The 248,970-nt window shown below is 37.7% G+C and overlaps 5 protein-coding genes and 1 long non-coding RNA gene across 8 annotated transcripts; 3 read left to right on the plus strand and 3 right to left on the minus strand.

The window, feature by feature from the left end:
• Nucleotides 1-8,830: 8,830 nt before the first annotated feature.
• LOC140142905 (uncharacterized) lies at nt 8,831-20,314 on the plus strand. The gene is made up of 4 exons (XM_072164927.1): nt 8,831-9,143; nt 13,743-14,312; nt 15,139-15,355; nt 20,141-20,314. The coding sequence occupies exons 2-4, from the start codon at nt 13,765-13,767 to the stop codon at nt 20,216-20,218; spliced, it is 843 nt and encodes a 280-aa protein (XP_072021028.1). The 5' UTR covers nt 8,831-9,143; nt 13,743-13,764; the 3' UTR covers nt 20,219-20,314.
• Nucleotides 20,315-26,391: 6,077 nt separating this feature from the next.
• Nucleotides 26,392-36,062, plus strand: LOC140142904 (uncharacterized). The gene is made up of 6 exons (XM_072164926.1): nt 26,392-26,489; nt 26,863-27,065; nt 27,862-27,962; nt 29,685-29,868; nt 31,138-31,650; nt 33,218-36,062. Exons 2-6 carry the CDS (start codon nt 26,919-26,921, stop codon nt 34,628-34,630), a joined length of 2,358 nt encoding a protein of 785 aa, XP_072021027.1. The 5' UTR covers nt 26,392-26,489; nt 26,863-26,918; the 3' UTR covers nt 34,631-36,062.
• An 8,966-nt stretch (nt 36,063-45,028) lies between these two features.
• On the minus strand, nt 45,029-46,390 carry LOC140141971 (uncharacterized). Its single transcript, XR_011857500.1, has 2 exons — nt 45,604-46,390; nt 45,029-45,537 (listed from the first exon to the last, which is right to left on the minus strand). It is a non-coding gene; the product is annotated as an uncharacterized lncRNA (long non-coding RNA).
• A 41-nt stretch (nt 46,391-46,431) lies between these two features.
• On the minus strand, nt 46,432-186,355 carry LOC140142583 (macrophage mannose receptor 1-like). 3 transcript variants are annotated; one of them, XM_072164579.1, is made up of 13 exons: nt 185,983-186,355; nt 106,162-106,343; nt 83,352-83,419; nt 82,189-82,286; nt 81,283-81,561; nt 79,457-79,608; nt 70,037-70,136; nt 63,562-63,803; nt 62,800-62,968; nt 61,931-62,185; nt 61,062-61,238; nt 49,270-49,383; nt 46,432-48,522 (listed from the first exon to the last, which is right to left on the minus strand). In XM_072164579.1, exons 1-13 carry the CDS (start codon nt 186,035-186,037, stop codon nt 48,239-48,241), a joined length of 2,175 nt encoding a protein of 724 aa, XP_072020680.1. In that variant the 5' UTR covers nt 186,038-186,355; the 3' UTR covers nt 46,432-48,238. The 3 variants fall into 3 exon arrangements, with proteins under 3 accessions (XP_072020680.1, XP_072020681.1, XP_072020679.1); XM_072164580.1 differs by lacking the exon at nt 185,983-186,355 and adding an exon at nt 156,959-157,020; XM_072164578.1 differs by lacking the exon at nt 185,983-186,355 and adding an exon at nt 152,592-153,880.
• Nucleotides 186,356-189,773: 3,418 nt separating this feature from the next.
• Nucleotides 189,774-212,791, minus strand: LOC140142552 (CMP-N-acetylneuraminate-poly-alpha-2,8-sialyltransferase-like). Its single transcript, XM_072164547.1, has 4 exons — nt 212,563-212,791; nt 193,313-193,405; nt 191,955-192,506; nt 189,774-191,417 (listed from the first exon to the last, which is right to left on the minus strand). The coding sequence occupies exons 1-4, from the start codon at nt 212,718-212,720 to the stop codon at nt 191,159-191,161; spliced, it is 1,062 nt and encodes a 353-aa protein (XP_072020648.1). The 5' UTR covers nt 212,721-212,791; the 3' UTR covers nt 189,774-191,158.
• A 7,138-nt stretch (nt 212,792-219,929) lies between these two features.
• Nucleotides 219,930-234,144, plus strand: LOC140142773 (charged multivesicular body protein 5-like). Its single transcript, XM_072164765.1, has 7 exons — nt 219,930-220,143; nt 225,425-225,529; nt 226,887-226,933; nt 228,389-228,554; nt 229,589-229,697; nt 230,169-230,281; nt 232,721-234,144. The coding sequence occupies exons 1-7, from the start codon at nt 220,075-220,077 to the stop codon at nt 232,769-232,771; spliced, it is 660 nt and encodes a 219-aa protein (XP_072020866.1). The 5' UTR covers nt 219,930-220,074; the 3' UTR covers nt 232,772-234,144.
• The last annotated feature ends 14,826 nt before the right edge of the window (nt 234,145-248,970 follow it).

Genomic DNA, 248,970 nt, shown 5'->3' on the forward strand with positions numbered 1-248,970 from the left:
CTCAGTGAAAACTATTTTTCTGGATTATACATGTAACAAGACAAATAATTTAAGGGGGTACTATACACCCCTGCCCAATTTTGTGCCTATTTTTGCATTTTTCTCAAAAATTATAGAGCATTGGTGACAAGTAAGATATGTATATTATAGGGGCAAGGACTACAACTGCTACACTGGAAATTTTATTTCAGCACAGACAACAGTTGTGGAGTTAGTCAAAAATGAGGGAAAACCAATATTTGGTAAATAAATCCGTAACTACTTGCCTTGAGTTGCTGAATTTTCAGTGCAGTAGTTGTATTCCTTGCCCCTATATTATACATATTTTACTTGTCACCAATGCGCTATAATTTTTGAGAAAAACGCAAAAATAAGCAAAAAATTGGCTAGGGGTGTAGTACCCCCTTAACGACCATGTTTTTATTATCAAAATTGTAAACATTTTCTGTGCCATGCCCATGTTGAGCCCCAATTTTGACCCTGCTAACAGACTGATTGGGTGTGGTATACTTTCTGAATCCTTGTGACCGGAGGAATATTTTTAGGTGTGAACAGCACCTCGTGCATTAACCCTGTCTTTCAGTTTGTTTATTCGTAACAAACGTTTCTTATGAGGGATTCGTGAAATTTGTCTTCATTACACAAAGATCATGACAATAACAAAAAATGTCGAACTTGAAATACAATAAATTATTAAAGGTCCTTCAGCACCTTCCGAGATTCTGTCAAGCTTGTTGGTATAGCTTTTAGCCAACCCAGAGCAATTTTGAGTTTTGACCCTTAAAGCCATATTATAACATTTGCTGAGGAAGACGCCCTCACTGAATTTTTAAAATTCCTTTTTTTACACGATTAAATTGTACTTAATTAAACCAATATACCCTGCAAAAATCAAGACTAGGTGCTGTAGTTTTGTCAAAATCCGAGATTTTGAATAAAACGCCGGAACCGGCGCTTTATTATTACGATGGAATTATTAGTCGAACGCATACCTACACAATGTTCATAACACATAGTACGTACACAGCGTGCGGGACGGTGATATACACAACAAAGGGTCGTACCCAGGCCCGTACGCAGGATTTTGTTTGGGGGGTGCTGATTTTGAAAAAGTGGACTTTTTTCCCAAGGGGGAGGGGCAATTTTGTGAAAAGTGGACTTTTTTCCCAAATTTTTGACCATTTTTGACCAAAAAAGCATAAAAAACCTCATTTTTTTGATCGCTACGCTCGCAATTTGTGATATTTTTGGACTTTTTGTATACTTTTGGAAATTTGGGGGGGGTGCGACGCACCCCCGCATCCCCTGCGTACGGGCCTGGTCGTACCACAACATGACCGAAGGAGTGGTACGTACTGGCGACATGTGCGCTGGTAATTCCAATTTTCTTTGCTTTGCCGTAGTTGTTCGGCTCAAAAATAAATGGGGATATATCTGACAGTAAAAGCTAACATTTTGTGGCAAAGAAATTTTCTATTTTCTAATCTATTTTGTTTGAAAATGTTATAATATGGCTTTAAGGGTAACCACTGGGCACCTGTCATTTGTGGCCCCCATCAGCCCACACATATGTGGGGGTTATGCCCGGGATTATGTTGTCATCCAGATTGCCTATGGTTGGTTGTTTGGCTGTCTGCATGTCTGTCCGGGTGGAAACAGATTCTTAAAATCCACTGTGCCACTTTAAGCGCAGTGGAAAAGGAAAAAAGCAAGTCAAGTGGAAGGAAACAAGGTGAATAGGTGAGTTCTTGAAGGTTTGGCCATAATTGGAAGAGTCATGAATGTGGGATGGCAAGCCATTCTTTAAAACGGGAGCAATGATGGAAAATGTTCTTGTCACCAGCCAGCTTGTGGGATCTAGGAATGGAAAGGTAAGTGGCAGCAGTAGAGCGCAATGAGTACCCAGGGCGTGTGAGGATAGAGGACAGGTATTCAGGTGTAGATCCGGCCCCCGCACTCCGTGCATCCGCAGGTATTCATGCTTGTCGGTGAACTTTAAAAACACCCCGCCCTTTTGCATCTCATTTCGCGAAGTTTTTAGACAAGCGGCTAGGGGACGCAGGGGTAACCTTGTCAATCAAATACTTCATCTATTGTGTCCAATACTTGATCCGATAAGTGATCGATGTATATCGATAAAAATAAGATCAAGATCATGGAATTAAGCTATGGCGGCGCGCTTTAATACTTTACGAGGTGATTCAGCCAGGTACCTGGATTCAGCACTCAATAACAAGATGTCATGACTTAATTTATTCCTTATGATTACGATTTAAAAAAAAACAATAATAAAAATATAAACAAAATAATGATAATATTATAAGAATATAAGGTATATAAGATTTCTTTTATTCAAGAAATTAAATTTTTTTTTTTATCATAATAGGCCTAAATATGAATTCGTAACGTTATACCAGAGAAATGTTATATTAAAATGCACTTTGTGATTTTTTATTTGGTTAAAACTAAGCAATTTAATAATTCTCATATATAATACAAATAAGAATGCGTCTTTTGATTAGGCCTAATACGTATTTATTAGTATTATAGTTTTGCAATATTATTTTTGTTATTATTTATTATATTGTGTTATTCAATTTTGAATTATGTTCAATTATCTCAGCAAACACAAAACAGTCAGTCGTGAGCACGCTCAAAACGCTGCTCTGTGTGAAAGTAAATATGCATAATAACCAGTGCGCGTAATGCTCCGTGACCAATTATGCATACTTATTAGCTCATGACATTCCCCTGTTTGAAGAGCTCTCATTTCTTTGTTTTAACACGAAAAATTACGAAACTTTCAAATTATGATGCCAACCCAATGAACTTGCACGTTGCGAAAAAAGAAGTAGATCCAAGTTTATTCGGATGAATAAATAGCGTGTGTTTTGAACTAGCACATTTCAGTACAAATGTCGGAAAAAACACAGTATTAAATTCCATTTTTCTGCGGTAATTGAAATAACACATTCGTATAATTCCAAAATTTGACCGATACAAAGGTTTTGAATACAAATACCTCGAAAAATCCGTACGAATTGGCGTAAATCGACCAGGAGGTAGACACTTTTATGGGAAGGTAAAATGAGGTTCGAGAACGATCAGCCCATGACATTTCCCTGTTTGAAGAGCTCTAATTTCTTTATTTTAACACGAAAAATTATCACTCTCTCAAATTAGCATTCCAAACTAGTGAACTTGCATGTCACAAAAAAGAAGGAAATCAAAGATTATTTAGATGAAAAATAAACGTGTGTTTTGAACTAAACAATTTCAGTAAAAAGTTGGGAAAAAAGCATCATACTTAAACTTAATTTTGTATTTGTAATTTAAATAACACAATCGTAAAAATCACAAATATGAAAGATAAAACGGTTTTGTACACAAATGCCACGAAAATGTTGTACAAATTGACGTAAATCACCCGGGAGGTAGACAGTTATCGGCGAAGATGAAATGAGCTTTGAAAATATTCAGGTTTTTTAAAACTTTTGTTTACTTATTTATGCTTTGGCGAACTTAAACGCGTATCACACTGTACACCACTTGCATAGCGCGAGCGTCACGCAAAGTTAAGCGCGCGCCGGCGCGGTATTTGTGTTAGGGCGCGTACAACCCGAATGTTGATTGATAGGTGACGCAAAAAACACCACGAGAAAGGCCTGTAATTCGGTAAAATTCGCATTTTTCCATCATTTTTGAAGAACAATTTAGACACTTAATCTAAATAACACATACCTATAAATATACCAAACGAAGCGGAATTATGTGAACTACGTGAAAATGAAGTCAAAAAGTTCATGATTAGGTAAATCGGAGGGAGGTAGACGAATGTCGCCTAAGGTTTTCAATTTGGAAAAATTGAACAAAAAGTTAGTGTCATTTAAATGATCAAAAACAACAAAAAAAAAGCAAACTTGGTCTCGTTTTTTGTCACATAATTAAATGTACATGCCTCCTTAGCAATTTTGAAGCAATTTTGAAATGTTTTTCAGAAAACAGATGACAGTATATACCTTATCTTTCAGGTCAGCCAGTGCTGAGCGTGTTTTTGTCTAAATTATTGTACACGGATTGCGAGCGAGAAACCATGAGATTCTTCGAGATCCTCATTTCACAACTAGCCGATTCAGCTCATTAGCGACCGTGCTCACGACTGACTGAAAATGTTTTCGAGTTTTCGACATCATTCGCAAAAGGTTAGAAAAGGCTAGGCCTAATAGAAAATGTTTAAATGTCGGGTTATATATTAGGTTATATAAAGGGAATGAAACTTATTAATAACATTCAAAACCATTTTTGATAACTTACTGCAAATATTCTCAAACATATCATTATTTAAGTGGTGACAAAATATTTGGCAAAAAATGTTGGCAGAAAATATTTTTCAATAACATTTTGAAAACATTTAAAAATATTTGTGTGTAATGTGTTTCCATACAAAACGCTTTAAAATGTTTTCATGACCTTTATTTAACCCGACATTCATACATACTCGCTATATAACAGCATGCGTGATTGGTCGATAGGCGGGCATAAACAACGTTTATGCCCGGCGTTCCGGTCATAAACAAGCCGCGCGAGAACTGATGGACGCTCGCGCGTAGGATATTACGCGTCTATGTTCGCGAGCTATTTACGCAAAGCGCGAGTGATGTACGCGATGTTCGCGCGCGTCCAAGCACGATGGACTGAGCAAGAAAACGTGTTCTTACAATTAGCGATGGAGAAACTGTTAAAAAATGATAAGGAACTGGTAGTTTTTAGTTTAAAATGATGGTATATATAGTTTTGGAGGGAAATGACAGCAAGCAGAATGTTGCGTATGTATGAACGGGGTTCATTCATATCTTTTCATGACTAAACGTTGTTTATGCCCTCGGGCTAAAGCCCTCGGGCATAAACAATCGTTTAGTCATGAAAATATATGAATGAACCCCTAATTTAATGTTATTAAAACGTTTTACCAAAACCAAAAGCCAAAAATATAGGCCTAAGCCGCCTAACCTGTTTAAAACGTTTTAAAAACGTTTTGTGTTTGCCGGGATGGCATTACAGACCTTCACATTAAAATGTAGATTATTTGGTAGTTTATAAATGGTCAATTATTTAACATAAAGGTTATTATTATTATCATTATTTATAACATTGTGATGATTTTTCACGCGTTAAACTTCGTCAATTTCGCACAGTGGTCCTCTTGGGATAATTGCCTATCGATTGGATTGATCATGGATATAAACGTATTGGTGATGTCAAGCTTAACTTTGGTGGACAATATAATAACCATTGATTGACAAGGTTACCCCTGCGTCCCCTAGCCGCTTGTGTTTTACGGGGGAAAACACCCCTTTTTTTAGCGATTTCGCAAATTATTTGCCCTTCGACAATACCCCTATTTTCCCTGAAACGCGAACGATATTTCTAATATAAGCTTTTCTGGCAGAAAGGCTGCTCGATGAAAATAGCCTTTTTGTCAATTTCTCGAACACATGGTTTGAAAAAAAAAACCTTTTTGTGTGTTTTGCGAATCGCGTTTCTTCATCTGAAAACGCCCCTTATTTCGCGAAATTTTCGACGAGCATGAATACCTGGGGATGAACGGACTGCGGGGGCCGGGGTGTAGATAAAGCAAGAACCTTAAAAACATGGACAAGAGTGCGGAACAAAAAACTCAGCCTTGGTCATATAAGCTTGTAAACTGGTGAGCCAAGCTTGTAGCTCACAGATGCAGTTGAACAAGGCACATGCTGCATCACCCCGGATGGCAGGATTGAAGGTGATAATCAGCAGGACATCATTGGCATAGAGGTGATATTGGAGGCCATGACCACGAATAATGTCACCGATCGGGCCATGACCGATCACTGGGGGACACCATAAGCCAGATAAACCTGATCAGAATAGCATCCCTTTGCAAAGACCTGACTAGTGCTATTATCAAGTTATTCGGCACAAAAGAGTGGTTTCTGAGCAATTTTACTAACCAGATGTTGGTCAATTTGGCGCCCCCCTAAGGTGGCGCCCAGGGCATGTGCCCCCACCTGCCTCCCTTCCCCCCTCCCCCGTCGCTAATCTGCAAGAAATGTTTTGTAATAAACATTATGTAGCCAGAAGTTTCCAGTAGTAGTAGTTGAAAGTAAATTCCTCCTCTTAAAGGAGCACCGAAGCAAGCTTCGTAGAGTTGAAACAAAAAAATAACTACGCAGATTCCACACAATGATACAATCACACATACAACCACCACCATCCAATTAGGGATTCAATCATGTTTCACCGTTGTTCATCACCGTTTAACAACTCGCGTCCGGCGCGTCTGCGTGGTTTACTTCGCGCGGGCAGCTTTAGCTGCCCGCGCGAAGTAAACCACGCAGACGCGCTGGACGCGAGTTGTTAAACGGTGATGAACAACGGTGAAACATGATTGAATCCTTTCAACAACGAAAAGAAGCTAAAGATCGTATAATTCACGATTATTTCACGAGGAAATGTCAGTTAATCATTGTCACTAAGCCTCCCGCTAAGCCTTACAAAAACTTCGATGATTTCTCTGTTAATATCATCAATAAAACTACAGAATAAAACGGCAAAGTTTAGCCGCTACCTGAAAAATACTGAATTCAACTTGTAAGCTTGTATACGCACAAAGGTTCCAGGCATGACGAATTTTACGCGCTCTCGCGTAACGCGTAGTCTCGCTCGCGTTCGCGTATACGCTACAGTAAAAGTGTGGATTCATCACGGATTAACAACGGTTGGCTCCTGTACAAAGGTATAGGAGGAGTTGTTGAAAATGCACTAAACTATAGTAGGAATTCCAATTGAATGAACGCAGCTTTCAATAGCGTGACGTTTTTTTGAGTACACTGCGATATATGCCAGCATGTGCGACTGCATGAGTAACGCGGAAGTGAATCCAACCATGCCAACAGACTCGTGATTGGTTATCATTGTATCCAAGGTTGTGCGTTCGAGTTGTATTTTGAAATACGCGATATACGATTGCGCTTGGATCGAGTACAGCTGTTGAAAGCTGCGTTCATTCAATTGGAATTCCTACTATACACAATGCGATGAGGGGCTGTGCATAAATTATGAGTCCGGGGGGTGAAATTTCCAAACGGCTCGCCAAAAATCGCTTCCCCCCTCTCAGCCTGCCAAAAATCGATTGCCCCCCCCTCTCGGCCCGCCAAAAATTCTTTGCTCCTCCTTGCACATGCCAAATTTTTGGGATCCCAATTTGCCTTAAATAGTCTATATACATGTTGCGAGCGCAACGAGCAGGAAAATTTGCATATTAAAGCGTTTCTGTACGGTTTTCCCTTTTTTTAGAGCGTTTTATTTAAAAGGTGGCCCAAGAATGTGTGCCAAAATCACTTGCCCCTCTCTCGGCTTGCCAAGAATTGCTTGCCCCCCTTTGGCTCGCCAAAAGTTCTTCCACCCCCCAATTTTACCCTCCCCAGGGCTCATAATTATTGCACAGCCCCTGAGTGGTATAAAAATCTCAACTATTGTTGAGGCGATCCTGACTTTTAGACCACCCTCGCTATATAGGGCTCAAATATTACTATTTCATCAAGGTTTAATATTCTAACAAGCTTAAACTAAAAGTTTCATCTAAGAGTCAAGCTTTAAACTATTAAGCAACAATATCCAACAAGCTAAAAACTATTTTTTTACCCGTTTTTTAACAAGCTAAAACCAATTTTTGAAAAGAAGCTTTAACATCCATGTTTTCATTGTAAAAACCATCTAAACAATCTTTAAAAATGCAGTGACCTACCTAATATTACTAATCTATGTTTCCGATGATATCCAAGAAGCTAAAATATTGTGAAAGAGGGCAGGGCTTGAGTAATGAGGGAAATTACGGGGTAAAATACATCACGTTTTTCGAGAAATTCGCCATCTTGAATAAATGCAGAATTGCGTCATGCAGTAAAACGATGTCAAACGCGCTTGAAAATGCATGATACGCGAGCGTAAATTACCGTCAAAATGAGCGTACATCAAGCGCTTGTGCTACGCGAAAACTTCGGAGCTGGCATCACCGGTTTTGTAACCAGCTCTTTTACGTCAAAAATAGCTATAAAAACGTGAATTTTTGAACAAAATAAAGCCTGTTTGATGGAATAAAAGGTATGTTTGTACAGTTAAAACATGTTTAACCTTGTTGCGAAAGTTTAATATGATAAATTTGCAATTTGTACCTATTACAGCGCGGGTGGTCTAAAAGTCAGGATCGCCATTGTTGAGAAAAATGGGGGCGGGGGGATGATGTTGTGGATCACCTAGACTGCGCTGCATTCCTTTTTTTTTTTTTTTTTTTGATAAACAATTCATACGTTTCCATGCATGAAACCATTTATCTATGACGAAACACATCACATCTTTAGTGACTGCCCTGCCCAGAGAAAAAAGTTTTTCTCATGGATATCTGAGCTGTTGAATCAGAACAGGAATGATGACTTTTCCATGGTCAGGTCAGAGAGATTAATTTAGGGAATGATAAATTAAACTGGTCTACTACAGTAGACTATGGATCACCATGACCAAAGGGGCTGTGCAATAAGTATGAGCCCCCGAAATGGGGTAAAATTTCAAACTGCTCGCCAAAAATTTCTTGCCACCCCCCACCCCACCCCCAATTTTACCCTCCCCATGGCTCATAATTATTGCACAGCCCCAAATGCCCGAAAAGGCCCACGCTGTCTTTTTTTAAAGACATTTCTTGTAAAAAGTTGGTGCTGAAAATTAAAAGTTTTTGGCAACACTGAGCCAGTGACTGAGCTCGTCGATCCACACTCTATGTTTACATGTTTACATGTATGACCAATACCATATCAAACTTCTAGCGAAAACTGAAAAAACTTTCTCTTTTTTCCCAAAGTAGCATCCTTGTGCAGGAGCGGAGCAGTGTGCAGTACATTACAAATCAAATGTAGCTGAGTTCTGTCATTTCTGTTCTGCTGTCACTATCATCAACAATGCAATGAATAGCTAATCAATGTGAATGAATGATGAAAGCTTACAATGTACGACTCGACGGTACAACGTCAGCATATATCAGCAGGCTCAAGTCCAGTACGTTTCATTCAAGCTGATTGGCCATAGTCCGCAGCAGTGCAAACTGTTCCACGGTAAGTAGAATTCTAAACTATAGTTTTCAGGAGAGAACTTCAGAGGTCTGCCAATTTGGCGCAGCAGTGATTATCTTTATAATAATGTATAGGCCTACCATTTCAGCAAATTACTTCCACGACAACAGTGTCCGTCTGCCGCCCACGTCTGCCCTGTCTGATTATTGCGTAAAAAGAACAAGGTCAAGGTCGCGCGTAGAGGATATTGATCACCTCTTTTATGTATTTTGTTTTACAGACCGTGATCATTGTTGGTCGCCATTAAAGTTCAACAAATAGCGCGTTCTTATTTATGATCACGGTGATTATAACCAAAGACTAGCCAACCACAGCAACAATGCCTGTCGTAACATGTCCAATCCCTGGCTGTGACTACACCACTGCCGATCTCGATGCTGCCATCGTTGCTGCACTCATCACTATACCCACAGTGCTATCCACACCTCTGGACAAACAGCCAAGGTGGAAAAGGTTAAACGACCCACGATTGCCGCTGCTGGCTCAAGTGAGGAATGGGCTTACTTTACATCTCGCTGGACAGACTATGTTGAAGCTACCAAAGTCACGGGCAAAGATCGGGTGGTACAATTGCTTGAATGTTGCTCAGAACCGTTACGCAAAGACCTCACAAGAGCAGCAGGAGGAACCCTTACAAACAAAAGCGGAAGCTGAGGTTCTAGCAGCGATAAAGATACTCGCCGTGCGTGAGGAGAACACAATGGTCGCAAGGGCACATCTCCATAACATGCGACAGGATCGTGGACGAAGCAGTCCGCAGCTTCGAGCTCGACTCCAGGGACAAGCAGGCATAAATTTGTTATTAAGTGCCCAGGCTGCAACACTGGCGTCAACTACACAGATGCAATTCTCAGAGATGTTCTGACACGAGGCATTGCTGATCCTGACATTCAACTCGACCTCCTAGGTCTATCAAGACATGACATTGGAAGAGGTGTTTCAATTTGTTGACGCCAAGGAGTCCGGAAAACGATCAGCTTCCACGTTACTCGACGCACATGCAGTTGACGCAGCAGCCACCAGCACGTATAGGAAGGCCACAAAAGCAAACTTTAAGGATAAATATGACCCCTGCTCATACTGCGGCAAAAAGGGTCATGGCAAAAGTTCCCCTGCCCGCATAAGCAAGAATGATCGAATGCCCAGCATTTGGACACACATGTGAACTTTGTCATCGTGAAAACCACATGGAGGGTGTCTGCGAAGCAAAGACAATCCAAAACTTTCAAGACGAACACCCCAGGTCCTTCGCAGGACAAAGAAAGTGCTGTATTTGATGCTTTATGCACTGTCACTGACTCAGGACGCCCTGTGACCAGACACAAAACGGTCCCCCTTGACCACCACGTTTACGACAACCTGTCCGACACTTGGCACAAGAAGAGGTCCTTATTTAGCGCGTTGCTACGCAGCTTGACCAGCGAATGAAGTGCCGATGTGATGATGATGTGATTCATAGCCAATCAGAATCCCACTTCCGGATATATGCATAAACTGCGCCAAATTTACGACTGCTGAAGTTCTCTGCTGGAGAACTCCGGGGGAAAACTATAGTGAGAAACATCCCACCCTCGCGTCCTTCATCATATGGGTGTCTATCGCGCTACGGTGGGAACATAATGTAATTTTTTTCCATAAATATATCTGGCTAGCCACAATTTCAATGGACTGGACAAAACCAATGGGTTTGCCCCACTCAAGTTGGCTCTAATAATAGCATGCTGTGCGAACAATACTAGTTTTAATATGTTTTTACTTTTTAGCATGTGTATATTTAATTTGTAGCTTAACAGTGTATGCAATGTTTTTAGTACCGTACCGTATGTGTAGGCCTAATGTAAGTTGTAATTTAAAGGCCCTTTACAATTAATTCTTAGTTTCCTGTTTCCCTCGCACGTCCAAAGTAGAGAATTGCAAAATATTTAATTATTTTATTTTTTAAAATTCAATGTACATGTACTGTGTTCATACATAAGTTTCTCATTCCGTCCCGCCACATCAATGAATTTGTGTTACCGTGGCAACATGTTGATTCTTTGGACTATTTTTCTTTTGTGTGAATGTAGTCTGTAACTTACTTGTTTTTAAAAAGAACATGAAGAATCCATAAAATAAGCTACAATTTAAAAGGCCTATCAAAACTCCGTCCTGCCACAAATGGGAATTTTGGCTCTGGCCCTAACATCAAATTTAACAATTCCGTCCCGCCACACAGAGAGGGCGCTACGTGTGTATTTTATTGCTTGCATTCCGAAATTGACGGGCAAATAAAATACTCTTTTTTTGCCGATTCATAATCTTTGGTAAGTAGTCTATTAAACCAGAGGAGAAATTTACTCCTGTGACAATTTCTAAATTTTAGGTTGAGTGATGACCATTTTTGGCTCTGGCCCCAAAACGTACGGCAACATTTTACTTTTTCTTTTGGATTATTAAAATAGGGTGTTTTGAGATAATTATATACACAGTATGCACAAACTTATAATCAATATTAATTTTTGGCCAAATGTTACATAATTTCCGATCACACTCTTTAGTCATATTTAGTGCCAAACCCATTTTCAACCAATCAATAATCCTATTGTTGAAGAGGATAATAAGCTTGCTTGTCTATACATGTAGAACTGTTTGTTATTTGTAGCTCCAGTATTTGCTTGCTTATGCTGGTTTCATACTACCCTGCCGCTTGCCGCTGAGCGGCATGGCGCACTCGCATTGCAGACAAACGGACACAATAAAGGCTTGTCATTGGTTGAAACGCCCTGCCGCTTGCCGCTGCGGCAAGCGGCAGGAAAGTATGACCGGCGCTTTAGGTTTTATAGTGGTGTTCAAGTGGTGGGTTACAAAAGCAATTTATTGTGTCTAGGTATATAAGTACCCGGTATGTATTATTAGCCACCCATTAACAATGAGAGGGCATTCCTGAACCTCTTTGACTTGGGGATGATTTGAACTGCCTGCCAAAGTTTAGATTGTTTGATGTTTACTGTCAACAACGTTGAAAAAGATGTATGTAGCAGCCAGGGTTGCCAAACCTGCGATTTGGTAGCCCAATTGGGCGACTTTTGAAGATTTTTCCGACTTTTGACAATTTCCTGTCCCATAGAAACCAATGGTTAAGAAAAAATTTGGGCGACTTTTCAACATTGGCTCCCCGCGACTTCCGATAGTTTCCTGCCCCATTGAAACCAATGGTAAAGAGAAAAAATTGGGCGACTTTTCAATTATTTAACCCGTGATTTGGCCTGAAATCTTTTGGCAACCCTGGTAGCAGCCAACATCAGGGTTGCCAAACCTGCAATTTGGCAGCCTAATTGTGTAACTTTTGAAGATTTACCCAGAGACTTTTGGGCCGATCCATTTCAATTCAACAGAGGCCTCCAGATATTTACCCTCTTGGAATTAGCTGATATGCTCATGGTGTGTTCCCAATATGCCAAAATGAAGAAATCCGCCAAAAAAAAACACACCACACAACCTATATTTTGGTTGCTAAGGAACAGCCCCACGTAGCAACCATCAACATTGCCATTGTGAATTGTTGGACTTGGTTGACGTGTGCAGTAAAAAAACCCTGAATAATTCTCGCCTAAATTTACGAACTGATCATCTATATAGTAAGTATTTAAAGATATGAACATGCAGTTGAAGTGTTTCCAAAACATAGGCAACAAAAGAAATTCTTTCTTTTGTTCGTCTATATCTGAATATCATATTTCCGACTGATTTTGCTTGATCACATCACTTATGGCCCATAGAACAACTTGGCCCATTTTAGAACAGTTAAAACAGTACACTGTTCGGTTGGTACATCACCGCCCTTTTTGTAAAAAACACACAAAAACTACAAAAGATACAAAACAGAGCTGCCAGACTTGTTTTCAAGGCAAACTGTATGGAACACACCACTCCTCTGCGGAAAGAGCTTCACTGGCTACCAGTATTGTCCAGTAAAATGAGCGAATTACGTACAAACTACTTGAATTCGCTTATAAAATCAGTGCAGACATGAAACAACACCACTATACAATACAAAATCTCCTAAAAACTCACATGTTATCTGATGGTATGTTCCTACGATCACATATTAATATAATGCTGATGGCAGTCTGCTTAAGTGTAATGAACTCCCACATCATATGGGGATAATGCCTTCTGCAATTATGTGCCAGCTCTCTGGAATCAATTACAGCTGTAAAACTTTGTACTTCACCTAGTCTGGCCACTTTAAAATCTAATCTGAAGACCCATTTGTTTCCAAACTAATTGATCGTAAGTTTTTTATTTTTAGTTAAGTTGTATTTTTTATTGTAGCCTAAGATGTAGTGTAAGTTGTAAGCGCTTTGTTCATACTTATGCTAAGGCGCTATAAATCCCGTTTATTGTATATTTGTATTGTTGGTAACCATGGAAAACATATATCTCAGGCCTAAAATTTACCAGACTATGAGAAAAGTTTTTTTCAGATGCCAAAATCAAATAAATTTCGATGGGCTTGAGATTGAAGAGTATGGTCACCCAACCTTAAATGTAATCATATCTTTCATAAAATGATGCCCTATACTTTCTGTCTGATTTCAGATTCCAACATCCCAGCCAAGGAATGTTTTCCTCACCTCAACCACAGCTGATGTCCCCAATGGACTTTGGTGCACCCCCACTTGGGCACCAACATATGCCACCACATTTTGATGAATGGAACAGGCCACCCCCATTTCATCACCCACGCCTGCAACCACATTGTGATGAATGGAACGGGCCACCCCCACTTACTCACCCACATCTGCAACCACATTTTGATGAATGGAACAGGCCACCACCACCACATCACTATGGACCACCACCACTGGTATCACAGTATAGACCACCACCACCAACTGCCCACCACTATGGACCACCCAGACCCTTGCTAACACCACAGTTTGGACCAGGACCTCATCACCCACCTCCATCTCAGTACCACTATGGAGCACCTCAACCCCCACCACCTCCAGTATTTCAGAACAGTGGGAGAAATTCAGCAAACCACCAGCGCCAAGCTGATACCAGACCAAGCTTGATTAAACCACAGCCTATTAGACCAAAGCCCTTTGCACCTCCAAAGAAAAGAGAGCATCTAGAGCTAGCTAAAGAAAGCGTGGAAGTGTACAGGTACGTATAGATACTCTTGAAAAATATTTCTGAGATTTGATCATTTTCATCGCCAATCATAAGCCGAACAAACTTTTGGGTACAAAAACCTCACAATTAGAGGTCAACTTTTGAGTTAAATGTTTGTTTATAAATGTTATTGAAATGTGCCATTGGAAGTGAGACCATTGAGCTATTCTGGTTGAAATCCATACACCCCCTATGGAAGACATGACCTTAATCTTCAACACAGGGAGTGTGAATATCAATTCAGGTTTCCTGAATCGGTGAGTCCATTTGAAATCTACATTCCTGTGTGGGAGATTAAAGTCATGTTTTTCAAAGACAAAAGAGGGTTTGTGGATTTCAAATTAGGCATGGGAATGTTAAACGCATGTACCGTTAAACGCACGCATGATCCGTTAAACGTTCAGCAATTGTGGTAAACGTGTAACACACAAGTCATTTTCAACCTTCAATTTTCCATTTTTCAATGCTAATCAACAGTTGAAAGTAACAAAATCTGAAGACGACCTTAATAATTTACATGAAACTTATTTAACAATAATACATCGAAATAATTCATAGTTTCTGACATGTTTAGGCTGTTGACTTGGCGAATTTTACCTTATGTACGGTGCCATTAGTACTATAAATTCCGGTTTTGTGAGGTGCACCGCACCTATCGTATATTCAGGAAATCTTCCGGCCAGACGGGGCTGGATCAATGCTTGTTAATATAAAAGCACGCATCACTGATGCATTAAACGTTTAGGAAAATAAATGGAATAACCCATCCCTATTTCAAATACAATTTTGGCTCATAGTGTGTTGCATTCAATTTCAGGCAAATCAAAGAGATACTCCTAGAAGTGCAGGGCCCACTAAAAGTCACCGATCCAGAGCTAATGGATCTCTTTATGGATCTTCCAGAGAGTCTGAAGCATTCCATCAATCACAAAGGAGGATACAGAGTGTTCCTACAGCAGAGTAATGACATTGAAGTCAAGGATGGATGGGTTCAAATAAAGCAGACTGAGGTGTCGGTAGAATGCAAGGATGAGGTGAGTTTAGGGCTGCACGACATAGGCTTTATTAGTAGCCGACTAATCACCACCCAAATAGTCGCGACTACGACTATTGGTGACTATCAATGGTCAAAATTTGCTTGAAGTTCAAACCAATTCAATTAGTTCTAACCGGCTTTAAAAGTATAGGTAAAGGGTTAAAGCTATTTTTAAAACTAACTTTCACAAAGACTTTCAAGGTGGTAGCAGAAGTTCTTTGACAATTTTCAGCACAACTTTTAGAGCCTGTCCTTACTTCAATTTTGTAGCTTGTTGAACTTTCACAAATAGTCGGTAATCATTAGTCGTAGTCGTGACTATCGCCAAATAGTCGCGACTTCGACTATTGGCGACTTACTAGTCGTGCAGGCCTAGAGTTTAGGCTAATGAATGTTGATGTTGAGGTTCCTGATGAGGAGACATTTTCGTTATTCATAGTATTTGACTGTATTTCATTATTACTTATATTGATATAAGATCATGTCAAACCAGGGGTTATTGCTTAGCTCATCTTTACAGACATTCTGCAACAGATTGAGAAAACATTAAACATTTGTTTTTATTAAAATGAAAATAAAATAATAAATAAATAAAAAATTTTGGTAATCACCACAAACAAAGGATGAGGTGAGTTTAAATTGTCAAGTCAGCTCAATCAATAAGGCATTTGGCTATGGTGGGAGAGGTTGCGGGTTCAAATCCTGGTGGTGCCTATAGTACGATCTCTTGGAAAAATTGAGTTAGCTTGAAATTACCCTGGACAAAGAACTTTCTGCTAATTGTCTTGTTGTAACCTGTACAAAACTCAGGGAGCTGCTCCTGGTTGCGAAGGTTATTTGTGGAATGTCTAGGGTGTTCGCTCTTGAAGCAACAAATCAGGGACTTTGCTGCATCAAGAGCGCACACCCTAGACATTCCGCAAATAGCCATCGCAACCAGGATCAGCTCCCCGAGTTTTGTACGGTTACAACAAGACAATTAGCACTTAGTTCCATGGGAATTTCAAGCTAACTCATTTTTTTTTTTACTTGAGCATACTAGGCACCGCCAGGGTTCGAACCCGCAACCTCTTGCACCATAGTCGAACGCCTTATCGATTGAGCTAACTTGACTGTATAAATCACTGCACTTTTTTTTTTAAACATGATTTGATCGGGTCAAGAACCTAGCTTTAAGGTTACACAAAGAGACGTATAAAAAACGTATAAAAGACGTATAAAGTTGTTCTCTAAAACAGAGTTTTCTCAGTAATCAAATATCGCAGCGAGTGAAATGTTGGTGCATTGGATGTAGCTTAACATTTTTGTGTGTGTTATATACAAATTATTAGAATAAATTTGAAAATCCTTCGTTTAAAGCATTTTTACCCACCATGTACACAAGATCAAAAACACGTTCCATGAGGGTTTTTTCAAATGTGCGCTCGTATAAATCCACACCCGGCGATTGTTTTCTTCTTTTTTAGTATTGTATTACAAATCGATCAAAGAAATAATGTTGCCATGGGGAAGAACCAAATACAGTACCGATTAAATTTTAAAAGCCCGTTTTGGGGAAAATTTTGGAGAATTTGCTTGAGAAAAAAGCTGGTTTGTGAAATTATCGATATCTTGATTACGAGACGTTAATTTAGACATCTGAATACCTACATTATTTCTCAACATTCTGCCAATTGCTATTCCATTTGATTTTCACTCCAAATTGAAAAAAGAAATAAAAAAAACGAGGTTTTCCTCCATCAGTTCGTTCAAAATTTCAGCGCCGACATGCGTGTTTATTCTAAGAGCCATAATGCGGACGCGATTGTAATCATATGTAATTGCATCCAATTACAGTAATATCATCCGCTTTGAGAACAGACAATTGCGTAAGCTGAGCTATGGCCCTAACCCCTCCCAATCCGACTACTTAACCCATCCGAACAATTCCTAACCAATTCCGAACATTTGTTGAATTGGCTAAGATTTGTTCGAATTGATTAGATTTGTTGAATTGGTTAGGATTTGTTCGAATTGGTTAGGATTTGTTGAATTGGTTCGAATTGTTCAGAATTTCCAACCAAATCGAACGTTTCCGAAGGGGCAAAAACTACGCATGCGCAATATCAACCTCTTCCACAGGCATACACAGCACACATACGGTCTAATACCGCAGTTTGAGTTACGCCGACAAACATTGACGGTTTGCGGTAGAGGCGGATGGTAAGCTGCTTTCGTGATAAACAAAATGGCGGAGATCGCATGCGGTTAGCGAGAGAATTTGGGTCAAAATCTCCTTTTTACAGTGTTCCAAGGTGCTTTCAACGTGGAAGTTTTTGAAGATTGTACGATCTTGCATCACTGTGTAGGATTCGGTGAAGGTGGAGCCCGTGTCACTGGAGCATAACCCGCTTAGCCGGGCCGATCGGATCAAAAATGAAAAAAAAAATCCCTATAAAAAGGAAAGGTCCATTTTCAATTTATATATGCCAATAGAGATGTCTTTTTCAATTTCTCAGAAAAAGATGGTAGGGGGGTAGGCGTGGAGGTTAATTATGGTATATATATATCTTTGTATTCACCTTTTGGAAAGGTTAAAAGATAAAATTAACCTTTTGAATAAATGAAAAAATCCCTGTGAAAGGGAAGGTCCCTTTTCGATTTCTCGAATTTGAAAGTACCGGTATGGGTAGGCCTATCAAATTGTCTTTTTCAATTTCTCAGAAAAAGAGGGGATAGGCGTGAGGTTAATTGTGGTATATGAATACCTTTATGTCTACCTTTTGAGAGGTAAAAATAAAAATAAACCTTTTGGAAAAATAAGAAATTCCTATAAAGGAAATCTCAAATTTGGACAAGATATAGGATATGTAAAAGCGGTTCCCTCAATTTCTTAAAATAAAAGCGTTAACAAAGTCTTGATGTCCAGCAAGGCCGCAGTGCCCGGCAGGCCCGATGCGGAGACTCCCATCGTCGACTAAACACTCCAAGTGAGTTGGAGCCTCGCAGGGCAAGAACTTGGCAATTACAACTCCCAAGAGAGAGGAGAGGTAGACAGGTTGATTGTGGTATTTTCACACCTTAAATCCAGCCTTATGAATAATGAATAAAATCCCTATCAAAGGGAGAGGTCTATTTTCGATTTCCCGAATATGGACTGAATACAGAGCATGCTTAAGTGGAGCTGTCTTTTCAGTTTCAGTGTCTCATAAAAGAGGGGTTTGCATGGAGGATTATTTTGGTTTTCACTCACCTATAATTCAATCTTTGAAAAAACCTACGTAACCCATAACCCATTGTATTACGGTATAATATCACGTGCGCCCTTTGAGAAAATTTGCCCAATTTATCACTTTTTTGGCTTAAAACTTAATATATATAATAGTAAAAAAGACACAAATTGCTTGAAAATCATGTGCATTGTGATTTTTGTACGAAAAACATGAAAAAGGGGGCAAAATTTGATTTTTCCCTTCTTTTTTTTCTCTCTCTCTTCTCTCTCTCTCTTCTCTCTCCCCCCTTCCCCTTCCCTCTTTTCCTTTTCTTTCTTTCCCCCAAGAGGTAGTCCTTTATGCCCCTTTTTTGGCCCAGTGGATAGAGCGTTGGACTGGGAATCTAAGATGAACTATTTTTGTGGGTTCGAGTCTCCGTGTGGCTGAATTTTCCTTTTTTTTTCTCTTTTCTCATTTTTACTTCCTTTCTTTCCTCTTTTCTTTCTCCCTTTCTTTTTCATTTCTTTTTTTTTTTTCATTTCTTTCTTTCTTTCTTTTTTTAGTTCATTTTCTTTCTCTCTCTTTCTTTTTCTTTTTCACTATTTCTTTATTCTTTCTTGCTCCTTTCTTTTTAGTTTTTTTTGATTTATTCGCTGAGTGCAGTGAATCGTGATTGATTGTTTTTCACTTTATATAATTCAGAAATTTGTAGGCCTGCTAAGTCTGTCTTGTTGATTTTCATCCCATATTCGATTTACAAATAATTGCTTTTTGATATTGTTGTTGTTGCCTACCCTTTTTGTAATCAGGGAATAGCAGCATTGATTTCATCAAAGATATCAAGGCTATAAATTCAAAATGCCCCCAATCAATTTTAAAATTTATAAAATCCTTGTGAAAATTGCAAAACGGCTTGTGAAACCCCCCGCCATCCGAGCTCCGGACACGAGCTAAGCCAAGTTTCATAAGCGTTTTCATGTCTTGACCGTGGATCGATATTCTATTGTAAGTAGGCCCTACGTCCCGATGCACGCTTGTTCATTTTATGCATGGCTGTTTCTGTTATGAACTTACGCCCCTCTGAAATCAAGCGCATGAAAAACTCTCGCTAACCTTAATGTCGAACAAGAGCACTCATACCAAGTAGTCAATTTATACACAAAATAAATGCAGAAGCAGCAGGTTTTATTGTTTGAAGGAACTTTCAGTATATTTTTATTATGGATGTGTTCATATTGGGCAATGGATACATTGAATTTTTTGATTTACAAAATTCTAATTACAAAAGATCAGTTTTTGCTGGTGAAATTTTGAGGCACAGGAAATAACCTTTTTTAGCTGCTGCTTGTCACATCAAATTTTTCAACAGAATAATTTATGATTTTCAATGAAAATATGAAAAAGGGGAATTTTTTCTAAAAAATGGTTTTTGTCGGAACGTTTGGGACAGTTGGTCTGATGAGGACAAGCAAACAATCTTTTGTTTATTTTTGCCTTTGTGACCTGATTATAAAGTTTGTTTCACATGCTCTTTGTGATCGAGTCAGGTAACTTTTTTCAACCATAATTTTTTCTTCTTTTGATCATTTTAGGTTGGCAACAAGAACCGCAAGACAGTAAGAAAATGCTATGCACAGATACAGCCAATGAAAGTAAGCAGCTTCAGCTGAAGTCTACAATTGGAGGAGAAGAACAAATTGTTAAGGTTCATGGGAGTCCAGAACAATGTAGCTCAGAATCCAGCTCTGGATTATCCAACTCCAACTCCAGCTGGACCTCCAGCTACAGCTCCAGCTCTAGCCCCAGCTACAGCTCCAGTACTAACTCCAGCTCCAGCTCCGGTCCATTTAATAGCACCAAATCATGCAGTACAGATAGTCCTGTAATAGTTAATAGCCCAGACACAGAGCCAATGTGCAATCATGAACCAGTTTTAAGCCCAGGACCAGTACAGAGCTCAGAACCAGTTTGTAGCCCACTACCAGTGTGCAATGAAGCATCAGTTAGTAGTCCTGGTCAAGTGTGTATCCAAGGTCCAGTTCATAGCATGGGCTTTTCTTCTAGTCCAGAACCAGTTTGTAGCCCAGTACTAGCATGTAGCCCGATACCAGTTGGTAGCCCTCCACTAGTTTTCAATCAAGGACCAATAAGTAACCCAGAAGTGGTGTCTAGCCCAGAACTAGTGTATAGTCCAGAACCAGTTTGTAGCCCAGTACTAGCATGTAGCCCAATACCAGTTGGTAGCCCTCCACTTGTTTACAATCAAGGACCAATAAGTAACCCAGAAGTGGTGTCTAGCCCAGAACTACTGTATAGTCCAGAACCAGTTAGTAGCCCTCAACTATTGGGCAGCCAAGGACCAGTTAGTAGTCCTAGACTAGTAGTTGGACCTAGCCTAGTTTCAAATCTAGTTGGGCGTCCATCTTCAAACGGAAGCACCTCATCAGGGTCTAGTTCAATTTCGATTGGAATTATGTTTTCATCTCCTTTTCCTGCATATTTGGGAGGTCCTGGAATGGTTGGACCAGTTCAAAGTCAAATGTCGTTTTTTAATCCATCAGCACCAGTATTAATTCCACCACCACCACCACCAGCAGCTTATGAAATATCAGTATCCTATCAAAACCCACAGCAGGTTGGAACTTTAGAGCCAGTCAGAAGTCCTTCACCCATCAGAAGTCCATCACCCATCAGAAGTCCTTCCCCAATTAGAATTGTAGAACTGAGTCAACCAGCAAGAAGCCCTGTAATAGTTGAAATCCCCAGCTCATCATATGGACCTGTTGAACAAAAACAAGATGCTGTACAAGTTCGGGATTCCATACAGAGCAGTTGCACACCAGTTTCAAAATTTGAACCCCGGAATGTATCTACACCTGTTCAACACAGAGGTGCAGTAAACCATCTTGTGCCAGTTTCAGGCACAAAATCAGTAGGATACACCACAACAAGTACCTGTAACACTGTTTCAAATGGATATGTACAGTCATCTCAGTCAAAGAACTCAAGTCATGCTGTTCCATCAGTACATTCAACTACAGCTCATCGGCCTGCTAAGACAGTGCCGCATCAGTTTGCATACGCTGCGAATCAGGGCTCGGTTGGACGCTTAAACCCTCATCTGAACCCGAACAGTTCTGTCTTTGTTCCAGGAAGGATAGGTTCAAGTGACGGCGATTATTTTGATGACTCGTTCTTGTTATCAAAATACCTACCACAACGGAGCAGCATTTCTCCTGATAATTACATTGATATACATGTAGATGCATATAGGTAAGCTACCTATCTCTTATAGGTTCTCTATCAACCAGCCGTATCATAAAGCTCCTGTGGGCGAGTGGTTAAGGCACAGGTCTCATAAACCTGAGGTCCTGGGTTTGATTCCCAGATGGGATCACTTTTTCTACTTGTCTCCTTTATTATTTGCGACGACGAACCTGGTAACAAACTTATATTCATTTTATTTACTTCCCGTTGACCATGCCACTGTTTGTAAATGCTAGCTACCTAATTATAAGTTCACACTATGTCAAAAAAGTTGGCAGGGTAGTCCACATTGGGTTTATCCTTACGGTAAAACTCCACAGAATTAGCCTGGCACAGAAATATTCTATTGCAGGAGTATGCAGCTTTATTCTGGAAACTGCTTAATTCATCAATAGAGTCTTTACACTAACTCATGAATATCTTCCACCAAGGATACACCCAACTATGATGAGCAATTAGCAAAGCGTGAAATTTGATTAATTCAGGAATTCTTTCAAAAAGTTTAAGCCACTCCCTCCTCAAAAATAGTTTCATTCTTAGGGTTTAATTGATATTTTGGTTTGTTCCCTAACATACATGTAGGGCTATTCCAATTGAAATCCATACACCTTCTTTGGAATGCATGACCTTACTCCCGATTCCAGAAAAATACAGCTGTATAATGCTGTATTGCTAAATGAAACAGCTCAATCCTAATTGGCTGTCAAAGTCAAATGCTGGTATTTTTGCAAGTTTTTTTTTTACAATTGCCATCACAACATTCAAAGACTAAGAACAAGTCTAAGCATTAAAAATCTGGAGTATGACTAAAACTCTGCTCATAATTAAAGCAGCATTGTACGCTCAGACATGCAGGTAGTAAAAGTGCCATAACTTCTTGAAGTTGAAGATGTCACATTTTGCACTTTGCTCAAAGCTCACAGGAGAATGTGACAACTCTCGTTTTTCTACCTCGCATTACGTACGATGCATGTGAACATGCATGCATGTAAATCCATGGCCCCTTGAGAAGTTTGACCGAAATCCATTTATAACTTGATATTTAAATTGGACCAAAGAACTTTGAAAAACACCCACATTATATTAGCTAACATGGAGCCATTGACCACTAGGTTTTTGTGCAATCAGTTCTTCCATAGGTTGCGCTACGCATGCAGATAATAAGCATCTTGCAGCGTATCAGTGCCTTAACAATTATTGCGAAAATACGCAACGCAATGCGTTGTTGCACTTGTGTACCCCACTGGTTCAACAAAGATTTCCTTTCCTTTTAAATTGCAAACACCGAGTGAAATAAAATCCATAAAAAAAGCAGTTCGGATTTACAAATCTGGATTTTCTTTGTAACATCTATTGTAGTTTGTAGTGCACAGCTGCATGAAGTTGGGTGTAACTTGGGATGTGTGTAAATATTACAAATATGCCAAAAAGTTGGGTTTGAAAAAATTAACCAATTTTATTTAAAAGAAACTTACGGCCTTAAAGATTTCAGAATTGAAATATATTTTACTGATAAAATTACTGTATATCTCTTTAATTTGGACACAGCTACTGTGGGGCATAACTAGTTCTGGTTCTATAACCTCTCGATATATTACTTACAGGTTAGTGAAAGAGGTCATCATGAGTAAAAAAGTCATCAACATCACACACCAGTCTGTCTTAAATTTAAGTCAGTCTCAAAGAGACCACATTAAAATCATGGGTGGTGTTCTACCATTCATGAAAAAATATGCCGAGATGTGTTATGACGAAGAATTACTGGATGTATTTGCCGAAAAGGAGAAACAGGAACAGCGGATGACCGAGTTGGCAGCACGTTGCAAAAGGACAGAGACGGATGAAGTAAGGAAGGAACACATAGGAATTGTTACTGATGAGGTAGTATTAAAATCAAGCTTTGTGAATGCCGTTGTGGAGTGTAGGGATTCTGGTGTGGATACAGATGAATTGGAGATAGCTGTTGTGAATGAGCATATGCTATTGGTAAGTACATAAACTACTCACATGGGTTACATAAGTCTGCACTTATGTAACCCATCCTACACCAAAACCTGATCTTGTTACGACAATAAGGTCGTGTGCAGAATCTTGTTAGCTCCAATTTGATACCAAACACTCTAAATTCACAGAGATTGATATGGTATATGAAATTTGGTGCATTTGTAAACGTTGCAAATTAACAATTGAATAAAGCGCGCACTTGGAATAGTCGACAGTGGCCCATCGTGGGCAAGCAAGCTTGACCACATTGCCACGTTAAGCAATTTCGACCAATGGTATCATTTTGATTTGCAACTGTTGAAAATGCACTGTGGTCAAATTTCATATACTGGTATCTATCAATTTTTGTCAATTTAGAGTGTTTGGTAGCAAGTTTGGTATCAAATTGGAGCTAACAAGATTCTACACACGACCTTATCAATCAAATTGTCATAACTCGATTAGGTTTTGGTGTAGAACGGGTTACATAAGTGCAGACTTTCTTTATCTGAGTTGTTTACTTTTAGGTGTTAAGACTATAGTGCATTGTTATGTAGTGATGTAACTTTGAGCATCGGCACAGTGCTTGTTTGTTCTGGAGAAATACATGTAATTGAGCTAACTTGAAATTCACCTTGACAAGGAAGGATATGGATATACACTTCCACAGCATATTCGTGAGGCCTCCACACTCAACAGGTTCAAAGAACTACTCAAGTCACACTTATTTCCTGTCACATAATATTGTTTTTGTTTACGGGAAATTTGCTTTATATTCATTTGCATGTTTTTGTAGTGTAAGTCTCTTTTTGTAGCGTAAATCCACCACACAAAAATATCACGTAAAGCTCAATTCTTCACCTTGACTATATTGAAACCTTGACAGATGAAAAGGTGGTCTTATCAAAAAGCTCATCCCACAGATAAATAAATTAAAGTAAAAAAACCCCTAACAAACCACATTCCGCATTAGGTTTTCAAACTTGAGGACCTTTAAGACTAACTAAAATTAAGATGGCCTAAAGTATTATTCAGATTTCCTTTTACAAATTAAGTGTACTGCTAGCCATCCAGCACATTATTATTTTGCACATGGTCCAATGCACACGCTTGACGTCAAAAGCACGTATACACGATGGTTAATTTGTAAAAGGAAATCTGAATAATACTTTAATCAGAGATTTTTAACCATGTGCACTAAACAAGAATTGCCAGTGATCAGGGCAAAAGACTGCCTCTTCCACATGCAACATCAATTGGATCCACTGGTAATAATCTGAATTGTAGTTAGCCCTTACTTTTTGTCTAAGAAAGAAGAAGATGAAGAGAAAAGTTATCTTCCCGGTTTTGACCCACAGATCCCTCGGGTGCTACACTCCACTGTGGTTTTGGCCAGCCAAGCTTTCCATTCCCATCTGTGTGTTCGCATGATGATGCAGACGGATCACATTGCAGTTGCTTTGTGCTGTAGCTTTTTGCAGCTTTTGGTTGGGTTATAGTTAATAATATTAATTTATCAAGAATGTCTTACAGTCAATCCAAGTCACTTCAAGTGCATTTCTTGTTTCATTAGGAGCAGAGTCAGTCTATTGAATAATTAATTAAAACTGATGGTGGTTACCAGTCATGATGGTAAATTTCACAGTACTTTCCATTTTTCTTGCTGATTTTGTTTTGCCAAACTTACAGACAAAGAAGTTAGCATTGCTCAAGGATAGATTAGCTCATGAAAGGATGCGAGCTGAAGTACTGAAGGACAAGAGTGATAAACAGCTCAAGGAACTGAAGGATAAACACAATAAAGAAAGTGTGAAAATACAGGTAATAACATGCAATTTGAAATGTGCTCCTACCATGAAAGTAGTTGTATGAAGACGTACGATCGATATGATGATTGGTTTAATTCTGTTTATGTGTTGTAAATGATCAATCATAATGAAGACTCTGAAAGTTCTTTTGAGTTTTGCAATCAATTCAAAAGTCTGGTTACTGCTTCATGGTAGATATCGCCAAAAATAGTCTGTTGCGAAAACTTCATTGAGGGGCTGTATGCTATAATCCTTATAATCCCTCAATTAAGTCTTTACCCTAGTCTAACTCTGTTACATGAAGGAAGGAAACACTGAAAGTCTTGCCAGTTTGTTTTTGAATGAGCAGTCGATATGTTAGGTGTTGGTTTGTGAACTTGCAGCCACATCACGCAGTAATGAAATTCATTGTGTATCAGATTTTGTCTTCACCTATTATTGCTTTCATCCATTTGTTTGATTTTAAAATAATCAGTATCACATCTATACTTGTTTCAAAAGTGTCCCAAAGATCTGTATGTTGATGGATATTTGGGTGCTACTTATTAGTTCAATCGGTGAAGATTCATAACATCATGGATTGATATATCAGTATGACATGCATGCAGATGGGCCCAGCACCTATGCTAGTTGTGCTTTGCATAATATGTGACTGGCATGTGCGCTAATGTGAATTTACGCGATCATAAGTTGGGACTTCTTTGATATATGCTGTAACAAAAAGCTTTTTTTAAACTATTGAGCATTTTCTTGTTGCAGGAATTGTCAAAGGAATTGAAGACGATTCAGAAAATGGAGGTCTTTTGTTGCAGCTACAGATCAGTCGTGCTCAGAGCAAAAACTGTGATCAGAAGTTGAATGGAGTAGAGCTAGAAAAGAAAAGGTAAACATATGAAATAGGTCTGAATATTTCAGTTTTTAGAGGGCATGGTCATGATGGTAGAGCAGGGGTACCTGCTTTGCTGTATGATCAGAAGATTGTGGGTTCAAACCCCAGTGGTGCCAATGTGATGTGCACTCAGTTACTTAGACAAGGCTTTGGTCTCTTCTGTGTCTCTCCACCTATGTGTATGAATAGGAACCAGCATATTTGTTCAACAATGGGGCAAATACTACTCATCAGTGGATGACCACAATTTCTGACCAAAGAACTGGAAGACCCCAATCGAGCAACCCTAATATAGATATAAATGTGAATTTGCAGAGGATTATGTGGCGTGCCAAACAATTCATTATCAGTGGTGTTTTTTCCCCAGACTCATCATGGAGCTAGGGCAGAAAACCAGTGAACTACTATTTTTTCGAGCAAGAAATGAAGGCTGAAGCTATTAGGAAAACATGCATAGTGACGGTTAACAAGGCTACATGCACAGAACAAGACAATGGGATACATGCCAAACCAGAGCTAGACAGTCATGAGAGGATGCTGCATGAGAGAGTGCAAAGAGCAGAGATACAGGTGGGTCTATGGCAATGGCAATACGGAGATGATGGGTCTTTTTAAAAAATTGGCAGCAGACGGCGTAAAAGGGTGGGATCTTACGGATCTGTAAACAGTCAAAATCGATGTTTTTCTTGGTTTTCTTGTTGAAAATCTTCTGGAACAAACCAGAAATGTTACTTTCTTGGCTTTCTTGTTGAAAATCTTTTGGAAGAAACCAGAAATGCGAGGAATGAGTAATTTGGGTCTTTTATCTGGAATTTTCAATCTCAGGGTCTTTTCGCACTCTGTTTTGGTATGATTATTCAAGGGTCTTAAAAGCTGCATTGTCCAAAACGGGTCTTTCTGGGGAGCATACATTTGTACCTGTATGGCCATTTATGTTAAGTGACCTCTCCTCCCACATCCCTTCTTGCCAAATTAGAATCACTTGGCTAGTTGATGACAGTTCCAGCAATTGGTATGATTGAACTTTATTTGTTTCATTTCAAGCAGTCAGTGTTCTCTGTGGGTATGTATTTAAGTATATCTAATTTCTTTTGTGCGTTAGTCTGGAATAGAGGATAATTTAGAACTGCCCATAATGCATTGCAAAATTGTTACCAGCAGGATTTCAACTGCCACTTGAGCTAACATTGAGTTGGTTGCATGTTTACCCAGCGGGGTATCGGGAAATACATCATATCATGTATCATCCTCCAAGTGTGGACATTTAATGAATTGTCAAGTAGATGGGGAAAGGGTAACTTTATGTTGTTTACCCTTGTAAGAACTGATTTTGAACTGTCTTTTTCCCCATATTCTTGTTTTATAGATCTTGAATATGGAGCATGAGAAAAAGAAGCAAGAAGTGCAAGATCTGCTTGATAAAGGGACATATACATATGAAATATTTGATATGGACCTCAATATAAGGTGAGATACGTGTAGCCTAATCAAGGAGGGAGAGGTTAACTCATGAGCACTACTGTCTTTCTTACAGGGTTTCTGATTGACCTTTTCGGTAAATCCCATAAGCCTTTGCGAGTACACCTGAGATGTCTTCATTTCACGTCACATCAATCTGCACCAATCTGCACCAATGCGCACATCGTTTAGGCCAACAAAAAAAGTTGTTTGCTTGCCCTCGTCCGAACGACCGTCTCGGCAGTCCCGACTGTAGAACTTTTTTTTTTTTGAAAAAAGTTGTTTTTTTGCGATTTTCCCAAAATGGCATGTATTTTTCGCCTGAAAAACCGATGATTTAAAAGAAACGTTGTAAAATACAATATCCTGCATGTTTACGTGTCCGGCTGTACCTGACTGTCGAGTTCCGCAATTTCAGTATACCACCTCAGCGTCCTAAGCTCTAATACAATTTGCTATCCACCTGCACATTTCGGACGGCGATCTAGGGATGAGTTTATTTACAGGCAAAATATAACCGTGCATATCGTGCAAGAATGGATACAATATAGCAGATGTTAAAATATGGTAAAAGTAGATAAAATTTGAAAACAGTTGTACCAGATATTCATTTCTTGTTTATAAATATTTAGATTCATGATATTTGTTTGTATCGACTAGGAAGTAACATTGCACTATTTTTTTCAACATGTTTGTTGAGGCTACTTTTATTAAGAGCACAAATCGCTCGGTATAAATATGATTTCACTTTAAACATGGCGGACACAACACAAGTAGCGCTACAGGTGAAGCAAGGGATCGAACACGCTGATTAATATGATAGTTTTGAAAAGCAGAAAGCACTACGTGTAGGAGAATTGTACACTTCATTAAACGTAGGCCTACATGTAGAAGAGCTACAATTGTTTATGGTGCAAGTGGCGAGCACAGATGCTGGACCATGGTGTGATGTTGCTGCTACGGAAATGCTTGAACCATTAATTGCATTCGCCGATTCGGTATTCGCCATGTCTGTTTCTGGGAAACGGAAAAAAAAAAAAAAAAACTTTTCCCGACCGACCGACCCAATTTTTAAAATCCATTCGAGGGCAAGCAACGTAACTATGCATTATATTTCAAGACGGTGTGATGTCAAATGACGACATCTCGGGTATACCTGCAAAAGCCTGTGGGATTTACCGATAAGGTCAAATGGTTAATTATGCAATATTCATCTGAGTGACCAATTAAACTATAGCTTCTTTAATGAAGTGCCTGGAATGATTTTTCCGGAATTCAATTATGACATTTCATCATAAAAAGAGCAAAAATGTTTTTTTGAGAGAGGGGGTGATAACCCTTAGCCTATTCCCCAGACAAGCTACCATAAATGTTGTCAAGACTAAATAAAAAACTTTGTTCTACTTGCATTCTGCTGACCAAAATAATTATGGGTATCCCAAAGCATAGTTTATTGGTCTATCTGCTTTGAAGCCGGAGACTTGACTGGTTGTTTTGACCGGGGTATTGGAACTCTTATCTCCCAGTGGTGGTCTTGAACAGAGAAAGATTGTCCTGTTTTTTCTCTTCATGATTCTCTCTCCTCATTTTAGAATCAAATTCCCCTCTCTAAAAGCAGATCAATAAACCTTTGAGAAAGCCAGAAGTCTTTTATCAAAATTATGCTGAGGCACTGAATGTGCGGTTTTATAACTAAAAAATCAATGTGTGACACATTTTTGCTCATTTCAGCCCACCTGAGAAAGAATGGTTGAAAGGTCAAAGGGACAATTACCAAGACAGAGCACAGCAGCATCTGCAGACACTGAATGATATTGTTGAACATCAGAAGCATGCGATAGAGTCTAGTCAAACACTAGATGACATTCCGGATGTCAAGATGCCTAGTTTCGAGCCATTCACTGTATTGTGCCAGGTAAGTCGAACTGTCTTCTCGTGTTTTTGTTTTAGGGTGTTCACAGTGTGTATTTATAACCATCTTTGTGACCAGTCATGTGTGAGGGTTACACTGGATGAAGCAACAATCACATGCAATTTTTAATTTGGAACAAGAGTGATCCTCCCTCTGTAATGTATTGCAGTCTTGAATATGTGGCAGATTCACTTCGTCTTCCAACATGAAGGCTGCCAAGATATTCCAGAACTGAGAACGAGATAGTCTTTTCTTTTTCTCTTTCTAGCCTTACGCTGAATTGCGACTCAGCCTATGAATGAGCTGAACTTGCATAAATGGTTGATTGAAGCACAACAGTATGTGTGTTTGGTGTATTGGCATTTAACCTATTCACAACTGTCTGCCTAGTATAGACAAATCCAATTCCACACATTCCTACACCTCAATAACAGCCATTGATGGGGGTATCCAACCTGAAATGTTAAATGATGCAGGCTCTGCAGGAATTTTAAACTGTGTTCATCACCTGTGTGACAAAAGGATGCTGAAAGTTTATAATGCAATACAATGATAAGATTGATTTGAAGCAGGGCTTTTCCACCCAATTGGGCAGTTACAACACCAATTTGATGTGGACGCCCCCCAGTAATGGCGGAATGAATTCTAACCATCACTTGGCTCATCGGATTAGTGCATAATCCAAGAAACCTGTTCATTTGTGAGAGATATTTGCGTTGTTTTCATAATGGATCCTCCACAACAAGAAACAAAGTACCTTCCAGATGGATAATAGAATTATGTGACAGTCTTTCACAACAGCTTACAGATGCATGCTTAAAAATCTTTAACTCCCCAGTGTTATGAGCCAACCAGCATACCACAAATATGCCCAACAATGATTGTGCATGGTATTACCTTGGGGCCAAAGCCACTGACAGTACTGGCTTGTCTTAATTTTTTGGATGCTGCATATTAGAGGTGTCATAATTTGAATATATGAAAGTGCAACCAAAGAAAAAAATTGGCATGCCAAATGTGACATAGCTTGGTCCAATCATCTTGCCCAGTAATCAATGGTATTGCTGGAATCCTGAAATTCCTGACATGAAACTGTACACTTTTAGAAGCCTGTCTTTTATGTTCAATTACTTAGTTTCATCATTGAACTATGACCTCATGCCTTCATGAAACAAGCTTGGCATGCATGAATTGTTCTACGATCTATATGTATAATAAATTTGTTTTTAACTAAAATGCTTATCTACTTGTACTATGCTATATTTACTACAGGTCAGTGCAGGTTCCCCGTCAGATCTACACTTTGTAGTAGCACCACCATGTCAAAGTAGTCACTCAATTTCAATCCCAAACTCTGGCTCCCAAACAACTCAAGGATCATCACTGAAAGTACACTCACCTCAGTTACCACCTGATGCACCTGCCACGGTGTATGGAAATAACAGTGAATCAACAAGGAACAAGAGGACTCCAATTGTGACCAATTCTGACTCCCAAAATGACCAAGGATCTTCATTGAAGAGGCATACGAATCAGCCCAGTAATATGGTTAATGAAGGATCTTCATTGAAGAGACATGAGAATCAGCCCAGTAACTCTGCAACTACTGTTAGTGGTATGGTTACTGGTATGCGGAACCGGAGGAGGAATAGCAGGAGGTTGCCGGGGAAGACGCCTGAGGCAATGCAAGGTGACCCTTCTGTACAAGCTGCTGCTTGCAGTCAAGTCCAAGGAATGAAAAGTGTGCCCAAGGGAAATAACATGGAGTATTTACAAGATAATAAGGTAAGCATAATAGAAGCATCATAGGTCTAATAAACTACAGATGATCAATCCACCATCCAGTGGCATAGCCACGACTTTTTCAGGCAAATTTCCAGGAGGCAAACTTGAACAAAAATGGGCTAAACATAAAGCGGGCAGCATCCCACAGGGGCAAGACTTCTCACAGGAGGGCAGCTGCGTTTACGAGAAAGATGTCAAGACTGTGTTTTGAAAAATACGACACAAGGCCCCCCAAAAATAGGTTTATCTCTGGTCACCAGTCAACATTCATAAAATCGGGCAGCAAACATTTTTTCCTTGTTTTTAACCGTATTGCATTTCCAGACCTCCCGTATTGCATTTCCACCTCCTGTGAGACCATGCAGAGACAAACCTTTTTTTCTGCCTAACAAGTGCAGAGTGAGCGTTGTATTTTTGTGCACATGCTTCATGGAATGATTGGCCCTCATTAACAGATGATGATGGACTTTGCTACTTTTCCATGCCTGTGCCCTCTAAGCGTACTTGAATTCAGCTAAAGCCGCGCCGGTACAGCGTTCAGACTTGGCGACATTGCTCATCATACGCGCGAAGTTTCTTTTAAGTGCGATCACATACACACACAAAATGGATTCATTTGAGAGGCTATACCAAACTAGTCAGGACATTCAATGACCTATTGTGCTGTTGTTTCAACTTTTGTTGTTCAGTTTTGCTCACTTCTAATGGAGAAATCACAAAAAGTGATCATCTGATATCATTTCATTAGTATTGGTCTTTAGAGCCTGACTGAGGAAGTATGGATAAGAAATTATGTATAAATGGTGAAGTGATTACTGTAAACTAAAATTTTGTATAAAATGAACATTGTGGTTCCTTGTTTCTTCTCAGCAATGGCTTGTCGCGGGCACCTGTGTGGTGGACCAGTTAAGTTATGGTACATTGTAGTTGATTAAATGTTTTTACCCTTTTCTGGTGCATACAGCTCCACTTGTTTTTGGTTTATGTTCGTCCCCGGGTGGGTTTTTGCATGCGTTAGGACAGCGTGAACGTTTTCTGGCATCCTTTTCCAGTTGTGTTTATTAATTGTTATTACAATATATGCTTGCTTATGACTGTATATGTTTTTGAATGCAATTGTAGTTTAAGAAATTTCGTGTACCTGATACTTTTTATATTGTTCTATGGAGTTACTTTTTAAAGCAATGTTTTTATTTATCATAGTTTATTACTTTTATATGTATAGCCTACTGTTATACAATTTATTTGTAAATTGAATTTTGCTATTGTTTTAAAACCTGTTTTCATAGTGCCTAGAGGCAGCTTATGCTATGCATATATATTAGTGTGCTTTTAATAAATGTCTTTTATTATTATTATTATTATTATTACATGAATGCTTGTATCACTACAGTTCAAGAAATTATGATTTTGAATTTGCATAGTGGGATAATATATATAGATCATGTTAAGTTGTAATCTCTGGGTATCACATACGGTGAATGGGGGAACAGTTTCTAATAAACATGTATCACGATCAACTTCATTATTTCATTAACCCTGCATTTATTATTCTTTGTTTTTGCAGAAATATGTTGAGCTTCAAAGCAGCAATGAGCTGCAATCCCGGCTTCAATCAGCAATGAGGATTTCAAGCAGAAGCAACGGTGTTCACCCAAAGATCAATACCAGTAGTAACCTACCAGATAGTGACCTACATGTACAGGGTGACAAACTTGCAGAGACGATTGCCCAGAGATCATCTGAACTCCAAGATCCCGAATCCGCTGATCTGGATTTCTTGTTAGAATCATGTTGGCAGCTAGCCTCATCATTGCCAAGCAACCTAGCCTCATCATTGCCAAGCAACCTAGCCTCATTGTTGCCAAGCAACAACTCCAATGTATCTCAGTCTGGGTTGGGTAATCAAGCAAAGGTAGATGATCGCAGAACAGTTTTGGCTCCAGTGGGATTAACACTACCAACTGAAATATCTTATGATGTTCTGCACAAAGACATGTTGTCTAGCAAAGGGAAGAAATATTCCAATGGTCACAAAGAAAGACTTGCAGTAAGTGAGATTACAATGACAACAATCAATCAAAATGCATCATATAGCACACCAGTGACTTCTACAAAACAAAATGATGTAGGAGCTAGCATCACTCAAGATTTGAGCCAAAAACAGGTGTCAGATAACATATGTGATAGTAGCAATGAAACAAACATGTCTACAAAAGTAGATATCAGTTATCTGGATAGTGAGACAAACATATCCAAACAAGTATCCGACAACTCTCATAGTAGTGAAACAAGTGTACCCAAAAAAGTAGTCACAAGTTATCTTGGTAGGAGTGACATCATCATATCCAAAAAAGTAGACATCGGCTTTCCTAGTAGCAGTGAAATGAACTTACCTAAAGAAGAAGGCAGCAGCTCACATAGCAACAGTGAAACAGACATACCTAAAGTCATCAACTTGGACATATCAACCGCAACATCGTCAGATACAGGTATTGTTGATTGCAGTGCAATTAGCAGCGAACCTGGCGATCCAAAGACTTTAGAACCGGACTGTGAGGAAGAAGTTCCTGATGAGAAATTATACATGATGTCAGACGATGAAGTGATCACTGTCGAAACAAGTCTGTATAAAATGAACGAACGTAAATACTTGTATCAGCATGATTCAAGAGAGTTTGATAACTTGGACTCATCCTGGTGGGATGAATGGAGCCAAGATATATCGCAGCAGTCTGGAGAAGGAACTCACCTTGAGGAAGATGTAAATTATGAGAAAGGATGCATGGAATCAAACAAGATGGAGGAAGTAAAAGAGAACAATGAAAGGCTGTGTGCTTTGTTTCTTCCAGCATATTTAACTGGTGAATCAACATCGCCTCCTGATGTTGCATTGGAGGATGATGATGACAATGAAGCTCATGAGTCAAATTTTTTCCTACCAGAATGGATGAAAAAATCAAAAACTGCTTTTTTGTAAAAAGATGTTTATTTTTATTGGTGGCACAGAGACACAAGGCCTTATGTTCATTTTGAGAAAAAGGCAAGTGAAATTTGGTCATGTTCATTTTGAGAAAAAGGCAATTGACATTTGGTCATGCTATATACAATATAAGAACTTGTTGCACTGACTTTAGGTAGGTTATTGAGATTTAATTGGCTTTGTATTGATGGAAAGGGAATTTCTTTTTAAAAATTTGGATATCAAAATCTCATTAAAAAAAAATTATACAAAAATCTCATTTCTTGATAAAATAAATGGACATGAGGCTTTGTGTTTCCAATTCCGCAATATGGTTGTATTTTTGAAACTGTGTACATGTAAGTGTGAACATATTTTGTATACTAGCAACAAGTCGCACCATGGTAGAAAATACAGAGATAATTGGAGACTAAAGTAAAAAGACTAGTTTGTGCCTGATGATCAATTCCCCACAGCATGTGATTGGTTAGTAGCATGTAAAAGGAAGGTTGATTCGTTTGGTGCCTTCATCGGAGAAAAGGAATCGCAGAAAATGGCAAAAAATTATGATATTTTTACAAAGCAAAAAGCAGCTTTTCTAGGCATTGTTGATATATGGTGCCTTCTTGAAAAAAAGTTCCCAATTATAAAACCTAACTTTTGAGATGGTTTGTATGTTTTGAATGGGCAAAACTAACTATAGGATTTTTCACCCTGATGTGGCAGTGACGTCAATGTGTTAAGGAAGCTGTTTCTCGCACGCATCTATAGGGCGTCTTTAAGTGCACGGATGCGTGCATACACCAGCGCTTTGAGCATTAATTTGAAGCTGCGCCTAATGAAATATGCACTGACGTCACTGCCACATCAGGCTGAAAAATGTTTTGGTATTGTTAATTAAGTCTCCGTTATAGCTGAGGTCAAAGAATACTGACTGTGCTATATGTTTGTGTGTCGCTCATAGAGGGCAAATAGTGTATACCTCTAGATAATTTTGCTATGCACCCGGCACACGTGGTTGTTTGCATTCTGTGTGTAACACATTGGGCTAAAAATGTAGATTAAGCACGGAGTGTGCAAACCTTTGTAGTGCTTTTAACCCTAACACTGGACCCTGCTTTTTGATATCGGAAGTCAAAAAAGATACGAAAAAGTCAAGAAGAAGAAGAATTTTTGACTTGGCACTCTCGGGATTCGAACCTTTGACCCCCGCATGCCAACAACACGACCACGGACCGGTAGCTGCACGGGTTATTGCTGCCCGGCCAGCAATTCCGTGAGCATATAACGGTCTATTGCCATTTGGTCTAATACCATTTCGTCTAATTCCCGAGTAGTCTATATTCAATTGGTCTATTACCAGAAAGGCTAATTGCCACTTAGTCTAATAATCGTATAGTCTAATGTCTATTTAGTTTAATATTGTTTGGTCTAATAACCAATATGTCTACTAACCATATAGTCTAATAACCATTTGGTCTAATAGTTCTTCAATAACCATTTGGTCTAATAACCGTTTGGTCTAATAACCGTTTGGTCTAATAACCGTTTGGTCTAATACTCGTATGGTCTAATAACCATTTAGTCTAATACCCATTTGGTCTAATAACCAGTTAGTCTAATACAATTTCGTCTATTTATTAATAAACTAAATGCTTGTAAGACTAAAATGGTTTGTAGACCAAATGAGTATTAGACCAGATGGCTATTAGACCTATTGGTTATAGACCAAATGGGTATTAGACTAAATGGTTATTAGACTAAATGGTATTAGACTTAATGGTTATTAGACTAAATGGTTATCGGACCAAATGGTTATCGGACCAAATGGTTATATGACAAAATGATTATTGGACGTAGTGGATATAGACCTAATGGGTTTATATGAAATGGATGTAGACAAAATGGATATTAGACCAAATGGTATTAGACCAAATGGCAAATCCCCCATATAACACTTTGGGTGATTGCGTCATCGCAGACCCTGGGATTCATGCATGCGTAGAAATTTTCATCGTAAGATTTTTGGGTGTTGGGGTTAAGAAGCATATCATTGTTGTGATTTCGAGCTCTTCCTAAAAACGCTGGAGGTGCCCTCTTTGCCCATGGATTCACCAGTAGTGTTACATATGAGGCCATTTTGAGTTGGTACAAAATTTTAATATGACAGCAGAACCTACATTTGAGTTCAATTTATGAAATTACGTTTTTTTAGTGTTTTTGGATTGTATTCTAGTATTGTGCTCTTCCTTTTGAAATCCATACACCCCTATGGAAGACATGGCCTTAATCTTCCATGCTGGGGATGTAGGGGTGTATGAATTTCAACTGGAATAGCATATTTACTTTTCAAAACACAAACTTATTACAAAAATGAAGATAATTCATCAATAATTGCCTAAAAGTTACAGGGTTCCCAGCCACACAGGGAAAATATAAATCTTTTTTTTCCCAGATAGGGAGGAAATTTGAGAAAAACAGCCAAACTCAGATTTAAGACCTCATTTGTTAAAATCAGTCAAGAAATAAAGCCACAATGATCCCAAACCGAAGGAAGACGCAAATTCAAAAGTTGTAGTTTTGCTCCATTACATGCCCGATTGGTTTGTACACAAAGCATTCTCGATCAAGAGAATTAGCGCAGTGCTTTCCATTGATTAGAACATGAAAGTGCAACTTTTGGTTTAGTTACTTCCTTGGGTTTTAGATCACCATGTCTTTAATTCTCAACCAATTTCACAGCTAACAGGTACAGGTATTGGCTGCTGGTTTTAATATTGACATATTTATCTTTGTTTAGGATATACAGGGGTGAACATAACTGATACCTTAATTCTTTGGCTTACTGTATTACCAATTAGTCAGAATCCGCCATGTTTGTGTGTCCCTCATGGAGGACAAACTAAACCTCCAGAATAAGTTGGCCATGTAGTGCGACAAAGTTTGATTCAAAATGTGTGCTTATTTTTGTGTGCTGTATGTTGTAGCGATAGTGTGTGCTAATTGAGTGCTACATACATGATGTGCAATTCTTACTAACAATCAAGCTTTAAAGACACCAGTTATCATTTGAAGGCTGGCCTTTGCTGATCTAGGTTGTAGGTACACTAATTTGGTCCTTATGTGTGACAATCCAGTATGGGATCATCCATAGCATATATCAGGGATGTAAATCTTCAGAAAATCTCCTGATTTCAGAAAATTTTGCTTGGATCTTCCCTGTACAAAGTATAGGGAAATACACATTTTCAGGAAATGTTAAAGCAGTTTCAGGAAATTATGTCAGTGCTTGTTTTCATCCCTATACTTTGGTTTGAAATCTGGACTCTATAATGTTGAAGAGGAATTTTTTTGTGTGATTATTTTTTCTCGCTTTGCCAATTAAGAACTAGCTTTAAATTTCCTTACATTGACCTACACACAATGAATATGTGACACAATCTGGTCCATGGGGGCAAATTTGAAACTGAGATAAATATAAAAATATGGAGTTAAAAAACAATAAAATACAAAAGAAAATATACAACAAAAAACTTCACAACTTTAGAACCAACTATGCTAGACCTTTGGGGTTTTCAGTAAACGATAGCCTATTGTATGTATAATATAATAATCACAGTAACTCAATTGTCAAAAATGTTTCCTTTGGCTCTAATGGACCAGATCGTGTCACATATATTCACATGTTGTTATTTTCGTGGTAGCAGCTTGAAATGCGAAAATGAATGTAGCACAGAAATTTGCAATTTTGCAATGTCCTCTTTGGTACTAATGTTACATCATAAGGGATCATGGAGTACATGTCTTTCTTTTCAGTCATTTTAGATCTATGCGATGTAATTAGCTATAGACATTGTACCTTGTCTTTGTAATTCTATATTTATTGTTTACAAATTTGGTGTCTTCCTTTCAGATTGGACATTATGCTGTATTCAATGTAATCAGTGCTTTGGGTAGTTAAATTAATTAGTCGCAAGGGCACCTATTATTTACTGTGTTCTAAAAGACAAGCTTAAGGCCAGAGTAATGGAAGACACATTCATCCACGCTCGAATTTGAGATTTCTTGATATTTATCAACACTAAGATGTATTCTTTCACTTGAAACTGATAAAATACAACACTGACCTCGGTTAATATTTACACGTATTTTTGCTTGATTTATTTCACTCTTTTCAACTCGAAAAAGTCACATGGCTCAAGACAGCTTAGTAAATTGGCGGGAAATAATGAGTCAGGAATGCGCGATTGCAAAATATTGTGATTACGCGCGCGATTCGCGTCGTGTGACACGGCGAAACTCTGCGCGTATGTCCAACGCAGTCAAGGCGCATTCGGTATGTTTTTAATGCCTGCAAATGCGGTGTAAACAAAACACAAATTTGCAGTCAAAATGCCACTTAGATTTTTTAATTATTTTGAATTTTGGCACACTAAAAGCAGACATTATAAATTCATTGTTGCAAAAAGATGCATATTAAGACCATGCACCAGGTACAGCTTTTACAAGCGCGAAAGTCTTGCTGTTTTAAAATACAAGAACGTTTTGTGTATAATTATGACATTTTTTACTAAAACATCGATTTCTCAGAGTCACTTTTGATAACTCGAAAAATATGCAAGCAAAGGTAAACTTTTTTTCACTATCGTTTATAGAGTACATCAAAGTCTAAGGAAGGTTTTCTCATTTTTTCAAAATATTTGTTTTAAACAAAAATATACACCATTATGTGCAATTTTTAGCTGAATAGAATGACATAATTGCTTTTTTCACATGTAATTTTCAATATTTCGAAAAAAGAGACAAATTAAAAAAAAATAAAAAAACCTTCCCTAAATAAGTTCATGTCTCTTCTTCATTAAAAGCTAACTGATTTTTTTTTACTCCGAACTGATTTTTTTAAAGTTGTCACAAAAACATTGGGGTAATAAAAAAGTGATTTTTTGTGATTTTATCAAAAACTCGAGATTTTTGAAAAAATCTGACGTCACCATGGGATTCCTCGACTCATTTCCTTTCCAAAAATGTATAGTTTTTAATAAAGCCGTATATATGGCAAAGCACAAAGCAGGGGATGTCTGAGGGTGGATGTGCTCCATGCGAAGTTGAAAATTCTTTCAAAATGAGACCAAATGAAGCCATGTGGTGCACCATTTTGACATTTTTTGGCCTATTGATTATTTTCTAACTTGAGTGACGCAGGGGGTGTCTAAGGTTGATGTGGATTTCCAGTTTAATTAGACATGGACCTACTCAGGAAAACAGAAAGTCACAGACAACTCAATGCAAATATGTTTTTGCAATGATTTTAATTGTATTTTTCCTAATTTCATGTTAAAAGTGCATGGAAAGAGTGGACTTATACAACTCATTACAAATTAGCAAAGTCCACATGGGGTGCTACTTAGGTAATAGGTTGATATGGAACATGCACAATTGTATAAGTAGATCAGAAAGCTTCATTATACTGTGATATGTAATATTTAACACCAAGTACACGTACATGTATCTAGTAGTATAGTAGTTGTGCCTGCTGTGCAGTGCAAACAGCTTCATGCTTATAGTTGATATTTACCAATTATACAAGTACATAGTTATCCAAAACAGTAGCGTATTAGGGAGGTGTGGGGTAGCGGAGTGGCCCATTGATGGATTTTACCGGGCAGGCCAGCTCAATCTACCTGGTATAAAATTGACCATTATTGTGCTAATGCCCTGTGCATCTTTCTGGCCTATTTAAAACCAAAATTTACCTTGATTATGGGCCAAACTAGTGTGAAATTGCACAATTCCATGTGCAAATTGTCCCTGTAAAGACTTTTTTTTATCAGATAGCGTCAAGACATTGTTATCTCTTAAAAATATGTGGCTGGTATTCGTATGCCATTGAGCATACTTCAAATGCTGCTCACTAGGAAATCTCCCAATATGCCACTTGTATTAACTTATCTGTGTTGCACTTTTTTGTGTGTGCTCAAGTGTGATGCCACAAAAGCTATGCAAATGTTTCTCTGGACTGTCTTTCTTTTTGTAATTAAGTCTTTCACTCTTTCTTGATCAATAAAGATCATAATTTTGTATTGTTCAAATAACCAGGTAAATTGAATAACATACATGTATGCTTGCAGAGAAATTGTGGTTATTTTTGATATTCTGAAACATACCGTATTTCGTCGAATAAACACCCCCCGGGGGGGGGTTAAATTTTCCCAAGGGGGGGAGCGTTTATTAGAGTCTTTTATTAAAAGTCACGCTAAAATGACAAACTATGACCTTTGGACACTGACTTTTGGTTCACTTCCGGGTTCGGATGCAGATTTTCGCCATTTATTGCTGCTACTCGCGACCATGTGAGCAACTTGGTAAGCTTACTACACAAGATAGCATGGAAATAACAGAATTTTTGAAACATCTTGGTTGAAAAAAGTGGTGGGGGGCGTTTATTTGAGGGGGGGGTGACTATTCGAAGAAATACGGTATATCAGTGGCAGTTGACTTTTTCTAGTTTTTTACATACACATTACATGTTTTTAAAAAAACTACAAAACCTTTGTAACAAAAGCATATTAAATTTTAAAAAACATGGTTAAAACTACACTTCGGGAAAAAATGAGACTTGAAAGAGTTTTTTAAAAACGGCACCAAGTAATAAACCTGCTGGCAAGTTTGTATCATGCATAAAAGTACCTGTCATTTTATTGTTAGTTTATCAAAAAAATGTCATATTGGAAGAGTTTAAACCTATACACACAACTAAAATTGTTCACTTACGTGAGCTTTCGACACAACGACTCTGGTCTTTTCAAACTGATGGTGATTGGGTTATTGATCTGGAAAAAATGTCAGTTGTGGTAGTTCGTTTTGGAAGTAATTTTAGAAGTAATTGTTCAAAGATTTCAGGAAAACAAAATAGTCTGGATGTAAAAGATGAAACTGATCAACTGTTCAGTACGGGAAGATGGATAAACAAATAAAAAAGGAAAAAGGTGAAAAAAATATGCTGCTTAGAAGACAATCTAATAAATAATTAGGTTACTAGTAAGCAGTCAAGTTCAATCAATCGATAAGGCATTTGACTATGGTGCTTGCCTTTATTATTCAGCAATTTTTTGATAAAACAATGGTATACACAGTAAAGTTGAATGTGCTAAAATATGTATTTAATTCTATTAATCTATAGGCCTACATGCTAGAGTAAATTCAGTTACCATTTCAGTAGAATTTGACGCTGATTTTTGTCAGGTCTCTTCATTTTGTGACGGGTTACTCAATGTGTGATTTTCAATGAAATGGAAACATACCAGCTCGAGCTCAGTGATCTATGTTTATCTATGTCCTTGACATTTTTCCAGTGTTTAGAAAAAGTCAGGATTTCCCCAGAGTGGGTAAATTTTTCAGGTTATTTTTAGAAAACAGAAAACAACACAGAATTTAACATTTAAAAACAGAATTTCAATCTCTCATTTTTATTTCATTTCGAAAGTGAGGTCAAGAAGGGTATAACATGATTATATAATGGGCTATTTCATTATAAATGACACGTTCACAAAAATGGCTTTTATCATATCTGGTTGATATAATTAGGGTGATAATGCAGTGTTATTAACTTAATTCTAAGTATGCCACAAACTACAAGCTACATGAGCATTTTTACAGAATTCTGTCTATTTTTGTATAAAAAAATTGCCAAAAGGTACATTTTTTACCCAATTTTGGAGTCCCATTTCATTTTGCCCATGTATTCTGAATTAATTCTTTGAAAAATTAGGTACATTCTATGGCAATGTGCTTGTTGCAATGAAAATATGATATGTGTGGAACATCATGCAAGTTGAATGGTGAAAATTGGTGCAAAAATGTTAAAATTCCGTAGATTCTTGCAAAATTGGCATTTTGTGTTAAATAAAAAAATGAGTGTCCTCTCCAATTCATGCCTCCATTTTTGTTAACATTAAAGAGGAAATATAAACCCTTACCCTACCTGTATAATCTGTGTTATATTCCAATTGATGGGACAGGGCACTGATTGAGGAATTCATTTATTTTACATACAGTAGACCACTTGTTCTTGATACCACAGTTCCGCGTTAAAATTTGTCCTCTCAGAACTGAAGTTAATTACTAATTGTTGAAATAAGAAGGATTATATCATAGAATGTGAAATTTGTAGAGGAAGAGTGGTCTTCCTTCTACCAAGGTGGCACATGATTTGGTATTTGTTGCATTTTTGCAAGCCTGTATCCACGATTCTGTTTGCAATTTAACAAATGTCCTCTCCAGCACAATTATGTCATTTCCATGAATTGGTAAACAAACTAAAAAATAAAAATTTCAAAGAGCCAAACCCACAAGAAATTTTTGCATTTTATTGCAAATTATGCTTACAAACCACTTTAGTGTTCAAATTATTGTCCAGTTGTTGAGAACACATATGATATTATTCTGCATTGAACTTCGGTTAGCTAAAATTGCAATATTCCTAATTTAACCAGAATATTAACCCTGTTTGTAGTGGATTTTAAATGCTGGGGATCTTTTATGCAATAATATTGATGCAATAATATTGATGCAATAATATTGATGCAGCTATTTCTAAAGTTAAAGTATGCTTTATTATGTGTTAAAAAATGTGTCCTATCCAGAACAAATGACACAGGAGGGTCTTTTATTTTAGGTTTTCCATGACTAGTACAACAGATTGACGCAGAATACTCACTTATGCATCAGTGTAGCTATTGGGCAGGACAAAATGACTATTTCATGAATTTTTCATGTGAAGATAAAGTTTATCCTTAAAATATGTAGTAATTTTGCACCATTTATCTGGATTAGTATCAATTTACTAATTGTTTTATATTGAAACTGGCATATTTAAGACACTGAAGTGTAAAGGAACATACAACAATTATTACAGACTAAATATGAATAAGTATGAACCCAATGTTGGTTACATATACTCTTTCAAAGTTGTGTATTAAATTGTTTAAAAAATGTCCCTCAGGCGGCAGCTATGTTTTACACAGCAAAAATTCAATTTAATTTTTTAATGGTTCCTGAGGGTTTGACGCTCTAATATTTTGAGAATTATTGACACACCATCTGAACTTTGAAATGATAATGAATTTGCATGAAATAAATGAGTTTGAATTTTGACCCCTTTTGGGACTCAATGTTGTCATTTATAATGAAATAGCCCTAATAACAAAAGTCACATGATGCTCTTATTGACCTCAATTTTGCTACCATGTGATATTGATGTTCACCCCACCAATGGCAGGAGGAAGGTACCAATTATAGGAATGGTCTATGTAGAGTCTAGGTTCTCCTTAGGTGCCTACATTTTGTTTTTTAAAGAAAAAACAGTATTTTGATCAACACCAAGGTGCATTGATAATATTGACCTCATTCAGTGGTACATGTACATTTTTTTCTACTATTTAAGATGTAGCTATGTATTTATTATTTTGTAAAAGTTGTAATAGCCAAGATATTTCTGGATGTTAGTTTAGCTGTATATTTTGTGATTCTTTTGTATACCATTAAACCAAGTAAGTAGGTGACACAACCACCATAACCACCAATAATTTAGTTGTATCATGTTTGTGTACTGTAGAGATATCATTAGCCTTCTCAATTATTTTTTCTGCCTTTTCCACTTTCTACGGGTCTATGAGATACAATAGTGTCTGACATCTTTTCGAAACTCAGTCAGTCCAACAGTACCACAATGTTTCTCTTGTATCAATGTTGTGTAATCAGGGTTGTTTGATGGTATGTAAAACTATGTCATTTTTAAGAAAAGGTGAACTGAACACTGATGGCGCTATTTATCTTAAATCTTGTTCTCATCTTTACTTAAACAGCCAATAAAATCTTACAGCGAGGTGTTTGTGTTTACTTTTTGCAATGAAAAAAAAATTGTGATAAAATACTGGCATCTTACTTAGTAAAATGAAAACATAAGAGAAACATGGGGTTGGTGGACTAGAAATGTTTCAGAAAAGCACTCATCAGTTGTTCTGGTGCTTGTCTTCATTTACTATTTGGTTATTCCAGTTGAAACCATACACCCCCTGTGGAAGACGTTATCTTTATCTTCAAAACGGGTGTAGATTTCAAATGGATTCACCCATTCACTCCATGTGTGGAAGATTAACGTTATGTCTTCCATAGGGGGTGTATGGATTTCAACTGGAATAGCCCAGGGGGTTCTCAGCCTGTGGGTAATGTCTGTGAATATGGTGTAAACTCAAAAAGTGGCAACGTGATGTAGTGTGTGTTCTGGGACTTTCAAAACCTTGGGCTGTGTTGCAAAAAAAGATTATTTTGATACCGGTAATGGCAAGCAATTATTTTTCATCAGAGGTCCTGGATGATATTTTACTCGGGAGAATGATCAGACACGTGCACTCAATGTTTCTTTCTTAGTTACCTTTATTTTGAGAAAATCAACAATTAGCCGCATTGGTCTCCACTAAAAACACACCCATCGATATACAAATATTGCTGAAAAGGTACCCCAAATCATGTGGCACCTAGTTTGAAATAATTTTGGGTTTGACAGAATTTCACAGAAGACCGATGACAAAAAATTATGCGGTGAACCCTCATAAAATTAAAACTAAAATGCTTATTTTGACAAGGCCACATTTTGAATGATAGTAAAACTTATCATGCTTATTGTGTCAAGGAAGCTGTTTTGAGGCAGCTGTCTTTTGTATGAACATATGTAGCATCTTCAGAGCAAATTCATATACAAGAGAGAAAGAACGTGGCAGCCAATGGGCTATTTAAAATCCACACTACCCCTGTGGAAGATTTTGGAAATATCTTCTACTAGGGGAGTATGAATTTCAAATGGAATGAACACATTAGGCAGCTCCATTTGAATTTCATACACCCTCTGAGAAAGATTCAACCTGAACCTTCTGCAGAGGGAGGTGGTTTCAAAAAGAGTTGGTTAATGTGATAATTCTATATGAAATTGATACCCCCCTGTTTTGGTAAATCCAATAAGTCTTTGTGGGTATATAGAGCTGTGATGTCGTCATACCGATGCACTTTCGTCGTTACTGTGCACTTCACGGCTTTGAAATACGCAGTAGCGATGTTCACTAAACGATGAGCGCATCTGCGTGACATCATCTCGGGTCTAATCGCAAAGGCTTATGGGATTTACCAAAATGGTCAATATAAATTGGATGTTTTTCAAGAGCATCCAGAAGGAAAGTACATTTTAATTCCTCCCTCCTTCGTTTGTCATCGATATATGTTCCGTAAATATGTGACCTAATCTGATCCACTTAAGGGAACTGGAATGAGCGTTTGAGCATTTCGACAGCATTTGTTTTTTTGTGGGACATGAGAGCACATCAGACCTATCGAATTGCATTCTGAATACGAAGAATGTCTTTCTGATATCAAATAATTTTCATTTTATGAAATTCACGATATAATACAAATTTTATGACAAATTATTAAAATTTTATATTTTTCACATTTTGGAGATATAACAGTCCTCGAAGTAAATTTTATAAATTTAATGATATAGTCTTAAAGTGTATATAGCTGGGAGGAAAAGCCGACGATCAATTGGAAATTTTGACCGTTCATATTGAAGATATGGATTTTTTTCCCCAAAATAAGACCTAATTTATTTTGGTGTTTTGGGAAAAAGAATCCATATCTTCAATACGAAAGGTCAAAATTTTCAATTGATCGTCGGCTTTTCATCCCACCTACATACACTTTAGGTAGAAATCGTCAGATTTATAAAGTTTACTTGAGTACTGTTAAATATCAAAATATCACAATTTTAATAATTTGCCATAAAATGTATGTCTGATGTGCTCTAATGTCCCACAATAAATACTATCCAAACGTTCATACCCCTTCCCTTAAGCCAAAGTCAGAAATTTTGAAAATTGAGTTACTACCATTACTAACTTCCTCAGTACCTACTCTTGCAGACTCCCAATGTCGCTTGAATACTTGGTTGCAAATTTATGAATCTTTTATATGCCCACTTTCTTTTTTTTTTTTTTTATCGTTTGTTCTCCTTGATTTTTGCCAATATCTCAGTTTTTTATTGCCCACTTTAGCCCGATTGGATCAAATTTTGTTACATACGGTTTGTTCGTTAGTTAATTAATACAATACAATTACCACAAAGCAAAAGTGCAACAACTTTGACAACATTTACAAAACAGTAATGTTACATGACATAGATTGGGACATAGCTGAAGTCTTTAATAATATAATGTGTAATATACAAGTTATATCAAAATGTGATATACATGACTAAAATACACAGAATGGTAATTATATATACATACAGAATATGTTATGTACATCATACAATTTCATATTTACATTTACACATTAATCACATGACAATGTTTTGTTCCTACAGAATAATAGAATGAGTAAAAAACATGCACGGGACTGTTCCAGTTGAAATCCATACCCCCTATGCAAGACAACCTTAATAATCTCCCACACAGTGGTTGTAGACTTCAAATGGAGAATTGCCCATTCAGGTAATCTCATTCGAAATTCACACACTCCTATATGTGGAAGATTAAGGTCATGTCTTCCATAGAGGGTGTAGGGATTTTAACTGGAATAGTCCATTAACCAGTTAAACTGATTATTTGATCCCTACATATGTGATGTGATCAAGCAAAATCAGACGGAACTCGGAAATATTGATTTTGAGTTATAGCCAAACAAAAGAAATAATTCCTTTTGTTTCCTTTTGTTTTGGAAACTCTTTAATTGTTCATATATCTTTTGAACTGGTTGTTCAATTTCATGGGGTTTCTGCAAAATCCAGCTTTGTAAATGCTTTTTACTATCTGAAAATTTATTATTGCCGAGTCCCGACTGATTTTGCTTGATCGCATCACATTTTGGTCCATTTTGACTGACACATCTATATACCGGGGGTATTAAAAAAATTACACAAATTATGTACAACGATTAGGGAAAATAACTCCTTTTGTGGCATACAGTTAAGTTGACTGTCATCTCTGTGGGTTCAAGTCAACATTGAATCAACATTGATTCCACATTGACATATGTGACCATCCAGCACAACTGAGCCCTGAAGTCGCCAATCGTCATTTTTGAGATATTCAACCAAAATATTCTGCTTGAAATTAGCTTTAAAATGACGTATATCATGTCTATAGTACTTGACATTTAAGTAGTGAAAATCGATAAAACAGTCAATAAATCCTTTGTTTCCTATTGTTTATTGTTAAGTTCAATGGAGCATATCTCAATAGTGGCACTGGCGACATCCGGGCTCAGTTGTGGTGGATGGTCACATATTAAACTTATCGATTTTATATGCAGATGAAATCATGTCCATCATCAACCCAATGTACACTGACCTGTTTTCAACTACATTCTAAACTGAAGTTGATTTTGGGTTAAAATATGGTTGAAATGCGGTTAAAATTTGGTAGATATCAGAGTGGACGTATTGCTTGGACGTCGATTCGACATATTGGCACAAACTTTCAAATACGGCCATAATTTTGTCGTCATCAATTCAAAATTGATTTTTCAACCTGTGCCGACTGGGCTGCGATTGTTGCTATGCATGTATACAAAATAATTTTAGGGATTGCTTTCTGGATCCTGAGTCATTGTTTTAGAATCTGATATCGGCGCAATATCACAGGTTTTCTGTTTCTCTTCATCTTCATCCTTGACTTGCACGGATTCCTTCTTGGCACGGTATAAAGCATTATCAAATCCTGCCACATCTCTGCCAGCAATATCCAGGGTAGCTTTCTTTGAAGACTTGTGTGTTACCACAAAGAAGATGATCAATCCTGCTGCTAGGATGAGCAGTAGCGTTCCTATGACGAGACCGATGATGCCTCCTGATGACATGCCACCTGAGAGATAATAGTTTTTTTAGAAGGATTAGGTGATGCTTTAAAGGTGATGTTGATCCACAGAGAGAATCTTTTAGCCTAATATAGTCAAACATTTTTTATCCAGCCATGATGGGACCAAGCATCGATGAAATAAGTGAAAATCTGGATAAGTGTGTAACTCTACATTGAAGATGATGGGGCCCTGTTTTGGGGATCTTATAATTCTGGCTCCATGTGGCTCCTTTGTATTGTTACTCATGAGGCAGTGGGATCTTCATAAAAGACAATGTATTTCTCTATGGAGGCTTCTACCAACAGCCGAGCAATCAGGCACAAATGGCATATTCATATATTATTTTAAATGGATTGTGGGAATGGATTTCAAAATGTGAACTTTGTGTAATGCCATTTAGGGAGGCAAATTTACTACCATCATTTACACCATACAGAGTATGTTTAATGTGCATGGGTAGCACTGTTATATTCAAGTAACCACCCCCCCAGGTTGTTACAATCAAAAGGTGACATTGGGCTATTCCAGAAAATAGATGTACACCCCCTATAGAGGAGTTCGGATTTCCTGTCTTTTCGTCCAGATTGAAAAGTTACTACTCTATAGGGGGTGTGCACTTATTTTCTGGAATAGCCCATTTTGCGAATACTCCTTGAAATTTGACATTTTTCTCAGACCTCTTTGTGTATGGGGTGCTAATTCTCTCTCTCTCTGGGTGGACAAATGCCACGCCAAGGAATGTGGCTGCTTACCTGTTTGTGGTTGAGCACTTTGCCCATGCAGTAATGATGGATTGCCAGGTGCTTGTGTTGCTGTTGCCAAATCATTTGAAATGATTGCATCTGATTTCTTTACGCTGACAAGACCTGTAAACCAAGCAAGATAAAATATGTAAATCTTTGAACAAGTTCATTAGGAATGTTAATTTGAACTGTGAATTTTGTTCGTTATGAACAACAGCTCACAGTAGAGGGTGTGATGAGTTGGTCAAAGATGTTGTTGAAGGCGTAGGCCCCGGGGCCTAGGCCCTCTCGTCCTTGTTTAGAGTGTCATGTCCTTTTCTGTGGTGCTTTATGTTGTCCATAAAAGGAAACAGTCAGATGTGCTGAGTTGCCAGTCTGATCATGAGACCACTAGCGTAGTAGTGAAACATCACTAAAACTTAAGTAAATCACCTTAGTTTTTAATTGGAATTGTTCATATAAATGAACAAACTTCACAGTTGAAAATATGTAAATATTTTGAATATGAAATGGGAATTCACACCCAAATCTAGTAAAATAGCAAGAATACAAACATTCCTATTATATATGGCTAGAGCTTTTAAATTTTTAATTGCAGCACCTGTCCTAAGGGCGATTGTGTGATATTAAGACCTGCAACTTTGCTCCAGGACCATCAGAAATGTCAGGCTTTCAGTGTTAGTTAATGACCTTCTGTCACCGCAGACTAGTCCCAAGATTGGTGGTTTGAGTCTCAGTGGAATTTTCTGCTTTTATTTCATTTGCATACTCATCAAAAATGTGTGAGAGTTGATTGGATGGGGAGACGCTGATATCATTGGCACAGAGTAAGAACGATTCACACGCTGGATAAAGGAGGCTTTAGAAATTGGAGGGCACCACCATGAACAGAGATGATGGACAGTATCAACTCTCACACATTTTTGATGAGTTTCTAGAGCTGGGATCAAGAAAATTCCCAGATGGAAAATCAACTGGCAACACCAAGACTTATGTTGGAGATACATCTAGCGTCAATTGCCAGTTAGTAATCACTCCTCATCAAGTGTTGACAAAGGCAACAGTGTTGCTGAAACGTACACAAAATAAGTGTCACTTCTGCATCAGAAAAAAGAACTTTGATTACCAAAGAAGAATAAATTTTGACTATAATAATGAAAAGCTGCTCCATGAAGTATCATCTTTCATCTCTTAGTTATGGTCCAGGAGCATGACTTTAGATCAAAGCTCACATGCTTTATTTACGTTGAAAGCTGCAGTACATATTAAGACATGAATCATTGAGGCTGTCAACAGCAGGATCTATCACAGGAAGTTATTGTAACCATGTTTTTCACACCCTGACTTTTTAATGTGACATAAGATTTCACTTTGACATGGTTAAGTGCTGACAAAATCTTGACAAGCAGGTTACAATTACTTAGTCAACACCAATGTTCTTCTGTGACAAATTGCAACTTTGGCAGTCTGTTGAAACACAAAATATTTCGATATTTTTCTAACATAATAGAAAAATTTGTTTTTGTTACAATACACCGAAAAGATAATTTGTCAAAAAAGTGGTCTAATTTGGCAAATTTCACATTGAAAATGAAATATTTGTAATTCAAACTGCTGAAAATGTGCTTGGGATCAGGGCCGTCGCTAGACCATTTCCTCGGGGGAGGGGGGGGGGTCGGGAAATAAATTTTGCTGATGGCTGGATTTACCTTTTGCTGGCCTCTGCGCAACATGATTGCTACCCCTGGCTCTTCGGATAGAAGAGTGAAGCAGACTTGTACCCGAGTCCAGCTTGTCCGAGTCCGAGCCGAGCCGAGTCCATTAATTTGTATCCGAGTCCGAGCCAAGTGTCGGGAAATAAATTTTGCTGATGGCTGGATTTACCTTTTGCTGGCCTCTGCGCAACATGATTGCTACCCCTGGCTCTTCGGATAGAAGAGTGAAGCAGACTTGTACCCGAGTCCAGCTTGTCCGAGTCCGAGCCGAGCCGAGTCCATTAATTTGTATCCGAGTCCGAGCCAAGTGTCGGGAAATAAATTTTGCTGATGGCTGGATTTACCTTTTGCTGGCCTCTGCGCAACATGATTGCTACCCCTGGCTCTTCGGATAGAAGAGTGAAGCAGACTTGTACCCGAGTCCAGCTTGTCCGAGTCCGAGCGAGGCGAGTCCATTAATTTGTATCCGAGTCCGAGCCAAGTCCGAGTCCTTTTGTGTCCGAGTCCGGACTCGAGTCCAAGTCCAGGGTGCCGAGTCCGAGCCAAGTCCGAGTCCAACAAAAATAAGGCCCGGCCGCGGGGTGAGAGTCCATGCTCGGTGGTGGGGGGGGGGGGTTCATTCAACTTTAATGTGACAGGTATCTACCTATTGGCATTGCTTAGTTTGGGTATAACAAAATGAAAAAGGGGTAATTGGGTATAAAATTTTGAAAGAAGGGGTCATTTGGTACAACATTTTGAAAAAATGGGTCATTATTTGCAAAAATGGAGCAAAATTTTATATTTTATTTCTTATTTGAAAAATTTACAATACAAATTTGCTGAAAAGGTCAATTTTAAAGTTTCAGCATAATTTTATGGCATTTTGATGATAAAATTGTAGAAATGTGATGAGAAGGTCACTCACTGTATCACACCACACACCACTCTACCAAACCCCACCCAACACTGTTGACTCAACCAACCAACCGTACACACTTTCTTCAAAAGCCATGTCCATGAACAGGTTACTCCTGGTAAAAACTACATGTATCAGACCACCTAGTACCTGTATCAGACAGCAGGCATGTGGGGGTATTTTGTGTGTGTGTGTAGCACACTACATACAAGGCTGTAGGTATGCCAGGTGAATTCAAATTTGCCATCAAAATGCATTATTTTATATATATAATTAAAGCCCTTGAGTAAAGAAAGTCAAAACTGAAAACCGTTTTGTCATACTAGCAAAGTTACATCTTGTCAAAGATTGACTTTCATCAAAAAGATTCAGCTAACAAAACAGCATTTCGGTCATAGACATACCACCTAGACCTATGACTGCCCATCCCTCCCGGGGGGGGGGCCACTCAAATTTAATGATGTAAGCATGCGTGACCAAAAAAACGCGTGAAAAGGGGTGTTTTTTTCGGTTGGGCACGTTACGCGCGTGACGCGTTAAGGGGGCAAAAAACGGTGATTTTCATGAAAAGGGGTTGTTTTAAAATCGTTTGTAACGCATTTAGGGTAGGGGAGAGCGGGGAGTGTTCGCCCTAGGGGCAGGTTCGCCCACCCCTTGTTTCTCAGCACTACTGACTATCGGGAATTTGGTGATGGCAAAATTAGGTAAAATAGGTCATAATAAACTTCTCACATTAGTTCGCGACATATAGGGACGTGTTCATCGAACTGCAGCCAAAACAAAAAAATTACATCAAAACGTAATTTTTTCTTGCATTCATAATGTTGTATTATCATTGATACATAAATACATATGGCTTTAATGGAAATCTGTATTGGGAACGTATGGGATTTGTTAAAGATTTAATGCAGTTATAAACTCCTTATTCGATTTGTATTTTGCATACCCTGAAGAAAATACAAAAATGTGCACAAAGGGACACGTTAAGCCCTTTTTGGATGGGGCATGTTCGCCCTATATCTTCCCAGGCGGACATGCCCCCCAAACTGGAGGGCGGACCTGCCCCATCAGCGTATTATGCAAAATATGGATAATTATACCATTAAACAAGGTAAAACTACTGAAAAGCATGTTTTTAAAAGTTATATGGTATCAGTATTACTCATACCACCGTTTATGTCCTAATCCATAATCTCCCCGAAGTTGTAAACATGATACGTTTAAGCTCACTTTGGACCCCTACATTTTACCCTGACCCGACCCCTGCAACAAATTTAGGGACTCCCCAGAAAAGAATGAATGCCCTGTATACTCTTGCTGAATGTTTGCATTGAATATGTTATTGTTATGCAATGTTTAAACCTTTTTTTGTCATTGGGGTGAACTTACCCCACCATATGGGCGAACCTGCCCCAATATGGGGCAAGTTCGCCACTTTGAAAAACTTTTTTTTTTTTTCTTTCCTGTTGCTATTGTAAGGCCTATAGTTCTGGGATTGTGGTCGTATATAGCTAAGACATAGGGCTTTCACATGGGCTAATCAGGTCATCCCTAATCTTAAAATTGACACCGCTAGGCTGGTCAGAAAAAAATAGGGCGAACACTCCCCGCTCTCCCCTACCATTTTAATCCGCTTTTCAAATCTGCTGAAACTCCGATTCCGAAAAAAGTTTATTCCAGTGTCGTATAAATGTTTAAAGCACTATGTTATGCAAATATATTTCATGACGTGTTACATGTGATTTAACCATGGCCTCGTACTTCTATGTAAAATACAGTTTAGATTAAAAAACGTGCATATTAATTAATGACGCATGATTATGATGATGGGTATATAGTTCAGTGGACAAAGCGGGAGACGAAAATCCGAATGAAAATATCATGTATTTCAAAAAGATTTTTAGGACCTTTATAGATTCCTCACATTATTTAATACTCCTGCTGGTAGATTGGCGAGTTTCCCCTTCTCTTGATTACTTTAGGAAATTATATATGCAGTAGAAAGCATGAAAACGGCCGCTGATATCAGGACACGATAATCAACTTTAGGTGCCGAATTCGGAACCAAATACGATGTGAATAGGCCTACTGCTTTAACGTTGCGTCTGGATAAACTATGATGATAAATTACGCTGAATATTGGTATATTCTCACAAAACTACTTTTATACGAGAATCCAATCAGATTCATGTAACAAGCTACGAATCTGAATTATTTATATTTTAGAGTGGTCCCGGAGAGTGGTACGGTATGGTATACCGGAGGGGGTAGGCCTATATCCGGGAGGTGGACCGTCAGTTTTAGTGTTCAATGGCAAGTTACTAACTGAGTAGGCCTACAAATTTGTTCAATTTGTCAAAATCCATCAAAACTTGTAACGTGGGTCAAATTTAGACAAAAACTTGTTTAGGGGGTCAAAATTGGACAAAAACCTGTTTAGGGGGTCAAATTTTTTGGGAAAGCGCTCTAAAAACTTGTTTAGGGGGTCATTTTGCTCACAGAGGAAAACTTGTTTAGGGGGTGTTCGAAAAAAATTTGGTCACGCATGCGTACACTCTCATATTTGAGTGGCCCCCCCGGGCCATCCCTTACCACAGCGGGACACCTTTGTTTCCAATGGACATTTTATTGTGAAATGTCATTGTACAAGGAATACATAAAAAAAAATTCCACATAGCCCCCGAATGAAAAGTATTTAATTATCTTTGTAATCACTCAAAAAGCATTTGGTGTGAATTTTACATCCGAACTAGAGGCTATTAAATTTTTATGAGCCTTTTTATTTTACATGTAAAGCCTATGGGGGTGACGATTAGAAATGGACGGCAATATTGAAAAACCCTCATTTTGGGCCATTTTAGACACTAAAATGCCCATAAAAAAGAATAGCAATTAGTTTCGATGTAAAATTCACACACAATGCTACCTGAGTGAGTACAAACATAATTAAATACATTTCATTCGGGGGCTATATCAAAAACAAAAAATGTCCTATACCCTAATGGTTATGGAACAAAGGTGGGGAGGTGAAGCCCCGTATCCAAGGTGATATTGACGGATTGACAGGGTTACTAGGCGCGGAGATAATCGCGTACATTCTGACGCTCTCGGCTGCGTGGTTACTGCGCCGTTATCGCATGCGTCAAATGCAACATGTTCTGTAGACGCGAACATTATCTGCTTGCTTGCGTCCGGGTATGCGTCCTTGTTGGCTTCACTACGCCAGTCAAAGTCACCATGGTCACTGGTCTAGGTACTAGTTTGTCTGGGATTTCGGTGGTGTTTCTAGATCTTAGTCTCATGATGATAGCCGTTTCTATGTGGAACTGCTATCAAAATCCGGGTCAAAATCCCTCTAAAATTCCATGTGCGAGTGTCTCATCGCCATAAAAAAATCATATATTTGGGTCAAGTGAAGTATAGACAACATATTTATGTAGGTTTCCATGACCTACCTGTTCTTTTAAATTTCTATGTAAATATGTATTGTGTTCTAGGCGAATTTGGCTGACTAGCAGATAGGTTTGCCTGGCATACCTATAGGCTGTGTGCATGCAGTATTACATGTAAATGAATTGCAATATATTCAAATACATTATAGAAAATTAACATCATCATCATTATAATAATAATAATAATACTAACAGAAATTCACCTTTATAATTCTAAACATATTTTCAAAATTGGCCCACACAAATGTAATGTCATGTGTACTCACTTACTGAGCACATGCAAACTGAGTGGGAGCTGAGATGTATGGTCCAGTGTGCATGTTTCTCTTTCAAGAGCTTAATGGATTGGAAAGTTCCATGAAAGAAGTCTTACATTGTAGAAATTTTTATATAGTCCAAATATTTAATAAAATTATGCATTTGATTAATTATCAATTATTTCATTTTAAATGATAACAAAAATATGATTCTAAATAATTTGGTGGATATGTAGGATAATAACAGGTCACAGATTTGACAGCCCCAATTAATTTGGAAAATGGCCAAATAAGTAAAGTCAACAAATTTGAGATCTATTTTTACATTTTTAGATAATCATTTCACATTTTACATAGATTTGGACATTGGACTGGACTCGGACCGGACTCGCCTTGAGTCCGAGTCCTTTAATGTCCGAGTCCGAGCCGAGCCGAGTCTTTTTGTGTCCGAGTCCGAGCCAAGTCCGAGTCCAACAAAAAGTGGACTCGAGTCCGGACTCGAGACTCGAACGATACCCCTCCCTCACACTGTAACTCAAAAATTTGCTATTTCAATGCTAAAATTCAAAGGGGGACGTACCAAAGTTACCGAACGAGGGCTATCAGAACATTACCGGGACAAATGTGTGAAAATTGCAATTTCAATGCTAAAATGAACACAATTGAGGACTATAAATCGTGCCAAAGGAAGATGCATAGGCCTTTTAAAACTTTTGGTTAATTTAGTCCCGGTATTTTGATCCAGCTCATGAGTTTTATGCTTATTCCAGGCATCAGAGGAGTTGCCCTAGCATGCATATTAATAATTTACATAATAGAAAGGATGGAGTTATAACTCTCATTTTTGAGATTCGTGATCATGTTCAAGTTTGAGATGAAAAAAAAGAAAAATTTCCAATGGGGCATCTCGCAGATCTATTCACAGAATGGGTTTCTGTGAAGCGCGCGGCAATTTGACATTTTAATGCGAAATGTTCCAAAATGGGCTTAATTTTGGGTCTAAAATAGAGTAAAAGGAAGATGCAAATCGTAAATTTTGTCACAACATTTCTGCCGACTGAGCAGGAGAGGGGACTGACTTGCCACCATGCCCTATGGCCAGTGGTGTAGATTTCTTTTTAACATTGGGGATGGGGTTGGAAATATTTCTTGGAAGTATAGTGAATCTAGCATCTTTTGGTGACAAAATCAGTCTATGGCACAAATGCGCGCGAAAAATTTACCATATTTAAGCTAAAATTGGCACTTTTTAGGTTTATATGGCCAAATATGAGGTTAATTTGGTTAGAAACCCACATACAGGTGGCAACATGCAGGGGGATTGTATGGACCATCCCCCTATCAATATATTGGAGGGATTTATCCCCCCATCCCCGGGATCTACGCCTATGCCCTTGGCTAATCTCCATTGGTGCTGATGAAGAGCGCGATGCAGTGGGTTGATGTGATGCGCACATATTTTGTAGATCTTGCAAAATCATTAATTCTATGTCTACATCACCTCAACGCGCCTGACCAACATCATTGTAGGCCCCATATACCGGCCCAATAGGACCTATATTACAAACGGAATGTAGTTTTATCCCCTCCCCCTCTCTCTCCCTCACTATCGCTCTCTCCCTCCCTCTCTCTTCCCCTTCTCTCTCCCTTTCTTTCTTCCTTTCTCTTTTTTTTAGGGATCGCCAGGGGGGTGTCGCACCCCCCACACACACCCCCATGGCGACGGCCCTGCTTGGGATGTTGAGGAAACAATTTATAGCATTTCAAATTAATTTTCATCTGTTACAAATATTTTCACGTCTTATAAATATTACTTTTTTAATGACAAATATTGTAAAATGACAAATTAAATGCTTAATTTCTAATTCATAATCCATCATCAAAATGTCATGCACTAAAAACGTTCATAAAAAGTCCATAAAAGTACTGAAACAAATCAGCAGGTTCCAAAATGGCAACATACATTGCATATTGAACTTTTCTTTCAGTTTAAAACTAAAGCTATATTCCTACAAATTGAACATGCACTTCAGTAATTGTACCTTTAAAGTTCATTTGTGACCCGGCAGCACAAATGAGCCGTAAATTCCCTAAATTGTATTCTGAGTTACGGTGTAAAATGTGTACGAAGGTCGTATTCATCGGTAACTTAAGCTGGCCCGACATCTGTCTCATTTTGATAGTCAAAAACTAATCAATAATCCTATTGTTGAAGTGGATAATAAGCTTCTACCTTAGATGGCTATAGAACTTTTAATAGCTCTGGTCTTTGTTTGCTTTTGCTAAATCCTGTTCAAGTGGTGGGTTACCAGGCATTGTATTTTGTACAGGTATGCATAACCAACAATTAACAATGAGAGAACTTTCTTAAACCTCGTTGACTTGGGGATGATTTGAAATGACCGCCAATTATGACTGTTTGATATTTATTGCCAGCAATGTGGAAAAAGAGACACATGTAAAAAGCGTAAAAGCTATAATTTTGTTGAAGGAGCAAAGTTTAACAAACCATAACCCCGCTTCTGGATATCGTTTGAAGTCAAATGATATACCATTTTTAAGTTTATGATGTTTATTTTTAAACACGAAATAAAACAAAATTGACCGGGGAGGAATTTACGGCTCATTCGCCGTGAACGGTCACATTTTAGGAAACTTTTGATTTTCATTGAATCCATAAATTGCTTATTTACAAAACTATTGGATAAAGCATGAATATATAATTTGTCTGACATTTTTAGCATTAATATAGAAGTTTTGTTCTCAAAACTAATAGATGCACAAAAAAAAAATACAAGAATAAATGCACTTATTGGTTTTTCCATAAATAAAGTTTGTACATTTTAATACATATTGAACAATTTTTCCTTTTCAGCGAAAGTCAGTAGAATCAGTCTCAAGCAAACTCTGCCGGGACACCACACGCTTCACAATATAAGCACCAAGAATCCGAGGGTTACATAAAAACAAGGTCAGGAAATAAATGCCAGATTAAAATATTTTCAAATAACTTTTGCCCTGGATTAAGTGTAAAAATCCCAATTATTGAGGGGAAGTCAATACAGGTTAAGACAGTCTTACCCAGCTAGCCGATGACAGATATTGATAAATTTCTGTGCCACTGAACTTGATGAAACATATTCTGCATTATTATTGAGTTACTCAAATGTAACAAGCTGGTATGTGTACATTTCTGCTTAATGGGGGCTGTACGGAGGATTTTATTTGGGTGGTGCTGATTTTGAAAAAGTGGACTTTTTTTCAAGAGGCAGAAGGGGCGATTTTGTGAAAAGTGGACTTTCTTCCCAAAATGTGTACCTTTTTTTTTCTAAAAAAGCATAAAAACCTGATTGCAGAAGTTTTTACCAACGGCCAAAAAAAAGAAGGTATCAACAGCAGTAGCGTAGCCAGCGGGGGGGCAAAAAATTGAAAGAAAAAGTGCCCCTCTGACAAAAAATGAAAGAGAAAATCAGGAGGGCAAAGGAAAAGAAAAAGGGCAAGGAACCCTTTTCTAGCAAAATTCAGGGCCAAAATAGTGTAAAATTAATTTTTTTGCGCGCTATGCGCGCACATTGTAACGATAAAGCCCTTTTTTAGCCGGTTATTGGGCGAAAATAGTGTAAAATACCATTTTTTCTCGCTACGCTCGCATATCATCCCAATAAGGCCCTTTTCGGGAAGCTCAAGACATACAGTCTCTATGTATTGTATGATGCAACTGCAATTTTTTTCGTCTGTGCCCCAAAAAATTTATTTTGCCCCCCTAACCAAGAAAGCTGGCTACGCCCCTGATCAACAGAAACTCTTACAATATAAGATGAACCAGCTAAGATTTGGACATGTTTTTCTTCTGGTACTAGGCCAGGGGAGGGGTGTATAGGCTTTGTACTTAAGTGTGAATAAATTACATTTTTAGATCTCAGAAATCAAGAAATCCCCTATTGATGGCCACAGATGGTACGATTCATCAAATTGTGTATGTCGGCCATACTTTTGACAGTTTCTTTCCGTTTACAAATACACACAGGAATAGTCATGGCTAACCCACCTTAACGTTGGCCTTCCTTAGATTAATTTACATGCCCGTCATAAGCTGTCATAAAGGTTTGATATGATGAAGTTGCATAACGTCAAGAAAAATTTTGTTTAAAATCTTGTTTTCTGTTAAAGACTTATTCAGTGATCCCAGCAAAGGGTATCATAAAAGTGTGTATATAAATTGCCTAAAAGTGAATAAAGGATAAGTCATTAAACTTGTCATTAGGTATTTTGAAATGAAAAATTTAGCAAAAAACAAGGAAAATACCAGTATGGACAAAGTTGAAGCCCATTCAAATACAAGTAGCTAATTTCTTATGTGGAGAAATTACAGATTCATGTAAAATGTCTTTTTTTATTTTTAATCCACAGCTTTCAGCTTAATCACTAGCAGACTATGTTTATAGCACATCTATGCATGGGTGTCAATCCCTGGGTGATGTTTCCCCCACCTTTTGGCAAAATGACCAATTTTTTGTTCTTTTCAGCCACTTTTTGACAATTCAGACCGATTGTCCCCCACTATTTTGGGCCGGATTAGCGCTAATGCATCTATAACACTAACAAAGGTGCCAAAAGCTGAATTAGGCCAGGCATAATGAGCCCAAATTAACCACTGTGTACCAACAAGTGTTCAAAATTTGACCTCAAGTTGGGGAGAATGAGTTTTTATTCCCAGGACATTAAAATGTCATTTTATGAAGTGATAAGTATATTGGGGTTAAAGAAAAGCCATGCCAGAGCAGTTCTTCTGGGGTGAACCAAACCTGCGTGGTTATCAAATTAATCGGTGACAAGGTTATCTCTGAATTTGACAGGTGCTAATTAATGCAATAAGATTAAAACATCAATTAGCACATCTCAAATTCAGATATAACCTTGTCACTGATTAATTTGATAACCAGGCAGGTTTGGTCCACAAGAACTGCTCTAGCGGGGCTTCCTCTTTAAACAATGTACCCTAACAGATGCATGAGCGAATATGAGCCAAAATGGTCTTGTCGCCAGTGCCATAGTTCAAATTCATTCATAGCAGCCAATCATCTTCACATTGTGCACTTTGAGTAGGCCTATTTGTACCCAAGCAGTATAAGCCCACATATAAGGTGAAGGAAATTAGTCCCGGCAGATTGCCATGTTCCAGATGAGGCATTCTTGTCAAGTTAAGAGGGAAATCCCAACGTGCGAGGTTTGGACTATCATATCAAATTGCTTGTCAAGTGTATACATCAAAAGGTATGGGAATGGGAAAGGTTGACTTCTTTATCTGTCCTTTGGCACATCATAAAAAAACTGAATGACTGAATATTTGTGAGTTGGTAAAACAACGTTTTTTGTGTCATCTCATATTTTGATTTGATTTTCCTTTAAAAAATTGTTGCAAGTAGCTGTCTCTATTTGACCTATAAATTGTTGGCTCTGAAATTCTGAGAACACTTACTTTTTGGTTTCTTGCAGATATAACTCTGTCGGTGTAAACAATCCACATCATTCCATTGGCCATTACTGATGTACATTTGTACGCAGTTCTCATGCTCCACATCCCAGGTGTATGTTGGCTCATTTGAAGCCCAGTTGTCGTATGCAACCGGTGTGTTATCTTGCCACTGGAAACCATCTAAAGACAATAACAGGGGAAATAAAATAAATATTGCCTGAATTGCTCATAGGCTTTAACGTTAGGTATATACTACAAACCCAATATGTCGTATCTGCAATTTGAGGAATGTGCCGTATCACATAGTGATGTATTTGTGCAACATATATTTGCGCGACTTTGTCATTGCACTGTAAAATTGCTGTTTTGTCCTTTTCACATATAAATCCTAATTGTTATGTTAACATTAAGTCAAACCCTTAGCTAGCAGAGAATAATTCTGGTATACCCTGCGCACAAGTATCTAACCCTAAACCCTAAACCTAAAACATAGGGTGTGCAGGGTAAACCAGAATTATACCTGAAACACAGGTGGTGAAGGGTAAACCAGAATTGTACCGCTAGCAGAGACATCAAATTGTGTATTGTGATTTTTAGAGATGTGATTATTCGTTAGCCGAAGGAGAAAAAATACTGGTACCAAATTTGTGACATGAAGACTGGGCATGCAGCATTCGCTGTCGTAGTGCACGTTAGAATGTGACCATTGCTAGGTCAAGTGGATCACACTTTCTTTGTAATGAACCACTGATCGAAATGATAACAACACAAAGCCTATGACATATCAAAATTCGAAACAGTTGAAAGAGCCCAGGCTTAGAGCAGTAATTAATGGTTACTCACGTGCACTACAACAGCAAATTTGAACTCACTTGAATCAGTTCTATGTAATCCTATCCATATATCGTCATGACTACCAGCAGCTAATGAAGTCCTAATCCACTCATTCTCTTGTTTAGAGTGCACCGATGCTACATAGGCTCCCTGTCTATTGCAATAGAACTCTGCTTCAGGCCATGATGTTTCAGTATCGTCACCGTAGTTATATTGATAGCAGTGCCTACCATAGGCTTTCCAACCTTCCTCACAGATGCCAGGAGATTCTGGGAGATTTGCTGGGGTATCCACTACAAGAAACAATGGTAATGTGAAGGATTGATTGATTATTGATTGATTGACTGATATGTTGATTGATTGATGATTAAATGAGTACCTAACTGACTAACTGATTGGTTGATTAATATGTTAATAGATGTTGATTGATTGGTTGATTGATTGGTTGATTGATATGTTGATTGATTGGTGATTAAATGAGTACCTAACTGACTGACTGATTGATTGATTGATATGTTAATAGATATGTTGAATGATTGATTGATTGATTGATATGTTAATAGAGATGTTGATTGATTGGTGATTAAATGAGTACCTAAATGATTGATCGGCTGATTGACTAAATTAAACATTTTATATTCAAATGATAAATCCATATGGAATTATATGATGAAGGTCCTTTAATATCTGCTATAGGTATTGTTTATGTGATCGAATCAGCTAATGCTGGCAATTATGAAATTAAAGCCATAATGTGGATTTTCTCACAGCGATGCCCTCAATTTACTTCCTTAATCAAACTACATCTAAAATTGCCATTTAAGTCAAAAATATTTATGCTCTCTAAGTTATTTTTTTGTCTAAACTTATAAAAGATCTTACAGAAGAATAGAGCTACTGTACTTACAGAGTGAATATTTGCACAGTGGTTTGTACATTGCATCACATACTGTACTATCCCAGGCACCATTGTACTTGACCCTCACACACCCTTCATTGTCTTTCTCACTTGGTTCACCGTGACCCCAGTTGGTATATAGCACAGGACTATCATTAACCCACTTGTATGGACCAATCTGAAATAGAAACATGTGGAATGATAGAAATGTGGTGTTCCTCAAGGATCCATTCTAGGTCAGTTGTAGATCCATGGATTAGCCTATTGATCTTTAATTTGTAGGCAGATGTAGATACAAAATAGTGGTAAAAGTAGTGTTGCTATGATTCAATATAGTCCCTAGTGGGATATCACACCTAGGGACAATCAGCAATGTAAAAATTGTGTTCTGTCATGCCTTTTATTAAGACGTACAATGTCTTCAACAATATAAAATATAACAAATAAAAACATGTGTCTTGTCTGAAGACCAAATGTAAGACACATGATTAATTGATATGTCCTGTCTTGCAGTGAGACATGTCTAACAGAAGGCTCAAAATAAGAAAATCTCAAAACTACTTCAGATGACATATCTTACAATTTTGCATGGCGATATGATCTCATTGGACATGTCGTGCATTGAAATGAAACCTCATACTGGTACCTCGGGTCTTCTGCAGTACTTTCTCAAAACAAGTGTCACATGATTTGTCTGGGGTTGTGTCTTCAAGCAAGATGCATGTCTGTATTTCTTATGGTTACTATTACTGTAAGTAAAGAAAGGTATACCTCATCATTCATCAGCCCGATCCACAATGCTTCACCACCACTAGAATGCAGCAATGTTTCCACAAATGCTTCTTCATATGCATCTGTGATAGTAGCTAAACCGGTACCACCACTCTTACACACATCGACAGCAGCAGAGAATGATCTGGGTCTTGATAAAACCTTGAAGCAACTGTTGTGATACTGAGTGTAACCTCTTCTGCAGTCATTGGTAGTCTGGGGTGGTTCATGAACATTTGTGCCTGAAAAGAATGATGAGCAAAACAATAAAGACATGTACGGAATACTTGATATGAGGCGACTTATACCCAGCAAACACAAAATGTGTTACAGAAAACATTTAAATCTTGGGTTAGATAAAGGGTATAAAACGTTTTAATAACAACCAGACTGAATCAGTACACATTTTTGGAAACATAATACAAAATATTCTTATATACATAATGTTATTAAGTGTAATTGAAAAACATTTTTGCAAAGATGCTTGCCAAAACATACTGCATTACATTTTGTTGTGGTAGTGTTTTTTTTTTTTTTTTTCAATATCAAACGTTCAAAAATGTTTTCATGACCTTATATAACACAGCATTTAAATGTTATTAAAATGTTTTAACCAAAAACCAAAACCTTTTAAAGACATTTGTGTGTTTGATGGATAAATATGCTCACTTTATCAAAATGTTCAAGTTACATATGATAGATATAGAATTCATAGTAAAATTGAATGGGCCTAGATTTTGTTTCCACTGGCAAGAAAGTATCCCATCCCTGAATTGAATAACTTGGGGCTGTATCAGATTTAAAAGGCCATGTTTCTAACCACCTCTCAAAAATTGTTCTTCATTTTTGGACTACTTTCAATTCATATATAGTGAGATTTACTACAAAAACCAACAGTGTTCGACTCAATTAGTGACCCCCCTAGTAACACCTATGTTAACTTATATCTGAAGAAGTGCCCCTTTCAATGCACATTGAGCATGAAAAGGGGTACAGGTTGAATCACAGCAAAATCCTCTTGGCATAGACTTGCAACAGCTGTGACATTTGATTTGTGGATATTATTTCTATTTTCTTGAAGTGATCTACAACATTAACAATGTTTTGCTTGAAAAAAGTCCAGCATGGTTTCAAATTTTTACAAGCCGACGACGGATGTCGGCTTGTTCTGTCTCTTCTCAATTCTTCTTCTTTACACAGCCGTGACGTTAGTCACGGCTGTGTCTTTTTTCTTACAGGTTCTTTCTTCTTTCTTTCTTTCTTTCTTCTTTCTTCTGCCGACCACTACATTTGCTCTAGCACTTACATGCTTGTACCGATTTTGACCTAACTTGGTCACAACCATCATTGACCATGCCCCTACATGTCATATGAAACTCGTGGGGTCAAAGGTCAAGCAGGGGTCATAGGGGTCAAAAACGTGATTTCAACTCAAAATGCTTCTTCTCTCTCAGATTACGTAGGAGAGTGACACCACTTGCACACATGCATTGTTATTATCCAGTGTCTATGGGGTCCTCACAGATTTGGGGTCAAAGGTCATTAAGGGGTCACTTCGGTATAAAACGAAAAACCTTCAAAAATTTTTATTTGCTAAGAAAAAGCGTGGGACAGTAACGGTATGTTCACAAATAAATTGTAGTTACTCTGTGCATATGTAGTATTTTTTTTATTTAGGGTCAAATGTCATTAAGGGGCTACTTCCGGTATTAAACGAAATTCCTTTAAAATGCTTCTTCTCCCACAAATAACGTATGACAGTGACGCCACTTGCACACATGCATTGTTATTACCCAGTGTCTATGGGGTCCTCACAAATTTGGAATCAAAGGTCATTAAGGGGTCACTTCCGGTATAAAACGAAAAACCTTCAAAATTTTTTATTTGCTAAAAAAAACATTGGAGGGTGATGGTATATTCACACGTGAATTGTGTTTACCTATTGTACATGTGGTATTTTTTCATTTGGGGTCAAAGGTCATTAAGGGGTCACTTCCGGTCTGAGACGAAAAACCTTCAAAATGCCCCCTTTCTGCCACAAATAACATAGCAAAGTGGTGCCACTTGGACCCATTCATTGACATTAGCCAATGTCTATGGGCGTTTTATATATTTTGAGGTCAAAGGTCATTAAGGCGTCAAAACACGGCTGTGTTCGTGGTCTTAGACCACAGCTAAGTCTAGTTCTTCTTTCTTCTGGCAACCTCGTGACATTTTATGCGTGACTTGCCACGTTTACGCCCTAGCTCTCTTGTGCTTCGACAGATTTCAACCATACTTGAGCCAAATGACCACTGGACTAGGCCAAACCTTACATTTGACTTTGACCTGACTGTGACCTTTGACCTTGACCTTATGGCCAAAAAATATTGATTTCACAAAAAATGCTACTCCTTCCACAAATTACATGCAATGATCATGTGACTCATGCATATGAATCAACATGTGGCAGTGCTTAAAACTTCCTAAAAAAGATTGAGGTCAAAGGTCATTAAGGGGTCATTTCCGGTGAAAGTCTGAAAAATTTGTAAAAAATATTCAAAAAATCACTGTCTTTACAAATTATATAGCAGAGCGTCGCCATTAGCACACATGCATTGCTACTAGTCAGGGTCTTTAGGATGCCTACAGTTTTGGGCTCAAAGGTCATCAAGGGGTTACTTCCGGTCAAAAACGAAAATTATCAAAATGTAAACAGACCAGAATAATATAACCAACATACATGAATAAGTGTTCCCTGATGTATGCATGGTATTTTTATTTTGGGGGTCAAAGGTCATTAAGGGGTCACTTCCTGTTTTTAGCTGAATAACTTCAAGAATTTTTATCTCGAGAACTAAAGAAGTTAGAATTTTTAATTAAAATTGGAACAATGCATTTTGTCGGTGTACACAAGGTTTTTTTTTTCATTGAGGTCAAAGGTCATTAAGGGGTCAAAAGGTCAATCAAAATTTTCAAAAATCAAAATCCATGTATAAGTTCCGATTAAGCTGAAATTCACCAGGAATATTTCTTATGACCTCCTAAGCACAATGCAAGAGCAGTTGACCCCATCCGTAACCCAGGGGTCAAGTTATAGGGGTCAAATTGCGGCTTGTATCAGCGTCTGTTGACTCTAGTTGATAATTGTTTCAGATGACTAACTAGGGGTGCTAATTAGGTTAAATATCGTATTACATAACTGACCACAGCTATTGAACCTATTTAGTGTTAGTTAACCAGTGTGAAACTGTGCGCTTGATTTGTATAAAAGTGGGGGAATCTGACAGTATAAGTGTCACCAAAAGTGGTTCAAATTGCCAGAGTCAGAACACACTGTATTTTATACATGAAATATAAAATTCTAATATTTTTTTTTCATACTCATTCCAAAAGGGGGACATTTTAATCAAGGTAATGTATGACAAACAGGCAAAAGTTGCAAAAATTTACAATGGGATTATCTCATGGCCATTTTCATGATACACTAATGTCATCCGAGCGACAAGATGAATATAGCGCATAATAAGCTGATCAGAAATGCAGTAGTTATCAGGGGATAATATTAAAACATCACTTGCTATACACCACTTGACATCAGTGTTTATCAACAAAGGCGAGGGACTGGTCTATCGATATGCTTGAACGAACTGCTACACTGTTCAATGACTTTCTTGTACTATATGAAATGTGGTGGGCGATTTAAAATGCACATGCCCTGAGCAACCTACGATGCGTACGCACACTGCAGGGCAAAGAATAATGAAAATTGCCATAATTTGCGCGCATCGGCGGGCAATGACATCACATGTCAAGTGTTCTATATAAAATACTAAAACCAATCATGCTCAACTGCTAGCACTAGTTAATAAAATATACAGCTAATGTTCTTTCCAGAGTATGATACATGGTATAAGACTGAAGAAGTAAATAAATTAAGTAGATAATTCATTCTATCAACAAGATGTTGAGGAAATTGAAATCTTTCTACTCTTCCATGCCTACAGAATTAGGCCTACAATCCATACTTTCACTCACCACACATGAATTAATATCACCAGACAAGCCAATTGGTTTTCCTTCGTTTAGGCAGTGCCAACAAACCATATCGCTTATGTTGTCACAAATAGGCATTGCTATTTCCAGATACATCTGATATGGAGCTGACATACATGTACTGTCTTCATTAGCGTTAATGCAAGACACATTTCATGGTTGAAACTTTTAAGACGGGAATTTGCAAAAGTGAGTTTTGTGATTTTTGTGATTTTTCTGCTGCATAATTAGGATTTTTAGCATGAGGTACTCCATACTATTAAATCAAGAGTCATGGAAAGAAAACAATCTCACAACTAACTTGTCACATGCCTGATGACCATGATCACATCAAATCTTGCATGATCTCCATAACTAACATGTCAGAAAGCCACTACTCCTTAGATATAATCTAAATTATACCTTCCTAACCCCACAACCCTCCACTTACAGCGGCAGCACGGGGATTTCCTGGGTCTTAAGGTTCCCCAGAAATAGATCAATGTGCATTACATGTTTCAAGTTGTTCATAAGAATAAGGAATCTGCCTTAGCATATTGAATGCATCAGAGTAATTCTAGAATTAAGATTGAAAACAAATCTTGTATTTTTATTCAACAGATTGCGTGACAAATTAGCCGAAATGTCTGAAGCACTTTTGACTCATTGTTTGAAAGGTAATAAACAAAGCATAGAAATATATAATAAATTTTATTTATAATACCCTCTAGCGAGGCTTTTTTGATCCATCAATCATCTAGTTACGATTAAGTTAGTTGAAAGTTATATTGTATTCCACTCACCTTAGAGCTCAATCAAAGGAGGGAAGTTTTGATTGTCTGAGCTGGAAGTGCTGCAGAGCATGAAAAGTTGGCATGCAAGGTACTTTGGCATGAAAGGTAGAATTTGGCATGATTTAGAACATAAAGTATGGAATACTTTATTCTATGCTTTGTGTCTACCCAATATAGATGTGTATTTCAACCTTTATTTAGCAATGCAAAATGCAATGATAGAATACAGAGAGGAACAAAAACCCAGGACAAAATCTTGTCAAGTTGCAAAAATAGTCCGATCCAACTGCCCCACCAGGGAACAAGTTTCCTGCTCAGGCAACATAATTTATAGTATCCCACATAATATGTTCTTTGTTTAGAGTAAAGAAGAAGTAAGATAGACGTACAATCCAGTGGCGTAGCTGGGATTTTTTCCAGGGGGGGCAAGCCTGTATGGGGCGGGGGCCCAAATCCACCAAACGAAAATGGGGGTAGAGTGCGGTGGTGCGACGCACCCATCGAAAGAAAGTGTACTTTCAAAGAAAAGTACACTTTCAAATATATCAAAGAAAAATAAATAACAAAGGTAAATACGTTTAAATTTGGCAATACAGTGGCCCAAGAGAGAAAATGGTAAACCGGGTTATTACTGAGAAAAATTTGCTTTTTTATTACTAATTTGGTCTTAATAGAAATGAATTTTGGCCATAATTCTTGCTAATTTCCTGGTAAGTGTGCGCAAAGCGCGCTAAAAATGTCCAATTTCAGACAATTTTAGCCCAAAATGAAGGTAAATTTTATGTAAAGGCCAGTGCGCGCGAAGCGCGCAAAATTTAGCAATGTTACCATATTTCGGTCCAAAACATGGTGTTTTGGGGAACATACCTTAGGCTATTTTAGGGGCCTGGACCCGGTACCCATCTGGTCTAATCGTAAATCCGGCCCCAAGTTTGAAATAGCTCAATGGTAAATGACTTAATCGGCCAATTTTGTGTCGATACTGAAAATTTTCGGTTGGGGCATGCTACAAGAAACATTTCGGACACAGCCTTCTTGACCACCTTTTTCGACTTTTCTTTTTGGGTTGACCATTTTATTGTTTTGGTCAATATAGGCCTACTGTTCCTATAGGTGCTTTTGTGCAATTAGCATTTCAAAAGATTTATATTTCTTTGTCTTCAAGAAGTCATTACAAGTATATTGTCGAGTATATTGATAATAATCGTATGGCCCTACATATCGTAGGCCTATGGATTCCCTCTTTCTCTTTCCCTTCTCTTCCCCATCTTTTTCCTCTCTCTCCATTCTTTCTCTTTTTTCCCCGCACTAGGGGCGGGGGCCCAAATAGACAATTTTTGCCAGGCTTATTGACAATAATCGTATGGTATTGCATATCATATGGATTCCCCATCTCTTTTCCCCTCCTCTCCCTATCTCCCCCTCTCTTTTCCCCTTCTCTCCCTCTCTTTTTTTCCTCTCTCTCTCCTTTTCCCCTTTTTTTTTTCCTTCGCTAGGGGCGGCGGGTGCCCAAATAGCTTAGGGGCGAGGGTCTGAGGGGGCGGGGCCAAATAGGCAATTTTTGCCAGGGGGGCAATTGCCCCCCCTGCCCCCCGGCAGCTACGTCACTGGTACAATCAGCAACTTCATTCCATTCATCAAATCTGGTTTTTTTCTGTTGTACTTACTTGGTAATTGTTGACAGATGAAACCATTAGGTTTATTACAAGCAACATCATTCCATTCACCAAGTCTGTTTTCATCAGACATCATTTCCACGCAATCTTCCTACAATATAGAAACAAGGGAGCAATTACAGAATAGGGTGCAACTCTACTAGTCTCATTACAAGACTAGTACAAACACAATTAAAATTAAGATATTAATTTATCCACAATTCTTTTTTGCTTTTGGCTAAATAATTTATAAAAAAAGTTACCTCATTGAGTGTAACATAAAAAGTGTTTTTTCATTGCATAATTCTGATTTGTTTAGCAACCAGTATTTTAACTTTTGTGGAAAAAAAACTTGAATTTTATGCTAACCAATTTATTTATAGTGCTAGTAGGGACCAACGGAAGATTCCATGCTAATACTGCATTTGTACCTCCAGTCTATAATATCGAATTGATTAAGATAAGGATAATGAACTGAGTGCAATGCATTCGTCAAGATAATCGCACGCGCCGTGGAGTTATTGCATTTAGCTTGAGAGCCGATAGGCTCGGCTAAATGCAATAACTCCATGGCAAGTGCAATTATCTTGACGAATGCATTTGCACTGCAATACATTATCCGTCATACACTTTGAGTGTAGGCCTATTAAAACAATAGGCAATATTAATTGCTGCATTCATTATATTAGTTTTAATATTAGGAAAATATCTTACATTTTAAAAACACCGTCAGGACATTGACCAGCTACGTAGCATTTAACTGGTAAAGAAAATCAATCCCTGTAATCAATGGTATCGATTAGCCATACGTCATACTTAGGTAACTTATTCACGCATGGTTTAATTGACTTGACTTTATGTTGTGATCATTTAATATCGTGGTTTCGAACACAGAGAGCACTGAACCAGTTGGAAACGATCGATTTAGATGTCAGACTAGTACTACGGTGAATATCAACTGGACTTTATAGCTCTATAATTTGAACTACTTATATTAAAACACACAACATTGGGATTTAACAATTTGTTCAGTATTATCATAGGCCTTCAAACACATGTGTTTGAAGGCCTATGGTATTATAAAGCATGATCATGATATTATGCGCTAGTGTGTGTTTCCCGGGCCCGGCTATGTTATTTTAGATATAGGCCTACATGTATTTCATTTGTAAAATGCTGAATATTTTGCAATGGTGTCATCTTGTATAATTATGATCCACCTGTTTTTGGCCCTTTTTAATTAATAAAAGCTCGATTATTCTCATTTGATGTTTGATTTATTTATTGAGGTCATTAATCATAATTTATGACAATGATATTTGCAAGGGTGCAACTCTACTAGTCTTATTACAAGACTGCCCTATCCGAACCCTAAACCATAATCCTAAACTCCGTAAACGAGGACTGGACTCAAGTCTAGCGAGTTGCACCTTATTCGAATTGTACACTATTATAGAACACCGCTTGTAACTATACCATTTTAACACCACAGAATGTATATTCGTACTTTTTTGTTGGTATATATATCGAACAGACAATTATATAGTTATGTGATCTCTGTGTCTAAAGCGCCACCTAACTCTACTTTATGGTTATGTGAAAGTAGTATTTCTAGTATTTGAGCGTGCACGTATTATCTAGAATCTATTGTTTAATAGCGTGCAGGTTTTAGATAATGCATTGTTTATCGTGCAGGTTTATATAATTTGGGCTGTGAAGGGTAGTTCGCGAAAATAATGCACGGGAGAAGAATACATAACGATGAATAGAAACGGGCACTAGAAGTGTATTTTGAATTAAACAATTCATCGAGTGGCCATGGGCAGCGCCATTAGACATGTTACAAGACTACCAAGTGACAGGTGATGGACCGTACACACACAAAAGAATAGGCACTTTTTTGATAATTTTCACCAAGGTTGCTCAAAACTTACCTAGCTAATTTATTAAACAGCAGGGGTCTCTGCCTTTTTAATATGTTATGTTATTTTAATTTAAAAAATATTTACCGACGGAAATAAAAATCCATCGACAGATAGTCTTGCTATGCTCTCACAAACTCTAAAAAATCCAAAATTTTGGTCTAAAAATTGGCCAAGGTTACTGCTGTCCTATTCAAAAGCACAGGAAGACCACCTGCCGCATTGAGGTCAACTTTCTAGACTTCCTGTCTACTGGCAGTAATGGCTACTACCCAGTGCTAACATCAATGAATTGTTTAATTCGAATTAATCAATTCGATATTATAGACTGACCTCATGGCCCTTTGCCCCCTATCATGACAACCACTTTTATCTAGGGCATCCTTAATTTAAAGCTTACTGATAAGCAGTACATATCAATTTATCCCGAAGATTTATCGGAGCTCATTTTTATGAATGAACTCAAAGTCCCCGGGCTCGAAGTGCCATGATGAGTGTGTTAGTACAGTGTAAAATCTACCAATGAAGTTTTACATGTTAATGTAGGTTTACATGTTATTATATATACATAGATTGTAATTTGTAGATAGGTACAGCTTGCGTAATATCAGCATGCCTTAAATTGATGGTACCTTAAATACAGTTTGTCGTAATAAATGGCTGCTCACTGCCACTTTTAAAGAAATGCATGCAAGTGCTATATCCATCCTTGCCAAACAACTTTACAACTACACGCAAATGGTACAACACAAAATGCAACATAGCATATGATTTGGTAATCATTTTAAAGTTCTGCTGTAGATAAAGAGAAAACATTGGAAGACAAAAGTCTCTATAATTCTTCATACACAAAACATAACATTTGGCAGATTTTACCATTCGTTTTCCACTTCCGACTCATCCGGCAAAATAATCAATCCTATATGTGACCGTTCACGGTGAATGAGCCGTAAATTTCTCCCCCGGTCAATTTTGTTTTATTTCGTGTTTAGAAAATATACATCATAAGCTTTAAAATGGTATATCATTTGACTTCAAACGATATCCAGAAGCGGGGTAATGGTTTGTTAAACTTTGCTCCTTCAACAAAATTATAGCTTTTTTCGTTTCTACATGTGTCACTTTTTCCACATTGCTGGCAATAAATATCAAACAGTCATAATTGGCAGTCATTTCAAATCATCCCCAAGTCAACGAGGTTTAAGAAAGTTCTCTCATTGTTAATTGTTGGTTATACATACAAAATACAATGCCTGGTAACCCACCACTTGAACAGGATTTAGCCAAAGCACCAGAGCTATTAAAATTTCTATAGCCATCTAATAGTCGGGCAGCAAACTACCCAGTTTTTAAGGCCCGTGGCCTTTTGATGAAGACAATGTGCCACCTATCCTAGCATGTTGTTAGGGTCCCAAGTAACATATTTATACATGTTTACAAAAATCCAGATGCAGCAGAAGGCGGCCATCTTGTTTTTCAAAATGGTGCCCATTTTGGCAAAATATTTCAATATTTGTCAAACTGCCCCTTTCAATGTGATTTTATCTTCACAGCAGTGATTGTTTTAGGCTTGTTATAGTAGTTTTGTCATGTTGGCATGCAGTAGCACCAATATTAATGATTTACAAATTCAAAATGGCCGCCAAAAATTCAAAATGGCCACCGAAATCAATTTATTTCCTTCAAACATACAATAAGCTTACATCAATCTGGTAACATATGAGATTGGACACGTGACATGAATATTAAAATAATAACACACACAAATCCCATACTTAATGCACACCCTTACCCCCCCCCCACGTATATTTCGTATATTATTTTAAAGTGCCACAGAAAATGTATCAAAAACGTTTTCTTGGCTCATACGGGTATCCTTTATACAAGAACAGTTGGTGGTGCTAGTTTGGGCTACAGGCTGTATTACTACCCAGCAAACACAAAACGTTTTCGACTTCATTCGCAAAAGGATATAAAAGGTTGTCAGAAAACGTTTAAATGTCGGGTTATATAAAGGGTATATTAAGAGTATAAAACGTTTTCATAACCTTAAAAACATTTTTGATAATCTACTGCTCAGCAAACAAAAATGTTTTACAGAAAAGCGTTTAAATGTCGGGTTATATAAAGGGTATAAAAGCGTTCTAATAACATTCCAAAAACATTCTTGAAAACTTGCTATAAAACATTCTAAACAAAATGTTATTTTGGGGTTGAAAAAATATTTTGCGAAAAATGTTTGCCCAAAATATTTTCAATAACGTTTTAAAAACGTTTTCATGACCTTTATATAACCCAACATTTAAATGTTATTAAAAGGTTTTGAAAAAACATTTTAAGAACATTTCTGTGTTTGCTGGGTTCAAATATTTTAACATAATGTTATTTAAGTATTAACACAATATTTGGCAAAAATGTTTGCAAAAATAGTTTACAATAACATTTTTTGAAAACATTTAAAAATATTGTTGTAGTGTGTTTTCATACAAAACGTTTTAAAACGTTATCAAGACCTTTATATAACCCGACATTTTAATGTTATTAAAACGTTTTATCTAAACCAAAAGCCAAAATATAACTTACTTAAAACGTTTTGAAAACGTTTTTGTGTTTGCTGGGTACATCCATAAGCACATGGCAACAGGGGGTACATGGTTCTTCAAAAAAATTTGAACCATTTAAGGACAATTTTACCCAAATGTGCCCAGTTGGTTGCACTGGTCTCCACTGAAAACCCACCCATCGATATACCAAAATCGCTGAAAAAGGTACCCCCAAACTGTGGCACCTTCCTATACACCTTCAAACAGGAAGACCCCCCCCCAGGACATGGCATTGGCCAGACATTGAGAGGTATTGAGGGGTATTGAGAACAGGGTAAAAGGTACCGAGTGGTCCCAAAAATGGTTTATGGGTCCCGCGGCCCAGTGGATGGAATTTTTAATGGTTTCTAGGGATGGAGTTAGGGATACCAGGGATGGGGTATAAAAGAGTGCTAGTAAAGGGTACCGAAGGTCCCAGGGACAACAGTTTATGGATCCAGGTGAAGGTGCTAGGTTCCAGGGGTGACATTAGGGGTGTCAGCAATGGGGTTTGGGGTACCAATGACAGGGTTAGGGGTTTGGGGGATGAGGTTAGGGGTTCCAGGAAGGGGGAGAGTCCCATGGTCGGTGTTAGGGCACCTAAAACAATGCCTACTGTACCAATAAATTCACAATGGGAAGGGTCAATTTGAAAAATATTGGATAGGGTGAGGGTACTGGGATGGAATAAAGGGTCCCAGGGTTTGGATAATGGGTACCGGGGATAGCGTTAGGTGCACTGAGGAAGGGCTAGGGGTACTGAGGACAGGGTAACGGGTTATGGGTCCCGTGACGGGCTAGGGGTTTCAGAGATGACCGGTCATGGGTCCAGGAATGGGGTTAGAGGTCGCATGATCGTGACGCGTGTTTGAGGTCCAAGGGATAGGATATGGGTGACTGGGGATTGAGTAAGGGTACTGGGCATTGGGTATGGTGAACCAGATGTGGGCTAACAGGTTCCGAAGATTGTATTAGGGTCCCAGGGATGTTTCATGGCCGGGTCTCAGGGACGGAGTTTGGTGTTCCATGAATTGAGTTAAAGGTCACATAGTTTGTGTTAGAGGTCCCCGGCAATAGGGTAATGGGGATGGAGGCCAAGGGTTAGGGATATGAGTACCAGGAACAGGGTAAGGGGTGTAAGGCATTGAATATGGGGAACCAGATGTGGGGTTACAGGAGCCAAAGATGGGATTAGGGTCCCAGGGATGGGTCATGGCTCTCGGGGACGGAGTTACGGGTTCCAGGAATAGAGTTAAAAAGTCCCATAGTTGGTGTTAGAGGTTCCAGGGAATAGGGTAAGGGGTAATGGTGATAGAATTAGGGGTCCCAGGGTTGGGGTAGCCCATTAAATGGGTACCAAGAACAGAGTAAGGGTGCCGGGCATTGGTTAAGGGTAAACAGGTTGTGGGGTTGCATGTACAAAAGGTGGGATTAGGATACCAGGGACGGGTTATGGGCAGACCTGCCAACCTAGCGCAGTAAGTAAGAGAGACATTGAGGCCAAAACTTTGTACATGTACACAAACCAGGTACCGACAAATTCAAAGACTTGAGGTGTGCAATACTTTCAGAATTCAGGGAAGGTTTTGCAGGTCTAAATTTATCACAATAGACTAAAGAGAATGCTATACCAAAATTTTAAAGTGAAATTTGCATCATTTTCTGCTGTTCTTACATTTAAATTTACCATCACTGAAATTTTCAGAAAACAGGACTGTCCCTCTTTTTCACTTTGGAAAACCCCAAATGAGGGACAGTCCCTCAAAATGAGGGACAGTTGGTAGGTCTGTATGGGTCTTGCGAGAGTTCAGGAACGGAGTTTAAAAGTCCCAAAGTTGGTGTTAGAGGTCCTAGGGAATAAGGTAAGGGGTAATGGAGATGGAGTTAGGGGTCCCCGCGTTGCGGTAATGGGTACTAGGAAAGGGGTTAAGGGTACCGGGCATTAGGTAAGGGGTACAAGATGTGGGGTTACCGGTACCAAAGATGGGATTAGACTAGAGGTTCTAGGAATGGAGTTAAAGGTCCCATAGTTGGTGTTAGGTGTCCCGGGAATAGGGTTAGGGGTACTGGGGATGGAGTTCCGGGTTTCCAGGTTTGGCGTTAGGAGGGGTTAAGGGTACCGGGCATTAGGTAAGGGGTACCGGATGTGGGGTTACCGGTACCAAAGATGGGATTAGACTAGAGGGTCTAGGAATGGAGTTAAAGGTCCCATAGTTGGTGTTAGGTGTCCCGGGAATAGGGTTAGGGGTACTGGGGATGGAGTTCGGGTTTCCAGGTTTGGCGTTAGGAGTCCCAGGGATGGCGTTAGGGGTACCGAGGACTGTGTAAGGGTACTGGAGTAAGAGACTTAGGGTACTAAGGATATGGTTAGGGTGCCAAGGGTGTGGTTATGGGCTGGTCCGAGTACATCAAATTTAGCCAGAACATATCAGGTTATGGGCCACTGGGCAGTGGATTATGGGTTCCCTTGTTGTGTTAAGGGGTCCCTTGGATGGGTCTAGGGGCCCCAGGGATGGGTAGTGCTACTGGCCAGGGATGGGGTTAGGGGTACCAAGAATACAGGGTTATGTGAACCGAGGAGGGTATAAGGGTAGGACATTCGGGTACTAGTATGGGATACATGTTATTGGGTATAGATATCAGAGTACGATGTACGTTTAGCAGGGTAGGCCTACAGGGTTATGAGTTAGGTACCAAGTTAGGGGTGATCGGGGTAAAGATTAGGATTACGGGTTCGGGTATGAGTATGGGCTGGCCCGGTACATCAGACTTAGCGGGAACATAATTATTATTATCATATCCAGATGAGGAGGCATGAAGACATTTAAGGTGGAAGTTACAGATTTTAAATTCAGGAACTATTTTAAAATAAAATATTATCAAAGAGAGTGAATTATAGGTAAGCATTGGAATGTGGGGGTGGGTGTGTGGGGTGGTGTGGTGTGTATTTGCAGTGTAGTATGGAGTTTGTGTATCTGTTGGTATATTAATTAACATGTTACTTGCTTATACTTATATTTTATAATGCTCAAATAATGAGGAAATAAGTTGAATTTGGCGGCCATTTTGAATTTTTGGCGGCCATTTTGAATATCAAAATCGTCAATATTAGTGCATACATGTCATAAATAATATCCTAGGCCTAAAACAATTGCTATTGTATCAATAAATTCACAATGGGAAGGGTCAGTTTGAAATATATTGGAAAATTATTGAAAAAATGGCCGCCATTTTGAAAAACAAGATGGCCGCCATCTGCTGCATCTGGAATTTTGTAAACATGTATAAATATGTTACTTGGGACCCAAACAACATGTTAGGATACGTGGCACATTGTCTTCAAAAAAAGGCCACGGAATTTAGTTTGCTGCTTGACTATAGGTAGAAGCTTATTATCCACTTCAACAATAGGATTATTGATTGGTGTTTGACTATCAAAATGAGATAGATGTCGCGCCAGCTTAAGTTACCAATGAATACGACCTTCGTACACATTTTACACTGTAACTCAGAATTCAATTTAGGGAATTTACGGCTCATTTGTGCTGTACGGTCACATATAAATAACATCTAGGCCAGACATCTAGGCTTTTGGCTGTTTAGGTACCCCTAAAGTATGATGCCTTTTCAAAAGCACTTCTTTTTGTAAAAAGATAGCTACACCACTCATGAAAATAACACCCTTTTTGACACTCTTTTTTTATGCAGGTGGATTGTGAGTGGCCTTCCGGGATTTAAACTAGCTTTCCATCACATCACAGTGATCACGCCAAATCATGTCAAGTCATAAAGTCATATCAAAATCAACGTCCAGAGTGTGAATGCATTAAAGTGTGAGTCAACCAACTATGTGTTACTCATGGGTACCCAACCATAAAGTGTGCTGTTATTTTTGGAAGGAAAGCCTTGCTATTTTAAAAGTAGTAGCCTATACTTGTAGGTGCCTTTGCCCAAGTGAATCAGAGTTTCCTTTCCTGTTGCCCAAAAGACACAGTTATTAACTAGAATTTGGGAGTGGACTTACTGCTCCTCATTATATGACCTTAAAGTTATATAGCTTTAGATAATAATCTTTTCAAAATTGTCAGCTTGTATTAAACAACTAGACTGTCTCTGTTCTGACGTGTGCATTTGGTAGAAACATGCGCATTATGTCCCCTTACTTTTGTTTTTTTTGTTGAATTTTAAAGTGAAAAAAAAATGAAACAATAAAATAAGACAAAAACTGTGACATATTACTTATAAATGTCTTTAAAAACCATCTTGGGTACAGCTTTGACTTTTGTACACTATTGACAAAAATGAAAGAAAACACATTTTACTCTCTTGACTGCTTTTCAGCTTAACTGTGGTGTGTGGGGGATCTTAAATAAGACATCAATTCAAAATTGCTTTGTTCTCCTAATAAGTTTAGATATGTGTACGTGTAAACATTACAAATATGCCAAAAAATCAGGTTTGAGGAAAAAAATAACCAAATTCATTTAAAAAGATTGTACATAACATGTTTAAAGGCCCATTCAGTGATTTGCTCATCCAGACGATCTTAAACATCAAAAATCAGATTTTGGTACATTTGTCATTGTCATAGATGTGCTATAACATAACTTGCTAAGTGGTTCAGCCTTGTATTTAAGACAAAATAAGGCATTTACATGAATCTAATTTATATACTAACAGTATACAAATTAACTACATGTATTTTGAATGGGGTTTCAACTTCGCCAATACTGCTGTTTTCTTCGTTTTTGCCACATTTTTCATTTCAAATATACCAAACGACAATTTGAATGACTTATCCTTCACTTTTAAGCAATTTATAAACAATTTTAATTCCTTTTACATTTGCGCTGGGATCACTGAATTGGCCTTTAATAATAGTCATATCAGTTTCCAAGCGTGTTTCTGCACACATCAATCTAACATACCTTGCCACTGGCCTCATTGGGTTCTCCACTCCCCCAGTGTGTGAAGTCCACTGTTGCGCCATCAGCCCATCTGAATTGGCCATTGCTGGTAATGTCACTCAATCCAATCCACAGATTATAATCCAAGCTCTTCAGTTGAGTGTTGAGGAAAGCTGAAATGTCAGTGCAGGGAAGTGTAAAACTTAGCTTATATAGACCACTTGACATCAATGTTTATCAACAAAGGCGAGGGATTGGTCTTTCGATATGCTCCAACGAACCGCTTCACTGTTCGATGGCTTTCTTGCACAATATGAAATGTGGTGGAGATTTAAAATACACATGCCCTGAGCAAATGACGTCCCATGTCAAGTGGTCTATACCAGCAGTGGTATAAACAATAATTCCTGCATGTCCAAAGGCCGAAATTGGAAATTCGTCCTGCTGACCAGCTCCCAACATTAGGTAATGGAGAAAGATGTGTTTGATGCAAATTTTACATCAATTTGTAGTTGGACCATAATAAAAAAAAGGCTGAAAACAATTTTACTGCAATACTATTATTTTTTCAAATAAATTTTGGATTTATATAGCACATTTTTTCTAGATGATTCAAAGTGCTACCGATGGTGCATCATGAGAATCAGCTATACACACTTAAAACTACGGGGTCAAAAAATGACCCAAACAGGGTCATTTTTGACCCCAGCATAGTTATCAACTAAACACCATACCACTAACGGGGTCATTTTGACCCCATTGGTCGGGTCATTGCAATGACTACGTATTTGGGTCAAATAGTAACCCCATTGGGGTCAAAATATTACCACATTTGGGGTCAAATGAAATGACCCCTTCAAAAGGGTTGCCTTATTGGGTTACTTAATGACCTCATTTCGGGGTCAAATGAAATGACCCATTTGAAAGGGTTGTTTTATAGGGTTACTCAATGACCACATTTAGGGGTTGTTTGGATTTTTTTAGTAGGCCTATGGTCATGCTGGTCCCACCAGGACATAAGTGTGTTTCTGCACAGAGAAAGCATTACATAAACAGCAAACTGCAAAATGCATCTGTGTATCACACTCACATACAGTCAGTCATCGCCTATGACAGTTGACGTATTATCATAAGCTTACATGATATAAGCTTATAACAACTGCAGCCAAGACACCAGCCACGACAGCATGAAATTGAATGAATCTGCGTGCATAGACTCTGGTGCATAGACAAGGGTCTATGCATCCTTGCAGTCTCACTTTTCAACTATCTTTTCATATTCCATCATGCAGACAAGCACACACGACAATCCGCTGAGCTGCACAATCAGAACAAATATGGCGCTGATGTGCAAGCCGATGCACACCGTGTGTGCAAATAGTTCAAATGCAAGTCATTATAAAGTTGACAAATTGGGTAACTTCGGTCAAAAAATTAGTTTTATTTATTAATCAACAAACATTAATTGCAGCTCATGTTTAAACTCATTTATGAATTGAGATTTTCAAAGCGGAAGATTTAAACTGATATCAATGCGCGACGGTATCGGCAAAATGACCACTAAGTTTTTGACCACGTTAAATAAATGGCTAAAATGACCTCGTGAATGTGGTCAAATTAAAACAGTACAACCCCCTTGAAGGGTCAAAACAACCCCAAACGTGGTCAATTCAAAATGACCACGGAAAATATAACCCCGTAGTTTTTAGTGTGTACATCAACTAGGCCAGTTGAAGCCGAAGCGCAGCCCCATCAGCACTTAGATTGTAACATTCACCAATTAAAAACATGCAAATATGTTTTTGATTATATAAAACTTAAAATTCACTAATTTATGTACTTCTTACATTGTAATTCTTGATTGTGAATGGTTGCCAGAGTAACCAGTCCACCATTAAGGTGTCCAAATTCTGCACACTTGGTTCTTGCCTCTTGCCATCCAAGCCTGTCTTCTTTTTCAGCTCCATGTATCCAGTAACATTTGTTGTTGTGTCTGAAGGATGAACCTGGACATTTGCCAGATGGCACTGGAGTAGGTAGAGAAGTGATGGGGTCAGATGTTCCTTGAGGTTTCTTGCAGATGAATGGTATTTTGTCACCACAATTCAAGTCATTCCATGTGCCATCTGTAAGATGCATGAACAGATAAAAGTACAATAAAATGTTGGAAAGCAATGAACATAAAATATCATATTGATGTAGGAATTCTAATTTGCCCCTTAGTTGGTTCCAAGAGGGTACTAGAATTTGGATTCAGTAGGCAAGGTATATAGGTGCCTCTGAGAATGAAATAAGTGAACCCATCGCTATCCAAAATTACCAAGAACAACCCATTCGTATACTTATAAGCCAAAATGTACTGGCAAATTTAAAATTGTGGTAATTTTGACATATTTGTTCTGAGGTCATTCTTATAAACTTATAGAAATTGAAAGTCTGAAGTGTCACAGTCCCTTGAAATTTACAGATGCTCTTTTTATGCCCAGTAGATAGCCTTTTGACAAAGTAGAATTGAAAGCATGTTTTGTGCATGTTGAAGAAGGTTATTTTGTCCTGCTAGAGCTAACACTTGTGTGATGGATATGCATCTTACATCAAGTAAATACCCAGTAGAACAAAATAATATTTTTAAAATTATAAACATGTTGTCCAAATTGAAAAGACTGCAATCCAGTTGAACAAAGCATTTTGAAAAATTACAAGTGGTTGGCACCCCAGCCCACATGATATACCAGTAATCATTATAAGCTTACCATGTACATAGAATTGTGCACACTCCTCTTCCCCATTGAAGTCATTAGGCTCCCCTGTTAACCACTGTTGATAATCTAAAGGGCTACCATCAGACCATCTGCAAATAAAAGAATATAATTATGCAATATCAAAGTTGAATATACTATTTCTTATTTTGCTTGACAAACCAAACCCAGAAATATCACGGCTTGAGCTTTCGCCATCTTGGCTGATGGCTTGATCACAAGTGTTTGTTGTGATCTGGTTCACTGCGTTTCCCGCAGAGGTTGGATGCACTCTCACTCCTATAGTTGAAGGTTGGTTTTAGCAGTGGATCATACACGTGACTGAGAAAATAAGCTCAGTCGTCGCGAATGATCATTTCGGCCCCCTTTCTGCATATTTGTATTGCCTCCAACCTCTGCGGGAAACGCAGTGCAGATCACAACAAACTCTTGTGATCAAGCCATCAGCCAAGATGGTTCAAGCTCAAGCCATGAGTATAATATTTCTGGGCTTGTCAAACAAAATAAGAATAAGAATAGTATAATCTACAACATGACTGATGGATCTGTTTACCAAAGTAGATAATGTCTTAGAGTGGGAAATAAGCAGTGGTACATGATATGAGAGTGCAGGGCAAACCCATAGTAAGGCGAGGGCCCAGGTTCTTCAACATTTGCATGATTTGGAAGACAAACATGTTTATTCTGACATGTTTGTTTCTTGTTTGTTCCATAATTATAAGGAAAGGAAAAACAAACAAGTGAACAAAAAAACCTAAATATATCCATTTTAGTTAATAAATTTAGTTAGTAATTTATCAACATTTTGATCCAAAGAAACAAAACTTCCATAACTTTAATTTATAACTGAGTATAATTTACCAAAGTTGTGTACCTGTGGTGTGATGTATGAATTCTGATGCATAAATACTTTCCTGGTGCGCCAACCATTCTGCCACAACTTACAATAATATTGGCCCCGTCAAAAGTTGAGCAAATCAGCCTCATAACTTTATCAACTTTTCTATTTTCATTTACCACAACGGGATTGTCAAACACAGTCTCGCTCCTCAAAAGGACCTGCCTATCAAATTTGAGACCTAACAATAGGGGGTAATAATGCATGCACTATAATTGTCATGCAATATGAAAGATTTGAAATGGCCTAATGTACTCACTCATATTTGCCGCTTGCAGCATGTTCTCTGAGCCCACACCAAAAGGAATTAATGTTGTAATTTCCAATCTACATAAAAATGAAAAAATGAGGGAAAAATATACTATGGTTATCACGGTTATTGTATGAATGGTACCTGTACATAGTGATACACAACTTTGAATGGTTGATAAAACTTTGTATGTTGAATCTGATTTTTACCATGTTTAAATAAAGTTTTGAAATTAAATAAAAAAATTAAAATAATTGACAGGTAAAATTTTGCACAAATACTTGACAAAAAATATTTTGCACTAACAATACATTTTGACAGTTTTCCTATAAAATGTTTTTAAAATGTTTCGTTATTAAAATGTTTTTAATTAAACCATAACACGTTTATAACATTTAAAAACATTTTTGTGTTTGCTGGGGGTGGTCATGATCTACATACATCAATGAACATCAAAAGAGAAGCTAGGTTGATCTCTGTGTCACAGAATGACGCAGAATTTCTGTATACTATTTTGTGTAATGCATTGTCATAACCGTTATTTTGGTCCACATTTTGGGACACAAATTATGCAGACTTGTTGAATAATTTATATTTGACAGCATGGCACAAGTCTTCACAATTTTGTAATAGTAGGCCAACATGCTGATTATGTTGGCACTCAATGACCCCCTTTTTAAACAAAATCTGCACAATTTTTGCACACTTCAGTAGCATATTGAACAATGTTTACATTTTTGTAGCAATTTTAGCTTGGAAATGGCAAATTTTCGCAAAATTTTTGCCCAGAAAGTTATTTTTCACGAAATGACGCACATTTTCTTGGAGCCGCCACTGAATGACCCCTTTTTTGACAAAAAAACGCCACCAATAGACCCCTAGTGTCGTCCTCTGGTAGACACAGGTATGTCACTTTCATATTCTAGTGCCATAAAATTTGTATTATATCGCTAATTTCAAAAAATCTATTCATTTCATATCATCAGGATTCAGGACATGTATTCAGAATGCAATGTCTGTACACTATGATGCAAAAATGGTCTCATAAGAATGTTTACTTTTTTGTGTGGTGTAGTCTTTTACAGGCGCTAGATGTCAGTACCTGCCTATGTAACCGCATAACCAGCAAAATGGAGAAAATTGAGGCATGTAGCATGATTAAGTTCCATTTTAAGGGTTACAGTGCCCAAAAAATCTGTAATGAAATAAAAATTCATTTTCCAAAAAGCAACAGTGACAATATCACAATCACCACCGAAGATAACTTTCATTTCATCATCGATTTTCTAGGCACTGAAACCCTTCAAATGCAGGATCTTAATAACGCTGCTTGCCTCAATTTTCTCAATCTGGCAGTTTATGTGCAGTAACTGGGGCAGCAGGTTATTAGCATCTAGCGTCACCTGTAAAAAAAAAAGTAAACATACTTTTGAGACCATTTTTGCACCATAGTGTACATAAGGACCAGTGATTGCACTGACAAAATTTCATTGATATAGCTCTTTCACTTCTGGGCGATTTCTAAAACTTGTTGATACCACCTCGTATAAAGTGTCAGGTATTTATTTACATATTGAAAATTCAAATTATTTAAAAACTGCAGTCAGCTAAAAATCTGAAAATTTGGGTAAGAGTTAAGACTGCACAAGACTTCTTACGCACTCTTTCTGTGGCACTGAACCTTGTGTAAAGCGGGCATTAAGGTGAAATAATTAGTCATAATTGATAGTTTCCCTAGCCTCAATCATTGCACACAGGAGATGAGTGTATTATGTATAGGCATAGATTGATTTAAAAAAGGATGTCAGTTTCTGGCTCGTTGAGTGCTGACAAGTGCTGAATGACAGTCATATCGCAAAAACTATACATGTATGGGTGCACGCATTTTGTGATTGAATTCCACGATTTTGACAATCAAGTTGTTCGTTCCTCAGGCCATTTCTGGTTCCTATATCAAGCTGTATTACTTTGAACAGAAAAAAAAAACCCCAAAATGCAGCTCGTTTTGTAAATTTTTCAGTTCAATTAAAAAAACCCTGTTTTTAAGCAATTTTAGGGAATTATTTGCCCTTCATCTACCCCTTTTTCCACATAAATGCAAATGATGTTTGAGCGATACCCCTTTACAATGCATAGACATTTTCTTACTCTAGCTAATGACAGTCATATCGCAAAACTGCATGTATGGACATTTTTGTAATTGAATTCCACGATTTTGACAATTAAGTTGTCAGTTCCTGGTATACTATAGCTGTACTTTGAAAGAAAAAACTTTTCAGTTGAAAACGCCTCTATTTTTTAGTAATTTGGGGAATTCCCCATAAAGGGGGGGCATAAAGGGTTTAAAGTCCAAACACTGTTTTGCAGCGCATACTTACATGTGTGTTAAACAAGGGACTGTGTTATGTATTATGAAGGGACTGGAAAGGGGCTCCCAGTGGCGTGCGCAGCACATTGAAAGTGGGGGGCCAGGTTGTTCAGTTCCCCAGAATGGAGTCTGATTAGGAGTGTAAGGTGCGGTTTAAATCAGTCATTTCGAGGGAAATGATTGATTTCCCCGAATGACCAACAAAAGTGGGGCGCCCCCTTGCGCACGCGTCACTGGGGGCTCCCACTCAGTGTAACAAGCAAGTTGCGGGTTAGAGCCAGAACTAGCTATGTCCATTTGTTTTCTCAATTACATGTTACTCATTTCGGCAACAGATTTATGGTTATTTATGCCCTCCATAATAAATGCAAGTGACTTTGGGGTATCTGCATGGTCACTTGAACAGTTAGTTAGACCCAAGTGACCATGCATATACCCCAAAGTCACTTACATTTTCTTATGGAGGGCAGAATTAACCGTCCATTTGTTACCGAAATGAGTAACATGTAATTGAGAAAACAAATGGACATAGCCAGTTCTGGCTCTAAGCCTTCGAAATTATCCTCAGTTGAGCACGCATAATACGTTGATCAATAGACCCTGGTACAAATCCCAGCACAATTACAACACGGCGTGTGGCTTGTCTTAAACGATGCAAAAGGAGCATTACATGTTTGCCTATATGATGAAAGACTCTATTCAAACATAAATCATCAAAAAACATTATTTTACAGGATATCGGGTATTTGAGCCCCTGTACCAAAATGATTGAGGGAGCTGAGCCTATTTGCCCCCCCCCCCCATTCCTAAGCCTATGTAGTTCAATGCAGTTGACATTGTTTGATTTAACACTCATTTTGAATAAGATAAGGAAGGATAAGGAAGTCGGCATTATGTGTATATGAGCCATTTTGATGATTTTAATCACCTAACTCAAACAGTAACATCTGCTCACAACGGATAATGAAACAGAAGCATGTTATTATTTCAATTTATTTTCCTTAATAATGTTGGTGTGTTCAGATGTATTAACTTGCAATGGATTCAAACTTGAGCGTAACATAGTGTCATAGCCAATAGTCATAGCCAATCCTAATAAAAAGGTACACTAACTTTTATCTGTACAAACATTCAAAATCATCCCTTTTTTGAAGGGAACTTGCAAAGAAAGTTCACTTAAGTTTTTCTGGTAAAAATTGGTTGAAATTGGCCCTTTTTTGAAGACAAAAAACAAACAAACAAAAATAAAATAAATAAACAAACAAACAAACAAACAAACAAACAAACAAACAAACAAACAAACAAATAAATAAATAGGATTCAATTCGAATTTATAGTACGGCAGCCATCAGAAGAGCCAGCCAAGGACAGCTATCTACTGAAAAAAAATCCCTTTAAAATAGAATGGGGGAACTACAAGATGATTCCTGAGTTGAGACTATGCTGAAGTAATAACTTCTAGTCATATTGAAAAATAAAAGGGGTCTACTGAGTGTAACTTCTTCGGACATTATAGGCCTAATGGCATTATCATGATTAAGGGGGTAAGCATTTAAAAAAAGGAGATCATTGGGTGGAAGATTTGCAGAAATGGGTTTTTTTTAATTGTTTTGTTTAACGATGCAGAGCTTATGTCCCATGCAAACATTCTTCTTCATGGTGTTTACTAGAAAAGGGCTCCTTACGTTTAACTTGAGATTGGGAGGACCATGTGAATTCATAGTTCCTGACATGATAATCTACTGTACAGGTCTATATCCTAGTTTAAAGCTCCTTGTCCTAAATTCATTCAAATCACATGCATATTTGGTGTTATGAATTGCAATTTCCTCTCATAAATGTCACATAAATCATATTGACATTTGGCATGATTTTGTGAGTTATCATGAAAGAAATTATAGGTCAAAAGGATTTGTGTATTTATATTATAATTATAAGCTTATCTTATAAGTAAACTTAGAAAGGATGACAAATCCAAACTTATGATTATATACCAAATTTCTTATTTAAATTGGGTTTTACATGGTTTACCATTCAAAGGATGATAAAAAATGCCAGCGGGAGAAAAATAGAGAGCGAGAGAGCGAGAGAGAGAGAGAGAGAGAGAGAGAGAGAAAGAGAAGAAGAGAGATAGGCTATACACCATGTACACGGAGGTATATAGAGAGGGAGAAAGTGAGAAAGAGAGATTCCTAGCAAATGCTTTAGTAACATTTTCAAATGGAAAGCATTATATTATTGGGTTTAAAATGCCTATAGTATTACTAAGGTTAGCAACTATTTAAAACTGTTCCAATATGGTAGTTCACAGCATCTTGCGAATGGTAGTGAGCTTTGGCAAATATTGCTCTGATCATTTCACAGCGAGGGTATAGAAGAATTCAAATATCACACATATACTTTTGGTCTTGTGGTTGTTGTAATGTTATGTTGTAAAGAGGGCTGAAACAACAAAACTTTTGTAAAATGTACATAACTCATTTACAACAATATATCAAGCAAGTTTTCAAAAGTACATGATTAGTGAAATGAACTTTTGCAAAACATCAAAGTGTTATTATTCAAATAGGTATTCTGGATTGTATTGGAAAGTTGATGAAGAAGCCTTCTCCTATAGTGAACTGAAGTAAGGTAAAGAAGAAGTAACATTCTCAAAGCATTTTCAAATGTTGCCAGTTGGCATAAAATGTTTGCAAGCCCCTTCCCCAAAAAATTTTGTTCCTGAAATTTTCTAAATTTGGGTCGGCATTCATATGTACAGGAAATTTTTTTCCCAATTTGTTCAAAATCTGGGTTGTTCCGGCCTGTAGAACAGGGTTTTTTTTTCGTCACCTTAGCATTTTTAAGTGTCTGATGTGCTCTCATGTCTCACAAAAATACTGTGCAAACGTTGCTATCCGATCCCTTAAGTTACATTACAACTTAAGAAATATATATAGACTTGGGTTTATAAAACACACAAAATATTTGGTTAAATCACACATTATTTTGATTAAATTTGTCATGAAATAAGTAATGCACTTTCAACAAAATGTGTGTTTATATCAAGTCTTTTATCACTTATAATCCTATATGCATGTATTTTTAGAAAGGTTAAAAAAGATGATCTAACCCAATTATTTAAATCTAATTAATTGACCTAAAAATGACACATAACCATATAAATTCCACCTGTTACAAATTTCCAGTGACTAAGAGACTTTGTAAATAATAATCAAAACTAACATTTATTGAGTTAAAATTACCTATCACCATATCATCCATAATGGAACATGTCCTTCAGTTTGCTGGCTATTTTGTTAATGGACAGAGCCTAATTAGACTAATTGTTATTGAAGCACTTATACACTGATGGACACTATGTAAGCATGCCAACAGACTACTTGTAATAAATTGATGCACTTGGATGTTGATGGACACTAAACATGCCATGCAACAGAATTCAATTCGGGAGCAAGACAAGTCTTGCATGGCTTTTGAGATAGTAGGGATATCTTGATTTTGAAATCAAAAGCTGGGGGGGCAGGGGTACTCAAGTATGGTTTGTTGGGGTGTGCTGCTGAGAATTTGAATGTGGATCCATCAAAACACCAATTTTTCAAGAAATTTGGACCGATTGATATACCAAAAGTCAACATTGTTGGCCAAATTTAAAATCCAACTTTTGAAGAAAAAAAAGTCCACTTTTTCAAAATCAACTACCCCCCAAAAATAAATCCTGGTTACGGGCCTGCGGCTGGGTGTGCAAATGTCCCCCAAAAGGAAATAAAAAACTGATCAGCAGGATGACTTAACAATATTGTTCAGCCACAAATACTATAATATACTGTAGATCAGTGTTTAGAAAAATAAACACTGATAAGTTATAGACAGTTTCTAGCATTTAGATTCTACACACCTAAATGTGTTTAAACACATCAATACATTAAAACAAGTACTTATTTATTTTAAAACATTAATATTGTTATCTGCAGCAGTTCTGAGTGCCCGCTAATATTATTGTGGAGCACAAAGATCATCAACCAATTGAGCGACTTCAACACAACATAAACTAAAGCAATAAACACAGGTATGTCTTCAGAATCTATATACTTAAATGTATTTATTCAACTTCACAGGTATATAAAAAGTTTAAAAAGTATAACAATGAAACTGGAAAAGTTTTTATTTTCATACACACTTCGAAAAAGTGTACTATGAGTGGGGCCCTACTGGCAACTAACTTGGAAAAGTCCCCTCCCAGCAAACACAAAACATTTTCGACATCATTCGCAAAAGGTTATAAAAGGTTGTCAGAAACGTTTAAATGTCGGGTTATATAAAGGGTATATTAAGAGTATAAAACGTTTTTATAACCTTAAAAAACATTTTTTGATAATCTACTGAAAAGCAAAAAAAAAAATGTTTTACAGAAAACGTTTAAATGTCGGGTTATATAAAGGGTATAAAAACGTTTTAATACCATTCCAAAAACATTCTTGAAAACTTGATACAAAACATTCTAAACAGAATGTTATTTTGGGGAGTTGAAAAAATATTTTGCGAAAAATGTTTGCCCAAAATATTTGCAATAACGTTTTAAAAACGTTTTCATGACCTTTATATAACCCGACATTTAAATGTTATTAAAAGGTTTTAAAAAAAAAAAATTTTAAGAACATTTCTGTGTTTGCTGGGTTCAAATATTTTAACATAATGTTATTTATGTATTGACAAAATATTTGGCAACAATGTTTGCAAAAATAGTTTAAAATAACATTTTTTGTTATACATTTAAAAAATATTGTTGTAGTTTTTTTTCATACAAAACGTTTTAAAACGTTATCATGACCTTTATATAACCCGACATTTTAATGTTATTAAAATGTTTTTACCTAAACCAAAAGCCAAAATATAACTTATTTAAAACGTTTTTAAAAGTTTTTGTGTTTGCTGGGCTATTACTAAAAATTATGTTCACCTAAAACCAGTCTCTTAGCTGCAGCCACACCCTATATATCTTCCTTTTAAGTTTCTTTGAATAATGATACTACAGTTTTTGCTTACAATTTATCCTAAATCATGCAAAGTGTTGGCTTTGAGGCTATGAGTTTATTGATACTAGTTGGCACTTGCTTGGCCACCTCACCCAGCCCTTTCCTGTGACCTGTCAGGACAATCATAAACATGGCCATTTGATACATCATGGTTAAGGGTCCCCTTAAGGTTTCACTTAAGTCAACAGGTTTGAAATTACAGCGCATCTTATGTAAAAGTTTATCATAAGCTATCAAGTTTATCAACTTGGCTTCTTACATAAGTTCTTCTTTGGGCAGTGCACCAGTGGGGAATTAAGGAAAAGGGGCAAGCAACAGATCAAAAGGGGTCATGGCATCTTAGGGGCGCACCATTAGATTTCCAGGGGGGGGGCATGGGAGTTTTTTTAAAAAAAAAAAAAACTTCGCCCACTAGTGAGACGAAAAAACAACAACTTTGCCCACTAGTGAGACGGAAAAAAAAATTGTTGCCTCATTGATGAGTAAAAAAAAAATTTCCCCCACCCAACTTTGTACAAAGGTATACATTAAAATTGAAACATAAATACTTCACTGCCGAAGGCGGCGAAAAAAAAAAATTCTGCCTTCGGAGGCGAAAAAAAAAAAAATTCTGCCTGACCCAAACTCCCATGCCCCCCTGAGAATCTAATGGTGCGTCCCTTATATTAGACCCTCCCTCGGGTCCATGGAGAACGACTGGTAATGTAGATTACATAGCATTAAAAATCAACCCAATACATGGACCCTTCCAGTCTGTAAGCAATTTGCCTTCCAGCTCCCACAAAATGCTGGGAGTTCACTTTTACGGATTTGGAGTCACGCAATCTTTCTATATACCACGTCCATGTTTTCACTACATTAACGTTTGTGTAAGCGACTAAACAACGATATTGTATCAGACCAATCAACGCAGCTTGGCAGCGCGGGGATATTTGAAAAGGCTTCCCTAGCTAAATAATGTGCAAACATTTGCAAACCGCACGCGATAATATACGCAATATGGACAATAGGCCTAAGTCCGAGTCGAGTGGTTGCCTTTTATTATTGCGGCGTACCATGGGTCTATCAGGCGTGTGCCACTTGAGCTCAATACCTCTCAGTTGTTGACAAGTGTCCCATCCGATCTTAAGCGTCACATCCCGCTGCATAGCTTTGTGCTACCATATTTGAATTGAAACTGGGGCGGGGCTTTCGTAATTGACATCGGAAACAACGTGCTTCATTGAACGAATATTTGGAAGGGAGATCTCTAACAGATTGGACCAGTCTCGGAATCAGCGTTCAATGGACTTTCGCGTTCACTTATAATACTGAGTATATTTCTATATTGCTGCATGGTTGACTGTGGTGGGTGTAATTAGTGGCGTCGATTTGTGGATGAAGAGGAATGGGTTTTGGCATTGAAGAAAATAAGGGGGGTTACAGGACTTTGGCTTTTTTTTTTTCATAGGGCATTATGTAATTATTTATTGTTACATTATCCAGAGATGGAACCGAACCGAGACTGGGGGCCAGTCTACCCTTATATAGGCCTAAGTTCTTCTTTGGGCAGTGCACCAGTGGGGAATTAAGGGAAGGGGGCAAGCAACAGATCAAAGCTCATGCGGAGGTGGGCACCAGAGGGCAGGGGTCCTCAAGTGAGGCTACCCATGCCCCTGGCAAACTATCCTTTCCTGTGACCTGTCAGGCTGTCATAATAATCATAAACATGACCATTAGACATGACTAGTGAGGCCTATAAAGTTCAATAACAGATCATCAGGTTTTGCATATCTTAGAGGGCTATCATCCCAGCAAACACAAAACGTTTTCGACATCATTAGCAAAAGATTAGAAACGGTTGCCAGAAAAAAGGGCATATAAAGGGTATAAAACATTTTTACACCATTCAAAAACATTTGTTGATAACCTACTGCAAATGTTCTAACATTATGTTATTCAAATGTTGACAAAATATTTTGCAAAAAATATTTTACAATAACATTTTGAAAACATTCTTAAAATATTGCTGCATTGTGTTTCCATACAAAACGTTTTAAAACGTTTCCATGACCTTTACATAACCCAACATATAATGTTATCAAAATGTTTTTATCTAAACCAAAACTCGAAATATAACATGTTTAAAACATTTTAAAAGCATTTTTGTGTTTGCTGAGATAATTTTAATCTCAAAAAAAGGTCTTGACTTTGGCTTGGGTGGGCGGATGAATGGCTAGGATTCTGGAAATTATTCATTTTTTTACAAAGAAACTGGCAAAATTACCAATGTGTCATATTTTGACATGATTTCCAATGTTAAGATAGTATTCAGTGACTTGATGTCATTGAATTTGTTCAGTGACTAGGTGGTGGCCGCATTGCATTCTCTAAATTCAGTAAATTTTCATCGTCAACCGTGTAATTGAATGGGATTATTTTGAAATTTTAAAACGCTTGAAATATCACAAACAAATGTTGATAAATAATATAAATACAAGCTAAAACCATTGGGGTTCGATAATGAACCCCACAAAACTAACCGACTATATTGGAAAATGCTATACGGCCGGGCGGCTTCACAAGTTGCCGGCTCGATCATGTCATCCGCCGCCTGTCAGTGACTTGACCTGAGCTTAAATGAGGCCAAATGAATTTTTGGTTACAACATTGCATTTGCGATGTCCTGCATCGTCACCCCCCTGAATAGTCAATTAAAAAGATTTTCATTGTTTTCAATCTTTTGCCATCCAGTGGCGGCACTCATACGGGTTGCTCATATATGCTTTCAGAGTTATGCGGGGGGGGCTAAATGATTTAATTCACACAAAAAACGGCTGATTTTACATGATTTTTAACAAAGTGCGGGGCTTCAGAAATACATCTGTACCATAATACTGCACAGTAGCGTATACAGCCCCTGGGTTTCAACAAAAAGAGAAGAGAAATTGGAGTAAAAGAGAAACACCTGTGTGCATGTGATTTTGACGAAATTAATCCCATAAAACCATTTAGCTTTTAATAAAGCAAATTTAGGCGTGCTTAGAGCGAACTTGAACTATTATTTGTTATATTTACACATTTCATGATCTTTTTTATCTCACCAAGAAATTTGCACCCCCCTCCCAGTTTCTGTATACGTGCCTGCTGCATAATACTCCTTGTAGTCATCATGGTCATTGTGAAGACAAGTAGCCAAGACTTCCATGGGAAATATTTAATTTTCTATTAAATCGCTATAACTGTCCTGCATATTATTTAATTATAGAACTCAATTACGTACATAGCTCATAGGTGTCAAGTTCACCAGGAAGGCAATAATTGCCACTTTCTTCTGCTGCAATTTGACCTTGAAGGGACAAGCAGGCAGGAATGTTAATCTTTCCTAATGATCCTTCCGCTGTCAAACTTAACAAATCTTGTCTTCAAGCTTCTCACGTATTAATATTATTTCAATAAATTCCAAAAGATGTGTGTGGTTTGTGTGTTGAGGGGCATAGGAGGGGGTGTGCATGTCCATGCGTGTCCATGTATTTGTACATATTATCGGGTGGGGGCTAGGGGGCAGCTGCCCCTCTTGTGTTCATCACCCTGATATTTAAGAATTTTAAGCCCTTTTTGTCAGTGGCGTAACTAGGGGGCAGGGGGAGCACCACCCTTGGGAGGGGCACCAAATTGACCAATTCAACATCGATTCTGCACCCCTCCAAGCGAAGAAAGTCAAAATTTTAAGACCGATATTCAACTTCTAGTAACCAAAATTAATTAGTGGTAGGTCTTATTTGTCCAAAATTGCAATGTTTCAAGAATTGGGCGGGGTAGGGGCGCCAATTTTGTTTCTTGCCCCGGGCGCTACAAACCCCAGTTACGCCACTGCTTTTTGTGTCTAAATTTAGCCCCAAATCCCCTCTTGAAAGTTCCTTGACCCCCTTTCTCCATTTGACCCCCTCTAAAAAGTCCTGACTATGCCACTGATTCTCAAATGAGGGTTTGAAGAGGAAGACCCGCCAAAGCTGTTCTAGTGGGGTGAACCAAACCTGCCTGGTTATCAAATTACTCAGTCGATTGATGATTGATGTTTTAATGTTACTGCATCAACTAGCACCTGTAAAATTCAGAGATAACCTTGTCACTGATAAATTTGACAACCAGGCAGATTTGGTTCACCCCAGAAGAACCGCTCTGGTGGGGCTTCCTCTTTAATCCAGGAATATGCTTGGTAAAAAATTATATAGTATTTTATTGATAACAAAATAATGTCTAGAAGACAAATTTATAAGGCTTGAATCTGTGCCCACTATTTCCATTCTTTTCATCCATATCAGGAAATGCATCTTGAATGTCATCCAAAATGACTGTCTACACTTAACATAATTTTACAATCAAGTTTAGAGATATAAAGTGGTCATTATTTATAAATGTGCCCAATTATTTATTCAGGAACTTGAACGTGGTTACTGAGTTGTGAAATCGCACTCTGTTATTATGCACACATGTTCAATACAAAGCATCAAAAGGCATATGTGACCATCCAGCACAACTGAGCCCTGAAGTCGCCAATCATCATTTTTGAGATATTCAACCAAAATATTTTGCTTGAAATTAGCTTTTAAATGATGTATATCATTTCTATAGTACTTGACATGTAAGTAGTGAAAAATCAATAAAACAGTCAATAAATCCTTTGTTTCCTATTGTATATTGTTAACTTCAATGGAGCATATCTCAATAGTGGCACTGGCGACATCCGGGCTCAGTTGTGGTGGATAGTCACATGTGTTACCTAACATATCAATTTCTAAGTGCTTTTTTTTTTAAAGTCATAGTTCATTGGGGGGATGGGTTTGGAAAAAAAACCAACCGTATGACAAAACAGGCAAAAATAGTAACTTTTTGCACAAGATTTGCAATTTAAAGAGAATTGACCATTGCTCATTCTAGTGACTCTAGTATATGGACAATATAGGTGTGCTTTTTCATTTAAGGGGGTACTACACCCCTGGCCAATTTTGTGCATATTTTTGCATTTTTCTAAAAAATTGTAGCGCATTGGTAACAAGTAAGATATGTATATTATAGGGGCAAAGACTACAACTACTGCACTGAAATTTCAGCAACTCAAGGCAAGTAGTTATTGATTTATTGATCAAATATTGGTTTTCCCTCATTTTTGACTGTAATTCCACAACTGTTATCTGTGCTGAAATAAAAATTTCCAGTACAGTAGTTGTAGTCCTTGCCCCTATAATATACATATCTTACTTGTCACCAATGTGCTATAATTTTTGAGAAAAATGCAAAAATATGCACAAATTGGGCAGGTGTAGTACCCCTTAATGACATAAAATTTGAAAAATATTGTAAGGAACACTTGAGGTTTTGACCTTTAAAACCTACATTTTGGTCAAAATATGTGCTTAGATAGGTAGTTTTCAACAGATTTTCCACATTCGCCTTGCTATAACATTGAATTATAGTGACTAAAAGTGTTTTTAGGGGAAAGTGTTAGCTTTCGTTTGATATTAAAAAAAAAATTCTGATTGGATGAAGGGAACACTTGAGGTTTTGACAAAAACCAATCAAAGAGGCCCATTTTTTAGCTAGAAGCTTCACAGGTCCTACATTGCTATGGACTCAACCATGTAGTGTAATCAATGACTGAAACATTTGCTGCTTGTTGCTCTCTGCTTGGAAGCTCTTGGGACGAAAATGTGTGCTCAGGTGTATCGAGGTGTAAACTGTGCGCATGATGGTTTATAAGAGAATCGTTTTTGTATAGAAACCTTTCCATATGAGAGGCATAATGATTGTTGTACAAGCAAATTTAATGTCAAGTTATTACATGTTTATAAATCATGATTTTGGCCAGGTAAAATATAGTGGTTGTCCAGAGGACATGTACATGTACATATCCCAATATGGTTGTCCCCAGTGATTTTTGGACAAGAGCTTATTTCGAACACTGGTTAGAATATTTGCAGGAAGTTATCAAAAAATGTTTTTGAATGTTAAGAAAATGTTTTATACCCTTTTATATACCGCACCCTTTATATAACCTGACATTTTAACGTTTTCTGGCAACCTTTTCTAAACTTTGGCGAATCATGTTGAAAACATTTTGTATTTTCTGGGTAGGCAGGGGGCCTGTTGAGTCAAGTCATCAAAAACCAGGGGGAGCACTGAGCATTGATTTATGGACAAGAGTCATTTTTTGGGTAATTTTTCACTTTGATTGGGGCCACATTTTCCTGGGTTATGCACCATGACCCCTATGAAATGTCACTTTAGCTCTGATCCCCATATGTGCAAAGGTCCCTAACCTCCCTCACTGCATGAAGATTAACTTCCCATCTTCCTTCCATGTGCCACCTCCACTAACTTCCACCACAGGATCTGTGCTTCCACATTATGCTACAATACTATAGACCTACACAATGTTTGACAATTTCATAAGCATTGGCATTTGAAAGCTTTAATCACAATAGGTACTGACATGTGAATTTTGTATATCCTGTCATACCAACTATAGTCTAGGGCAGGGCTCCAGCAAATAGCGGCCTTGCATCACATGTGTGCGCCGTGGCTTCTCAGTGGCCTTGCAGCGCCGTTTAGATTTTAAAAAAACAAAAAAAAACAATGCGATTCCCATGTTATCCTTGTAAAGACAGGCTAAAATAGTACAAAATGTTGCACCAAATGGCGTCATTTGCACCTCAAATTAAAAAAAATAGATAGCTTCAGAGGGGGGCTCTGACTTCCCCGGCGACTTCGCAGCCATTGAGTGGCGCTTTGCAGGTTTTTTTTTTTATTTCATGGCGCTTTGCAGGGTTTTTTTATTTCATGTGGCGCTTCAACAAATATATTTGAGGAAGCCTGGTCTAGGGTACTATGCTTCAGCACAATTCTATTTAGAAATGATTAAGGTGATGTTGCCTGTTTCAACCCACAGTGGGAAAAATGCCTATAGACGAATCCAACGAGCCAAGTCATGGTCAGGATTTGGTCTGCCATTTTCGGGTCCCCGCTAGCACCAACCTGGTGTTTTGAGCGCCCAATTGTGCAAATAAAAGCCGCCTAACACCTAGAAAAGATGCAAGGACGAGGAGGGTTAATAGAATAATATATACAATAGAGATAATTCTGCAGGTAATCCCGTCGCATCTATTCATACATAGTCCTTTTGTTCGCAAGTACATCCATTTGTAGCGTTTGATATGGTGTATGAGACCGCCATGCATGGTTGATCAATTTGCACGCTGGAATTGGAAATATTTCCAATGTTTCTATAGATAATTTGTTTGAAAGTATTAAAGACCCCCCCCCCCATTATTGTTTTTGTAAATATAGGCCTATACGTTTATGATTGTTAGCATTTTTTCAGAAAGGTGATGATTATTGATCATTTTTATATAGTTTTTTTTCTGTATTTTCGGTGGTTTCCTGAAGCCTGATAATCAAGATATTCAAGATAAACCAATGGATTCGTCTATAGTTGAATAGTAAGTTTGTCTCCCAAACTTGCATCGCATGCGTAAGTATGTGAAAGCCATCCCAGCACATAGCTTAGCCCTATCCTTTTTCAAGGTTTTTTTCTCTCCTTTGGTTTAAAAAAAAGCGGTCAGAAAAAGTGGGCAAAAACGTTCACACATGCAAATCTTTTTTTAGGCCTCACTACAATCAAGTGCAAATTTGCTTGGACAGTTGTAACACAGTACAATGCTCCTCCCATCTCTCCATATTCAATGCTGCTTATACCAAATGCCTCAATTTTGACCTGTTTGGTTGGTGGGGGCAACTTGGCAAGAAGGGATTCAAAATAAGTTGGAATCATACAATTAATTCTAGCGGTTGAAAGAAGGTCCATGCACACTCAGGCCAAAAGCCAGTGAAAATTACCACAGGCCTGCTGATTCACTATACATGTATCCTGCAGGCCAGCAGTGCCTGTGTAATTATGCATCCAAACTGAGCAAGATGGACTCAGTGACAGATTTCAACATCATCAATTACAATCATGCGCATATTTTGGGGTTGGCTTTGGGGGCGTCAGCCCCCTGGGGTCAAAGCAGGGGGCGGCGGAAGAAGAAGGGGCGGCAAAACAAATTATCAAAGAAAAAAGGGTTAAAAAATTGAAAAAGTATAAACATTTTTGAAAAAATGGTACTATACATCAAAATGTGTTGCTTATAGGGCGCTACCCAGCAAACACAAAAACGTTTTAAAAACATTTTTAATAAGTTATATTTTGGCTTTTGGTTTACATAAAAACGTTTTAATAACATTAAAATGTCGGGTTATATAAAGGTCATGAAAACGTTTTAAAACGTTTTGTATGAAAACACACTACAACAATATTTTAAATGTTTTCAAAAATGTTATTGTAAACTATTTTTGCAAACATTTTTGCCAAATATTGTGTCAACACTTAAATAACATTATGTTAAAATATTTGAACCCACCTATGCGAAAAAGGCATGGTTGAACTATGGTTAACCATGGTCAACCATGGTTCAACCATGGGTTTTGACCATGGTCAAACCATGGTCAACCATGCTTTGAAAAATGGCACCACGGCCAGAGACCATGGTCAACCATGGTTAAAACTTAGCATGTTTGACGATGGTTGAACCATTGTCAACCATAGTTCAACAACCAGGGTTTTGACCATGGTCAACCATGTTTTTGACCATGGTCAACCATGTTTTTGGTCAACCATGTTTTTGACCATGGTCAACCATGTTTTTGACCATGGTCAACCATGGTCAACCATGTTTTTGAAAAATGGCACCACGGCCAGAGACCATGGTCAACCATGGTCTATCTAAAGTGACCATGGTCAACCATGGTCAACAATTTGCATGTTTGACCATGGTTAACCATGGTCAACCATGGTTCAACAACCGTGGTCAACCATGGTCAACCATGTTTTTGACCATGGTCAACCATGTTTTTTGAAAAATGGCACCACGGCCAGTGACCATGGTCAACCATGGTCAAAACTTTGCATGTTTGACCATGGTCTACCATGGTTGGCAGTGGTGCCATTTTTCAAAAACACGGTCAACCATAGTCAATATGATCATGTTTAACCATGGTTGACCATGGTCAAATTGTCCATATTTGACCATGGTCAAGCATGGTTAACTTTGACCATGGTCAACCATGGTCAAAACTGTTCATGTTTAACCATGGTTGGCAGTGGTGCCATTTTTCAAAAACATGGTCAACCATGGTCAAATTGTCCATGGTCAACCATGGATGACAATGGTGCCAACAACTCCTCCTATACCTTTGTACAGGAGCCAACCGTTGTTAATCCGTGATGAATCCACACTTTTACTCAGTGTATAGCGTATACTGCTGAACGTGAGCGAGACTACACGCGTTACGCGAGAGCGCGTAAAATTCGTCATGCCTGGAACCTTTGTGCGTATGCAAGCTTAGAAGTTGAATTCAGTGTCTTTTAGGTAGCGGCTAAACTTTGCCGTTTTATTCTATAGCGTTATTGCTGATATTAACAGAGAAATCATCGAAGTTTTTGTAAGGCTTAGTGACAATGATTGGCTGACATTCCTCGTAAAATAATCGTGAATTATACGATCTTTAGCTTCTTATCGTTGTTGAAAGGGATTCAATCATGTTTCACCGTTGTTCATCACCGTTTAACAACTCGCGTCCGGCGCGTCTGCGTGGTTTACTTGATTTCAAAACCATAAAACACTAGTAACATTTATTTTGGGGTTAATTACATCATCAGGTGGGGCTTTGACCATGTTAACTGTAAACCGGCCTGCTTCACTAGTTATACTACACATACACAATCATATCATGATTAGCATAGAATAATAATATTAATATGTATCATTGACAGAGCCATCAATTTGTGGCATGAGATGTTCTAGAGTCATTATTATCCATGTTATCATGTCTTGATCTCTATCTGGTGTTTCCATGAAGAGTCAGCTGTAGCTTGTCGAACAGATAATGCATGCATGCAGCTCGCGTTTTAGTGCACAATACTCAAAAGTCATGTCATGACAGAAATACCACAGCTAGCTTTAACTTGCTTGAAGTCTACAGTTTTTACTCACTGCTTAAGCTTAACAGTTGTTTGGGATGTTTCCATACCAACTTCACCTCCAGTGGGTTCCTCAATAACTGATAAGTCTTTCAATTGAAACTCTTGCATTTATTCTGCAAATGTTAGATGTAAGAACGGAAACAATCTCAGCACATGTGTGCCATCCGTTTTGCTCATGCAGGCTGCCATTTTGATCTCCTACTGTATCCAGCCTGTAGGCAATTAAGCCTGTCTCCCATGGTCAGGTGAGGTGATGACCATGGCTGACCATGCTCAGCCATGCTAAAGCATGGTTGACCATGGTATACTAGAAGTAACCATTGTCAACCATGGTCAGGTGAGGTGATGACCATGGCTGACCATGCTCACACATGCTAAAGCATGGTTGACCATGGTATACTTGAAGTGACCATGGTCAGGTGAGGTGATGACCATGGCTGACCATGCTCACCCATGCTAAAGCATGATTGACCATGGTATACTTGAAGTGACCATGGTCAACCATGGTCAAGTGAGGTGATGAACATGGCTGACCATGCTCACCCATGATAAAGCATGGTTGACCATGGTATACTTAAAAGTGACCATGGTCAACCATGGTCAAGTAAGGTGAAGACCATGGCTGACCATGCTCGGCCATGCTAAAGCATGGTCGACCATGGTATACCATGGTGACCATGGCAACCATGGTTGACCATGGTCAAGCCACCATGGCTGATCATCGCTGACCATAGTTAACCATGGTCAACCATGTTTTGACCATGGTTGACCATGGTTGACCATGCTAGCACGGTTGACATTTCGCCTAGGCAGCAAACACAGAAATGTTCTTAAAATGTTTTTTTCAAAACCTTTTAATAACATTTAAATGTCGGGTTATATAAAGGTCATGAAAACGTTTTTAAAACGTTGTTGAAAATATTTTGGGCAAACGTTTTTTTACGCAAAACATTTTTTCAACCCCAAAATAACATTCTGTTTAGAATGTTTTGTATCAAGTTTTCAAGAATGTTTTTGGAATGTTATTAAAACGTTTTTATACCCTTTATATAACCCGACATTTAAACGTTTTCTGTAAAACATTTTTGTTTGCTGAGCAGTAGATTATCAAAAATGTTTTTAAGGTTATGAAAACGTTTTATACTCTTCTATACCCTTTATATAACCCGACATTTAAACGTGTTCTGACAACCTTTTATAACCTTTTGCGAATGATGTCGAAAACGTTTTGTGTTTGCTGGGATGTTACTTGCAAGTCTGAAACTCTGAAGTCTTACAAAGTGTCACAAAATGTGGACCAGTTTAACATTAACATTATTTAGATATGACTGGATTTCCTTAAAAGTGAATGATGTAGACATTTCATGTTAAAAGTGAATACACAGCATATTTAGGGTGATTTACAGGTGCTGAATTCATAAAGGGTGTTTATCACGCTCAATTTGGGGTCTTGACCCTAAAATGAAATTCAAAATGGCCGCTGATTCTAATACAATGGTAAAAAAATCAATCAACATACTTTGATTTCACTCAAAATCATATCAAACTATTTCTCTGGTCCTTAGAATAATTGCAAAAATATAGAAAGTTAACTCACATTTGACCTATAGTTTAAGATTTATGGGGTCAAAGGTCAATCTTCACATTGTACAGGGGTCAAAAGTTCAAATTTCATGAAACAAATTGTTCAGAGATTCATAAAAAGAATAGTTTGCACAAGCTATGATGTATGGTTAGTGCATGCAAGTCTAAAACCCTGAAGTCTTACAAAGTGTCACAAAATGTGGACCAGTATAACATTAACATTTGAGTTCCTGCCCATGAAAGGAACATCAGATTTCAAGCACAAACTCTTGAGCTTATTTTGAGCACTGTGACAGTTTTATTTAATGCATCAAATAATGAACACCTTGTCCCAAGTAATTTCGATTTTGTACTTGATTGCTGGTCTAGGCCTGGGGGGATGGTCCATACAATCATCTCCCCCAATGTTGATGCCTATAGTTCTGACCAAATTAACCTCATATTTGGCCATTTTAACCCCAAAAGTGCCCATTTTTTAGCGCTTCACATGATTATATTCCACTTTTGAACCATATTTCATCATTTTAGCTTCAATATGGCAAAATTATTCACGCACATTTGTACCATAAACTTATTTGGTCGCCGAAAGGTGCTAGATTCACTATACTTCAAGAATTCCCCACCCCATCCCCCCATGTCAAAAAGAAATTTACGCCACTGATATGTATATTTAAAAAAAAAAAATTATTTAGCGCTTTATGCCGTAAACAGCCTCAAAGCGCTTTACATTTATTCCGCCGTCATTAGAATATGTCGGAACCATGTTTGCAGCCTACAAGTGGCGCAGGGTCCATCAGTACAATGACTGTGACTACCCCTAACAGCTTCCCATTGCACCTGGGTGGGGTGAGGCAAGCGAGGCAAAGCGCCTTGCCCAAGGGCGCAACACGGTGATGGGACAGGGAATCGAACCCACGCACATCGAACAAGCTCTCAGATTATGAGTCCAAGGCCGTAACCACTGATTCACACCATTGATTGTCAGTGTGTCGTCATCACCTTAATACAGTTCCGATTCGAGACATTTTCTTTTCTGTAAAAAGGAAATCTGACAAATTTGTGTCCTCCATGCACTGAATAGAATGTGTATTTATAACATATGAGTCTACCTTGAGGCCTTGCTGATTGAGGGGGTGGGGAAGCTTTGCTACTGCATTTTGTAGAAAAATATTTCAAGACTAATAAATGTTCATGTTTTTGTGTTATTTTAAGGATTTTAATCATTTGATACCATGTACCAGTGAACATTTTCAAAAATCCTGATATGCCTGAAAAATCATGACAATGTAGGGCCTTCTTCTTCTTGTATACAGTGGTGGTACTATAGGGGTAGGGGCAAGGGTGGCTTTTGGCCCCCAATATTTTTCTTGCCACCCCAGTTTTCCCCCACTTGAGGCAACCCCCTCCCCCCAAATTATGTAAGTTTCCACTTTTTGTGGCAATTTTGTGCAAAATTTGTAAATTTTGCCCACCCCCAAATTCACTTTGCCCCCCCAGGGCCCCCCCCAAAAAAACCATTCCTGGTGCCGCCACTGTTTGTATATTTTTATATCATGAAACTGAACCAATTTCTTAAAATCAAGTATTTCTTGGAAAATGGCACCTCTGGTCTGGCTACACCAGTAACTTACTGCATTCCCATCCCAAAAGCCTCTATATCTAAATATCTGTGGACACATTTGAAGGCACTTGAAATGACACTCATGTTCAAGGTTACTCAAATTATGTATAATTATTTTCAAATGTAAAAACTTTAGAAAGGTACATAGCCTGATATAGGGGAAAGAAGCTGGGGCATGCCCACAGGAAAGACATCCCTCCCTAAAGCAGCTCCAATGCATTAAACATAGAAAGATTCACCATTGAACTTGGAGAAATCCAATCAATATACAACAGACAACCTGTTTTTAACAGTCCTAACTGTAAAATATCCCATACATTTCAGTCTTCAGGCATGAAAATATCATATCGCAGAAAATGTGCCATGTTATTAATCATAGCAAAAAATAGGAAAAGGGAAACAACATTTCAATGTAGTCTCTCAACACCTCAGTATTTTGAACTATTTGATTTCAGTATAACACTTCTGCCAAAGAAAATACTAGAAATAATACATAGGGGATATGTGTATTAGCTAGGGTTGATGCTATGCTATTTTTTTGGTGGGGGGGGGGGAGCTTCTTGGATATTGTTGTTGTGCAGTGGTGGTGCCAGAAATTTCTATTTTCGGGGGGCATTGGGGTAGGTTAATTTCAGGGTGGGAAAATCAACAAATTTTTGGTAAAATTGCCACAAAAAGTTGAAACTTTCGTAAATTTGGATATTTAAGGTTGACAAGGCCTTAAAAGTGTGTGTGTGCTGGGCAAACTGGGGGAAAGAAAAAAATTCTGCCCCTCCCCCAACAGGAATAATAGCCTAATTGTATTCATTATCAGGAAAACTTTGAAAGAAGGAATTTCTTCAAGTTATACAGCATACTTTTTTAGGACTTACAGCATGTACCGGTATAATAAAAGGTTTGATTAGGATATCCTATAGGCCTACAGGAGTCCCTGTTTTTACTACCAGTCTCATTTTAAAGGTGCATTCAGAGTTTTGTTTTATGGTAACCCTACACAAAAGCATTTTGGCATGCAACAGTCATCTTTTGATATATAAAATGACAGGTGAACAAGATCCCATTAGTAATTACAGGTGTCAAACTACACAGTCTGGGAGTCCATTGCAAGCATGGACTGCAATATGGATGAAAGTTCCGCCAGAGTTGAGAAGGTTCTTGAGACATGTGAGACTGGCTTAGTACAGTGAGTGTATGACCGGACCTTCCAAGATGGGGGTAACGCTTTCACCTTGCATTGGATTCTGATAACAGCATTTTACAAGAATCCAGGCCTGTAACCAAGATTTATTGGGTGGGGGGCCTGATTTTGAAAAAGCGGACTGGGCAGATTTGGAAAAAATGGGCCTTTTTTTCAAAATTTGGACCATTTAAAAAAAAAAGGGCATAAGAAACGAGCCTACAAGATTAGATTCTTCACCATTTATTTATTGTGTAGGCTCAAAAATCTAGGAGAATCTTTTTCGATTCACACTTTGTTCAGGAGTATCTCCACGAGAATGGATTCTCACTAAATTTCTGAACCTGCGAGACTCCTTGCTCTTTGCTAGCCTCACAATTGAACTTTTTTCTTGGGTTTGCAGGCTTAATGAAAACTGCTACGGTATTTTATTTAGCATCAGAATGAGTGTGTAACAAAACATTGTCCACACAATTCTCGCTTTTCACAATAAGGGCGCCGCCAGCGGTTTGCGATGTAATCGTGATGTATCATGGGAAAAGGTCGACATCCAAGTCTGCACAATACGAATATTACCATGCTATTACATAGGAACATGTGACAATATTTTTAGTTTGTCAATATAACGGTATTACACGCAAATCGATAGAGAAAAATTAATTGTGCACATTTCAAATCACATTATTAAGTATTATTGAGTATCGATTCGCGTGTAACACCTTTATTTTGACAAACTAAAAAATATTGTCACATGTTCCTATGTAATAGCATGGTAATATTCAGATTTGCGCGGACTTGGATGTCGACCTTTTCCCATGATACATCACGATTACATCGCAAACCATGGCGGCGCCTTTATTGTGAATAGCGAGAATTAATAATCCAAACAAGTGGCATAGCCAAGGGGGGGGGGGGGGGGAAGGGGAGCTTAGGCCTTTAAAGGTCTAGAAAACAAAGAAATGGAAATACTTACAAAAGTTTTGAGGAAATTGTTTTCATCGTTCCCATGAATTGATACCAAGTAGCCGCCATTGCTCATACAGTAAGTATTAGCCTCTTCCCAGCTCTTTCGACTATCAGGAGTGGTGATTGCACTGAAGTAGTAGCAATTATTATTGAACCGGTACCAGTCATTTGTGTTTGAACATGTTGGCCCTAAAGTAAAACAAAATAATAAGAAATTAATTAGACTCCTTCCAGCTCTTATGACTATTAGGAGTAGTACACTCTTAATTAATTTATATATAGCAAGCGATTACCAGTCCTCAGTGTTTGAACATGTCGCCCCTAAATTAAAGACAAAATAATAAGAAAATTATTAGCCACACTGTGATATTCCAGCTCTTACGGGTGCCCAGGGGTGGACATGATGGGAATTTATTGAAGAAAAAATGCGCCCACTAATAAATAATAATAAAATAAATTTCAGATTTATATAGCGCCTTTTTCCAGATCTGTAATTTCGCTGCCATGGTGAATCATCACAATCAGATCGGCTCACCTAGGTTGCGGCCGAACCTGGCGCAAGCCTATTCACACTTAGATTGTAACATCCACCAATTTATCTGTCCGAATTCCATTGGGTGAAGGACGTTTTTGATAACCAAACAACTAATCACCAATTTTTTAAAAGCAGGAGGTATAATCAGAGACCCCCGAGAAAACCTGTGAGAGCGAGCATGAAATCGGAATAAACCAAGTGGACATACAGTCCTTGGGCATTGCTGGGGCTTGAACCCGGGACCTCAGTGGTGCAAGGGGAGGGAAACGCTGCACCAACTCGCTCTCCATAGGTGAGATGAAATAAAATATTTCACCTCCCTGATGAGTAACAAAAGAAATAATACATTAAGATTTAAAAAAAAAAAAAAATTCTGCCTGAGGCAAACTCCCATTCACTTATGAGGTCCTTGCACTGACGGATGAACTGAAGCCTAACTTTTGACCAAATGGTCTGCACACCTGTAAAAAGGAAATGTATTAAAAATGCAGTAGAAAGGTCACTGACCTGTGATCAATTATAACGAAAGCAACGATTCAATAATTCCATTACATAACCTTAAAGTCTATAATTGAATTGGTTACATGTGACATGTCCCTATAGAGGTCATTACAGTTCAGCAATGACACTTAAGTCCAAGTTAATGGATTACACACATCTGTGTCACTTCCTATGGCAAGACCTGCATGAGCTTGATTGGATCATCTTCCTAGAATGTGAAGAACAGTATTGTAATATGTATTGTTACACACTAGAGCAGAATCTGGTGATCACACCAGCCAGTTGGCCGTATACCGCAGTGTGTTGGTATCCCGGTTGGTATCCATGTGGTGTCCCGTTTGGGAGTTCATGCATACACAGATATATGCGGCGAAGTTACGTAATTAATCGGAATAATTACCACAGCAATAGGTGAAAACTATTTTGAACATATCGCGCTCCCAGGGATCGCGCTGCTCTACAAGCAGATTACACTCATTACCTGTGTATGTCTGCAATCATAGATTGAATACAATAATGGTCTTTTCAAAGATACTTACAGGTGCAAGTGATCAGCCTGATATGGTTCAATGCAGAGGTACCACGTGAACGTATCAGTGCAGCGTGGTATATTCAGAAATTGTTTTCATCTAATTGCTGTGGTAGTTAATCCGATTATTACGTAACTTTCGCCAGCTTATTGAACACATCTATGATGCATAAAATGCATAGTACCAGGATGGTATCATGATTAGAAATCCATGCATTGATTGCAATTGGAAATATCAAAATGTCCTGTGCAAAATTGTGGTGACACTGCTTGAGGGCCAAAAATTCCTTTAAAAAAGGAATGTGGCACCCAATAGGAGCTTTGATGTGTCAATTATGTGACCGTCTGGATACAATTTTCTTCTTTAAAACAATTGAAACATTAGCATATTAATCAAAGAAAGATTATGAAAAGTACATCTATTGCAGTGGGAGAGGTGAAAAATAGTACTGCATGGGATGTATAATTGGATTGGTTTCAAGTACAAAGGAATAAAGCTCAGGTTACCATTACGGTTACTATTGTTAGGTCAGTCCAGAAAGTAACCTATGCCTGAGGCAAGTTGGTATCAAATGTTGACAGTTGGTGACAGGTGTCATGCTAGGCAATCAGTTACATCAGATGATCGTGTTCAGTCCAGCTTTCCAGAAAGTGACCTATGCCTGAGGCAAGTGGGTATCAAATGTTGACAGTTGGTAACAGGTGTCATGCTAGGCAATCAGTTACATCAGATGATCGTGTTTAGTCCAGCTTTCCAGAAAGTGACCTATGCCTGAGGCAAGTGGGTATCAAATGTTGAAGGTTGACCATAGAGTTGTTGAATTGTTATAACTGCTTTTTCTTCAGCAAAAACTTTGCTAAAATATGACTGATTTGTTTGAGGAATTCATAGCCCAATGTTGACATTGTACCGTTACTTTTTTTCTCACAAAATGTAGCTTTTTTTTTATCCAGCACTACAATTTGTATGGACCATGCTGTGAATTTCTGCTTAAATATGCCTAAACCAACTTTGTTTTGGTGCTTTGTTATACTTTTTGCAGTTTTGGTTGCTGGTGTATAGTTTTGACAATTTTATTGCTTTAACCACTTGCTACCCTCGTTTCCATGATTTACGAAACTTGTGCTTCCCTCTCATAGGTGTCATGATCTCCTGCATATCTATATTGGTCACTGATGATTTAATCACCTTCATGTGATCCTTTCATACCTATTTTAAATTGAGTGGCAGTAATATTTACAACATTATTATGAAGCTTTCTGTACAGGGATATGTTATCATGTAATTGGCCATTTAATTAAAATGACTGACAGGAACAGCTGCTTACCCATTAGTAAATTAGACATGATTAGAGCATGGAATAAATACCTTACATCAAGTATGTTGTGATATCAAATCCAGGGATTATTCAATAAGGATGCAACAATTCAAGTTCAATGTGTCTTTGTTGCTTTTCTTGAAAACACAAATTTGACTCAAATCTAATTAGGCCCAAAAAAAAAAGGTTTGTCTCAAAGCTCACAAGCGGTTTGAAAACAAATGCGAAATGCGATTTTTTTTTCAATTCTGGACTTGGTTTTTTTATGTTATTTTGAGTAAACAAATCTGATTTTCAACGCATTTTTCAGGAAAAAAATAATAACTTTTTTTTAAATAAAAAAATTTGCGCATTTCTTTTTCTTCAACATGTTCAAATTGCACAGTTTTACAAACGCGCGTGCAAGCTTTGGGACAAACCTTTTTTTTTTGGCCTTATACATGAGCTATCAAATTAAATGCTCTGTGTTCTAGCCATACGCATCAACATAATAAAAATTCCTTTAAAAGGAATGGGGCGCCCGATGGGAGCTTTGATGTGACGTGCTGAAATCCAGGGGGGTCACTCTCACTTTGGAGGTGATGCATATGTAGGGCTGTTATGACCCGCTTTTTCACCATCTCTGTCACCCAAATGATCACAGTCTTTTGCAAAGTTATGTGAACATTTATTTGGCCTCTGCATGAAAAAAATAAAAAATAAAAAAATAAAATACTAAAAGTAGTTGCGAATACACTAGAATGCCCCCTTTAACCCCGGCCTTTAACATGTTTTAATAACATTGCTCAATTTCCACAGGGTTTTACCTCAAATTAGGACATCCTTCATCAGAGGAAGGTGTATGATACATGATACATTAATGTCAACCGCAATGTGGTTATCTAAATAATAATGTTACCTTTCATGTACAAATTGCTTATTCATAAATTCACACCTGTTGTCCTCAATAATTTCAAAATAAAGTGCAACATTTATGTATAGATATATTCTTGAGTTTTTTTAGCCTGGATTCAGGTTTTTTGTGAGTCCAAATTCCGCCTTTTTTATTTATTTTCAGCCCGTTTTGGGGTTGTGCATTTGCATGCTTTTCAGGTTTTTCTCACCAGTTTCAGGTTTTATGAGTGAAACTGAGTGGCACCTCTGCAATGCGATGGGTCAGTATTGAAAAATCAGGCTCAACTGAAGACCTCCTGTTTGTTCAATTTGAATATCACTCCACATTTTTATAGTTTGTCACCCAAAGACCCCACCCAACAGAAGTGGTCCATTGCAAGTTGATAGATCCAGTTTTTAGGGTATGTCACCATTAAGGGGTCAGTCACCCACCTTTGCACAGTACTTTTTGTTGGACATGAGAGCACATCAGGCATATTGAATTGCATTCTGAATACGAAGAATGTCCTTTTGATAACTGATTTTTTTTTAAATTCGTGATATAATACAAATTTTATGGCAAATTATTAAAAATTGATATTTTTCATATTTTAATAGCAGTCCTCCAAGGAAAATTTATAAATCTAATGATATTTACTGTAGAAGGAAAAGCTGAAATTTGAAAATTTAGGTCTTTTTGGGAAAAAATGTTGTTCAACAAAAACTTTCTACAAATAAATTCAGTGAAACCACAATTTTGACCCTCTATAGAGTGACATGAAAGTGAACACTAGGCCTACATGTCAACATCCTAATTTCTCTGACACTGATAAACATAAAACAGAGCAGTAAACTAAATGACACTAGATCAGGTCTTTCCGATCTTGCACACACATACCAAGTTATCAATTATAGAAATAAAGCAGGAAATCCATAAAATTGATAGATTTGATTACAATATCAGTGTGGCAAATTCTGATCACCTTTCTGATCCAGATTATTCCAGACTCATATAGACTGTAACACTAACAAGAACTGTCTTTAAAAAAGACAATGCCATGGATGAAGATCATGTTTCATAATTTTGCATTGACAAGTACTTGGAATGCTAGTAATTTTTTGTGTGGCACAACCAATCAGGTGGGAATTATAATTGGTAAACACCACCAATGACATACTATGAAATACTAAAGAATTTTCATGTTGAAAGCTGAATTGAAAATGTGTTCTAAATATGTCTACATTTTATTCAGACGTGTAACAAAGGGCTCAATGGAAATCACATCCACCGAGTTTCACGACAATCCAACAATCTATATTCAGACAACCTTAAGGGATGGGGTATGAACGTTTGGACAGTATTTATTGTGGGACATTGTAGCACATCAGACATATCGAATTGCATTATGAATACGAAGAATGTCCTTCTGATATCAAATCATTTTTATTTTTGAAATTCGCAATGTAATACACATTTTATGGCAAATGATTAAAATTGATATTTCTGATATGTTAAAACAGTACTCGAAGTAAACTTTATAAAACTGATGATATATACTTAAAGTGTATGTAGGTGGGATGAAAAGCCGACGATCAATTGAAAATTTTGACCTTTCGTATTGAAGATATGGATTTTTCTTCCCAAAACACAAAAAAAAAAAAATTAGGTCTTTTTGGGAAAAAATCCATATCTTCAATATGAAAGGTCAAAATTTTCAATTGATCGTCGGCTTTTCCTCCCAGCTACATACACTTTAAGAATGTATCATTAGATTTATAAAATTTAATTCGAGGACTGTTACATATAAAAAATGTGAAAAATGTCATTCTTCGTATTTAGAATGCAATTCGATATGTCTGATGTACTCTCACGTCCCACAAAAAATACTGTAGAAACGCTCAAAACGCTCTCATTCCCGATCCCTTAAGAAATAAGAATGTTTGCTGCTCAAATATGATCATATCAACACAGAATTGTGATCGACAATCTACGCTCAATTCACCTTAGATGACAACAGATTTTTTGTTGATGCTTATTTTGCTTATTAAAAACTAAACTACAGAAACTTGAGATGTGCACATTTTAATTATGCATATCTGTTAATTAAAATGTTTAAAAATTCTATAGTCATTATGATTAATTTGCAAAAGTTCATTAACTCAAAGTAAGATATATTGTTTTTAATAATTAGTATTGCACACATGTGTAATCTTTATATTAATTAAAGAACAAATCAAGGCGAAATAAAATCATTATTTACACCAAGCTGTATCTGAATGACATCAGTCCAGTGGGTGACGGCAATACAGCTGCAGTGAAAACCAAACCTGTTTGAAACAGCTAAATCATAACGTAAGTCTCAACTTAATGCTCTGCATTGTTTTGAAATATTTTCTTTAAATATCCAGAGCTGTCTTAAGAACCACTGAACTAATACTATGCTTGTTTGTACTCAATGCATTTTTCATGCTAATTACAAATATGGTCATGTACATTTACAATTCTGAAAAAACGAAACGTTATACAGAAACCATTAAATGTTGGGTTATATTAAGGGTAGGCTATTATAAAGGGTAAAAAACTGGGTTGGTTAGTCACATTGCAATGGTGTATGCAGTATGCACTGTAAACTGAATGATATACTTTGTAATTATTTATTAAGCATTTTAAATCCTGCATTCGTCAAACCTTTTTTTTTTCTTCAACAATATTCATATATTTGGCAACAATAGGCTTACTTAGGTTTTACATTCATTAACAATAGCTAGAAATTAGTTATTTAGAAAAAAATAGTTCAGCAATTTTCTGAAACCGATTGATGTTGCTATTTTTTATAACATGATTGACAATGCTATGACAATTTCCCATTTTGCACATAGTCAAGTGCTTCACAATTCATGATGTTGGTCCGTGTGGTCTTTGTTGTTCTGTTGGTGGTCACAGTTATTTCTGCAGGAAACATAAAGAGGAAAGTCACTGATGATATAGTATCTCCACAGAATGAGATGTGGATCAAGAATGTAAAAGGTGAGGAATGATGGCACTACCTCCCTGGAAGAGTTCATACCACTTCTGTCATCTCAAAAATTCCAGACAAAATCCCATAAATGTCCTGCTATATAATTACATAGATTTGGCTATAAGAAAAAATAACTCTACTACAAGGACAAGAAGATGGGGATGAGAGTGAGAGTGGTGCAGAGGATGCAGATGGTGATGATGAAGATGAAGATGAAGATGAAGATGAAGATGAAGATGAAGATGAAGATGAAGATGAAGATGAAGATGAAGATGAAGATGGAGATGGAGATGGAGATGGAGATGGAGATGGAGATGAAGATGATGTTGAAGATGAAGATGAAGATGATGTTGAAGATGAAGATGATGTTGAAGATGAAGACGATGTTGAAGATGAAGATGAAGATGATGATGATGTTGAAGATGAAGATGAAGAAAATGATGGTGACCCCAAATCCAAGCATTTTTTTTTATAATAGATCCAAATGTAATAAACTGTTGTTTGCATTAATTAGCTTTTTTGGTAAATTTGCCAAGTACTCAAAATGCTTGCCACTGTGCACAGTGGCATATGCCCCATTGATTTGAAAATTTAGAAAATCCCATTGGAAAATAGATGATAAATGGCCTGTGCCCCCCAGGTCTGGTTCCCCAATCATTTTTCTACCGTTTCTTTCCTTTGCCTTCTCATGATGTTGGTCCGTGCGGTGTTTGTTGTACTGTTGGTGGCCATGGTCATTTCGGCAGGAACCATGGACAAGAAAGCCACTGACATTATAGTTCCTCCCTGGTTGGAGAGGTTGGGGATCAAGAATGCAAAAGGTTAAGGTAATAATGAATAATGGCACTACCTCCCTGGAAGAGTTCATAGTGTTGCAGAATATGGTGAAACCATTGTTAGAGTTTGATGAAAAGTGTGAAATATGGCTCAGATATAGGTCGATCCTTCATGTAATTATTTCGTGTAAGCTAATCCTAACCCTAATCCTAACCCTAACCCTAATCATAACCCTAATCCTAACCCTATTAAACCCTAATCCTAATCCTAACTCTAAACTAACCCTAACCTTAACCCTAACCCTAATTTTGTGTACAATTACATGAATAACCCAGATGTAGTATTCAGTCTGGTGAACAATTCAAGGGGGAGGGCCAAAAATATTTTGTCCAATATGGCCGCCATAGAGGTCATCGAACTTTATACAGGGAAAAAATTCCAAGTTGTTCAAATTGAGTTATAAATCATGCCAACGTGTTCCCCTGGTCACAAGGATCCAGAAAAAGTATAGTTTGACCTATCTGTGATGTCCGGTTCTCAAGTTATAAGCAAAAAGGTCAAAGGTCATGGTTTGACCTCTACAGGGGTCAAATTTGAAAACTTGCTCCGATTGTTGTCAAAATGGTCTCAAATTTTTCCTCTCATCACAATAATTCATAATAAGAAGTTTGCTTCCCAAGGTTACACCCAAAATTGGTTAGTCAATAGGTCTATGTAACGTTTGATATGGAGCTTTATGGTCTTGACCTATTTGCCTGTGCAACCTTGGGAAGCAACCCTCCTACATATTACGTAAAGCTATCCTACTATGGAATAGTAAGCTGAGAGGAACAATTTGAGACCATTTTGATAACAATCAGAGCAATTTTTCAAATTTGATCACTCCTTTGACCTTTTTGCTTGTAACTTGAGAACTGTACCTCACAGATAGGTCAAACTATACTTTTTTCTGAATCCTTGTGACCAGAGAAACACTTTGGCATGGTTTATAACTCAATTTGAACAACTTTGATTTTTTTTCCTTGTATAAAGTTTGATGACCTCTACTCACCATCATGGATTGAATTTAATTTGGCCCTGGATCCAAATTTGTTAAGCATATCAAGAGCTACATCTGTGCCAATTTTGGGGCTTTTCACTAATAACTATTTTTTGCTATGATTCACCATTCTGCAGTTATTCTGTTTTCTTAAAAACCGCAGCTAAAATCCCATAAATGTTCTGCTATAATATTACATAGATTTGGCTATATTAAAAAAATAACTCTACTATACAAGAACAAGAAGATGGGGTGAGAGTGATGCAGAGGATGGTGATGATGAAGATGAAGATGGAGGTGGATGTGGAGATGGAGATGGAGATGGAGATGAAGATGAAGATGAAGATGATGATGAAGATGAAGAAGATGATGGTAACCCCAAATCGAAGCATGTTTTTTTTAATATATAATAGATCCAAATGTGATAAACTGTTGTTTGCATTAAAGGCCCATCTTCGAAGCATCATTAACAAAAATACAAGCAGAGAGTTAAATGACAAAATAAATCTGTTTTGCCCCTTTTTCAGGACCACATCATTGGATTTCTCGCTCCAGACGTTCCTTTCCATTTGTTGATGTTGAGTAGAAACGGACGCCTTCCCGGGCAACACATCTTTTCATCAATTACTAGCACTAATTTCGACTCTGCCATAGTACACTTTTGGGCTCTGTTTAGTGTTTACCATGTTTACAGTATTCAAGCGAAGCAAATTGTCTTGGAAGGGAAGTTTTAAGGAGATTTTCCTAATTTCAACAGTGCATAGTTTTATTATACTTTCTTAATGAGATATTAAAGTTTCACATCAACAATAAAGCTATCTGTCTGGCATTCCTTTAAGTTTTTGTTTTGTTGTTGTTGTTGGTTTGTTTGTTTTTCTTATTTTTGGAACACTGTGATCACTTAAACCTAAAGAAATTAAATAACGGTTTTGGTCAAAATGTTTTGAAAACATTCATATTTGTGTTTGTTGGGTTACATCTAGGAGGGGGTCAAGACTGATTAAATTTTGATGTTATCATTGATTGGTTTAACACATTAAAACACGAAACAGTGACACATAATTCTGAAGGTGATATCTGGGTATTTATATCAGTCAAGCAATTTCTAAATCCGTTGAGATGTAATAGTGCACCCCATTATAAAGTTTACTTTATAGCACAGTTTTTTGCACACAGCTACGATATTTTAATGTATGTATAAATAAAATGTCATTTAAAAAACCCTGTGCTCTGCCCCACCACAATGACCACAGTGAAAGGAACCAATTGATGCTTTTGAGACGATGGCCAAAAAAAAACGGTGACTAGTCTCTGTACACTTCAGAGGCTCCGGTAGATATGGGGGGGGGCCTAAATTTGTTGGCCTGCTCCGGAACGCGAAACGCTGCAGGGGGTGGGTGCGGGAGGGGGTGTTCTTTTGAAATGCATACATTTTTACATGAATTCTACATTACATTTTGAATTATACAAAAAATTATGAATATTACCTTAAAAATATGAATTTTATCCTAAATTTGTGAATTTCACCTAAAATTATGAATTTTACCTCAGATTAAAGGGGCCCTAGGGTACTTGGACCCCTTACCAAAATTATTGAGGGGTCGAGCCCCCCCGGTTCTAGAGCCACTGACTTGTACAGGATGACCCATTTTGAGTGGGTATATTTCTGGTGTCTGGGTGAGATTCTAGTTTGCTTTTAGAGCCAAGATATCACTACCGTAAACAACATAAAGGTAAAAAACTAAATTTCATCAAAATGTCAGTTAAATTATTACTGGGTTTGATGATCATCTGACGGTCCATCACAGCAAAGTCTGGATTAATCTAGCCTGGGCAGCAAAATTTGCAATAACTATACTACAGCCATACATGGAATCAAAATTTAGATTAGAATGCATCGTGTAGACATAACAACTACATGAAAATCCACCTAAATGGTTACTAATTCAAAAGAGGATTTTGGGTAAAAGTTTGTAACAAAATTTTGACATTGTTTGGATTAATCGGGGAAGTTAAGATATTTTGAACATATTGGCAGACTGATCGACAGCGACAACAGTTGCTTGTGGTTTGTATATAAATCAGTCTCTGACTTATCAAATTAGTAATTGCTCCCCTGTTTCTGTATATTTTGCATTATTAAATATAGCAATTTCCACTGTGAGGATGTGGTGGATGTAATTCAGGCCTGCAATTTTTGTTCAGTTAGTGTACAAATGAAATCAGGTATAAGCAGGCATGGATACAGGGGGTTGTGTTTTTTAAAAAAGGTTTTCTTTAAACTCCCTGAATATGAACGATTAAGATGTGTATTTCATAGAGGGCTTATATCTGTAATTTCACCGGAAAATATTTCAGAGCCCCCCCCCCCTTGTAAATGCCCCTTATCAAATTTATGCCATAAGGTTTCTTTGATGAGCACATTGATATAGTAAATAATAACTTTCCCATCAAATTTTGGGGAACGGGAATGCAATTTGTTTTTCAAAATCACTTCTGATTAATACAAATGTTCATTACCACATCCACAACTAAGATCAAATATATTACATATAATATAATTATGTTCATCCATCATCAGAAAGATGCACTTGTCAGCTGCTACATGTGTTTCTTCTTACATTACCAGTAAATAAAATACCAGACTCTTCTCAAATGGAGATCATTTTAAATCATCCCAAGTCACACAGTTTAGGAATACAAAGAACATCCCAGTATATCATGTGACATGGGGGTGATTTGAAGTGATCGGTAATTGAGACGAGTCGGGTATTTATGTAAAAAGAGACACATGTAGCACTAGCAGCTGACAAGTGCATCCTTTTCATATGAATATACACATAAGATATACCATATTGATATTGGTACTATTGAATTATTAATAACAATATTTTATTATAATTAGCAATGCCACACACCTGTGTAGTAATATTTGATATAAGCTGTCTCTGACAAGATAGCAGGCCACTAGCAGTCTATTCCTGTGCAGAGCATCTAGACATGTTTACAAGCTACTAACTGTACATGTAAGTCAAGCACATTTTGAACTTCAGATCAACAATCTCTTAAACTTTAAGTATATACATTACCAGATTCCCAAGGGGGTCACTCTCATTGTGGCCTGTACACCATCCGCGATAATCAACTTTTGAAAAGCACCCTAAACAAGGATTTAACCCTTGGCTAAAACGACACCCTAAACAGGGATTTCATTCCTAACATAAAATTTCATACCCTAAATTTCATTGCCGCGTATTTAGAAATTGCAATTTTGCTACCCTGTTTTCCAATTTTTCATGTTTTTGACACCCTTAACGCGATACGCGCGTATCGTGCCTACCCACGAAAAACGACCCTTTTTACGCGTTTCATTATCGCGGATGGTGTACAGGCCACAATCGGAGTGACCCCCCCAGGCCAGATTCCTATTGCTGCAGCCCCAGAGGTACCATACAATGCCGGCCAGCTACTTCATTGGTACTCACTAGTACACACATCAGAATCACACCCCCACTGGTACTGGATTGGTACTGCACTCTTAGAGTAACCACAAAGTAGCAGGGCATCAGGGGTCTGCAGCAAATAGGAATCTGGCAGTGTATTTCATACTACTTTCATAATAATTGATATTTATGCAGCTTAAATCCTGCATTTTTCAACAGCATTAATTTACCTATATACAATATTAATATTAACCAAACCAAAGTATAAAAATATCCTTTAAAGTTAAACCGATGATTGAACTATCCATGATTGCACTATAGTGCACATTTGTGGAATCGGGAGTAATCTTGTGTACCTACTGATTTATAATTACAAGATTCACAATGCCATGATGCCTTTGCACATTTTGCACAGCTGAAGGTTTCCTACAAGTGTTTCTCAATTTAATGATGTTGTTTCATGTGGTGATCATCACTCTATTGGTTACCATGGTCACTTCAGCAAAATCTGTATTGAAGAAATCTACTGGTGATGTTGGTTTGGTATGGCCAGCGCCCGCCAGGCAGGGGGTCAAGACTTTAAGAAGTAAGATATGAAAGAAGCGATTCCTGGAAGAGTTCAAGGTGCTTATTCTGTCTGCTTGAGTACAGCATCTCAAATGTTCTTTGATCGTTAAAGAATAGGAGGATGTTAACATAGTTTGTTTTATGCAAAACCAAGAAAAATGAAGATGTTAAACTCACATTTTTAGTGACGTTTCACCACTACACTAGTGGTTTCTTCAGACTGGCAACCCATCACATCTGACTGCTTCCTTTTATAGGCAACAGGAACCTCTATAGAGGGTGTGATGAGTTGGTCAAAGATGTTGTTGAGTGAGTAGGCCCCCTCATCCTTGTTTAGAGTGTCTTTTCCTTTTCGGCGTATCCAGATGGCTTCTTTCAGCCACCTAGTGGTCTTGTCAGCTTCTCTGTCGATGACTTTTGAGTCCTCCCAATTGATGGAATGATTGGTAGAGACAACGTGATCAGTGATAGCTGACTTGTGAATGTCTGTGATAGATGACGTGCGGCTGGCTCTTGTGTAGGGCCTCGTTTCAAATTTCTCCAACTCTTTTTGGTGTTCTTTGAGGCGAACGCCGAATGTGCGACCGGTTTCTCCGATGTATAGGTACCAGCACGATCTCCGCAGGGAATTTCATATATCGCCTCTGCTTTTTGTTGAGGGAGTAATTTGTCCTTAGGGTGAACAAGCATACTGCGAATGGTGCGGTGAGGTTTCATAGTGGTAGAAAAGCCATGCTTTTTGAAAACTCTTGATATTCGCTCGGTGAGCCCCTCTACATAGGGAACTACAACCATACCTTTAGACTTTTCACTGCCATCTTTATTCTTTCAGGTAGTCTTTGTTTTTGGGGGCCTACTCACTCAACAACATCTTTGACCAAACTCATCATGCCCTCTATAGAGGTTCCTGTTGCCTATAAAAGGAAGCAGTCAGATGTGATGGGTTGCCAGTCTGAAGAAACCACTAGTGTAGTGGTGAAACGTCACTAAAAATGTGAGTTTAACATCTTCATTTTTCTTGGATTTGCATCAAAACGAACTATGTTAACAGTGAAATCTAACAATCCAAATGAACTTGTTCAAAGAGAATAGGAGGATATTTTCACATGATTCTGAACATATGATGTAAAGCCTGGGATACAAGACAAATCCCTGGTAGTATAAAATACCATGCATAGCTATGCATATGTTAATCTGCTGTAACTCTATGTATATATTGGTTGAAGATGATGAAGATGAAGATAAGGATGAATAGGAATATGAAGATGATGATGATGATGATGATGATGATGATGACAATAATGATGATGATGATGATGACAATGATGATGATGATGATGATGATGATGAAAATGATGATGATGATGATGATGATGATGATGATGATGATGATGATGATGATGACAATAATGATGATGATGATGATGAAAATGATGATGATGATGATGATGATGATGACAATGACGACGACGATGACAATGATGATGATGATGATGATGATGATAATGAGGAGGAGGAGGGAGATGAAGATAAAGATTTCTATTGAGTTTGTTTCCAAAGGTTTGCATATGCCATCAATGGAAATGGAACTGATGATGAAGATGAGTATGAGGATGAAGATTACATGATCATGGTTAACCCCATAAGAACTACCTGCCCATTGGTCAAAAAGGAGTTTTCATTATCAATTGGACCAATCAGCAACAATGTTAGAATAATTTCACCACACAAAAAAATGGGGGTGAATTATTTGCAAATCTCCATTCTGATTGGTGATTAAAGTGAAGATATCATGTGATTGACCAATCAGAGGCAATGTTAGATCGGCAGGTAGTGCTCTATCAATATCCGATATTGCTAGAGATGGAAATGGATGAGGATGATGAATGAAGGTCAAGATGACAATGATTACCGTAAAAACTCAGCATATGTGCTTACTATCGAGGGATGAGCGCTTTTGAAAACATGAAATTGTACCAAAGTCTGGTGCTTTACCAACTGAGCTAATGGGTTGAGACACACATTTGCAGGTTTACTTGTTCGTATAACTATGTGTATCGATGATTTGCTAAAAACCCTTTACACTTTTGTGAATGGGGCTGTTCATGTTTGTATGTTTTAAAAGTGCTCAATAGTAAGCACATGTGCGAACTATCAAGTTTTTACGGTATGTTGACAATGACAATAAAGATTACAACTCCAACTACAACCATGATATTTTATACATACATGCATAGATATGCGGTGTCCAAATGTGATCAAACTGGTGTTTGCATTGAACCTATTGGAGTTAGCTTTCTTAGCAGAACAAATTGCAATCGCACAATTGAATTAAGGCAAGTCCACATTCATATCCAAAAACACATACTTGTAAGTTGTATCCCTGCAAAATGTTACTTTTGACAGATTATATGTATAATATTACTACATATATGTGCCCTAGCAGGCCATAGCTCCTGTTGCCTGGCTACCCTCGAAAAAGCCAAAATTAATATACTGTGCATAATGATGCCAACTGCAATGTATAATCCTATGGTTTCAAAGTCTCATGAAACAAATGATGAATTCAAAGTGTCATGAATAAAATGATGATTTTTGTGAGTGTGTGATTCTTATATTTCTTGAAATTTCCAAAATATCCATGGAACTCCTAAGGTCCTTATGAAATCACAAATTTATGATCTGTTTTTTTTTTCAGGCCCTATATAACAGCAAGAATTCATGTTGGAACTTGGAAGAACGCATTTTTTATGGATGTGACTTACTGTAGCACATGGAGTCAAGGAGAAATTGTTTGTAGCTCATTTTCCAAACTCATGTCTTCCATAAAGGCATACAATTATGTAGGGCCTATAACTATGAGAAGTATGTTGAATTTGATACGGTACCAATTTTGGCATATTTGGTCATCTGATTTTATCAGTATCCAAGAAACATTTCAAAGTAGGTTCTTGTACTAGATAATGGTCTAAAGAACATAACTGCCAACTTTCAGGTCTATAGGAGCTGCATTTTCTCAAATATCGACTTTTGGTGAAAAAATGAAATGTGTGAAAATCGCATAGCAACTGCATGGTTCGCAAATAACGAAAATACAAGATTCTTGTTGTAATAAGCACCCTTTTTTTTATACAATTTGCATAATTTTTCCGGATTTATTTTTTTACTAGCGGTCACCCGTCTTTCGCGGTCAGGGTCTTTCGCGGTTGGTAAATTTTGTACATTTTGTGTACCGTACATGTAAATGTTTTTAATGTGATTAATGGTATGAGAGGAGATGATCATTTAGAACTTAGAAGTATAATATTTAGTATATTTTCCATAATCAATGGCTTGAAATTGCAATTAGATCATGTCTTGCCCCTGTGGGATGCTGGTCACTCTGATATTTAAGATTTTTGTGCATTTGTTCCTACAGTACTTTTTAGCCCATTTTGGACAAATTTGTTGTACCTTTTAGCTCATTTTTTATCATTTTCATCCAAGTTTGTCCCCCACCTTGAAATGTACCTTGCTGCCCGCCTCCTGCAAAAGTCCTGGCTACATCACTGAGCAGATGAACACAATTTTATTCACATCCCTCTTGGCCCGCTGTGGCCTGCTGGCTGATCTGATATTTTAGATTTCTATGCATTTGTTGTACTTTTTATTTGTTAGCCCATTTTGGATAAATTTGTCGTACTCTTTAGCCCATTTGTGACAATCCCCTCCCCACCCCCCATGAAATTTGCCTCCCCCCCCTCTCTCTGAAAAAGTCCTGGCTACACCACTGTGCAGCTGAAACAATTTTATTCACATTTCCTTACACTCTACATGTAAAGTCTGCACAAAAAGAAACTCAGCTGTTATAAACACGACTATAGCTTCAGAACTAATGATTGTTTTCACAATATTTTAACATAGAGGGAAGGATGAATTATTTACACGCATTTTGATACCACATTTGCCAAATGTTGTTCAATATTAACAACACAGTAGTGTTTTTAAAGAAAAATACCAGATTTTAAAAGTTGCAGTTTACAGCGATCAATGGTTATTATGCCAGCACGGTAGCACGTAAAGCCCGCCATTATCTTCACGCCACTTCAAAATCAATACAAATAGCTGCAACTTTTATATTCAGCTATTTTTCTTCCAAAACACTGCTGCATTGTTAATATTGAACAAAATTGGACAAATTAGGTATCAAAGTGCGCGTAAATACACCATCCTTCTTTTTATGTTGAAATAATGTGAAAACAATTATTAGTGCCGAAGCTATAGGCGTGTTTATAACAGCTGAGTTTCTTTTTGTGCAGACTTTATTTCATATAAGTTATGATCATACCTGATCATATACATTATGCTGATGAACATTAAACATAGCACTACCACAAAGCAGAGTAGGCCTATTCATGGTGTGGTTTGGCAACCCTGATTAATTTGTCCTTCAAAAGTTTCACTTTAACTATAGGTTCTCCATAAAAACACAGAATACATGCTAATGTTGATCAATTAGTTGAATAAACAATAGATGTTAATTGAGTTTCTACTGTGTCATGTAATAGTTGCTTCTACTGTGTCATGTAATAGTTGAGACTTCAATTGCAGTGTTTGAGTTCATTTTTTACACCCAATTTTGAAAGTTAAGGTGTATATTTCACTTGGTGCATGGCAATTTGAGGTGCAGTCTCGGAATAATCAAAATAAATGTACAATTTTGTAGAACAATACTTTCAACATTGGCAAAGTATTTTGCACAGACACTGATTATGCTGCTAACCTGTGAGTTACGTTGCTAAAAAGTCACCCATTTAACCATCTGTCTCAGGGACAGGAAATTGTCAAAAGTTGGGGGATCTTCAAAAGTCACCCATTTGGGCTACTAAATCACAGTTTGGCGACCCTGTTTAATTTGGGTGATTTGGAGACTTTGACCTAATTCAATAAACAAACAAACTGTTGACAATAGGTTCTAGTTTGAACACTGACATGATAATGTTGACAAATTAGTTGAATAAACAATGCATGTTAATTACTCAAGTCAGATTCTCCTGTGTAATATGGTATGAGTGACCCAATCTCAGCATTGATCAGATCAGACATAGGATTTGCGGGTTTCATGTTAAACAACATGACTGTATCGTAGTGTATTGTGACTGTTTACTCAGTGTTTACTCAGTGCTTAGCTCGCAGGTTGCTTGCTAGTGCATTGCTAGGGCATTTTAAACTAATTAACATTATTTGACACCATTAACTTAAACAAAAACAAAATTGGATGTTTTATTGGGGTGCGGACAACCTTACTCTACATAACGCAAAAAAATCCGTTTTCCTCAAATAATGTAAAACGAGAAGTTTTAGCCTTACCAATTCGCCAAACTCAGTAATTTATTATAGATGTTATGAAAATTCCACACATTAATGCCCCGAAAAATGACAAAAACTAATTTTTGATGAAATGATGATTTTGGTCTATCTAATTACACCTGTCCCACCTTAAACTGATTTCCCCCAAGTAGGCACATGTGCATACACACTTTCCACACTATACATGCCAAAGAGATCAACATGGGTAAAAATCATAAAAGATAATCAGGCCATATGCAAGATTTATTTGGTGTGGTGCGGGGCTTTCAAAAAGTTAACTTTAAAAAAATATCAAATTTGCATTGGGCAGATTTTTTGGTAAAAAGTGGACCAAAAGTTTTATACCCTAAAGATTAACATTTTTTTAACTTTTGGAATGCCATAAATTTTTTCTCCCTGTATGTACCTTTTCATTTAGTGTTCATTTGTGATTTTTTTTTGGGGTGCTGCTGCACTCTCATCTGAGCCATCCTGAATGGCTTTGGGTAGGCCTAGCTATGCTGTGCAATGTGCACCCCTTATTGAAATCATACAAAGATACCTTTCAAGCTTGACAATGACCACAGAAGGGTTAAAGTCCGATGCATTTCACCTGTTTTCTTGCAACCAAATTGAAACATTCCCGGAAAACATACCACCACAGACAAGTAGACGACATTTTGAAAGTTACCAGTCCCTCTGCCAGACATGAGGACTAGAGACATTGAAACAATATCACTTAAGTAAATTTCCCCTGTCACATTGATGTACATTGATGTTGAACATTTTTATAAATTTCAAAATATTTATTTTTGAAAGTAGATCAATTCAATATGTGACCAGCTCCAACAAAATCCGGAACAAGTCGCCAGGCATGTTTTTGAGTTAGGGACGCACCATTAGATTCTCAGGGGGGGGCATGGGAGTTTGGGTCAGGCGGAATTTTTTTCGCCTCCGAGAGCAGCAAATTTTTTTTTTCAATTTTAATGTAAATTTTTATACAAAGTTGGGTGGGGGAAATTTTTTTTTTACTCATCAGTGAGGCAAATTTTTTCGTCTCACTAGTGGGCAAAGTTTTTTTTTTTCAAAAAACTCCCATGCCACCCCCTGGAAATCTAATGGTGCGCCCCTTATAGGCCTTTAAAGATGACATTCCCATAAAAAAATCCAATTTTAGAATTCTTAATTTAATGGTATTTGACCTTGGGACTGAGTGGACTTTCAAATCCTTGAACGTACTTATTAAAAAGAGGTTTATTTTTATTAATAATTGACAGTTGAACTATGATAATCCCTATTCAATCCTGTGTAAGGCAGGAAACTGATATATTATTCAGACTAGCAATTTGGCACAAATATCACGGTATCATTACAAAATTATCCATATCTTGAAAAGTATTAATGCTGTTAAGGAGAATACACGAGAAACTGTTGATTCTTGAATAATAATCCACGAGGCGGAGCCGAGTGGATTAATATCAAGAATCAACAGTTTCGAGTGTATTCTCTGACTTAAACCATTGCTTTATACTAACAATAGGCCTATTATTACTCTCTATAACTGTGGATTCTTACAAACACCAATCTACAAATGTTAGGATTGATTTAAAATGTTTGTTACACAAATTGAATAAACGTGGATTCGTAAAACCTCTCAAAGTGATTAGACAATCAATAGCTGTTTATACCCACTTCTAATGTATGTAGTACTGCATTAGATGCGTGTAATAGGTCTCTATTTGCATAACAATTGCCAAAATGGTCACGGGTTCATCTCTGGTCATAGCAGATCATTGTCATTGCAGTGTTGCACCTAAAGGAAGCTAAACCTGTTTTGCATTATGTGTGCTATACACACGATTTTATTAGAGATGATGGATGTCCTATCTTTATAATGAATTATTATATTTGCCATACGGAAATTATATAATAGTGGATCAAACATATTCAGAAGAAATGAGGATATCAGTATAATGATGATGCTCTACTCCGTGAATCGAGTGAATCGAGAGTTTGGTTTAGGAACAACCATTGAAATGCATCCCGTAAATCACGATAATTTAGATAATTTTGCGATGGAATCATTCAGAGGATATATTGTTAATTGTGTTTCGAAAAAGGACCTAAAATAGGATTCTAATTTTAGCCGAACACAGGTAAGTCCTTTTCAAATTTGTAAACAGTGTAAAGGAAGACTTCGTTTTATTTTGTTGACCCTATGAACTATTTTACCTATATCCCTGAACTTGAAATCCGATCAATGTAGGCCTACGCACCCAGAACGGTAACATTATAACATTTAATTATCGAACTAGGCCTACTGAAGGATCCAAGTAAATATTCAAGCATGCCAAAATACCATCTGATGAAAAAAATACAGCTTGTACGAAAAACAAATACAAATTAAACTGAAAATAGACCAACTGTGAATTTTATCATAATCAAACATGCTCAAAAACAAACAATGAAATAAACAAATACAAAGGCCTAAATGCATTAATTCAAAATGTATTAATTCAAAATGTAGGCATATACTATGCAGCAATATTTCCCAAATAAAAAAAAACATAAAAAAAATATAAAGCAGATACAAAGAAAAGAAAAAAAAAAAAAAAAACATAAAGGAAAAGAAATGACAAAAGATAAATATTTTTTATTAAAAATAATAGAAAAAGGAAAGAACAATATACTAGCAAATCGTACCAGAATAACAGATTTATGACACAAATAAAAGTATAATGGCGAATTGCAGGCAAAATGCAAAATTTGTGACGATAAAAAAAAAACAAAAAAAAAAAATAGGAAAAAAAAAACAGACAAAAGATCAAATATTTGTAATTAAAAGAAAAAAAAAAGTACATAGGCCTACCTATAAATCTTGGTGGAATAATAGATTTATGACACAAATGAAAGTACAATGGCGAGTTGCACTCAAAATGCCAAATTTGCTTTTGTTATTTTACATACAAATAGCTCTGTATTATATAATTTTGAAAAACGATAAGCTCAGCGCTTTATACATATCAAATATTGTATTAATTATATTTTTTACTGTGTAAAATGGTTTCATAATTTTCAAATGTCGTCCTTTTTTTTATTTGTTCATGATAATGTTCTGATTTCTATCATTTAGGCCTAATTTAGAAACAGTCATAATTTTATTCAATAAACTGTAGATTACATGTTTTGTACGAATCCACACTTCTCTGTACGAATCCACACTTAACTGTAGATTCGTGCAGAAAAGTGTTGATTCGTAGGAAATAATCTACAGTTTATTGAATAGACTGACGTCACAGCAATGGTTTAAATGTATATAAGTTTGGTACCATTTTGAAGCTTATTGTCCCGCGCTAATTTGTATTCAAATCATGAAATGTCAAAAATGTGACTTGTTCCTAGTTTTGTCAGAACGGTCACATATAGGTACCGTGGTTGTTCTGAGGAGGCAATTATGCCCCGGTGGGTTCAGTCTTCACTGACGATGTGTACGCATGATGGTTCCAATTAGGGGTACTTTTCAAGAAATGTCCGTGGAATTTTCGAGACAAAATGTTCGCGATTGTCAAAATTAGGGGTGTTTTGGAGCAAAATTGTCCTTGAAATGAAAAATAGGGTGTATTTCTAGGACTTTCCTCCGTGTTTTTTAACTTTTTCCAAAAAATTATCCTCATTTCCCCGTGAAATAGCCCTTACGAAAATGTAATCATAAAAACAAGCTCGAATAAGCTTGTTTCGAGCTCGAGTGAGCTTATTTTGAGCTCAGATGTGATTGATTTTGCTTGTGTAAGCAACATTGAGCTCCTTCAAGCTCGTAGTTCGAAAGGTCGAGCTCATATTTACGAACACGAGCTCACAATACAAACAAATTACGAGCACAAGTAGTCAATTGCGATCTTGCCCACACAAACCTTACGAGCTCAAAATGCTCGTTTCTTATATGTGAGCTTGCACGAGCACACATGAGCTCATAAACTTTACATGTGAGCTCACACAAGCTTGTACATTTTTAAGTAAAAATTTCTATTAAATTTGTAAGCTCAAAATTTGGCATGAGCTCTCTCCTCATGAGCACATACAAGCTCATTAATTTTGTACTTCATATTTCTAAAACATGTTGTGAGCTTGCAAATTTGATGTGAGCTCGCATGACCGCATACAAGCTCGTAAATTTTGTACTTTTGTAAAATTTCTACTATGATAATTTGTGAGCTTGTAAAAGTGTAAGCTCATAAATGTTGTACTTGATAGTGACAATTTCTCCTTTGAATGATTCATATATAGACATAGCTGTCATCACATCACTTTTTACATTTTTAATTCCAATATATGTATTAACATTTTTAGCGAAATAAGGGGTATTGTCGAAGGGCAAATAATTAGCATAAATCGCTAAAAAAGGTGTTTTTCACCGACTAGCATGAATATCTATATATCTGTGGATGCGCTGCACGGAGTGCCGGACCGGGGTTCCTGTACTAAGCATCATTTCAAATTCAACAAGTTGTTGTTTATCTAAAATGCAACAAAACATTTAAAGAAAAAAAAGTTGTTGTTTATCACATGATCAATCACAATTCAATTTTAAGGCTTAAGCTTACTTCGAAGTTCGACATCAGCTGTCTTTAAATTAATGAATGGTGCATTCATTCTCAAATTGACACAAGCTCCAGTACAGGAGCTCTTACTTAAACACTCATCATTTCATTACCTTCCCTGAAAATGTGAGTTTACAATATATACAAACCTGAATTGGCTCAAAATATTTTCAACAGTACTGGGCGCTGACATCTTGGATTTTCAATTTGGCATTGTCACAAATCTTTTTACAGCTGAAAAAAATATATACAATAAACAAAAACTGAAACAATTTTATACATAAAAATATATTTAAATGCGAAAAAAAAAAATATTTAAAACAACAATTGTACATTATAAAAGATTACTAACCAAATATATTATGTTGAAAGATCTTAGTTTTAGAACGAGCCGACAAGTTAACCTCCACGCATGCGCACAAGCCTTAGCAACGATTTGCATAGGAAGTTTATGGAATCCGTACGTACGTATGTGACTATTTTGAAGAGCATTTGTCACGCAAATTCAACCAATTTACAGGTGTGTGTAGAGTATTTTTAAAAGGAATGGTTAACGAGACATTTAAGAATCACACGATTGCCTAAATATGTAAAAAGTAAGGTGTATGTTAAGGGTTTTTTTGCTAAATTGAAATTACGAGTCGCAAGAAAACTGCCGAATTCGTCAGCCTTGGCACCTTTGGTCATGTATCAGTACGGGCATAACTGTGAATTCAACGAGGTCGGTCGTTGGATGCAAGGGCGTAGGCAGCCAGCCGTGTAGGGAGTGTGTTTTACACACTCAAATTTGTAAATACACACCCAGATTTTGCCCACATGGCCTATACTTTGTACACAAATATCTTAAATTTTCACACCCAGTGCATTTAAACCAAGGGATTTACACACCCAAACTAGCTTGAGATACTGTAGCTTTATCTGTCACTGCACATAAGAATATATCAACTAAAAACACAATGTAGGTATAGGTTTAGTTTAGTGCAAAATAAGCATTTATTAAGTTTTATCATAAAAACATTTCAATAACTGGAAATGTACATCAGTCATGTAGGTGATGCACTGAAAGGTTGCATATTGCACCTACTCTTTTTTGTATTTCGATGTACCTTTTAAATGTTCTTTAAATTAAATGTTCTTTAACTTTATACAGATGTTTGTTTACCTTGTTATTGTTGCAACTACAATAGTCAATCACAATTTTTTTTTAAACATCATAATATACCTACAGGTGTAGGACCACATGAAGCCCTTTGACCTGACAACAGGATGCCCATCAGCTGACCTGCATATTAGCCAGAATGTGCTTTTTGGAAAAGACAACAATCGAGAAATTACGAATATTGGCTTGTGATATGGAGCTCAATTGAGCTTGAAACAAGCTTGCATTTGTTACAAGCTCGTTAACAAGTTAGCTTGTGAGCTTACATTTATAAGCTTGTGTAAGCTCGATAGAAATTGCTGTTGCGAGCTTGTTTCCAGCTCACAAATGTTGCAAGCTCGATATGTTTCAAAAATAAGCTCGTTTTGTTTCAAAATTGAGCTTGTAATTTACAAGCTCGTATTTGTGAGCATATATTAGCTCGTAATGAAACTGCGAGCTTGTTTCAGCTCGCTTGGGGTGCAAGCTCGTTTTGTTCCAAAATAAGCTCATCAGTTCCAATATCGAGCTTGTAATTTGCAAGCTCATCAAAATGCAAGCTCGTAATGTTTCAAAAATAAGCTCGTTCTGTTTCAAATACGAGCTTTTTCTTGATCATTACGAGCTTTTTCTTGATCGTAACAAGCTCTGAACGAGCATATATAACAAGCTCATAACAAGCTCGTATACAAGCTCAAAATGTGCTCGGCATTTTCATAAGGGAGGGGGAAAATTCAAAAGCGTCCTTGAAGTGGTCAAAACAGGGGTATTTATTTCGGAAAAATGTCCTTGATTCCTCATGATAAGGGGGTGAAATAAAAATGCGTCCTCAAAATGGCAAAAATAGGGGAGGTATTTGGGAACAAATTTTCCTTGATTTCGCGCAAAATAGGGGGTAAAATTGCTGCAAATGTCCTCGATTCCCCTTGAAATAGGGGGTCATTTTCAAATCCTGGAACGGTCATACGTCCTACCTTTAAATACAAACTGAACCCACCGGGAATTATGCACGGCCATTGTGCTATTCAATGTTAAATCCATACACCGAAGACATGACCTTTATCTCCAAAACAAGGGGTGTCGATTTCAAAATGGAGTCTTCCATTCAGGTGACCCTCTTTGAAATTCACACTCCCTTTAGGCTGCGTTCACATAGAAGTATACTATTCGGGTATACGATGCACGTTTTGCAGGTGCACGCGTATAGATTAAATCGAGCAAGGTAATTTCATAGTACCGGGTCACATAAGAGCTATTCGAAAAGGCCGTATACCTGCGTATAGTATAGTATAGTGGGAATCGCGCGTGTTCGATTTTAGTGCAGCGTATACCGTCCAAATTTTAAAAACCTAAACCATATAAGGGCAAATTCATTTTTTTATTAGATGCACTATCTAATTCTGCACATTATGACACCTCATTGAATGCAATGTGACCTCTAGAAGTAAAGTTACAAGCATTTGTTAAGACGAAGAAAATGGGTAAACTGACATACTAAGCTATTAAGCTATCATGAATATCGCTCATTCGATCAGGCTGAGTTCACATAGTATACTCCTATATGAACTCAGCCTGATCGAATGAGCGTATTTCGTATAGCGAATACCGTATACCGTATACTTCTATGTGAACTCAGCCTTACAAAAGATTAAGATAATGCCTGCCATAGGGGGTGTGTGTATTTCAACTTGAATATAGCCAATAATGAGGATGGTTGGATGGAAAACATGATTAAAAAAGGGATTGATTGACTGATTGATTGATTGAAATTGATTGATTGATTGATCGAATCGATCAATCAATTGAACCTGGGATGACCAATCAATGCACGGGCACTGTTCTCCCTTGGCATATTCTTTCTGTCCACAGTTAGCAGTAAATATATTTTCGTCTTCCATCCCCTGAGTATGCTCCTGATCTGATTGATTCCAAAATATTGTTTCCTGGTGTACACTCAAAGCAGAGCCATAACCAGGGGCCAATTTTTAAAGCTTTTTTGGTCAAAAAAGGTCCAAATTTGGGGAACAAAGTCCACTTTTCACAAAATTGCCCCCCTGGATTTTTTAAAATCAGCACCCCCCCACACACACACACAATCTTGGCTATGGGCCTGACTCAAAGGATCATTTTTGGAGGAGGAGGAGAATGCAGTCTACTTAAATTAAGTCTACTTAAATTAAGACTTTATTGCTATTACGGTATATGTTATATTGAGCAACAGGTGTTTGTATGAAATGAAATACTTAGCATGTATTTTTGTTTTCATTGAACTGCTGAATTAACTGAAGAAAAGATCATTCACTGACAGAAAGGCAATTAAAACAGCTTCCAGATTGCGACCCCTGCCAAAATCCCAATTCCAAACTTTGTGTTACCACTGCATGGACTCTACTTTGGAGCTAGGCCATGGACCCCACCCATTTGCTGTTGCACTCCAGGGTTGCACTGCAATGTGCAATTCAAATCGGCACACCGCTTGAAAAGGGTTACTGCATGACCCCTCAAGTTAGATAGGCCTATCACTGACTACGTAAAGAGGCAAAAACTGAATAAATATCAGTCAAATCATACTTGTCAAGCTTTGTCACATGTGATGGCATAGGATTATACCAGCTTAACAGCTACAAGGAGTCACTAGAATCTCATCATCAGGTAGACAAATTCAAAGTCATTCAGATGAGTCAGAACAACATGTAAATACATGACCCAGTGAAGCAAAATGAGGACAAAATGGGATATTCATACACGCCCTATGGAAGAAATGGCCTTAATTTTCCACAGGTGTGTGAATTTAATATGGGGTTACCTAAATGGGTGACTCTTATTTGAAGTCGATACATCCCACCCCTGTTTGGGAGATGAAAGACGTGGATTTTAACTAAAAAAGCCCAATGGGTCTAATGAAGAAAAAATACATAGATCTCCTTCGAAAAATGTTGGCACTGCGCAAAAAGACCACAAATACCCTGTCTGATTTTGCAGTTTTGAGATATAACTTTAGGTGGTTAGTCAGCAATGGAGAGGAGGTTAAGAATGTCAAAAGTATGTCATTGTTTTAGCAAGTGCACATTCACTGGTGCATATCACCACAAACATAACCGGTTGCAAATAAATGGCATTGTCCTCAAACTACCCTGGCTAGTTAAATTAGCCAACTAGGAAATGTTGTAAGTAATATAAAAGTATGTGCATGAGCAAAATACAACTTTCCCCACAATCATTAAAAAAACATTCCGCTTGTTTATTACAATAATGCATCAAAAAAACTTTCCCCAACCTCAACTTCCAGCCCCCACCCAAGGTCAAATCCCTAATCATGCTAAGGTACTAGAAAACACAATATGAAAAAAACCATGACCTTTAAATAATATTCTGTTACCCCGACGACCCATTATTCAAAATCGCGCACGGTGATTTGTTGAAACGCGTCACGTGACAGACCATTAATTAGCGATAAAGTGTCAAGGGCAACGAACTTTATGTTCTTCTATCATCACAGCGCACAGCAGAGCACACAGCACATCTGCTTATGTAGGGGAGAATTGAATGTCAGGGGTGTGTTATTGTATGTGCATACCTGCTTATAGGGGAGAATGGAATGTTAGGTTGTGTTATTGGAATGTGCATACGCTTTTACGCCAGTATGCGCTCCACCTTGAGGTAAACAACTTGAAATATTTGGGCAACAAATTTGATATTTTCTCTTTAAATCACACTATTTTGTGGTAATAGAATAGAAATAAAGGGTGCAGCATTATCCTTTACACGCAAATAATGTGTCCTCGGCAGTAAAACGCTTAAATAATGGGTTCGGCTGCGCCTCAACCATTATTTACGTTTTTACTGCCTCGGACACATTATTTTCGTAAAGTATCATGCATTACCCTTTATTTCTTAAATAAAATAGGATTTTTCACCGTTGTTCAATACCGTTTAACAATGATGCATCTAAACATGCTAAACACATTGTTTTGCATAATAATACCTGAAAATACTTTTCTGAGGAAGCACTTGCTACTGAAATAATGACAACAGAATCGGATAATTTTACTAACATTATTCAGTCTAACATTGAATGACATTTTATAGTAGCCCAAGCTTATAAAGTAATTTCCTGATCATGGGGATCATTTCTGGTAGGAAATTCAATAGGTAGCCACATGCTCTTGACTTCCCCTAAACATGACTTGATCTACTTTGGTGACAGTACCAACTGACCAAAATCATCTGCATTCTTCAGAGGCTTGGAATGCACTGGTGTTAAATGGCATCAGACTCCAGAAATGAATCTCAAAAATTGAACAAAATTCTGTATACGCAATCACAATGAAAAGCTGGAAATGGCCTACCTGGATGTAAGTCTCTCACCACCAGTACTCTTTGCTAGTTGTTGCAGTATTTGCTACGATTGACGTTTTCTTCCGTTCTGCATACTGTAAGAGATTTCCTCCTAGTTTGGAGGATGTTATCTTAAGCTTAATTCTTCAAACCAATGCTATTATTTGCAGCATGTACAGTTGTACACGGATGCTTGTTTGATATTTCGTCAACAAATTGGTCCCTGGACATGCTGTGCGACTATGGCAAGCCGTTGGTATCATTAACTCATATTGCGGTTTACGCGTCAGGCTGATAGAATGATGGCAACATGTACTCACAGTACATGCACAATCATGCAGTTCACACAAAATTATTGTCTATTGTTGAAGCTTGTTGACCCAATTTTTTTAGCCGGGCCCGCCATTCCGCAAGATGAACCGACGGCATAAGGGAGGGGGGGCACTGACTATATACGCCACTGCGTGTTATGATCCCACCTCGCGTTTTCCACTCCCTCCCTAATATTTCCAAAAACGAGGCAGAACAATTGTAATTAAGGAAAAAAGGGAAGGAAAGAGGAAGAGAAAGAAAGAAATACTTTACCCCCCATCACCATCATCTTCAGGCCTAAATCCTGGATCTGCTCAGGTGGTGTCTTCTCTTTGGCGAAAAATATGCAAATAAGCATAAACAAATGGAAATTCTTAGACAATTCTGAATTTATCATTAATTGTCTATTATTAATTTTTGAATGAATCAAAAAGTATTTGGTACAGATATGAGTAACACGTACTGTACAGGTCAACATTATTTTACATAAACCAAACATTACAATTGTCAAATGACTATTATGTTTTCCCTATGGGAATAGATCAGCTATGCACATGGAATGATGTGTCAAGCATCATATCCTGATGATCAGAAACTTAAACAGATCTCAAATTGTTGGAACATGCAGGCATACAATGTCTAGGGAATGAGATGATATCTAACTAGACATAATAGAGATTAGGCGGCTAGGCCTACATGATGACTGGATTAAATTACATTTTGCAGTTTACTACGGTGCACAGTGTCATCGCCCCGATATCTTCATGGCAGAAATCGCCACGGTAGGTTGAATCCACCGCCACGCATGGCCATTTGTGGCCTTGCAGCACAAATGAGCCGTAAATTCCCTAAATTGTATTCTGACTTACGGTGTAAAATGTGTACGAAGGTCGTATTCATCGGTAACTTAAGCTGGCCCGACATCTGACTCATTTTGATAGTCAAAAGCTAATCAATAATCCTATTGTTGAAGTGGATAATAAGCTTCTACCTTAGATGGCCATAGAACTTTTAATGGCTCTGGTCTTTGTTTGCTTTTGCTAAATCCTGTTCAAGTGGTGGGTTATCAGGCATTGTATTTTGTATAACCAACAATTAACAATGAGAGAACTTTCTTCAACCTCGTTGACTTGGGGATGATTTGAAATGACCGCCAATTATGACTGTTTGATATTTATTGCCAGCAATGTGGAAAAAGAGACACATGTAAAAACATAAAAAGCTATAATGTTGTCGAAGGAGCAAAGTTTAATAAACCATAACCCCGCTTCTGGATATCGTTTGAAGTCAAATGATATACCATTTTTAAGTTTATGATGTTTATTTTTAAACACGAAATAAAACAAAATTGACCGGGAGGAATTTACGGCTCATTCGCCGTGGACGGTCACATTTTGTATCGACCTGTTTAATAGTTTTGAGTCGCATAATGGGCCGAAGGACATCTGAATATAAGGCTACTGACAATAGCCCCGATTAGCCGGTTACTGACCTCGCTGATGTGTGGGTCGAGCATGGTACGCTATAGGTCATATTCTTTAGACTACCTCAACGATTGGCCTATACACTGCGCTATATAATTCGGCACATCAGAATTATTGTCAGTTTTTGACTCAAGACGCACGGTTCTTTCTCAAGACGCAAGCTAACGACTATCATATATGTTCAAAATATATATATTCAAGTGCAAGGGACCACACCTGGTTTCTTTATACGAAATCATTTACGGGAGATATTCATCATTTTCTACCCCGGTATCCAAAGATTTTCTTCTCATATCAAACTCGTGCATAGCAAATTCACATGTATCGATCCCGGGTATTTATTTTAGTATCTCTGCTGACAAAGTAATTATTAGCCAGGCGATGTCGGTGTGCGGTGTTCAAAGACTCAAAGTTGAACATCAATTTCAGTCTTTCATTGATTTTTAGTTTCCTGTAACAGGTGTGCTCTTTTTACATGAGCACACACCACCAATAAACATGATAAAGCTTCCCATTGAAACACGTGAAAACGCGATTTTAGACCTTTTCGGTAACAAATTGGATATAAATATACCACCAATCGATTACAAATCGATGACAGCTTAATTATATGTTTCCATGTATGGGTACCATCGCCATTTCTGAGGTGGGTTTGGCTTTTCGACGTCTCCATTCAAAATGGCGGTACTCGTTCATACATTCATGATATCGTGAATATGTTGATTAGCACCGTCAACCTCGTTAATAGTCATATACTAATAAGCCACGCCCCTCATTCATATTCATGCTAATTAGCCACGCTCATCTCATTGATATTCATGAACTCATAAATATTCAAAACGTCCCTACAGCCACCTATACTACTACTATTCATGATGTTCTACAAGATCTTGTATGGTTTAATGTTGTTATCATATAACCATCTCTGCACCTGTAGTGCAGGGCGATATAGTTTTTAAAAATTGTATTCATCTATGCTCAATTGTCGCCAGCCGGCAGCCTTCATTGTATTACCGGGGCGGCATTGCTCACGACAATGTCGGCGCCCGGGAATTTTAAATATGGCGTGTTGAGAGAAGGATGCTTTTATTCGTTTTTATCATGTTTATATAAGGCATAATGTTATGATTGCAGGAGACTTCCTTTAATACGATTATGACGTCACTTCTACAGCGAATAGCAAGAAAATCATCATCCCACCTCCTCTGAGCCACAGTGAGGACATGTTTTGTTGCCTATTTCTTTTGTCACTTCAATTTTTAAAGTACCATATAAGGGCCTAGTAAAGTTAAGAATTTGTGACCAACAGAAAAGAAAATGTCTTCATGTCTCTTGTGTTCACTAGGAATAGATTAAGAAGGCATAATTTTCTGGCAAACATCATAAGCATAGTGCAACACAAGGCATGGCTAATGCATTCTGAAGATGTCAAGACAATGTATAAAAATCCTTCATTTCTGGAATATGTACCCCATTAATAAATTATGACATCATCAATACACCAAGATTCCAAGCAACAAATGGCTTTTTTAAGAACCATGTTTGGTTATGTTGAAACCCAACCACATACCAGCAAAACGTCCAATCTCTGTCAAGACCTTGTCCAAAATGGTAAAAATCATCAGTAAAAACCCACAGTTAATTATATAAGCAAATGACACATGACAACCCGGAAATCATGAACTACTTTCAGATTTTATTCTAATGGAGGTTTCCACGGGGAATTTTACTTTGGAAGTGATCAATTCAACTAGTGGTGGAGCAGTAAACCCTGAGATTTGGTTTATGGTGACCATAATCTATGTGGACTCAAGATTGTGTCTAGTAATTTTGCCTCGTCAATCTCGCCATCTTGTTTTCTAGATATTGACCTTTACATGGCAGCCACTAAACAGATTGACTGTTCTTGCGAATAATCTGAAAGGTCTTTTGAGTCTTCGCCAACAGTAGCAATGTAATCTACAAATGTTACAGTATTTGTGTTCCAAAAATATACTTCTGTCATCGCGATCAACATGATCAATGAAGGCTTCTTTGAGAAAGGCATTGTTTTCAGATTCTGTTGTGGAATAGGTTTCGTGAGAGAGGGGCATTTTGTCCGACACCTTATTTCACCTGTTCTTGTTGGTGTAAGTAAGACGGACTTGTAAACCTTTTTTGGCGGAGAATGCTCCATTCACCCGCCGATGGCAAAACAATACGTAAGCCTTTCATTAAAAATATTCTAATGTTCTAACGTTACCAGCCTATCCAGTGACAAGGAAAAACGTTTTTCCTAGGAATAGATTAAGAAGACGTAAATTCTTGGCAAACCATTACGTTTTGTTACCTGGAGAGATTTGATAATATCTCGCCTCCTTTTTTCAACCAAATCAAAGGAAATAACTCTTGTACTAGTGAGGGATCAACATTTATCCACAAATTGCCTCAGGCAAAACTCACTTCCTGGGAACTGAATACCACACAAGGGTCATTTTAATGTAACTCATTGACCCATTTGGGTTATATACTGCCTTTATAGCTATAATGACATCCTTGTGATCTGGTCAACTCATTGACAGATACCAACCTCAGGAGGGAATTCAATTTTTGATCAATTCTCTCCAGGTAGTGAAACGTAATGCATCATCAGCATATTGCAACAAGTCAAAGTTAATGCAATCTGAAGATGTAAATAAAATATGCAAAATTCTATTACTTCCTTTGGAAAAAGCATGTTTTCAGATTATGCTGTTTAATAGGTTAGGTGAGAGAGACTCCTTGTTTCACTTGGTGTTGTTGGTGTAAGTAAGACAGGTCTGTAAATTTGGACCTCTATTTTTTGCGCAGAAAGCTCCATTCACCAATGGCAAAACCATCACTAAAAATATTGTGTTCTAACGTTACTAGCATATTCAGTGATACAGAAAAATGGTTTTCTCTAGGAATATCATGAACATATAGTACAACACAAGACATGGTTAATGAAATCGGAAGATGTCAATGAAATATGCAAAAATCCTTCACTTCTGTATAGCCTACCCCAGTGGCGTAACTAGGGTTGGTAGCGCCCGGGGCAAGAAACAAAATTGGCGCCCCCCCCCCCCCACACACACACACACATAATTCTTGAAACAATCGCGCGCGGGGAGCGAGCGGAACTTTTGACAAATAAGGCCTACCACTAATATTTTTGGTTACTAGAAGTTGAATATCGATCTTAAAATGTTCTTTCAATCGGATTTTGTGCTGAAATGCGAAAATTATGACTTTCATCGCTTGTAGGGGCGCAGAATCGATGCTGAATTGGTCATTTTGCGCCCCGAAGGGTGGCGCCCTGGGCACGTAGCCCCCTCTACGCCACAGGCCTACCCCATACATTATGATATCATCAATACACCTAGATTCCAAGCAACAAATGGCTCTTTAAAGAACCATATTTGGTTATGTTGATCACTTGATAAACACAACCACATACCAGCAAAAGGTCCGTTCTCTCTCAAGACCTTGTCCAAAATGGTTAAAACTGGATCTAATGTAAGCAGTCGAGGTATACAATACACAGACAAATATTACGCAAGTACACAAGTGAAGGAGATCATTAGTGATGCTTAAATAATACCCCTGGGGAAACGGTCGTGGGTTCGATTCCCATGCCGGCACATTCCCTTGCTTTTTGTTCAAGCTGCGTTGTCTGCCGGATTGCCGGTCAGTATTTGTGTTTATTTGTTGTATTCTTTAATTGTAACTCTTTGGGTTTGTAAACTGCTCTTTCTTTCTTCTCAATAATCAAAACAAAAGTACACAATAATAAAAGAGAAAGGTAAGAGCTAGCAGCCCGGTTTAAATGGATATGGGGAACAAGATAGGGACAAAGAAAGATGCAAACTAAAGCAGTATGTAAACTGTGGTAAACCGAAAAAAGAGTACTAAAACCATGAAAACTGTAATATCCAAAACGACAGAAGTAGACAAAAATTACCCAAAATACAACCACATCAACGTTTAGAGCAGATATACCATATTACCCTTCCTCAAGGACAAACTACACAATACATTGTATTACAGCAAAGGATTTAACATGGTTAGAATTTCGTTTCACGTTGCAAGAATCAATCTTGATTCTTGCAGAATAAATTTGCGGGAATCATTTGATTCTCGCAAATCAACTTCTGTGTAAACTACAAACGTTTGCGGGAATCAACTTTGATTCACACACATCTGTTTACGAGAATCTTTGCGAGAATCGATTCTGTGATTCACGCCGAAATTCTGACCCTGTTTAATTTACAAATGTAGAAGCCAGCACGACAATAATATAATCGCAGCAAGTAATTGAACATAGCCATAGCCAAGGTAAGCAAGCAAAATATCATATCTTTTTTTGCCTCGTGAGTTTTCTTTCAACTTGAAGTAACAAATAAATTCAATTATGTAAGATATAGTCACGCATGGTCATTATTCTGTGACATTTGACCATAAATGACTGGTACGAATTGGTCACAAAATGATTCAATACTCTAGGGATTTCACTTAAATTGGCCGTCAATCAGAGTTATATAATTTCATACTGAAAGTTGGAACACTTAATAAACATGGGAATTCTTAGCAAAAAAGATTGTTGAAATATAATGAAAATACCTCCCCTTCATTAAGCTAATTATTTGAATCATTTGAGCCAATAATCATGGGTATTACTCAATATTTGTTTTTCATCACAATTTGCATTCTAAAACTAGTTTGTGGATACTGGCTTTTGAGGAAGGTAACGTGTAAGGGCCGCTACAGACTTTTTATTGGATGTAGAATATTCGATGTAACATGTCTGCGTTATTTAATCTATTCTCATTCTATTTCCAATAATGTTTAAATTATAACGAATGTTTTATGACGATAAATCGATAATATATTTCCATCAGATATTCGTCATAACATATTATCGATTTACGTCATCAAACATTCGTTAGACATGTTTGAAGTTATAAACATTACTGGAACTAGAATGGGAATAGATAAATAACGAAGACATGTTGCATCGAATATTCTATACGTCAAATACTCGGAGTATGTATGTCCCTTAAACCAACATGATGTAGCTATATATTCATATCTTCTATTTCAAAACCACTATACTATTACTGACTTTCAAACCACCTACAACGTGTACAATGAATGAAGTTGACGTAGACATTTAGAAGTCGAAGTCAATTTGTAGCTGTTTTTTAACGGCCTTTCGAAACCCTGTCTACTGTTCCTGCTACTCTTTGAAAAACAACTTATTAAATGGTTTTTGAGACAACAACCACCACTGAGTTTCTGTACACGCTATACTCTTGTAGTTGATAAGCCACTCACGAATGTTGAAATAATTAAGCATTTAAAACAAAAATTCAAATTAACAGAACATTAATGCAATAAAGGTGATGGTGATCTGTCAATTATTTCTGTTGAAAGTAATAAAATAAGAGAAACGATCCTTTCTGTTTGCCAAGCGCAAGCATCATCATTCTTCATCAGGGCATCATGGTGATTGTATCCAAGAGCAAATAAGATCAATAATATTATTGGGAATGTTTAATTGACCGATTTTGTCATGTACTACAGTTGACGTTGATGAAATTTGTCTTAATATTTTAGCCTAATGCTTGTAGATATAATTATGCTATTGGTTCAGGGATGCTTATATCTTGAATGTGACATCTGCTACAGAACGTAGTGATGAAACGTATAGATAGCTGCATAAAGAACTTCCAGTGATAGATAAAATCCCGGGTTAAAAGCTGTATTACAAGTTCCGATAGTACCCCGGGAAAGTATTATGGACTCTTCACATATCATGTTGCCTGTTGAATCTCTTTAACATGTTCAATGTTACAACATCCGACAATTTAAGTTTGAGATTTAGATTGCTTTTCCCGTCGTCTGCAAACTGCAGTGGAATGGAGACAATGAAGACTGACAATACATACCAGGGTATTGCACATGAGTATCGAAATATTATGTCACAACATATCATGCTTGCTGAAAATGTCACCGCTTCGTTAGGTACCCGAGACGAATATTCGTCTCAGATAAGTACTGTAAGAACATGGACTGCCCCAGTCCATGGTAAGAACAACAACCAAGATTGGTAGGCAGATGCCAACACAAATAAAACTAGACTTAGCTGTGGTCTAAGACCACGAACACAGCCGTGTTTTGACCCCTAATGACCTTTAACCCCAAAATATATGACAACGCCCATAGACATTGGCTAATGTCAATGCATGGGTGCACGTGGCACAACTTTGCTATGTTATTTGTGGCAGAAGGGGCATTTTGAAGGTTTTTCGTCTCAGACCGGAAGTGACCCCTTAATGACCTTTGACCCAAAATAAAAAATACCACGTATGAATTGGGTAACCACAATTCATGTGTGAACATACCGTTACTGTCCTATGTTTTTCTTAGCAAATACAAAATTTTGAAGGTTTTTCGTTTTATACCGGAAGTGACCCCTTAATGACATTTGACCCCAAATCTGTGAGGACCCCATAGACACTGGGTAATAACAATTCAAGTGTGCAAGTGGTGTCACTGTCCTACGTAATTTGTGGGAGAAGAAGCATTTTAAAGGTATTTCGTTTTATACCGGAAGTGGCCCCTTAATGACCTTTGACACTAAATAAAAAAATACCACATATACACAGGGTAACTACAATTTATGTGTGAACATATCTTTACTGTCCTATGTTTTTCTTAGCAAATAAAAAATTTTGAAGTTTTTTCGTTTTATACCGGAAGTGACCCCTTAATGACCTTTGACCCCAAATCTGTGAGGACCCCATAGACACTGGATAATAACAATGCATGTGTGCAAGTGGTGTCACTGTCCTACGTAATCTGTGAGAGAAGAAGCATTTTGAGTTGAAATCACGTTTTTGACCTCTATGACCCCTGCGTGACCTTTGACCCCACGAGTTTCATGTGACATGTAGGGGCATGGTCAATGATGGTTGTGACCAAGTTAGGTCAAAATAGGTGTAAGCATGTAAGTGCTAGAGCAAATGTAGTGGTCGGCAGAAAGAAGAAGAAGAAGAAAGAAAGAACTAGACTTAGCTGTGGTCTAAGACCACGAACACAGCCGTGTTTTGACGCCTTAATGACCTTTGACCTCAAAATATATAAAACGCCTATAGACATTAGCTAATGTCAATGTATGGGTGCAAGTGGCACCACTTTGCTATGTTATTTGTGGCAGAAAGGGACATTTTGAAGGTTTTTCGTCTCAGACCGGAAGTGACCCCTTAATGAACTTAGAAAAAAAAAAAAAAAATACCACATGTACAATAGGTAAACACAATTCACGTGTGAATATGTGAATATACCATCACCCTCCAATGTTTTTCTTAGCAAATACAAAATTTTGAAGGTTTTTCGTTTTATACCGGAAGTGACCCCTTAATGACCTTTGATTCCAAATTTGTGAGGACCCCATAGACACTGGGTAATAACAATGCATGTGTGCAAGTGGCGTCACTGTCATACGTAATTTGTGGGAGAAGAAGCATTTTAAAGGAATTTCGTTTTATACCGGATGTAGCCCTTTAATGACCTTTGACCCTAAATAAAAAAATACCACATATGCACAGAGTAACTACAATTTATTTGTAAACATACCGTTACTGTCCTATGTTTTTCTTATCAAATAAAAATTTTTGAAGGTTTTTCGTTTTATACCGGAAGTGACCCTTTAATGACCTTTGACCCCAAATCTGTGAGGACCCCATAGACACTGGATAATAACAATGCATGTGTGCAAGTGGCGTCACTCTCCTACGTAATCTGTGAGAGAAGAAGCATTTTGAGTTGAAATCACGTTTTTGACCCCTATGACCCCTGCGTGACCTTTGACCCCACGAGTTCCATATGACATATAGGGGCATGGACAATGATTGTTGTGACCAAGTTAGGTCAAAATCGGTGTAAGCATGTAAGTGCTAGAGCAAATGTAGTGGTCGGCAGAAAGAAAGAAGAAAGAAGAAAGAACCTGTAAGAAAAAAGACACAGCCGTGACTAACGTCACGGCTGTGTAAAGAACCTGTAAGAAAAAAGACACAGCCGTGACTAACGTCACGGCTGTGTAAGAAGAAAGAAAAGACTTAGCTGTGGTCTAAGACCACGAACACAGCCGTGTTTTGACGCCTTAATGACCTTTGACCTCAAAATATATAAAACGCCCATAGACATTGGCTAATGTGAATGTATGGGTCCAAGTGGCACCACTTTGCTATGTTATTTGTGGCAGAAAGGGGCATTTTGAAGGTTTTTCGTCTCAGACCAGAAGTGACCCCTTAATGACCTTTGACCCCAAATGAAAAAATACCACATGTACAATAGGTAAACACAATTCACGTGTGAATATACCATCACCCTCCAATGTTTTTCTTAGCAAATAAAAATTTTTTGAAGGTTTTTCGTTTTATACCGGAAGTGACCCCTTAATGACCTTTGATTCCAAATTTGTGAGGACCCCATAGACACTTGGTAATAACAATGCATGTGTGCAAGTGGCGTCACTGTCATACGTAATTTGTGGGAGAAGAAGCATTTTAAAGGAATTTCGTTTTATACCGGAAGTAGCCCCTTAATGACATTTGACCCTAAATAAAAAAATACCACATATGCACAGAGTAACTACAATTTATTTGTGAACATACCGTTACTATCCTATGTTTTTCTTAGAAAATAAATATTTTTGAAGGTTTTTCGTTTTATACCGGAAGTGACCCCTTAATGACCCTTGACCCCAAATCTGTGAGGACCCCATAGACACTGGATAATAACAATGCATGTGTGTAAGTGGTGTCACTCTCCTACGTAATCTGTGAGAGAAGAAGCATTTTGAGTCGAAATCACGTTTTTGACCCCTATGACCCCTGCTTGACCTTTGACCCCACGAGTTTCATATGACATGTAGGGGCATGGTCAATGATGGTTGTGACCAAGTTAGGTCAAAATCGGTACAAGCATGTAAGTGCTAGAGCAAATGTAGTGGTCGGCAGAAAGAAGAACTAGACTAAGCTGTGGTCTAACCCACGAACACAGCCGTGTTGTTACCCCTAATGACCTTTGACCCCAAAATATATGAAAACGGCCATAGACATTGGCTAATGTCAATGCATGGGTGCATGTGGCACCACTTTGCTATGTTACTTGTGACAGAAGGGGCATTTTGAAGGTTTTTCGTCTCAGACCGGAAGTGACCCCTTAATGACATTTGACCCCAAATAAAAAATACCACATATGAATTGGGTACCCACAATTCATGTGTGAACATACTACGTTACTGTCCTATGTTTTTCTTAGCAAATACAAATTTTGACGGTTTTCGTTTTATACCGGAAGTGACCCCTTAATGACCTTTGACCCCAAATCTGTGAGGACCCCATAGACACTGGATAATAACAATGCATGTATGCAAGTGGTGTTACTGTCCGACGTAATTTGTGGGAGAAGAAGCATTTTAAAGGTATTTCGTTTTATACCCGAAGTGGCCCCTTAATGACCTTTGACCCTAAATAAAAAAATAACACATATACACAGGGTAATTACAATTTATGTGTGAACATACCGTTACTGTCCTATGTTTTTCTTAGCAAATAAAATTTTTTGAAGGTTTTTCGTTTTATACCGGAAGTGACCCCTTAATGACCTTTGACCCCAAATCTGTGAGGACCCCATAGACACTGGGTAATAGTAATGCATGTGTGCAAGTGGGTTCACCGTCATACGTAATCTGTAGGAGAAGAAGCATTTTTAGTTGAAATCACGTTTTTGACCCCTATGACCCCAGCGTGACCTTTGACCCCACGAATTTCATGTGACATGTAGGGGCATGGTCAATGATGATTGTGACCAAGTTAGGTCCAAATCGGTGTAAGCATGTGAGTGCTAGAGCAAATGTAGTGGTCGGCAGAAAGAACCTGTAAGAAAAAAGACACAGCCGTGACTAAACGTCACGGCTGTGTAAGAAGAAGAAGAATTGAGAAGAGACAGCACAAGCCGACGTTTGACGTCGGCTTGTAAATAGAAAGATAGCAAATATTTTAAACTATGGGAATGAGAGGGAGAGTTAGAGGAGACAAAAAGAAAAGGGAAGAGGTGGGGAAGAAGGAGAGAGAACTAGACTAAGCTGTGGTCTAACCCACGAACACAGCCGTGTTGTTACCCCTAATGACCTTTGACCACAAAATATATGAAAACGGCCAAAGACATTGGCTAATGTCAATGCATGGGTGCATGTGGCACCACTTTGCTATGTTACTTGTGGCAGAAGGGGCATTTTGAAGGTTTTTCGTCTCAGACCGGAAGTGACCCCTTAATGACATTTGACCCCAAATAAAAAAATACCACATATGAATTGGGTACCCATAATTCAGGTGTGAACATACCGTTACTGTCCTATGTTTTTCTTAGCAAATAAAAAAAATTGAAGGTTTTTCGTTTTATACCGGAAGTGACCCCTTAATGACCTTTGACCCCAAATCTGTGAGGACCCCATAGACACTGGGTAATAACAATGCATGTATGCAAGTGGTGTTACTGTCCTACGTAATTTGTGGGAGAAGAAGCATTTAAAAGGTATTTCGTTTTGTACCGGAAGTGGCCCCTTAATGACCTTTGACACTTAATAAAAAAATACCACATATACACAGGGTAACTACAATGTATGTGTGAACATACCGTTACTGTCCTATGTTTTTCTTAGCAAATAAAAAATTTTGAAGGTTTTTCGTTTTATACCGGAAGTGACCCCTTAATGACCTTTGACCCCAAATCTGTGAGGACCCCATAGACACTGGGTAATAACAATGCATGTGTGCAAGTGCTGTCACTGTCCTACGTAATTTGTCGGAGAAGAAGCATTTTAAAGGTATTTCGTTTTATACCGGAAGTGGCCCCTTAATGACCTTTGACCCTAAATAAAAAAATACCACATATACACAGGGTAACTACAATTTATGTGTGAACATACCGTTACTGTCCTATGTTTTTCTTAGCAAATAAAAATTTTTGAAGATTTTTCGTTTTATACCGGAAGTGACCCTTTAATGACCTTTGACCCCAAATCTGTGAGGACCCCATAGACACGGGATAATAACAATTCATGTGTGCAAGTGGTGTCACCGTCCTATGTAATCTGTGAGAGAAGAAGCATTTTGAGTTGAAATCACGTTTTTGACCCCTATGACCCCTGCGTGACCTTTGACCCCACGAGTTTCATATGACATGTAGGGGCATGGTCAATGATGGTTATGACCAAGTTAGGTCAAAATCGGTGTAAGCATGTAAGTGCTAGAGCAAATGAAGTGGTCGGCAGAAAGAAGAAGAAAGAAGAAAGAAAGAAGAACGAGATCTGATTGGTTGCGGTCACCTGCGACCGCGAGCACAGCCACCAGGCGGTTTTGTTGATAACCGGAAGTGATCCCTTAATAACCTTTGACCCCGCAAAATATTACATACTGCTCAGGATGTCATAAGGAATATTCCTGGTGAATTCCAGCTTAATCGGAATTTATAAATGGATTTTGATTTTTTTAAATTTATGATTGACCTTTTGACCCCCTTAATGACGTTTGACCTCAATGAAAAAAAAACCTTATGTACACCGACAAAATGCATTGTTCCAATTTTAAATAAAAAATTCTACTTTGTTTAGTTGTCGAGATAAAAATTCTTAAAGGTATTTAGCTAAAAACAGGAAGTGACCCCTTAATAATGACCTTTGACCCCCAAAATAAAAATACCATGCATACATCAGGTAACACTAATTCATGTATGATGATTATATTACTCTGGTCTGTTTACATTTTGAGATAAAAATTTTAAACTTTTTTGATAATTTTGATTTTTGACCGGAAGTAACCCCTTAATGACATTTGACCCCAAAACTGTAGGCATCCTAAAGACCCTAGCTAGTAGCGATGCATGTGTGCTAATGGCGATCTCTGCTATGTAATATGTAAAGACAGTGATTTTTTGAATATTTTTTACAAATTTTTCAGACTTTTACCGGAAGTGACCCCTTAATGACCTTTGATCCCAATTCTGTGAAGGACTTTTAGACACTGGCTATAGGTGATGTATGTGTGCAAGTGACGTCACGATGGTATGTTATATGTGGGAGGAGTAGCATTTTAGTGAAAATCACGTTTTGGCCACTGACCGGAAGTGGATGACATTTGATCGGAAGTTGATCATGTGACATATGTGGCACCACCCAATAGTCCCAGTGACCAACTATGATCAACATGGCTGAAAGCATGTGGCTACGATGGTTGATTTAATGATGTTGACAGAAAGAAGAAGAAGAAAGAAGAAGAACGCGGTAAAAAGAATGCACAGCGCCGATGGCGGCTGTGCAAAGAACCTGTAAGAAAAAAGACACAGCCGTGACTAACGTCACGGCTGTGTAAAGAAGAAAGAAAGAAAGAAGAAAGAACCTGTAAGAAAAAAGACACAGCCGTGACTAACGTCACGGCTGTGTAACTAGACTAAGCTGTGGTCTAACCCACGAACACAGCCGTGTTGTTACCCCTAATGACCTTTGACCCCAAAATATATGAAAACGGCCATAGACATTGGCTAATGTCAATGCATGGGTGCATGTGGCACCACTTTGCTATGTTACTTGTGACAGAAGGGCATTTTGAAGGTTTTTCGTCTCAGACCGGAAGTGACCCCTTAATGACATTTGACCCCAAATAAAAATACCACATATGAATTGGGTACCCACAATTCATGTGTGAACATACCGTTACTGTCCTATGTTTTTCTTAGCAAATAAAAATTTTGACGGTTTTCGTTTTATACCGGAAGTGACCCCTTAATGACCTTTGACCCCAAATCTGTGAGGACCCCATAGACACTGGATAATAACAATGCATGTATGCAAGTGGTGTTACTGTCCGACGTAATTTGTGGGAGAAGAAGCATTTTAAAGGTATTTCGTTTTGTACCGGAAGTGGCCCCTTAATGACCTTTGACCCTAAATATAAAAATACCACATATACACAGGGTAATTACAATTTATGTGTGAACATACCGTTACTGTCCTATGTTTTTCTTAGCAAATAAAATTTTTGAAGGTTTTTCGTTTTATACCGGAAGTGACCCCTTAATGACCTTTGACCCCAAATCTGTGAGGACCCCATAGACACTGGGTAATAGTAATGCATGTGTGCAAGTGGGTTTACCGTCATACGTAATCTGTAGGAGAAGAAGCATTTTTAGATGACATCACGTTTTGACCCCTATGACCCCAGCGTGACCTTTGACCCCACGAGTTTCATGTGACATGTAGGGGCATGGTAAATGATGATTGTGACCAAGTTAGGTCCAAATCGGTGTAAGCATGTGAGTGCTAGAGCAAATGTAGTGGTCGGCAGAAAGAACCTGTAAGAAAAAAGACACAGCCGTGACTAACGTCACGGCTGTGTAACAAGGCCAATGTTGATGCCGATTTTAACTTAGCTCTTATTTCTCTTTTGCAGGATTTAGGTAGCTGGTCTAAGTCAGCTTGCGTGTCATACTGCAGTTACTGTCCGTTTTCCTATACACAATACACAGTGCTCTCACCATTGACGCGTGACCCCTACAAATGATGTACGTTGCAAGAATGGGCACTTGCCTAGTTAACATCACTGTGTGAAAAATAACCAGCCAATATGTTAGGTATTCTCCAAACTTCTAGCAAATATATTTCTCTAACATGACCTAAAATTACAGCTAGGTTAGATGTTCAGAAATAGTCGCACTTTTGTAAAATATGAGTGAGGGCAAGGCATAGCTAGCCAACTCCCCGTGTTAATTGAATGGAGATTTGACCGAAAATATTGGTATCGGACTGCTCACTTCTGAAGGATGCCACAAAAAAACGGTACAAGCTACATCTTAACTATTCTCTGGCAATCATCATGATGAGTGTCTTATATATGCCGAAATTGGGTACTGTAGGTGATTGACAAAGGGTCGCACTTTTCTGATAAATAAGTGACAGTGAACATGAAATATCAGCGCCCATAAACCCAAGTTAGTAGCTAGTTAGTGGAGGCCGTCACGGGACTGATTATTGATTATTGAAGTGCCTTATTAATAGATACGCACGATTTAGGGCAAGAAAAACAAACCGGGACACTTTTGGAGACATCATCATCATCATCATCATCATCATCATCATCATCATCATCATCATCATCGACATCATCATCATCATCACTTTCTACAATTTTTCTAAACAACATAGGGCCTACCGTTTTAATAAGATTTTTTTCTTGAAATGCATGTAACTATAATTATTGTTTAGAGCGTGATGAAATAAAACATCACGATTTTCATCACAAAACAAATATAATGCATAAGAAATCGTTTGTTTTAGAGCGTGATGATGAAATAAAACATCACGATTTTCATCCCGAAACAAAGTAATACATAAGAAATCAATTTTTCGTGAGTGATGAAATAAAACATCAAAATTGTCATCACGAAACAAAGTAATACATGAGAAATCGTTTGTTTTAAAGCGTGATGAAATAAAACATCACGATTTTCATCACAAAACAAAGTAATAGACCTACAAAAGAAATACATTTTTCGAGAGTGATTAAATAAAACATCACGATTTTCATCACGGAACAAAGTAATACGTAAGACATCGTTTGTTTGATTGCAATCAACCGCGACAGTTCGTCTCACACACATAACAATGCACTGCGATCAAATAGGTTGATGACAACATTTGATTGAATGGACTGCACTGCGCCATGATTACGTGCACCGGTTCAAATCCTTTGTTTGGAGCCAATCAATAATTTCACGTACAGCCTCTATGCAAATTAGAGTTTACACACGCTGCAGCTGGGGTAATCGACCGAAGTTGGTTGCCGTTAGTGATCGAATGCATGAGCTTATTTGCTTTACTGAATCGATTTACTGGATTAATTTCCTGTTAACTGGGTTTAATGCCACAAAGGTCGAATCGCCTTTGCCATGGACCATGACTGCATCATGTACATACAAAATCTCCTAATAACTCACACATTTTCTGATGGTATGTTCCTACGATCACATGCTGACGGCAGTCTGCTTGAGTGTAATATATAGAACTCACACAACATATGGGAATAATGTCTTCTGCAATTCTGTGCCAGCTCTCTGGAACCAATTACCTATAAAAGCTTATAAAACTTGATGTTCGTACTTCACCTAGTCTGGCCACTTTTAAATCTAATCTGAAAACCCATTTGTTTCCAACCTAAGTTTTTATTTTTAATTAAGATGTACATTTTATTGTAGCCTAAGATGTAGTGTAAGTTGTACTTTTTAAGATCATTGTAAAGCGCTTTGTTCATAATTATGCTAAGGCGCTATATAAATTCCGTTTATTGTTATTGTTGAAAATCTTTTACAGGAAGGGTCAGTTTGGTCATTCATTACGCTTTTATCAAAGTAACATTCGACAATTTGCGCAAAATATTTCATGTTCTATTTTGATGATCACGCTCAACTTCCTAGAAACTCAGTCTTGTCATCTCGCTTGGCAATGTCGGGAAAGAAAGGACTAAAGGATAACGTTTATAAAGTTTGTTTCAAATACTAGTAATTAAGGTAACGTGATATAGACGGGCCCAGCAACGTAAATGACGTTAGTGGTGCGTAATGTTGACGTTTCGTGCACGTTACGCCACGCAGCGTATACAGAAATTAGTTCGATTGTTTGGTGTGCTTTTAAAAATATTATTATCGAGTTTTAATGGAATGCTTTATAACCATATTAGGTAATGACGAAAGATCCAATGCGGCTATGACTCTGGACCGAACGCGTAAGGTCGGGAAATAGAGTGTCTTTAAAGGCCCATTCAGTGATTTGCTCATCTGTACGATCGTAAAAATCATCCAAATTCAGATTTGGGTACATTTGTCATTGTCATAAATATGTAAACATAGCCTGACAGTGGTTCAGCCGAAAGCCGGAAGGAATTTACATGAATCTGCAATTTAGATACTGACAGTATCTAAATTAGCTACATGTATTTGAATGGGGCTTTAACTTTGTTAATACTAACTGTTTTCTTTGTGTTTTGCCAAATTTTTCATTTCAAAAATACCAAATGACAATTTGAATGACTTATCCTTCACCTTTAAGCAATTTATAAACAATTTTAATTTTGAATGGGTCTTTAAGGTTGGTCTGAACCCTGGAATTATGGAAACTTTCGGGCCTCATAACTGCTAAATTGTTAGTCTAAAGTATATAAAAGTATACGTATTTAGAATGGCAAAGACTTGATAAGTTCATCTGTGAGGTCAAATTTGGGCCAAAATGCTCATTTTTGGCCAAAAATCCAAAAAAAACGTTTTTTGGCCCACTTTTTTTTTTCGTGCAACGTAAAAAAAAATCTTGAGCCAATTTTTTTAAAATTAATTTTTAAAAACTAGACAAAAATATCTAGCGACCGTTTTTTCATTTTTTTTGAATTTCGACCAACTTTAAGGTCTTTAAGCGCGGGAAATAGTCTTTGCAAAATTCCAATGTGACGATATGGGATGAAAAACTAAACAAAACCAGTAGAAAAGGAAAGAGCAAAATGAATAAATATTTTATGGTTACTCTTACCGTATACGTCCCGTTGAATTGTTGTTGTTAACGGTGTTCCCGTGCTGTAGTTCAACATTGTTTCTGTAATTCCAACATGTTTTGGCAGTGTTGTAGTAATTGTAGCCTTTGCAGTAACTAATTGACTCGGTTCAGTCGGACTAGATGTTAGATCCAAAACCATTCTTACACCACTATTCCTGTCTGATATACCTTTAGTGTTTGCTTCCAAATTCGGAGGCTCAAAATTACTTCTCGTATCTGCATTTTGATGCGCAGTTCTATCTGGAGCTTGAAATGTATTTTGTTCACTCCAACAAAACGAGAATAACAATAACAATATTCCCAATTCCCGTAGTTTTGCCTTCCCCATAACGAAGTCTAATAGTGCGCAAGAACACCTTATTTCCATATTTTCTTTGGTTTTTGCTGCCTTAACAAAAGGCAAAACAATTATGTATTCCACGGTATTGAGTAAGATATAAAATTCCACTAATTTATCGTCTCACGTATCGTCGGCAAATGCAATGTCGATCTCTTTATCGTTAGTGACTTTTGGCGGCTCCTTTGGCGGCTCCCTTAGCCATTGGGTGATTGCTTGCTTCACGGGCTTGCTTCGCACCTCCACAGCACAACCTTAGTGAGAGGCAAATATTAGTGCAAGATTTCTGCCATTTGCCCATTTTAAAAGACACTGACAATTTTATGCATACAGTCGAGTCCGAATCAAGATGGAACTTTTGGCTCAAAAGTTGAAGAATAAACACAAGTAAGTAGCCACATTGTCTCAACAGAGCAATTTCGATGTTGTGATCTCTACATGCTGCGGGCCATTTCCCGCTAAAAATATCAATCACGCACGGAAGGAGCACATGTACTAAAACTTTTTCAGTGCTGACGAAACTGAATAGCGGTGTAGTCCGCGTAGCTTAGTGTGTAATGAATCCAGGATCTTCTTCTAGCTGCTCTTGCCAATGTTTATTTGCTTCGTCAATCGTGATGACAACTAAACGTGTTGTTCCATAAAATCCTCGGCGCTAAAGTGTAAACCACCAACGTTACAAATCATTTGCTTTTGATGCCTATCTTAACTTTATTCTTTGACCCTATTCCATTCAGTATTTATAGCAGACTCACGTCAAAAACTACGTCGCCTCGCTCACATTTTCAATTCCGTCAACAAGAACTATGAAGAAATCACATTTAAATCGACTTTTCCTGAACGATATCCTACAAAGGGAACTCTTGTTTTCCAGGAAATTTCTATTCATAAAATTTGTAATGTATTATTTCTTGTTCAACGCAATTCAAAGTATGAAGTTTTTACATTATGGTTGGCACGAACTTTGTGAAAAGCGCCCTCTCCTTGCGTAAGAAGGGTTTTACAAATGAATCAACTCGACCTAATACTTCAACTAACAGTCACAAATAGTGGACAGACTAACTGTCATATTAAAAACTTGCCAACATAAAATTTCGTCGAACGCTATTTGCCATATACTTGCTGTTAGTAGGTAACAAGCTACTTCCGCCCGGAACTTTCTCATACTATAGTAACGCCATGATGAGTCCATGCAACCTTTCCCCCTGACTCTCTATGATCAGGGTTTAGATTGGCTTGACATCATCACTGTCAATACTAAAGGCATTTTATAGGCATTTGAGGTTTTTAATGCAACATAATTTGTATATTAATTTACTAATTTGAATCAGTTCACAGAGTGTTTCCCCTCTTCTGAAGGGTCCTTCCTTTTATGAAGCAACCTTTCCCCTTTACCCTTAAGAGAATTACTCGGATATTGTGGTGAGAAACAGAATAATTATGTATTCAGCAAATAGTGTCGCGGTTTGCGCAGAAGATTACCATCGGATGTTCAAAGGCAGTTCCGCAATTTTAATTGGTGTCAGAACACAACCACTGTGAAATTCAAAATACATTTAAATTAACACTAGACGGTGTTCGTAGAACACAACTTAAGCCTTCTGTATGACCATGATTACGCAGAGGTGTGTGGTGATGTCATGCGACAAATCTGAGTGTTCGACAGGTGCGTCTTCGGAGATACCGTGGTGGTACATGGTGAATTGGTGGTGTCACGTAAAACCTATACACCAATCCGAGAAGCGTTTACTGTATTTGGCCCTCTATTGACGGCAACACAGATGTACCAGAGCGGGAGATTTAATTCGTAATTCAATACTCATGATTGTGTATTGAATATCACTGTTGTGTACAATTCCCGGGTACAATTCTGTATAGCACACAATAAATAATGGATAGAACCCCCGACCTCGGGACACCGCAGTTTTACATCGGGGACACCGCAGTAATGGCGAAGTCGGATAGGTGTATAGACTAAATAACTATCAGGATAACAAAAACATAAGTTTTTGTTTTCTGTAGATGGCCTGAAAACCACAATGCGACATGCGGATTTTTATTCTTGACATTTTGTGTAAAGGTGTGTGGGTGGGGGAGGTGGGGGTGAATATTTAGAGCAAATATTTATATAACTCAGTGCAAATTAGGTTAGGTATGAACGTTTTCAGGATTTTGTTTTTCGTCTCCGTGCATTAAAGTGCGGGGTATCATCGTGATGAAGTTGTATTATTCTTTTTTTATTCCCTGTACTTGGGACTGGTGGGGAAAATTCTGGAATAATACGTATTCGCTAAAGTTACACATGATACCTGAAAGCTATGTGTTTTGGTTTCTGTGTGCAGTGGGCGACAACCATCTAGAAACTAAATTCAATACGAATTACAATAATTGCATTGTTCAAGACGGGACAATAGATTGAATGAGGCTGATAAACCCCAAACTTGAAAACGCCCATTAAAAAAAGAAACGAAATCATTCAAAAAGCTTCAAAATCACCTCTGTTGACTGAAGTTGTAAATTGAATTCTTGAAAACGGAAGCCTCGTTTGTTCCTGTCCGTTTTTTAACCACTGGGCCCCTATATAAACTTCCCATGCCGTATCAGTCACCAGTTTGAATAATGTTAACTATAAACACGAACTTCTTGTCTTGATATTGTTATCATTATTAATCAGCAGCAATTGAGTATATTACAGTGGAGATACGCCTTTGGTATTATGGTGCCAACGTTAACTTTCTGTAAACTTGAACGCAACGCGTAATGAACTGCAGTGACACGCTTACACCCCGGGCTTACACCATCGGCACACTATTTCCTAACATGTAGGGGCGCAAGCAATATATAACTCCGCTCCGTCTAAATTGGGGGGCATTCCCATAATACTTTTATTGCACCCCTCCCCTACGATTCGTGGAAGATGAAAAAAACAAGCATACAAAAGAAGAGAGTGTCCTTTCGTGGCTTTGAATCTCATATACCTGGAAAGGTTACTTACAGTTACACTTGCCAATAATATAACACGAGTTAGTTCCATGACAAATTTTACGTGCTGAAATGTATATTTCCCGCCAATAATCAAGATAGTTAACATACAAAATTACTGCACTGCAACCTTGACATTATTCACCGATGACAGAGTCATGAACTAATTTACCAACAATAATCAATTGGTTCCTTTTTTTGGTACTTTCAATTCTTATATCAGATTACATGCTATCCACATAAGGATAAGCAACACAAATCATGCAACCATGTGAGATGACAACACATTCAGTTAAGTAAGGGGCGCACCATTAGATTTCCAGGGGGGGCATGGGAGTTTTTGAAAAAAAAACTTTGCCCACTAGTGAGAAAAAAAAAAAACTTTGCCCACTAGTGAGACGAAAAAAAAATTTTGCCTCACTGATGAGTAAAAAAAAATTTCCCCACCCAACTTTGTATAAAATGTACATTAAAATTGAAAAAAATAACTTTGCCGGCGAAGGCGGCGAAAAAAAAAAAATTGAGCTCTTGGAAGCGAAAAAAAAAAATTCCGCCGCCTTCGGCGGCTTAAAAAAAAATTCTGCCTGACCCAAACTCCCATGCCCCCCCCTGAGAATCTAATGGTGCGTCCCTAAGAGCTCATCGTGTTTTAAACATTGTGTGCAGGGGCGTCGCTAGACCATAATGATTCAGGGCAGAGGATGATTTACGGAAGCCCCATCATGCATTGCAAAAGTGTTATCACTAGAGTTTCAACTGCCACTTTACTTTTCAAATCCCATTGAATTCTGTGCAAAAGATGTTGTTTTAGAATTGTGTGTGTGTCATTATTACTTGGTCGATTTCAGAACAAAAGTGATGTGTGTTTAAAGGATAATTTACACCTTCTGTAGATAACATAAAATGTGAAATCGACCAGCATGTTCATAGCGTTTTTAATGTAAATATAACTGTACAAATTCAAATTTAACCATGCACTTCTATGAAGCATAGCAGTGGTGTCATATTTACTCACACTGCTTACCTGCTGCACAATTAACCCAGTGCATGGGGTGTTGGGTAGTCCTTAAACCAGGGGGTGTACAGCATGTTTTGCAGACGGAAATATTTTGTGAATTGTTGACCCGGCGCTCAAGAATCTTAAAAAAAGGGGGGGGGGGGGGGTGGTTGAGGTTTTAAAAAAAGTCAATTTTTTTAAATCAGTTACTACTATTATAGTATAACATATTAATGTGTAACATCTATTACGTAACAACAGCATTATTTAGTAACGGGTTAATCGTTTATATGACTCTTGCAATTTGCCAACATATGATTTGACGACAGCAGTCAATTTTTGCCGACAAAAATTGTGTATTGGGGGTGTCATACCCCCTCTAGCGGCGGCCCTGGTTGCGTGGTGTAATCAGGTTGTAGAGTTGTTGATTATATTCGATTCCTTAATTTTCGCACAATTGATAAATTCGAATGCTATTAAGATAAAAGAAATAGAAAAGATACACGTCCATTATTGGCTGCTCAAAATGCATTATATAGCAAATATTGCATAATTAGAAAGTTATTGTATTGAAAACTACCGCGAAATTCCTACAGTGTGTCTCGTCTCAAGTTGAGAGCAACGCGATGTTGGATTTCTTATTCTTAGCTATTTAGTGGGAGTAGTTCGTAGACGCGATTGGATAATCGCATGATTTCGGGTGTCGCCTATCAGACCGTATTGTAGATGACCCCACGTAATCACGAGTAATGATAACGCGTCAAACAAATGAATATATGAATACAAAACCCACCCAAGTCCATACTTTGGCCAAATTGAGTTAAGCATTGGAGATTGTTGCTATACATAGGCCTGTCATATGTATGAAAGAACAACTCAAATTCATCCTCTGTGTCTATAGAGCATGTGAAAAATAGCATGTATGAAAGAACCACCTAAGTTCAGGATTTTAGTCTTGTAATACATTGATTGAAATCCAGTATTTATAAAAGTCCACTTGTAACACTTTCATTGCTGGATAATGACTTGAAAACAAAATGGGTTTAATCAAGGAAAGTGTGTGGTTTATATTACATGTCAGTACCCTTATCAACATTATACATACCTGTGTGCTTTATTTTGTATTATCTTACTAGTGGTAATCTCATTCCAACATTGTTGTCTTTGTATATGATTAAAAAAAACACCCAAGTCCAAAATTTAAAATGAACCCCACGAAGTCCCTGAAATGCTCATTGTCATACCTAATACAGTTTAACCAACTCATTTGCACGTAAAACTTACAATATGGACCAGGTAAATCTAACTGAAGGAATTAACATGATACACTGGTTTTTTCTCAAAATCACTTCCCATGGACTTGGGTGGGTTTTGAATTCATATATTCAAATATAAAGCATTTTTGTGCAAAACATTTACGTTTGAATTATGTCTTTAATATAGCAGAATAAAAAATTAATAAAGAAGATCTAATCAAACGGTTTTTTTATGCACATTTTGTTAAATTTTGTGTAGCTTTGCCATGAAATCTATCAAATACACCGTAGATTTTCTAGCCTATGTAAGAATGCACCAGGATATTGACATTATTATCATCACAACAACACTTGACAAACAATGCATGGTGTAAAAAAGTAGCCTATTGAGGAGCTCTTTTGAGGACCTTTTATATTTCATTGGATTAACATCATTTAAAGGAGGATTTCGTGATCCTAGCAGCATCCTCTTTTATGACATTTTTCAGTAGATATCCACGAAAAAAGCTTATTCCCAAAATTTCAGTTGATTCCGATTTTGCGTTTGCGAGTTATGCATGATTATGTGTATTATACTGCTCCATAGACAATGTGTTGTAATTTCGTTCTGGTATACCAGAACGAAATTCAAATTTGGCGATATTTTTGCTAAACGAATTAATCTGCAAGAAATTGTTGGTACATAAACATTATGTAGCCAGAGGTATCCAGTGGTATAAAAATCTCAACTTTTTTATAGAAAAGTGGGGGGATGAGGCTGTGGATCACGAAATACCCTTTTAACTGTTAAACTTTAAGCTACAAATAATTCAATTATGTTCTGATTCAATTGATATGGAAATGTTTTTACCACAAAAAAATGATTCATGCATGTTTATGTTAAACAGTCAAGTTAGCTCAATCGATAAGGCGTTCGACTATTGTGCGAGAGGTTGCGGGTTCGAACCCTGGCGGTGCCTAGTATGCTCTCGTGGAAAAATTGAGTGAGCTTGAAATTCCCCTGAACAAGGAACTTACTGCTAATTGCCTCGTTGTAATCCGTACGAAACTATCTGATATGAGTCAACTGACAGAGAAGATTGGAATAATACTGAAAAGAACAACACAGCCATGAATCACTTCCATTCTGAAAACAAAAAACAGCAACAGTGACTAAGGCACATACTACAATATATATAGGAAAAAATATACACAAGTCTTAAATCAAGCATTGTAATCAACAACGGAAGGGACCCTCTGCAAACTTGTCTTATATAAGTTAAGTTATATTGACTCGATACCTATTGTAGTTCATCCAAAGTTTATGACTTCCTAGTCCTATGATAAGAGCATAAATGAGCTGTATCTCTCTACAATCATCTTGCCATGGAGGTTTCAAGAGACCTGGTCTGGGTCTTGGTGTGTCAGATCTTTGGAACTATCGGGATTCTAGAATTCTGACGGGTGTCAGAATTCTGGAATTTCGACAGCTGTCAAAAAGTTGGAATTATTTTGTAACGTCGGGTTCATGTTATTTTCTCAATCTACCGGGCATTTACACAAACAGCACGGAGGTCATTTCGCTCAAATGACATGAATAGGCAGGCGGCGGATGACATGATCGAGCCAGCAACTTGTGAAACCGCCCGGCCGTATGCATTTTCCAATATACTCGGTTAGTTTTGTGGGGTTCATTATCGAACCCCAACGGTTTTAGCTTGTATTTATATTATTTATCAACATAGGCCTATTTGTTTGTGATATTTCAAGCGTTTTAAAATTTCAAAAAATCCCATTCAATTACACGGTTGACGATGAAAATTTACTGAATTTAGGAAATGCAATGCGGCCACCACCTGCGAATAGGCATTCCAAGATTTTGACAGTGCCCTCTGTTGAAATTCCAGAATTCCGACAGTTCCATACGATAGAGGGCGCTGTTGCAATTCTAGAATTCTGACAATTCCAAGTTTTTGACAGGCTGCGTCAGAAACGTGAACTGTCGGAATTCCAGAATTTCGACAATTCCATATTTTTGACAGGCTGCGTCAGAATCTTGTCAATTCCAAGAATCTGATGCAGCAGTCTCGACACCACAATCTGTTTTTACTAGTCTAGGTCTATAGATATCTTCAAAGTCAAAATGTGAAGATTCATAAAATACCAATTCTCAGCAAACACAATCACGTTTTTAAGTTTTGGGTCCAAATGTTTAATAACATTAAATGTCTGGTTACATGAAGGTCATGAGAACGTTTTGAAGGAAAATCCCATTACATTTTAAACTATTGCAAACATATTTGCAAAGTTTGCACTATGTTTTACATTATGGAATGTAATTATATCTCTATCACTGTTTATATAGGCCCTATCCTTAATTTATCAACTCAATATTTAAACGTTTTAACTGGCGACCTTTTCTAACCTTTTGTTAAGGGGTGGGGTATGAACCTTTGGACAGTATTTATTGTGGGACATTAAAGCACATCAGACATATCGAATTGCATTCTGAATACGAAGAATGTCCTTCTGATATCAAATAATTTTGATATTTTGAAATTCGCAATGTAATACACATTTTATGGCAAATGATTAAAAATTTATATTTTTGATATTTAACAGTACTCGAAGTAAACTTTATAAATCTGATAATATGTACTTAAAGTGTATGTAGGTGGGATGAAAAGCCGACGATCAATTGAAATTTTGACCTTTCGTATTGAAGATATGGATTTTTTCCCAAAACACCAAAAAAATTAAAAATTAGGTCTTTTTGGGAAAAAAATCCATATCTTCAATATGAAAGGTCAAAATTTTCAATTGATCGTCGGCTTTTCCTCCTAGCTACATACACTTTCAGAATATATCATTAGATTTATAAAATTTACTTCGAGGACTGTTATATATCAAAAATGTGAAAAATATCAAATTTTAATAATTTGTTATAAAATTTGTATTATACCGTGAATTTCTAAAATGATAATTATTTGATATCAGAAAGACATTCTTCGTATTCAGAATGCAATTCGATATGTCTGATGTGCTCTCATGTCCCACAAAAATACTGTCGAAACACTCAAAACGCTCATTCCATATATCCCTTAAACGTTTTGTGTTTTTGGGAGTACCTCCATGAAAACGACAACACCTGCCTGTTATCTCGAGCGGTGCAGTTTTCATACCGGTTTTCAGAGGCCATTCTCTAATGCGGCCTTTTCTAATTCAGGTTCAAGATTTATCTATGCCCGTGTAACGGGGCATAGATATTGTTTTTGTTGTGTTTAGTCTTCGGCTTCTCCTTCTTATCTATGCCTGTGCAACAGGGCATAGATATTCTGCTTATGCTCTGTAGTCTTCTCCTTCTTCTCCTCCTCCTTATACCCGCATGCAGCGCATGCAGGGTATCTTCTTATCCTTGGGTTTCATCTTCTTATACCCGCATGCGAAGCATGGACGGGTATATTGTTATCCTGTGGTTTCTTATATATGCCTGTGTAACAGGGCATATATATTCTCCTTATGCTCTTTAGTCTTCTCCTTATATATGCCTGTGTAGCAGGGCATATATATTCTCCTTATGCTCTTTAGTCTTCTCCTTCTTCTTCTCCTTCTTCTTCTTCTCCTTCTCACACTTCATAATGACAGGGCTATCTCCAAAACTACAAGGGCCCTGGGGTTCATACTTGGCACACTTAATGGCCCCACCCCAAAGATGTGCCTTTTAGGGGTCAAGGTCATGTCAAGGTCATCTAAGTATATATTGTTGGATTGTCATCATATTTGGTGGATGTGATCACAATCGAATGCCGAAAAGGGTCAAGGTCATGTCAAGGTCATCCGAGTATAGTTTGTTGGATTATCATCAAACTTGGTGGATGAGATCACCATCGAGTGCCAATTATGTTCAAGGTCATGTCAAGGTCATCAGGGCAAAAATTGTTGGATTGTCATCAAACTTGGTTGATGAGATCACCATCGAGTGCCGAAAATGGTCAAGGTCATATCAAGGTCATCCGAGTATAGATTATTGGATTGCCACCAAACTTGGTGCATGGGATCACCATTGAATGCCAAAAATGGTCAAGGTCATATCAAGGTCATCAGAGTAAAGATTATTGGATTGCCACCAAACTTGGTACATGGGATCAAAATCGAATGCGAAAAATGGTCAAGGTCATGTCAAGGTCATCAAAGTAAAGATTGTTAGATTGTATCCAAACCTGGTGAAGGTGATCACAATCGAGTGCCGATAATGGTCAAGGTCGTGTCAAGGTCATCTGAGCATAGATTGTTGAATTGCCACCAAACTTGGTGGATGATATCACCATCGAGTGCCAATAATGGTCAAGGTGATGTCAAGGTCATTGGAGGTTAGGGTGGGAATCACAGGCATATATATTCGTGTTTGCTCAAACACAACAGTGCCATCTAGTTCTTCTTCTCCTTATCTATGCCTGTGGAACATGGCATAGATATTCTCCTTATGCTCTTTAGTCTTCTCCGTTTCCTTCTTCTCCTTTTCCTCCTTCTCACTCTTCACATTGACAGGGCTATCTCCAAAACTACAAGGACCCCAGGGCTCATATTTGGCACACTTATTGGCCCTACCCTGTAGATGTGCCTTTTGCCCATTTTGGCCCCATAGGCCAAAGGCCACGGGCCCCAGGGGCCCAAATGTAAAAATACAAAGCATGCCATTTCTCATCAAATAAAGCAGCCTCAGGGCCCTGAATTGGTGCACTGATAGCCCCAGGGGTACTCTATATTTACAGGTATACATGAGCCCCATATGTCATATTTTTTGGGCCCCAGGGCCCCAAATGTTAAAATAAGGGGCAACAGTTTGACAAGGTTAGCTGTAAAACTACAAGGGCACTAGGGCTCACATGTGGCACACGTATGGGCCCGAACTTGTAGATATGCATTTTGCCAATTTTGGCCCCAAATTGTTAAGGCTAGGGGCCCCAGAGGCCCAAATGTTAAAACAAAGGGCCGGCCGTTTCTCAGCAAATAAAGTAGCTACAGCGCTCAGATTTGGTACACTAATTGATCTTTAGCATTATATTTTATATGAATATAATAGCCCCATATGTCACATAATATGGGCCCAGGGCCCCAATTGTTAAAACATAGGGCAGATGCAATTAAAGGGGTATTCCTTGATTTTCAATTTAATATTTTAGTCAGTATACTGATAGCCCTTTTAGAATCAAACATATTCCGGATTAAAGGTGTCATGGTAGGTTAAGGACCGAGGGGGTGGGGGGTGTTAGGGTGATGGAACAGCCATTAAAGGGACACTCCGTTTTGGGATTAAAGGAGTATTCAGATTTTTTTTTTTTTTTTTTGTATGGAATATGCCCTGAAGCGTTTACACAGCAAATGCAATTAAAGGGCTATTATTTGATTTTTAATTAATTAATTTATTTTAATTTTTTTCTTTGGTATATACTGATAGCCCTTTTAGAATATGGGTTGTCATGATGGATTAAGAGTGTCATGGTGGGTTAAGGGGGTTAGGGTGGGAAACACAGGCATAGATATTCGTGTTTGGTCAAACACAGCTGTGCCATCTAGTTCTTCTTCTCCTTCTCACGCTTCATATTAACAGGGCTAGCTCCAAAACTACAAGGGCCCCAGGGCTCATACTTGGCACACTTAATGGCCCCACCCCAAAGATGTGCCTTTTAGGGTCAAGGTCATGTCAAGGTCGTCTAAGTATATATTGTTGGATTGTCATCATATTTGGTGAATGTGATCACAATCGAATGCCAAAAGGGTCAAGGTCATGTCAAGGTCATCCGAGTATAGTTTGTTGGATTATCATCAAACTTGGTGGATGAGATCTCCATCGAGTGCCAATTATGGTCAAGGTCAAGTCAAGGTCATCAGAGCAAAAATTGTTGGATTGTCATCAAACTTGGTTGATGAGATCACCATCGAGTGCCGAAAATGGTCAAGGTCATATCAAGGTCATCCGGGTATAGATTATTGGATTGCCACCAAACTTGGTACATGGGATCACCATCGAATGCCAAAAGGAGCAAGGTCATGTCAAGGTCATCAGAGCAAAGATTATTGGATTGCCACCAATCTTGGTACATGGGATCATAATTGAATGCGAAAAATGGTCAAGGTCATGTCAAGGTCATCAGAGTAAAGATTGTTAGATTGTAACCAAACTTGGTGAATGAGATCACAATTGAGCGCCAATATTGGTCAAGGTCATGTCAAGGTCATCCGAGTTAGATTGTTGGATTGTCACCAAACTTAGTGCATGGCATCACCATCGAATGCCAAAATGGATAAGGTCATGTCAAGGTCATCAGAGTTAAGATTGTTGGATTGTAACCAAACTTGGTGGATGATATCACCATTGAGTGCTAATAATGGTCAAGGTCATGTCAAGGTCATTGGGGGTTAGGGTGGGAATCACAGGCATATATATTCGTGTTTGCTCAAACACAACAGTGCCATCTAGTTCTTCTTCTCCTTTATACCCGCATGCAATAGCATGCAGGGTATCTTCCCATCCTGTGGTTTCTTCTCCTCCTTCTTCTCCTATCAAACACATCATTCTGTCAAGGCTAGCGCTAAAACTACAAGGGCCCCAGGGCCAATATGTGGTACACTTATGGGCCCTGCCCCGTAGAAGTGCCTTTTGCCCATCTTGACCCCAGAGGTCAAAGGTCACGGGCCCCAGGGGCCCAAATGTAAAAAAACAAACCATGTCGTTTCTCATCAAATGAAGCAGCCTCAGGGCCGTGTGTTGGTACACTGATAGCCCCAGGGGTACTCTATAAATACAAGTATACATGAGCCCCATATGTTATATATTATGGGCCCCAGGGCCCCAAATGTTAAAAATATGGGGCAACAGATTGACAAGCCTAGCTCTAAAGCTACAAGGGCACTAGGGCTCATATGTTGCACATGTATAAGCCCTAAATTGTAGATGTGCCTTTTGCCCATTTTGGCCCCAGATGTACAAGGCTAGAGGCCCCAGGGGCCCAAATGTTTAAACAAAGGGCCGGCCGTTTCTCAGCAAATAAAGTAGCTACAGGGCTCAGATTTGGAACACAGATAGGTTTTCAGTATTATATTGTCATATGTACATATGTACCCCATATGTCACATAATATGGGCCCATGGGCCCCAAACGCTAAAACATAGGGCCGGTCAATACTCTGTAAATAAAGCAGCTTTAGGGCTCAGAGTTAGTACACAGATTGCACCTGAAAATCACATTGTTATATGTACATGTGAGCCCCATATATTACATTGTATGGGCCCCAGGGCCCCAAACGCTAAAACATAGGGCCGGCCGTTACTCTGTAAATAAAGCAGCTTTAGGGCTCAGAGTTAGTACACAGATTGCACCTGAAAATCACATTGTTATATGTACATGTGAGCCCCATATATTACATTATATGGGCCCCAGGGCCCCAAACGCTAAAACATAGGGCCGGCCGTTACTCTGTAAATAAAGCAGCTTTAGGGCTCAGAGTTAGTACACAGATTGCACCTGAAAATCACATTGTTATATGTACATGTGAGCCCCATATATTACATTATATGGGCCCCATGGCCCCAAACGCTAAAACATAGGGCTGGCCGTTACTCAGTAAATAAAGCAGCTACAGTGCCCAGCTTGAGTCTACTGATAGCACTAGAGAATTAAACTTCAACATAAAAATTATGTCCACGGGCCTCATAAGTCAAATATTATGGGCCCCATGGCCCCAAATGTTAAAACAAAGGGCCGGCCGTTTCTCATCAAATAAAGCAGCTTCCGGGCTCAGAATTTGTACACAGTAGCACCTGAGAATTATATTGTTATTAACACCCACATACCCCACCCCACCCACCCTACACACGTAGGACTAAACAGACATATCCGCATTATAATTATTAATATAATAATTGGAAATACCAGCGTGAAGCGTTAAGGCTGTTCCAGTTAAATTACATACCCATTGGCTGTTCTATTTAATTTAATTACTCCCGCTGAAATGGTCCCAAAATAGGCTGTTCCGTTTAATTTACATACTCCCTCTAAAATGGCTGTTCCGTTTAATTTACATACTCCCTCTGGAATAGTTTTCCCCTAATCACATTGCATAGCCTCACTGTGAATAAGAGAGACTGACAACAGCAATCTATGGAGAGACAACTGCCCTGGCAGGGGACTTTTTACAAGTTCTTTATTTTAAGTGCTACGAGAGTGCACCCTGCATTAAATTAAAGCTTGCGACTTGGACTTTCAATTTTTACACATTTTCCACCCAATTGGGCGACTTTTTACAATTTCTATATTTTAAGTCCTCAGCCGTAGAAGTGCCTTTTGCCCATCTTGGCTCCAGAGGTCAAAGGTCACGGGCCCCAGGGGCCCAAATGTGAAAATACAAAGCACGCCATTTCTCATCAAATGAATCAGCCTCAGGGCCCTGAGTTGGTACACTGATAGCCCTAGGGGTACTCTATATACAAGAGCCCCATATGTTATATATTATGGGCCCCAGGGGCCCAAATGTTAAAATATGGTGCAACAGATTGACAAGCCTAGCTCTAAAAGTACAAGATCACTAGGGCTCATATGTGGCATATGTATGGGCCCTAAGTTGTAGATGTGCCTTTTGCCCATTTTGGCCCCAGATGTACAAGGCTGGGGGGCGCCAGGGGCCCAAATGTTAAAACAAAGGGCCGGCCGTTTCTCAGCAAATAAAGTAGCTACAGGGTTCAGATTTGGTACACAGATATATCTTTAGTATTATATTGTCATATGTATATATAACCCCTATATGTCACATAATATGGGGCCCCAGGGCCCCAAACGCCAAAAACATAGGGCCGGCCGTTACTCAGTAAATAAAGCAGCTACAATGCCCAGCTTGAGTCTACTGATAGCACTTGAGAATCATACTTCAACATATGTACATGAGCCCCATGAGTCATATATATTGGGCCCCAGGGCCCCAAATGTTAAAACAAAGGGCCGGTCGTTTCTCATCATATAAAGCAGCTTTATGGCTCAGAGTTTGTACACAGATTGCACCTGAGAACTACATTATTATATGTACATATGAGCCCCATATATCACATAATATTGGCCCCAGGGCCCCAAACGCTAAAACATAGGGCCGGCCGTTACTCAGTAAATAAAGTAGCTACAGTGGCCAGCTTGAGTCTACTGATAGCACTAGAAAATTATACTTCAACATAATTATGTACATGGGCCTCATAAGTCAAATATTATCGGCCCCAGGGCCCCAAATGTTAAAACAAAGGGCGGGCCGTTTCTCATCAAAGAAAACAACACACGTAGGACTAAACAGACAGATCGTATTATATCATAATTGGAAATACCAGCGTGAAGCGTTAAGGCTGTTCCAGTTAAATTACATACCCATTGGCTGTTCCATTTAATTTACATACTCCCTCTGAAATGGCCCAAAAAAGGCTGTTCCGTTTAATTTACATACTCCCTCTGAAATGGCTGTTCCATTTAATTTACATACTCCCTCTGGAATAGTTTACCCTGAATCATATTGCATAGCCTCACTGTGAGTAAGAGAGACTGACAACAGCAACCTATGTAGAGTAAGAGAGACGACTCCCCTGGGAGGGGACTTTTTACAATTTGTTTATTTTAAGTGCTACGACAGTGCAACCTACATTCAATTAAAGCTTGTGACTTGGACTTTCACTTTTTACACATACAATTTCTTTATTTTAAGTCCTCAGCAAATAAGGACTGTAAGTTTGGGTACACCGATAACATGCGGGTATCGCCGTCTTTGTGTACAAATATATAGCCTTCTAGTTCTTCTTCTTCTCCTTCTCACACTTCATAATGACAGGGCTATCTCAAAAACTACAAGGGCCCTGGGGCTCATACTTGGCACACTTAATGGCCCCACCCCAAAGATGTGCCTTTTAGGGGTGAAGGTCGTGTCAAGGTCATCTAAGTATATATTGTTGGATTGTCATCATATTTGGTGGATGTGATCACAATCGAATGCCGAAAAGGGTCAAGGTCATGTCAAGGTCATCCGAGTATAGTTTGTTGGATTATCATCAAACTTGGTGGATGAGATCACAATCGAGTGCCGAAAATGGTCAAGGTCATATCAAGGTCATCCGAGTATAGATTATTGGATTGGCACCAAACTTGGTGCATGGGATCACCATCGAATGCCAAAAATGGTCAATGTCATGTCAAGGTCATCAGAGTAAAGAATATTGGATTCCCACCAAACTTGGTGCATGGGATCATAATCGAATGCCAAAAATTGTCAAGGTCATGTCAAGGTCATCAGAGTAAATATTGTTAGATTGTAACCAAACTTGGTGAATGAGACCACCGTCGACCACCAATATTGGTCAAGGTCATGTCAAGGTCATCCGAGTATATATTGTTGGATTGTCACTAAACTTGGTGGATGATATCACCATCGAGTGCCAATAATGGTCAACGTCATGTCAAGGTCATTGGGGGTTAGGGTGGGAATCACAGGCATATATATTCGTGTTTGCTCAAACACAACAGTGCCATCTAGTTCTCCTTCTCCTCCTCCTCCTTCTCCCATCAAACACATCCTTCTGTCAAGGCTATCGCTAAAACTACAAGGGCACCAGGGCCCGTATGTGGTACACCAATGGGCCCTACCCCGTAGATGTGCCTTTTGCCCATCTCGGCCTCAGAGTTCAAAGGTCACGGGCCACAGGGGCCCAAATGTAAAATCACAAACCATACCGTTTCTCATCAGATGAAGCAGCCTCAGGGCCCTGAGTTGGTACACTGATAGCCCCAGGGGTACTCTATAAATACAAGTATACATGAGCCCCATATGTTATATATTATGGGCCCCAGGGCCCCAAACGTTAAAAATAAGGGGCAACAGATTGACAAGGCTAGCTCTAAAGCTACAAGGGCACTAGGGCCCATATGTGGCACATGTATGAGGCCCTAAATTGTAGATGTGCCTTTTGCCCATTTTGGCCGTAGAGGTTTAAGGCCAAGGGCCCCAGAGGCCTAAATGTTGAAACAAAGGGCCGGTCGTTTCTCAGCAAATAAAGTAGCCACAGGCTTCAGATTTGGTACACTAATATGTCTTCAGTATTGTATTGTTATATGTATATATGAGCCCCATGTGTCACAAAATATGGGGCCCAGGGCCCCAAACGCTAAAACATAGGGCCGGCCGTTACTCAGTAAATAAAGCAGCTATAATGCCCAGCTTCAGTCTACTGATAGAACGAGAGAATTATACTTTAACATACAGCCTCATAAGTCAAATATTATGGGCCCCAGGGCCCCAAATGTTAAAACAAAGGGCCGGCCGTTTCTCATCATATAAAGCAGCTTTAGGGCTTACAGTTTGTACATAAATTGCACCTGAGAATTACATTGTTATATATACATATGAGCCCCATATATCACATAATATGGGCCCCAAACGCTAAAACATAGGGCCGGCCGTTACTCAGTAAATAAAGCAGCTACAGTGCCCAGCTTGATTCTACTGAAAGCACTTGCGAATTATACTTCAATATATGTACATGGGCCTCATAAGTCAAATGTTATGGGCCCCAGAGCCCCTAATGTTAAAACAAAAGGCCGGCCGTTTCTCATAAAATAAAGCAGCTTCCGGGCTCAGAATTTGTACACAGATAGCACCTGAGAATTATATTGTTACTAACACCCACACACCCACCCACCCCCACACATAGGACTAAACAGACAGATCCGTATTATAATATAATAATTGAAAAAATGAACGAAAGACGACATTTTAAATAAATACACGGAGTATAAATTTATGCTTGCTTTCAATCTTTAGTCCAGCCGAGCGACGGCTGGACTTTTGTTTTTGGGCAGTTTTTGCTTCTTATACCCGCATGCAGAGCATGCAGGGTATATTCTTATTCTGTGGTTTCTTCTCCTCCTCCTTATACCCGCATGCGAAGCATGGACGGGTATATTGTTATCCTGTGGTTTCTTCTCCTTCTCCTCCTCCTCCTTCTCCCATCAAACACATCCTTCTGTCAAGGCTAGCGCTAAAACTACAAGGGCACCAGGGCCCGTATGTGGTACACTAATGGGCCCTACCCCGTAGATGTGCCTTTTGCCCATCTCGGCCCCAGAGTTCAAAGGTCACGGGCCACAGGGGCCCAAATGTAAAATCACAAACCATACCGTTTCTCATCAGATGAAGCAGCCTCAGGGCCCTGAGTTGGTACACTGATAGCCCCAGGGGTACTCTATAAATACAAGTATACATGAGCCCCATATGTTAAATATTATGGGCCCAGGGCTCCAAATGTTAAAAATAAGGGGCAACAGATTGACAAGGCTAGCTCTAAAGCTACAAGGGCACTAGGGCTCATATGTGGCACATGTATGAGGCCTAAATTGTAGATGTGCCTTTTGCCCATTTTGGCCCTAGAGGTTTAAGGCTAAGGGCCCCAGAGGCCCAAATGTTGAAACAAAGGGCCGGCCGTTTCTCAGCAAATAAAGTAGCCACAGGCTTCAGATTTGGTACACTAATATGTCTTTAGTATTGTATTGTTATATGTATATATGAGCCCCATGTGTCACAAAATATGGGGCCCAGGGCCCCAAACGCTAAAACATAGGGCCGGCCGTTACTCAGTAAATAAAGCAGCTATAATGCCCAGCTTCAGTCTACTGATAGAACGAGAGAATTATACCCGCATGCGAAGCATGGACGGGTATCTTCCCATCCTGTGGTTTCTTATACCCGCATGCGAAGCATGGACGGGTATATTGCCATCCTTATACCCGCATGCGAAGCATGGACGGGTATATTGCCATCCTTGGGTTTCATCTTCTTCTCCTCCTCCTCCTTCTCCTCCTCCATCAAACACATCATTCTGACAAGGCTAGCGCTAAAACTACAAAGGCCCTGTGGACCATATGTGGTACACTTATGGGCCATACCCCGTAGAAGTGCCTTTTGCCCATCTTGGCCCCAGAGGTCAAAGGTCACGGGCCCCAGGGGCCCAAATATGAAAATACAAAGCACGCCGTTTCTCATCAAATGAAGCAGCCTCAGGGCCCTGAGTTGGTACACTGATAGCCCTAGGGGTACTCTATATTTACAAATATATAAGAGCCCAATATGTTATATATTATGGGCCCCAGGGGCCCAAATGTTAAAATATGGTGCAACAGATTGACAAGCCTAGCTCTATAAGTATAAGATGACTAGGGCTCATATGTGGCATATGTATGGGCCCTAAGTTGTAGATGTGCCTTTTGCCCATTTTGGCCCCATATGCACAAGGCCTAGGGCCCCAGGGGCCTAAATGTTAAAACAAAGGGCCGGCCGTTTCTCAGCAAATAAAGTAGCTACAGGGTTCAGATTTGGTACACAGATAGGTCTTTAGTATTATATTGTCATATATAACCCCCATAATGTCACATAATATGGGCCCCAGGGCCCCAAAAGCTAAAACATAGGGCCGGCCGTTACTCAGTAAATAAAGCAGCTACAATGCCCAGCTTGAGTTTTCTGATAGTACTTGAGAATTATACTTCAACATACGTACATGAGCCCCATAAGTCAAATATTATGGGCCCCAGGGCCCCAAATGTTAAAACAAAGGGCCGGCTGTTTCTCATCAAATAAAGCAGCTTCAGGGCTCAGAGTTTGTACACAGATTGCACCTGAGAATTATATAGTTATATGTACATATGAGCCCCATATGTCACATAATATGGGCCCAGGGCCCCAAACGCTAAAACATAGGGCCGGCCGTTACTCAGTAAATAAAGCAGCTACAGTGCCCAGCTTGAGTCTACTGATAGCACTTGAGAATTATACTTCAACATAATTATGTACATGGGCCTCATATGTCAAATATTATGGGCCCCAGGGCCCCAAATGTTAAAACAAAGGGCGGGCCGTTTCTCATCAAAAAAAGGCAGCTTCTGGGCTCAGAATTTGTACACAGATAGCACCTGAGAATTATATTGTTACTAACACCCACACACCCATCCACCCCACACACGTAGGACTAAACAGACAGATCGTATTACATTATATCATAATTGGAAATACCAGCGTGAAGCGTTAAGGCTGTTTCAGTTAAATTACATACCCATTGGCTGTTCCATTTAATTTACATACTCCCTCTGAAATGTCCCCAAAAAGGCTGTTCCGTTTAATTTACATACTCCTACTGAAATGGCTGTTCCATTTAATTTACATACTCCCTCTGGAATAGTTTCCCCCTAATCATATTGCATAGCCTCACTGTGAGTAAGAGAGACTGACAACAGCAACCTATGGAGAATAAGAGAGACGACTCCCCCGGGAGGGGACTTTTTACAATTTCTTTATTTTAAGTGCTACGACAGTGCAACCTACATTCAATTAAAGCTTTTGACTTGGACTTTCACTTTTTACACATTTTCCGCCCAATTGGACGACTTTTTACAATTTCTTTATTTTAAGTCCTCAGCAAATAAGGACTGTAAGTTTGGCTACACCGATAACATGCGGGTATAGCCGTATTTGTGTACAAATATATAGCCTTCTAGTTGGGTTTCATCTCCTTCTCCTCCTTCTCCTTCTCCTTCTCCTATCAAACACATCATTCTGTCAAGGCTAGCGCTAAAACTACAAGGGCACCAGGGCCCATATGTAGTACACTTATGGGCCCTACCCCGCAGATGTGCCTTTTGCCCATCTCGGCCCCAGAGGTCAAAGGTCACGGGCCCCAGGGGCCCAAATGTAAAAACACAAACCATGCCATTTCTCATCAGATGAAGCAGCCTCAGGGCCCTGAGTTGGTACACTGATAGCCCCAGTGGTACTCTATATATACAAGTTTACATGAGCCCCATATGTCATATATTATGGGCCCCAGGGCCCCAAATGTTAAAATAAGGGGCAACAGATTGACAAGGCTAGCTCTAAAACTATAAGGGCACTAGGGCTCATATGTGGTACATGTATGAGCCCTAAGTTTTCAATGTGCCTTTTGCCCATTTTGGGCCCAGATGTTAAAGGCTAGGGGCCCCAGAGGCCCAAATGTTAAAACAAAGGGCCGGCAATTTCTCAGCAAATAAAATAGTTACAGGGTTCAGATTTGGTACACTAATAGGTCTTAAGCATTATACTACTATATGTATATATGAGCCCCATGTGTCACATAATATGGGCCCCAGGGCCCCAAACCCTAAAACATAGGGCCGGCCGTTACTCTGTAAATAAAGCAGCTACAATGCCCAGCTTGAGTCTACTGATAGAACTAGAGAATCATATTTCAACATATGTACATGAGTCTCATAAGTCAAATATTATGGGCCCCAGGGCCCCAGATGTTAAAACAAAGGGCCGACCGTTTCTCATCAAATATAGCAGCTTTAGGGCTCAGAGTTTGTACACAGATTGCACCTGCATATTATATTGTTATATGTACATGTGGGCCCTATATATCACATTATATGGGCCCCCAGGGCCCCAAACGCTAAATCATAGGGCCGGCCGTTACTCAGTAAATAAAGCAGCTACAGGGTTCATATTTGATACACTAAACGGTCTTCAGCATTATATTGTTATATGTGTATATGAGCCCCATGTGTAACACAATATGGGCCTCAGGGCCCCAAACCCTAAAACAGAGGGCCGGCCGTTACTCAGTAAATAAAGAAGCTACAATGCCCAGCTTTAGCCTACTGATAGAACTATAGAATTATACTTCAACATATGTACATGAGCCTCATAAGTCAAATACAATGGGCCCCATGGCCCCAAATGTTAAAACAAAGGGCCAGCCGTTTCTCATCATATAAAGCAGCTTTAGGGCTCAGAGTTTGTACACAGATTGCACCTGAAAATTACATTGTTATATGTACATATGAGCCCCATATATCACATAATATGGGCCCCAGGGCCCCAAGCGCTAAAATATAGGGCCGGCCATTACTCGGTAAATAAAGCAGCTACAGTGCCCAGATTGAGTCGCTTGATAGCACTAGAGAATTATACTTCAACATATGTACATGGACCTCATAACTCAAATATAATGGGCCCTAGGGCCCCAAATGTTACAACACAGGGTCGGTCGTTTCTCATCAAATAAAGTAGCTTCTGGGCTCAGAATTTGTACACAGATAGCACCTGAGAATTATATATATTGTTACTAACACCCACACCCCCACCCCACACACATAGGACTAAACAGACAGATCCGTATTATAAAAAATATAATAATTGGAAATACCAGCGTGAAGCGTTAAGGCTGTTCCAGTTAAATTACATATCCATTGGCTGTTCCATTTAATTTTCACACTCCCTCTGAAATGGCCCCAAAGTAGGCTGTTCCGTTTAATTTACATACTCCCTCTGAAATGGCCCCAAAGTAGGCTGTTCCGTTTAATTTACATACTCCCTCTGGAATGGCTGTTCCATTTAATTTACATACTCCCTCTGGAATAGTTTCCCCTAATGATATTGCATAGCTTCACTGTGAATAAGAGAGACTGACAACAGCCACCTATGGAGAGTAAGAGAGACGCCTCCCCTGGGAGGGGACTTTTTACAATTTCTTTATTTTAGTGCTACGACAGTGCAGCCTACATTCAGTTAAAGCTTGTGACTTGGACTTTCACTGTTTACACATTTTCTGCCCAATTGGGCGACTTTTTTACAATTTCTTTATTTTAAGTCCTCAGCAAATAAGGACTGTAAGTTTGGGTACACCGATAACATGCGGGTATAGCCGTATTTGTGTACAAATATATAGCCTTCTAGTTCTCCTCCTTCTCCTCCTCCATCAAACACATCATTCTGACAAGGCTAGCGCTGAAACTACAAAGGCGCCAGGGCCCATATGTGGTACAGGTATGGGCCCTACCCCGTAGATGTGCCTTTTGCCCATCTCGGCCCCAGAGGTCAAAGGTCACAGGCCCCAGGGGCCCAAATGTAAAAACACAAACCATGCCGTTTCTCATCAGATGAAGCAGCCTCAGGGCCGTGAGTTGGTACACTGATAGCCCCAGGGGTACTCTATAAAAACAAGTATACTTGAGCCCCATATGTTATATATTATGGGCCCCAGGGCCCCAAATGTTAAAAAATAAGGGGCAACAGATTGACAAGGCTAGCTGTAAAGCTATAATGGCACTAGGGCTCATATGTGGCACATGTATAAGCCCTAAATTGTAGATGTGCATTTTGCCCATTTTGGCCCTAGATGTTCAAGGCTAGGGGCCCCAGAGGCCCAAATGTTAAAACAAAGGGCCGGCCGTTTCTCAGCAAATAAAGTAGCTACAGGGTTCAGATTTGGTACACTAATAGGTCTTAAGCATTATATTGTTATATGTATATATGAGTCCCATGTGTCACACAACATGGGCCCCAGGGCCCCAAACGCTAAAAAAAATAGGGCCGGCCGTTACTCGGTAAATAAAGCAGCTACAATGCCCAGCTTGAGTCTACTGATAGAACTAGAGAATTATACTTAAACATATATACATGAACCTCATAAGTCAAAAATTATGGGCCCCAGGGCCCCACATGTTAAAACAAAGGGCCGGCCGTTTCTCATCAATTAAAGCAGCTTTAGGGCTCAGAGTTTGTACACAGATTGCACCTGAGAATTACATTGTTATATGTACATATGAGCCCCACATATTACATAATATGGGCCCCAGGGCCCCAAACGCTAAAAAATAGGGCCGGCCATTACTCAGTAAATAAAGCAGCTACAGCGCCCAGCTTGAGTCTACTGATAACACTAGAGAATTATACTTTAACATATGTACATGGGCCTCAGAAGTCAAATATTATGGGCCCCAGGGACCCAAATGTTAAAACAAAGGGCCGGCCAACCGTTTCTCATCAAATAAAGCAGCTTCCGGGCTCAGAATTTGTACACAGATAGCACCTGAGAATTATATTGTTACTAACATACACCCACCCACCCCAAACACGTAAGACAGATCCGTATTATAATATTATATGATGGTAATGGAAATACCAGCGTGAAGCGTTAAGGCTGTTCCAGTTAAATTACATACCCATTGGCCGTTCCATTTAATTTACATACTCCCTCTGAAATGGCCCCAGAATAGGCTGTTCCGTTTAATTTACATACTCCCTCTGAAATGGTTTTCTGCCCAATTGGGCGACTTTTTACACATTCTTAATTCTAAGTCCTCAGCAAATAAGGACTGTAAGTTTGGGTACACCGATAACATGCGGGTATAGCCGTATTTGTGTACAAATATATAGCCTTCTAGTTCTTCTTCTGACCTTTCAGATTGACAAGGATATCTCAAAAACTACAAGGGCCCCAGGGCTCATATTTGGCACACTTAATAACCTTACCCCGTAGATGTGCCTTTTGCCCATCATGGCCCCAGAAGTCAAAGGTCACGGGCCCCAGGGGCCCAAATGTAAAAATACAAAGCATGTCGTTTTTCATCAAATAAAGCAGCCTCATGACCCTGAGTTGGTACACTGATAGCCCTGGGGGTACTTTATATTTACAAGTATAAATGAGCCCCATATATCTTATGTTATGGGCCCCAAGGCCCCAAATGCTAAAATAAGGGGCAACAGATTGACATGGCTAGCTCGAAAACTACAGGGGCATTAGGGCTCATATGTGGTACACGTATGAGCCCTAACTTGTAGATGTGACTTTTGCCCATTTTAGCTCCAGATGTTCAAGGCTAGGGGCCCCAGAGGCCCAAATGTTAAAACAAAGGGCCGACCATTTCTCAGCAAAAAAAGTAGCTACAAGGTTCAGATTTGAAACACTAATAGGTCTTTAGTATTTTATTGTTATATGAATATAAGAGCCCCATATGTCACATAATATGGGCCCCAGGGCCCCAAACGCTAAAACAAAGGGCCGGCCGTTACTTGGTAAATAAAGCAGCTACAATGCCCTGCGTTGGTATACTAGTAGCCCTTTTAGCATTAAACATATTATGAGGTGTCAGGATGGGTTGATGGTGTCATGGTGGGTAAAGGGGGGGGGAGTAGGGGGAATCACAGGCATAGATATTCGTGTTTGCTCAAACACAACAGTGCCATCTAGTTCTCCTTCTCCTTCTCAAGATCAGTCCTTTGCACCCCTCTAGCTCAGGAACTAAAGTAGCCCCTGGGCCCATACTTGGTACAATGATGGCCCATGACCCCTAGATACATCCTAGGGTACCACCGACCCCAAAGGTCAAAGGTCATGGGCTACAGGGGGCAATATGTGTAAAATTTCAAACAGCTCTAGCTCAACTACTATAGCGCCCTCAGGGTTCATACTTGGTACAATGATGGCCTATGACCCTAGAAGTATGCTACGCAACCCCAGAGGTCAAAGTTCATATGCTTTAAAAAGCAAAATAGGTACGACCGGTTAACACAGTGTATCGCAATATGTAGCATTTTGGTAGCTACCTGTATTTGCAATGATGAAGGCTTCAAATATACGTCAAGACGTACAATGGGGGTTAAGAGGTTAACCGCTTAAAGGGACACAATGTTTTGGGATTAAAGGGGTATTCTCCAGTCTGGTGGTGTTTCAGAGAGAGTGAGGGTCTGATGGAGTATAAGAGAGAGTGATGGCTTGGTGGGGTATTAGAGAGAGTTTGGGCCAGTCTGGTGGTGTTTCAGAGAGTGATGGTCTGATGGAGTATAAGAGAGAGTGATGGCTTGGTGAGGTATTAGAGAGAGTGTGCGCCAATCTGGGGGTGTTTTAGAGCTAGTGAGTGTCTGGTGGAGTATAAGAGAGAGTGATGGCTGGGTGGGGTATTAGAGAGAGTATGGGTCAGCCTGTTGGTGTTTTAGAGCGAGTGGGTGTCTGGTGGAGTATAAGAGAGAGTGAAGGCTTGGTGGGGTATTAGAGAGAGTATGGGTCAGCCTGTTGGTGTTTTAGAGCGAGTGTCTGGTGGAGTATAAGAGAGAGTGATGGCTGGGTGGGGTATTAGAGAGTTTGGGTCAGCCTGGTGGTGTTTTAGAGCGAGTGAGTGTCTGCTGGCGTATAAGAGAGAGTGAGGGTCTGGTGGGGTATTAGAGAGAGTTTGGGTCAGCCTGGTGGTGTTTTAGAGCGAGTGAGTGTCTGGTGGAGTATAAGAGAGAGGGTCTGGTGGGGTATTAGAGAGAATGTGGTCCAGTCTGGTGGTGTTTTAGAGAGATTGATGGTCTGATGAGGTATACGAGAGAGTGAAGGCTTGGTAGGGTATTAGAGAGAGTATGGGTCAGCCTGGTGGTGTTTTAGAGAGAGTGAGTGTATAGTGGAGTATAAGAGAGAGAGTGAAGGCTTAGTGGGGTATTAGAGAGAGTATGGGTCAGCCTGTTGGTGTTTTAGAGCGTGTGAGTGTCTGGTGGAGTATAAGAGAGAGTGGGGGTCTGGTGGGGCATTAGAGAGAGTATGGGTCAGCCTGATGGTGTTTTAGAGCGAGTGAGTGTCTGGTGGAGTATAGGAGAGAGTGCGGGTCTGGTGGGGTATTAGAGAGAGTGTGGTCCAGTCTGGTGGTGTTTCAGAGCGAGTGAGTGTCTAGTTCAAACTGTCAGCCTGAAGCAAATTCAACTTTGCTTGTTTTATTTCATTTTTTTTCGTTCTAAGGGTAGATGTGACCTTGAAATATAGCAAATACTTAATTTCCTAACTGCATCCTTACGAAGGAACATTTAATGAAATAATACTGTTAATTGATAATCTAACGCTTGTAGAAAAGAACATGCCTTTAAAAGGGAGTGCTCAGTCATATTGTTATATAACTTAACGTTATGATTAAAGCATTTTATTAAATATGCAGGTAATTGGACTAAGTACAAATTTGGTAAACGCGAGTTACTCTCTAAATTCCAAAGAGTGAAAAAGTCAATCCTCCTCGAAATGACTCTTCGGGTCAATCGAAAAGATTGACATTTCAATCTTCCAAGAGTGAAAATAACATATTTTCCTCCATATGAGTAAAATTTTCACTCTGCAAAGAGTGAAATTTCAATCTTTTCACAGAGTGTTCCATCAGCACAATCTCTCTTGATTGAAGTGTGTTTAAATTTAATAAACATAAATAAACTTCAATCGAGAGAGATTGTGCTGAGGGAACACTCTGTGAAAAGATTGAAAATTTCACTCCAAAAAGATTGAAATTTCACTCTTTGCAGAGTGAAAATTTTACTCGTATGGAGAAAAATATGTCATTTTCACTCTTGGTAGATTGAAATGTCAATTTTTTTTTATTGACCCGAAGAGTCACTCCGAGGAGGATTGGCTTTTTCACTCGTTAGAATTTAAAGAGTATATAAACATGTAAAAATACACAAAGAAGAATTGTTATGATACTGGAGGACGTACTGATAATTACTGCCTCGAAGTGGACTTAGATATATTATGCGGCCTATCTGAAAATCCTTCATTCATCATGTTTATCTATACTTTATTATTTCATGTTATTTTGTATACATTGAGCAAAAAATAATAACCGGAATCTGAATCCGATGATTGGCGCATGATTTGATTAATCCATGACATTTTATCTCTAAATATATAAATGATTAATTCACGTGCTGAGTGTTGCCAATATTGGGCGGTTTTAAACTACTTTCCCACACCTTGTGGGACTCATTGGGTGATTTGTCATGTCATATAGAGCACATAGAGTACAATTCTAGTCATTTGCGCTTTTTAATCTTTGGATACCGCACTTTGGCAATATAATATTTTATAAACACTTCATGTGATTATAAATTGGCACATAAAATACAAAACTGTCAAACTGCTACTTCCTGATTGTCATTATGACTGATCTGTTCAACTTTTGCTTCTGAAATAGCATCGTTGGGCAGGAAAAACCTCCTATGTGTCATTGGCCCCTAAACATGTATAAAGTAACACCTCCTATGTAATCGTTTGGCAGTTTTCTTTAGACATGTTCAGGGGCCACCAGTACCGAAGATTAACTTACTTTATATTTTCTGTCTCAAATTATCTTTCGTTCTGTTTTGCAATGTTGCAATTTTTACAACAACGCGTGAATGAGTTTAAATTATCTCAATCGGTCACACAACGAGCGAGATACATGCGAATACGTTTCGTACACAAACCTGTTCAATTCGGCACAGAAACAGTGGCGAAAATAACGCTCAAGCATCAGTTTTTATTTAATTGCACACCAACAGATTTAAGTTCAGACATGTATTCTAGAAATTCACAGAGAATATGCATGGCGATACGTAAAGAGAAGCACTTTTCGCCAGATTTAGCTGGCATATGGGTCGTAATTGTCTAATATTAGCATAAAAGATTAATTTTTGAGAAAACCACTCTTAAAACTTCAGATATAGGGAAATAGGGAGAAGAATGAACAGTCAATCACTCACTGCATAAGATAGTAGGGGTAATTTACATTTAATTAGCCCCTAGCCGGGCTGTTACATGTGAGGAAGAAGTAGCATGGAAGTTTGTTATTACATGTAAATTGAAAATAACTTTGGTTGTTCTTTTGGCAGCCAAATATTGTGGTTACCATTTTATGATTGTATATATTTTACTTCTTCAAAAAGTACCGATACGCATGTTTATACTGTGAAAATGTATCAGATCTTGGCAAAACAGATAAATATGGATCAGAGCATGTTGTGTGTGAAATAAATATCGTTGAAAAATAATCATAATGTTTTGTTTAAAATAGTTACAATTCTTTCTAGATTTCTCAAATAAAGAAACAAATTTCCCCCAAAATGAAATGCGAGCAGCCTACAGGAAACAAACTTGTCATACTTAAACTAGTATATAAACATACTTATTGCTTCCAAAACACTGCATCCCTTCAACTCAGAACATTTGAAAAGGTGATGTAGAGAATCAATCTAACCTTAGCGCCACTTCTGGTTTTTGGCGAAGGAAAAGGAAGGAAGCAAGAGAGAAAATGTTGCTCAAGTTCGGTCTGGTCTCGAACCATGGAACCCTCGGGTGCCCAGGAGCCAGGACAAGACTGTGGATAGCTCAGGCTATCTTTTCGTGCTATGGGTGGGATTTTGAGAAATTTTGTTAGCTTGAGATGTTAACATAAGGCCGTATAAAATTAATGTTTTGGTTCTCGTCCAGAGGATTTTCATGAATTGATGAGGGAGGGAGGTGTTTTTTTTTTTTTTTTTTCAATGTAAAATTAGCATTGTCAGTAGTTTTCGGTCTTCTCCAACAGTGCTCGAGGAAACGATGAGGCCCTTTTTTTTTTTTTTCAAATGTGAGATTCTGAGGGATAAACCCCCTATAGTACTGCAAAAATACTTGGAAGTGATGCTTGTTCTCTAATAAACTTATTTATATGTATGAAGATTTCATAAATCATTCCAAAGTCTAAAAAATTGAAAAATCTAAAAATCAAAAAAAATCTGACAAATCCCAGAAATTGAGGAGGGAGGGGACGAGAACCAAAATTAGTAGAGTCTGACATGTAATACAATCCAGGGGGGGTTGACAATTTGACCTAGTATAGACAAGAAGAAGTGAATAAATTTCGATTTTTTTTCGACGCGAATTCCAACAGGTAGATTGCCTATTCAGTTGTGTGTGAGAATGCCGTCCAAAAAAATCATCTTGCGAAAAAATGTTAAGCAAAATTGTGTCGTCTTACGGCATAATGCGGTATGAATTGTCTGTTTTGGACGGGCAACAGAAGTTCGTGCAACGTCAGTTTTCGCCATTGCTATTTTGTTCTGTACCATAAACTAATCAATGGCTATATAGTTGCAGTAATAATAAAAACGACAAACAGTAAAAGTCCCAAGCTTATATGGTCAATTCCAGCGAAAGCGGGACAAAATTCTCTCTATGTTAACTTTCCACTTTAAAATGTCATTAATAAAGGAAATCACGTTATTGATGGAGCATATCATGTCACGTCCAATGTGCTCTCTTTGTGCATATTGGCCTTTACTAGCAAGTCATACCAGGGGACAAGTTAGGATAGCTTAAATGAATTGGCGTTACCCACGAATTCAAAGATAAAGCACCATATATGTCATTGAATGTCCTTCAATCAAAATAAAATTATTACCGTTAGAAAGACGTTTGCATGATCTCTCATCATATGTAAAACGATTGAATTCCACCAAAGTTTGTGGACTCTAGAGGCCATTAAGTCAATTTGGCTAATAATTTTGTTACCCGCGTATCAAAAATAAAATGATCGTTCTGAAAAATGTTAAGTGAATATGCCATAAATGACTATATCATGAAACGAAGTTTCGTTCTATAATTCTGAGGTCCAAGTGATTATTTTATGCAAATACGTTTTACCCATAAAATTCCATAAAATCAAATTTGACGTTACCCACGTATCAACTGTTACCCACGAGTCCAGCAAATATAATTGCCATAACTTAAATTAACATTTAATGACTTTGGACACTGAATTTAGTTTGACAAGCGCTTAAAATTGTAAATCATAAAAATACGTTCACCGCTTTAAAAAGAATCTACGACGGTTTAAACTTTTGTTACCCACGAATCCCGAATAGATGCTAACCTTGAAAAATAAGGAGATTGTTTATTTTAAGTTTAAATCAGCACATATTCAAGCCATGGGTATGCTATAATTTTGACAGTACTTACAGTTTATACACCTAAGAAACGCAAACCCCAAACGGTACTATAGTACTTATAGCTTTACCCACGAATTCGGCGTTACCCACGAATCCAAGGATTTACTCGTAAATTATATGTTTCTTATGCATCTTAACATTTTGAAAACATGCGAAATAGGTTCCAAAACAGTCCTGTTTAATAGCGTCCTCTTGAAGGTATACTGAAGCTGCATCATGAAGTTTTGATTGATTATCCTAAATTACCATTTTTTGGTAAATGCAATTGGTTAGAGAAACGGGAATCATTGAAACACAATGGAGGAATAACCGCATGGTGGTTTCCAACCTTCTGTAATATTTTCTATTTTGCCGCTTACCAATACATACCTTCAAATATGTGTTACCCACGAACATTTTTGTTACCCACGAATCCCTACTTAAATTATAGTTAACAATGTATTGATAGTGTTTTAGTTCATAGGAACTGTCAAACACGAGTTAATAGAATATTGCTGCATGAAAATATGGAATGATTTTACTAAAATAATAATATAAAACTGTTTGCTCTGTCTATTTGAATTTGGCAACTTCATTATTCTCAAAATTTTTATACCCAAAATGCCATAATGATCCATTCTAAATATTCCATGTAGTCTGTATTTTGATTAAAATTCATTTTAGTGCCATTGCAGCCTGAATTATTGACATACGGAAAAGTATTTTTATTTTTATTAAAAAAATTAATAGGAATTGCTATTTTCCAGACGCTGTTACCCACGAATCCATCCGAGATCCTCATCCTGCGACGAGATACAAAATCTAACTTTATATTTATATGAAGCATTTATTCTAATCTTTCGAAATAATACAGTAATGTTAAATGACAGCCACTTTGGAAAGAGTTCGAAGAATTGACACAATCTCAACTGTACACCTGGTTCTTTCTTAAAATTTGTAATAACCAAAATATTTCTTTGTAGATATATGTAATAAAATTCTATTTTATGTTCAAAGTCTTCACCGATTTCTAGTGTATATGAGTCACACATAAAATATTGAAAGATATTAAAGAAAGTGAAATTTTATGGCGTACAACAGGTGAAAAATGCTTGAATTCGTGGGTCTGTGTGAAAGGTTACATTGTACCGCTTGTGGCAGAAAGGAGCTATCATGGCGGCTTCCATGAATCGCAGAAACGAAGGATTAAAAGTGCTTTTTCTTTGTTAGGAATATTCCGAAATTCATATAGACCGTCTGGTATGTTTAATTTAGGGGTATATAACTATATTAGCCATTGATTAGTTTATGGTACAGATTTCCTTTAAACAGCTGTCAAAGTGTTTTGCTTAATATGGATACTATTCAGCAAACACCAAAATGTTTTAAAACATGATAATGCATGTGTTTTTGGTTTTAGTTCAAACATTTTGATAACATATCAATTTCGGTTTATATAATAATCATGAAAACTATATGCGAAATGCTATTATAAAATAAGTCTATTATATTAGAATGTTTTGCAGTAAGTTTTGAACAAAATGTTTTTTAAATTTGATTAAACCCCTTTATATAACCCTTGACCCTCACACATCCTTTAACCCGACATTTAACGTTTTCTGTAATATTTGCTGGGTAGTAATCGAACTAGGCATATTAAAATATATATAAAATATAATTTCTTGTTGTTCGAATAAAACACCATGGCGACTTCCAAGGCATCCAACACCAAATTCTGTTTAGGTTATTTAGACAAATAGCATACACGTGTGAACAATAGGCTAATTTTCCAATAGCCCGCAAAAAACAAACATTGCTAATCAGGTCTGAATGCTTAGAACAATAGAAACAGCCAGTCGTATTAGCACATGAATACCGAGGAAAGTGGGTTCGATGACAGTCTATTCTCATCTTCTCTGGTTCGATCAATGAATCAATGCATGCTTCCTATATCTTTAGATATTTGTCTCAGAATAGCGGCACCATGAGCTTATTGGAATTGTGTTTAGATGTAGTCTCGGGTCAGACTGTATGCGGCTATCACGCGTACCAGGAACGACGAGCGTTAGGACCGACACAAACTGGCTGTGTAGGAGACTAGTTTGGATATGAAAGGCACTATGACGTTCAACCGCACAAAGTCGTAATACGTAACCCGTATGGCGTTAGTAGAGAACGCTTCTTCGCAATCTCTCTAATATGTTATCAAAACGTCATTTTGAAAGTATTTGACGACGAAAAAAATATTTAACGACGGAAACGTTTACAATATAATCACAAAGTTGAACAAAATGGACAATTTTGCTGCAAGTAGTCTCATGTTGTTCCGCCTTTGCATTCAAATGTATATGAAGACCACCAGTTATAAGGTTACTTTGAGACTTACTGACAAGCTGTTATGGCAGCGCGAGGAGGTGGTCACGTGCGTATTTATTAAAACGTATTTATAAATATAATCGAAGCATACTGTATATCAATAATGTTTTGCAATGCCAGAAATTGCTAAAAATGATGAAAAGGGAAATATTTGCCCAAAAATCACTAAAACCTTCATTTTATTCCTACTTACGAATTTCTGTCCCACGAAACCATTATACAGAGCACTGTTTGGTTGCATGGCCTCTTTTCAGATAGTAGCTCTAAGAGTGTGTGAATATATCTTTAAATATACGTTACGTGACAAACAAGACGTGTAAGCGCAAATCGGAAATGATAGATGGATTCTAAATTTCGTGACTTTTCTAATAGTGGTATTCAGTTCTTCAACTCCCTGTCAAATAACATCAAGGAGATTAATGAGCATTCATAATTAAAAAAGAAGAGAAGACAAAGAAGATATTTATCGGATCGAGCCTTGATTGCTGAAAAGGCAAAGGCTCCCCATTCAATGCTATTAGACGATCTACTTCATATGAATAGTAATTGATGGCTATTAAATTAGGAAAGTCCAAAGTCGAGATTTTCTGTATCTTTCGTGCGGTTTTTGAGTGTTGTAATGCATACCGCGTTCACTTTTCATTGTCATTCAAAATGAACGAATCTTCCGTAATAGACTCCCCCAAATACTACATGTACAACAATTCTGAAAAAGACGCTTTTGACGATATATGGACAACTTGGCAATGGTCTGATTATGTGCGGTGTGTATTAGCGATTGTAGGCATAATTGGAAATGGACTTGTTATTGCTATCTACATCAAAAATGGGCAAATACGGTCAGCAACTAACATAACTAACTCACTTTTGGTAGGATTAGCCGCTGCTGATTTCATGACGTCTATATTGATGTTCCCCATGGTACAATCCTCGGTCCACGAATGCTCGCGGATTTATATTGACATTTCTATGTGGATAACAATCACCGTATCAATTTTCACATTAGTATTTGTCTCTATTGAACGATACTGTGCTATTTCTTGCCCTATAAAGTATGTTGTTGTCTTCACGAAAAGATTTCGCGTGAAAATTGTTTTATTTATTTGGTTTTTCTCAATCTGTTTTAATTCGTATTCTTTCTTTGTTTGGTATGATGACGAGGGAACATGCATCCTAATATGGCCAAACGAAGCATTTCAAATAACCATTGGAATAATGTTATTCCTTGTACAATACTTTATTCCCGTTTCCATCATGGTATTCACTCAAGTCGTGATTGCAGTTAAATTGAGGAGTGAAAGACGGGAGCTGTTGAATAAAGGAGTAGAAAAGACAAATCCGGCTTTTAAATCTTTGGAGGCGAAACAAAAAGTTATAGAAATGCTCTTGGTTGTTATTGTCTTATTCGTCATATGTTGGACCCCTGATCAGCTTGGTCATCTTGGTTTTACGATGGGTCTTGTGCCTCCTGGGTAAGTACGTACTATTTTAAATGAAAGATAACTTTAAAAATGTTGGAGTTAGATTTTTAATAAAATATTTCATTTTCTAATGAAAGGTTCAAAAAACAAATCTCTATAATTTGATTTCACTTTTAGAAAATGGAATGTTTTATCAAAATTCTACCTCCAACATGTTTAAAGTTTTCCTGTAATCATTCATTTAAAAAATAATTAGGTTTTTTAGCATGTTTCGTTGTGTATTTGGACTCAATCCGACAACTAAAAATCCAAGATGGCCGCCAATTAAATATGCACATTTTTTTCAACACAAGTACAAGTGTCCATGACACCGAATATGAAGTGTCTACCCTGCTTAATATAAAAAGTATTTTTGGTGCAAACCTTCGGCTTTCATCAACAAAATTGGGAAATTATAAGGAAATGTAACCAAGCTCTTGATAACCAAGTATGTAACCACACCACATTTCGCCATACTGCATTTTAGAAACGCTTGCTGTTAGAATAAGAAAAATTGTAATGCTAATTTATTGCACATTCTTATTATGTTAGGGAAATGTGGCTGGGAGAATGTATGTATGGCGAAGAGTGGTGTGGTATGTAACCAAGCTCCCCAATATACTTGGAATAAGTTATGAAATCTTCGTCATGTTCATTGATTATTCAAAGTCGTTTGATCCAGTCAGCCACGTGGAAGTAATGGGCTTCCCATTACATCTTGTGTTTCTGCTACAATCATTGTATGTTAACCAGAATGGAAAGATCAGGTTAATCTTTTCTTGTCATACACAGAGAAAGTTGTCTAATCAGCAGGTGGCTTTGCCATGCACCTGAATGATTTATTTTTCTATCCTATACACAAATTTTGTTGTTCCCCAAACAAAATATTGTCCCATTCATTGAACTTTACATGGGGTCAAATTTCACACTTCATCAAATTGTGTCGAAAACATTACTAATGTATTCCTCTGGTCATAAGGATTCAGAAAATACATAGTTTTACCTATGTAGGATGTACTGTTCTTGAGTTATTACCAAAAAAGTCAAAGGTCAACCGTTGACCTCTAAAGGGTCAAAATTTTAAACTTGCTCCGATTTTGATGAACATGGGGTCAAAATCTTCGTTTTAATAAATGATTTAAAAAAATGTTACAATCTTGGAAATAAGTCTTGGAACGCTTGCATGTAAATAACGGAAAACTGTCACCTCCTTTCCCCCAATGCAATGTTGAGAAATGCCAATGTCTTCAGCGGTTTCCAAATGTGTCCAACATTGACTGATGTGGAGGGGAAGTGTAAATCATTGTTGTAGATGTCATGTTTGTTCCCAATCACAATATACGTCATTTCCATGATCATTAGAAATTCTGCACGGAATTTACAGCAGAGTGTGCCAAGCGTTCCAAGTACTTATTTCCAAGATTGTAGTTAGCAATATGTAGGATATTTCATGTTTTGGTGCGTACATAGGTAATGAAACATTATTTACCACAAAAATGCTGCTTAACAATATGCAGACTATTGTTCTCATTTGGGAAACAAAGGCCTCATACAGTATTGTTACTGTGCATCCATCCTCTGTTTGCTTTGTAATGGTGCATCCAACTGAAATTACTATACTTATAGCATCACAACCCATTGCAATATCGCACAGGTAAATCAGAAACATGTGTTTGTGAACTTAACATGGTTTGGAACCAATTTCTTCATTTATTAAAGGTCTATTCAGTGATCACAGAAAAATCGTAAAACAATTAACATTACGTATAAATTGCCTAAAAGTGAAGGATGAAACATTTGGCAAAAAACGAAGAAAACAACAGTATTGACAGAGTTGAAACCCTTTCAAATAATTATATATAGTTAATTTCTCTACTTTAGCAGAGAAATTACAGATCCATGTAAACTGTCTTATTTTGACTTTGATATATGGCTTTCGACACAACCACTAGCAGTAGCAGGCTATGTTAGCAAATCTATGACTAAACATACTATACTATCAAAGGTGCCCAAATCTGAATTTTGATGATTTTTACGATCCTGTGGATGAGCAAATCACTAAATAAGCCTAATGAATTTAATTAAACGTCAAGCACAGGGGTCTTTACTTTGCTCAGTCGTTTTTGTCATAACAAAGAACTATGGTTAACTTTATATTAACTATTTCTCAACATTGTTGTTTCTTGTTTATTTCAGATTCTTCTATGGCACAGCGTACTACTGTTTCGTTCTTCTTGCCTTCTTCAATACATGTGTAAATCCATTCATTTATGCATTCACAAACCCACAGATACGGGCAACACTAAGGAAGCTTTTACGGAGAGGGACTGTGCACATCGGTCCATGATCTTATGAGTATACCAACAGCCGCCCGGAGCGGGAGCAGCCTTAGCCAGAGATTTCACGGGTGGGCAATGGCGTAGCCAGGTTTTCGTAACTGGGTGGGAGAGGGAGGGGGCACAAACTTGTTAATATAGAAGTTGTATTGTTGACGCCATTTTATGGGCTCAAGAATCTAGAAAGACCAACATTTTCCAAAATATTTTTATGTTTATATACAGGGTGAGTCAAAAATACTGCAATAGAGCAAAGAACCGATATTTATGTAAGAACCAAATCGAATTTTCCTAATATTGAAGTATTCTATAAATGCTACACTCAATGGCCACCATCTGTGAAAATATGAAGTGAATCGCAACTACCGTTTGATTTTTATGAGTCCTTTTGCTGCGATACCCAATTTCGTTCTTTGTCCACGAGGTACCATGTATTTTGAATGAGAGCACACAGTGCGCGGTAAAGGCACTATATCTGAAACTGACTTTAACTTAATTAAGGTTGATTTTTGCGTTATTCTAATTTTCTTTTTTTTCTGTTCAAACAAACTTTCTAACATTACTTTAAGTCCTTCATGCCTCACTCGACTCCAACTCCAGTTTTTAATCCCAATATGTCCAACTTACTGGATATTTTGTAATTCACTCCATTTCAATTTGCGCGCAGTTCATTTTGACATTTAAAAAACCCGCCTACAAGTTTGTATGTTTTTGATAGAGAATAAACATCTTTAAAGTAAAGGTAAAATGAAATAACAACAGATAATGTAAAGCCAAGAATTTTCCGCGTTGCGGAAATTCCGCGAAAATCGCGGAATTCGGAGGTAAAGCGGAAAACGCATTTCTGAGAAAAAAATATAAAAAAATAAGCAAAAATGACCTAGAAAAAGGAAAAAATACAATTGAAAAGAAATAAATAATATAATAAATGAAATGGGTCTTCCAAATTCATCAAAATAAAGTAAAATCCGTCATAGATTTACCGTACAACGCCTGTCCTACCTCCCATTGCAGCCATACCCAATCACCCATCCCAACTTTGCAAATCGCAATGATCGTCACAAGATTCTTGTGAAATTTTATTAGGCCTATGTCAGAAATGTGCTAAAATTACAAAGCGGAGAAAAGCGGAATTTAGCATTTGTAAAGCAGAAAATTCTTGGCTTTAAGATAATGTTTCTTCTCCTTAATCAAGACCAAGGGCAATGACACTTTGGGTGCTCCATTTTATTTTAATGCCAATGAGGTTAAGAAAATGGCAGTTGTTCCAAATCTACCTTACACAGAGTGGGCTAACATTCAAATTTTAGACGTCTCTTGGACAAACATTAAAATTGGGTAGCGCTATAAAATGTGTCATAAAAACAAAACGGTAAATGCTAATTCCTTATTTTTTCACACAAGGTCACTGATGGATATACCATATATAAAATGTTTTCAAACCTAAAAAGTTCAACTCGGTTCTTAAGTTTTTCAAACCTAAAAAGTTCAACTCGGTTCTTAAGTAAAAATGGATTCTTTTCTCTATTGCCCTTTTTTTGACTCACCCTGTACCTACCAACTTAACAGGCAGGATTGGGGGAACATGTACTTTGTTTCTTATGCAGTGCACGCCAAAATTATTGTCTATTGTTGACCCATTGTTTTTTCACCAAGGCCCGCCATCAGCCGATGGCCTATAATGTGCCGACGGCCATGATGAGCGGGGTGGGGGAGACAACCGAGCAAAAAGGACCAGCATGGTTGCATTTTGCGTAAGTCTGGACCATGGTTTTCCATTGACCCAAACGTGTGTATCCCTATACCGTACGGACCGACATAGGTAAACAAACTAACAAATAGATAAGAACATGAAGAATGGCAGATGAAAAAGGGGAAAAGAGTCGGACCGAGGAAAAAGGAAAAAGAGAGGAGAAAAGAGGAGGATAAAAATCTCGTACACTTGGAGCAATAAGGAATGCTATACGCCTCCGAAGTATATTTTGGAACTGTGCATGTTGGTTCTGAGCATAAATGGACTAATTATGATCTCTTTGCTATCCAAAGAGCAAACTGAGTCATCAAAGAATAAAAAATAGCTTTTATAAAGTAGGCTACAATGTTTTTACAATACAATACAATACAATACAATACAATTCAATACAATACGATACGATACAATACAATACAATACAATATAATACAATACAATGTAATAAAACCAAGGAAATTAAGAAAGACAGATGACCTATTCTCTGGTCTTTGGTCAATGTTCGCATCTATCTGTTACGTGTCTTATAGCTCCTTTCTTGTGTAGCTCAGTGAGTTTCAAAAATTCATTGGGCATTTTGTGTACGTTAGTGTCAAAATTAAATTCCACATCCTCATAATAATGATACTTGATAGTATTATTGTAACGATCCGTATGGAACGGATAGAAGCCGTACAGAGATATCTTGTCGCAGAATGTCACGGCTGCTGTGAAGAGGATGAGTCCGGTACTTGGTGCCGACGTCCGCCAAACTCTAGTAAAACAAAAGAAATGGGAAATGCAGTGCAATTAGAAATCGCCTTTTCCAGCTATCAATTCTTTTGTGTAAAGTGTGCTGAGGCTTGTGGATCAACGTCTAGGCGTTGTGCCTGTGCGTAGCGCACTATAAATCACTGCATTTTTTGGCGCTTTTTTTTGCCTGAATGTGGTCTTCAACATGTTCAAGGGATGGGTAAAAGGTTTGGAAGGTTGGGATTTTATCGCTACTCCCTCAAGCAAGACTGCCCTACCCCAACCCTAAACTCTCCGTAAACAAGGACTGGACTCAAGTCTAACAAGTTGCACCCTATTCGTTAATTGTACCAATTGGTTTTGTTCTACTTAAAAAATTGTGGCAATATTCTTCCTGTCAAAAATTAGGAATTTATATTTTTTGCAGAATTGTGACAATTTTCTCATTGTCAAAAATAAGGAATGTGGAATGTTACAATTCTAGAATTGGGATAATATTCTTACTGTCAAAAATTGAAATTGGAAACACTTCTGAAGATCTGTGGTTTGCCGAGCTTACCTGCTGGAAGCCCTAACAGTTGATGTTGTTGTATATGCTACTTGAAACTTTAATCCCATCTCCTGGCTGGCATTGATGACAACTTTGAATTCTCTGGTGCCCATTTTAGGCTGCCACAAAATTGCTCTCTTCAGATCTTTCAGCCTTTGTAAGGCCAATCTCCCTTTTTTCTCATCTTCTGTTTCGTTCGTTGGTCGTTGTTCACCATTGAACGTCCTATTCATATATACCAGCAGCTCATTTGCAAGGATCTCTGCTCCCATCGCATTAACCGTCGTTATATTTTGTTTTTCACCAACATCATTTTCAAAACCTCTAATAAATGGTAGATTAGTTCGCAGCACAAAATCGTGACTGTCGATCTCCTTCCCACAGCTACTGTTCAATAGGAGTCCACTGCTACCGATTACTGCGCAGGTGCATTGTGGAGTTATGCCGTGAGTTCTGTCCAATTTTGACGGTCGGAGGGTGAAAGACATATTTACAAATTTCACTTCAGGGTCATAAATTATAATGCTTTTGCTGAGCTTGAAATACTTTTCCACCTTTTTCCTGAAAAAGAAGAAGAAAAGAAGTCGTCGCAAAATGGTATCTATGTAAATATTTAATCTTGTCTCACGTGTGATTGTAGAAAATCGCAATCACTTTCACTGGATTTCACAATACTAATTTCGTGTCTCTACAGCCTGCCTCAGAATTTGTGCAGGTAAAAAGCGCCCTATTTGGCGATTAGAAAATACTGTTGTGACATGATGCTTACATTAACGTCAACATGGTCAAGGGCGCAGTCTTAGCTCTTGAATGCCGTTTGTTCTGTTCAATGTGCTTGTTTTAATCAGGTACTGTACTGGTGTTTGGATATAACATTCTATTCAATTTCCTGAAAAGTGGCACAAAAGGGTTTTCATTCATTTGTGTTTAGTGAAGCAGATCTCTGGATTGCTGAAATTAAAATGAATGAAACAAACGGTATTTAAAAGCTAGGACTGCTCCCTTGACGTCGATGTAAGCATTATGTCACAACAGTGTTTTCTAAATATTGCCAAAGATGACGCTTTTCACTTGCACAATTTTTTTTTTGAGACAGGCTGTACTTTATGAAAAGATAACTGAAAAAATGTTACTCGGAACTGATTTTTTTTTGTATGATGGCACAACAACAATATCTGTGGCATTTTTGTGATTTTTGCAAAACTGAAAACTAAACATTTTTGTTCATATCTATCGTTACCATTGTGATTCCTCGACTCGTTTCCATTGCAAAAATGTATATAGTTTGAATTTTAACTTTTGAAATAATGAAGTCGATTAAGGTCCGTATTCTCTTCCATTACTCTCCCCTTAAGATAAATCTTTACCTCAATGACAGAAAGGCTTCTTCATTCCATTCACTAAATAGGTATCTGGCATCATGACTTGACTGGTTTCCTTCACTGGCACAGAATGAGGCTCTGAAAAAGATTTTTAAGGGAACTGGAATGAGCGTTTTGAGCGTTTCGACAGCATTTTTTGTGGGACATGAGAGCACATCAGACCTATCGAATTGCATTTTGAATACGAAGAATATCTTTCTGATATCAAATAATTTTCATTTTATGAAATTCACGATATAATACAAATTTTATGACAAATTATTAAAATTTGATATTTTTCACATTTTGAGATATAACAGTCCTCGAAGTAAATTTATAAATTTAATGATATAGTCTTAAAGTGTATGTAGCTGGGAGGAAAAGCCGACGATCAATCGAAAATTTTGACCTTTCATATTGAAGATATGGATTTTTTCCCCAAAAGACCTATTTTTGTTGGTGTTTTGGGAAAATCCATATCTTCAATACAAAAGGTCAAAATTTTCAACTGATCGTCGGCTTTTCATCCCTCCTACATACGCTTTAGGTAGAAATCATCAGATTTATAAAGTTTACTTCGAGTACTGTTAAATATCAAAAATATCAATTTTAATGATTTGCCATAAAATGTGTATTACATTGCGAATTTCAAAAAATCTAAATTATTTGATATCAGAAGGACATTCTTCGTATTCAGAATGCAATTCGATATGTCTGATGTGCTCTCATGTCCCACAATAGATACTGTCCAAACGTTCATACCCCTTCCCTTAAGCAGATAGTATTATTATACTAAATGTCTTAGACACGGTTGTCGCTCGGACCCTATGCATATGCCCTAGGAGGGGACTGACTTGCCCTATGGCTAATCTCAATTGGTGCTCATGAAAAGTGGCGAAGATATCTTTTTGACCTTGAGGGGATGGGTAGGAAATATTATTTTGAGGCCTGTATTAAGTAACCATAAAAGTTTCCAAAAAGACCTTAAAAATTTAGGTCTTTTGGGAAACTGCAGGTAATGTAAATTATAGGTCAAAATTATTTATGATGATCGGCTTTTCATCCCAGCTACATAAACTTGAAGTGAATACTATTCTACAAAGTTTACTTCGAGAACTGTTAAACATGTTAAATGTCAAAAATGTAATTTTTAATCATTTGTCATAAAGATTTGTATTATATCGCGAATTTAAAAACATATATCAGAAGGCCATTCCTCCTATTCAGAATACAATTTCGTGTGTCTGATGTGCAAAGGTGGGTGACCGAGCCGTTTTAAAAGACGGTAATCCCTCAATTTCCCATAGAACATCATAGCATTACACACATGTGCAATTCCACGGTAACTCGTATTACACTTTTGGGCATCCTTTAACAAACTTTATGCTCCAGCTTTTAAACTCATCTGAGTGGAATCTTTATTTTTTGTATTTTAATACCCAACATTCAAGGCTAGATCCTCATAGTATTGCTAAATGAAGATATCAATTTTTGTGCTTCTCAAAACCTTCGGAAAGCATCAGGACCAGATCAGGTTCCAACGAGAATCTTGAAGGAACATGCTTCCATCCTTGCACCTGTACTGCAAATCATATTTCAACAATCTCTCGACACCGGGGATATTCCTAGATCCTGAAGATTGGAGGCAAGCCAATGTAACAGTAGTCTTCAAGAAGGGTGATAGGACCCAGCCAGCCAACTATAGACCTGTCTCCCTAACATGTATTGCATGTAAAGTGTTAGAGCATATCATCTCCAGTAACATCAGAGCTCATCTAGATCAGCACAACATCCTGAATTAATTTCAGCACGGGTTTAGGAAACACCATAGTTGCGAAACTCAGCTGATATAGCAACACTGGAGGATCTAAGTAGTGGCATTGACCAGAAACAACAGATTGACTGCCTGATATTGGATTTCTCCAAAGCTTTCGATGTTGTAGCGCATAGAAGACTCATGTACAAGTTAGGATGGTATGGTATAGAAGGTACTACCAACACGTGGATTGAAAGCTGGTTAACATCTCGCACTCAGGCTGTTGCCGTCGATTGTGAGAGGTCAACGGATGCAACCGTGAATTCTGGAGTACCCCATGGAACTGTGTCAACTTGGTTTTGCTGCTCATAGATGGTGGATGTGCTCATTTTGTGCTCTCTAAAATTATCTTTATTTTCACCTTATTCTATGCATCTATATATCTCTATATGTTTTCACATGGAATATCTATCCTACCATCTTACTGATGTGATTTTTGGTCATAATTGATTGACTGGAAAGTAGTATTTTTGTGAGACTGCAGTGTCTACTTGGACCTGTTTGAAGCCCTCTGAATTTGGCAGCCTTGCCAGAATTTAGTGTGTAGGCATCTCCACCATGCCAGCATAGGCATGATAGTTGTGTTTGAATACCATCAGCCTTGAACATACGCAGGTCAGTTATACATTCTTAATGTGTTCCACAGGACTTCTCCAGCTTGCAGACATTATCATCATCACCAAATAGAGCCGTACGAACTTGAAAGATTTTAAATCCAACTACATGTTGTACATAATTTGACTTGGGTGTGGCAGCCATATTGATTCTGGAGTTCTTCATAGTCATCTCTCTGGACTATCAGGTGATCGTAAGACTTGCAAGGGACATCAAATAGATAAACACCATTACTCCATACTGTGGCATTTTTCCAGCGAACATATATTTAACCAGAAGCCTTTGTCTGACATTTTCCCGCCATAACGGCGGCCATATTGTCTTTGTTGACTTTGTATATTTAGACTCTGTATATTTATTGTCATACACAAATTGTTGTAGTTATATGTTAATTGACTGCATGACGCGCACTTCCAACCTTTGCTGTGCTCTCCCTACCTAACCCCTCTTTCTCCCTGCATGCCCTTGCCTTCCTCCCGCATGCTACTTACCCTTTGCTTGCTTTGCTATTCTTACTATACTATAAGGTTGTAGGCGCAGGAGGCAATACCATCAGCCCTCCTGTTCCTAATCGCCTCTCTGTAGTTACCAACCCCCACGTTCACGAAGATTGCTAGTCAATCGCGTATCACCTGTTACGGCTTTGCCTTGCGGCATAGTTAACAGACGGGGGCTCTGGGGGCAATACTCTATGACCTGAAGGCTGTTGGAGCAGTCTGAAGGTTATAGAGTATTGCTTGCTCGCTGTAGTGATATCTTACAGTTTCAAGAAATCTACATTAAACATCTGTAGTGACCTGTAGGGAGAGAAGTCAAGGTCCTTCGCTCTACCATGGTAAAAGACCACTGAAACCGAAAAACCATGAAGAAATCCAATAGCACTCGGGTTAAAGCCCCGACTAATAGACTAACTCCACGACCTCAGAGCCTGCAGGAAGCAGAGCATCATGATGCATCAGCCCCAAACCTAATCGGAAGGAATGATGGTCCTCCTACAGCAGGGCGAACACCATCCCGAGCCCCAATTAGAAGGACTGATGCTGACAAACCTGATGGGAATAGAGCCTTATTAAATGCGAAAAAACCATAGGTATAGGTACGTGGAATGTAAGGACACTCCACCAAGAGGGAACTTGGAACACCTTTTACATGAGTTAGATCATCTGCAATGGGAAATACTTGGGATCTCAGAAACCCACTGGTGCGACTCAGGGGAGTTTACGAAAGATGGGTATCAAATATTGAGCTCAGGAAATGAGTCCATCCACAGAAAAGGAGTTGCTATCATCCTCAACAAGACAGCTCAACGATCACTGATGGGTTATAACCCAATCTCAGAGAGACTGATATCAGCCAGACTTCGCACGCAAATTGGTGCAGCGACAATTATTCAAGCGTATGCTCCAACTTCCTCATCAACCGAAGAAGAAGCGGATCAATTTTATGATCAGCTGCAACAGACTATTGACAATACACCTTCACAAGACATCTTGATCACAATGGGAGATTTTAATTCCAAAGTTGGAACTGACTGGGAATCATGGAATGGAATACTTGGTAAATTTGGATATGGAGAGTCCAATGAAAGAGGAGAAAGGCTGCTAAACTTTTGCGCACAAAATGACCTGTGTATTTCTAACACCTGCTTCAAGCAGAAAAAAGAAAGCAGAGAGTGGACGTGGGAGTCCCCAGATGGTAAAACCAAGAACAAGATTGATTTCATCCTGATAAAGCAAAGGTGGAAAAGTAGCATTTCTATGGCCAGAAGTTTTCCCAGTGTTGACACAGGTTCCGACCACCAATTGGTACTCGCCAACTTCAAGCTTAGACTTAAAGTCAAGCCCAAACCATTGAGACAGAGTAAATATGACATTCAAAAACTTCAGGATTCTACAACCAGAAGTTCATTTGAGATCCAAATAGGGGGCAGATTTGAACCACTTCTAGATGTACCAGACACAGACCTTGAGGTGGAGGACCTATGGACTCAATAAAACAAAGCTTCAAGGAAACATCTGAAAACGTACTAGGCCTCAAGAAACCAAAGCCACAAAAGCCTTGGATTTCAGCAGAAGTACTCAAATTATGTGACGAAAGGAGAGAGATTAAGCAACAAAAGCTTACAGACAACTCAAAAACAGTAGATACAACTTCCTGAACAGAGAGATCAAAAGACAGTCAAAACAGTGTAAGGACATCTGGATCAACAATCTGTGCAAGGAGGTAGATCATTGCCACCAAGCCTCTAAAACTAGACAGGTCTACCAAACAATCAAAACCCTAACAGGGAAACAAACTCTCCGGATGAAAAGTGTAAAAGATAAAGCAGGAAATATTCTCACTGACGAGGAAAAAATCAAGGATAGATGGAGAGAAAATTATTCGGACTTGTATAACATGCCAGGTCCAACTGACTCAACCATACTACAGACATTATCCAGTACTCAATCCAGTGATCCTGAACCAGGAATACTCAGAGAGGAAGTGGAACTAGCCTTGAAACACCTTAAGGAAGGGAAAGCAGCTGGACATGATGGTATCACAGCAGAGGAATTAAAAGCTGCTGGTGATACAGGAATAGACATGATACATAAATTATGCCGAAGGATCTGGGAATCCGAATGTGTACCAGAGGACTGGGGCAAAGCAATCATTGTCCCCATTTTCAAAAAGAAGGACAAATTAGACTGTGCCAACTATAGAGGCATAAGCCTACTAAGTCTCGCAGGGAAAGTCTTCTGCAGCATACTTCACAGCCGGATGAAAAAGCAAACTGAGGAGATACTCTCCGAATCACAAGCAGGGTTTAGACCAGGCCGTAGCACTGTTGACCAGCTTTTTACACTAAGACAAATAACAGAAAAATACACCGAAATAGACAAGGCGCTGTATCTCTGCTACATAGATTACCAGAAGGCCTTTGACACCGTGTGGCAAGATGGACTATGGGCAGCAATGAAGCACCTAGGTTACCCGGACAAGATAGTTCGACTCTTACAGGCTTTGTATGGCACATCGAAAAGTGCAGTGAGGGTGGACAAAGATATCACAGAGTGGTTCAGGACTGCCACAGGAGTAAGGCAGGGTTGCATCCTATCGCCACAGTTATTCAACATACTACTAGAATTAGTCATCAGTTTAGCAATCCAGGACCTGGACACTGGCATCAAAATCCAAGGCAAAACCCTTACCAATCTGCGGTTTGCCGATGACATTGTTTTAATGGCAGATTCAGAGGAAGATCTTCAATCACTTGTAACTCTAGTTCACACTCAAAGCAAGAAATTTGGCCTCACTCTAAATAAGGGGAAAACTGAAGTCCAGATCATCAACAAAGCCAGCCACCCAATAACCATCTTCATAGAAAGTGACCAACTGAAGCAAGTCCAAACCTTCACCTACCTGGGAGGAGTTATCACAGAGAATTCAACCAGTACGGAAGACATCAAACGGAGGATTGGACTGGCAATGGGAAGCATGCGGAAGTTAACCACAATATGGAAGTCAAAAGAAATTAGTATCAACACAAAAATGGAACTCTACCAGGTGCTAATCTTGTCAATAGCAACATATGGGGCAGAAGCTTGGACGCTTAAGAAAAGAGACGAGAAGAGATTGTTGGTGTTCGAGATGTCTTGTTTAAGGTGGATAATGGGAGTCTCCAGAAGAGATAGGCTACGGAACACATCAATAAGAGAGGCAACAAGCAGCCAGGTCACAATACTAGACAAAATCAAAGCCAAACAACTGTTCTACTTTGGACACATCGTACGGATGCCAAAGGACAGATACCCTAAATATGCCCTTGAAGGTAGAATACCTGGACACAGGCCTAGAGGTAGACCCCCAAAGCGCTGGCTTGACAACATAAAAAGCAGCTGCCAAGAACTTGGGATTACATCAATCTACAATGCAAGGAGTATGGTCACAAACAGAGGCATATGGACTTCCATGGTGAAACGGCTGCTAGCTCCAAGGTTCCCAGGATCCGAGGGAGGAAAGCAATAAGTCCAAGTAAGTCCAAGTATTAAGTGTTGATAGCTTGCTGTATATATATAAAGCTTCTTTATAGTGGCATATTCACAGGCAAAACTGGATATCATTGCCAGGTTAAGCTTTCTTATTGTAGCCATTTACTACCTGTGGTGTATGATTTATCCAGCACATCATTTGAATGATCAATATTCTGATACTGTAGTGTCTAATTCTAGTTTCACGAGTCATAACCATTCTCTTGCATACCTTACCAATCATACCAGGTTGCATAAATTTCAGCCTAAAGGTCTAATCAAACCAATGGTTAGGTCCAACTCCAGTGTACCCGTCAGACAATAGTTATGATTTTACTCCTTAGCTGTGTTGAAACAAATCCAGGTCCTACAACTACCAACTATCCCTGTGGTATCTGTAGTCGCAAAGTGCAAAATGACCAGCAAGCTATCAAATGTGATAGCTGCGACATATGGTACCACCGGGAGTGTGCCGTTGTAACGGACCACATATCTGATGTGTATACTCATCATTCCATCCAATTTGTCTTGGATTTGTATACAATGTGGCTTGCCTAATGTTGGTCCCAGTTTCTTTGATAACAATTACTTTGCTACTGGTAATTCCTTTGAGTCATTAACCGACGAAGTTACTGTTGATGAACCTGATGTGTGTAACTTTGTTCCACATGATACGTCCACACCAATTAAACACCAGGCAAACAAAGTGTACAGATCCAGGAAGAATTGTGTTCCTACGTTAAAATCAATGGTCATTAACTGTGATGGGCTAAAAGGGGAGAAAGGAAGATTAGATTTTCAAGCTTCAATCAAAGAGCATGCTCCTGATATAATATTTGGATGCGAGTCCAAACTTGGTTCAGGTATTCCATCTTACTCCATTTTCCTGAAGATTACAATGTTATGCGCAAGGACCGTAATCAATCAGGGGGAGGTGTATTCCTTGCTGTTAAGGGTAACTTTGTTTCTGTTGAAGAACCAGAGTTTGATGCACCTTGTGAAATTGTTTGGTCCTCCATGGAGTTTGTTAAAGCCGGTAGAGTTTTTATAGGTAGTTTTATCGAACACCAAATAATGACTTTGACCCAGTCAACCATCTTTCTGATAGCCTTGCCAAAGTTTTGAGTAAAATCAAAAGTCATTGTAATATCATCATCTGTGGTGATTTTAACTTCCCAGATATAAACTGGGAGACAGGTGAAACAAAAGGTGACAGTAGACGTAAGAAACTTCATGATGATTTCTTAGATTTTCTATCTGAGTCAGGTCTTACGCAGCTGAATACGTTGATCACAAGACCAAGATCACAAAACGTTTTAGATTTGATATGTACCAACAACCCAAATGTTGTGAGTAATATTAGAACACAACCAGGAGTGAGTGATCACGACATAGTGCTCTTTGACTTGAATTAAAAGCCCAAAAGAATGAGTAAGCCACCACGTAAGATCTACAATTTTAAGAAAGCTGCTACACAGAGCATCAAAGAAACTCTGGAGGCTAACTCTAGGGATTTTTTTCCTGAATGAACCCATGAACAAATCTGTAAATGAAAACTGGACCACATTTTAAGAACTATGTGTTAAATACAACAGAGAAGTATGTTCCCCATCAAAGCCACCCTTGGATAGATCATAGTATTGTGAAACAAATGAGGAAAAGGGATAAGTTGTATTCTGCTGCAAAGAAAACAAAATCCAAACACCTATGGGCTAGTTACAAAAAACAGCGTAACAATGTGACTGCTATCCTACGTCAGTCTTACACTCACTACATGGAAGAAGTGCTTGGGCCAAGCCTTGAAACCAGTCCAAAGAGATTTTGGTCTTTTATAAGATCCCAAAGGAAGGATGCAGTAAGTATCCCCACATTAATATCAGATGGGGAAACATGTGTCTCTGATTTATCAAAGGCTGAAGCTCTAAACAAACAGTTTTCCTCCGTATTTACTGACGAGAACTTATCTGCAATTCCTAATAAAGGGCACTCTGCCTTTTCAAGTATTCAAGATCTTGACATAGAGTTACAAGGAGTAATAAAACAGCTTACTCAGATAAACATCAACAAGGCAGGGGGACCAGACAGTAAACCAGCCAGGATGCTTCATGATTATGCTACAGAACTTGCACCGATGCTGCATTTCATCTTTCGGCAATTCTATGCAACAGGAACTTTGCCAGATGATTGGAGAAAAGCTTTTGTCACTGGCATATACAAGAAGAGAGTAAAATCTTCACCTGAGAATTACAGACCTGTTAGTTTAACTTGTATTTCATGTAAATTAATGGAACACATAGTCTTGTGGCATATCTCCAAACATCTTGCCACATATAATATCATAGTAGAAAATCAACATGGTTTCAGGGAAAAGCGCTCATGTGAAACTCAGCTGCTGGAAGCCATCCATGATTGGGCAGAATGTCTAAACAGAACCAGGCAGACTGATATTCTTATGCTAGATTTTAGCAAAGCCTTTGATAAGGTGCCGCACCAGAGGCTTGCTGCCAAATTGCACCATTATGGCATTAGAGGGAAATCGCTCCAATGGATTCAAGGTTTCATGTCAAACAGGGAACAGTGTGTTACCATGAATGGAACTTGTTCAAACTGGGCACCTGTAAAATCTGGTGTGCCCCAGGGGTCAGTGTTAGGACCCACCCTCTTCCTTATCTATATCAATGACATCACTGATAGTGTTCTATATCATGAGATAAAAGGACCAGAAGATCATGTAGCCTTAGGGACCGCTCATTATTAATGCGGGGGGGGCCGGAGGAATGTTGAGCTTTATGGGTGAAAAATACCTAACCCCCTATTGCGATGAATCAATTTCACGTAACCCCCTATTGAATCAAACAAAATCACATAACCCCCCCTTCAAGCAAACTTAAACATTAATTAATTCAGTCACAGAGATTGGGATTTTGACATTGGGGGTGATGGGGTGGGAAACAATTTCTTGAAGTCATAGCGAATCCAGCTCTTTTTGGCAACAAAATGAGTGTAGGTTTTGTACAAATGTGCGCGCAGCGCGAGGAAATTTTTGCCATCATGATTTTGAAGCTGAATTAATGAAATATGATGCAAAAGTGGAATAAATTCGCGCGAAGCTCACAAAAATTTGCAATTTTGTGACTAAAATTGCCAAATATAAGGTTAATTTGGTCAGAAACCCACATAGGCCTACATGTGATTGTATGGACCACCCCTGGCAAAATAGGGGAATTTAACCCCACCCATCCCCAGGATCTACCCCTATGCCCGTTATAGCCTACTTTTGATGAGAAAATTTATAGGTGTGTGCTTCAGTGGAGGTGGGGTGGTCATGTGGTGAGGAGTGAGAGGTGTGTGTAGCATGTGGCAGTGGCGTAGATTTCTTTTTTGACATTGGGGGATGGGGTAGGAAAAAGGAAATATTTCTTGAACTTGGTATAGTGAATCCAGCACATTTTGGCCGTTGACTATGTTTATAACTACAAATGCGCGCGAAGCGCACATTTTTTGGCCCAATTGAAGCTAAAATGGTGACATATGGTGCAAAATGGGAACAATTTTGTGCGAATAAGTCAAGTTAGACAATTGAATACATGAATACAAAAGCCACCTAAGTCCATGCGAAGTTATTTTGAAAGAAAAACCTGTGTATCATTTTAATTCCTTCAGTTAGATTTACCTGGTTAATATGGTAAGTTTTACGTGCAAATGAGTGGATTAACCTGTATTAGGTATGACGATTAGCATTTCAGGGACTTCGTGGGGTTCATTTTAAATTTTGGACTTTGAATCATATACAAAGACAACAATGTTAGAATGAGATTACCACTAGTAAGATAATACAAAATAAAGCACACAGGTATGTATAATGTTGATAAGCATTCTGCCATGTAATATAAACCACACACTTTCCTTTATTAAACCCATTTTTTTGTTCAAAAGTCATTCTCCAGCAATGAATGTGTTACAAGTGGACTTTTATACATACTGGATTTCAATCAATGTGTTACAAGACTCAAATCATGGAATTGGGTGATTCTTTCATACATGCTATTTTTCACATGCCCAATAGACACAGAGGATGAATTTGAGTTGTTCTTTCATGCATATAACAGGCCTATGTATAGCAACAATTTCCCATGCTTAACTCAATTTGGCCAAAGTATGGACTTAGGTGGCTTTTGTATTCATATATTCAATTATGTATGGTATGATTGATATTGTTACTGTATGCAAGACCTTCCAGGATTCTTGGTATTAAAAAAATAGTGAATGACTATTAAATTTCACATGACCCCCTATCAGGAAAAATAAAATCACATAACCCCCCCGGTTAGTCAAAGTGAAAATCACATAACCCCCCCTACATTTTCTCCGGCCCCCCCCTCCCACATTAATAATGAGCGGTCCCTTACAGAAAGACCTGAATGCAGTGTTTGCATGGGCAGACAAATGGCAATGTCTTTTAATGCCAGCAAATGTCAACACCTCACTGTCACTCGTAAGAAACTGCCATCAATTTTCAGCTATTGTGTTTCAAACCAAATTATTGAGAAAACGGAAAGTCACAAATATCTTGGTGTAACTATATCTAATGACCTATCATTCAAACAACATATCTCAAACATTCGAACAAAAGCTCTCAACACACTTGGAATTATTCGTCGTAACCTTGGGCCATGTTCCAAGGATGTCAAATTAAAGGCATACCAGACTCTTGTCAGACCTCAACTTGAGTATGCCGCCACAGATTGGAGTCCATACACAGCTCGTGATGTAAAACCCTTGGAAATGGTCCAGCGTCAGGCTGTTAGGTTCATTTGTGGAGAATTACATCGAAAGACAAGCGTAACACCTCTTCTGGATCAGCTGCAATTAGACCAGTTAGCCACTAGAAGAGTGATGTCTCAATGTACAATGTTTTATAAAATCCATCATGGTCTAGTTAACATCAGCTTTCCACCAAACATCAGGCTTCACCCAACCTCTGGAAGATCACACAATTTACGCTACCTTCCAGTCTTGGCTACTCGCAACACCTACAAATACTCTTTCTTTGTGAGGACAATCACAACTTGGAACAGGCTACCTGCGGAAGCAGTTGAAGCACCATCTGTCAACGTTTTCCAGGCCATAGCTCTGCCAGCAGTGAGGGTCTTGCAGCCTACTGCTACTCATCAAGTCATCTAAATCTGCTCTCCAGTTCTTTTTACTTGCACCGTTTGTTGTTCTGCACTCTGCACATTTCTGCACATTTATGAGCATCATCACCTTACTCCTTGGATAAGCTTCGCTTTGATAGGAGAACAGCACTTGAAGACTTGAAGATCAATCCTCTCTTATTGTACATCAATGATATTGCTGACAACATCTCATCCTCCATCCGATTGTTTGCTGATGATTGTCTCCTCTATCGACAAATCAACACCAAGAAGGATGCTGCACTTCTTCAAAAGGATCTTGACACAAATGTCACAGCAGAGTTCAGAATTTTCCAGTGATTTTTAATTTAGGGATTTTCCCTGATCATGGGTTGCCAGTTCAAGTCTGTATTTCACACTTTCCATATCCACAGAACTTTCTTGATTTTAATTACAATAGGATTCCCCCAGGGAGCCTATGTCAGTCCATTTAGTTCAAGTATATGGACTGTTCCATTTTCATTGTTTGCAGTTTTTCAACTTTGTGTAATAACAATAGAACATGCATAATTATTTAGGACTCTTGGTGCTACTAAGCAACCAAGATGCATTTTATTTCACTTGCATTTATGACATCTTGGATTGAAGGTGGAATTGAGTCCATCTCCAAAAAGCAATTCAATTTTTGCGATGCGTCAAATTTGTTTGTAGTTTAAATGATAGAAAGTATTGAGACTTCTATCTAGTTTTGCTTGTGAAGCAAATTGGCCAAATTTTTATTCTACAACACACCATCTGTGAGATGATCCAGAAGAGCTAGTATAGCCTGGAGTTTGTGTGATGACGTCATCTGCATTTGCTGCAAGTCAACTGAGACATAATATGAAGTGAGTAAATTTACCTATATTTATTGAAATATTTATGAAAATGCATGCTCTGTTTTTAAGTAATTATTCATCCAACCATGATTGCTGGTGATTAAAAGTTAATATTTAACTTTATCTTGTGATAGTTATGCATAGTTGTGCACATAAAATATTATCACATTTTCTATAAGAAATCATTTGAAGAAATGTTTGTTTTAATTTCACCTGAGAAATGAGAAATTTATTATAGAGACAATATTAAAAGTTGTTTGTGCTTATTCACATTATATAATCAGTACAAGAGAACTGTATGTTTGTACCAAATTTAATGATATAAATGTGAGTAATATTGTTTGAACATGTTGAGTTGAGAACTTATAGAAAACGTTTGTCAATCCCAAAATTGATACTCAACTTGATCAGAAAAGATGTTTCTGAATTTTAGTAATTTTGGAAATTTAATTTAATTTTGTGAAAGACAATCACAATTCCTTTTTATTTTTATAAATGTATTTTGGACATTGCAAATTACAAAATTTTGGTTATTTTGTGAAATCTTTTTGCAGTTCTCGACCTTTCCGTCTTGGTTAAATAACACTACCATTGCGTGCGTATAATACTGATGTATCTATGGTAGTCTGGAGAGATGATGGTTTTACAAACTCATCCAAGAACATCCAGCTGAACCTGTTTAAAGACTGTAATGAAGACTACACGCAATTTATGAACTGAATTTGTGATGAACTTCATCCACCGCCGAACATTGTCGGTATCAACTTTATTGAACTTTGAAAACTTAGATTTGCAAAGAATCATATAAATATACAAGAATTCATTATTATTTTGTTGAATTGTGAAATTATATATTTGTGTTGAATATTAGTTATCCAATTATGAGATAACTTACTTGTGGAACATTATTGAAACAATTTCATTCAAGGAAACGTCATGATTTGTTTATTTGTGAAATATTGTCAGTGAATCTGATAACAAATCAATTTGTTCTTTGAATTTGTTCCAAAGATATAATTTTTGTATTTTATGATTCTTAAATCTTACATTTTAATTGTGAACATCACAATAAGGTTGTGAAAACAAAACAATTTTGTTTTGATCTAGTGTTGAAAACCTAATTTTGGTATTTGGATAATCCTGCAATTAACTTTGTGTATTATAATAATTTATCCTAAAATTCCAAGCATACCAAAAGGGTAAAATTTTGATTCAAATATTTATTATTTGAGTGTATTACTTGATAACATAGTACGTGCAAGGTTGAAGCCTACAATCATTTATTTGGTGTATTTAATGATTGATTTCTTTTGTTGAAACTTTTGTTTATTTAATGTGGACTAGTGTCGAAAGCTCGCGTTACTAGTTAACATTAATAGTTTAAAACTTGATACAAATTTGTACATGTTTTGAACATTTGTGGTTATTAAACATGTGATGTATTATTGACAATTCATGTTTTTGAACATTTGAGATTATTAAACATGTGATGTATTATTAGCAATTTGTACAGCAATTTGTACAGCAATTGAATAATATATTGAGTTTAAAGATATAATCTTATTTAATTGGATATTGATTACTAGTTGTGAGATTGAAATATGAATATGGAATATGAATAGGAAATATAAATATTAAATTATTGTTTAAATATATTTCATCATAGTATAGTGTATATCATTTTGTGTCTAGTATTCTACTGTTTTATTATATTGTGTTCTGAAGAACACTCTTAGTCACTTGTGCACCCCGTGTATGTGACAACATTGACACAGTGGTCCAATGATTGGCAGATGAAACTCAATCCTGCAAAGTGCTCCCTTCTTCGCATCACAAACAAGAGGAAACGCATTGTCAAGTCGATCTACAATATGATGGGGACTGATCTACAAAAAGTTGAACACCATCCGTACCTGCATGGGTGTTGAACTCTCATCAAAGCTAAACTGGGGTCCACACATAAATAACATCACAGGCAAAGCCCGGAAATCTCTCAACTTCCTACAACGCAACCTACACAAATGTCCAGAGAATATCAAACAGCAGGCAGACACTTCTCTAGTAAGACCAATCTTGGAGTATTCGTGTACAGCATGGGATCCCTATCACAAGAAACACATTTCAGCCCTTGCATCAGTCCAGAAGAAAACGGCTCGTTTTGTGAAAGGGAATTATCAGTGGAAGGCCAGCGTTTCCGATTTGCTTCAGGAGCTGAATTGGTCTTCTCTTCAAGACAGAAGATCACCATTTCCGAGAAGTTTATATCTGTTGATGATATTCCTGACAGAGCAGAAACCCGTAGCCAAAGACCAAACCAATACATCAACCACGATGCCAGAACCATGACTCACAAGTATATATAGCTTCTTCCCGGGACCCCGTACCATCACCCAGTGGAACATACTTCCAGAGATCCTATAATAATGAGATAAGACACTCTCTACAAACTGCCTATACCATGCTATACCGCAGTTGAAGACAGGCAATTCGCAAGCGTCGTCGCCGGCCAAGTCTTACTACGAACGTGTAATGAGAAGATACCATAGAGTCCTACATAGAGGTCTGGGGAAGAGACGGTCCGAATTGACCTACCTTGACCTATAATTAATTAGAGAATCACATTTTTGTACCGCTCACAAAACAAAGAGTATAAGTCCGCCCACTGCTGTCAATCATTCTAATGAACAAATAAACAAGCTCTGGCAATGACGTAATCCTAATTATAAATGAGAAAATCACATTGTACATGTACTGTCTGCTGTACTAGATGTCTTCCAACAAGTGCCGGAGTGTCGCGGTCCTGATACTTCCTATGAGCGGTGGTTTAGGGAGATTGTCATTATCATGAGCACGTAACCAGTGCTATTATGCACCCTTAGTTGAGTTGTATTTAGACATTTGCGATGCCACCAGAATCTAGACGTCGATACCGATTGGTCCTGTCCAGTATGGTTTATGTAAAGGGTATTATAGATTAGGGAAAATACTGGGCCAAGTTTTTTTATCAGTGGCGTGTCCAGAGGGGGGCTTTGGGGCTAACGCCCTCGCACTTTGTTAAAAATCATGTAAAATCGGCAGTTTTTTGGCAATTTTAGCCATTCGGCCCCCGCTCTGAAAGCCCTCTGACCCCCCGCATGAACAGATCCTGGACACGCCGGTGTTTATGGCCTCTTGAAATTCATAGTTGTCTGATTCTTCTTTCCCATGTAAGCATCATTGATTTGATCTCGTGGGTTAGTTGTAATGTTTGAATTGCAAACATTACAAACTAGCCCACGAGATCAAATTAATGATGCACTTTGAGTGTTCCAGCGTATGATGGGTAGGCCTTTGTCATTCTTTTGTCTACATGTGTTTTCGCGGAAGGTGTAAAACGGGTGATGGAATGGAGTTTAAAATTTCCGCCAAGGCCGAATCATTTCACATTTTGGATGCATTGTAGCCGACGGCTTCCTAGACCCTCCCTCGGGTCCATGGAGAACGACTGGTAATGTAGATTACATAGCATTAAAAATCAACCCAATACGGAATCAGCGCTCAATGGACTTTCGCGTTCACTTATAATACGAGTATATTTCTATATTGCTGCATGGTTGACTGTGGTGGGTGTAGGGGGCCTAATTAGTGGCGTCGATTTGTGGATGAGGGGGGAGGGGTTTTTGGCATTGAAGAAAATAAGGGGGGGGTTACAGGACTTTTCATATTTTTTCATAGGGCATTATGTAATTATTTATTGTTACATTATCCAGAGATGGAACCGAACCGAGACTGGGGGCCAGTCTAACGGCTTCCCAACTAAACGCTGCTAGTCAGGTGCACTGTAGGAATGCGTGGATTTGGATTCCTCTATTGTTTGTAGCGCTATACGCTCTTTATATAGCAGCGCTTTATAAATGCTCAATATGTATGTATGTATGTAGGCCTCTTCACTTGCTTAGGTGAATATTTTTCTCAGTATTAGACGGCCGGTCTGGATTTTTGCAATTTATATTAAAAGTTCACATAGGTCCCCAAAGTTTCTTTCAAATATAGAGGCGAAACAGTAATCTTTAGTTGGGTCCTAGGTATTTTTTTACATAGATTTTTCACCATCTGTTAAGGTCTATAGGCTATTTTCACTAAATTCAAAAAATATTTTGGCGTTTATATAATTGAAATAAAATTCTCTGGCTCCTAAACCACATAAACTCTTCTTTTATACATAGGATGCTTCAGTGTTTACACATAAAAAAATATTTCCTTGAAAACCCCTCACTCGGATATTTCAAAAAGGTAACCAGGCTTCCTTAGAATGTTTAATAAATTAGCATTAAAATTGTTCTTATTTTAATAGCATTCTAGAAACTTTCGCAGTTTGGCGAAAAGAGGAGGGACTGTGTGTGGACAAACTTGATTTTAACTTCCTGCACTGAAACTGGCAACATTCTTTATTCCATCTTCTTTTCCCACAATTTTGCACCATATATTCTGCGAAAGATACACTTTCAGAATTTTCAAAAATACCTTGAAATGTATTTGTTAAAGTGTGCCAAAAGTAGATTTGAAAAAAAAAAGTTAACTTTTTTTTGGATCACCCTATAAAATGATTCATTCAATGTTTGTAACGCATTGCAAGGTATCATGCCTTTGAGTTTATTTAATGACGATTTGTATTTTATCATACTTGTGCCATATTAAAAGGTGTAGGCCCACTTAAATTAAAACACGATCTGACCTTTTATTTGTTGAGAAATTTAATAGCTTACATCATGGTTCAATCTTGAGCAAAGTTCAGCAAACTGACCGCCCGGGACTGACCGTCCAACGTTAAAGTCATCTATATACATTCTTTCCAGGATCTGTGATGTGACCCATTCACGCAACACCTGGCATATTTTGACAGGACAATATTTTAGAAAGGGCATGTGAAATGCTATAAAACTTGAATGCTTTATGCTTTGGATATGATAACCAATACCATTATATCTATATGCTATTGTATTAACTTAAAAGAGGATAATGTAATAATATAATAATAATAATAATTTATTCTTATATAGCGCATTACATCAAAGACCACAAGGCGCTTTACAATTAAAACATGTAATCAGGTATATCGAATGTCATTCTAAATACGACGAATTCTGATATTAAAATAATCTTTATTTTTGACATTCGCGATATAATATCGACAAATGTTATGGCAAATCGAAGTATAAATCTAATGATTATGTGCTTAAAGTGCAGTCGGGATAAAAAGCCGATAAAATTGAAAATTTTGACATTTCATATTGAAGATATACCGTACATTTTTCCTTCCAAAAAGACCTACATTTTTTGGTGTTTTTGTTGTTGTTGTTTGGGTGGGGGTGGGGGTGGGTGATCTATATCTTCAATACAAAAGGTCAAAAATTTATATGAGCATTATCCTAGCCCTAAACATAACCCTAACTCTAGCCCAAACCCTACTCCCTATTCCAGAAAATACAGGCCTAATTTTTTGGGAATTAAAAAATATTATCTTGTTTTGCCAAATAAAACATAGCTAAATCCTATTTAGTTCTAACTGACAATAAAAGTCAAATTTTGATATTTGGACAATTTGAGGGAAATTGGGGTTATTCCTTCATAAATTTTACACGAAATTAGGGTTAGGGTTAAGGTTAGGGTTAGTTTAGGGTTAGGATTAGGGTTAGGATTAGGGTTAGGGTTAGGATTAGGATTAGGCTTAGGGTTAGGATTAGGGTTAGAGTTAGGATTAGATTACACGAAATAATTACATGAAGGATCGACCGAAATTGGGCCAAAAACATGCAATTTTGCAATTATTGCAGTCACAAAATTCTTAGACTTTACAAAAAATATATGCATTCAAAATCTTGAATATAGTGTAAGAATGAGATCAAAATTTTGAATATGTTAAATGTTATTTTTGATAATGGGTTATGGGAAATATAAAAAAATGTGTTTTCCAAAGTCAGAATGCATAACTTGAAATTAGTTTTTGTCCAATTCTTTGGGCTTGATTGTCCCAGCATACGAAAAACACTCTGAAAACGCATGATTTTGGCCCTTATTTCCAAATATTGACCGATCATTAAAATAATATTTAACTTTCATTGCCAGTTAGAACTAAATCAAGGATTATGATTTCGCTGCGTTTCATTTGGCAAAACAGGATAATAGTGATAATTGCAGTCACAAAGGTAATTGCAGTCACAATGATATATAACAATGATAAACAATTCAATCTAAAATACAGCAATTTATAAATTATGAAATAATATCTGATTGAGATATACACTTAGCACAACCCCTAATGCTTACCCTAATCATGCTAATCTTTCCCTAACCTTAATCTTAATTAAGGTCAAAGACCCTTTTTTAGACGAATGGCCCTCAAGTTTGGACTTATGAGCTGTTTCAATGTAAATACGACCTGGCACATCAAAAATATTTGGTGTGTGTTTTCCCCCGGAATTTTAAGGAGGTGGGTCATATAGAAGCTGACGGCGTACTGGTAAAAGGGGGTCTTTTGGAGCTGCGACTCAAGTAAAATGGGGACTTTTGGAGCTGCGAACAGTCAAAATTAAGGGTAGGCCTATTTCTTGACTTTCTGGTTGAAAGTCGTCTAAATAAACAGCCTGAAATATAAGGAATAAGCAATTTTGTGGTCTTTTAGTGCTGAATTATCAAAATCAAGGGTCTTTTATAGAGCTCTAATTTAGGTCTTTTAGAGCTGTTTAATCAAAAAAAAAAAGGGGGGGTTTATATGGGTATATAGGCCTATGTTATTTATTAATGTACGGTATCGCGTTCTTACCTTGTCATCATTTCATCATGTTCATCCATGCTGCGAATGCGATTGACTGATACTCCGTTATATGAAAAAATAATTAGTATTACAAAAGTTGGTAAAATCAGCAGAACCGGGAGTCTTATACGTGCAAGCCAATCGTTGTTATCTTTCGAAGTAGACATCCTGAAACATGATAAAAACTAGTTTTTGCCCCCACTTTAATAAAAATTATTTCAAAACGTTCAATCGATGAGCTGCGATACATGTGGCCGTCGTACATGCGCGAGCATATCCTAAAAACGATTTTAATATGGATTCATCACGGCGATCGTTTTATTTATTTATTGACATTATATTTACATAAGTTTACCATTAAATTGACGCAAGGATACTAAGCAGTGAATCCGTGAAAAAGTATTTTTTATTTTTCACTGCCCACATGCACAACTTTTATGTTTTATTTAATGTGAGTTTCTGCTTGTATTAATGTAGGCCTATGCTTTTCCCCATTATTTCTTTCTTTGTGCCAACAAATAAAAATATAAAACCAAAATACATCAAATAAAAGCTGCGATTTTCTTCAAAATTCTAGCAAAATAATTGAATGGTTTCAAATCACTTGAATGCTTCAACAAAAGTAACAATTATGATAACGTTGGAACGCTGAATTATCAGATGTACAAAACCAGGGGCGTAGCCAGCTTTTTTGGTCGGGGGAGGCAAAATAAAATTTTGGGGGCACAGACGAAAAAAAAATACAGTTGCATCATACAATACATAGAGACTGTACTGTCTTCGAGCTTTCAAAAAAGGCTTTATTGGGACGATGTGCGCGCGTAGCGCGCAACAATGTGGGTTTTAAACTATTTTCGCCTATTATTATTTATTCCCTGTTATTAGGATGAAATGGGCTTTATTTTCACAATGTGCGCGAGTAGCGAGCAAAATTTTTGTATATTAGGCCTACACTATTTTGGACCATGATCGGGCTGAATTTTGGTAGAAAAGGGGCTCCTTGCACCTTTTCTCTTCATTTGTCCTCCTGATTTTCTCTTTTATTTTTTGTCAGAGGGGCACCCTTTTCTTTCATTTTTGTCAGGAGGGCACTCTGCCCCCCCCCTGCACCACCGCTGGCTACGCTACTGCACAAAACGTTATGAAGAACGAAGGTTTTCAAACAACGCTTTTTTTTTAACCCTCGTGCTATCTACTGCTGATAGCTACATTGGTATACGTATACATAATAGGCTATAACGCAGATGTGCGTGATACTTTGCATAAACAAGATAAAAAGCCTGCATATATGTACATGTATGCATATCCTAATCATATCACACTGATTATTTCGTTTAGGCCTACTGAGATTTTTCTGATCTCGCATATTATGAACTTGTCTTTTGATAAGTCATTAATACCGGTAGTTATTATTGTCGAACAATATTATTTTACAACTCCTCCGTCCGTAAATTCAAGTCTATAATTTTATAAAGTAAATTCGTCATAGGCCTACCGGTAGCCGACTGCGGAAGTCGGGGTGAGAGGGGGGTGAGTGAAATGTAGGTGGCACCGTCCTCTAAGTATTTATTTTTCCAGGCGAAATTTTCTCCCTAAAAATCTTAATAGATGGAAAATTAAAGCCATCATTGTCCTGCATTGTGCATCTTCCTTTATAATGACCCGAAAACACTGGCCCAAAATAGACTTACAAACATTTCCAGCAAAATGGACAAAAACGAGGCGTTGCCGTGGAAACTACTTTCTTTTTTAATTCTCCATAATGTGCAAACCTTTGTAATGCAAGAAATTGCTAAAAATTATGAAAAGGTCACTAAAAACATGCATGCATGTAGGCATATTTTATGCCGACTAGTGAATTTCAAGAGGTCATGGGTAAAAAGTCTTAGGGCACAGAAAAATGTTGTATAGGGCATAATTGACTTCTTGTTTGTGATCCAAACATCCATCGCAATAAATTGAGGGCTTACATGGTGCACCTTTTCAAAACAGTTTTCCCTTAAATCAAATGTTTTGAAAGAGGTGATGATTTTGCTATATGAAATATCCATGAGTCATGTATTCTACACGTCAAAATTTTTACTCCATTTTATAATAGTTTCAAAGAAATAGCTAGGGTGACATTTAGGCCTATGGGTAAAAACAGGACTAGGATAATGATCATATTAAAAAAATAAACATCTTTCAATGACACTATTGACATGGAAACGGAATAGAACGTATGGATACCGCAAAGAGTAAGTTAGTGACATTAAAATTACTAAAATGGGTCGAAAATATATAAATGGGGACGAAAATTTGGCAGCCCAAAAAGCTGGCTCACCGTATACCCTGGTTGTTCCCAATCATTGAAACCAATATATTGATCATTCTGTTGCGTAATTATATTTGTAACTCTAAGATGTAGGCCTAATATATCAATAAATGTGTCGTAGAAAATTTTTAGTATCTTCATATTAAAATATTGATCATGTTGACCTCACATGTGCTGTACAGTGTACATCAGTATAAAGGGCGCGCGCCCGAAAGGTTAAGGATGAATAACACCAAAAACCATGTAATTAATAATGTCCAGTGACGTGCCTGATGGGGGAGAGTAGAGGGGTGGTGGTTCATTCCTTGTTTTAGGGCTAAATACGCACACGTTCGGGAAACACCTTGATTAGTAAAGAAATAGTGTTGCACATTTTCGCGCGTTTCGCTCGAGATGATGATCATCTTGACTTCGGATAATATTTAACTCAAAATTTTGCGCAGATAGGCCTATCCCGGTAAAATTGAAACATTTTTGTTATGCACACAGAGTGTTGGAAGTTGAATCAGGATTCAAGTCCTAAGGCTAATACTACCCGGGAATACTACTAATCAGTTATACCACATGTACACTTTTATATACCATATACAGGGTGTCCCAGAATGATTTATACCGGGAAAGATGGAATTTTTTAGGTATGAACGGCATTTTTATTGGTCATATTGTTTTGCATTTTAAGTTTTACATAAATTTGTGACTATTTTTTGCATTTTTTTTTTTTTCTAATAACACACTGGTAACAAAAGTTATGTATATTATTGGGGCAAGGAATCCAATTACTACACTGAAATTTCAGTGACTCAAGACAAGCAGTTCGGTATATATGATAGAAAATGAGGTACATCCTAGTGGTACCTTATTTCTTATCATAAGTCACGAACCGCTTGTCTTGAGTCACTGAAATTCCAGTGTAGTAATTGGATTCCTTGCCACTATAATATACATAACTTTTGTTACCAGTGTGTTATTAGTTGTTGAGAAAAATGCAAAAATAGACACAAATTTATTGAGGGGTGTATAGTACCCCCTTAAACTATTCTTTCTTTGGCGGCAGTTTTGAAGCCATTTATAGCGGTGTGAGTTTCATCATTTGAAATGCCGGCATAGATGAATTTTTCATACAAATATAGAGAAGGTTCGTCCTTAGTGTCACAGCATGCATTTATGCCCACAGTATATTGACAAACCCACAGCTACGTGACCAAGAAGATTAAAATTTATTGCGGAGGATGCTTGAGAAAGTATGATCCTCTGTAACTGAGACGAATATACTGACATTTTTGGGTAAAAATTGGGGTAAAAATCACATAAAAAGTACGTTTTTCATCCCATAAATATCTGATGTCATATTGAAATGTTTCACTTAATCCCATACCAAGAATTATTTAGCATTCTAAGCTTAATTATTGATATGTTCCTCTTCTTTCCTTTTTCCTTTTTTTTCTTCTCCCTAGTCTGTTCTTCTTTCCCTAATTGTTTCTCTTCTCCCTTCACCCTTTTTCTTCCCTCTTTTTCTCTTCTTTCCCCTTTCGATTCCCTCTTTCACTCTTTTTCTTCCTTCTTCTTCTTTCCTTCACCCATTCAGCCCTTCCTTATATTTGCTCTTCTTCCCAGTTTTGAGTGTGGGGCGGGGGGGGGGCAGCTTGCGCCGTGAGTGGAATGATCTGGAATCACCACAGAATTGTCTTTAATTCTGTGGGAATCACAGATCTGCTTGTGAATTGATGGCTGAATTGAACCTGAGGTCCTGGGTTCGATTCCCAGGATCACTTTTCTCCTTGTCTCCTTTATTATTTGCGACGGCGAACCTGGTGAAAATTAATGTTTATTTGGCTGAATTGAAATCTGAACTCAATTTCATTTCAATTCCACTTCATTCTTCATCGCTCAAAATGATTTCAGTTCCAATTCAATTAAATTCTTCGTTGCTCACAATTATTTCAATTCCAATCCAGTCCAATTCATGCCCAAGTCATTTTTATTCTCATTCAATTCCAATGCATTAAAATGAAAATCGCCCAATACATTACAATTCAATTACAATGCATTAGCCTACATCAAAGTTGTAGTAAAAATGCCCGCCCCCCCACCAGTCCCAAGTAGAGGGAATAGAAAAAAAATCCCCTTTTTTTCTGAAAACGCCTGGAATTCTTGTTTTTAATGTCACTTGAAAAGGCTTCATATAAAACCCTGGGTGGAAACCCAATCAAATGAAGGAAAACTCACGGCGGAAATGTCCAAAATGAGCTCTCAAATTGAGGATTTTTGATTTTGAACTATTTTTTCTGCTGGATTCGCCTTTCGACATTTTAGAAGCCTGGATTTCCAACAATCACGACTGGACAAAAAGTCAACTTAAATGGGGTGTGACCGTGCCTGTAGGCCTATAGGCCGTATAAAATTAATGTTTTGGTTCTCGTCCAGAAGATTTTCATGAATTGATGAGGGAGGGAGGTGTTTTTGTTTGTTTTTTTTTTCAATGTAAAATTTACCATTGTCAGTAGTTTTCGGTCTTCTCCAACAGTGCTCGAGGAAACGATGAGGCCCCCTTTTTTTTTCAAACGTGAGATTCTGAGGGATAAACCCCCTAGAGTACCACAAAAACACTTGGAAGTGATGCTTGTTCTCTAATAAACTTATTTATATGTAGGCCTATGAAGATTTCATAAATCATTCCAAAGTCTAAAAAAATTGAAAAATCTAAAAAAAAAAAAAAAAAATCTGACAAATCCCAGAAATTGAGGAAAAAAGGAACGAGAACCAAAATATTAATTTTACACGGCCATATCTGGAATGATTTTGAAAGCTCCCGGGTGAAAGCAATCGCACTACGTGCTCATAGGCCTACTAGCTTATACTTAGTCCATGGTGAAAGCTTAAAATTGTACTGGATCAAGAAAAAAAGAAAAAAACAAAAACAAAACAGAAGAAATAAAAATTCCCTCTAAAAGGGAAAGCCAGCCTCAATGTAGAAGAGGTCTTGTAATTAGTTTTGGTCAATGTGAAAGGCATTTTAGGATCACGGCTTACTACATCCATGTTACATGACAGTCCACCAAACCATCAACGGTGAGAAGATGTACACTGAAACTGCAGAAAACATTAACTCCTAATCTCCTGTCAACTCTTTAATTCATTATTGTTCATTATTATTAATTCATTATTGTTCTCTAAATTGTTCTGTTCTGGTTTTATTTGTCTTTTCAGCTTTTTACCCACGATATTTCACTTTCCAATTTTTAATACCATAACTTACGAACTCAATTTCTTCGCTTAGGAATGTCCGATTTTATTGGGGAAAACGGCGTTGTGGAGCAAAATAGCTCTTTATGTGAAAGCCTCCAAATTTATAAGCTGTCCAAAAGATGTCTGTTTTTGACATGATACACCATATTTCTTAAAGACCCATTCAGTGATCCCAGTGCAAGAGTAAAAAAATTAAAATTGTTTATAAATTGCTTAAAAGAGAAGGATAGGCCTAAGTCATTCAAATTGTCATTTGGTATTTTTGAAATGCCAAATTTGGCAAAAAATGAAGAAAACAGCAGTACTGACGAAGTTCAAGCCCCGCCATTCAAATACTTGTAGCTAATTTTAGATACTGTCAGTATCTAAAAATACAGATTCGTGTAAAATGTCTTATTTTGTCTTAAATATATAGGCCTACACGGCTTTTGGCTGAACCATTCGCAGACTTAGCACATCTATGTAATAACAAAGGTACGGTACCAAAATTTTGATGATTTTTACGATCGTCCGGATGAACAAATCACTGAATGGGCCTTTAATATTAATAATAGATAAGCTGCCTTTAAAAATATTATTGACAATGTTGAGAGTAGGAATTACCTTGAAAAATGTCTCAAAAATACAACATGCCAGTTATATTCCGGTCTGAAACGATCAGACAATATTTTAAACATTAATAACATCATAAACCCAAATTGTGAAAAAATCACCCCGGGTAGATTTTTGGCTATTTCTCCATTTACGATCCTGCCCAAAAGTGTCTGCTTTCGATATACCACGTCAAGGGCATTTCGTGATCCACAGCATCATCCTCTAACTTTTCTCAAAAAAAAGTTGAGATTTTTATATCACTGGAAACCTCTGGCTACATAATGTTTATGTACAAAATATTTCTTGCAGATTAATTCGTTAGCAAAGTAATCGTGAAATTTGAATTTCGTTCTGGTATACCAGAACAAAATTGCAACACATTGTGTACACATAACCATGCATAACTCGTAAAGGCAAAATACTATAGGCCTACATGCATAAATTATGCCCATATTATAGCTAGGCCCTAAAAACTTTATTTTGCATCGGATTTTTCCCGTTGAAAAGGCAAAACTGATGTTCATGATAGCAACTATTTCATCAATAGCATTTTGAGTCATTTTTATCCATAAAACGACACAGGATATGATAGATAATTACTTTGACATCAATATGGTCCATATGATGAAGATTTTGATTCTTAGATCTGTTATCAACATGATATCACGCTGTTCAGTGGTCAAGGACCCCGGGTCAAAGACACTGAAATGACATACTTTTCTTCTGCTGACCATATGATGCTGTATATTAACTATTATTGTTACATTTTAGGCCTATACCTAAAACTTTTAAAGTCATATTAATTCAAACATAACTTTGGTAATACTCACTCGTTTTCATTCGTTGAAACGGCAAAACCTCCTTACTTTTCCTTACCCATCGAATTAAAATATTTTTAAAAAATTCCAACCACAAACAGTTTTAACAAAAAGTCATTCCAATACCAATAAAAATTAATCTCTTGAGCAAACTGACCCCATCCCAGAAACAGGTACCAGCCCGATGGGCTGGCGAAAAGAGAAATCCGTCAGGAATTATTTTAAATTGGACAGATAGGTTTCTGAAAGAGTGTAGTTGACTGGGTTCAACCAAATAAAGACCAATAAATCAAAGGTGATTCATTGTCATACCCCGAGTTTTATCATTTTTTGTTACAGAAATCCACGTGAGGGCGGTACGTAATGTGTCAATTATAGAAAATGACGTCATCATTGACCTTAGGTCACTAGTATCTTCCGTCAACATTCATTGGCGATTGCTGAATTTCACAGTCGAAAAACCGCTTGAAATCACCGGAAAAGGCATAAAGAAAGGCTGATTTTGAATTTGTCGTAAAATATACTATCTTTGAAATACACAGAAGCAACATGAATCGGCTGTTTGGTAAAGGAAAGCCAAAAGCACCACCGCCTAATCTCAATGACTGCATAGGAAACGTAAGCTTACTGATTTTTTTTACACTACATGTAACACTGTATAAATTTACACTACGGTTAATTTTACATTAGGTAAAAGGTGAAATCAAATTTTTTCATCAAACCAAATCATTTTCTTGGATCTTGGATGTTTTACCTCCAAATACTCCGTGAAGAAGTTTTAACTGGAGGTGAACAAAAACTACTGCGACTACACCTGCCGGCGGAGTTGATGAAAGAGGTGAAGCTGAATGTTTTATCAAAATTTATGCCATAAACAATTGTTCGGCCATGTTATATGAGGCGATAGATGCATGACAGTACTAAAAACAATACCTAAAAGTTATTCTTATATATTCTTCTTCAATTCAAATTTGTATCAAATTAAATCCTACACATGTACATTTTACAAGGAAGTACCTAGCCTGGGGGCTCTTAGAATCAATCAATCACAGTTGTTGGTAAGGGATTTGTTATTTGGCTAGTTAGCATTTGGCTAGTTAAATTCAAAATCAATAGAGGGCGTCCTATTTTGGCTAGTTAAATGTTGGTCGCCCAGGCTAGTTAAAATTTTGTCCCTTAGGCTAAGCCTGGCTAGTTAAAATTTTGTCCCCTAGGCTAGTTAAAATTTTTCCCTTAGGCTAGTTAAAATTTTGTCCCCTAGGCTAGGCATGTTCACAAAATTTTCAAGTATGATATTTCACATGGAAATTATTTTGTTTAAAAAGGTGATTATTTAACTTAAAAAATGAGGGGTCAACCATGTCTGTAGGTCAAAAATTAGCGAAGTTATGGGCAAATGTCTGTTTTTAAAAAAAACCATGTAATGCATCATTTTTCACCACGGCGATCCATTTTACACAAAGGCGATTTTATTTTATGAAATCTAACTTTCACTGCATGCTGACTTCTGTATCAAGGATAAAGTACCGGCACATTTTAGACTACGTCGTCAAGTTTCTGGTGTCCAAATTTCAAATTGTTGTATTTCCCTTTTTGGATTGAATGTCGCCCTCTATAATAAGGAATGTGGACATGTCTACCTAGGCTAGTTAAAAATTTTCCCTTAGGCTAGTTAAAATTTTGTCCCCTAGGCTAGTTAAAATTTTTCGCTTAGGCTAGTTAAAAATTTTCCCTTAGGCTAGTTAAAATTTAGTCCCTCAGGCTAGTTAAAATTTTGTCCCTCGGGCTAGTTAAATTTTAGTCTCTCAGGCTAGTTAAATCAGATGAACATTTATAAAATTGCTTTGTACCATCCACATAGAATTGAGTATGATAACACAAAAGCTGAGGTGAGCATGGTGAGGCCAGCATGGTCTTGTCACCATGATGATGGGATTTGCGGACTAAAAAGGAGGGAGGACTTGGGGAGTTATTCATTACTAGGAGTTACAGTGTCTGTCAAAATGATCTCATCTCCTGTGGCAAATTCATTAACCCCCATTCATTAAATATAGCTCAAAGTTGACCTCAAGTTGAAGAGTATGGGATTTTTTACCCAACAGACTCAAAGGTCATTGTATGCTGTACAAGTATATTGGGGTTAAAGAACAGAGCATGTTTGACCATGGTTTGACTTAGCTCATATGAATGTGATTTGTGTTATATATTTGTGGTATTAATTGTTTTAACAGCCCTGGCTGCTAATCCCTTGTCCCAAGGATGTCTGTGTTTATAACATTTCAGCTTGTCATATTATGTCTCAAGACAGGAGATTTCTGATAGTGGAGGGGTATTGTGTTGAATGTTGGATCTGTAACCATGGTAACGGTGAACAGAAAATTTTGGGAGTTTTTTTTAGGATGGAAATCATTGCTTTGTACATGTATAATGTTTTTAACTATTTCTTTATTTATGCTAAATAATGCTATGTGTGTATTTTAAAGGTTTTGATTGTTTTGTATTTCTTAAGGTTGATTTGTTTTGTACAGCGCTCAGTCCTTTAGTAAAGGCGCTTTATAAATGCCGTTAATAATAATAATAATGGGGAAGCAATTTTTGGCAAGTCAAGGAGTAGAGAGGAAACAATTTTAGCACACTTTCATGGGACACCTTTTAAATAAAAATGTCTCTAAACGGCTTATGAAAACAGTACAGACATGCTTGGGCTAAGAAAAATAAAAACATTTTTCTTGTCTGAGTTTTCAAAAAAAAATGGAGTAGGAACTTTTTCAGAGACCCCCTCTTCCGAATACTATAGTAATAAACTGAAATGCATAATTTTTATCAAATTTGCATTATATAATTTAGTAGGCCAATAACAATATCACTTATAGGCCTAATAAAAGTATCTAAGAGGTGGAGGGAGATGATGAAGAAGAAACAGAGTAAGATTATGTTTTCTTTATATGTCCACTAAAACAAAAGAAATTGAAATATGAATTAGCTTTTCTGTGTCCATGATTTCAACTTTCCACTGCCAATAATCCACAAAAAACAATTTGAAACAACACAAATCCTGTGAGGTACTACTTCTAGTGGGGGTGATAAGACCTTGCAAAATTTCAAACATGCTCATCTATAGAACACATGTCTCTACTCATAATGTTTGTAAGTTCTTTTAGTGACCTTTTTTGTGTTTAGGTGTAAAAACTCATTACCTATTTTGGGTTTATTTTTAGTGTTAGAGACTTTGAGCACTGGGCGTCCTTTGGTATACAGAAACTCATACTCCACAACTTGAGTTTGCATTTTAAGCAATTACTGTTGTATGAGGCTATTGAACTATGCCATTAAAAATGAGGCTGGTTTGCTTTCAAAGACTTGAAACAAGTCTAGCGCTTATCAAAGAAAACAAGTCTACACCATGACATTGGAAGTATAGGCATAAAAATGCAGTGCAACTCCTCAATCTTGGGAGCTCTACATAATTTACTCATTTTAGCCTGAGAATCTTTGGCATTGATGGACACAAAATTAACTAGCCTGGGGGCCAAAATTTAACTAGCTTGAGAGACCAACATTTAACTAGCTTGAGAGACCAAAATTTAACTAGCTTGAGGGACAAAAATTTAACTAGCCTGAGTGACAAAATTTTAACTAGCCTAAGGGACAAAAATTTAACTAGCCTAAGGGACAAAAATTTAACTAGCCTGAGGGACAAACTTTTAACTAGCCTAAGGGACAAAAATTTAACTAGCCTGAGGGACAAACTTTTAACTAGCCTCAGGACAAAATTTTAACTAGCCTAAGGGACAAAATTTTAACTAGCCTGGGTGACCAACATTTAACTAGCCAAAATAGGACCCCCTCTATTGATTTTGAATTTAACTAGCCAAATGCTAACTAGCCAAATAGTTATCCCCTGTTGGTAAGCACCTCTGATTGGTTCAAATAGCAAGTATGCGCATCATGTTGAAACATATCGCGCCGAACGGTGTCAATATATTGTGTCATATCACACGGCTAGTACCGTACTGACGCGAGTATAGTCCCACCCCGTTTTTGGGTGAACATTGTTCAAAATTGGGGGGTGGGACTATACTCAAATTTCAAAAAAAAAAAAAATAAAAAAATTCAAGATGTTTGTATTTTTAATATGAAAATTGATAATTTGTTTTCATGTCATACTCTATTAAGGTTATTAATTATTTTAAACTGTTGTGATTTGGTAGTTCACAGCATCTTACGAATGGTATTGAGCTTTGGCAAAAACTGCATCGCTCAATTCATAGCGTGCGTGTAGAAGAATTAAAATATCACAGATATACCTTTATAGGTGCTGCGGTTCTTGAGTTACGTTGTAAAGAGGGCTGAAACATCAACACTTTTGTAAAACGTGCATAACTGATTAACAACAATAAATTAAGCAAGTTTGCAAAGTATACGATTTGTAGAATGAACTTTTGCAAAACATCAAAGTGTTAATTATCAATAATATATTGATCTAGATAATGCCAATCGATTTTTAGGTTGCTTCGACCAACAATACCTCGTCTACCCTTAATGATTTCAAAATGCATTTGGGACTATTAGGCCTACTCGCATCAGTACGGTAATAGTACAAGGTTCTGCACCATGAGTTGGGATACCAAATTTGGCGGTGGAGTAACACTTTTCCACTTTAAGTGATGTTTATGATGTCATAATTTCCATAAAGTTTTAGTTGTCATACAATAATAAATTTGGTGTCATTTTAAAGAATAATCTATATTCTTTCCATAACAATAAATAAAAAATTGGTTCATATTGTTTCAGTTATAATTAGGATTAATTAATTTGAATTTGTGATTACGGTGGTGGCTAGGGAGCCGGTGGCTAGGCTAGGGAGCCATTTTCACACTTTTAAAAGTTAATTTTAAAGAAACGGGAAGGTCCATGTGTCATGAAAACACAATTTCTGGATTTTAAACAGACCCCAAATACATATAAATAGACACCAAAATTAAATAAAAAGCTTTAAAATAAAAAATTAACATCATTTTATTACATATATGTATTTTTTCAGACCCCCCTTCCAGAAAATTTTTATTTTGGCCAGCACCAGCTCATTTCTTGGCCGATTTTCATTGTGTCAAAATGCTCAGGAAAACAAGCCTCATCAAGTAAGATGTTACTTAGCTGCAAGATGAAAGCCATTGTAATTTTTCAAAATTTCCATGTGTTACCGAAAGGGGTCCCAACTCACGGCCAGGGGCGTAGCCAGCTTTTTGGTCAGGGGGGTCAAAATAAAACTTTATGGGCACAGATGAAAAAAAAATGACAGTTGCATCATACAATACATAGAGACAAAAGGCTTTATTGGGATGATGTGCGCGTGTAGCTCTCAAAAATTTTGTATTTTCGTGCTGAATTTCGGTATAAAAGGGCTCCTTGCCCCTTTTCTTTTCCTTTGCCCTCCGGATTTTCTCTTTTATTTTTTGTCAGAGGGGTGCACTTTTTTCTTCCATTTTTTTTCAGGGGGGGCACTCTGCCCCCCTTCCCCCCGCTGGCTACGGCGCTACTGCTCACGGCGCAACACCATGTAAAGAATTGCTGGAACTTTCTGAAGTGTTTAAGAATGTAGTTTAGTCTTACACATGTAATTGGCTCATGAATTTGCCTTCCCCCTTTCATTTGTTTTGTAAAGGGATGCTTTTCTACACTTTGTAGGTTACTGGTACCTGAATGGGTGGCTCCATTTGAAATCTACACCCCATGCCTGTGCCGGAGATTATGGTCATGACTTCCATGGGGATGTATGGATTTCAACGTACTGGAATATCCCAATAATCTTTAAAATTTGTGATGGAATCAGGATTCAGTGAATGGAATAAATACGAGTGACATCAAATATCTTTTAAATAAATTTCTTTTTTGACAGGTTGATAGCCGAGCAGACTCAATAGAGAAGAAGATTAATAGATTAGACAATGAATTAAAGAAATACAAAGATCAGATGAAAAAGATGAGAGATGGACCTGCTAAGGTATGTATTACATGTATATGCCGGTACTGTAAAACACTTTAATTTCACGGGTATTTCGCGAATCGCCAATATTCTCCATTTTAGTAAGTAGGCCTACTTAGTTTCGCAAATCCAGGATTTTGTCAAAGTTTCCAAATTCTTACTATATTAATAAGTGGGCAGAAAGCTTAACTGAAAATTAGCCTTACTTTGCTGGGTATTTCCGCCTTACCTTCATTAAATTGAATGTTGGGATATCTCTCTAAAATGAAATATGGCCATTTTTTTGAAGGATATATCATGCATACATGTACTATGATAAAATTACGAAATACTTTTGCCCTAATAATGGCCGCCCGGCGCCCCCCAATGTGGGGGCGGCCATTTTGACAACCTTGTTCAATCAGAATGTTTATTTTTTTCATTTTAAACTTGTTTTCTCATGTTACAACATTCTATACAATGCTCTAAAATATGTTTTTTTATTTGTTTAGATTTAAGAAGATATTTTATAATGTTTAGAAGTGAATTTAATAAAATATTTTAAATCTTTTATTGAAAGTTTGTGAAAAAATCGTGGTCATGGTTGGTCACTATTTTCTATGCAGCAAATGTATTGTAAAAATAGAAACTGGTCAATTTCCCGATTTTCTAGCGAGATTTATGTGAAAGTTCAATGCTTTGTGGACTTTACTGTACTGACTCGAGTATAGTCCCACCCCGTTTTTGAGTGAACATTTTTCAAAATTGGGGGTGGGACTACATGTATACTCGAATTTGAATTTTTTTTTTTTTAAATTTTTTTCTGGATATGGAGAGTGTCCCTGGACTGGACCCAGAGCTAAATGCTAGGATCAAACATGGTTGACAAAAAATTGTAGGCCTATGTGTTTTGAATAAATTTGTGCCCATGTCATACTCTAGTAATGATTTCAAAATGGATACAAATTCAATGCGTTTTGAAATCATTAATAGAGTATGTAACTGGGAGGAAAAGCCATCCATCGCATGAAAATTTTGACCTTTCGTATTGAAGATTTTATATAGGTTTTTCCCCACATACACTTTAAGTACATGTACATGTCATTGGATTTATCAGGTACTTTGAGGACTGTCAAAAATATCTAATTTTAATAATTTGCTAAATTTGTATAATATCGCAAATGTCAAAAACTATTCAAAACTTTCAAATTATTTGATATATCAGAAGGACATTCCTCGTATTCAGAATGCAATTAGATATGTTTAATGTGCTCTCAGGTCCCACAAAAAAATACTGTGCAAACGTTGCTAGCCGATATGCCAGTTCTTTCAACCCATTAGAAAGCTTGATTTTGATGGAGCTCTGTAAAAAAATGTTGAATTTGTTTTATCACAGAATGCTGTAAAACAGAAGGCATTGAGGATATTAAAACAGAAGAAAATGTAAGTATTTCAAGTTAAAATAAAAATATTTTGTGCTCCTATGTATATAGCCCCCAACTAATCAGAAAAGCTGTTATAAATATAATGTAATTTTGTTTACCCAGTTGATTACACACAATATAAAGTTAAAAAACTGCAGGTATTATGTAGACTGTTTCAATAATTTTGATGTAAGGCAACAATAAAAATTTTTTACCAGCAGACAGACTTTTCAAGTAAGGTTGGTCAGTCAGATTTTAATTATTTTTTTCTTGACACTTTTAAAGGGGGTACTACACCCCTCGATAAATTTGTGTCTATTTTTGCATTTTTCTCAAAAACTAATTACACAGTGGTAACAAAAGTTATGTATATATTATAGGGGCAAGGAATCCAATTACTACACTGTAATTTCAGTGACCCAAGACAAACGGTTTGTTATTTATGATAAAAAATAAGGTACTGCTAAGATGTACCTCGTTTCCTATCATATTGAAGCCAATCAATTCACCTTTTCGTTAAATCCCATAACCCTTTGCGAGTACACCTGAGACCTCGTCATTTGACGTCACGCCGATCTGCGCCGATGCGCACATCGTTTATCGAACATCGTTACTGCGCATTGCAAGTCGGCGTGACGTCAAATGACAAATTCTCAGGTGTACTCGCAAAGGCTTATGGGATTTACCGAAAAGGTGAATAGTCACCAGGCATGGTGTGAATGAATGAATGAATGAATATAGTACTGAACCGCTTGTCTTGTGTCACTGAAATTTCAGTGCAGTAATTGGATTCCTTGCCCCAATAATATACATAACTTTTGTTACCAGTGTGATATTATTTTTTGAGAAAAATGCAAAAATAGTCACAAATTTACCACAAAGGTGTAGTACCCCCTTAAAGTTTAACTCAAAATTTGGGTCGGTCAGGCCCGTAAGACAGGGTGGGTTTTTTTCATCACCTATATTATTATTATTCAATCATCTTTTTTCAAACAATTTAAACATACAAATTTAAAGGAATCAAGAAATCAACAAACATCCAATACAACTGGGGCCTTTACTGCAGTGACCACCAAGCATGGCGTGAACGAAATACATATTACACATACACAAATATTAAAACACCTAAAAAGATACATAAATATATATAAATAATTTAAATAAATAATCCCTTAAAAAGAAGGAATAAAGAAATCAACGAATATCCAATACAACTGGGGCCTTTACTGACCAGTGACCACCAGGCATGGCGTGAACCAAATACATATTACACATACATAAATATTAAAACGCCTAAAAAGATACATAAAATATATAAATAATTTAAATAAAAAATCCCTTAAAAAGGATGAGCAGCGACAAAGTTCATCATTTGGCTATGTGGGGAACAAATTTAGAGTAATCTTTGTTGAATGAAGTTTTGTGTGATATCATCGTTATAGTAATAATGTTATTGTTTCATTATTGTTGACAGGTACGAGCAACAGTCAGATAATTTAAGGACACAATCATTCAACATGGAGCAGGCTAACATGGCAACTCAGACACTCAAAGACACAAAGACGACAGTGGATGCTATGAAATTAGGAGTCAAAGAAATGAAGAAGGAATACAAGAAAGTTAACTTGGACTCAATTGAGGTGAATACAATTTACATTATTTGTGTGTGTTTGTTTGTTTGCCTTGTGTAAGTAAGCTACATGTAGTGACATGTCTCTATTTCAGAAGAAGATTTGCTTGCAGATTAAAATAATGTTGGATGCCTCTCTATTTGGTGCTAAAGCAAGACCCTGTTCACACCATGAAAATTTCTCGATTTGATTAAGATAAATTTTTTTGCCTATTACGGTGTGAACGCACATCTCTTCATTTGATCTTCATAAAACTAATGATGATCGAATGTAAGGGTGTGAGTGATTCCCGGGAATTCCCTGCCCGGGTACCCGAAATTAAAATTTTTATTTATTTTTTTAAAGTTATTTATTTTTTCGGTTTTGTAGTGTCCCTGGACCTAGACCTAAATGCTAGGATCATTCATGGTTGACCTAAAAAAAAAAAAAATTGAATTTTGCACATTGTTTTGTGTTTTTTAAATAAGAAAATTGATATTTTTTTTTTAGGTCAACCATGAATGATCCTACAAAACTGGGAAAAAATAACTTGTTCGGATTACGCACGCGGCGCCAATGCCCTTTGCCTGCCAGTTGCGGTGACGTGATCGGTTCATAAAGAAAAACTTTCTTTGTAAATTTTATCATGGCCTATGAACAATAAAATAGGCCTTTTAACTAATCAGATGACAAAAATCTATATTAATGAGGTATATAAAACAAATATTGACTGCTTTATTCGGGTCATGGTTAACATTATAGGCCCGCGGTGATCTCAAAACCATGCTATGACCAGATCACCCTGGGCCTATAATTTTAACCATGCCCCTCATAGCAGTCAATATTTGTATACTATTTCCCTAGATATTAAAGTAGATAGGCTTTCTCGAGGGGAATTCATTATAAGTTATAATATTTCTATGAGTACACTGTCGATTATCACAGTACCGTTGCAGTTGGTCCCTGTGTGAGTTGTCGTCCTGGTGGAGCTTCCGGTAGATGTGTGTCTTTTTTATCAACTTATCATTTCCTTGATGATAATATTTGGTATTTTGTGATTACAGGATCTTCAAGATGAGATGGAGGACATGTTGGATCAAGCTAATGAAGTACAAGAAGTGTTATCAAGAAGTTACGGCACACCAGAATTAGATGAAGCTGATTTGGAAGCAGGTATGAAATAGATAGGTCAGAGGACGTATTATTATAATGACACAAGACGGGAATGTTTACTGGAGCTTTTGTTTTCATGCTTTTTAGAACCAAAAGTTTAAACCTCATTAAAGCTAGTATGTTTTTTAAACACAAACTACAAAAGCAGGGTGTTGGTGTTGTTATAACCCCCCCCCCCATATATATTGATATATTACAACTCATATGTGCTGTTATATTTGGTACCATGTGTATAGCTATGGATCTCTTCTATCCAGGGAACCAAACCAAGTAATTGGGAAATTCTGACTATGTACAAAACTATAAAAAAAACCACACAGAAATGCGGTGAGAAAAAGCAGTAGATCTCAGGGTCATGGGTGTTATATTAATTTGCCAATCATCAGAAATCTCAGCTATATAGATATTTTCTTTTTAATTGGTATGTTCTTTTTAATTGATCACATAAATATCTTTGGTGATTTCTTTCAGAATTGGATGCATTAGGAGATGAGTTTGAATTAGATGAGGATACATCATATCTTGATGAAGCATCTGCAGCTCCTGCTGCACCAGAGACAATCCCAGGAGCAGAGTCAACACAGGTCAGTATGGGGGACTTTGTAGATGATACTATAACATTATCAAAGCCCCTGCAACTCAATGAAATACTGAACAAGTCACAGATGAGTGTATTATAATATCAAGGATGTGGGAGTTCAGCTTTTCTTGTACACTTGCTCTGTACAAAAGTATAGGATCTTTCCAAATTAAAGCTTTTTGCAAGCCTTTTTAGCTCTTTTTTGTGTGGTGACTCATCCCGGTACATTTGAGCATTTTGCCTCCCTGAAGTGGCTGTGACATCAAAGCATTGAGGCAGCTGTTTTGCTTGCGCATCTATGCAACATCTTTAGGCATAAATCTGCATAATAAACCATTAAGCATCAAACAGGGACCTGCAACTAAGAAGCAGGGTTCAGTTTTGCAGACAAAAACCTGTTTTTGACGGCAAAGTGGCAAAAACCTGCCAGTTTTTGCCTGGTTTAAACTGGCAAAAATGGCAAAACACTCATACTCACTCAAATATTACAAAGTAATACACAAAGCTTATAAACAGTAACACACAACTTTCAATGAGCCATATGCAACATATTTTTTGTCCTTAAAATGAAAAACTTTTGAATTTGATATGCTGCATTTCAGTTAAATGCACCAGTGAGCAATGAAAACTCATGCCTTTTATTTCTTAATTTGTTATATAATTGCAAAATCTGACCTTGTTACACTTGGGAAAGTATTTTTGGTCCTTAATAATTTGGTTTGAGATGAAAATGTGAACTATTTATCACTTTTTTAGTTTTTGCGTTGCCAAGCGGTTAAAACCGCTGTTAGAAGTGCACACCCTATACATACCATGCAGAAACATGCTGGAGTCCTGCTAGTAATAGGATGCAAGTTGTAAACACAAAATTTGAATAAAGCTTGTTACAGCTTGATTGCTTTAAAGTTGAAACATATATTTACAGAATAAAAGAAAAGTATAATTAATAGAATAAGAATAAAAGTATTGTTTTGAGACCCATCCATGGGCGCGTTCTCACTATGCCTGTTTGATACCAGGACGTGAACTCGATCCTACATCGAGTCCACTTCCAAGCATAGTGAGAACGCGAAATAAGTGGTTTCGATCCTACATCCAGGATGTAGCATCGAGACCACCTCATTGAGGTAGTCTCGTACCGAGGACGTGGTATCAAGCAGCATAGTGAGAACGCGTTTACAAGTGGACTCGATCCACTTATACCGGAAATGTTGTATGCACAACCTTGACGGCCGTCGTTGTACTATAGGCCTATACAATATACTTGTCTACATTATATAATTTTCCATGATAACATTTAAACATGCATTTTCAACTTAAAAATTCGTAGCTGGTATTATAGAACAAATTTATACATGCTTTATTTCATGTAATTTACAATATTTATTTTTTATGCGGAAAATTCGAGGGGAAAGTGGATATACACGGACGTTCGTTCATTCATAGATTTTGGTTCGTTCGAGATGCTTGCCGTAGTTTGATGAGCAGCATGCTTCTCGTGCAGTGTGAAAACAATGGCATCGCGGCAAGCCGGGGCTGCAAGATACAGATTTTATCCAGTTTCAGAATTAAACAAAACGAAATTGGGCTTTACAGTATAATACAAAAGGATATTCAGGTGTAATATTCGTTTTTTGAGGTGTACAATTTGCTAGACTGAGTTAAAATAACCAATCAAAAATAGTATTTTTGATGGTGATTTAGAGGTTGTGTTGCGTGTGAATCGGGGTGCTTGACCAAAATCAGAAATAACAACCCGATGTATTTCTCTCATTTTACACGTATAGGCGTATATAAAATATCAGTTTTTAGAGCTGTTTATTTCAGATCTTTCCAAATATATGCATATATCACAAAATAACATATCCATAGATTGAAGGAATATATCAGGGGGCCTGGAAATAAAACATGATCTTTCCAAATTGATAGTCTATAGTAAAGTTTGATATGTGCTGTGAGTTCGGCTCAAAACATGCATTGGAACAGAATTTGTGACGCCATGGTCATGCATTGAAGCGCTTGATATTATAACATCCGGGTAAGTGGAGTCGATCCTACATCAGCATTTTGGTATTAGTGAGAACGCGAAATCAATGTGGACTGAGTCCACTTGTATGTGGACTCGGACCTAGGTACGAGACCCCATGTCTGTAGTGAGAACACGACCCATGTCTCTATCGCTTGTTAACACAGGATAGAAATTACATTATTTTGATTAGAACGAGGGGGCAGTGATAGACAAACGACTGGGTCTCAGAACAATACTTTTATTCTCATTCTTAAACAGGTTGCCCGAAAAATCATGAATTATACACACCCAGGTGTACTCTATTATCTTATATAACACGGGCAAGAACCAATGAAATTAAAGGGAAAAGGACAACAGTTTATAGGAATGATTAATATCATGTTTTTCTTTTTTACTTATTTCTTTTCCTTGCAGGATGGTGTTCCAGTTGATGAATTTGGACTGCCTCAACTCCCAGCCACATGAAGTCCTCTCATAGAGTAGTCTAGTTAATTATTTCCATATGTACAAAGCTATGTTATATTTCACTGTATATGTATATAATAATTGATACTGAAAAGTAGAGATAAAACAGTTTCGGAGCGATTGCCGAATAGGATGCAACTCTACTAGTCTTATTACAAGACTGCCCACCCCAACCCTAAATCCTAACCCTAAACTCCGTAAACGAGGACTGGACTCAAGTCCAGCAAGTTGCACCCTATTCGGTAATCGTACCACAGTTTCTGCAGAGGAATGAAGAACAGCAACAGAGCAATAGACTATGGACATCATGCAGTGTTTAAAATAGGTATGAAAAAGAACTCCAACAAATGCATGCAAACAGCAGCAGACATGGATAGTTGATATTACAGGCACTATCTGTGATTCGCTCCATCTGAGGAACCAAAAAAATTTTTTTTTCCATTTTTGTAAAACGTACGTGTGTGCTAAACTACCCTGCAAGTTGTACAACTGAAAGTGACTGAATATGGATAGAATTTGCAATGCTAATTTGATCAATTGAGGTTTTCCATATACAGACAGCTGCATTAATTGAATTGAGCGCTGTTGTTTTCTACCTAATTTGCTTTATTCCTTTTTATTTGAAACCAATCCTGTTGCATCTCATGCAGTACGAATTTGCCTTTCTCCCACTGTAATAGATATATGCTTTACATTCCTTAATCTTTCTTTGATTACAATGCTAATGTTTTAAAGAAGAAAATTTTATCCAAACGGTTACATTTCAGCACATCACATCAAAGCTCCCATTGGGCTCCCCATTCCTTTTTTAAAGGAATTTTATTACAAGGTATCCTTCATTTTTAAGCTATTCCTACAAATTTCAAATAATTCTACTCTTTTGCGGAGATCACTGATAGTGCCTTTAGTATTGATTGCTCGATCGGAGCGGTGACAAAAAAGGTTAACAGCCTGATCAAATCTGTCACATGTACACAGGATTATGAGCATTTATATTGTAATGTGCAAAGTCAAGGGTAACAGACATTTCTGAAATGCCTGATCAAACTATATACATACTGCAGATTATGTTACAGCACTAATTTCTGAAATGTTCAATGTCTTTGGTTTTAATGTACACATTACAATGTAGTCCAGACTACAAGTAACTGGTTTCAAAAAACCAAAATTCTTCTTGTGCTCTAAGCAGTCAATATACTCCTGGTCATAAATTGTTAGCAGAGTGCAACACTGACCTAATTTACAGGAGAAGCAATTTTCTGTTTATCCAATTTATTTCTATTCAGATTTCTATAAAAATCACTGGAATTAAAAAAGTTATTTATTTAAAAACTGCTAATTATATAAATGCTATTAAGGGATCTGGAATGAGCGTTTTGGCGTTTAAACAGTATTTTTGTGGGACATGAGAGCACATCAGACATATCGAATTGCATTTTGAATCTGAAGAATGTCTTTCTGATATCAAATAATTTTCATTTTTGAAATTCACGATATAATACAAATTTTATGACAAATTATTAAAATTTGATAATTTTCACATTTTTGATATATAACAGTCCTCAAAGTAAATTTTATAAATCTAATGATATATTCTTAAATTGTATGTAGCTGGGAGGAAAAGCCGACGATCAATTGAAAATTTTGACCTTTCATATTGAAGATATGGATTTTTTCCCAAAATGACCTAATTTTTTTTTTTTTGTGTTTTGGGGAAAAAATCCATATCTTCAATACTGAAAGGTCAAAATTTTCAATTGATCGTCGGCTTTTCATCCCACTCTACTAAGTATAAATCATCAGATTTATAAAATTTACTTCCAGCACTGTTAAATATCAAAAATATCAATTTTTAATAATTTGCCATAAAATGCGTGTGTATTACATTACGAATTTCAAAAAATCAAAATTATTTGATATCAGAAGGACATTCTTCGTATTCAGAATGCAATTCGATATGTCTGATGTGCTCTAATGTCCCACAATAAATACTGTCCAAACATTCATACCCCACCCCTTAACTGCTCAAACTACATATTCGTATTTACGGCCCTAGCTACTATGGGCTATTTGCGGGGAGGAGATAAGTTTAAGTGACCGCTTATGGGTTCGAATTTCAACCAGCCTAATCATGAAGCTCCCGTGGCCCAGTGGTTAAGGCGCAGGTCTCGTAAACCTGAGGTCCCGGGTTCGATTCCCAGGCGGGATCACTTTTTCTACTTGTCTCCTTTATTATTTGCGACGGCGAACCTGGTGAAAAATTATGTTTATTTATGTTATTAACTGTTGCCATTAAATAAATAACTAATTTAGATGTTGTAAGTACATTAGTTATTCTTGCAGTGAATGCAACACTGATGTAAGTGCAAGTATTCTCATCAACAAGAGAATATATGCTCATTCTACACTTGAACTGCCAAAGATAGAAAGCAACACTGACATAAGTGGCACTTACGTCAGTGTTGCGTTCTATAAAAATGAAGTTTAGAATGGAACACTGATGTAAGTAGCACTTAGGTCAGTGTTGCATTCTATGAAAAGTAGGTGTCGAATGCAGTAAGTGGCACTTACAATGTACATCAGTGTTGCATGCTCTGAAAATCAAGTGTATTCTATGAAAAGTTGGCGCAGAATGGTGCATTCTACACGTAAATGACACACGCATACTCCCTGCAACACTGTCATAAGTGGTACTGTTTAAAAAAAAATTAATATACCTCACCTCCTCACCTCACAGGCTGTGTCACCCACTGTCGGATGTAGCCCTCCTCAAGTAGCTTCCATTTGCTTCTGTTCTGTGCTTCTCTTGCCCAGGTTGTACCCAAATAGGATGTGAGATCATCACGCCATCTTCGTTTTTGTCTTCCCCTTCTTCTCTTTCCTGTTCTTGGCTGCCATTCCGTTAACCTCTTTGTCCATCTATTGTCCTCTCTCGAGCTATGTGTCCATACATCTCCACTTTGCCTCCTTGATCCTTTCCATGATATCTTTGACATTTGTTTTGTCCCTGATTTCCACATTTTTTACTTTGTTACGTATGGTGATATGCAGCATTTTCCTCTCCATAGCATGCTGTGCTACCTTGAGTTTTTGTTCTAAAAACTTAGTTGTTGTCCAGGTTTCACAACCATAGGTCATTGTAGGTAATACACACTGGTTGAAGACTCTCGTCCTCAGTGTCATTGGTAGTCTTTTGTCACATAGGATTTCTTTGTGTCTGCCAAAGCAACTCCAGCCAGCCTTTATTCTTAGCATGACTTCTTCTCTCGTGTTGTCTTCCATCTTTACTGTCTGGCCTAGATACTTATAACTTTCTACATGTTCTATCTGCTCATTCTCTACTTCAATGGACTTGTTAGTCTGGTAATTTGTCATGAATTTGGTCTTCCCCTTATGTATATTCAGTCCTATCTTCTTACTCTCCCTGTTCAAGCTGTTTAGTTGCACCTCCATATCCTCAACTGATGCAGCTGTTAATGCAACATCGTCTGCAAATCTCAGGTCTGTTAAATAATCTCCGTCAATGTTGACTCCTCTCGGTTTTAGGTCTAAATTCTTGAACACTTCTTCCATGGCGGCTGTGAAGATTTTTGGAGAAATTGTATCACCCTGTCTTACACCTCTTTTTATGTGTATTGGTTTGGATACATCATTTTCAAGATGAATAATGGCTGTTGCGTCTGTGTATATGTCCTCCATGATTTGTACATATCCTTCATTTACTCCAATCTTTCTTAAAGCTGTGAATAGGTCTCTGTGCTCTACCGAGTCAAAGGCTTTTTTTTTTTTTTTATACCCAACGAAAAGCTTTAACTGGTATTCATTTGCCTTTTCTATTAATTGATTTAGTGCATGAAGATGATCTGTAGTTGAGTAGCCCTCTCTGAATCCGGCCTGTTCTCTTGGTTGATTCTCATCCAGTATTCTCTTGATGCGGTTTTGTATTATTCTTGTAAAGATTTTGTACGCATGGGACAGTAAGCTTATTGGTCTGTAGTTCTTAATATCTGCTTTGTCGCCTTTCTTGTGAAGCAGTATGACTTTAGCCTCTTTCCAGGTTTTGGGTATCTTTTTCTGGTGTAATATGTCGTTATACAGTCTGACTAGTTGTATGTTTATCTCTGCACCGCCTACCTTGAAGATGTCACTGGTTAGGTCGTCAGTGCCTGGAGCTTTGTTGTCTTTCATTTGTTTCACTGCCAATTCCACTTCTCTTATTGTTATACTTGGGAGGTCAGTTTGATCAGTTGATTTACAGTTTGTATCTGTCTTGTCCTGATTTGATTTTGAACTGTACAGATCTTGGTAAAATTCTGCACCTATGTCTAGAATTTCTTCTCTATCAGTTGTGATGTTGCCATCCTTTTGTCTCATTTTGCTTATTCTGGTTTTCTTGCTGTTCAGTTTTGAAATCTGTTTTAGTCCTTTTCCGCTCATCAGGATGGTTTCAATTTCTTCATTTCTTCTCTTTCTGCTTCTCTGTCGCCTCTTCTTTCTCACTGTTTTGACAAGCTCAGCGTATTCGGTTTTTTGTTGGGGTGTTTTGTCTTCCACTTCACGAAGTTTCTTTCTTTTCACATCCATATCCTCTATCACTTTGTCCTCCTCAGATGTTTGCTTAGTCTTTCTTTCTCTTGGTGCTATTTCTTCAGCTACCTCTATAACTGTGCTGGATATGAGGTCATACATGGTATCCATATCTGCACTCTCTATATCTAAACATGCAAAATGATTTTTCAATTCAAGTTGGTACTCTTGTCTCCTCTCCCGTAGTCTGTGGATGTTCAATTTATTTTTCTTTCTGTTTCTTATGATCTGAAGCCTTGCTAGTTTCCTGTTGATGCGTGTCTTTGCTCTGACCATCCTATGATCACTTCCAATATCTACACTTGTGATGACTCCACAGTCTTCTACAATTCCTCTCTGGCTGCTTAGTATGAAGTCAATTTGGTTTTAAACTTCCCTCCTGGGCTTTCCCAAGTCCAGTATCTATTTTGTTCTTTTTGAAGTAAGTGTTTGCGATGACTAGTCCTTGTTGTGCAGCAAACTCCAGCAGCATGTCCCCTCTATCGTTTCTCTCTCCTATCCCAAACTTTCCCATGATGGACTCCTCTCCGGGTTGGTAGCTTCCTATTTTGGCATTGAAGTCTCCCATTTCTATAGTGTACTCAGCTTCACTTTCTTCTATCGCCTTCGCTATTTCCTCATAAACCTCTTCCACTGCCTCATCATCATACTCGCTGGTGGGGGCATACACCTGAACTATGCGTAGTTGTTTGTTTCCAGTGAGTTGCACTGTGACAGAAATGACTTCGGTTTGAGTGACATTTCATTCCCTTCACAAAGTCTTTGAATTTTGGGTGAATAAGAAACCCAATTCCTTTTGCATCCTTGTTGTCCTCTGTTTTTCCTTGGTTGTATAACCATGCTCCTCCTTGAAGTTCCACTACACCCTCTCCTTCCCTCTTCGTTTCACATAATCCAATTATGTCCCACTTGAAGTTTTGTAGTTCATCCAATAAGGACTCTAGAGATTCATCTGTTTTCAAGGTCCTAGTATTATACGTACAAACGTTGAGTGTTGTTTGTCCATCCTTGTGACCCTTATCGATCACACAGTTTCCTTTTGGCTTTGGCTGTGTGATGTCATCCGCAGATGTCACTCTTGGGTCACGATTCATAGGCAATCTGCAGTCACCAGGTCTTTGATGATTGCGCCCATTGTGGCCTTGGGCTTCACGGCCTCCTTTAGCATTCTCTTCCATTTACTTGAGGGATTTTAGCCATATACCGACGCGCTGGCTGGACGTATTGTCAGTAGAGGTTTATGTCAGGGTTACCTCACCCTTAGTCTGATGTTGATGATGAAGACTAAGCAACCATATATGGCCATTCAGGGCTACTCCAATAACCCCTGTGGCCATATAGTGTTGCCCCCATTGCCCCATCTCTGTTTTACTCTGCCGCAAAGCTAAGTGTATCCAGGTAGTACGCGATTGACAGTGTGGATTAAATTTTGATTTTCAAATTTCACCAAAATCTCAATTTCAACAACAAGGGAATCGAAAAAAAATGTCACAATACGACAATGTTGCATTCTGCTGACAAAGTATCCCCTCCAATGTGCCTACAATCAACCAAATTGGACTGAGTGGTTTCCTTGTGTTTCAGTGGATAGTGAGTTTGTACATACATGTAGCTACAGCTGTCAATTAGGATATTTGTTTAAGTTTTATATACCTATGCAGCAAAGACAACATGTTTTGCAGAAAACTTAAATGTCAAGGTATAAAATGTTTTAATAACATTAAAAAGTATTTTTCAAAACTGCAAATTATTAACCATAATGTTATTGGCAAAATAGTTTGCAAATAGTTTGCCACAAAATATGTTATGTTTTTTCATATAATTATTTTTATACACCCTGGCATTTTTTGACGAAGCAAAACATAATATAACTCATGAAGAGATTCGTAATATAACCAAAATTTGAACTCTGACCTGTTTGTGGTAACACAACTCACATCTATGACCTAGCACGCCAGGGGATGGAACTGTGATGCCCACTAGCATAGAGAAGGATGCGAAACCACTCACTCTGATGAAATATGTCGCCCATGACATACAAAACTGTCTGGTCACTGGTCAGTGTTCAAAATTTGTTTGTGTAACAAAATTGCAAAATATGAAAACATAATATATCTGTTCGCTGGGTACACTGTTTGCCAATGAGCATACCTGGGTTTCTAATTTCAGATGACTGCAAATGGTCATATTTTTCACATAATCTACTATACCCAGTTCAGTTTTGGGCTTGAGATATACTTTCTTTTTATGGACAGGACACAAAGTGATACAGCACGGTGAAGTTGATTAGAGATTAGACATTCGTTATTACGTTGAATATTACACTTTTAATCGTTTTCCTGCATCGATCAAGGGTACTGGAGTCATTTGAGACCGTTTTGGACTTTCAAAATTTTGGCCCAAAAATTTTGAAATTTTCGTTATTTGGGCGAATTTCGACCTAAAACCCACTTTTATGTATCGGTCAAGTGTTCTCGAGTATTTTTACACCATTTTTCGACATTCAAAAAATTTTCGGATGTCCAAAGATGGTGTCAAAAAATGTAGAAGACTTGAACTATACATAAGAGTTGTTTTTAGGTCGAAATTCATCAAAATAAGGAATTTCAAAAACTTTATATTCAACGTATTGAATTATTCAATTGCGAATGTCTAATCTCTAATCTCAAGCCAACTTCTCCACGCTAGTGATACCTATTCCCCATGGTGGTATACTGTTCGATGGGCCTATCCCATCTCAAAATTTACAATTGAATTATTTATTGATGGTAGGTCTCCATAGAAAATATAATATTAAAAAATCAGACAACCTAGTTTTAATAAAATGGTCTGGAAGTGGTGAGCAAACAAAACAAATAGTAAGATGATTAGCTCTTATAATTTCAAGTAAACATTAGTCACAAACAAAATAATGATGTAATATTATTGTATTTTTTATTTGCTAGTTGCAAAATGTAAACTTGTATTTGAGGATAATAAAAACAGATACATTTTTATGAATTTGCTATCTAGTAAACTGTTTTATTGAATTCAATTATATTTTTTATTGTACAATGTAAACTAATTTATAGTCTACATGCATAAATTTCAAATATGATGCTTTGAAACAAACCTACTTTTTATAGGAAAAAAAATCATGTGTGTGTGTGTATATTTTATGCTGTTAAATTTGGAACCACAAATTTAAAAAGCCAGTGAAAAGAAACTGCAAAATTGTTCTGAACTCTGAATGCTGCAAAAAGTTTTAAAAAAATTTGACTGCTGTACATTAATTTTCTCCTGCAATGCTCAAAGCCCTTTTCAAAGTTGGATATCCTAGAATATAACAATGGTATCAACATGAATCCTTTAAGGATAACACCTATTTTAAACTGTTGCAATTTGGTAATTCAAAGCATCTTGCGAATGGTAGTGAGCTTTGGCAAAAATTGCATTGATCATTTCATAGTGAGCAATTATAGAAGAATTCTAATATCACATACTTTTGTAGGTCCTGTGGTTCTTGAGTTGTTGTAAAGAGGGCTGAATCATATTTTTTGTTCTGATGATATTTAAAAACATGCCATCGGGGAGGTGTATATAGCTATACCTATAACGTTATGAACATGACAGAGTGCCGAATGCGCAAAATTGCTGTTCTGAGTAAACAGCTTTTGAAAATCTTGGTACCATTCCATTGGTCATTCTAAAAATTGCATTCTAGCGAAGATAATTTATTCTATTCATTCATAACAATGGCAATTGCTAATCTGATAATTAGTTGGGCCTACATGCAATTCGGATTGGCATTTTGTCACATTAATGTGAACCACTTTAACAACATTAAAGGCCTACTATTATAGAACATAAGCGAGAGGGGGCGCTAGACCACTAAAAACACCGGTGTTCCACACACTGTGGGTGTTCCATAATCTTGTCTTATCCAGCCTTTTATATTGACAGCAGGCATTTTGACCTCTATTGAAATAAATAAGCTCATTGGTACTTCAAACTTAACAATGAAATGAAGTTAAAGATCAACTCACATAATCCCTTGCATTTTCATTTCTGAACAATAGACAGAAACTAAAAGATAAAAGGACCCTACATATGATTAGGGTCAGATAGGGCCAGTGGCTAGTTTGTGCTTTTTCATACTACACACATATTACAAGCAAATAAAATCAATAATATTTATACAAATATTTACATCTGTCATAAGAAAGCATATTAAATCAACAGATATATTAATTATTTAGTAGTAGGGGCCTATGTCAATTTAAATATTTAAATGATGTGTTTGGGGCTCAATCAAACTGATATATGCAAATTTTGAGAGAGAAAAAAATCAGGACTTGGCGGGGATTGAACCCTGGTCGCTGGATTACCAGTCCAGAGTGCAGCCACTGTACTACCTGAGTTTACAGTCGGTACTCGGCCAATCTCAACTTGCATTCCCATGATAACTCTCTCGATCATTGTGTCTCAGTGGCCAATTATAATATCAATCCCCACCGAGTCCTGATTTTTTCGCTCTCAAAATTTTCATTATGTCAGTTTGCTCGAGCACCAAACTCTCGATCGTCATTTAAATCATAATGTCTTGTGCAGAGCATGCATCGTTTATTTTACGATCCTCACATGTATTAATTGTCTTGCATTGTCTTACTCCCTGCTAGGGTGAAGCAGGCTGCCTCCTTCTTCATTATTAAAAAAAACAAAACAAAAAAAAAAACAACATTTAGGCCACAAGATTAAAAAAAATGTTTCACATCCCCACCTTTTTGGAAAAGTGAAAGGGATTTGCAAACATTCCAGAGAAAATGTGGACTGCTGTTATTTGATCAAATAACAGCAGTTTTCACATATTATTTATATCATTGTTGGCAGTTTTCAACATCTGCCAGGAAAATGACGAGGCCCTTTTTTAGATTATGAGGGATTAAACATTAGACCCCTTAGAGTATGTTCCACAAAACACTTGCAAGCGATTCATGCTGATCGACTCATAAACTTGTTTATCAGCATTAATATACTTGTTTATCAGCATTAAAAACTAAGAAATTAAAAAACAAAAACATGGACTGATCCCAGAAAATGAGGAGGGAGGCAGTTGCAAAATGAATTAGTTTTTCTATTTGGCCTATTTAAATTAATATTTAGAATATAGGGGCCTAAATTAGGCCAAACAAAATTGTTGTGTTGCCCTCAACCGCCCGACCCTAAATCCTGAAAAATCGGGGGTCGGCATTTTTTTTTTTTTTTTTGAATGATGATTTTTACAGATTTGTTCAAAAAATCAATGTTTTTCACTTAAAATTAATATTTTATTGAAAGACTAGTCTTTAATTGATATCTAACAGGTATCCAGAAGTCAAAATTGACAAATATGTCTCCTAATTGAAGAATCATTATTTAATATTTGACAATGTTTTAGGGGATTTTTAAAAACTGAAGGTTTAAAAAAAAAAAAAAAATCCGACCGTCCACCCAACTTTCCCATTTTCCCACTTGAGGGCAACACAACAATATTTTTTTGGTCTTATTTCTGATGAAACTTTCTGGATGGGTATATTTACTTTTAAATTAAAGTAATTGCGTTAAACATAAAATATTAAAAGGAAAATGCTTACACACATAATAAAGTAAAATAAACAAGAATATACAAAAAAAGTGAAGTAAAATCAAATTTAACAAATAAATAAAAAAATAAATAAAATAAAAATGAACAATAAAGTAAAGACATTAAAAAATAATAATAAATAAAGACAAGCAGTACATTCAATTTCAAACCTGACAGAACCCAAGTGTACATGCTAATTATCAATGTACATGTTACTGTGCAGTTCTGCTTATGAACTACTGTACATGTACACAAGTGCACATGCACAATTTGATCATTGCATCAAGGATTCATGGTAATGCACAGTGCTCAAGGATTGTGTTCATGGCATATTGGTGGGCATAGGTGCATGGAGATATAAATGTGATTTCATCTTGCACTTTACAGGTAAGAAAGAACATTGAACCCACAACTAGTTTTGCCTGCTGCTCAAATTGTCATGATCAATTATATAATTGATGCTAATAAAATAAGCTGACTTACTGTCACTCTCACACAACTCGAGCTAGCTCGCAAGCCCAAGTTGCTCAGTGCTTTTAATTGAAGTTGAACTAAATTTGTTCAAATATTGTGCTCTGTAAGCACTCTATCATGTCTATTGAGTTTGACTATAGGCGAATCTTGTATAGGGGGTTTCATCAATCAAATTCATATAGGGCCTAGCTAGCCCAAGCCTAGGGACTAACTAAACCAGTCTAGGCTAGGCTAGGCCTAGCCTAAGCATGCATGCTATTATATACGTCTATAGTAGGTATTCCAATTGAATAAACGCAGCAAATTTCAGCAGCTGTACTCGATCCAACTGCGATCGTGTATCGCGCATTTCAAATTTACGCGAACGCACAACCTTGGATACAATGCTAAACCAATCACGAGTGCATGCATTTGGCATGGTTGGATTCACTTCCGCGTTACTCACGCACAGTCACATACGCTAGCGTACATCGTGCAGTGTTATACGCAAAAAATCGTCACACTATTGAAAGCTGCGTTCATTCAATTGGATTAAAGTCTATAGTAATAGTCATGATAGTATATTAAAACATGATTACATTTGGCCTTAAAATGCTTATATGGCTCCTGGCATATATACGAGGGGGTATCAAAAAGTTTTTTTCATTTTCCAAAAAGCAACAGTGACAATATCACAATCACCACTGAAGATAACTTTCATTTCATCATCGGTTTTCTATAGGCACTGCAACCCTTCAAATGCAGGATCTTAATAACTGCTTGCCTGAATTTTCTCAATCTTGCAGTTTTAGCGCAGTAACTGGGGCAGCAGGTTATTAGCATCTAGCGTCGCCTGTAAAAAAAGTAAACATACTTATGAGACCATTTTTGCATCATAGTGTACATAAGGACCAGTGATTGCACTGACAAAATTTCATTTATAGCTCTTTCACTTCTGGACGATTTCTAAAACTTTTTGATACCCCCTCGTATATGATTGCCTGTTTGCCTGGGGCTGAACTGGGCTATTTTAAGACAAGTTTGTCGTGATGATATGAGTTAAATTGCTGAACACGGCGGTAAAAGCGGGCAACCTTGCAGTGGCTATAAACTAGGGGTTGGTAGCACCCGGGGCAAGAAACAAATTGGCGCCCCTACCCCCCCACCCCCAGCACTCAAGAATATCTTTTGTTATGAAATATGTGAAACTCGTGAAAATTTTGACTTTCATCGCTCGGAGGGGAGCAGAATCGATGCTGAATTGGTTAATTTGGCGCCCCCCCCCCCAAGGGTGGCGCCTGGGGCACGTTGCCCCCCTTCCCCCTAGTTACGCCACTGGCGCCTTATTGTTAATTGCACCTTTAAACATACAAACTATCTCAAAAGGTCTTTATAGTTTAGGAAACTTTCTTTCGCGAAGGTGGGCCGAAGGCACTATGTCAAAAATGCCTAGCTTTTTGTTTTATAACAGTACATATACTTTTTTGCCATTTTCTGCTATTCCTTGTCTCCGATAGGCACCAGATAAATTATGCGCTATTAACCAATCAAGGATCGTAGGGAATTTGATTGACAGTGACGTCAGACGCAAATAGTCTTTTTATCTCCGTCTTCAATTACCGTATATATGGTATTTCACAATATAATTTACAGTAACAGAAAGAAAATGCAAATGTTCGTCATGTTTCATAGACCTATAATGACGACGTGACCATCAGCTCTAGTGACATCATATGTAAACAATGTAGGAGTAAGTTTAAATAATTAATTAGGTAATAATACCAAATATACCAAAAGTATACTTATTAGAAGGTTCAACAAATTAGAATACAATCCGATATCCAAAATTATATAAATAAGTTGAACTTGAGCGTTACGCAGTAGTTCAGATCTAGTTGTACTAGATTAGAAGATCTTTGAGTACATGTCTCACTTGCACAAAAATAAAAGTATGGATTTAATACCGGTATGTGTGTCATTAATTTTACAGGCTTTCGGCCTGAGGGCACACCTCTTTTTCTCTAATACACTTATTGTAATTTCCCCATTTTTTTTTTCAGGTAGCTGTAATTTAAAGTTAAAAAGCAAGGGACGAGAGTTGCTGCAATCAAGAAACGAACTGAAACAACAACGAAAGACTGGATCCCAAGTTTCTGATCGCGTGAGAGAGTTACAGAGACAAGCATCACTGCCATCAATGATGACGGAAACAATAAATCTTCGCTAAAGGGTAAACTCACTCATGAACAAGCTGCTAAAATTGGAGAATCAGCTCAGAAAATTGGCCAGCAGAGTATGAATAAGCCTTTCCTTCTGAAGTCCAAATGGAAAGATGATACCTTACAGAAAGATGAAAGCTTACAGAAAGATGAAAGCTTACAAATATACCAGTACCTTAAACCAATCATCTTGATCACCATACTTTTGATACTGTTTGCACTCCTTCTACATATATTAGGTGTGTTTACCTAATTAGTATGGAAAGGAAACATTACAGATCGAAGCTGACTACATATTCCAGACCAACCTATAATGGCTGCATTAATTTCCACAAGGCCGGGAACTTAAAGGCCAAAGAGTATGGTACAAAGTTAACCCATTTGAATGAACATTCCTTTATGTAAAAATGCAATTTTTCATGCTCTTTGTATCCATAGCACATTAGCATGGCTCAATTTGTATTATTGTGTTCAATTTTAGACTTAAATTTCGATAAAAGTTGTTAAAAAGTAGTTTATTTGAAACTGTGATTTAATGTTTGATATAGTATAGAGGCCAGCCCATGAAATTTCCCTGTTGTTAGACATTTTTCAAATGGACAAATCATATATTATCAAAATGTCTTGAGAATCATTGCTACCATGCATGTTGGCAAATTTGTAACCATGCATTCTATTCCATTTCCATGGCAACGGTTTTTGCCCAAAAAAGTCATGGATACTCTTAGAAGATGGCTTGATGAGAATCAAGACCCACATTGGGCTATTCCATTCAAAATCCACGGTGCGGAATATTTTGGAAATATCTACCACAGGAGAAACATGCATTTCAAATGAAATGAACACATTAGGCAGTTATAGGCAGCTCCATTTGAATCTCATAAACCCTCTGAGAAAGATTCAACTTGAATCTTCCACAGATGGAGGATGAGTTTCAAATAGAGTTGGTTAATGTGGCAATTCCATTTGCAATTCATACTCCCCATGTGGAAGACATTTTTCAAAATCTTTCACAGGAGGGGTGTGTATAGACCACTTGACATCACTGTTTATCAACAAAGGCGAGGGACTCGTCTATTGATATGCTCGAGCGAACCGCTACGCTGTTCAATGGCTTTCTTGTACTACATGAAATGTGGTGGGCGATTTAAAATGCATGTGCCCTGAGCACCTAAACATAAATTTAATGATATTCTTGTTTTTACATTACCGAAAAGTCATAGTTAATGTGAATTATTCTCAATCACTTCAAAGGACCCTGAAATAAAGACTGACTACGTTTTGAATTACCATATAACTGACTATGACTTTAATCACCTATTCACATTTCTTTATCAATACTGTGATTTCAATGAACATTATTGACTTCAGCATGTTTTTAGGGCATATGGGTCCCAACAAAAGAAATAGTAACATATTATCGCATCCAAATTATCCTTATATCCATTTGTTAAATTATTGTTAAATTTTGGCATTAAATTGGTACAATATTGTGGTCCCATTGCATGGCGGCAATACAATTTGGCAGCTTTCCTATTCTACATTATATAATGTCGAGGGTTGAGAGCCAGAAAGCCTCAACTCACAATCACCTGCTCCCACAAAATGAGCATAAGTTGCCAGGACAATAGAAGATACATTCCATTAATTATGACAAAATTCAATAGGAAACAAAGACATTGTGGAATAACTATTGATTTTTGAAGACCAAAACAAGGAGCCAACTTTATGCTCATTTATGAGAGCTGGTCATAGTGAGTTACGGCTTTCTGGTTCTGAACCCTCGAAGTGTTGAATATTCTTGGGGCACAATGTATTTCAACTAACATGTGTATCTGTGTGCACATGCTTACAGAAAGTAAATGAAGTGAGTACCTTTCCTCTTGTGTAAAATCACACCCTGCGGGTATGCCTCTTCTTTCATTCAGATAGCCAGTATTTATATATAGTTCTAAATTATACACCTTACAGGTTGGATCCAAAATGATTGGTACCCATCAGCTTTGTTGTAATGAAACAACTGCTTCTTCCACATTCAACATATATATTAGACCCTCTTGAAATGAATACTATATAGTTTTTTGACACAAATCTACAAACAAGATGGATGTTATCGATGAAATCAAAACTCGACCGAACCGTGTTCCATTGTTTAGAACAGTAGACATCAGGTCCAACCGGACGGAACCGCACGGTTGACCGCCGGTTGACTTCTGATTTCACCCCTTAATAGTTATTTTGATGTGGCAGTATTAGCCATGCTCACTGGATATTGATGGGTACCAATCATTTTAATATACCCTGTATTTGCAAATTATTGCTGTTGATGGGTACCAATCATTTTGATATCCCCTGTATTTGTGAATTACTGCTGTTTTAGATACCTAGATACCAGATATTCAGTCTCCAGTATAATCTTGCCTAAGAAGAAGGTTGTCTCTCAGTTCAAACCCGCAAGCATAGGTATGTGAAAGCAATAGCGCATAGCCCTATATGCACTAGGTCTTTTTGGCAGGCTTTTTTTAGTGCAACTTTTTGAAAAATGTTATTAGAGAGTCAACCTTTTTTAGGGCCTAACCATGAGGAACAACATCATTTTAGAGTTGAAATACAAGTGACCCCAGATATTCCTCTTCACATATTCTTTGGTTCTAAACATACTATTATATTACAACATTTTATTAACAATTACTTCCAGGTCAAAAATTTCTCTAATGTTAAGCTATACATATAAAATTTGACAGTTAACATTTCAGTATTTATTGGCAAGAAAGTAGCTAAAGTTTTGATAACAAATGCAATTAGCTGTGAATGGAAGATACAAATTAAAATAAATTACATCTTAAAATATTACAAAGCATATAGTGGAAATTCGTTAACACAAAATTCCTGATGATAACAGCACATCTATTTTCAGTATGGGTACCAAGCATATGTACCTTTATACATTAGAATGACCTGGTAACACAAATTTCTGTTAACACAAACTTATATTCAACGCCCTGACAATTTTGTGTTAAGTAGCTTCCAGTACTAGTACTGTAATAGGCATAGTATGGCCAACAATCAACAAAAATGTTGCATTGCGCTCTCAAAATACAGTGAAATGGGAGAGGTCAGATTTCTTTTTCTTCTTGATTGTCAATTTAAGCATCCATTTGCATTTTAGTATTACACTAAAAAATACACCTGACCTTCCTGAAAAAAAATATAGTTTTATTTTAAATTTATACACTAAAACCTCTTTTGTCTGTTTTCAAATTTGAGTCAGTCACAGAGGGCCACACAACAATTTTTGTTATGCCTAAGCTAAAGTTTGTTCGGCTTATATTATAATT

This window comes from Amphiura filiformis, chromosome 20 (genome assembly GCF_039555335.1).
Source record: "Amphiura filiformis chromosome 20, Afil_fr2py, whole genome shotgun sequence".
NCBI classification, from domain to species: domain Eukaryota; kingdom Metazoa; phylum Echinodermata; class Ophiuroidea; order Amphilepidida; family Amphiuridae; genus Amphiura; species Amphiura filiformis.

What these genes read in the sequence shown, in the direction of transcription:
- LOC140142905 (XM_072164927.1), top strand. Translation starts at nt 13,765, where the DNA reads ATGTTTTCCTCACCTCAACCACAGCTGATGTCCCCAATGGACTTTGGT. An exon ending in GAAAGCGTGGAAGTGTACAG is followed by an intron (nt 14,313 to 15,138) that starts GTACGTATAGAT and finishes ATTCAATTTCAG; the next exon opens with GCAAATCAAAGAGATACTCC. An exon ending in CGGTAGAATGCAAGGATGAG is followed by an intron (nt 15,356 to 20,140) that starts GTGAGTTTAGGG and finishes TGATCATTTTAG; the next exon opens with GTTGGCAACAAGAACCGCAA.
- LOC140142904 (XM_072164926.1), top strand. Translation starts at nt 26,919, where the DNA reads ATGAAGGCTGAAGCTATTAGGAAAACATGCATAGTGACGGTTAACAAG. An exon ending in TGCAAAGAGCAGAGATACAG is followed by an intron (nt 27,066 to 27,861) that starts GTGGGTCTATGG and finishes CTTGTTTTATAG; the next exon opens with ATCTTGAATATGGAGCATGA. An exon ending in CATTCACTGTATTGTGCCAG is followed by an intron (nt 29,869 to 31,137) that starts GTAAGTCGAACT and finishes TATTTACTACAG; the next exon opens with GTCAGTGCAGGTTCCCCGTC.
- LOC140142583 (XM_072164578.1), bottom strand. Translation starts at nt 152,982, where the DNA reads ATGGAAATAAGGTGTTCTTGCGCACTATTAGACTTCGTTATGGGGAAG. An exon ending in AATTCAACGGGACGTATACG is followed by an intron (nt 106,344 to 152,591) that starts GTAAGAGTAACC and finishes GTTTTACTTTAG; the next exon opens with GGCCAACATGTTCAAACACA. An exon ending in ACTGTGCAAATATTCACTCT is followed by an intron (nt 62,186 to 62,799) that starts GTAAGTACAGTA and finishes TGTTTCTTGTAG; the next exon opens with TGGATACCCCAGCAAATCTC.
- LOC140142552 (XM_072164547.1), bottom strand. Translation starts at nt 212,720, where the DNA reads ATGTCTACTTCGAAAGATAACAACGATTGGCTTGCACGTATAAGACTC. An exon ending in GAAGCCTTTCTGTCATTGAG is followed by an intron (nt 192,507 to 193,312) that starts GTAAAGATTTAT and finishes CTTCTTTTTCAG; the next exon opens with GAAAAAGGTGGAAAAGTATT. An exon ending in ACTGTTAGGGCTTCCAGCAG is followed by an intron (nt 191,418 to 191,954) that starts GTAAGCTCGGCA and finishes TTGTTTTACTAG; the next exon opens with AGTTTGGCGGACGTCGGCAC.
- LOC140142773 (XM_072164765.1), top strand. Translation starts at nt 220,075, where the DNA reads ATGAATCGGCTGTTTGGTAAAGGAAAGCCAAAAGCACCACCGCCTAAT. An exon ending in ATATTAAAACAGAAGAAAAT is followed by an intron (nt 226,934 to 228,388) that starts GTAAGTATTTCA and finishes TATTGTTGACAG; the next exon opens with GTACGAGCAACAGTCAGATA. An exon ending in TGAAGCTGATTTGGAAGCAG is followed by an intron (nt 229,698 to 230,168) that starts GTATGAAATAGA and finishes GATTTCTTTCAG; the next exon opens with AATTGGATGCATTAGGAGAT.